This window comes from Panthera tigris, chromosome D4 (assembly GCF_018350195.1).
Source record: "Panthera tigris isolate Pti1 chromosome D4, P.tigris_Pti1_mat1.1, whole genome shotgun sequence".
Taxonomy (NCBI): Eukaryota; Metazoa; Chordata; class Mammalia; order Carnivora; family Felidae; genus Panthera; species Panthera tigris.
The window spans coordinates 18,880,691-19,124,483 of record NC_056672.1 but is presented as its reverse complement, the minus strand read 5'-3'; the positions used below and the strand labels follow the sequence as shown (position 1 = coordinate 19,124,483).

The 243,793-nt window shown below is 41.8% G+C and overlaps 2 protein-coding genes across 6 annotated transcripts in view; one reads left to right on the top strand and one right to left on the bottom strand.

Moving 5' to 3' along the window:
- The first annotated feature begins 1,900 nt into the window (after positions 1 to 1,900).
- Positions 1,901 to 203,147, top strand: GNA14 (G protein subunit alpha 14). The gene is made up of 7 exons (XM_042964070.1): positions 1,901 to 2,542; positions 114,007 to 114,191; positions 192,098 to 192,252; positions 195,005 to 195,133; positions 197,240 to 197,369; positions 200,972 to 201,125; positions 202,103 to 203,147. Exons 1-7 carry the CDS (start codon positions 2,419 to 2,421, stop codon positions 202,291 to 202,293), a joined length of 1,068 nt encoding a protein of 355 aa, XP_042820004.1. The 5' UTR covers positions 1,901 to 2,418; the 3' UTR covers positions 202,294 to 203,147.
- A 22,045-nt stretch (positions 203,148 to 225,192) lies between these two features.
- VPS13A (vacuolar protein sorting 13 homolog A) overlaps positions 225,193 to 243,793 on the bottom strand; it is a 256,059-nt gene continuing 237,458 nt past the window's right edge. For 2 of the 5 annotated variants that reach the window (XM_042965115.1, XM_042965113.1), the window contains 4 exons: positions 231,941 to 232,026; positions 229,173 to 229,296; positions 226,701 to 226,775; positions 225,195 to 226,606 (listed from right to left, as the gene is read on the bottom strand). In XM_042965115.1, the coding sequence (XP_042821049.1) occupies positions 226,556 to 226,606; positions 226,701 to 226,775; positions 229,173 to 229,296; positions 231,941 to 232,026 (336 nt within the window). In that variant the 3' untranslated portion in view covers positions 225,195 to 226,555. Of the gene's footprint in view, positions 226,607 to 226,700; positions 226,776 to 229,172; positions 229,297 to 231,940; positions 232,027 to 243,793 lie in introns of all 5 variants that reach the window. The other 3 variants (XM_042965112.1, XM_007077510.2, XM_042965116.1) reach the window with 2 other exon arrangements.

Sequence of the window (243,793 nt, the reverse complement as noted above, 5' to 3'; positions counted from 1 at the left end):
CCGTCATTTATTTGACCTATTTCCTGTTGTTGAGCATTTAGGTTGTTTGAGGTTATTGTTGTTATTAGAAATAGACACCTTCATACATAAATCATGACTTCTCTCTGATTATTTCTCAAGGGGAGAATAACTAGTTTGGTCAAAGGGGGTGGACACATTTAAGCTTTCTGATACTGCCAAGCTGACCAGTCCAGGAAAGTTTTTCAGATGTGCCATGAGCAATATATTTCATATCTTTTTTGGAATCTTGGCAACATTGGGTCCACAGATCAGTTATTCCAGCTAACTTGGGGTTCAACTTTGTCTAGTGAAGTCACTTTTATCTTTTAAAGTACTAATGATTGTACTCATTGAAAAATATTAACAATTATGATGATCTTGGCTTCTCAAGCAGTCTTATCCTCAAATTGTAAATCTGTCTGTAAGAGCTAAGGGAGGAAAGTGTGATGAACTGGCCAAGGATCAGCTGAAAAATGTCCAGGACTTTGCCTGTAGGGGGTCAACTGTTACGGTCAGTTTAGGCCTGCAAGGAAAGAAGGGTGCATTTAAGAACGTAAGCACATTTATTTTTAATGCCTGATTCATTTCCATTCCCTAAACTGTAAAATAAATAATGAGACCTTGAAGCCAGATAGCATCGCAATGCCAAGTTTCTTATATAATGACAAACACCACTCTTCCACTCAGTATGTTCCTCAATGTGAATTGACTGAATATATGCCACACATTTGAAAGGCACTTATGCCCGCTTTTAATAGAGGAGGCATTAACTAATTGCCTAAAGCCATAAAGTGTTTACAGGACGAGCAGGGAGGACAGGATCCCCTCCCTCCACCTTCCCGCTTCTGCTTTTTCCTCGTGCCCCTCTGCGCTCTGCCTCAAAATCTATCCAGAGGGAAGACAAAAATCAGATGTAATATGCGTTCTGTTGCACCAATTGAGTACAAAGAGATGGCTGTTCAATTTGTAAGTTTTAATTAATGCAGCTCCAACATGATTCCGACGTCCTGGGAGCTGGGCCAATGCAGCCACGGACACACCTTTGCAAGGCAGAGGCTGTCAGGCTTCAAGGCTGGGGCACGAACACGCCGGGGGCTGCTGCAAACGTGTGAGCCCTCTCTAACAAAGCAGGAGTCTTTCCCGTCATAAAATGCAAAGTAGCCAGCCGTTTTCCATTTTCCCCATCCCCAGCCCTCCTCATCAGGTGCCCTAGGAAGGGGCCGGAAGGATGTTTACTCTCCGCTCTGGCGGCCTCCTATTTAACCGAACCCAGAGGCAGCTGCCTCTCTGAGCGCAGTGCCCCCAGGGTCAGGCCCAGCCGCACCTTGCTGGCAGGCTGCCCAGCTGACCAAGCGTTTAGGCCAAACCTGAGCCGGGCTGAGGCGTCCGGGAAGCGGAAGGAGCCCGTCTAGGAAACGAAGGGTGTGTGGTCGTGTCGCTGGTGTGCAACCCTCAACTTAGGGGTGAAGAGTTCAACCTCGCCCCAGGCGCGAGGCTTCCCGCGGCGGACGCCCGGCTCGGTTCTCCTCTTCCTGCAGCTGGGAGGAGTTGAGGCTGAAGCGGGCGAAACGCGCTCACCTGTCGGAACCCGTATCTGGGTAAGAAGCAGGGCCCTGGGGCCGGAGCGCGCTGGTTCCCGCAACCTCGGCAGGCGGCCCTCCGGGTGCAAGGACTTCACGGCCACCGAGGCAGGTGTGGGAGCTGCTCCCTGGAACCCCAGACGCCCGGCCCGTGCGCCCCAGCTCCTGACTGGTTCCTCTCGCCCCCCCAGGCGCCTACGGCTTGGCGTGCCCCGAAGGCCTACTGGGGCGGGCGCCAGGGCTGCAGGTCCGAGACGCTCCGCCTCCTCCTGCCACTTAGAGCCACCAGCGCCAGCAGAAACCCTTGAGCTCGGTCTTAATCTGCGGTCACTTTCCGAACTTTCCAGGCAAGGGCGAGCTAGGCCCTTTGCCTCCAACCGACGCCGTGCCTGTCGCCTGCCTGGGACCCTACCGGGACGCGGAGATCCCATTCTCCCCCCCCGGGCACCGACGCCCCAACTTTTCCCGCGCGGTCTGCGCCCCCGGACCTGGTGTCCGCCTCCTGGGCTAAGGGGCGCGCGCATCTTCCGGGTGCGGGCCGTACGCCCATCCTCTCCGCGAGCCCTCCTCCTCCCCCGGGACGAGTGTGGGGCTGGTGCGCCCGGAGCTGCGGGGATCCCCTCAAGTTCCTGGCGCTCCGAATTCGCCCCCGCCTCGGCATCGACCCTCGAGGAGCGGACTGAGCCTCCGAAGGCCAGGCCTCGTACTGCCCTAAGTCAAAGAGGTCTCGTCCTTTTCTCTCCGAACCCGGGTGCCTGTCGCGGCTCGGCCGGGCGAGCGGCCGGCGGAGAACCGGGGCTCTCGGGACCGCGTCGCGCCGTCGGGTGCAGCGCGCGCCATGGCCGGCTGCTGCTGCCTGTCCGCGGAGGAGAAGGAGTCGCAGCGCATCAGCGCCGAAATCGAGCGGCAGCTTCGCCGGGACAAGAAGGACGCGCGCCGCGAGTTCAAGCTGCTGCTGTTGGGTGAGTGACTGCGACTCCCGGACCCCCGCTCGCCGAGCGTTTTCCTCCCTCCCTCCCTCCCTCCCTCCCGGCCGCTCCCCTCTCTCAGATCCCCTCCGGGCCTGGAGCCAGAGGGGTGCAGCGTGGCTCCTTCCTGCCCGCCCCCACCGCGGGGGGGGGCTCGGTGGCCGGCACCTGTCCTTCGCACCTCCAGTTGGGCGACTTTCAAAGGCACCCTTTCCCTACCCCAAAACGGGTGAGACCTAGCATTTGACCAGGGTTTGCTTTGTTGGCCCCCCTCCCTAACACTGCCTTCACCCCACTCTGCTGCCCCCGGCGCGCACAGCTGCTTCAGAGCCTTTTCTTGGATGTCGGGGTAGGTGGTGGGGAACTGCCTCCTGTACCGCTTTGGGTTGCGCTCTGGCCGCTGTGCTCCCGGTTTTAAGTACGGGTGAGTGAGTGCTCACCGAGTGCGGACTGTGCTAAGTTGTCACCGCGACACTGGGCCATAATGCGGGCGGGTAATAACATCCCCATCCTGGAGAATTAACTATGGAGGCCCGGAAAATTGGGAAACTTGCTTTGAGAAAAGACAAAGCAGATACCAGGTCAGTAACGGGGGTGATGTGCAGGCTCTAGCCACTCACCCTACTGTGATGACAATTGCCTCCCTTCGGTGACCCCCTTTGGCCAGGCCTGTTTGCACGCAGCAGGCCCAAACCTCCCTTGTTGGGTTTCGCTCAGCCTGCGCCCCTTCCTAGAGGTTGGAATGGGCTGCCCCAAGCTGCAGCGACTAGTTACTCCTCTGGTTCTTAACGTTCAAAAACAGAAAAGAAAATGCTAAGGTTTGCCCAATTTGTGGAGCCCACCTTTTCTGATTTTTGTTCCAGAGCCCTGTGCAATCCATTGGCTGCTTGAGGAGTATTGACATTTTCTTTCAGATGAGGATAGTAGCCGTGAGATCTTTCTAGAGAGTTGGAAGCATTTCGACTCTTTCATTCCTTTCAGACAGGAATCCTCTCACACCAGTTGATGTTTGAATACAAGGAGTCACCCTGTGGGAAAGCTTCAAGAAAAGAAAAGTTGGTCTAGTTACCATAAAATGCAGAAAGCTTTTAGTCCGTATCGCCTTCGGGCCTGGGCAAAGGAAGCCTTTTGTACTTACTCCCTGGAGTTCAGAGTTTATGTAGGGGTGTCTGGCCTTCACTAGGCTGTACCCCTCCCCAGTGGGCTTGGTGTCTGCCTACGGAGTGGGCTGCCCCACCAGGAGACTCGTTGCCACCCCCCACCCCACTCCCATACTCACATCGGAATTCTGTGCCCAAAGGCCCCAAGCCAGCTTCCACGGCCTCCGCAAGTGTGGGGGGAGCAGACCCCATCCCTAAGAAATGCCCAAGGGCAGCTGTGCTGGGGTGATGGAAGAGCTTGGAAATGTGGGTTGAGGGTCTACAGGTGTGCCCCCCCACCCCACCCCCACCCCCACCCCCCCCAGGCCTCCCTGGGGGGAGAGGGAGCCTGGGTGGGGGAGGGAAGAGCTTGTGTCCATAGGCAGGGCTGTTTCACGTCTGGCCCGGAACTCCCAGGGATCTGCAATTGTAAATAGTACCTGGCCTTTCAGGTTGTTAAAAAGCTCCATTTGTTAAGGGAGGAGGATTGCGTGACAGTGGGCTAGCTTGATGACCTCTTTAAAGTAAATACTTGGGCCTCCATTTGTACCCTTGCCTCAGGCCCCACAGACTGATAGGGGCTCACCTGGTTTTGGCCACAGGCTTCTTTTCAAGGGAAGTCTGACCCATCTTTCATGGTGTGAAGTATGTTGATTTGTGTCCGTGTATGAAGCACCGTGTCTGGAACATACCAGGAGTTTCCTATGACGATTTGAGCAGTACACTGAGCCATACTGCATTGGCATCAAGCCTTGTGTTTTTTTTTGGGGGGGGGGGTGTAGTAAGATGCTTGCGTTTGCACTCAAACTGGGGTAAAAATATTGTAGGGAAGTTGTTTGCCCTGGAGGTCAAGTTTAATACTAGTGACTAGAATATCTTCTTTGCCTCCCCCTGCCTTTGCCCCGATCTTCCTGCACCCTCCAGGCACTGCCTGACCTCCCAAGATCCCCGTTTTCATTGTGTCCAGCTGTGACTAGCATATTGGCTCCGTGCTAGTTACTTAGAAACCACTAGAAATAGTTTCCAAACCACATAGAGCTGTCAGGAACCCCAAGGAGGGACTTCAAAAACCTCTGGTTTCTTCAAGGGAGCAGGGCACACTTCCATTTCTTCCATTTCATCCCTTTCAGACAGGAATCCTCTCTCCCACCAGTTTATTAACTTTGAATACAAGGAGTCACCCTCCTGGAAAGCTTCAAGGAAAGAAAAGTTGGTCTAGTTAGATCAAAATGGAGAAAGCTTTTAGTCCGGATCGACTTCAGGCCTGGGCAGGAGCCTCAGGTATTGAGGAGGAAATGACTCCACAGATCCAGGAGGAGGAAAGGACTTCACGGATACTGAAATTAGGGGCGCCTGGGTGGCTCAGCTGGTTAAGCGTACAACTCGATTTCAGCGCAGGTCATGATCTCAGTTCGTGAGATGGAGCCCTGGGTTGGGCTCCATGATCACCGTTCAGAGTCTGTGTGGCATTCTCTCTGTCTCTCTCAGTGTGTGTCTCTGTGTCTGTGTCTCTGTCTCTCTTTGTCTCTCTGTCTCTGTGTCTGTCTCTCTGTCTCTCTGTCTCTCTGTCTCTCTCTCTCTCACACACACACACACACACACTCTCATGCGTGCACACACACAACAAATAAACTTTAAAAAAGCTTTTAAAAAAACACAGGAATCAGGACCTGGTGTATGTTGATTTGTCTTTAGCTGTGCAGTTTGAAGAATTGATCGGAGTCTCTCATTACATAACCCACGCCTCAGATGCCTCAGGTGAAACCCCCACTTTGCCGATGGGAGTGGAGGACCCTGTGTGGAGTATGGAATGACCTGAAAAGCCACCAACTCGGTGACAAGGAAGCATGCTTTTTCAACAAAATGATTTGAGGAGGTTTCCGAAGTGCATTCAATAGAGCCGTATCCTGTTTGCATTTATAATAAAAGACTAGATTCCTGTCAGCCGGGAAAGCTAAAAGCTGCTGTCTGGTTAGGGCTAGTAATTGCAAAATGTCAGTGTGATACTCTTAGCTGAAGGAGATGGGGGGAATAAAGAAGATGGTTGAGTTTAGTAGGAGAGATTCCTTATCAGCTCTTCAGATAAAAGTAGGACTGAAAGGAGTTCTAATAAGAATCCTGATGATACTAAGTACAGGAAGAAAGTGTCTGGACAGCGGCAATTAAGGGGGAGAAATGGGATCTTTTATTTTTTTTTTAAATATTAGACGAGGCTTAGTAAATTGTTAAGACTTAAGCCGTCAGTCTCTGGAAACACTCAATTTTGGATGTAGACCTTCGTGTGGGAGCTGTCTGGGAGGCATGTGTGCTGGGGAATTGGTATTCAACTTAGGCTGGCATAGGGACTGCAAATCTAAGCGCTGAGGCCAGACCACCTGGGTTCAAACCCTGGCTGTACCCTTTCTTAGCCGTAGACTAACTTCTCTTGGGTTTGTCTGGCAGTGGTCAAATTTCTGCTGCCTTCACTCCATTTTTGAGCACTTTTTTTGCCACCAGTGAGGTGTCACTTTCTATTTTAGTCGATTGGTTGCAGGTTGCATAGCAGTTGACCTAAAATGTCCTGGTAGTGCTTTCACGGTAATGTTTGGCTTTGAGTTTCCCTTACTTTCTGAACCATAAGCTGATTTCAGGGTCTATCTTCGTACTTACACCAAAACGGGTGAAAATCTGAGTCCCCTAACATTTTATTGCATTGGTTATAACAAAATATCATTTTGAGACTAATGATCACGTTCATAGGCTGGAAGTCTGTTAGAGGAAAGGGTGGAGGGAGGGTGGTTGCCTCAGTAGAAAGTGACTTTTCTGGCTCTGAAGAAGCAAAGGAGTGAAACGGTTAAGTATGCCCATGTTCCTTACTCTTCCCTCGGTTCAAACTAACATTTTCCCACATGCTGGAGATCATTTCTAAGTGCTAAGTTGGAGGTGTTTGTTTGCAAGTAACTGTTGGGAGGATTGTCATAAATGCTTAATAGAGAATAAAAGGTGGTACAGGCAGTGCATGAAGGGGGATCTTCTGGCCGGGGGGATCATGTGGATAGGGCCGTAAGAAACGGGGAGGTTAAGGTACTGATGACTGCCCATGTGTGGACTTGTGCAGGACACATAGAAACTTCTCCCCACTATGAAGAGAAACTTTGGAGAAAAGTAACAGTGTTCTTAGGATGTGGGATGATACGAAGGGGTCCTTGGAGGCAAGATTTCGTTCAGTTTTTGTGTTTTATTTTAGCCCTTTACGTGAACATTCTCTAAACTGCCAAATAGATGTTACTGTAAAAATGCTTCGTTTTTGTTTTTGTTTTTTTTTTTTTGTCCCGTAATGTGCTTCCGAATGGAGGAAAGTGACTTTATCTCTGGCTTTTGTCCATTGTGTGTAGAGATGGTCTCTTCAGAGGTCTTCAGGGGACTGCTGTATCATGGATATAAGCAGAGTATTCGTTTTGCCTCTAAACTAATGCAGAACCTTTTCAAACCATGGACTATGAAAGGTACTTTTTGTACCTTTTCAAATAAGCTATACTGAGGTATAATTTATATCCAGTATGGAACTCTGGATATGTGATGTTGCGTTCTCTGAAGGTCCTCGGTGGAGGCACACCATCTCCATCTGCCCCACGGTGATGTTACATTCAGTCACTTTTTCAAGATGTTGCACATTGTCTATTGTCTACCAGTTTTGGGGGGAGACGCTTTTTAAGGCCAGGCAAATATCCTGCTCCTCACCATATATCCCTGTACACCACGATGTATACACCACGATGTATACACCACGATGTATACACCACGATGGCTACAAAATGATTTTCTAAATCCAGCACTGTCTCCACATTGACCAGTTGGCACTGCACATGTTACTGTAAAAGCCTTCCTTTTGTCCCTATTCATTATTAATACATACTCCTGAATCCCTCACTGGTTTTTACTTCATTACTGTACTTAATTATTTTGACACTCAGATTGTACCCAATTTGTGCAATGAGACCACCTTCAAGCTGGTTCTTACGTTGCTGCAACATGGCCCATCATGGTTTCCACCCCCCACCCCCCAACTCTTAATCTCTGGCATAAAGAGGAGCCTGGACCTCCAGTTGACGACCTTCCCAGTTGGGTGTTCAGCCATTATTCTACAGGGGCTCAATTACTTTGGGTGGAGAACGGCACTTTGTCTTTTCAGATGTTGAGGGCACTAGAAACAAAGCTAGTTTCCAATTCACATCACTCACCATTATGTACATATCTGAAGAATCCCATTCCTAAAGGCATGGAGTTAGAGGATGAACATCTTGAGGCTGTAATGCTGTGAGCAGATAAAGAAGGGAAAAACTTGACAGAGTTGGGCGAAAAAAGCAATGTTAAAAAAAAAAAAAAAGCCTTACCCCACAAAGTGTTTTTTTTTTTTTCTTTTTTCCCTTAAAAGATGCCTTGTGGTCAATAAAACCTTTTTCTCTTCCAGTTGTACTTGAATTACAAAAGTTTTGTTGTAAGGACCCCCATGTGTGGGGTTGCAGGGAGGAGGGTAGCTAGATTGAGAAGGCAGAGAGGGGTTTTTAGTGAGTCTGTAGCAAAGGTGTTACTAAAGACAAAAATTGAAATCCAGGCAAAAAGGGGACTTGAGTGGAAGAATTCTCACCAGGACTTTTCATGAAATGGAAAGATTTGAAGAATAAAGACTGGGAAAGAACCCTTCTCGGGGACACAGCAATCAGCATGGGTTGGCTCCATTGCCTTCCAAGCTTGATAGCTCTCTGAGCCTTACTTGCCCCTGTGAGAACCTCAAGTCTTGGTGGGGCATTAGGGCGCATTCCTGGGTCAACCGTTTCTGGGTGGTTGCTATAAATCAACATGTGCTCTGTGATCTGAGTGCGATGGCCTGGGGTGGGGCTCCCTGGGGGTCAAGCAGCCCTTGCTGCAAAAACTGTGGAAGGAATCGAAGGGTACCAGCAGAAATCCAAGGGCTCTGAAGGTGGAAGGCACTGCAGGAGGCTTTGTGGGAGCCCTGATTTTGATTAGGATCAATTGGCTCTCTGCTGATGGGTAAATTAATGGGTTGTCCTGTCAGCCAGTGTTCTTGGTTGCAGACCGTTTAAGTAGAAGAATGATTTATTGGAGGGAAAGCAGGAAACTCACAGGACCGATGGGAATTGGAGAGCAGGCTCAGCCAAAGGGCACGATCCAAGGGAGTTTTGACACTGGTAGCAGCCTACACTGCCAAGCACACAGCCAGGGACGATTCCACCCGGGTGGCAGTTGAGGCTGCAGTGGACACTTCACAGCAGTGCTGCAAATCATCTGTGACCACTTCCTGTCTCGTGTGTCACCTTGCAAAATCTCAGGCCATCTGTTTGTGCTCAGCTGCCGGGGAACTGGGGGAGGGCAGGCAGCATGGCAGGATGGTAAGGACATGTTTTCTGGAGCCATGCTTCCTGGGTTTAAAATCTAGGCAAGTAGTTCCCGTTGGGCTGTCAGCACCCTGTCTGGGCTGAGGCCACTTGCCTACCACTACAAGGTCACTGGTAGAACTGACATGCAGTTCTTGGTAGGAGGGTCAACAGCAAGAAGGCTCTGCTGATGACTCTTCTAAGAGAACAGGGTCCTGATAAGTTGCCATAACTTAAAACTATGAAATGAGCAGTGTCTTAAGACTTTGGAAACTTGAATTGCTTTTTTTTTTTTTTTTTTTTTTTTTGGTGGGAGGGGGTGTCTCTGAGTATGGGATATGTAACCATGAAGAAGACATTACCGCTCAACCTCAGGGTCCTCAACAGTAAAATGAAAGGTGTGGGTCAGGTGACCCTTGATATCTTTCCAATTCTGTTAGCAAATATTTTATACCAATGGTTCTCAAAGTCTGTTCCCAGGAGCACAGACCTGTGCTCCTGTTTTCAGCACCTCCTGAAAACTCATGAGAAATGCGGACTCTGAGTCTCCATTGTGGTCCTCTGATCAACTTCAGTAGCGGCCCTGCAATCTGTATATTAATCCCTCCAGTTGATCCTGATACATGCTCAGATGTGAGAACAGGATTGGTCTGGCCTTCAGGACTGGGCAGCCTCTTACTGTACCTCTAGGGTCTAAGGCCGATAACCTTATTTTTCAGCAAATATCCAGGAGGTCCCCGGGACTGACCTGCCTAGGGAATGATTTGTTGCTTGCAATCGAATAAACCTCTCTCTCCTCAACTTTATGAAGGATGTTCAGAGTCTGAGCTAGGTAATTAGTAGGGATATTTAGCATTTGTCCCCATGTGCCTGGTTGGCAGGCAAAGAGAAAGCACACATTTACATTTACCTCAGTAAGAGTCCTTATAAAAACAAGTGTTTGCATTTGTATGCACTCTTGTACTTTTATATACTACTCCAAAAGCTATGTTCCTATAAACTGCAGTGGCCTTATGGCTAATAACCATTAAGTAGTTACTTTGTGTCATGGAAAGTGGTGTACAGGAAGCCTATTCTAGTAACAGCTGCCATATATCCGTCTTCTCTTTGAAAAATTACATGGAACATTGGCTGATATTTCCATCCAAGGGAAATAAAGGGTGATAAACTTTGCCTTAAAAAAAATGTTAAGTAATGATGAGTTCTACTTTGTAGTCTTAAAAAATAAATAGGAAGAGAAAACCTTTATCTTTGATTATTTTGCCTGAACAGTGTATTCTGTATTGTTGGCTCATTGTCATTGACCCACAGATGGATTAGCCATGCTACTGCTCTCTTGAATCTGCTGTGAATAACACCTTCATTTTGAGTAACTCATTCCCCAAATATTTCTGTTGCTTGGCTACTATGTAATAGGGAAATACAAGCTAATTGTATTACCAAGCAATATCCAATTAACAAAAGTGATAAATCATGGGCAACATCATTGTCTAATTTATATAGAATTATATCTCATAAGTGTATCAGTATGCAACTGAATGGAAAAACTTAAGCTCCTCTCTTACCACAGAGTTTAAGAAAGTGCAAACTTCGATTTTATGAATGGAGTAGAGAAGGTCCAGAGGAGTGAAGGGGCTTGGCATATGTCATGGGGCTCAGTAACTGGTAACTAATTGGCAGTAAGCCAAGACTAGGAGTCCAGTATTCATTGCCGCCAACTCCTTTTTCTTTTTTTTTTTTCATGAAGTCAGTCTGAGTCCTCTTGTTAGATTTCTTCGTTTCTAAGGCAACATTGATTGTAAGACATGCTATTGATTCGAAAACAGCTTTTCAGGAAAGCAAACACCTTAATAAATGCTCACATCAATGCAAAAGCGTCTCGACCTTAAAAATGTTCATTTCTGTGGCAATAAAACTTGGAATCAAGGTATTCATCACCACCCCCCCCCCCCCCGACCCCGCTGGCTCCCAGATAGTACAAATTTAAAATAAGCGAAACTACTCCAATTATTGACATAGAATAGAATTTCATGAAACCAGTTTAAGTGCTGAAATTAGAGAAGAAACCTCTGTGTATTGCCATCAGTCTACTGGGCTCTATTTCAAGTAAAACTTGAAAAAATTGTGTCCTGGATTAGTGGGGCTGTTCTATATAAAGAAGGTTAAGAAAAAAATGGGAGCAACCAACCAACTGTGGTGACAGTGTCTGAGTGATGGTGGATGGGCCACATCCAGGCAAATGCTTGAGTCTGGGAGGAGTTTTATATGAGACCTTGAACTCCTTGAGGGTTTTATTCACCACTTACTGACCTCAGCCCCCACCCCTGCCCTGCTGAGGATAGACCTTAGCTTAAATATTGGCTGAATGAATATGTGTGTCTCTTTGTCTCCATGAACTAGCAGATGGTTAGTATGAAGAATTCCATATAGAAGCTAGAGGTCTCTATTGTTTGGGCTACTTTAGGAACATTCATGAAAGGAAGACTGTCATGGGTTGGGTCTTCCAGAAGAGCAAGGTGTAGATAATTTCAGAATTGATTTTTTTTTTTAACATGTCCAATATGTTAGCTATCTATTTCTGTTGAAGGTTTATGCCTAGATTAGCGGTGTCAAAATATGAAAATTGAGCCCAGGTCGTAGAAGTGAAATGCTACCTGGAAAATAAATTCCTTGTATTTCCATAAAGAGTTTTCCTAGTAATCATACATAAGATTTTGATACGTAACTGGAATCATAGTTGAGAAGTTCATTAGTCTTTATTGCTTCGTTCTGAACTAATTTGAAAAAAATTCTAACTCCTCATCTTTTTCATGTAACTTTTCTAAATTTGTGGTAGGTCTGTCTCTATAAAAATTGAGGAGTTAGGCCTCATGATTTTAGAGGCTCATCTCCTACTTAATTTTATGGATAAGAAATTTGGAAGATCTAAAAAGAGAATCAGTCATTATTAAGACCTAAATGTTGTGCAGCGTGAGACCTAGTTTGGTGAGTTTGGAGCCATACCATAGCCTGATCAAATTTTGTAGGAAATTGACCTTTTTCTGTGCAGCTAATAGAAATCATCATCTTCTATTGCACAGAGTGGGGATGTTTAAAGTGACAAACAAGATGTACTCCATGTATATTTGTATTTGTTGATGTAAATCTTTGTAATTGGTGTTATTAAAATCAGTGGCTTGCAGATTTTAGGATTTTGAGTTGGTTATAAAAAATTGGAGAAGGTTAACAGAATAGTACTATTCACTAAAAGAAAAAAACTTGCCATGTTTGAGAGTGTTAAAAATACTATAGCATATTCATCTACAAAACCATTTAAAAAGTGACATCAGACAGAGTTAACAACTCATTTCTTAACATACCAAAAATGGAACTGCTTGAACAAAACTGAAAGGTCTTCCCTTCTCTCCCTGATTGATCCAATTCTACCTATCTTTGTCTCCATTATTGGGACCACTGGCCCCTCAGGTGCTCAAGACAGAATCCACAGAGTGTTGAATTTTCTGCTACACTTAACACTAGAAATGGAAATTAGAATAATAAAACAGTAACATTTATCCATCCAATTCTCTGTCTGGGCACTTGAATGATCTCATTTATTCCTCACCATTTGTGGTACACTTAGTATTATCCTTTCCATTCTACAGATGAGGGAACTGAGGCCCTAAAGAGAGGTTGCCAGCCAGGGCAGAATTTTGAATCCAGGCAATCTGACTCTAGAGCCCTGGTTTTTTTTGGGTTTTTTTTGTAATTAAAAAAATTTTTTTTAACATTTATTATTGAGACACAGAGCATGAGCAGGGGAGGGGTAGAGAGAGGAGGAGACACAGAATCCTAAGCAGGCTCCAGGCTCCGAGCTGTCAGCACAGAGCCCGACGCAGGGCTTGAACCCACAAATCACGAGATCATGACCTGAACCAAAGTCAGACACTCAACCGACTGAGCCCCCCAGGCACCCCTAGAGCCCTGGTTCTTAATCACAGTCTTGCTCCTGTTTCTCAGAGCCAATGTTTCACCAAAAATCTACTCCAGAAGGCCAAATCTCTACTGTACCTATTTCTTAGAATTCTCTTTGTCCTATCTCTCCTCTGAATTCACTAACCTCTCCCTAGAGTCCATTCTCCACATGCAGTCAGAGTGACCTTGTAAAAATGGAAATTGGATTGCTGTTTTCCTGCTCAAAATCTTTTTAGGGTCTTCTCATTGCCCTTGGGTGCAAATCTAAAATCTGTGCACGGTGTGTGAGACCGTCTATCCTGTCCCTTCCCACCTCTGTGCCGTTATTCCCTGTGATCACTCATTCTTGGCTGTAGGGCTTTCTTTTAGGAAATTCATTGGGCCAAACTCCTCCTCCTTAGGCCTCTGCTCATGCTGATCTATCCGCCTTCAACATGAATACCTAAAAGTCTTCCAGCTAACTTCTACTTATTTTCAGAATGCTTCTTAAATATCTCTTCCTCCTGGAAGCCTTCTCTGACTCTGATCCAAATTAAGTTCCCCCAGAAAATTCTTCCATAGCCCGTTCTGGGTTTTTTGAGATTTTTCTTGTTTCTTGAGGTAGACCTGTATTGTTAAAAACTTCCCTCTAGAACTTCTTTTGCTGCATCCCAGATTTAGACTGTTGTGTTTTCATTAGTCTCTATCTTTTTTTTTCTCTTCGATTTCTTGGTTTACCCATTCATTGTTCAGTAGAATGTTATTTAGACTCCATGTACTTGTGTTCTTTGGAGATTTTTTTCTTATAATTGACTTCTAGTTTCATACCTTTTGTGGTTGGAAAAGATGCACGATAAGATTTCAATCTTGTTGAATTTGTTGAAACTTGTTCTGTGGCCTAACATGATCTATCCTGGGGAGTGTTCCATTTGCATTTCAAAAGAATGTATATTCCGTTATTTTTAGATGGAGTGTTGTATATAGATCTGTTACGTCCATCTGGTCTAATGCGTCATTCAAAAGTACTGTTTACTTGTTGATCTTCTGTCTGGATGGTCTATCCATTGATGTTAGGGTATTAAAGTCCTCTACTATTGTATAACTGTTGATAACTTTTTGTCTGCTAATAGTTGCTTTATGTGTTTAGGTGTTGTGATACTGGAAGGCAGTTATGCTCACCACTATACCACCAATGCTAGGTACCTCCCATATTGGGTGCATAGATACTTAAAACCGTTACACTCTTTTGTTGGGTTTTTCCTTTTATCATTATGTAGTATCCTCTCTGCTTCTGGCTACAGTTTTTGTTTTAAAGCCTATTTTGTCAAAGTATTGTTAGCCAGCTTTCTTGTTTTCATCTGCATGATAAATGTTTTTCTACCTCTTCAGTTTGAATCTGCATGTGTCTTTAGGTCTGAAGTGAGTCTCCTGTGAGTAGCATATAAATGAGCCTTGCTTTCTTATCCATTCAGTCACCTTATATTTTTTGATTGGAGCATTTAGTCCATTTACATTAAAATTCATTATTGATAGACATGTACTTCTATTTTGTTACATACTTGTTTTGTGGTTGTTTTTGTAGTTCCTTTCTTGCTCTCTTCCTTTGTGGTTTGATGATTGTCTTTAGTGTTAGCTTTGAATTCATTACTCTTTATTTTTTCATGTATCTATTACAGGTTTCTCACTTGTGGTTACTGTTGGAGTCATACATAACATCTTCAGATACAGCAGTTGATAGCTGATGGTCACTTAAATTTGAACCCATTCTGAAAGCACTGAAGTGCTGAAATCTTTACTCCCTTGCCCTGTTTTCTGTTTGTCCTATTTTTACGTCCTTTTATTTTGTGAGTTCCTTGACCGATTTTTGTAGACAGAATTGATTTTTAATGCTTCTGAGTTAAACTCAATACTGGTTTTATAAGTGATTAATCTACCTTTATCATGTTTGCCTTTACTTGTGAAATATTTTTTTCATGATTTTCCTACTTCCTCTTATGGCCTTTTCTTTCCACTTAAAGGGTTTCCTTTAAAACTTCTTAAAAGTCCTGGGACACTTGGCTGGCTCAGTTAGCGGAGCGTCTGATTTTGGCTCAGGTCATAATCTCATGGTTTGTGAGTTTGAGCCCTGCATTGGGCTCTGTGTGGACAGCTCAGAGCCTGGAGCCTGCTTCGGATTCTGTCTTCTTCTTCTCTGCACCACCCCCTCCATCTGTCTGTCTAAAAAAAATATATTTAAAAAAATTTTTAATTTCTTAAAAGTCTGGTTTATTGGTGTTGAACTCTTTTACCTTTTGTTTGGCTGGGAAACTCTTGCTGTCCTTCTATTGTAAATGAGAGCCTTGCCAGATAAAGTTTTCTTGGATGCAGTTTTTTTCCTTTCAGCACTTTGAATATATCCTGCTACTCCCTTCTGGCCTACAGAATTTCTGCTGGTTAATATGCCGAGAGCTGAAGGGCGTTTCCCTTGTATGTAACTGCTTTTGCTGCTACTCAAATTCTATTGATCATTACTTCTTGCAATTTTAATTACTACATGTATTGGTGTGCATCTCCTTGGATTAATATTAAAGGCTTTCTGTGCTTCCTGGATCTGGATGCCTGTTTTGTTGCCTAAATTATGGATATTTTTAGCTATTAATTCTTTAAATACATTTTCTGCCCCTTTTTCTCTCTTCTCCTTTTGGGATCTCTATGATGCAAATATTATTCTTGATGATGTTGCTGAGTTGCCTTAATGGATTCCTATTTTTTATTTATTTTTGGCTGTTAGGCTAGTGTTCCATTACCCTGTCTTCCAAATTGCTGATCCATTCTTCTGCATCTTCTAATGTGCTTACGATTCCCTCTAGTGTATTTTAAAATTTCAATTACTAAGTTCTTCATCTCTGACTGGTTCCTTTTTTTTTTAATGTTTTTATTTATTTTTGAGAGAGAGCACGAGCTGGGGAGAGGCAGAGAGGGAAATCAAGAATTTGAAGCAGACTCCACGCTCTGAGCTGTCAGCACAGAGTTTGATGTGGGGCTTAAACCCATGAAATGTGAGACTGTAACCTGAGCCAAAGTTGGATGCTTAACTGACTGAGCCACCCAGGTGCCACCCCCCCCTTTTTTTTTTTTTAACTTTGAAGTTGAGTTGAAAACCTCACTGATACTGGCATAAAAACAGGCGCTCAGATCAATGGAACAGAATAGAGAACCCAGAAATGGACCCACAAAGTATGGCCCACTAATCTTTGACAAAACAGGAAAGAATATTCAATGGAATAAAGACAGTCTCTTCAGCAAGGGGTGCTGGGAAAACTGGACAGCGACATGCAGAAGAATGAACCTGGACCACTTTTTTTTTTTTTTAAATTTTTTTTTTTTCAACGTTTTTTATTTATTTTTGGGACAGAGAGAGACAGAGCATGAACGGGGGAGGGGCAGAGAGAGAGGGAGACACAGAATCGGAAACAGGCTCCAGGCTCCGAGCCGTCAGCCCAGAGCCCGACGCGGGGCTCGAACTCACGGACCGCGAGATCGTGACCTGGCTGAAGTCGGACGCTTAACCGACTGCGCCACCCAGGCGCCCCCACTTTCTTACACCATACACAAAAATAAACTCAAAATGGATGAAAGACCTCAATGTGAGATAGGAAGCCATCAAAATCCTCGAGGACAAAGCAGGCAAAAACCTCATTGATCTTTCCCGCAGCAACTTCTTACTCAACACGTCTCTGGAGGCAAGGGAAACAAAAGCAAAAATGAACTACTGGGACCTCATCAAAATAAAAAGCTTCTGCACAGCAAAGGAAACAATCAGCAAAACTAAAAGGCAACCGATGGAATGGGAGAAGATCTCTGCAAACGACATAACAGGTAAAGGTTAGTATCCAAAATCTATAAAGAACTTAACAAATTCAACACCCAAAAACCAAATATTACAGTGAAGAAATGGGCAAAATACCTGAACAGACACTTCTCAAAAGAAGACCTCCAGATGGCCAACTAATACATGAAAAGATGCTCAACATCACTCATCACCAGGGAAATACAAATAAAAACCACAATGAGATCCCACCTCACACCTGTCAGAATGGCTAACATTAACAACTCCAGCATCAACAGATACTGGTGAAGCTGTGGAGAAAGAGTATCTCTTTTGCACTGCTAGTGGGGATGCAAACTGGTGCAGCCACTCTGGAAAACAGTATGGAGGTTCCTCAAAAAGCTAAAAATAGAACTATCCTACGACCCAGCAATTGCACTACTAGGTATTTATCCAAGGGCTATAGGTATGCTATTTCAGAGGCGCACATGAACCCCAGTGTTTATAGCAGCACCACCAACAAGAGCCAAAGTATGGAAAGAGCCCAAATGTCCATTGATGGATAAATGGATAAAGATGTGGTGTGTATATATGTACAATGGAAGGTTACTGGGCAATCAAAAAGAATGAAATCTTGCCGTTTGCAACTATGTGGATGGAACTAGAGGGTATTATGCTAAGTGAAATTAGAGAAAGACAGAAATCATATGACTTCTATGAGGACTTTAAGAGACAAAACAGTTGAACATAAGGGAGGAGAAGCAAAAATAATATAAAAACAGGGAGGGGGACAAAACAGAACAGACTCCTTAAATATGGAGAACAAACAGGGTTACTGGAGGGGTTGTGGGAGGAGGGATGGGCTAAATCTACCCCTGAAATCACTATTGCACTATATGCTAACTAACTTGGATGTAAATTAAAAATAATAATAATGAATAAAAAAAAAAAAAAAGGAAACCTCACTGAGATCCTCCACTCTTAAGTCCAGTGAGTGTCTTTATAAGCATGACTCTGACTTTTTAAAATCAGGCATATTACTTACCTCTGTTTCATTCAGCTCTTTTGCTGGGCTTCTTTTATCCTATTCTTTATTGGGTACATATTCCTCTGTCTCCTGATTTTGTCTCTGTGTTTATTGCTATGTGTTACGAAGGTCAACAACATCTACAGATCTTGAAAGTAGCAGCCTTATGATGGAAGAGGTCCTGTGGTGCCCTGTGTACAGGGTGCCCTGGTCACCAGAACCACGTGCTCCAGGGCTGTCTGCTGTGTGGGTTGTGGGCACTCTGCTGTTGGGGCTGAGCAGTGTTTGCCTTTGGCCCAGTCCGCAGCAGTGACCTGCTTGGCCTGCTCTGCATGCACCAGGCAGGTTTGGTCCCTGTGCTTGGAGGAGCCTGTCTTTGGCCATGTTAGGCCTGCGGGCCAGTGGTGTTGGCAATTGGGCTACCTGCCCGCATTCTCCGTCTGTTGTGTGCACACTGGACGGTAGGGTACTCTGTGTGCGGCCCCCGGAGCTACTTGAGTTGGTGGTGGCATGGCAGTCATCCAAGATATTAGCCTGGGATGGAGTCCTACCATCCCAGTGCATGGGGCACTCTCCCTGCACTGCCAGCTAAAAGGCTTGGCTGCTGGAACTGCTGGCATGTTGGTGTGTGGTTATGTCCCTGTCCCTGTAGGGTGGTAGGCACTTGGGAGTGGTGGCAGTCCCTTCCAGGGCTGTTTGCGAGGTATATTGGGGCAGGAGCTGCTTTGGGGGAATGTGTGGCAGTTGGGGGGCGGGGTGGGGTTGGATGGTCAGGGCTGCAGAAGAATGCGGCACCCAGCACACAGTCTGAGCAAGATGCGCGGAGAGTGTTTATGCGGGTTCCTGCAAGTGTCTAGCTATTTAGGCTTGGGGAGGGGAAGGGAAAGGGTGCCCACCAGCACTTTTGGTTCTTAGAGAAGTCTCTTGAGGATCTCTGCACCTCTGGGGCACATTCTGAGGTTAGTGAACAAATCTCCTTCACATATACCCCAGGCACTTTTCAAACTGTGGCTTGTGAGCTGTGTCTCAGCGGAGTTACTTATTACGCTGGTTCTTTAAGGGCAGGGACCCAGTTTCTGATTGCCCTCTGGCTCTCCTGGAGCTAAACACGCTGATTTTAAAAGTACCTGAAGTTAAGCCCCACTGGTTTTTAAAAGCTCACAAAGTTAACCCCACAGGTTTTCAAAGCCAAATGTTAGGGGGATTTGCGTTCCCAGTGTGTGTCCGCTGTGCATGGGGTGCCTGGGGTGGGCCTGATCCTCTCCCTTGTCTGTACTTGAAATGACCCTCGCACTTGGAATCCGTCTAACTGGGGGTTTAGTTCCCAGCAGAGTCTCTGCCCCTCCTATCCTCTTCAGTGTGGCCTCGTCTCCACAATTAACTGTGGAAGGTCTGTTCTGCCAGTCTTCCGGCTGTTTTCAGAATTAGTTGTACGAATGGAGCTGTTGTCTTAAAGTGTCCTTGGGATGAGGTAAGGTCAGGATTCTCCTATTCTGCCATCTTTCAGACCTCCTCCGTGTTTCTTTTTTAAAATCATGCTCATCCTGGTTTGAAACTGTTTCTGATAGTGTATTTACAATGGGTCTTTCCTTATAGTCTCTAAATTTTGTGGGGTGGAGGGACTACCGGAATCACTGAATCTTGAGCATTTCGTATAGTGCCTGGGTGTTCCAGAAACATTTGCTAAACAAATAATTAGCCATGTGGTATCAACATTCTCACATAAAAAAAGGGCTATTTTAACCACAAAAAGTGGAAAAGGCTTATTCTTAGTAGAAGATAGTATTCTAATTTTTTTTTACATTTATTTTTGAGAGAGAGAGACAGAGCCCAAGTGGGTGAGGGGCAGAGAGCGAGAAAGAGACACAGAATCTGAAGCAGGTTCCAGGCTCTGAGCTGTCAGCACAGAGCCCGACATGGGGCTTTAACTCACGAACTGTGAGATCATGACCTGAGCTGAAGTCAGACGCTTCACCGACTGAGCCACCCAGGCGCCCCGAAGATAGCATCTTATATGGAATAAGCCTATGACTATTGGTCCATTTTAAACTTTTACTTTTAGACTAACGAACTCCATTACGTACTGACACTGGACTATGAGCTGACGTTCTGGAACAAATGATCTATGCATGCATCTTACTTGTTTCTTAAGCTTTTAGATTTATGCACAGAGGTGGATACTGTCGATATTAAAAAAAATTTTTTTTTTTTTTATTCTCTTAAAAAGAAAACCACAGGCCCAAAATGACGTCACTTAGGTTAAGGCCCCAAGTCTGTAAACCAAGACTTAATACCTAACCTAATTGCAGTTTCAGTACCTCTAGATCTGTAACCTTTAACCAGTCCATGCTGGTTAACGCGAGAATTTCCTGGTCAGCACTGGGAAATGCACTGATCGAGCCCTTCCATTCCCCTTTTAGGCAACTTCGCCTAAAACAACAGATTCTTTGCTAATAATTTCCTTTTCCCTCTCTTTCTACCTTTTAAAAACCTTTTATGTAGCCCTTTGGAACTTTGTTCTATTTATCAGATGTGATGCTGTTCAGTTCGTGAGTTGGTTAATAAAACCAATTAGATCTTTGAAATTTACTGAGTTGAATTTTTGTTACCAACTTGAAAAGTGGCATACTTGTAGCAGAGGCCGCTAGCAGTTTTCTGAATATGTGTTTTTCCTCCTTCTGTAATACGAGAAGTTTTATCTGGGCCATGGACACCCAGGTAAAGACTGTTGTTTCTCAGCTTGCCTGCTGTTAGGTGTGGTCATGTGGCTAAGTTATAGCCCATGAGATGTAAACTGTGGTCATACGGGCAATTTTTGAGTTGTGACCTTAAAGGAGTCTTTCTTCCCTTGTGTATAATGATGCTAATCGTTGGAAGGAGCTAGAGCAACATCTTTTACCATGAGATGGACGTTGGGTGTTAAGGAAGAAAAAGTAAGAAGGTAGAAAATGTCCCTAAAACCCTGAAACTTCCACATTAGCCCTGAGCTAGGAATGACAGGACTCTTGTAATAGCTGCTAAACTGGTATCCTGGCTAATACAATACTAGACATTCTGTTCTGCAGTTACCATTTGAATTCTCCATGATCGATCTGGAAGTTTTTCCCCCAGTCACTTGCAATTCTAAGGCACAGAAATCAGAATGTAGTGTGTGTGTGTGTGGGGGGGGGGGGGCGCGCGGGGCGCGGGGGGGATCTAAGGTGATGATATGGGCCAGCTGGTGGGCAGCACTGTATCTGGGGCTCTCATTCTCTGTCATGAACATTGTACTGATCTATGACAGACTTGCCAGGATTTTCTGCAACTGAGTTGTCAGATGTCAGGGGCTTTTCTGTGAGCAAATAAACGTTTGAAACTGCTGGTTGTAATTGATAGGGAGTTTATGAAAACTGAAAAATATAAAAAACCTGGCTTTCCTAAGCATGTAGTTGTTCATTTTAATTTTTAAAAGTCTAGTAATTTTTTGTATAAAAATAATCATGCATTTCACTTAATTCTTTGGGTTGGTAACCTACTAAGTTAACTCACAGGGAATTAAGCAGTCAAATTTCCTTTAAATGTTTTAAAACCTATTTATACATTTAAAAACGTGAGGATCATATATTTCAAGCTTCTGACAAAGGGGGCAAATAAGAGCTAAACATTTAAGATGTGCCAGTAGATCTTTAAAGTTAGAGGTTAAATTCTACCTCTAAAGTAGAGGTAATCCTACTCTTTTAAGATTCAATATATGATCTATAAATGTAATAAAATACTATTTCTAAATGAAATAATCATTTATACTTTTAACTCTTGTAAATTTATCACAACTCTAATAGATTATTTCATAACAGATTGAATGCCTTCAATAACACAAAACTCAGTCCTGACTCCTGGCTTCCATATTTACTCTTGAACTTGAGTAGAAGTACTATATGTTTGGTTGACTTATTCATACGGGGCTTGCAAAGCTCAACCCAACCAAGAAGAGATTTACAATCTCAGACTGAGAAGATGGTTTTTCAAGCCCAGGCTTCCCCCCCACCCCCACCCCAAACCAAAGCATCACTTCCTCCTATATTCCAACTTTACTATTGTAAAAAATATATATATGTATATCTTCCCTAATCTTAATTCACTGGATTCTGTATGTCCTCTCACCTACAATGACAACTAGTTTCTTCACCCCCTGATTTGTATTGAAGAGACTCCTTTCTTTTCTTTTCTTTTTCTTTCTCTTTCTTTGCTTTTTTTCTTTGCTTTTTTCTTTGCTTTTTTCTTTGCTTTCCTCCTTTCCTCCTTTGTCTTTTCCTCCTTTGTCTTTTCCTCCTTTGTCTTTTCCTCCTTTGTCTTTTCCTCCTTTGTCTTTTCCTCCTTTCCTTTCAAGAGAAACAAGGACACGGGGGGGGGGGGGGGCGGGGAGGGGAGAGAGAATTCCAAGCAGGCTCCTCGCTGTCAGTACAGAGCCTGATGTGAGGCTCTAACTCAAGATATCATGAGATCATGACCTGAGCCAAAACTGAGAGTTGGATGCTTAACCAACTGAGCCACCCAGTTGCTCCTTTGTTGAAGAGATGATGTACTTTCTAAGTTCTTCTGTCTCGAGACCATCATTTCTTTTACTGTCCCTGAACTTGAAAGAAGAAAAATTCAGATCACAGACCCAGGAGATGAGAGAGATGAGGTCATGTCTTAATGCTTGTCTGTATTCTACTTTTGGATATGCTGAGTTTGAACACATCAGTCTAACACTGCTGGCATGTTTTTTCCCCCTTTCTGTGGAAACTTTAGGCCATTTATTGACTTTAAAAAAACACAAGATGAAATGGAGTGAATTAAATATGAAGTTCTAATCCCAAATCATTAACTAGCAAAAACTCCACTAGCTGCAAACCTTCACATCAAGTACTTGGGTTTAAATGCTGCTGCTTCTAAAACGTCTAAAAGTTGATTGACTCACTCCTTTTAATAACTTCTCTCTCTTTGTATTTGTCACTGTGGAATTGGGGGGCTATCTATACGTAGCTCATGCATGAAAAAACTGCTCAAACCTTCTATGACCATTTTCAAATTACCATTCATTTAAGGTAATGAGCAAGTTTTTTCTTCCTTGCAAATTGGTGTTAGAATTGGAGGATGGACAGGCAGAGAAAACGAGGAGGGAAGCTATGGTTTATTATACCCAAGTTCTATGGGGTAGGACTGGACACTAAAGGTAATGTCTACCAATTGGGAATGGCCCCAATGAAACAAATTTATTGTATGTGTGTGGGCGTGTGACGAGGCACATGTACGCATACCACCCCAGATAATTTGAAATCAATTAGCACTTACAAGGCAGTTTGAATTTGCTATTAGAATTCAACCACTTCTGTCTATGATGGAATTGTGTCTTGGTACGAACCAGAAAATGGCCAGAAAGCTTTTTATCCAAGGAAAGTATATTTGTTCAAAGTTTTTATCTTGAGTGTCTCAATTTCTGTTTAAAGTCCTCTTCCTCTTCAAGGAGAGTCATGTTGGCCAAAACAAAGGGTTTTGCATTCATTATGATGGATGGTGAAAACTCAGTACCTTAATTTAGATTACATCTCTCAAGCTATAATTAGAAATAATTTCTAATTTGTGTTTTTTCCAGAATTCTAAACATTCCTTATTATACTTACTGCATTGCCTGTTTAATGAATTGCTTTTCCCCTTAATATTCTTTAAAAAAGCTGGATGTTGTCTAAAGCTTTGTGGGTAAATTGCCAAAAACCTTTGGTATGAATCCCAGTTTGGCTTCTAATTTATAGTGTGACCTTGGGTAAGTCACAAAATCATAGAGGCTCCTCATCCGTAAAACACGCAGCCTGGATTGAGCGGTCTATAAATTCTGCTAGCTCTGAGTTGCCATGGTGATTCTTCATTCATAGCATAAGCGTTAGTTACCTTGATGACTCAGGATAGACATGACTGTGTGTGTGTGTGTGTGTGTGTGTGTGTGTGTGTGTGTGTGTGTGTGTGTGTGTGTGTAGCGTGCCTCCACAAATGAAGAAATAGTATCTGGTTGCTGTTTGCCTTGGTGATAGATGACAGAAAGAGTTCTTCGTATTCCTTTGTTCTCTAATTGTGTTTGAATTTTCATCTAACATGAGACTTTACATGTGCAGGAATCTTAGTGTATTAGAACAGGTTTGCCAGGGACAGAAATGTATTGCACTGGTAATCTGGAACTTCTGATGGTAGAAATATCTATTGACATAAAGATGACTCCAAAACTAACACTATTTGTCACTAGCCAGAACCCTTCCAGCCTTCAATTTATTTTAAAATAGATAAGCACCTGAATAATAATAAGAAGAAGAATGTAATAATAGTAAATTTAAAAATCCCTTAGAATTGTATCTGGCATATAGTCAGTGTTCTATATCTACTAATGCATTTCATCTTTGCAAGTTAGTGAGGTATGGAATAAACTTTTTTCTATCTTAGGAAAATGAGATAAAGAAAGACTGAATGAGCTGCCCGAAGCCACTAAGTGTGGGGCTGGGATTTGACTGACCCAGGTAGTTAAAAGTAAGGAATTCCTAGAACCTACCACTCTTCCCCACTGCCCCTGGTAAAGAACTCAGTATAGGGGCACCTGGATGACTCAGGCACTTAAGTGTCCGACTTGATTTTTCACTCAGGTCATGATCTCATGGTCAAGAGATTGAACTGGCATCGTGCTCCATGCTAAGCATGGAGCTTGCTTAAGAGTCTCTCCCTCTGCTCCTCCTCTGCTTGTGAACTGCTTACGTGTGTGTGCTCTTTCTTGTAAAAACAAACAAAAAACCCTCACAAAAAAACAAAACAAAAACCCTCACTGTAGTGCATCCATAGCTGGATTGGGCATTAGAGAGAAGTCTGAATGGAGGAAGGGTTCTGGTGTGTGGTCGTCTGTCTTCCATTACATGCAGTGTGTCCTTGGGTAAGTCCTTCAACCTCACTGAACCAGTGCTATTCAATGGAAATGGAATATTTGCTGGAAGTGTGAGCCACATATGTAACCTCAAACTTTGAAATAGTCCTATTTAAAAAACATAAAAAGAAACTGGTGAAATTGATTTTAATAATTCTATTTAACCCAATATATCAATATAATTATTCAACATGATCAATAATATTTAGAAATGAGATCTTACATTTTTACACTTTAAATCTATGAAATCTGATGTAGGTTTTACACTTAAGCACATCTTGGTTCAGAATATGTCTATTTGAAGTGTTCACTGGCCCTATGTAGCTAGAGTCACAGCTCTGAACCCTTGAGAGCTACCATAAAAATGAGACCACAGTGATGGATGATCTCTAAAATGTCAGCTCTGAAGTTCCAGAAATCTATAATGAGAAGTACCTGTACCCCTTAATGGTTTACCATGACATTACTTACTTCTTCTCTGCTTAAGTAGCATGGAGAATGCACTCTAAGATGAAAATTCAACAATGAAATGATTTTTGAAGCATCACAGAGGCAATATAATGTCAAGAGACACATCGAGTAAGGACTTTCAGAAAGTGACTGTGCTCTAGTGGGTTAAAAAAATGATTCCACAAATACCCAAGAACTTACTATGGGTCAGGTCCTGTTGTAGATCTCTGGGATTCAGAAGAGAACAATTCATGGCCTCTGCCTTTATGATACTTAAACTGAAGTGAGACAATAAATGGATGTGTGGATGGTTTTAGGTTAAGTAAGTACCAGAAGGAAAAGTAGAGTAAGGGGTTATAGAGGAGAAACTGAAGACCCAGGGGGTTGGTAGGTCTGGTTTCAACGGGAAGACTTCTCTGAGGAGGTGACTCTTGAAGTTGGATGCGGTTGAGAGAAGGGACAAGCTTCATGAAGACCTGGGAAAGTGTACGCCAGGGAGGGATACAGGAGTCTAAGCTGGGAAACAGCCCGAGGTGGAAGAGACTCTGTGGTGTTGACGAAGAACTAAAGGCATTGTGCTGAGTTGAGCAAGGAGGTGACAGGAAGCATAGTTGGGGAAGTAGGAGTTTGGATTTCATTTTAAGTGCCATAGAAGGCCCAGAGAGAACCAAGGTTGGCAGAGAGAGGTTGATTGGCTTGTTTTTATGAAAAAACTCTGACTGGTGGACAGAGGATAGTCAGTGTTTGGTCAAAAGACATCCAGATGGCCAACAGACACATGAAAAGATGCTCAACATCACTCATCAGGGAAGTGAAAGTCAAAACCACAATGAGATAATCCCTCATACCCGTCAGAGTGGCTATAAATGAACAACTCGGGCAACAACAGATGTTGGCAAGGATGCAGGGAAAGGGGATCTCTTTTGCACTGCTGGTGGGAATGCAAACTGGTGCAGTCACTCTGGAAGATAGTATGGGGGTTCCTCAAAAAATTAAAAATAGGGCTACCCTGCAACCCAGTTATTGTACTGCTAGGTATTTATTCACAGGATACAAAAATGTTGATTCAAAGGGGCGCATGCTCCCAAATGTTTATACCAGCACTATGAACAATAGCCAAATTAAGGAAAGAGCCCAAATGTCCATTGATTGATGAATGGATAAAGAAGAGGTGGTGTGTATGTATATACAATTATATATATGTATATATGCAACATATACACACACAATGGAATATTACTTGGCAATGAAAAGGAATGAAATCTTGCCATTTGCAGCAACAACATGGATGGAACTAGAATGTATTCTGCTATTCTGACATCAGAGAAAAATACAATATGATTTCACTCGTGTGGAATCAAAGAAACCAAACAGATGGACATAGGGGAAGGGAAGGGAAAATAAGATAAAAAGAGGGAGGCAAACCATAAGAGACTCTTAAATACAGTGAACAAACTTGAGGGTTGCTGGGGGGTTGGGGGTGTTGGGTGGGGGGATGGGCTAAATGGGTGAGGGGCATTAAGGAGGGCAGTTGTTATGATGAGCACTGGGTGTTATACGAATCACTAAATTCTCCTGAAACCATTATTAGACTATATGTTAACTAACTTGGATTTAAATTTTAAAAGATTACTTGGTCTTCCTGCTCCCACTCTGACCAATCAGGATACCACAGGATAGTCTAGGTGACTTTTCATGGTGACTTGGAATAGTATGGGAGTTAGGAAGGTTGACTGAGTTGGTTAGGTTGCATATATGTGTTGAAGGTAGATTTGATTGGATGTATTGGTAGATGGCCCTGGGGTATGCAAGGACAGAATCCAAATGGCCCCTGGGTTTTTGGCTTGAATGACTGGGTCAATGGTGGTGCCATTTACCCAGATGGTGATAGGGAGGGGAAAAATGGGTTTGGCAGCAACAAGGAGTTAAGGGGATAGGGAAGCAACTGTTCTATTTTTAGACTTTTTTAGATAGGTTTATATGAATTTAGACAGCAGGATTGAAATTGGGGTAGAGAGGTTTATGGTCTTTATCTTAGGCATTCAGAGAGAAGACTTTTTGCTGTGGTTTCATCTGGGTACTGACTTTGTTTTCTCCAGGATAAAGATGAGGCCTGTATGATACTTCATTTTGGATAAAGATAGAAGTGTTAGGGCTAGGAATCATGACTTAAAGAAATGTTTTCCTTCTAGTGTTAGAAGGTTTTGGCTCTGGGCTTGAGAAAGAGCTGGAACCAGTGCTGGTAATGAGCTGGTGAGCATGAGCACACCTATAGTAGGGGTTAAACACTGACCTATTCTTATGCTAATTGGTAAATAGCCATCAGCCACAGCACCCTTTCCCCCTGAGGCTATCAACCTAGCCATCAGGGCCTCATCTCTGGAACACTCTAGACCTCTCTCTACTAAGTAATGCCTCACACTGCAGTAACTTGCTTGGCCCCATTCCACCGCTTCGGTGGAACAGCATCTGTTCTGATTGGTCAGTGCTCATACCGTGCCATATGCATTGCTAACCTTTTGAGTATTACCTATGGTTCTACCCTAAGTGGGCCATGACCAAACCATTGGAATGGGAAAGAATCACCTTCATGAACCCGTCACTTTGAAAAAATCTGAGGTGTTGAAATCCTTCATCTCTTGCATGAACTACGTTTCCATTTACTTTATTCTGTGAACACCGCACATATTTGATCTAGTAGTGAAGTTGACAAGGCCTTACATGCTTAGATTACTTGTATCCTGGCATAAATATTGTAGACTGAAGACTCCCTGTATTACTCTGTGACCAAGAACTATGAAATTTCAGACTGAGCCTTTATTCCTTCATACCATGTTTATACCATAAGCTGTGGCTCCAAGACTGAGGAAATAGTTGATTTACTATAACACAACAAAAGAGCTTGCTTGCTCCCTTTGACTCCATGTTCTCTCTTGTACTTTGGGCTTTCTCTGATAAAAGATGAAAAGAACCCCCAAAGAACTGATGATTCTGTACTACCTTGAAAGCTTGAATTCATAGTGAAGTCTTGGGCCTGGTAAAATTCTTGAGTCATTATTTAAACAACTACACTTAAATGTAACATAAATATAATATGCAAATATCTGTATAATTCCATGTATTTCATTTTCAACCACCAACACTGAGCTGGGATATTCTCAGTATAGACTGCATATGATGATAAAGAGGTTGGTGAAGGGATAAAAAGCCTTGTGACATGGGGTGAGGGGAGTGAACTCAGTTCCTGCTTGCCCATTCTGCTCTAACAGAGGGTCCCATCCTCTTGGAGAGGGGACACAAACATGGAGTAGTGATGTACTGCAGGATGAAACACTTGCCGATTGCCTGGTGAGGGCAGAGCAGAATGTGCTATTTCCCAAGGCTTTGGGCCGGAGGTGGGAAGAACTGATCAAGATCTTAACATATCCATGGTACTTGAGTAGAAAAAGAGAGGAGGCACTTCTGATATTCTAGACTGTAAATAAATGTCCCTTCTGACTGATTTCTCTTCAATGGCTTTAAAAACATTTTCTCTTACCTCTCAGTTGCGGATAATTGATGAGAGGCACTGGAAGAATTTATTCTCTGAAAAGTTGAAGGAATCATGTGGCCAGTCACATTTCTTACTGTAGAAAGGTTCTATGATAGTGTTCTTGGCATATCTGTTTCAACAATTTGAGAACTTTATTCCACTGGCAGTTGAGAACTTTCTCTATGCCAAGAACTGCATGTACAGAGAAAAGATAGACAAATGTAAGTGGATTTTTGGTTAAACTAGACTTTTAAACCCCTTGGTCTTTCCAAGTCTATAACCCTTTAGGAGGCAGGCTGGCTTCTGTTGCTTTACATACTTTTGGCATTTACATTTGAGAGTATTTGCAATCTATCACACCCATCTTCCTCTTTGAGGAATATATTCTTTTTGATTAGATCAGCTGATAGGCTCTGGCTCTGGAAAATCCAGGTAGTGGATGGTGCAGCGAGAATGCTAAGGAGAGGTGAGGAAGGCCAAGTTGATTGGTAATACAGAACTGAAGTGGGGGAGAGGAAAGATGGGGAAAAGCCAAGTCAGGAGGGCTTCTCTGGGTGGGGTGTTGAGACTAGGAAAGTGTCAAGGAACATTTTTCCGATTGTGGAAAATACTAAAAGTAACAGTGATAAAGAGCGATCGTTCTGAGAGTACATTCTGAAAGTTAAGAATTCACCTCCCTGTTGGCATTTTGTAAACATTGGGATGGAATTGGAGAATTAAATCCACATTAGTTGACTCATTAGTGGTTATTTGAATGTGACACACTGTCAAAATTGAGGCTCACGGGGCACCAGGGTTTAGAGAAATACACTGAAAACACCAAGATAGGAGATTTGGACCCAGACACCCCAAGAATGGAGGAGCCAGGGCGGTTTGGCTGGCTGTATAACAGCCACAGTGATGTGGATGGGACATGTGTCTAGTGTTGGTCATTGGAATGTGGGAGCAAGTGATGTGTACCATTTCCATTTATTAATTGGTACATCAGGATAAAATGGTTTTTAAGCCATTAAAGGGAAATCGATCTTCAGAAAATTACTTACAGTCTTCCCTTTCTACCTAGGGAAGTACCACCTCTTTGGCAATAAAAAATATGTAGCCCATAATAAGTCCCCTAGTCACAGTCCTCTTAATCTTTTTCTGTAGTCACATTTGAGTCCATTAGCTAAAGAGAGCAATGCTACAAGATTCACACTGTCCGGTGGTTTGAGTCATCACTTGGGAGGAAAGCTGCCCAACTATGAACAGGGACATTGGGCTTGATATATGGGAGTGAAAATAAGTTTTTGCTATGTTAAGTCACCAAGATCTTGGGTTTTATTCGTTGCTGCAACAGAACCTTGCCTTCTCTAATGGTCTATTTTTAAACAAGTTCAACAAGAACCCCTCTGCTCCCCTCACTGACTGCGCTGTTAGCTGCTGTTTCTTCCCTTATACTGTGGGAGGAACAGCTGTTAATCTTTAATGAAAATGATGCTGTCATCTCCAACATGTTTTCCAACTGGATTAAAATTGTTTTTTTTTTAATTTACTTAAAAATTTTTTTTTAATGTTTATTTTTGAGAGAGACAGAGCATGAGCAGGGGAGGGACAGAGAGAAAGGGAGACACGGAATCTGAAGCAGGCTCCAGGCTCTGAACTGTCAGCGCAGAGCCCGACACACAGCTTGAACTCGTCAACTGCGAGATCATGACCTGAGCTGAAATAGGATACTTAACCGACTAAGCCACCCAGGCACCCCGAATTTTACTCATTTTGATAGAATGTGCGAACAGGGGAGGGGCAGAGAGTGAGGGAGAGAGAATCCCAAGCAAGCCCCACATTCTGAGCACATAGCCCAACATGGGGCTCGATCTCACTAGCCATGAGGTGAAGACCTGACCTGAAATCCAGAATGGAATGCTTAATCAGTTGAGCCAGCCAGGAGCCCCTTTCCCAACTGGATTCACATTCTTAATGATCCTGCTCTGTTCTAGGGGAAGACTGGGGTAGGGGGGAAGCATATGGAGCAATTCAGTGGCAAATGGTTAGCACATACCGAACTATAATGGAATTTTCCTGAGGCCAGTTCATGTTCTACAAGCCCATGAATGAGTGTTTGTCTTACTTTGTTTTGCCCGTGTGTCTTTGTATTTGTTTGCACTTGGTTTTTGTTTTTGTGTTTTTATTACACATTTGGCCTGGTTTTAGATTCAAAGAGCACAAGATCTTGCAGGGAAGCTTTTGGCCTTGCTAGATACAGGTTGTTTGGAGCTGCCCACCCTTCTGGGTTGGTAGAAATGATCTGGAACATGATCTTGGGGGGAAAACCTTTTCCATAGTTGTGTCATCTTGGCTACCTGCTAGCTATGGTCTTGGGGGAGGATTTTGCTTTTGCTTCTGTAGATGGGTGTGATCTTATTTTTTTTCAGAGACAAAATAGTAGATTTTGTCAGAGCTCAGTCTTTGGTGTCTATATTCCATCTATTACTTTCTGTCTATATGACCCTTGATGAGTAACTTAATTTTTTTAGGACTCTATTATTTCCTTATTTGTAAAATCAAGTAAGATTAACATATAGGTATTTCGCATAGCTTCTACTTAAAAAATTTTTTTAAAAATCTTTATTTTTGAGAAAGAGACAGAGTGTGAGCAGGGGAGGAGGGGAGAAAGAGGGAGACACAGAATCTGAAGCAGGCTCCAGGCTCTGAGCTGTCAGCACAGAGCCCATTGCAGGGCTTGAACCAATGAATTGCGAGATCATAACCTGAGCCACAGTCGGACGTTCAGCTGACTGAACCACCCAGGTACCCCGCTTCTGATTTTAAATAAGCATTCAGTAGCTTTTTTGTTTATATTTTCATTGGCACTACTATGTTTCCTCTTTAGTTTTTCTTTTTTTTCAATTGTGTGTTGATATGGGTCCTTAGTACTTTGTTGGGGCACTTGAAATTTAGAAAATTCTAGATCATGAGAGCATTCTGAGTACATTTGTGAACATAATGGCAGCTCATTGTAGAAGTCCAAATGGCTAAATGCTGTTTGGGTCACCCAGAATATCATCATCTCATTTTTAGCTTGAACATCAGGCTGTGTTGGGTGCAAGAAGAAAGACAAGTTACCCAAATCCACCACCAGCAGAATAATGAATTCTCACTTGTGTTGCCTCTTCCTTTTTTCTTGGGAGTGACATGTAAGAAAAGGGCTGGAGAGAGTGCAGTACAAATGGAGGGTAAAGTCAAAGGATATTCATTGTCTGAAATCTCTCCTTTCCACCTCACTGGCCAGAGTTGGGAGGCAATTTCCCATGGACCTCTCATGATTCTGCATGTCATGTAAGCGAGCTACTGATGGCCTTTTTCCAGTACTTTATTTTCAAGGATGTTGGTATAATAAACAGTCTTGAAAGATAAAGTGTCTCTCTCCAGATAAAAAACAGGTTGTCTTATTGCCCACTATATAGAATTTAAGTTTCCTAAGCCCAGGATTTTCCTATAATGCAGCCACAGAGCTTTCAGGCATCCATCTGGTCCTGTTCATGTGGGCTTCTTGGGACTTTGGAGGCAGAAGAACTGATAAAAATTTGCCGATGCTCATGGTTCTTTCTATATTATGAGCAATAAAGTTCATTGTCTTGGACCCTGGAGTCTCACGTCTTCTGCCATTGTGCATGAAAACTGTAGCAGCTAACTTGTTAGAGTCAGATCTCAGATCTTTCTTATTTATTTTTATGTTTTATTTATTTAGAGCAGGAGCCAGAGAGGCAGAGAGAGAGAGAGGGAGGGAGGGAGGGAGGGAGGGAGGGAGGGAGAGAGAGAGAGAGAGAGAGAGAGAGAGAGAGAGAGAGAGAGAGAGACACTCCCAAGCAGGCCTTGCACTGTCAGCACAGAGCCTAATGTGTGGCTCAGACCCACGAACCATGAGATCATGACCTGAGCTAAAACCAAGAGTTGAAGGCTTAACCCACTGAGCCACTTTGGTGCTCAAGATCTTTCTTAGTTCTTGACAGCCATCATCTTACTTTGCTTTTAAGGCAACTCGAAAACTATTGAGAATAAGACTGGCTAAAACAAATGTAGCTGGATTAAAGCCATAAGCTATGTGGTACAGTCTTAGTGTTTCTTTACCACTTCTCATTCCTCCTCCTCTATCTTGATATAACATTGTTAAAAGCCCAGTTTGACAAGGGCAAAATCATCCTCAAGGGGAGAGGGACAACCTTGATTGAAACCAGAACCCTTTTTAATACAAGTGAGATGGGGGAAAATAAGGGCATTAATATGTTTTTTTAATGTTTTTAAACTTTTAAAATTTATTTTTGAGAGAGAAGGGTGGGGGGAGAGAGACAAAGCATGAGTTGGGGAGGGGCAGAGAGAGAGGGAGACACAGAATCTGAAACACGCTCCAGGCTCTGAGTTGTCAGCACAGAGCCCGATGTGGGGCTCGAACTCAAAAACCATGAGATAATGACCTGAGTCGAAGTTGGATGCTCAATTGCTTGAGCACCCAGGCACCCCAGGGCATTAATATGTTAAATCCTCTCTGCTCCATCACAAGTAAGAGTCCAGTCTTTTAAAAATTTTTTTAAATGTTTATTTATTTTTGAGAGAGAGGGAGACAGAGTACGAGTGGGGTAGAAGCAGAGAGAGAAGGAGACACAGAATCCAAAGCAGGCTTCAGGTTCTGACTTGTCAATGCAGAGCCCGATGCGGGGCTTGAACTCAGACCGTGAGATCATGACCTAAGCCGGGTGTCGGACGCTTAACCAACTGAGTCGCCTAGGTGCCCCCAAGAGTCCGATTTTCTATCTCACAAATTGTTAAAATAGATGATTCTTGTTTTTCTCTGTTCTAGTCTAGAACATAACAAAAATGTATAACAGAAGTAGTTTATTTAGTTACCTGTATTTAATCAAACTCTTACAGATGTTGGCATTATTGAATGAATGGCTTATTTAGCTTTGGTTGGTGAGTGTAGAGGAGCATGTTTTGGACTGAATGGTTGTGTCCCTCCTAGATTCATAGGATGAAGACTTAATCCTTAATATGACATATTTGAAGATAAGCCTTGAGGAGGCAAATACGGTCAGATGTGGTTATGAGAGTGGGGCTCTACTCCAGTCAGATGAGTGCTCTCATGAAGAGATACCAGAGAGCTTGTGCAGTTGTGCTCTTTGTCTGCCCCCGCCTATCTCTCTCTCCCCCCATTGTCTGAGGACACCTTGAGAAGGTAGCCATTTACAAGCCAGGAAGAAAGCTCTTCACAGGAATAGCAGTGATCAGCACCTTGATCTTGGACTTCCCAGCCTCCAGAAATAGAAATTTCTTTTGGTTAAGCTCCCTAATCTGTGATATTTTGTTATGGCAGCCCTAAGAAACGAATAGAGAGCAGCATGTATGCATTGAAGGGATACTGGGCAGTCAGAAATGTTGGTGAAGGTCTTGGGAGTTGGTCTCCTTAGGAAACTAACTTCTGGTTTCATAGCCATTCTTTATGAGGCACAGATGATGTTAAGCTGCCTAAGGCATACCTGAATGGGTTGGACCCAGCATGCCTTCCTCTAGAACTTTGACTAAGCCATCCCAACTCCCTTTCATGCGTACTTGAGTCATCTGCCTCAAGGAGTGTTTTCCGCAAGCCACCTTCCCTGTCCATTGATTAAAGGCGGGGTTTCCCCCCCTCCCCCCTGGAATTTCACTTACTCTGATTTCTTACTCGTGCCTTTTCAGCATGTCCCTTGTTATCTCTGGTGTGTATGAGCCAGTGACTAACTTGAAACTCTCTTACTCTATTTATGTGGTAATCTGCTCATTCTTTTATTATAATAGATTGATGAAGCTCCATAGAACCTCAAATCATTTTATGCAAATCCGTTGTTTTCCCAAGTTTCCTTGTAGAGATAAGGAAGGGGAGGTGTCTTAGCTTGAGCTGCTGTAACAAAATAGCACAGACTGGGTGACTTAAAACAGCTGACATTTATTGTTCAGTTCTGGAGGCAGGGACCCAAGATCATGGTGCCATCATGGTTGAGTTCTGGTGAGAGCCATCTTCCTGACTTAGGGATGGCCACTTTGTGGATGTATCCTGATGTGGTAGAGAAAGGAAGCTCTTCTGTCTCTCCATCTTCTTAGAAGGGCATTCATCCCATCATGGGTACTTTACCCCTATGACCTCATATAAACCAAATTAACTCCCAAAGCCCCCACCTCCTAATATTATCCTACTAAGGTTTAGGGATTTAACATAAGAATTTTGCAAGGACCCAGACACTCGTTGGAAAACAAAAGGCTTCGGATGAAGTTTTGGAGCCATACAGCACTTTGTTCTTGCGCATCTACCCAGAAAAGAATTCTTCCATGAGCTGCAACTAATTAAGCTCTTTACAGCCCATTTCATGGCAGCGTTCATGCAACAATTCTCTTTTGAGCCTTTGCTAAGACACACTGGGTATACCAATATGCAGAAGACACAGCATCTGAAAATGGATCTAAGTTTTGATATTCATTATACACTCGTTTTAATGGTAATGGCCACTAAACTTCTAAAAAGAAGGAAGCTGTACATATTAATGAAGAAATAATCCAATAGGTTGAGTTTCTGGTTTTGTATAATCACAGGACAATATCCATTAACTAGCTCCAAAAATAACAACCACCTTAATGGGTTTGTAGAGAGAGACGTTGCTTGACTTGAAAGAGATTTGTACATACTTGGACTAAAAAGATTTATTAAAAAGGAATCTTGTATTTTTTTAATCATAGTAATTGGAAAATTACCTTCTTTGAATTTTCTTTAGGATAGGAGTTTTTTTCCTTAGAAAAAAAATAATTGCTGGTAATTTTTTGAGAATAATTAGATGCTTTGTTCTGGGTCAAGATCCTAAAAGAATAGTTTTCCTTCTTTTGGGAGAATAATAGAGCACTTAAAATGTTTCTGCTAGATTTCATGGCTGCCCACCTTAGGATCTAGTTCATCTTGCTAGAAGAATCTAGTTCATTAGGGCTTTCTGCCTGCTACCTCTTTTGTTAAAGGGAAAAGGAGAGGTGTCTCAGTATATTACACTTATCAGAAATTGTTCTTTGCTGGGGCACCTGGGTGGCTCAGTTGGTTAAGTGTCCGATTCTTGGTTTCAGCTCAGGTCATGATCGCACAGTTTTATGAGTTTGAGCACTGCATCAGGCTCTGTGCACTGACTGGGTGGAGTTTGCTTGGGATTCTCCCTCTCTCCTTCCATTCCTTCCTCTCTCTCTCTCTCTCTCTCTCTCTCTCTCTCTCTCTGACCCTCCCTGGCTCCCACTCTGTCTCTCTCTCACTCGCTCAAAAAAATAAAATTGCTCTTTGTCATTGCATAGTCTTGGATAGTCTTTTACCAAGTTTTGTTTCTGGAATGGAAAATTAATACTGCTTATAATAGGATCTGAGAACACGGGAGGAACTTAGAAATCATACAGTTGAACTTGATTATCTCAAATTGAGGTAACCAGCACCCAAAGAGAAAACTTCATAATTCATAAAGACTCAGAACTAGAACCAAGGTTCCTTGGCTTCCAGTCCATTGTGGTTTTTGCCCCATCATACTGCCCTCTTTTCTCATTGGATGGGCCTTTTTCATCCCTATTTCATCCTCATCCATGGTAGAGGACAGAAACAAACAGCAAATCTCATGGCAATGCTGATGCAGTGATTGTTCTCAGAGCCTCCTCCATGACTCAAAGCTATATGCAACATGTCACCAGAAAACAGATACTAACCTCTGGGAAAATTCCACAAATGTTTATGGAGCATTTCTTTGTGCCATGTGCAATGTAGGTTCCACATCCATCCCTCACGATCATGCCAAGTAGACATTCTTGCTCAGATTCTTCTTCATGGGATGGGGAGAAAAAAGAAAATCCTGACAGTGACTCTAGTGTGGGAAGGTGTCTGCTAGTCCAGTGAAGAGACGATGGGGGTTTACTATGCCTCAGACTACAGAGGTCCAGTTCCTGAAACACGAGCGAGTTGTAAAGCTGTGTGCTAGGTTATTCTTTCTCTTTGACTTAGCCTGAGAGAAGTTTCTCTGGGGTTTCCAGCCTCTTCTTCCTTGACCTTTTCACCTTCTGCTCATTCTTTCCCTTACCAGAACGTTGGAACACACTTTCCCATGCACCTGCTGGCTTCCCTGCATGAAGGGAAGACTCTGTTGCTGGGCATTTGCAGCTTATAATTGAAACCAATCATTCTTGTTTACCAGGGCTATTTATTTTTTAAGCCTAATCTCCGGAAGTTGTGGAAGGAAAGCTTTTTTCATGGAAGGGCAGGGACCCATGCTTTTAAGAATCTGGAGTGGCTGTAAAGTCCTCTGTGTATCAACATCTTCATCCAAGCACTTAGAGTTGAAGTAAGGAGTCTCTTGTGGCCATCTTTCCATCCTAGGATTGGTAATCTTTTTAGTCAACATAGCTGAGATGCAGATAGACTCTTTATTGTAGAAAATTTGACAAATATATGGACAAAGTGGAGCACTGGTTCCCTTAGTCATGTTAGTCCAGTTGGTCTTGCATATTTAAATATTTTAATTTGGGGCACCTGGGTGGCTGTCTCCATTGAGTGTCAGACTCTTGATTTTGGTTCAGGTCATAATCTCATGATATGTGGGACTGAGCCCCAGCTCAGGCTCTGCTGACAACTCAGACTGCTTGGGGGGTCTCCTCCCTCTCTCTCTCTCTCTGCCTGCCTGCCTTTCCCCTACATGTGTGCATTCCCTCTCCCTCTCCCTCTCCAATCTCAAATCTCCTCTCTATCTCAAATAAACATTAAAAAAAAATAGTAAATATTTTAGTTAAAAATGAATGGTGAGGTATTTAGGTAGTTTTTATAGGGTAATAGACCAATTTTTATTAAGTTGGACTGTTGGGCAATGCTGAAATCAATGAGGGTAGAAAAAATAATTGTTACCATCCTACAGTTCACATAGTGATTTCCTCTCTTTAGTTTGATCCTTACAATGATCCAATAGGCAGTCAGGTATTATTTGTATGTTCCTTTTGCAGAAACTCAGACACCTTTTAAAAATGTTTGGTGTTTGGGGGCGCCTGGGTGGCTCAGTCGGTTGGGCGGCCGACTTTGGCTCAGGTCATGATCTTGCGGTCCGTGAGTTCTAGCCCCGCGTCGGGCTCTGTGCTGACAGCTCGGAGCCTGGAGCCTGCTTCAGATTCTGTGTCTCCCTCTCTCTGACCCTCCCCTGTTCATGCTCTGTCTCTCCCTGTCTCGAAAATAAATAAACGTTAAAAAAAAATTTAAAAAAAAATGTTTGGTGTTTGTTTAATATTGAGAGACAGAGTGTGAGTGGGGGAGGGGCAGAGAGAGGGAGACACAGAATCCGAAGCAGGCTCTGGGCTCTGAGCTGTCAGCACAGACCATGAGATCATGACCTGAGCTGAAATCACACATTGAACTGACTGAGCTACCCAGGTGCCCCAAAACTCAGACACCTTTAACCAATGGTGGAGCCATGACTTGATCCTGGAATTTGGAGCTCTGTATTATGTGTTTTTGCTTCATGTTCTTCTGTTTCCTTGATAAGAACTGAAATGTAGGCCAGCAGGACTACCAGGTGGTGAGTGATGAGAGAGAAGCCAGGTGAAGTTGATCATGCCATGTTTTCAGACCATATCCATGGCAATGTGGACTGGAGAGAGTAATTGGCCAGTCCTGTTGCCCGTGTGACCAGATTCACCTTAGTGATGATGTGTGTAAGGAATAGCATCCGCTCAAAATCCCGCTCTCCTTGGCTGACTTTGCACTTCTAACTAGGGTTTTACCAAAATGAGAGTGGCTCAGCTTGAACTTATGAAGTCGTCACTTTAATTGGTTTTGGGAACCTCTTTTTCCACCAGATAGGTGCTTTCTTCTAAATACAAATCACGGACTGTCCTCCTGTGAGAGCTTGTCGTTGCTCTAGTTTTGGGCATAGCAGAACTGAATATCTCAAACTTGTTCATCAGAGTATCCTTAATAGCAGGGGAGAATAAAGGATGCATCCTGGACATAAGCTCAAGCAACCGTGTGTCAGCAGGAAATATCTCAGAAGTCTCACGTTCATGAAAATTAATGGGGAGTTTATATGATGCTCTGAAATACTTATTTCTACATTAAAGATTACATTACAGGGGCGCCAGGGTGGCTCAGTTGGTTAAGTGTCCAACTTCAGCTTAGGTCATGATCTCATGGTTCTTGAGTTTGAGCCCTGTGTCCAGCTCTGTGCTGACAGCTCAGATCCTGGAGCCTGCTTTGGATTCTGTGTTTCCCTCTCTGCCCCTCCCCTGCTCATGCTCTGTCTCCCTCTCTCTCAAAAATTAATCAACATTAAAAAAAAATTTCCAGATGAATTATGGTGAGTGATGGTGACATTTTGTCTGTGACTTTGTGTACCCAGCTGCCCTTAGGTTGTTCTTCCCCGATTGAATAAGCATAGACCCAAGCTAACACTGGAGCTCCTCCTGTTTCCACCAGGACTATAGGATTCTGGGGTCATTCCTGATAAACAGGTAGGTGTGGTTTGGGGTCTGCATCAATGGCTCTTAGATAATTACAGTCACCAGACCCAAATGTTAGATCCCACACCAACTTGTCATTTTCCACACATGAACCATCACAGTGGAATAGCTAGGAGGAAGGACATTGCTTTAGTTAACGGGAGGAAGTGATGTCTGGTTTTAATATAAATGTAATTGTTCTTGGGAGAAGAATCTAGCCATGCCCATGTTACTTCAGTATGAGCCTGCTGACTGGGTCAAACTTTGACAACCATTGATTTGTCTGGAGTCTGGTGTGACCAGATGTTTGCCCTACTTTAAAGAAGGCAATAAATAGCTGGCAGTGAGGAAATCAAATCCATTTCACGTAGGGCGTTTATGAGTTGGGTGCCAGGTTAAATAATATTCAGGAGTGGCTACATAATTGGTGGGCCGGTGCAAAATGAAACTGTCACATCCTCTCCAAAAATTAGAGATTGCAAGATGGCAACAACAGAGCATTAAATCAAGCACAGAGCCCTCTCTGCATGAAGCCCTGTACAATTGACAGCCTGATCAAGTTTGTTAAGTTGGGAAAGTTCTGTGTCTAGCTAGAATGAGAAGGAAAAAACCACAACCACAAAGGTTATAAGAGAAAAAGGGAAGGAGAATGACCAGGGGAATAAAGTTTTCCTGTAGGTGGAGTGCACAACGGCTGTTGTCCACATGTGACATGTGGGAGAGGAAAGGAGAATGTTGCAGCTGGAAAGAATGGAAGCGGATGGAACACTGATGTTGTAAACCAGGTCTATCCCAGAAATTGACTGTAAGGGCTAGTGGGTTACATCCTAGTGGACAGCATAACACACAAAGCACAGTATTGGTTGATTGATTGATGGTAAGATTCTGTTGTACACCATTCATGAAAACTTAGTGGCATTTAGTTGCACTTGCTATGAGGTCAGAGAATTGTGAGATACTACTTTCAGTTTTGTCCACCTTGGAACAATATTTATAGTGTGGAGAGATTCAGGAAATTGGCATGGATGGGGGTTGCGGTGTCTTTCTAAAAGATGGAAACTTGAACATCAGTGAAGTATAAAGAGCATGAGCATGATGCAGGCTTTATGGAAGATGGTAATCAAATGCAGTGCTCATTTTATTGTTCAGGCAATATCATTAATGGGATGAGAGGCAAAACTCAAACATAAATAAGACCAGACAGGGAAGGTGTATGCGTGAGGACGATGAGGAACACTGGTGACTAAGGCATGCCAGAGAGCATAGAGCCTGTTTAAAGATGCTTGGAATCCTGTAATTGCAAAACACAGAGCAAAATCCTTCCTTAGGTTAGGTTTAATTGCCTGACCATCAGTTTACAACCGCTGATAGATGAGTTTTGGGGAAAAAGCAGGCACATCGGTGGCTCTGGAAACTATTGAAGTGAAGCCTTGTTACCAAGAGTGGAGAGGTTGAGACGATTAATATCCTCTCATGAGCTTAATGCTACCAACCAGGAGGCAGGTGCCAGGGGGTTCTACCAGGTGTATATACACCACCTTCAACTGCTCAACACCTATGTTGTCCTCGGTCCATAAGGTGGCTTTTGGATTCTGTTGCCAAGAGAGATCCCATAGGCTACTAACATGATTGAGTAGGTTTTAAGGACTAATCAGGAAGTTTTCTTTAATTGCTCTGCATAAATTCACTTAAGTTTTAGCCTATTTCCTCATTTTGTAGAGCTATCTACTCTGAAGAATGATGTATTTATGTAGAATAAATCCACTTTGTTACAGGAATGTGTCATTTCCTCTATTGGAAAATATTGGAAACCTTAATTCCTAAAACAGTATGTATGGCCAGAGAGTTGTAATCTAATGCTGTTTATTCTATCAGAATAAACGTTCTGTCTGTGAACACTGATATTAGTGACTGATTAATCTTGAGTAAAAAAGATTCTTCCTTTGACCTCTTTCTTTTGCCCCAAATCCCTAGATCTCCTCATCACTCATGTTCTTTTCCATGCTCTGGTTCTCCCAGAGAACCCTGCGTGTCCCAAGCACAACTGCATGAGAATGTTCTAGCAATTCAGGTTGCCATGTGAAAAGCAGAGTTTGCACATTTGGGGCCCAGGAAGGAGAAAATGGAGGCCACAAGTTTCCCAGTTGTGTTGAGAACCCTCACACATACCTGTGTACTCCAGGGGGTAGTGAAAGAGAAATAAATTGCTCTAAAACTGTCCAAAGAAAATAGAGTTTAAAACAAAAAAACAAAAAGAGCTTTACTGACAAAATATCTCCTTTTGGTAAGCATGCTTGAGCTCTGTTCTCAGGATAAGAATTTGACCATCACTAAGTTTTCCTGGTTTGAATCACAAGGGTGGAAAGGATATGCTTGAACTCTCCTCTCTTCCTTTACTCATTAGGTAGATAAAATGTTTGGACCTCAAGAAATCTGGACCTGCAAAAGAATTTTTTTTAAGTAGAGAGCTGTGGAAAGTCCCCCCAAACAGGGGCATTCAGGTCTAGTTACAGATGGATCTTAATTAAAAATAAGGAGATGGGGGCCTGGGTGGCTCAGTTAAGTGTCAGACTTCTGCTCAGGACATGATCTTGGGGCCCGTGGGTTTGAGCCCCACATCGGGTTCTGTCCTGACAACTCAGAGCTTGGATCCTGCTTTGGATTCTGTGTCTCCCTCTCTTTGCCCCTCCCCCTCTAGCACTCTGTCTGTCTCAAAAATAAACATTAAAAAGAAATGTTACCTTGGGGCACCTGGGTGGCTCAGTTGGTTAAGCATCTGACCTCAGCTCAGGTCGTGATCTCACAGTTCACAAGTTCGAGCCCCACATCAGGCTCTGTGCTGATAGCTCAGAGCCTGGAGCCTGCTTCAAGTTCTATTTCTCCCTCTCTCTGCCCCTCCCTCTCTCATGCTCTGCCTGTCTCTGTCTCTCACTCTCAAAAATAAACACTAAAAAAATTTAAAAATAAAGTGTTACCTCACTTATAAAGTTGAGATTGTTTATAGGGGTGCTTGGTTGGTTAAGTGCCCAACTCTTGATTTGGGTTCAAGTCATGATCTCATGGCTATGAACTCGGTTGTGAGATCGAGCCCCATGTTGGATTCCACACTGTGTATGGGACCTGTTTCAGATTCTCTCTCCCTCTCTCCCTCCCCTGCTCGCTCGTGATGGCGTGCTCTTTCACTGTCTCAAAAAATTGACATCATTTATGATGCAAATGTATACTCATATACTTTACAGATAGAATTTTCTGTTCTGCTAGTTTAGATTTTTCATTTGTGTCACTAGCCACCATGTTGTGGGGGAAGAGACACCTGTAATCTTAAACATGGATGTTACTTAGCATGGCGGCGGAGGGAAGGGATGCCTCATCAGGAGGAACGCCTCAGATGGAAAGAAGTGCAATGGCGGCTGTCCTTGGCCATTCATGGAAATGCACAACAGCAGGCTCCCCGAGGGTTAGCCGATGCTGTGCCCTCAGGACGGGGCATATCTAAATTACAAAACTGGTTGCGTTTGTCCCCACTCAGCTGTTTTCTGCATGGTGACCAAATTTTGTTTACCAACAGAGCTGCATTTAGCCTATATTCTACGTATATAATAGATGTAGTGTCTTTGTGGGAAGTAGGAAAACGTTGCCTCTCAGAGCTAATGTATTGGGCCAGATTCAGCCCTCATTTGCCACCCTTGGTGCTCAGTATTTGCTCCAGGGTTTAGCCTTTATCCTCTCCCCCTACTCAACGCTTCCCTGTTGTGTGGCTTTTGCTTCTAGGGCCTTCATTTTACCACATGACCTAATCAGACAGTGAATAACTTCAAACCAAGATCTTAATAGCAATGGCTTTTCCAAGCATGCTGTTACGTTGCCAGTGTTATTGCCATTGTTTAGAATGCTGCTTCCAGGCTTTACATCTGGTAAAAAACAAAAACAAAACAAAAAAATTCTATTCCTTTTTGCAAGGCTTAACTCTGATGTCAGTTTCTCTGAGAATTCCTGATGCTCTCAACTGACTTCCCTCCTTCTCTGATTGCTGGTACTTGTTGGTGTGTGAATCTATTTGCATATTTCTTATATTGCTTACTAAGTACTTGCACTTAGTAAGTGGGCTATAATACACTGGTCAGATTTTAGTAAACACAAAAGGAAAGTGGTTCTCTCTGTTCAAAAAATAATTTCTTTTATGTTTGTCTCTCTCTCAAAAATAGAGTATGAGCAGGGGAGGGGCAGAGAGAGAAGGAGACAAAGAATCTGAAGCAGGCTCCAGGCTCTGAGTTGCCCGCACAGAGCCCGATGTGGGGTTCGAACTCACAGACTGAGAGATCATGACCCGAGCTGAAGTCGGAGGCTTAACCGACTGAGCTACCCAGGCGCCCCAAAAAGTTTTTTTTTTTTAATAAAAAAAAGTTGGAGAAAGTTAAAAGGGAGATTTCTATCAAATCTTACTTTTCTGTATGCTTGGAAAGCTTCTGTTAATAGCACTGAAGATGAGCACCAGGCTAGACCAGTATTTGAAAACTGGCTGAAGAAGATGGATCAGAAGGAGAATCTTTTATTTTTTTTAATATTATTTTTGAGAGAGGGAGGGAGGGAGACAACGTGTGAGCAGGGGAGGAGTAGAGAGAGGGAGACCTAGAATCCAAAGCAGGCTCCAGGCTCCAAGCTGTCATCACCGACCCGGACGTAGGGCTCGAATCCACTAGCCATGAGGTCATGACCTGAGCCAAAGTCAGATGCTTAACCGACTCAGCCACCCAGGGGCCCCAAGAGAATCTTGAATTGAGGCAGAAGCTGGTCGTCAGGTTTGTCAACACGACTGAGTACGGTACTGCTGGTTTTGTTAGCAAACCTCTGCTTCATCTTGGAAGTTATCTTATGCCGGTCAGGTCCACTTGATGAGCCATTTCTGTGAACCTTGTTCTGCCACCTGCTAAGGAGTTCAGACTGTGAGACCCACAGGGTTTCCTGTGGGACAAATGCCACATCTTCAGAAGGGACCTGGATGCGAGCAAGAGGAACTTGAGTGTGTCAGGGAAGTTGTGATTCGTAAGGTAGGTCCTGAATAATGTGGTCTGTCTGGAGTGCAGCCAATAGCTATAAAGTCATCTTTGAACAAATTCACCCAGGCTTGAAATTCAAAGCTGGGAAGAAGATAATAAAATGGCCAAATACTTTTTTTTTCCCCTCCATTGTGATTATTTGAGGGTCTGTTGACTCCCTCATTCCCGTTTCTTTCCCCTTATATGTGCACCTGAATATTCCAAGGAGCATTTCATCTATGGTACATCACAACCGTATCTGAAGCATGGTTATGGGATGCTGGGGGAGGACACTGAGGGGGGAGCAAGAACCTGGGTTAAAAAGGAACTTTTATGGCTTCTCAGGTTTCTGTTGCTAATGCTAGATGAACACTGTAAACAAATAGCTATTGTGCAATAGTATGTTATGTACAACTAGTCCCTTGGACAGAAACAAAGAAATAACTGTCAAACACTGTTGTCCTTTGAAGGTTTTTACCATTCATTTAATGAATGTGACTTAATTTTTTCAGTCATTTAGAAAATTATATTTTTAAATTCCAACATTGATGTTGTATTTGGTACAGTCAATAACATTTGTTTAGGGACCCCATCTGTAGACATAGAGCTTAGGTGTCGCTGGCATTAGGAAAGAAGCATGTCCGAGCATAGGAAAACGTGGAGTGGCTTTGCAGTTTTCTGTTGAGAAGCATTTGTGGTGCTGGAAACCTTCAGGTGCATTTCGTGATGTGTCCATGGACTCGGAACAACTTGATCCCTCCAAGTCCGAGAGAGTCCCAGCCTGCCATTTCCAGTCTCCTTGTCCTGGAAGAGAAACCTATCCCTGTGCTTGGGCAGTCTTCCAAAGGACTCCTAGCTTGTCTTTGTTTCGAAAACAAATCAGGCTGGGTCCATGAAGAGGTGCTTGTCTTGAAAACCTCCCCAAAAGCCTTGAGTGCTGCTTTCCTGTCTTCCTCTTGTCAAAATGGTTGCAATTGGAATTTTGCCGTAGTGAAATGCATTTCCTGTCTGTGGTGCTGTCCAGCTTGACTTCCTCACGCTCGCATGCCTTTCAAGTGCTAGCGTGGGTGAGTTGAGAGCCGCAGGAAGTGAAAAGGAAATGAGAAGCACCGTGTTCTCTAATCACACCATCAGTATTTCACTTTGTACACAACGGTTCGGAAAGGAGTACGATGATGGACTGACAGGCTGCCTAAAAGCGGGGGCTCTGAGGCCAAATCCCACTGCTACTCCTTCTCACCGTGGGATCACAGGCGCAGAGAAGTTAAATAGCTGCCGGTTTCCTCCTCTTGAAGCTGGGTGGAGTGTGTGTGTGTATTACCCTTAGGACGGTATCCATGGAAAGGCCTCAATGAATGGTAGTTATCATTAATATAAATAAAAAGGAAGAAACAGTGAAGGCATTTGTCACTGAGAATCCTCCCCTGTGCTCATGAAACTGTGACAGCCCTCATTTGGGGTAGAGAAGGCACATTCCCATCTGTAATCCATCCATTTAGCTCAAATCCTTACCGAGCTAAGCCAAGGAATAAATCCAGACATGAATTGAGCAAATATTCATCAAGCATCCGCTGTGTACTTGGGGTTCATGCCAAGTGGTGTGGAGAATGCAAACATAAGAGATGCGGAAACAGTGGCCAACAGCCCCATGGGAGCGTGAGGCCTGGCGAATGGCTATATCACAGGGCGTGCCTTGTGCCCAGCAAGGGGTGTGGGGTGTTGTGGTTGTTGGGAATTTGTCAGAGAAGATCTCTTGTAAAAGATGGCATTCGAGCTGGACATTGAAGAGTGGTAGAGATTCTGAGGAGTGGCAACAGTGAAGGCCTCATGGCAACAGTGAAGGTCAGTTTAATTCTCCACAATTCCATACAACCTGCTGGTCCCTTTGTTTCCAGGGGCCTTCAGTATTCTTGATAGCACAGTGTCTTCTTGATTTAAGCAAAAACAGTTGTTGGCAGTGGGCAGGGACTTGATAAGTACAGCCTGCTCTCCCACACATGTGGGGAAGACCCCAAAACTTGAGCAAACTTGGCAGGGTCAAGGTCAAGTCCGGGGTCTTACTTTCTAAGCAACGGTTGCTAGTGACAAATTCAGTTATAACTCAGGAGAAGGTTTCTCATGATCACAGAGTCCTTCAATTTCTTTTCCCTTTCAAAGACACCGAAGTATTAACTTTTCAAAGCCTGCCTGGGATCCTTATCAAAATGGGGAGGTTAAGGAAGAAGAACATTTCACCACGACTGATGGGGTCCATGGCTTTGGTGTCCTGTAAGGTTGTTTAGGACTTAGAAGCCTATCCAAGGACACCTGAAACTGTGGGTGTAAGACCATTGTGATTTTAGTTGTTAACCTATTTAGGGCCAGCTAGAGGGCAGAGCAGGAGTGTGATCTATGGAGACCTACCTTTTCTGTCCACTGCTCTGAGCTGTGGTAGGGAAGCCTGGGGAGTGACGTTGTACTTTGGAAACTCTGACCCTGACTCAGCAGAGTGGACGTAATCTCTATCTTGGACTAGAATAACTGAATATCTGGAAAAACGGAAACCCAGATTTCAGAAATAGGCCTTTCCCAATCTCTAAACTCAGTTTCTGTTCCCTGAGCCTTTTTTTAAATTTTTTTAAAAAGTTTATTTATTTTGAGAGAGTGTGTGAAATGGGGAGAGGGTCAGAGAGGGAGAGAATCCCATGCAGCCTCAAAGCTGTCAGCATAGAGCTGGACACGGGGCTCGAACCCATGAACCGTGAGATGAGCCAAAACCAAGAGTCAAGTCAGTCTCTTAAGCAACTGAGCGACCCAGGTGCAAACCCCTACCAGTTCCCCCCCACCACCCCACCCCCCGCCAGACTTCTTGAGTCCTGCTGTTCCAGCACATTACTGCTGAGTTATTTCCTTATCCCTGGAGTTGTTTCTAACTTAGTCTGTGCAGTGATGCATTCTGGTCCCTCCCCACCGCCCTGATCAGAAGCCTCCAGCAGATGAGGCCTTGCTGTGAACAAGCTTTTTAGATGCTGATGCGTTCGGCAAATGGAAGTGGTTCTAGGAAGTCTTGTCTGAACAGTGAACGACAGTATAACACAAGGTGCTTTCAGCTTTTTCAGACCTTTGCATTGCCTCACTAAGAGGGAAGAGGGAAAAAAAAACCAAACAACCCGGCAAACAAAAACTTCCAAGAGAGTTTTGAAAACAGTGTGCATTTTTTGGCCTGGATGTGTCTTTTACCCCCCTTGTCTCTGCTTTGCCAAGATGTAGCTGGAAGTGAGGATCTGTAGAAAAGAGAGGGGTTGTGAATGTTGGCAGGATGTGTTGTGACAGCCTTGATCACCGTAGAGATGGACATACCACCGTCAGCTCGGAGATCGGACATTGGAGTGCTCCCTGCTCTGCCCTGCCCTGTGCAGGGCTGCGCTTCATTTCTGCCTTCAGAAGTCTGGAGCTGTTTGGGAGGACGTTTTGTTCTTGCAAAGTACAGCTTGGGCTTCCAGCTCTAACTAGAGGGAGTAACACTGCCTCCATAGCTCAGGGTTTTTGTGCGATTCTGAAGGAATGGTGTCTGTGACAACACAGAGAACAAAATGAAGTGCCAACCAGACACAGGGATGCAACGCAGCTGATAATAAACAGTTGAAGGAATTGCTTCCTGCAAATGAATCTGGGACAAAATTTAAAACTACATATCAGGCCTCTAAGTATGGCTTCTTCTTCCTGTCATCTCCTTCCCCACTGCCAGCTCTTACTATTTTTTTTTAAAGTTTATTTTTGAGAATGTGCATGCATGAGTGGGGAAGGTGCAGAAAAGGAGAGAGAATCCCAAGCGGGCACCATGCTGTAAGCACAGAGCCCGCTGAGGGGGTCGATTCCATGAACTATGAGATCATGACCTGAGCCGAAACCAAGAGTCAGATGCTTAACTGACTGAGCCCCCCAGACATCCCCTATTCATTTTTCCTAGGAGGAATTGATGGGAAACTTAGCCCAGCCCAGGGGAAAAAAGTCTGCATGCCTTGTGATGTGGGACTTTCCTATGATTAAATTTAGCTGGTTTTTGTTCATTTAAAATGATTAATCCAGGGGCGCCTGGGTGGCTCAGTCGGTTGAGCGTCCGACTTCAGCTCAGGTCACGATCTCACGGTTTGTGAGTTCGAGCCCCGAGTCAGGCTCTGGGCTGATGGCTCAGAGCCTGGAGCCTGCTTCCGATTCTGTGTCTCCCTCTCTCTCTGCCCCTCCCGCATTCATGCTCTGTCTCTCTCTGTCTCAAAAATAAATAAACGTTAAAAAAAAATAAAAAATAAAATAAAATGATTAATCCAATACCTGCTTGTATTTGGTGCTAAGCCAGGCACAGTCCAGCCAGGGGTTGATCTCATGGGGCTTGTACTTGAGGAAGGGCAATACAGCGAAAATGTAAAGTGTTGGTTCCAGTATACTGCAGTGACACGCACCTTAGCAAATACAGCTGTGAGATCTGAAAATGAAAAAGAAAAATCATTTTGAAGACAGAAGAATCAGGAAAGAAGTCCTGGAGGGCTGAGGACGGATAAGATGTACATGAGGGTTGGCAAACTCCAGAGCCTTCAGAGGACCGGGCAGGTAAACTAGTGAGTAAGTGAGGCAGGTGTAATAGTACAGGGAGTGCAGCGACTGGGACGAACTGGAAAAACTTGGTCTCTCCCAAAGAGGTGGCACCACTCAAGCCAGGCCAGTGGTTGCCACCTGGAAATAAAGGTCCAAAGTCACCAGATGGTTTATTTCATGAGGACGTAGAAGTGCAGTCTTAGAGGTGAGGTGTTCCCATTGACAACTAGCAAAAGCAAGCTAAGATCCTGCGAGAGTAAGCATGCATGTGTGCATGCGTCCACATGGTCCGTGCACCTACACGTTAGCTTGCAACCCTGGAGTTAAACGTTAGGGGATGGAGTCTAGCACCCTAGGCACAGAGAGCCAAGTTTTGGATGCAAACAAGAAACTTAGGTGCTTCACAAAAAGCAGGAACATTGAGTATATGCAGGACCTCGTGGGGAATGTATATGGAAAGCAGGTCTGAGGACCTTGAATGCCAAGTAGAAAGTTTGAACCTTATGTCAGAATAGACAGCCAATGAAGATTTTTGAGCAAGGGTGTGTATTTATCAGGTGGAGGAAGAAACTGATCTACTGTAAGGGATGCATTAAATCAGAGTGCTAGGCACTATCCTACTTGATGGCATACCGCTATGTCACATGTTTTATACACGTTATAGCTCTCATCCTAACACACTAAGGTAGAGGTACGTGTTAATTCTGTTTATTTAACACTTGAGAAATGGAGGCTTTGGGGGATCCTCTAAAATCTTAGAGCCAGGAAGGGAGGGGACAGGATTTGAATCCGGGAATATTTGATCCCTAAGCTTGGATAGTCAGCCTCTCTGATAGATTCAGATTTAAGCAAGAGAAATATATTTCTCTTTTAACTTAGTAACTATCTTCCTATAAACTTCACCAGATCTTTAAGGATCCAAGAGCAAGGATGGAACATTCAGTTCCTCCAGCAGGGCTGATAGGACGTAGCAATTTGATGTAGGAGGTAGAGCCCTGGCAGGGGGAAGGGTGTGATCAGTATGGTTTTTCATTTGAATAGCGGGAGATTGTCCTGATAAGGGGATGTCTGCCTCCCTGGAGGGTGAGGCTCCTCTCTTGAGAGCATGTTACCATTGTTGTGGGTCACCTGTTGCTCAACAGGCAAGGACTAAGTTTACCTATGGTTTCCAGGTTGTGACCCATGTCTCCCTATTCCTTTGGGAAGAATGTGGACTTTCTGACACGAAAGTCCAGTCTCGCATATTGTCTGTGCTCCTAATTTGTGTCAGTAGTGATGTCGGGTGTTTAAAAATAGGTTTAATATGGGTCTGATATCATTCTTAGGTGTATGCTTGACATGTGGTTTTCTAAATGGAAAAATCAATAAGAAGAGGTGTGAGATCCACTAACATTTCAGAATTTGTTGTTTGAACATGTGTTGATTGGGGGTGTGGGTATGTTTTGGTAACTAATAGTCTCTTCCTAATGACTTCCTGCATAATCTGTTTTTAAAAGTATGACCCAGGGATATCTTTTGCTTGTCCCCATAAGTGTATGGATGTTTGAAGAAGTTTCTTCCCTTGCCCTGTGCTGTGCTATGTCTGCCTCTCATTCTGAGGGAGAGACTGGCTCACATGTTTAGACAACTTCTAGGACAGCAGGGCAGAACATAGAAGTTTGGGCTGCCATGGAAAAAGCGGGCCATCTGGTCACCATCCCCTGACCCTTCCCGGCAGAGATGAAAAGAGGAAGGCAGCTCCATGGCATGTAAAAACAAAACAAAACAAAAACAATGAAACGTGAAATTGGGGCAGCTGGGTGGCTAGTTAGTTGAACGTCTGGCTTCAGGTCATGATCTCATAGCTCGTGTGTTCAAGCCCTGCATTGGGCTCCATGCTGACAGCTCAGAGCCTGGAGCCTGCTTCAGATTCTGGGTGCCTCTCTCTCTCTGCCCCTCCCCCACTCATGCTCTGTCTCTCTTTCTCTCAAAAATAAATATTTATTTGCGTGAAATTGCTGTTCTATAAAATGAAATTATACTTACTACCTATGTCTTGAGGTCATGTGGTTTTGTTATGAATTTTATCTGCCCTCCTTCAACAATGTGGTCCTAGCAGCTGCCCTCAGTGCAAAGTCTGAGCCCAGAGACTTTATTTTACAGGGAGAAATCACTTAGGAATTGACTATAAAGGGTTAGGAAAATGATGGCGAGTTTGGCTGAGTTGAAAACTGGCGCTATACTAATTTTCATATCCTTGGCGTTAGTGTCCTTATCCTTTCTGGGGAAAAGGGGCATGACTTTACTCTCAATGTTTCCTGGCTATAAAGGATGTAAGTTGCAGAGCATCATTTTAGGGAGTTACCTTCTCAGTACAGAAGGCAATAACCCTGATGGTCATACTTAATTAATTCCAACTATCAGTGTTAGTTTAGGTAACCTAGGGGTTACCCAGTGTTTACCAACTAAAGGTTATAACCAAGGGGAGAGGAAAAAGGCAATATCCAGCCATCCTCCAAGCTTTCTCCACCCTGGATGAACAAACACCCCCTCCCCTTTCGACAAACACTTATCTATAAGGCAGAGCTGACTCATGCTATGGCTTTTGAGAATGAGACACAGTAATACCTGAACCCCAAGAAGATACATGGAACAAAGAGTGTTGTTTGCTCTTCCAGGAACCCTGACTTCCTGATAAAAACCTAGCTCACTCCGTTTTGCATGAATAAAATTTCTAGGTCAAAGTCAAATGAATTGGCAATACTAACAGTTTGTTTAAGGCAGAGGTAGTTAAATAGATTTGCTCTTAAAAGTCTCAGGGAAATGAAGTGGCCTGGCCTATAACAAAGGTACACTCTCTGCACAATTGATGATTTGCTCACTGGGACAACAGGGACCTGGCTCTGTGAAAACCAATGCCAGGTTTTGGTAAACTGGTCCTAAAAGTTAGTGAAAGATTGCTGGGGCATCTGAAGGTTCTATGATTCCAAGTCTGATTTAAAAAAAAAAAAAAAAAAATCCCAGTCGGTAGGAAATGAAAAGGAAGATGTCTTTAAGTGCTATCTAAAACAAAATAACTCTCCTTTTTTGGCTCTGCTGGCACTTGACTTTTCTCACTGTAGTTAGCATGTGAATCCCCCACCCCTACCCCCACTATGTCTCCTGGAACTTTCAGGCAGTGGCTCAGAGGACTGAAGTGTCTTCCCTCCTTTGAAGAAATGGCCATGGTGATGACAGTTGAGAGCAACACAGTAAGTGCTCAGTACATAGGTGTGGAGCAGAGAAAGCTGTTAATTCTGTTTGGGGACAGAAGAATGATTTCCTGGCTGAGGCGACCTGTGATTCAGGTTCAGACTTCAGAGTAAGAGGGTATTACCCATAAGGGAAGGGGTGGGGGTGGGGGGAGTTGTATCTTCCATGCTATATGTGCTTAACTGTGCTCTAACTTGGATTTTATATTGAAAACCTTGTCTTGTTTCCTGACTCTTGTCTGTACAGTCTTATCCTTGCTTCTATGGCCTCTGATTAAGTGTTTGTTAAACTTGCCTAATTTTATTCTCCCCCTTGTATTCATTCAGTCCTTAGCTGCTTATTAGGTATCTGCTTATCTGGCTTCCTTGGTCCTTGGGAAAGCACTGTACCAAACATAAAATCCCTATAGATTTCCTCTGCCATTTTGATGTATGCTCAAGAAGTCCTTGGACACTGCTGGCTACTTTCATATTCCCTGTTCATTCAATAAGAAATGCTGAAAAATAACAAGCATTTTATTGGTTGGGGTTCTGTGGTTATAAGCAACAGAAACTCTCTAACTTAAGCAAAAAAAAAATTCATTGAAGGGACAAGGGGTATGTTAGATGGAATAATGGCCTCTCCAAAATGTCCATGTCCTAATCCTGAAACGGGTGAATATTTCCTTATATGGCCAAAAAGACTTGGCAGATGGATTACGAATCTTGAAATGGGGAGAGTATTGTGGATTATCCACGTCGGTCCAGTGTTATAACAGGGTCTTTATAAGAGGGAGGCAAGAAGGTCAGGGTCTGATGAGAAAGGATGACTGAAGCAGAGGTGAGAGGGCTGCCATCACTGGAGGAGATTACAAGTCAAAGAATACAAGTTGGTCTCTAGAAGATGGAAAAAAAATCAAGCTTTTTCTGGATTCTAGAGCCTCCAGAAGAAATGCAGACCTTGACAGGTCTTGATTTCTAGGACTTCTGACCTAAACTGTGAGATCATAAGTGAGTGTGCACATGCATGTGTGTTCACTGAGGTGCAATCTGCCTAACATAAAATTAACCATCTTAAAGTGAATATATCCGTGGCATTCAGTACAGTCACAAAGTTGTGCAACCATCACTATCTGGCTTGAAAACATTTTCATCACCCCAGAAGGAAGCTTTGGAGCTATCAGGTAGTTGCTTTCCATCCCTCAATCCCCTTTTCCCCAGTAACCACTAATCTGTGTTCTGTCTCAATAATTTTACCTGTTCCAGGTGTTCTGTGTATATTATATATTTATGTGACCTTTTGTGTCTGGCTTCCTTCAATGAGCATAATGTTTTTGAGGTTCATCCATGTTGTAGCATATATCAGTACTTTATTCCTTTTTATGGCTGAGTAATACTTCATTGTATGTCTGCATCAGTTTGTTTATCCATTCGTCTCCGGATGGCCATTTGGGCTGTGTGGACCATCTGGCTGTTGTGAACAGTGCTGCTATAAATATGCATGTGCACATTCCAATGAACACTTGTTTTTAAATTTTTAGGTATGCCCATAGGAGTGAAATTGCTAGATCTTGTGATAACTCTGTTTAACTGTTAGAGAGTGTGTGCTTGAGCCAGGGGATGGGCAAAGGGGGAGAGAGAGAATCTTCATGCTGAGCCCAACTCAAGGCTTGATCTCAGAGCTGTGATAGAGTGACCTGAGCCAAAATCAAGAGCTTAACCGGTGCTTAACTGACTGAGCCACCCAGGTACCCCTCTCTTTATCTTTTTGATCAACCGTCAAACTGTTGTCCTTAGCGCCTGAACCATTTTATATTCCTACCTGCAATACACGAGGGTTTCAATTTCTCCACATCCTTGTTAACATTTATTATTTTCCTTTTTAAAAAAAATTTTAACTATCCTAATGGGATTGTCAATGTGGTTTTCATCTGCATTTCCCTAATGACTAATAATGTTAAATGTCCATTTTCATGTGCATATCTTGTTTGTAGAAAGGTATACTTAAGTCCTTTGCCCATTTTTTAATTGGGGTTTTTATTGAGTTGTAGGAATTTTTTTTTTATATATATTTGGAGGCTAGAACCTCATTCTGTGTTGTTTGAAGATACTAGGTTTGTGGTAATTTGTTACAACAGCAATAAAAAAATGAAGGCAGAGGGATTCAAGAGTTGAAGGAAAAATTGAACAACTAAGTGTGGAAAAGAAGTTCTGAGATTCAGGTAGCAGGAATTAATGGCTGATCCATTTGAGGCATTCCTTTTAAGATGTATCTATTCTATATGCCTTCAAGTCTTGTGTCCCTGATTTAAAAGAGGAGAGTGGCTATTGAGCTTGAATAACATACAACTGTTTGGTCAGAAGGAAGCAGCTTCCCTTGATTGCTAGGACCACTAAGACTGCATGTAATTAAAATACAAGTGTTACTACCAGAAGAAGAGCAAATGGAAGCTGCAAAGGCAAAAAATAAAAGGGATCTACATAGGCATCCAAAGAAGGTCATTTTACAGAATAACAAAACAAACCTAATATGATAAAGACTTTAAGAGCTTTGATAGCCAAGGAGATAAATCTGGAATTATAAAATGGGGAAGATGCAGCACCAGGCAAGCACAAGGAAAAAGAAAATCACATAGGTTTAGTGAATAGACATCATAGACTCTATGAATTAGAGGCATACCATCTGAGAACAGGTTGGTGGTGATCCTGTTCTGTTCTGCCCTGAGCACAGCTTACTTCAGTGAGGAATTCCACTTGGGGCTCTGTACTGTGAGAGTCATACAGGCCAAGTGGAGCATTTCAGAGAGGAGAGGCCAGAAGATTGGAATCATTCCACTGGAGTGATAAGAGAAAATGGGACGTTCAACTGAAGAAGGCAAGATACTGGGCAAGAGGAGGTAGACCATGATAAATGTACTCAAAGCAGAGAGAATTAAGACCCAAATCTCAGTAGTTTAATAAAATATAAGTATTTCTTGCTTATCTCACAATCCAGGTGGGCCAGTGGTAGTGAGAGCTGAGTTCAGCTTCTTAGGCCATAGTGTTCCACCTTCCTCCAGACCTTTGCCTCCTCATGCAGTTAAGGAAGAGGGGTGGGAAAAAGGATCCTGCGTGCCTGAGTTGTGTATGGGTGTTCTTAGACCACACCTGGCTGTTCTGTACATCACTCCTTGCCTTCCTTGGGCTAAAACTCATTCACATGGCCATACCCACTGCAGAGAATGCTGGGAAATGTAGTCTTGCTGCTCAGAAAAAAAAAAAAAAAGCGACCTAGACATTAGCATGTGTCACTTTCTCAAGACTGTACACAGTGGGCCCACAACTCTGGGGAAGCTAGATTGATTAATTATTGACCCCAGGAGGAAAAAGGGAGGAAGCAAACAGTGCCTTTAGCTGTTTTGTTCTCATTAGCTTGGCTTCTTCATCTTCTTTCTCCCTGCCTTTTCTTCGTCTTTTCCTTCCCTGTCACAGGACTGAGTTTTGTGTTGACTCTGGCTTCATGACTCCTGAACCTTGCTCTTCCTTTTTTGCTCTTTGTCTTAATTATGATTTTGTGGCCACTGGTAAAAGTTGTATTCTATATACAGTGGGTAGAGCACACTGATGACTCATCGTCCAAACGTGGCTTGAAGTCTTGGCAAGTTTGTGTGTGTGTGTGTGTGTGTGTGTGTGTGTGTGTGTGTGTGTGTGTGTACGTGCATGTGCATGCATGTATGCAGCATGTTTAAACGTTGTATATCCAGGAAAATTTCAAATGTAAGTTTTCCTTGAAATAGATTATCAACTGAGTCTGCACGTCCCCATGGGCAAAGAATGGAAGGCCAGCATTCTGCTGCCATGGTCTTTACTCCTCTCTACTGCCTTTACAGTACTGGGACCTAGAGTCAATCTCTGCCTGTCACATTTGTGCTGTCATTTTGTTACACTCTTCCCTCCTTATGATTTTGTGATCCCTCCTTGACTGTCGCAGGCATAGGAGTTTGGGATCCCTTGCTTTTCCTCCTGTGACCTCAGCTGAAACCCTTGGTGGCAGTGGAGGATAGGGAGGTCACAACACCAGAAACTAGGTGTGTGGGGAGAAGGGTTGACCAAAGAACACCAAGATGTTTATTCCATGTGGAATGGAGGGCAGAGAATAGGATAGAGCAGTGGTCTCCAAGCCTTGATTGTGCACCTCATGTGTAAAATCACATGGGCACATATATCCCTCAAAGTAGGAATTATTACTAAAAAATCACATGTATATTCTCCTTTTACTTCTGAATGCAGTGTACTCTCAAGGTCGTAGTTAAAGATGACCATAAGTCCATATTCCAAATAATCTTCATTATAATTTTGGATTTCTGGGCCAACTTTTCGGTTGGCGGATATAGATGCTTAATGTTATCTTTAATTAGCAGTTTCTTGGCATTATTTAAACCTCTTCTACATTTTGTGAGAGTTTTATTGAAGCTAGATAATGTATTCCATAAGCTCTCTGACATGCAATTCAGCATATTGCAGTAAGCTGAATGGCAATGAATATGTAGGTCTGTCTTTGTCAACCCCTCTGAGATGCAGAATTTTATTTCTGCTCTTTTTCTCAGGATTCCTTTGACTCAACCTCATCGGAGGTCATCAGACAGGTGAAAGTACCTGTGTTTAAGACTTAAAAGTTTTAGGGGTGCCTGGGTGCTCAGTTGGTTATGTGTCCAACTTTAGCTCAGGTCATGAGCTCACTATTGGTGAGTTCAAGCCCGCATTGGGCTCTGTGCTGACAGCTCAGAGCCTGGAACCTCCTTTGGATTCTGTGTCTCCCCCTCTCTATTCCTCCCCCATTTGCACTCTTTCTCTCTCATTCTCTCATAAATAAACATTTAAAAAAGTTTAAAAAGACTTAAAATTTTTAGGTAGAAACCATTCATGTTAATTTTAATACTTTTTTTTTCCTGTGCATCAATGGAACATCTTGCCTGTTGGTCTTCTGGATGACCCCCTTGGGTCCACTGGTAGAGGGTTAGAGCTTTGCTACTCAAGCAGTGGTCTGTAGGGCAGCATGGGCATTGCTTGGGAAGATGTTAAAAATGCCAACTCTTAAGCCTCACCTCAGACCTACTGAGTCACAATCTGCATTTCAACAAGAGTTCTGGGAGATTTTGTATGCACAGGAAAGATTTCAAAACACTAGTTAAGGGGCCAGCCAAGGATTTGGGGTGGGGAGGGAGGGGACAGTGGAGGGCTGAAGGCATGAAGAAGAGATAATGGGATCTCATCATAACCTATAGACACTGGACACAGTAGTTAGGGTGTTAAACATCATGCCTAGACCCACACTCAGAAATGGGTCAGTTGGAACCCAATAGGACTAATCTGGAAAGATCTTCTAAAAAAAAATTCCCCAACCCCTCCACCAACAAGAAGATAAAACAAAAACATTAAAATTGCAAATAAATGCTTACAGGAATTTCATGAACTTAAACAGAGAAAGCATTTGTTTTGGAATCTGGAGTCCGAGGAGTCCAGATTCCCCCAATGGTATTTTTTTTGGCTGCCAGAGCCTCTGCACATTTCCCAACTGTTTGCAATTAATCAGCCTGAAATGCTAATGACCTCAGATGTAAATTTGATGCTTTCCTGCCTCCCTTGATTGTTTTCTTTCTTTCCCATCCTCTCAAACCTGAGTTAATTCTTGAAGACCTTGCCTCCATTTCCTGAGCAGATTCACAAAACAAAGGCTTGACTGTCTCTTAATTTGTTTGAGAATTAGGCCAATTAGAGAGGGGTGAAGCTTTTGCCTATCCCAAGACAGCTAGGCCTTAAACCAGCAAGTGTTGCTGGGAAATTGCTCCACATCCTTCTGTATGCAGTTCGATCAAAACAAATGTCAAATGGCACTGCAGAGATCGGTGTGGAACCTGATTTAGCATGCCTTGGGTGGAGGTGTGAGAACCCAGCCCTTCCAGCCAGACTGGGGTTTCTGTCAGTACAGTCAAGGTTTTGGACCCCTCCTGGAGACTGCTCAATGCCCTGAGAATTCAAAGATGAGCAAGACCAGGCATCTGACTTACGGAGCCCAACGTCATAGGGCAATTAGAGATACATAGATTCCATGGCAACCATAGATATGTTGCACAACAACCAGAATATGTAGAAGATGTCAAATATTAAGAGTAGAGTGAAGGATCACACTTTGTAGTAACTGAGAAGAGGGGGAAAAGAGGGTTGTTTTTGAAAATTTGGATAATCTTTGTCCAGTGGACTGTCTAGATCAGCTTCTGCAAGATAGATGTCCAAATCAGCATAGTGTTGGCCAACTTCAAGGCCAAGGTGATGGATAGGGTCTCAGGAGAGGCAGATGGGGACTGGATTTTATCCTGGTGGACAGTGTCTCTTAAACCAGGGTGTACTTAACTGGGGTATAAAGCAGAGGAGAGGGAAAGGTTGGTAAAATTTTGAGAGGGTAGTGATGAAGTTGGGCAAACTGACCAAAATTGAGGGAAAGCATGGCTCTGAGGGCCTGCTGAAATTGTAAGCTATAATTAACAGCACACATTTCAAGAATTCTGTCATTTCTTAGAGCCTTTTTGTGTGTGGAGTACAGTCAGTGCAGGTTTAGAAGCTTTGGGTGCCTTGGGCAGACAAACACAGGGAAGTGACGGTCAAATGCCAGGGAAACAGTGCTGAAATGATGAAACACACAATCTGTGCAGAAAAGAAAATGAAGCAACAAGGGAAAATAATTTAAGGAATAGGGAGAGCTTGGAGGAAGTCAAGGTGCTTAGTAGTTCTGGGAACTGAGCTGAGCTGAAGTTGTGGTCAGAGTGTATGACAATAGCATTTAGTATTTCACAAGTGGAAGTTTCTAGGTGATGTCAAGATTGGAGTCCCAGATTTTCCTCTGTGTGTTAAGTTTGGTCTGTCTCCCTGTATTTAAGGTGGTAGGGGAGGCGCACCAACAGATGAAGTTGGGTAATGGGGAGATTATAACAAGGGTCCACAGGAATTTGGGATCAAGTCTGTTTTTTCTGGCAGTTCAGGAACCCTGGGGCTCAAAGAGTCCATGTGTAGGCCAGACTGTAGGAAGAGGAGCTTCCTGTCACTTGAGATTCAAATGCAGGGACCTAACTTGTTATCAAGCATTTCTTTTTTTTAATGTTTGTTTTTGAGGGGGGTGGGGTGGGGGGTGGCAGAGGGAGAGGGAGGGGATGTGTGCACACACACATAGGGGAGAGGGGGAGAGAGAGGGGATAGAGGAGCAGAGATATGCTCTGTGCTGACAGCAGAGAGCCTGATGTGGGGCTCAGACTCATGAACAGTGAGATCATGACCTGAGCTGAAGTCAGTCCCTTAACCAAGTGAGCCACGCAGGTGCCCTAAGCATTTATTTCTTACAAGAGAATCTGATCTGGATGGTTTTTGTTAATACCCAAACCAAAGTCACTTGCACTACATCTCTGAAAGTGGACCTTCCTTTTGTCCGCCCATTATAGTTGTGTGGGACTCGGATATGGATCCAGGGCCATCCTTTGTGGCAGAAAACACTTGATAGCAGTTAGTTTGCTTGGGCACATGGACTTCTTTTATCTTCACAACAACCTCATGACTTTCATACTGTTGTTATATTTTTTGCACGTGAAGAAATAAGCGCCGAGAGGTTACATGACTAACTCGGGTGTATAGGATTCCAAACATGTTTCTTAAAAGTGGCAGCAGGCTTTATGGTTTCTTCCCTCAGCCTGTCACAGAATAGCAGATAACCAAGGTTTCATGTGGTCCCTGTAAATGTGGGTCCTTCTCCTCCCACACACCTTCACATCCCCGGACTCCACACAAGGCCAGCCACATGGTCTGCTCTCCCAGTTTGATAGGAATGCCATAGGAATGCCACTAATGTCCCACATCTCAGAGTTCCCTGGCAGAGACCTGCCTACCCCATCTCCTGCATTTGCCAGGGCTAGATGACCAGAGAACAGGGTAGAGGCAGTGACTTTGCAGGTGCCTCAAACATTATAGTCTGTATCATCCTGTAATCTGAGATGACAACCATAGCCCGCTATAGACCTGTGAGGCTATGTTTTGGATGAGAGCTTGGAAGGATTTATCACTTATGAAAATGATCAATCTTCAGTTTTACTGGAGTATTCTAGGTGGACTTACAGTCTCTGCCCCTCTCTCCCAACTGGTTCATTCCTTTTCCAGGTTATAAATCCTCTCTATGTTACTGTGTTTGAAGTGTGTTTCTTTCTAAGGACAAAATTTGTTCAGAAATGAGGTGCTTGAGGGTTTCAACTAAATTACAATATGGGAAACATTGTATGAGGACAAGGTTTTAAGTGAGGTCAGCATTGAAAGAATAGTCCTCATGGCTTAAACTGAGGGTCTGGATGCACTTCCATGAAGTTATATATTTTTTCACCTCCATTCAATTTTTTAAACTTCATGAGTTTTTTTAACGTTTATTTTTTGAGAGAGAACACAAGTTGGGGAGGGGCATAGAGAGGCAGACAGAGAATCCAAAGCAGCTCAGGCTCTGAGCTGTCAGCATAGAGCGCTACGTGGGGCTTGAACCCATGAGCCATGAGATCATGACCTGAGCCAAAGTCAGACAATTAATCGACTGAGCCACCCAGGTGCCCCTTAAATTTCATGAAGTTTAAGGCAACCCTGCTAATCTGTGTCTCCAAATGGTAGCAGTATGAGAACAAACTTGTTCTTTTCACTTTATAGATTGCTGTTTCCCCATTGTTCCTATTCCAACAGTTGAGTCACATTTGAAGCACAGAGTAGAATAAGTTCTAAACAAGTTTTTCAAGTGATATAAAACTGTCATTGATCCTAGACATAATAATACAGTTTTCTAGAATTATGTGAGCGATAGAAACCACAGAGCCACTGATGCAGGAGAGTCCCAAAGTTCCTCCGATAAAAGCAAGACAAGACTTAATCTTGTTGCTGTGATCATTTGTCATTTCACTCAATCACCCTTGGCCTCCTGTTTGTAGGCTCTGATGATGAGTGTCCTCACACTGCAGTGATAAGAACTCTTAATGGTGAGAGGAGAGTATTTACGATTTCTATCTTTACTTCCATAAAAGACATAACTCCTTGGAGAACAAGAGTTGTGAGATCATTTTATGGGAAAAACAAGTTTACTCAGAGCTGTGTAAGTAGCAGAGTCAGTCACTGGGGTGCTGGGATCCATCAGAGCCTGAGGCAATAATGAATTTACCATCAAAACAGCCCCTTGGAGCCCTGATACTGCTACCAGCAATTCTGAAATACTCTTTCAAAATCTTTTTCTGTCTTTCTGCTTCTAGATTCTATAGAGCCCTCTTTGGAAGTCTTCAATAAATAGGCTCCCAGAGAGTTTGATAGATAGGAAATATCAGAAGTTTAAGAAGGCTATACTAAAATGATTCTAATTGTGTTGATGGTAAACTAGCTCCCTCCTAAGAGCCCTTTTGGGAAAGAGAAAGAAGTCTTATTTGATGGGTGACAGACTTGATGGGAGGGTGTCCCAACGCTGGAAGATGGTTGGACTTGGGTATTTTTTTTCAAAGCACCTTGACTTAAATCCACTAAAAGGCTCATGGCTACCAGACCCACCCATTAAATGTCTGAACATATGAAGGGTAAGGTGTGGTCAAGGTCTGACAACTGTACTCTGTTTTACTGTTAGGATAACCAAATTGGCAAAGCTGTGAACTGTGATTAATGGGAAATGGGATTTATCTGATTGTTTTGAAGTGCAGAGTGTTTAAGAAAGTATGGATTAATTGTTCATTCTGACTGAAGGAGGCAGTAAATGCAGGTGTCCAAACTCATACAGTCTGGTAATAAGTAAAATGAGTTTCTGAGTAATTTTAAGATGAGGGACTATTCTCCCCATTAACTCTTTAAGCATCTTGTGGATCTACATATTAGCAAGTGCCTTGATGTCTAGCGTAAAGCTCTTATTTTCCAATTGCTAGCAGAGGACTAGGAACATAATTGTCCCAAAGATACTCATGCATTATTAGAGTTCTGTGCATACACATACATGCCTTATGGGAAATACTAGAATTTAGCAAGGAAGAGACATATGTTTGGGAGCTATTTGCTGATAATGTGGGGTTCAGATGTTTGGCATGTTTAGGTTACATCAGGCTCCTATTCTTGGTATCATTTACTCTGGAAAACATTTTCTATGTTTCTGAGAATGTTCATAAATTTGAGAACACTTAAAACATTCATTTAGCCTTTTTAGCCTTTTTATTACTTAATTGTTACTTGATAGAGTCATGGAATACATTGCATCTCCATAAAAGTTTGAGGGAGTGAGTGTAGGCTTTTAGACCATGGAGAATAGAAGAAATTACTGAATGGACAACTCACTTGTGATAATGAAGTAAAGAATGTGGAAGAGAATGTGGGAAACATTAACTGTTAGGTCATATCTAATTATTGGTCTTATAACATCACGTTATCTCATTTATCTTAAAAAACTACTCAAATTCATAAACTGGAAATATTCAGTGGTGATATGATTCGGTAATATAAGATGAAGATGTTACTCTGTGAAAATGGGCTATTTCTTTAAAAATGTCACTTCTCTCTTAAGCAGAAAAATGAAAACTATAAGCATCCATGCATTCAAATTGTAGATGGGAAGTAAAGCATGTCATTTTTAAAAATTCTGTTGGTTTACACTGTGGAAACAATATTCAGACACTGTTATCAACTAAAGAAATGTTTGGACTTTCCAAGAGCATCAGTCATACTTACTTTAATCTTTGCCCTATGTAATCTCTGGACAAACAGCAAAGAATCCTCTTGAAACCTAATTCTCTACTCCCCATCCACCCCTCACTATATCCCTCCATCTCTGTCCCTTTACAAGCCAAAATATAAACTGAAAATCCACAGAACAGTTCCTGGATTATCAGAAGTTTTATATATCTCCAGTTAAAAAGATACCACCGTGAAAGATTTTATCATCTTAGTAAAAGCTCATCACCCCTGATGATAAAAATTCACTGACATTTCAGCACCACGGACAGCACCACGCAGTGCTGCATCCCCTCCCCCAATTGTAGTCATGTTACCTCTGGTCTGACAAGGGGGTGAGAGATAGCTGTGCTGGCGTAAAATGGCAGTTCTTATACTTGACTTCACATTAAAATCACCTAAAGAATTTTTAATATCCCAAAGTCCAGCCCTCACCACCCTGAACCAATTAAATTACAATATGTGGAGTGGATCCCGAGCATTAATTCTTAAAGCTTTCCAGCCTTACAACCAATAAATTGGTAATTGCTAGGTGATGATTGAAGTTTGCTTCTAAAATAGAGGTTCTCAAACTTAATTGCATCTTAGAATTATCCAGGTAACTTAAAAAAAATCATTGCTGGTACTCATCCCTGGACATTGTAGCTGAGTTGGCCTGAGTTAAGACACAAACATCAGTAGTTTTAAATAGTTCTCCAGGTGATTCTAGATAATAAGGGTTGATTAAACACTACTCTAATGCAAGATCTAGAATTAAAATTTTATTTCATGTGGAATGTTTAGGCAACTTTGGTATCTCATACGAGTCCTACATTCTAGAAGGAAGCAATGTCTAGTTTGCATGACATTGGACTTAAAGTTGGGAAATTCTGGCTCTAGCCAGATTTGCAATCAAAGAAGCTACTTTCTGATCATTGCCTAGGCCAAACCCAACCCTAAATGTTGGATAAGAGCATGAGGTATGAATTCATAACTTTCCAACTTGTTTACAAACATCATCTTCTGTCTTTAACACTAGAGATTTCAAACTATGTTCTAGAGAAGTTAAAAATGACCTTAGCAGCTTCCTTTACCTTCCCTCACAATAGAGTATATCTCTGGTTTATTCACTCTAAATAAGTTGAGAGTGTTCGGCAGACATCAAATGGTGTTTACCAAATACTCTACATGCTCCCTTGTGTTTTCAGTCTTATCTGCAGTAACACTGGAGCCTTGTAATTCTGAGCATGGAGTTTCTTCTTGTATGAGGCACATAGAACTCCCATACATGTCCAATTCCCCTTTATTGCTGCGACCACATGTCACAGATAAGGTTGCTTCAACATGGAGGAGGGCTGCCTGCCTGCATGAGATTGAGAATAGACTGAAAAGCTACTGAGATTATATGTCAGAGCTTGACTGGTGTGATGGCTGTTGTTAATTATATATAATGAGATATTCAAAGATGAATGAATATTCCTGAGATTTTGAGCTAATGAGGATCCCTATGTTCCCATCTATTCAAATTAAGAGGAGAAACAGTATATACAATATATGGATTCCAGATTGTATAAGTTTTTCCCATTAATCATTATTAGCTGTACTAATGTGTATATTTAACCACATTTCCAGATTCATGGAAACTTGGGGGAAAAAATCCTTCAGTGCACTTGGAATTACCAAACAACTTCTTGAAATCATGAATAAGGCACTAAAAACCATGATTTCTCTTTACCTTAGTTTGCCTTTTTCTTTATACTTTGAATATTCTTAAGCTTGATCATTTCTGTTGCTGAGACTAGTTTTAAAGCCATGCCCTTCAATGAGAAAGAATGAAATATGGCCTTTTGTAGCAAGGTGGATGGAACTGGACAGTCTTATGCTAAGTGAAAGAAGTCATGCAGAGAAAGACAGATACCATATGTTTTCACTCTTAGGTGGATCCTGAAAAACTTAACAGAAGACCATGGGGGAGGGGAAGGGGAAAAAAAAAGTTAGAGAGGGAGGGAGCCAAACCATAAAAGACTCTTAAAAACTGAGAACAATCTGAGGGTTGATGGGGGGTAGGAAGGAGGGGAGGGTGGGTGATGGGTATTGAGGAGGGCACCTGTTGGGATGAGCACTGGGTGTTGTATGGAAAACAATTTGACAATAAATTTCATGTTAAAAAAATAATAAAGCCATGCCCTTATTTACAGTCAGTGGCAACTTGCTCCCCTGTGTTCCTTCCAGGTCTTCTCTCCTGCTGAACTGATTGTGTGCTACATTCCCTACTGGTTCCCTTCTTCCCTGAGGTTAAACTAGTAGCATGCCAACCTCCACATTTCCCCAACTTCTGGTCTAATAACTACAGAGAAGCAGACACAGGTTAAAACAAAGAAACAGAAGTGGCATTTAAATGGCACAAGAAGTCTAGTGATTAAATAATGATTAAATAATAGAAGATGGTACTCTGTGAAAGTGAGCTATTTAGCCCATTTTTGGCCACTGATAATTTTTGAACTATGATGGTTCTTAACCTGATGTCAGGCATCTTAGTCTCTTGGAGGTTTTGATGAAAGATCTTCCTCATTCTATTGCTCATCCTTTGACTTCCCCAATTTCTTGATCACTCCATCACAGGGCCTGCAGATGCCCTGAAAAGTGGAGCCAGCTTATTAATACTCACTTCTTTGAGCATAGGTCAATTATATCCCAATGGGAGCTGTAACCTAGGTCTTAACCATCAGTGCTCCCCTCTCTTGCAACTCCAGCATCCTTTGTACTTAGTCAACTTAGATTATCCTCTGGAAGTTTTCAAGATTTGAGAAAAGTAATTTTCAAGCAGGCTATTAAAGTAAACTATAATCTAATTTTAGCTGAAACAATATCACTAAGTATTTATTTAGCACTAACAGTGTCTTTGTGGTTTATACCTGCAATTCCTAATCACTTAGTTCTATAGAGTTGTGCTTGTCTATCTGCAATACTATTTCCATGAAGCCATCAGTGGAACATTTAACAAATTATTGCCATAGCTTGCTAAATTATGACCCCAAAGCATTCAGAAGCATACTGTGTTCGCTTTTGTAATTGGATTTGGCCTGACCTTGTTTTAAAATGTGTAGACTCCCCAAGAGACACACAGATAGCAGGTTTTTGCAAGATTTTCAAGTCATGGGATACCTTTTAGGCTAATTATTGCTTTAAGATACTTAATTTCTTTGATAGACTCAATTACCTTGGCTAATTCAAATTATTTGGATATTTATTTGTAGCTAGTTAATTTCCATTTCTAATTAGATTGTGATTTGATATAAACATTTAAAAAATCTGTGAGTCATGGGTCACAGATCAATTTATTACGTATTGAAACAAAACTGCCTCTTCTAAGATACCTCTTGAGGTATTCTTAGAAATAGAGTCTAGTTACATACTTGGTAGACCTAAGAGTATATATTTGTTTTCATCTTATGAAAGAAAGAGGTGGAAAAGAAAAATAAAAAGGTAGGAGTGATCCAATATGGGAAGATGTAAGGTTTAGTCTGGATTTCTTTCCCATTCTAAATAGTTTCATAGACACATCTTATAATCTTTTCTCCCTCCCAAGTTGGATCTTCCCCCTGATATTTTTTTTTGGTGAAACATTTTAGTTACTTTGTCCTTTTTCCAATTCTTTATCACTTGCTGGCCCCAAATCACCCACTGCTAATGAAGACCAACTGTAGTTTTTCAAACGACTTTTTTTTCCTGCTTAACTTATTTTCACAGGTTTCCAGTTGACACTGCTCAGGGAGATAGTTTTCATGGGCTTTCCAGCTCACACTGCTCAGCGCTTCCCCTTAGTACTGTGGTCTCCCCACTATTCTCTTTTGATTGCTCCTCAGCATTGACCAACATTTTCATAGTATAAATAAGGAAGCAGGTTGAGATGGGAACACATTCTCCTATAATGCAGCACCCTAGCATTAAAGTCAAAGACTTGTGACTTCGGTCCATGCCCTGAAGGGAAAAATCAATACCTATTTTCTTGGCTTGTCTATAAACACAAGTCTCAGCTTGTGGAATTTGAATTCCCAGGATAAAAGTTTTGTTTCAGGCTAAACAAAATGTGCATTCTGCATTCCGTTCTTAGATATTCTCCATATTCCCAGCTACCAGAACCTGGCATATTAGTGGAATATCAGAAAGACTGATGGAATTGAAAAGCAAAAGGGTTAAAAGACAACAATTGCTATCTTACTTGTATTAGGTCTCTGTCTTTCCCCCTTAAAAATTGACATATGCTTACCGCTTATGCAAATGACTATTGAGTATAAATATAAGTGGCAAAATGAGTATTTTTTCTTTTGACTGTTAACGGCTCATGATATGTACATGGAACAGATTGGCCTTTGCCGTGTGCTATATTTTCTGGGTCTGATCTCTATGCTTCAGTGTCTGCCTAGTCTCTCAGTCTGTCCATCTAGGTTTGCTTTCACTTGTCCCCATTCTGAATTCTTAGTGGGACTTCTTCTTTCTGTGGGCACTTTTGCACCCAGCCCTGTGTACCTCTGGAAAACCTGGGTGTTAGGTGCACTTTGTGAGAGTATGATGGCAGCCCAGTCTTACCTGCCACTTAGCCCCATTCATGGGGATCCCTTTCTCTCAATCCAAAAGCAATAGCACCAAACCTTCTTACATGTCCTCAGCCACCTGTGTCCCCACTCCAAAATAGCCCCATTGCCTAAATGAGTATCATTCTGTACCTCTGGTGGACCTCGGTAGCCCTTACCTTTAGAAGAGCCCATCTGAGATTGTCATCATCCCTGATTCTGCTTTGATCCTTCTTCCTTCCTTGATCTTTAGAATCACACTTCTGACTTTTTCTAAATGGGTGTTGTTGCTAAAAAGAGATCATTTAACCTGCATCTCCATCGAGGTGACCAACAATCCATTTGTTCCCCTTGCTTTCTTCTGCTCTAGCCACTGTGCTGATACTGCTGTTTTTGAGGATTTGGGTAACCCTAAGCCCCATGGCAGAAGCACTGTATCATCTTTGTTTTTTTTTCTGCTTGTGTTCAGCGTTTGGCACCATTGGCCCTCCCTCCTTGACACGGTCTTGACTTACTACGCAGCCTCATCTCCCAATTTTGTGGTGCTCTTCCTTTACAAGACCCGACATTAGCTCCTTTATCTTTTCACTGACCTCTCTTTTCCAAGCTCATCTCCTTGCCTTCATTGGGAGGACTTTTTCTAGTGTCACTTTTCTGCATATGATTCCATTTCCTATCCTTGTATGTGCAGGGCAGTGACCTGGGTATTGTATTTGATCCAGCATTTTAATGAATTTTTTTGGGGGGTGTGTTCTTAAGCTTCAATTTCAATAATATATTTTATTTCAGTCAGTATACAAAAAGTATTTTAATATGTACTCAATAAACATTGAGGGATTTTACTTTTTTGTACTAAGTCTTTGAAGTCCAGTGTATATTTACAGCACTTTCTGGTTTCAAGTGGCCACATTAAAAGTGCTCAATAGCCACATGTGGCTGGTGGCTACCATATGGGATAGAATAGTCTTAGGGTATTGATTTAAGATGCTCTACCCATATGTGCCCAACAAGGCCTACCTTCAGTCCCACTTAACCCAAGATACTGGCAATTCCCCTCTGTCAAAATGAATCTCTGCCTTGTCCAGAGTACTCTTTTTGACTGTGAACTCATAGAACTCATGAACTCCTAGAACTCCTATTACCCCTTGTTCGTCTTAGAAAAATGCCATGAATGGGGCACCTGGGTGGCTCAGTCGGTTAACCGTCTGACTTGGGCTCCTATGATGATCTCATGGTTCGTGGTTCAAGCCCCGTGTCAGGCTCTGCGCTGACAGCTCAAAGTCTGGAAACTGCTTCCATTTGTGTCTCCATCTCTCTCTCTGCCTCTCCCCTGCTTGTGCGCTCTCTCTCCTTCAAAAATAAATAAAAATGAAAAAATGAAAAAATGAAAAAAAAATACCATGAAAATAGAGAAGAAAATTGGGCTTTGGCAGAAAACCGACCCAAATGCAAATGCTAATCCTGCCACCTTGCAATGGTGGTGGCAATATGGTGATAACCTATTTTTTTTTAAATCTCCATTTCCTCATCTATAAAGAAAGGTAATAAATCTCTAAGACTCCTTGAGCATTAAATAAAGTGTGCCTAGTAGTTAGGGCTCAGTAAATAACTTATCACTATAGTTCTGTTATTCTAGGATGCGCTAATTTAAGGTAGTCCATTAATTCAATAATAAGCCTCTACTAAAGAATATAAAGAGGAGATCCACTATATTAAATGTGCACATGGATTGTCAATCACACACTTATTTTAGAAACATCAAAATTTGAGATATTGCTAGTGGGAATTTAAAATGATGCAGACACTTTAGAAAACACTTCAACAGTTCCACGAAAGGTTAGACATGGAGCCACCATATAATCTAGCAAATCTCCTATGTATTCATCCAAGAGAACTGAAACCTATGTCCACACAAAACTTGTACAAGAATGTTCTTCTTAATAGCCAGAAAGTTGAAATGACCCAAATTTCTATCAACTGATGAATAGATGAACAAAATGTGGTTTATCCATACAATAGAATATTTGGCAATAAAAAGGAATGAAGTCTGAAGCATGCTATCCACGGATGAACCTCAAAACACAAGACGCTAAGTGAAAAACTCCACTTGTAAAAGACCACATATTACATGATCTCACACTGAGATGTGCAAAATAGACAAATCTCTACAGACTAAGTTGTTTAGTGATTGCCTGGGCTGGGGTTTTGGATATGGGGGATCACTGTTAATAGGTTCAAGGTTTTGGGGGGGGATGATGAATATGTTCTAAAATGAGATTATGGTGATTGTACAACTCATACTGTACTAAATATATTAAAAACCACTCAATTATACGTATTAAATAGGTAAACTTTACAGTGTGTAGATTAGATCTCAACAGGGCTGTTAAAAATTTGAGATTCCTGGGTGGCTCAGTCAGTTAGGCATCTGGCTCTTGATTTCTGCTCAGGTCATGATTCTAGGATTGTGGGATTGAGCCCTGTGTCAGGTTTGGTGCTGGGCATAGAACCTGTTTAAGATTCTTCGCTTACCTTTCCCTCTGCCCCTATCCTGCTTGAGCAGTCTGTCTGTCTGTCTCTCTCTCTCTCTCTCTCTCTCTCTCTCTCTCTCTCTTTCTCTCAAATAAAAATGGGGGAGGAAATTGGTTTCAAATTAAGGGCAAATATATTTATCTACTTCATAGAGAGATGAACAACTTCCCCCGAACAAGCAAACAACAAAGCAAAAGCTTATCACAATAAAATTCTTAAAGCAACTGCATGGCTCAGTTAGTTAAGCATCTGACTTCAGCTCAGGTCGTGATCTCATGGTTCGTGGGTTCAAGCCCTGCATCAGGCTCTGTGCTGATAGTGCATGGAGCCTGCTTGGGATTCTCTCTCTCCCTCTCTCTCTGCCCCTTCCCCTGCTCACACACACATTCTCTCAGTCACAATAAATAAATAAATAAACTTAAAAAAAAAAAAAAAGAAAAATGCCAGTTCTCATGATGGCCACAAAACTTAAAAAAAAAAAAAAGAATTCTCAGTCCTAAAGTATATGGACACTTTGCTCTGTGCAAGACAAGTAAAGAAAAATAGAGATTTCTCCCCAGAAGGTGACTCTTCCTGTGGGTTAGGGACCCAGACATGGAGACTTTTCAAATCCACTGGGCCCAGCAGAGAAACTGAAGCCCAAAGGGAGCTTTGACCCTTAATTTCTCAGGGAATTGACTCCTCTTCTACACACTGAAGTGGTCTCCTGTTGAGTTGTCCCTGCCTCACCATTCTTGAAGCTCCTGGGGAGCACAGACTTTGTCATCTTGTTCACAGCAATTTCTCAGGACCTGACCTGTAGCAGGTGCTTAGGAAACCTGTTGGGTGGGGGCAATTCTGGCACCTCCAGCACTGGAGAGGAGTGACTGAAACACCAGCATGTTCCACCTTCTTGGATCTGGCAATGTGTATTTGACTTTGTGAGTTGTGCTATCTTAAAGGCCCAAGTGCTTATAACCTCTATGCCATCGTGCTACCAGGACTACAGTCCTCTTGGTCTCTCTTGTTAGTTGTGAGGCCAAGAGCAAGGAGAGGGCATGCCTGATAACTGTTTCAGAAGATGTAAATAGCAAGAGTAAGTTCAAGCCACCTTCTGCAGGGAAGAAACAGGTTTTTCCACCCCATTTATAAAAAAGAGGCAGAGAGCTACATGAGGCTGTATATTCCGCTTAAAATTCATTTGGGGGGTTAGAGCCCTAATGTAGGCTAAGAGTGAGCTTCTGGGTTTTGGGTCTGTGATCAAAGCTAAGCTAAATAGAAGACCCTATCTGCCTGGGCATTGGCAAACTTGTCTAATTTGGAGTTGCAATTGAAACTGTCAAGTAGCAGAGACCCCTGTTTATTTCAGAAGCTTCCAAATGGAATCTCGTAAGTGTTTTCTGAAGGGTAATTTTGCCTAAATTGCATCTTTGCTACATCCACCAGACTTGCCAAAGGGAGTTTGCTAGGGGCAGCCATGTTTGTGTTAGAGCCTATAGGGAGGGATGAATAGGCACAGAACATGGGAGGGTCCCCCCTGCTCCCCGACAGATGGGTCCTCCCTCCCCGACAGATTCTTAGAGACTTGACCATTCCTACCCAGCCTCCCAGCTTTGTGGACCCCAGGAAAGCACAGCCAGCATCTCTTCCTCAGGATGACTATTGAGGCAAGCTCTGCCACCCCCCACCAGCCTATCTAGTGTGCACAGCCTTGCCGGGTCCTCATTCATGCTTCTGAATCAAAATTTTGGTCTAACTCGTATGCTTTTTTACCTCAGTAAGTATTTTACTCCATCTCCCGTTCTTTAATCAAGTATTTCAGTTACACTGTATGTGCCAGGTCATGCATTAAGAGCTGTGGGTAAAATGATGAACAAGAGGGGCCATTCCCTTTCCTGGGGGTTCGCAGTACAGCCTTTCTTTCTTTCTCATCTCCCTCTTTCTTCTCCTCCCCCTCCCAGTCCCCCTCTTCTTTCTTTTGTTATCTAGAATCTATTAAGCCCCAAATAGGAAAATCAGTAAATACCAGTTGAGACCCAAGACATGATGAAGGTCATCACAGCTCTTGGTGGCCATGGTTTGAAAACTTGGACTCTGGAAACTACCCACAAAACATAATTTTTAAAACGTTGGGGGGGGGGGCAGAAATGGTGACTCATCAGAACTAATTGTGATTGTTCCGAGGGCTCATCATCTTTTGCATGCTCTCCTGAGAGTGAGTGCATGATTCAACTTCACTCCAGGAAGAAAGTTAAAATGAGCTCTTTATTAGGAGTTCATAGCAGAGGAACCTCAGAAGAGTTACAGTGCTAAAAAAACTTTATGGCTGTAGAATACCTTACATTTGACTTGTCATGGAAAAAACTGGGAACATGAACCATGTTGGCTATGATTTGCATTTTTGTAAATATGGAAATTGAAAATTGGCGAAGGTAAATAATTTTGCTTCCTAAAAAAGACTAGGTAAAATGCAAATAGGGGAGTAATGCATTTCCTATAAATTTGACCTTTGAATTTGCATAACGGATTTAAATCTGTAATGTATTTCTACTTGCTGATGTGTCAAGATCATCTCTAGCTAATAAACACATAGTGTTTGAGAACAAACACCTGGCCCTGGCACATGACTTGTATGATCAGTTACTACACATGAAGGTCATTCCAAGGGCAGCATTTGCTGGGAAAACAGTGCTTTAGGGTCTGTGTGTAAGAGAAATACAAGTAATTTTTTGAAAATTGGCACAGTATTTAAGACACTCCGCTTACTCTCCCAAGATGCTAATTTTGGCCACAGTTGAAAAGCAGGGAGAGATATTAGTTAGGTTAGTTAAATATTAACATTGCAAAGACCCCAAATGAATTATGTTCTGAAACCAAAGAAGACAATTTTTCAAATATTGAAACTCTGGGATTTAGAGTTGCATGATCATTCCTGTTGATACTAGAAACTCAGAAGCCTTTTGAACTTTTCCAGGCTGGATTTATTTGTTCTTTAATGACTGATTAGAATATCCTTCTGCTCTGCTGGGAGAAGAAGCTGGCATATTCATCCTGGAGGACAGTTTTTGGTGTTTGTAAACATCTCAAAAGGACAGACTATTCCATGACTTACGATTTGCCTGTGAGGGGCACCTGGGTGGCTCAGTGGGTTAGTGTTGGACTTCGGCAGGGGTCATGATCTCACAGTTCATGGGTTTGAGCCCCGCATAGGTCTCTGTGCTGACAGCTCAGAGCCTGGAGCCTGCTTCAGATTCTGTGTCTCCCTTTCCCTCTGCCCTTACCCTGCTTGTACTCACTTGTTCTCGCTCACTCTTGCTCTCTCTCTCTCTCTCTCAAAAATAAACATTAAAAAAAATGATTTGTCTTTGAGAAGCACTGTCATAGGTGGACAAGGATTCATACATAACTGAGTTTCTCATCCTCAGCACTGTGGATACTTGGGGCCAGATAATTCTTGCTGTGTGCGCTATTCTGTGTATTGTGAAATGTTTAGCAGAATCCCTTGCCTATACTCACTAGATGCTAGTAGCATCCATAGTTGTGACAACCCCAAATGTGTCCAGGCATTGCCAATTGCCCCTGGGGCAAAATCACCATCCCCCCCCCCCACCATTTAGAACCACTGATAGATAAGAATGTCCACCAGAGTACTTTTTTGTAATGTTACCTGAATGCAAATATCCTAAGTGCCCATCATTTGGAACAGAGCCATTTGATAGAACGATAGTGTGAGCCACAAAAGTATTTTCCTGTTTTTTTCATACTTTCTTTTTTATAAAAGCTTATTTATTTTGAGAGAGAGAGAGAGAGAGCAAGAGAAAAAGAGCAAACAAACATGAGTGGGAGAGAGGGAGAGAGAGAATCCCAAGCAGATTCCGTGCTGTTAGCCCAAAGCCCTATGTGGGGCTTAAACTTATGAACCATGAGATCATGACCTGAACTGAAATCGAGTGGGATACTTAACCGACTGAGCCACCCAGGTTCCCCATGAAATATTTTAACTTCAAAAATGAGGAATATATTGACATATAACTTGTGCAATATGTGTTTTAAGAAGTGAGCTCACTAGGTCTAATCATCCCCACAGTTTCTTGTTGCCAGTGGTTCTGGTTTCTTCCTGGGTTGTGCCTTAAAATCACTAGGGGAGCTCTCTAAAAATATCCTGCTGCCACCCATTTTGAACCAATTAAATAAAAATCCCTGAAGGTCAGACTTCTAAAACTTATAAAATGATTTTAAAGTGTGGCCAGGACTGAGAACCATCATCTGTGAACATAGATTTTTTTCAAGAGAAAAAAAAATTTCATAAGGATCAGATAGAAAGTACTTTTGAGGCACATTGTCTGGTCATGGTTTTCTTTTGTTGAATAAGGGCAGATCCATATTTTAAAGATAAATTAGGGGTGCCTGGGTGGCTCAGTTGATTGTGTCTAACTCTTGATTTTGGCTCAGATCATGATCTGATGGTTTGTGGGTTTGAGCCCCTTATGGGCTCTGTGCTGATGACACTCAGAGCCTGCTTGGGATTCTCTTTCTTGGCCCCACTCCCACTTATGCGTGCTCCCTCTAAATAAATAAATAAATAAATAAACAAATAAATGAAATATTTTTAAGAAAGATAAAGTAGATCAAATGAACAAATGCATGGGTTTGATATCATTTTGTGTAAATAACAGTGCCTTGACAAGACTCTTAATTCACAACCATCCAATTTCATATAAGTTTGGCCAAAGAGTGTGTGTTAAAGTAATGCTGGTATTTTGTTAAAACAATTCTAGATAAACTTTAACAAATGAACATACTGGACAGCAAGACCCCAAAGTTGCACTCCATAGGAAATTGTCAATTAGGTATTTCCCAAAAGAAAGGATTATAAACTTAAATTGTTCACTGACATTCATGAGCTTATTGTCCCCATTTGAAAACATGACATTCACCATCGTAGTGTTTAGAAAGCACCAGTGAAAGCCTCTCAGGGCACAACACAAGAAGGTGCCCTGCAGTTTGGTGTGGCTGCAGCCCATATGGACTGGCTCAGGGCAGACCTGTGGTCTGACTGCTGACACTACCCAACTACAAGACCACAGCAGCCCCAGACTGGCCCATTAAAAGCACAGAACCCAGGCTGGTGGGCCTGCAACAGGCAAAGTGGGCTATTGCAGCCTACTAGACTAAAGGCAAATGGTACTCAGCCACAAAAGTAGGGGGCACACAACCCACATGGACACCCCTGAAGTGCCTGCTTCTTCTGGTGAACAGGGGGCATTATACTACAGGACACAACAGGACTTCTTTTTCATAAGGCCACTACTATTTAGGAAACATGGCAGACTTTCCTAATAGAAATAAACAAAGAGTTAGACAAAATGAGGAGACAGAGGAATATGCCCTAAATGAAAGAATAAGACAAAATCTTGAAAAAGAGCTAAATGAAGTGGAGATGAGCAATATGCCTGATATAGAGTTCAAAGTAATGGTCATAAAGACACTTACTGAACTTGAGAAAAGAGAGGAGGACCTCCAACAAAGAAATAGCAAATATAAAAAAGAACCAACCAGAGATGAAGAACTCAATAATTAAAAATAAAAATACACTATGGGCCCCTCGGTGACTGAGTCAGTTAAGCGTCTGACTTCGGCTCAGGTCATGATCTCAGGGTTTGTGAGTTCAAGCCCTGCATTGGGCTCTGTGCTGACAGCTCAGAGCCTGGAGCCTGCTTTGGATTCTGTGTCTCCCTCTCTCTGTCCCTCCCCCACTTGTACACTCTCTATCTCTCTCAAAAATAAATGTTAAAAAATTTTTTCTAATTAAAAATACACTAGAGGGAATTAATAGTAGACTAGATGAGGTGGAAGAATGGATTGACGATCTGGAAAACAGGGTAATAGAAAGCAACCAAGTTGAAAAACAAGAAGAATAAAAAATAAGAACAGGTTAAGGGAACTCAGAAACATCAAGTGTAATACATGCATATTATAAGGATCCCAGAGAAGGGGGGCGGGGGGGTGGGTGAGGCAGAAAACTTCACTAATCTGGGGAAGGAAATGGACATCAAGATCTAGGAAGTGCAGAGAGCCCCCAGTAAAATTAACCCAAGGAGGTGCACACCAAGATACATAATAAAATGGCAAAAAGTATTGATAAAGAATTTTAAAAGCAAGAGAAAACAGATACAAAGGAAATTCTGTAAGGCTATCAGCTGATAGTTCAGCAGAAACTTTGCAGGCCAGAAGAGAGTGGCATGATACTTGACAAGTATTGAAAGGAAAAAACCTGTAACCAAGGATACTCTACCTATGAAGGTTGCCTTTCAAAATAGAAGAGCTAGTTTCCCAAACAAAAGGTAAAGGAGTTTTTCACTGATAAGTCTTAAAAGAAAGGTCAGAGGGAATTCTTTGATAAGAAAAGGACCTAATCAGGAGTAAGAAAATTAGGAAAGGAAAAAATTAGACCAGTAAATGCAAACATAGAATAAAGATAATAGATTAATCACTTATAAAATCAGTATGGAGGTTATAGCACAAAAACAGTAAAATTATATTTAGAGAAATCAGTTAAAGGATTCACAAAATAAAAGGATGTGAAGTATGACAACATATACTTAAAATATGGACGGGGAAGAGTAAAAATTCAGTGCTTTTAGAATGTTCAGCTTAAGTGACTATCAATTTAACATAGACTGCTATATGCAGATGTTATAAATGAACCTAATGGTAACAAAACTGAAAGGTATCCAAACATAATACTCAGGATAGCTATCAAACAACAAAGGTAGAGAACAAGAGAGGAGAAAAAAACCAGAACTACAAAAACAATTGTAAAACAAGTAACAAAATGGCAATAAGTACATACCTATCGATAATTACGTTGGATATAAATGGAGTAAATGCTCCAATCAAAAACTACAAGGTGACGGGGCGCCTGGGTGGCTCAGTCGGTTAAGCGGCCGACTTCGGCTTCGGGTCATGATCTCGCGGTCCGTGAGTTCGAGCCCCGCGTCGGGCTCTGTGCTGACAGCTCAGAGCCTGGAGCCCGTTTCAGATTCTGTGTCTCCCTCTCTCTGACCCTCCTCCATTCATGCTCTGTCTCTCTCTGTCTCAAAAGTAAATAAACATTAAAATAATAATAAAAAAAAAAAACTACAAGGTGACTTGGGCACATGTATTGCTCAGTAGGTTAAGAGTCCAACACTTGATCTCAGCTCAGGTTTTGTTGGTTTTTTTTTCAAATATTTTTTAATGTTTATTTTTTGAGAGACAGCATGTATGTGAGCAGGGGAGGGGCAGAGAGAGATGGAGACACAGAATCTGAAGCATGTTCCAGTCTCTGAGCTGTCAGCACAGAGCCCAACATGGGGCTCAAACTCACGAGCTGTGAGATCATGATCTGAACCAAAGTCAGACGCATAACCAATTGAGCCACCCAGGAGCCCCAATCTCAGCTTAGGTCTTGATTTCACAGTCAGGAGTTCAAGTCCCAGGTTGGGCTCCTCACTGGGTGTGAAGCATATGTCAAAAAATCTGTCTATATATATCTATTGATCAATGATAGTGATTGTTGAATGAATAAAAAAGCAAGACTCATTTATATGGTGCCTATAGGAGACTTCAGACCTAAAGACACATGCAGATTCAAAGTGAAGGGATGGAAAAAATATTTGCCATGCAAATGGAAACAAAAGCTGGGGTAACAATACTTACATCAGTCAAAATAGACTTTAAAACAAAGACTGGAGCCAGAAACAAAGAAGGACACTATATAAGATAAAGGGAAAACGAGAGGATACAACAATTGTAAATATGCACCCAACATGATAGCACCTAAACACATAAAGCAATGCTTAACAGACATAAAGGAAGAAATTGACAGTAATACAATAATAATAGGGAACTTAGACATCCCACTTACATCAATAGACAGAAAATCAACAAGGAAATAAATGGTGACTTTGAATTACATGTTAGATCAAATGGGCATAACAGACATATACGGAACACTCCACTCAAAAACAACAGAATATACATTGTTTTCAAGAGCATTTGGAGCATTCTTCAGGGTAGATGACATGTGAAGCCAGAAAAAAGTCTCAGTAAATTCAAAGAAATGGAAATCTCATCATGCATCTTTTCTGACCACAGTGGTATGAAATGAGAAGTCACAAGAAAAAAATCTGGAAAGACACACATATATGAAGGCTACATAACATGCTACTAAACAATGAATGGGTCAATCAAGAAGTCAAAGAATAAGTTAAAAAAAATACATGGAGACAAGTGAAAATGAAACACAATAATCCAAAATATTTGGGATGCAGCAAAAGCTGTTCTAAAAGAGAAGACTATAGCAATACAGGCCTACCTCAAGAAACCATAAAAATCTCAACCTAAGCTTACATCTAATGCAGCTAGAAAGAGAGGAACAAATGAAGCCCAAAGCCAGTAGGAAGGAAATAATAATAATGATTGGAACAGAAATAAATGAAATAGACACTTAAAAAAACCCACCAGTAGAGCTGAAAGCAGGAGCTGGTTTCTTTGAAAAGATAAACAAAATTGATAAATCTTTAGCCAAACTCATCAAGAAAAAAGGACTCAAATATTTGTTCACTAACATTCATGGGCTCATTGTCTCCATTTGAAAATACAAGATTTACCATTCTTAGTATTTAGAAAGCACCACTTCAATTAGACTGATAGGAAAAAAAATCTCATTAAAAAAAAGGTTTTCTTATTGCAGTGTTCTTGAATGCATAACTATTACAGTGTCAGTGCTCTCTGGGGGTGAAGCCAACATAATTTCACTTGACAGGATAAGCTTCTTTGAGAATCAGGCAAATTTCACATTCAATCCAGGGTCAATATTGATTTGGAATGCAGTTCTCTTACATTTCCCCATCAGTGGCCGCCTCTGCACTTAGAAATGAAGCAAATCAGTGTTTGGCAAGACATATGGCCATTATGTGTTTTTTTCCTAGGCTTTGAAAATACCCAGAAATTGCCTGATGTACTGAATGCTCCATTCATTTGTCCTGGAGTTTAAAGGTACACGCGCTTGTTACCATGCAAACAGACTCACATCCTAAGGAAACAGATTCATTGCCTCCCTTCGAATGGTAATATATAGTGTGAGATCTGAAGAGAAAAAAGGATCTACATTAAGTTCCATTGTTGAGATCATAGCATTCTATAGCTCCTTGAATCTCCTCTTCATTTGGTTTTAGGGGGGGTTTATGTTTACTGGGCAATAGCACATGGTGAGAAGTTTGATAGTTTAATCCCTTCTTGCTTAATTTGTGTGAACAACCCCAATACTGGATTGGTTTCATACAGGTTCTGAAGTTGTTAGATACTTGAGAACAGAACCCATGTTTGCTCCCAGAGGCCCAGAAATCTGATACTGGGATTGAACTCTGGGCTGGGGGTGGAATAAACTAGTTAAGATCTATAGGAGGCCCCCTGATGAGAAGATGATTAATTCAGGGAAAAGTCCATTTTAACTGAGACCATTTACAATGGGGCCCAAAATTCCACAGTAAATAGAGGACAGGTGGCTTAATTAGAATTTTATTTTGAAAAATAAAACAAATTATGAACATAAAGTTACTTGCTCTTGAAAAAATTTTAGGTTTTAATATCAAGAGTGGTTGAAAATACAGTTCAAATCAAGCATGAAGCGAATACTGCTTTTATTATAGATTTTCCAGGTGAATAGTTAATAGGTACCTTCCTGTACATGGGACCTTTGCCACCCACAAGTAGACTATTTTCAGTCATTCACACCACTCCCTCTTCCATTTGGTTTCAGCTCCCTCCCCTGACTTTTCGTGTTATTTTGTACTTCTTAGAACAAATCCCCTATTTTAGCTTGGTGGCTCTCTTCTATGCCCTCCCCCTACCTCATATGTGATCATCCTTTTATTTTCTGTCTCTCTGTGTCCTTGAACCTCATTCCTTATTCGCTCTAGGTACTCCATGCTTGTTAGGATTATGGAGACTCCATCCTTTCTCCATCCTTCCCGTAGCACTTACCTGTTCCACTGTGACTCTTGATAGCACCCTACTTCCCAGCCTCACATAAATGATGTATGGTTATGTCTTGCCTACTTACACAGTGTCCCTGAGAGAAAAAAATGTGTCACCAGGACTCTGGCATAAAATCATTCATGTTACTGGAATTCAAGATCCTGCTGCTGAATTTCATTCAAGTGATTGCTGGGTTTCCTGAATATATAGTGTTAACCTATGATTTTTAAAACTTTTTAGAAAGGTTTATTCATTTTTGAGAGACGAAGCATGAGCAGGGGAGGGACAGAGAGAGACAGACAGAAACTGAAGCAGGCTGCAGGCCCTGAGCTATCAGCACAGAGCCTGATTCCAGGCTCAAACCCACGAACCATGAGATCATGACCTGAGCTGAAGTCGGACACTTAACTGACTGAGCCATCCAGGCACCCCTATGATTTTGTTTTAACAACTCCTCTGTTTTCTAATGAAATCCCATAGGCAGCTATTCCAGAAACTCCTATAGACTCACAAGATGATTCCAGGGAACCAGTTTTAAATATATGTGGGTAACTCATGTGGGTAATAACTTGACTATGGATTGGAAACTTTGTAGTTCATCAGGCTTTGGAACTCTCCAAAGAAATCCAGTACACATATTGCTTGTGCTTTATCTCAAAAGAAAGGTGAAGCAAAACAAAAGACGGGAGCTTTCCTAAGAAAGAAGGGCCCTCTGTGAGGCCCCATATGATTGGTGGAAAATAAGCAATAGGAAAATAAGATCTAGATTTGATAGTTTGTTAGTGTAGTGATAAATTAGCCTGCCTAAGGAAAATGTAATCAGATTCTAGCTTCCTGGGTTTTATGCTAAGCATGGTCCTCAGAGTTAGAAGATACTTATTGTTAAACATACTTTTTTATTGTGGTGAAATATGCATGACAAAATTTACTGTCTTAATCCTTTTCAAGCATAAAATTCAGTCACTAAGTACATTCAGAATACTGCACATCCATCACACCTATGCATTTCCTGAACTTTTTGTCTTAATCTTTTTCAAACATAAAATTCAATCACTAAGTACATTCAGACTACTGCACATCCATCACACCTATGCATTTCCTGAACTTTTCATCATTCCAAAGAGGAACTGCGTACCCCTTAAACAACTCTGTTCCCTTGTCTCCACACTCCCCGCTCCCCCAAGCCCTGGGAACCTTTATTTTACTTCTGTATCTTTACCTATTCTAGCTAGGTACCTTGTGCAAGAGGAAGCATGATATTTGCCCTGGCTTATTTCGCTGAACATGATGTTTCTAAGGGTCAGACATTTTGTGGCTTAAATGTGAATTTCTTTCCTTTTTAACACTGAATGATATTCCATTGTGTGTATATGCCACATTTTGTTTATCCATTCATCTGTTGATGGACAATTTTTAGACTATGAAATATTGATACCACTTGCTTGGCATTTTATGGTTTTTTTTTTTTCCTGATTCACTACTACTGTTCTCCCTTCTTTAAATTTTTTTTAATGTTTTTATTTTTGAGACAGAACACGAGCAGGGGAGCGGCAGAGAGAGAGGGAGACACAGAATCTGAAGCAGGTTCCAGGCTCCCAGCTGTCAGCACAGAGCCCAACGCGGGGCTTGAACTCATGAACCGTGAGATCATGACCTGAGGTGAAGTCAGATGCTTAACCGACTGAGCCACCCAGGTGCCCTGAGTTAGTTTCTTTTATTGTCATTTTTTTTTTGGGGGGGGGTAAGCTCCAATGGGGGAAAATGGCCAAGGAAATGGTTTTGTTGAATCAGTCACTTTGACTTTAGCAAGCTCAGAGCTTGATAAAAGAATTTCTTCCCTCAACATAAGCATGCAGAGGGTCCTATACACACAGGGTTGCCATCACTCCATGACATACACTGTGTTACTCAAATGCCTTTTTGTAAGCCATAGTCATCTTTGGAGCACATTCCTCTTCCATTTCCACCCATCAAAGTGCTACCTATCTCTTGGCATTCAGATCAACTGCCCTTCTTCATTCTGTCCTCTGGCCAGAGAGTGCCCAGTTTTTTGTTCTAGCCTCCACCAGACCTTGGTTTCACTCTCATGGTCTGTTTCTGGTGGTCTGTCATCTCTTGAGTTCACAATAAATTTCTTGAAGCAGAGACCATCATTTGGACCTTTTGTCTGTGTGCTTCCTCAGGTTTGGTGGTGGGCATAGTGAGCTTCTTCCAAGCCAGAGTCTTCCCAGGAGTTGTGCTGCTTGGTAGCAGATGGAGCTTAGGGTGAAGCCCATAGAAACAGCCTCTGGAAAGATGTGTTCCATTCTGAGTACTTGGGTTTTAAATGGTTAATTGATAGAGATAAACAATTGAATTTCTTATACATAATAAGACTTGAGGCTCAGAGGAATTTGTGGAATCATAGCTAAGAATCCAGAGAAAAGATCTGTCTTCTGATGCATGCAGAGGTGGTAAGAGCTACAGACTTCAAATCAGGTTCAAAGGGAGGAGAAAGAACAGAGTCAAGTAACACTGGATGGAGCGGATATTCAGCCCCATCTGCTCAGATGCTTAGGGGAGTTTTTCTGTTTTCACTATGGTACTTCCTAGGGAGATTCAACACTGGGTTAGATGGTTTGAAGTTGTTTCTCAAGAATACAATGGTAAACAAAAGCAATGACTCTCTTTGTTGGAAAAATCATTATTTTCTACATTCTGCTTTTTATAGGCTACTTCTGACTTTCTATAGAAGGCAGGCCTCAGCCTCCCCTCCCCTCCCCTATTCTTATGGCAGGAGTGGTATGCAAAGACATCTGGGTGCAAGCTCTCCCTATTGACTCTGAGTGGACAGCCTCACCTGGTTTCTACTGCTCCCTAGACATACTTTATAGGTATGATTTTGTTATCATTAGGTTTAGATATACTATTTGGGAACCCCATAAATCCTTTCCTCTGGAAGTCCTGATAGGTTATATCACATGAGGCATCTGAGCACAGAGGTGGCTCTGGGCACAATCTATTCTTTGTAGTTCTGAATGATTGCTTTGTCTTTAAGGCTTGGCTGTGGACTTAAAATTTTGCTGCTTACATTTTATCCAGATTTTCTGTTTGTAGTGGCAGAGTGTCCATCTGCATCAATACAGTCTACCATTTTGCTGGAAGTATCACTCTAGAATTTTCTAAGCAGTCAAATAGCAATCTTAGCTCTGACTATCCAATATTTATACTGTGTATTTCTTTTTCTTGTCTTATTTCTTTGACTAGGACCTCCAATACAATATAGAATAGGAGCAGCAATGGCAGATATGTTTCACTCCTGACTATAGTGGGGATGCTTTAAATGTATTTCCATTAGGAATAATATCTGATACAGGTTAATAAAGTCACTTTTCATTCCCAGTTTACTAAAATCAGGCACAGGTATTGAATTTTATCAAATGATGTTTAAATTGATAGGTTAATCCAGTAATGGAACAATATATTTCCTAAACCTGAAGCAGTCTTACCTGCCTGAAAAAGAGTCACTTATTCTCCGTTATTGCCATATGTTGTATAATAATGTTGTGTCTAGGGTTGGTATGTTTTAAAGATTACTTTTCTGCCACTCAAGGCTTTTACGGAAGGAAAAAAAAATGAGGATTTGTGTGTTACGTTATTTCAAGAAATAAGGAATCTGGAGGTATTGCTATGTCTAATAGTTCTATAACAACCCATCCCTGCCAAGACTTTGCAATGGGCCAGTTTTCCAAATTGCATTTTGAAAAAACAGTGGCAAAGGTCGTGAGAGAGGGGGCAGATTTCAGCACTAATACATGATTTAGAAAGGATTATTATTAGAAGAAAAAGAATCACAGTTAACTCTTATTGGAAAGTAACAATTGCTAGAAAATTATAGCAAGTTTGAAATAAAAAATCCCTACTCTTAAATACGGAAAAGCTTATGGAACATTACATTATGGTGCATGCACCTTTATATATAGTGTTTCAGACTCCAAGATTCTGCCTGACCAGTGTCCTACTTAAATGGGAAGGGTACTACCTGGGTTGAAAGTTGTGTTAATAAAGACAAGGAAAATGGTCCCTGTTATTGGGCCCTCACCATCTCCTCTCTGGACTCTGTTGTCTAAACCCAGCTCCACAGTTGTTGTTTTTTTTAAGTTTTTTAAATTTTGATTAAGGGGTCTATCCACCAAGAAGACCTAACAATTGTAAACATTTATGCACCAAATGTGGCAGCGCCCAAATATATAAATCAGTTAATCACAAACATAAACTCATTGATAGTAATACCATAATAGTAGGAGACTTCAACACCCCACTCACAGCAGTGGACAGATCATCTAATCAAAAAATCAACAAGGAAACAATGGCTTTGAATGACACACTGGACCAGATGGACTTAACAGATATATTCAGAACATTTCATCCTAAAGCAGCGGAATATACATTCTTCTCCAGTGCACATGGAACGTTCTCCAGAATAGACCACATACTGGGACACAAATCAGCCCTCAGCAAGTACAAAAAGATTGAGATCATACCGCACATATTTTCAGACCACAACGCTGTGAAACTCAAAATCAACCACAAGAAAAAATTTGGAAAGGTGACAAAAAATTGGAGACTAAAGAACATCCTATTAAAGAATGAATGGGCCAAACAAGAAGTTAAAGAGATAATTCAAAAGAACATGGAAGCCAATGAAAATGATAACACCACAACCCAAAACCTCTGGGACGCAGCAAAGGCAGTCATATGAGGAAAGTATATAGCAATCCAGGCCTTCCTAAAGAAGGAACAAGGATCTCAGATACACAACCTAATCTTACGCCTTAAAGAGCTGGAAAAAGAACAGCAAATAAAACCCCAAACCAGCAGAAGACTGGAAATAATAAAGATTAGAGCAGAAATTAATGCTATTGAAATGAAAAAAAACAGTAGAACAGATCAATGAAACTAGAAGCCGGTTCTTTGAAAGAATTAACAAAATTGATAAACCACTAGCCAGTTTGATCAAAAAGAAAAAGGAAAGAACCCAAATAAATAAAATCAAGAATGAAAGAGATCACAACCAACACAGCAGAAATAAAAACAATAAGACAATATTATGAGCACTTATATACCAATAAAATGGGCAATCTGGAAGAAATGGACAACTTCCTAGAAACATATACACTACCAAAACTGAAACAGGAAGAAATAGAAAATTTGAACAGACCCATATCCAGTAAAGAAATCGAATTAGTAACCAAAAATCTCCCAGAAAACAAGAGTCCAGGGCCAGATGGTGTTCCAGGGGAATTCTACCAAACATTTAAGGTAGAGTTAACACCTATTCTCTTGAAGTTGTTCCAAAAAATAGACATGGAAAGAAAACTTCCAAACTCTTTCTGTGAGGCCAACATTACCTTGATTCCAAAACCAACAGAGACCCCACTAAAAAGGAGAATTATAGACAAATTTCCCTGATGAACGTGGATGCAAAAATCCTCAACAAGATATTAGCCAACCAGATCTGATAATACATTAAAAAAATTATTCACCACAACCAAGTGGGATTTATACCTGGGATGCAGGGCTGGTTCAATATCCACAAAACAATTAATGTGATTCATCACGTCAATAAAAGAAAGGACAAGAACCATATGTTCCTCTCACTAGATGCAAAGAAAGCATTTGACAAAATACAGCGTCCTTTCTTGATAAAAACCCTCAAGAAAGTAGGGATAGAAGGATCGTACCTCAAGAACATAAAAGCCATATATGAATGACCCAATGCTAACATCATCCTCAATGGGGAAAAACAGAGCTTTCCCCCTAAGGTCAGGAACAATACAGGGATGTTCACTCTCACCGCTGTTATTCAACATAGTATTGGAAATCTTAGCCTCTGCAGTCAGACAACACAAAGAAATAAAAGGCATCCAAACTGGCCAGGAGGAGGTCAAATTTTCACTCTTTGCAGATGACATACTTTATATGGAAAACTGAGAAGATTCCACCAAAAAACTGCTAGAACTGATTTATGAATTCAGCAAAGTTGCAGGATATAAAATCAATGCACAGAAATCGGTTGCATTCCTATTCACCAACAATGAAGCGACAGAAAGAGAAATCAAGGAATCAATCTCATTTACAATTGCACCAAAAAGCGTAAAGTACCTAGGAATAAATCTAACCAAAGAGGTGAAAAATCTGGAAAAAGATTCCATGCACCTGGGTAGGAAGAACAAATATTGTTAAAATGTCGATACTGCCCAAAGCAATCTACATATTCAATGCAATCCCTATCAAAATAACACCATTCTTCACAGAGCTAGAACAAACAATACTAAAATCTGTATGGAACCAGAAGAGACCCTGAATAGCCAAAGCAATCTTGAAAAAGAAAACCAAAGCAGGAGGCATCACAATCGCAGACTTCAAGCTATACTACAAAGCTGTAATCATCAAGACAATATGGCACTGGCACAAGAACAGACACTCAGATCAATGGAACAGAATAGAGAACCCAGAAATGGACCCACAGACGTATGGCCAACTAATCTTTGACAAACAGGAAAGAATATGCAATGGAATAAAGACAGTCTCTTCAGCAAGTGGTGCTGGGAAAACTGGACAGCGACAGGCAGAAGAATGAACCTGGACCACTTTCTTACACCATACACAAAAATAAGCTCAAAATGGATGAAAGACCTAAATGTAAGACAGGAAGCCACCAAAATCCTCGAGAAGAAAGCAGGCAAAAACCTCTTTGATCTTGGCTGCAGCAACTTCTTACTCAACACATCTCCGGAGGCAAGGGAAACAAAAGCAAAAATGAACTACTGGGGCCTCATCAAAATAAAAGCTTCTGCACAGCAAAGGAAACAATCAGCAAAACTAAAAGGCAGATGATGGAGAAGATAATTTGCAAATGACATATCAGATAAAAGGTTGGTATCCAAAACCTATAAAGAACTTAGCAAGCTCAACACCAAAAAAACAAATAATCCAGTGAAGAAATGGGCAAAAGACATGAATAGACACTTTTCCAAAGAAGACATCCAGATGGCCAACTGACACATGATAAAATGCTCAACATCACTCATCATCAGGGAAATACAAATCAAAACCACAATGAGATCCCATCTCACACCTGTCAGAATGGCTAACATTAACAACTCAGAAACAACAGATGTTGGCGAGGATGTGGAGAAAGAGGATCTCTTTTGCATTGTTGGTGGCAATGCAAGCTGGTGCAGCCACTCTGGAAAACAGTATGGAGGTTCCTCAAAAAAGTAAAAATAGAACTATCCTACGACCCAGCAATTGCACTACTAGGTATTAATCCAAGGGATAGAGCTGTGTTGTTTCAAAGGGACATATGCACCCCCATGTTTATAGCAGCACTATCAACAATAGCCAAAGTATGGAAAGATCCCAAATGTCCATTGATGGATGAATGGATAAAGAAGATGTGGTGTGTGTGTGTGTATCACACACACAATGGAGTATTACTTGGCAATCAAAAAGAATGAAGTCTTGCCATTTGCACCTGGGTGGATGGAACTGGATGATGTTATGCTAAGCAAAATTAGAGAAAGGCAAATATCATATGACTTCACTCATATGAGGACTTTAAGAGACAGAGATGAACATAAGGGACAAGAACAAAAGTAATATAAAAAACAGGGAGGGGAACAAAACATAAGAGAATCAGAAATAAGGAGAACAAACAGGGTTACTGGAGGGGGCGTGGGAGGGGGGATGGGCTAAATGGGTAAGGGGCATTAAGGAATCTACTCCTGAAATCATTGTTGCACTATATGCTAACTAATTTGAATGTAAATTAAAAAAAATAAAATTAAAAAAGAAAAAAAGTTTATTTTGAGAGAGAATATGCACATGGGGAAGCATCAGAGAGAGAGGGAGAGAGAATTCCAAGCAGCTTCCACTCTGTCAGCACAGATCCCTATGCAGAATTCAATCTCAGGAACTGTTTGATCATGACCTAAGCTGAAACCAAGAGTCAGTTTCAAGACTGAGCCACCCAGGCACCCCTTGGCTCCAAGATCTTGAATGAAACCACTCCCCTGAGCTTTCAAATCCCATTTTCCTCTGTCCCCAGCCCCTTTGCCACCCTGTGTCTTACTAGATGTGGTGGTCAAGCACCATGAGTGCCTGTACACTGAACCCTCATGTCTCCTCCATAGCTAGAAAAAAATCCCTCCTTCTAAGGACTACCAATTACTCTTTGTTAGCCTTCCCTTTTGCATTGAGGCACCTTATGGCCTACGGGGTGGCTGTAGGGAGTCTATTACTCAAAATTTAAAATGCTTTAAAAAGATTATTTTTAAAAACATTTTTATTTCCTCATTTGTATTAAACATTTTAAAGATTAATTGAAGCCATATAATGAACTCCTCTTCTTCCATCTACACTGTTATTATACACATGTTGCCATATTTGTTTACCTATCTATATGGCGTTTTGCTGAACCATTTAAAAGTTAGCTGCAGACTTTATGGCATGGCACTTCTAATACTTATTAAGAACATTCTTCTACATAAAATACCATTATCCCATCTAAGAATATTAACATATGAAATGTCCAATCTATATTAAAATATCCTTCTTAAGAATTTTTTTAATTAAGTTTCCTAAGAGAAGTCTCAGAAGACTGGAAAACTGAGATAGTTTTCCATGGGTGGAGAAGGTGAAGGAAAAAATGAAGTGGTACCATGCAGAAAATAGAAAATGTAGAGGTGGAGTCCTAGGTTGTGGATGTAAATTTTTACCATACCTTGAGCTTTCCAAGTTCGTTGGTAACATGTGGGAGTTGGGGAAAATAATCCCTAAGGTCCCTTCTGTTTCTCCTCACAAATAGGGTTATAAATTGCAAACGTAAAAACATTTTACAAATGATACCCTCTCTTGGAAAATATATATTTTTTCTTTCCTCTTCATTCTTGATTAAGGATTGTCTAGTTTAGTGATGGAAGCTAAAGGTAACCTACCCTTCTCTGGCGCCATTGTCTCCCATGAAATAATCATCTTTGAACCACTGTACTCCTTGTTCCACTGGGGGAGGAACAGTTTTTAAACTTCGCTTCCTTCTTTATAGTGTTTATCCAGGCCTACTCTTGTTTTTCCATCATATTTTCATCAGTCATTTAAAAGACAGTTTCACTCCTTGCCAAGAAGATTCCCAAATGTGGGCCATTCATATTCCCTGCTAACCAATATTTTGTTCTTAATGATATATGGTTTGAGTAATTATGGAGAGAGAGAGCACTGAGCAAAATGCCTGTACTTGCCCTAGAACATAAAAACACTAGAAATAGCAAGGTGGTCTTCTCTGACTTCTCTGTGATTTTGTTGATACATACCACGTTATGGTTATTTTCCCAAGGGGCCCAGAATCGTTCTTGGGCTTAATAAATCTGGGAGATGTGGCTGGCTTTGCTAACTCACCGTAGTCCCACTAAATCAGTTGCCTCTTTATCTTTCTATTTTTCTCTCCTTCCCTTTTACCCTCTCCTGTCTCCTTTCTTTCTCATTCACTTATTCATTCATTTGTTTATTTGGTACACATATCTATTGTATGCCTCCTCGCCAGCAGGCACAGAGCAGGGCTGCAGTAGAGGGGCCTCCCTACCTCCATTGGTTTATTTCTACATTGACAATAGCCCATGTCAAAAGAAAGGGTTTCAGGAGGGTTATTGTCTTTTTTTTTTTTTTTTAGTATAATTTATTGTCAAGTTGGCTAACATAGAGCGTATACAGTGTGCTCTTGGCTTCAGGGGTAGATTCCTGTGATTCATCACTTACATGCAACACCCAGTGCTCATCCCAACAAGTGCCCTCCTCAATGCCCATCACCCATTCCCCCCTCCACCCACACCATCAACCCTCAGTTTGTTCTCTGTATTTAAGAGTCTCTTAATGAGTCTCTTTAAGAGTCTCAGCTTACCATAATGAAAAAGAAAAGGAACCCATGGCATGCATATGGCATGTTAATTACTCCCAAAGCAATTTCCAAGCAAGCCTCTGATTTGTGAAAGCTGGGATTGGTTAGAAAACACAAGTGAGAGAGCTCAGGGCACACAGTTGTGACGGGCCTGGGTTGTAAAGAGGAGGAAGGCTTGGCTCTCTGGGATTGCAAATGTACAAATGGAGATGCATTTGTGATGCCATGATGGTAGCCTGAAATGATTCTGTTGTATAATGAATCCATTTTATTCCTTTCTAAAACATTTTATCCATTAAACTAAAAATAAAATACTGTAAACTTTCCCAGATATACTCAGAATTGGACGGCTTTCATCAGTATTACCTGTAAACCTTCTCATGGCCCCTCCCTTTTCTTCATGATCCCCACATGCACCTCATTAGTATCCACCTTCAGGTGCCTACCATGACTTCTCTGAATCCATTCTCCATATTTTTTATAGCTTTGCAACCATGAAACAACTCAGTTTGTGTGTGCTTATAGAACCTCTAAATATATAGTAGGTGACCCTTGTTTAGTAACCTGCTTTTATTTATTTAACTTTGATTCAGCCCTGATTTATAAGATCTATCTATGTAGCTATACTCCAGGTCCAGTGCTCTCCTTTTCATTGCTGGAAAACATTGCCTGCAACAAATACCCATTTTTTCGTACACCGGGGCCATGTTCAATCCTTTGCAATTACAGACAGTGCAGTAGTGCATGCTGCCTTGTACACGTGAAGATGTGCCACATTTTTTCTTCAACACATTGGTTTTGAAATAATTTTCAAACCTGTGGAAAAGTTGAAAGAACATATAATACTCAACTGCTTTCATTTTACCTAAATTTTCCAGTTACTTAATTTCACCATATAAGCTTTCTCTCCTTCCCCCCACCTCTTCCCCCTCTTCTGCTCAATCTCTGTGTCCATGTGCATGCTCAAGTTCAGAGGTGTGCATGTGTGTGTGTGCGTGTATGTTCAGGCTGCTGTAACAGAATACCATAGACTGAGTGACTTGTAAACATCAGACATTTATTTCTCTTAGTTCTGGAGGCTGGGAAGTACAAGATCTAATTGCCAGCAGATTCTGTGTCTGGTGAAAGCCCACTTCATGGTTCATAGACAGCTGCCTTTTTGCTGTGTACTTACATAGCAGAAGGGGGAATAGATCTCTCTGGAGTCTCTTTTACAAGGGCACTAATCCTATTCATGAACTAAGAAATTCCCAAAGGACCCATCTCCTAACACCATCACCTTGGGGATTAGGTCTCAACTTAGTAATTCCGAGGGAGGGCACAATCATTCAGTCTATGGCATTTTTATATATAGATAGAGCATACATACACACCTACATACATATATGGGTAAGTTAAGAAGTTTTGGGTTTTCTTTTAACTGAATCTTTTAAAGTTGTAGACCTTCCTCCTAAATATTCCATCATTGATCTTCTAAAATAGCCAGGTCATTCCCTTATGTAACCACAGTAAAATGATCACATCTAAGAAAATGAAATAATAATTCCAGAGTATCATATAAGGGCAATCCAGATTAGGGCATATTTTTAATTTTATAAATGTTGCCAAAGTCTCTCCAGAGCATATGTACTAATTTATTGTCCCCAACAGCAATGCATGAAAATTTCAACTTCCATATACATTTACCAGTGTTCAATTATTATCTGAGTTTCACTTTTGCTAGTCAGATGGACAAAAAGCATCACTTTTACATTTGCATTTTAAAAAAGAAAAATCACCCACAAAAAACATGTAATCCGAGTATAAGATTTTATCTTTAATTGTCAAAGTAGAAATGAGATCCCAATTTGGCCTCCAGCATAGTGCAGTAAACTTACGTGTCTATGAACAATTGAGAGCACAAAGCTCATATTTTTCTGCAGGTTTAGGAAAAAATATTCAACTCAAGTCTTCATTTTAGAAATGTAGATATTTGGGGCGCCTGGGTGGCTCAGTCGGTTGAGTGTCTGACTTCAGCTTAGGTCATGATCTCACCGTCTGTGGGTTCGAGCCCCGCATCGGGCTCTGTGCTGACAGCTCAGAGCCTGGAGCCTGCTTCCGATTCTGTCTCCCTCTCTCTCTGCCTCTCCCCCGATCATGTTCTGTCTCTCTCTCTCTCTGTCAAAAATAAATAAACATTAAAAAAATTAAAAAAAAAAAGAAATCTTTAAGCCAAGTCTTATCAGAGAATGTTTTGACCCAATTATGTTGGGGATCTGAAATTTTTACTAAAAGTTAATATCATTTTAAGGTTCATATAAAATGGACAATTTTAGTATTGAAATAGCCGACAGGTTATGAAGCCCTCACACTGAGAATACAGAGGAAAAAAAGACTGTATCCCTGTTCTTCCTGACAGTAAACTGATCCTAATGCTTTTTAAAACTTTTCTGCAGAAACTCGTAGGTTTACACTTTGACATTTAATGTGTGTGATAGGCTCATAACCAAATGGGAATGGGATTTTGTTTACTTTTTTGTGCATATGCATAAATAATAACACTGTATGCTTACTACCCAGTGATTGTCACTGGTAACTATGTGTATTTATGTGTGTACACGTAAGCATAAAAATAATGCAGATAACTTTTGCCTTAAGGTAATGCACTTAGTATTTGTTATGGAATAAGCACTTGTCTAAGTGTGCCTACCATTCCCATTCCCACTTTCCTGAGGGAGCAATGAGGTTCAAGTTTAGGCAGCTGGTGAGTGGCAGACCTAGAATTTGAGCAGAGGGAGCCCTCTTAGTCTTTAATATACTCCCTCCTTGCAATGTAGGTTTTATGCATTACTTTCTCACTTACTGGACTAGGAATCGTTCCATGTCAGTAACTACTCATTTGCATTGATTTTCTTGGCTGTATGATATGTCCATTGGGTAGTGTCCCTGTAATTGATTTCATCTCCTACCACTGTGCAATTTTTTAAATTTATTTTTTTGGTGTTATGTATAACATAATCACTGTCCTGTTATGTATGTCTTTGCTACACATCCAAGCATTTCTTTAGGTTACATATTCTAGAATTGGAATTTCTGGATAACATAATACCACATTTTGAATGATGATGTAGGCTGTCCTTCATACTCTCATGGTTTTAATTTGTGCTCTTTCATTTTAGTGAAGGCAAATATTTCTCATATGCCTCCTTGTATTTTCTTTTTGTGAATTGCCTTTTTGTACTTTCCATGTTTTCTCTGTTGATACTGTCTTTTAAAAATTGATCTGCTCTTTAAATGAAGACTGTAAATTCTTTATGTTGGAGTAGATTTTCCCTAGCAAGGTGTCTGGTTTTTTTTCATTTTTTTAAATGGTGTATTTTACATTTTGTTTACACCAAAATAATCTGAATTTCTCCGATGTAACATTGGGCCAATATTCACCTTTACTTCCTTGAAGTCTATTGATTATTGAGGGGTTTTTTTGTGCATATAAATCTTCAACTCATCTGGGATTTATTTTGATGTGTTATACAGATCTGACTTTTTCCCAGATGGTTAAGATCTAGGTGCAACACTATCTATTGAGATGCCATTTATGAGAATGGCAGGTGTGGTGGCTGGCACAGAGTTTGTCAGTAAACAAACCTTTCCTCACTTTCTCCCTGTCTGTCTCTTGCATAGTCTCAGGCATAGGTGAAGTGTAAGGAGGCTTGTCTTATTCAAGAGTTGGGTGATAGGAGGAGAAACAAAACAAGATTGATAATTGAGGTTTTACCATTTCATTAATAATAAATATTTATGAACCTTCTCTGAATGATGTATGAGGGTTGTTAGCTTCCAAAAACCTAGTTTGGGATTTTGAGAAGCCTTTGGGGACACACATTTCTTTAGAGCAGATCATGTCACCACTAGATAAATGGCAGTGGTCCTTTCTGGATTCACTGTGTGTTAACCAACTTGAATTTAAATAAAATCTAAGAAAGGAAGAAAAAGAGAGAGAGGCAAAGATAAAAAGAAACCCCTGGATTGAGTTACCTTTGCTTTTACCTGTCAGCCAAAATTACAGTGTTCCATTATCTGCCAAGATTTCCATTGCTCGATACTAGTTGGAAAGCAGGTGAGATCAGATTGTTAGAGGCATTTAATTGTGGCGCTGAACAGGTCTAATTAGATTTGGTTATAATAATGCAAAATGTCTGAGATATTTTTAAAAAACCTAAGGTAGAATGGTAATGATTTATTTAATTTTTTTTCATGTTTGTTTATTTTTGAGAGAGAGAGAGAGAGAGAGAGAGAGAGAGAGAGTGTGTGTGTGTGTGTGTGTGTGTGTGTGTGTGTGTGTACGTGTGCATGAACAGGGGAGGGTCAGAGAGAGAATCCCAAGCAGGCTCCACACTTGTCAGCACAGAGCTTGATGTGGGGCTCAACCCCAGGAACCATGAGATCATGACCTGAGCCAAAATCAAGAGCTGTATGCCCAACCACCTGAATCACCCAGGTGCCCCAAGATGATAATGATTTTTAATTTGCTCCTGTTTCTCTGAGGTATCAAAGCTAACCAGGGCTTCACTGGTAGATGATTCTGGAATAGATTGTCTCTGCTTGCTGGATGAACTGGGTCTTTTATAGCATTTGATTCCTTTATTCTATCAGAATATATATTTGGTGAGGTGAGCTTGAAATTCTTAAAGGGATAGAAAGTAATTATTATAAAAGATATACTATAAGAAAAATCATCAAATTTACCAGCTGGTATAACATGTAACATCCCTCAGATACAGGACCAAGAGGAGCTTATCATTCTCTAACTCCAGTTAGGAAAGCTCATTAATAAATTCTTTGTTTGGTGCCCCAAACCAAGGCTTTAAACCTAAAAATGTTCCAAGCATCTTTTCTACCATTATTCTCATATTTAAATCTTTTTCTTAGATTTGCTCATCTTAGTCTCTCAAGGCCTCTGCATTTTCCTCACTGTTGACCAAACTCCCCATCAAACAAACCAAAAAAAAAAAAAACCCACCAAAAAACCCCACAAAAACAAACAAAAGCAGCAGATAAATAATCCCCCAGAATCTGGATATTGCATATTCTTTGTATTTTATCTTAGAAATTTTTGGAAATGATTGGCTGCCTGAGTTGAAATTCTTTATATTAAGGCTGTATTGCAAATACTGTCATTCTAAAACCACTACATGTATTTTTTTTTTACCAAGTAAGCCAAAAAGAATAAAAATGATTGTCATTTAAGAAAAATGAAGAGCACACTATTCACACACTGCCTCCTTTAAAAAATTGGTTCTAAGGGGGTCTGAGTGGCTCAGTGCGTTAAGCATCTGATTTTGGCTCAGGTAATGATCTCCAGGTTTGTGAGTTTGTCCCACATGGGGATCACTGCTATCAGCATAGAGCCCACTTCAGATCCTCTGTCCCCCTTTGTCTCTGCCTGTCCCCCACTTGTTCTCTCTCTCTCTCTTAAAAATAAATAAATATTGTAGTTAAGTCTGGCTCAGTCAGTTAAGTGTCTGACTTTGGCTCAGGTCATGATCTCATGGGTTGTGAGTTCGAACCCCATTTTGGGCTCTGTGCTGACATCTCAGAGCTTGGAGCCTTCTTCGGATTCTGTGTCTACCTCCCTCTATCTCTGCCCCTCCCCTGCTTATGCACTCTCTTTCTCAAAAATAAATAATAAACATTAAAAAACCTCCCTCCCCAAAAATAAACAAAATAAATAAATAAATGCTAAAAAATTAACAGCTGCAATTAAAAAAAAAAATTGGTTCCCAAAGATCTAGTAGGAAAACAATCCTTTTTAATGCATTTTTTCCACGACTTTTCCTCCCTGGGCTGGACTTGACCTGACTTTAGGAGCAGGGCAGGTTTCCATGTAAAGAGAGCTTAGCTTCAATCCATAGGCAGCTTCCACACCTGTTGGTCTGGTGACTTGAAGTTATGCGAAAGGATGGGTGAGTGAGTGTATGTGTATGTCTTTGATGAGATCCCTGTTGTTGTGTGCTCTTAATGAGTCTTGTATCTGTCACAGATGTACTTCATGGGGGAAAGGGGCAGGGTAGGGTAGATAGAAGATGAGTTTATGTCAATTGGTGGTTGACCAGATGTCACAATCTACATAAAGAAAGTTAAAAACCCTGCTTATCTGCAGAACAGAGTTTAAATGATAAAAAATTGATGGATGAATGAAAATTGTATCCTCTGGGAACCCAAGAAGATCCAGAATCTGAGAAAGAATGAGGAGGGAGAGGAGGAAAAGAACAACTAGAGAATGTACATCAAACTGTGTCAGAAAACGTAAGCCAAGGATTTTTGGTTTGGGTTGTTGATTTGTGGGCATGTAAGTTCTGTACAAAGTTGAATGGAAATTCTTAGCTAATCTGTCAAGGAGATTGAATTTTTTCCCCTTAAGTCTATAATGGAAAAGCATTCATTCATGTATGTTCAGGTGGGGGCAGGGACAGCCAAAGACTACCAGGCTGCTTTAAAATAATCAGTTTCATCAGGAAAATCAGAGCTGAATTGCATTTCCATAGAGGATTTAAAGCACAAATTAGGCTTACAGTATCATGACCAGTAAGGGAAAATCTCAAATCTGAGCTTGAGACCTACGGTAACTAATTTTTCAGTGTATGAGAGTGAATATGGAAATGACCATTTTAATATGCACACTGTAGCCTATAACTAATCGTGTTTTTCCTGTGGACAACCTGACTTGGGTGAAATCCTGCCAAGACCATCTCATTTCCATCTCCCATTAGATTCTGTTTGGATTTCAAAGTATAGATAATGGTTGGATCCTAGGAAAATATATGAAGTACGATTTAATGGCTACTTCAAAGATATTTTAAATGCACTTTTCATTAGTATTGTCAAATTGATTTCACACTGGAGTGCCTAACTTGAATGTATTTTATGATAATGCATGCGTTTGGAACCTAGATGTACCCTGTGGTGATGGTTATTTCAGAGTGGATATTGATTTGAATGTGACCATGTGACATCATTCCCAATTTTCCTGGGTAATGCGGCTGGTCCAGAAACATCGGCTAAGTCAGGAGACTCTTAGCATATTTAGCCAATAATAGGTACCATTCTTCCATGCTTTTGAAGTTTTTCTTCAGTTCTTAGAAGCCCTCTGTGAAAACAAGTACTCCTTTTAATCTATCGTCCTTTCAGCAAATAACTGAAAGTCAGTTATTTCTCTAATGAGTAGATCTATGCCAAAATACACTGAGGCTGGAGAGTATGTCCTAGGTAAAAGTGAGAGATAAGAGAACTTTGCCATTAATATTTACCTCTTCAACCCTGAGTCCATATTGAGCCACTTAACATTTGCTGGACCCAGGTGAGAATACACATGGAAGCTGGATGCCAAGCTGTTGTCTCCTTGCCACCCCTACCCCCACCCCCACACAGAGTGCAGAAGGTTGACATGCACTCGGGCTAACCCATCCAAGCTTTGTCAACACCCCCTCAAAACATCTGTCCCTTAGCTGTACTTCAGGTTTAGGGATGCGCATTCCAGTGGCATGTTCATGCTCAAGAGGATGGATTGGGGAAGGGTCCACATGGGCAATGGAAGTGGGCCCAGGGCCAGTGGAATTCTAGGATCTTAAGCACCTGGAGCATGGCTGTGAAGCTGGGGAGAGGACATAGACTACAAGTGGCCTGTCCCCTTGGTCCCATGGCCTTGCCATTGCATTGGGTAAGGAGGTGAAGGAGGTTCAGGGCAAGGTCATCTAAAGTTGGGAGGGTCTCTGTCTAACTCTAAGTGTGGCACTGTGTCAAGTACTGGAAGATGTGTCAAGTCCTGGCAGGATGTTGTCTTGCTGGCCCTTTGGTTTTTAGCCAGCGTGCATGTGTATGTCTGTTCTGTGCAGATGGTTAGGCTAGGTGCTGTGGGAGGATACAAAATACAAAGCTATTTTTAATCTAGTTGTGGGGGAGACAAAAGCTGAACTGAGAATAATTACAAAACAACCGAATAACCAGGGAAAATGGTTAGCCCCATAATTGTCAAGTGAGGGGATTTGGGGTGAAATGGAGTAAAGCGATGGTCGTAGCTGGGGTGACGAGGGCTAGTTTCAGGGCCATAGGGAATGAGAGGTCACAGAGTTCAGGGCTGGCAAACTCCTGTTTTCAGAGCTCCAGCAGGTACCTTAAATGTGTAGTGGGACCTGGGATAAGACAGTGGGGACTAGGGATAGAATGTGGGAGAGTTTCTGTTGAACTAGCAAATGTATGCCTTCTTAAAAGATGTTCAAATTAAAAGACAAATTGTTTGACCGAATCTCATGGGGATGGGACCCCTGAAACTAAACTTCTGGGGTTGTTGGTGATAAAATGATGTTGCCACATCGATGTGGAATCTTAATTGGTCACTCACATTTACTCCTAATAAAGTAACTTCACTGAAAGAGGTTGTTTTACATAGGACACAAGTGTCAGGACAAAAACTGTGAAGAGAAAATTCTTGAATGTCCCAGAAACAGTTCAAATGGTGGTTAAGAGAAGTGCAAACAATGAAGAGCCCTTTTGTCTTTCATGTTGCAAGCATAAAAGTTTGTTATGTCTAGAAAATATGAAGGGGACTACCTAAGTGTTGCAGTCAGTTGAGCGTCTGATTCTTGATTTCAGCTCAGGTCATGATCCCAGGGTTGTGAGATGGAACCCTACCTCAGCTCCATTCTGGGTGTCGAGCCTGATTAAAATTCTCCCTGTCCTTCTACATCAGCCCCTGCTTTCATGTGCTCTCAAAGGAAAAAAACAAAAAAAGAAAAAGAATAAAAAAAGAAAATGCAGAGGAATCCCCTAGTATTCTTTCTTTCCATTTCTGTAAAATCCTACCAATAATTATTATATCAAGTTTCTTGGGGTGTTGAGCCTGTGATCACTGGGTTGACTAGAGTGCCCCCAATTCATGATGAATTTGGAATCTTCACAGATTCACATGTGAGCTTATTTGGAAATACTGTCTTGGTAGCTACAGTCAAGTCAGGATGTGGTTATACTAGATTAGGGTGGGCCCTGAATCCATTATGACTGGTGTCCTTCTAAGATGAGTGACATTTGAACACAGATACACAGAGGACTGATGGCCAAGTGAAGACAAAGGCATAGACTAGAGTTAAGCTGCCATAGACCAAGAAGCACCAAGGGTTGTCAGCAACCCCCAGAAGCCAGGAAAGAAACAAGGAAGAGATTTTTCTCTCAGAGCCTCTGTGAGAGAATAAATTCCTTAAAAAAAATCTTTATACACACACACACACACACACACACACACACACACACACACACAATGGAATACTACGTGGCAATGAGAAAGAATGAAATATGGCCTGATGTAGCAACGTGGATGGAACTGGAGAGTGTGATGCTAAGTGAAATAAGCCATACAGAGAAAGACAGATACCATATGGTTTCACTCTTATGTGGATCCTGAGAAACTTAACAGAAATCCATGGGGGAGGGGAAGGAAAAAAAAAAAAAGGTTAGAGTGGGAGAGAGCCAAAGCATAAAGAGACTGTTAAAAACTGAGAACAAACTGAGGGTTGATGGGGGGTGGGAGGGAGGGGAGGGTGGGGGATGGGTATTGAGGAGGGCACCTTTTGGGATGAGCACTGGGTGTTGTATGGAAACCAATTTGACAATAAATTTCATATATTGGGAAAAAAAAAACAACACTGAAGACTGCTCTAGCACCATACGTAATGGTTCACAGGAATAGTGGTCATTATAATAAAATCCTTCCTGCCTTAAAAAAAAATCTTTTTAATATTTATTTATTTTTGAGAGAGAGAGGGAGACACAGAATCCAAAGAAGGCTCCAGGCTCTAAGCTGTCAGCACAGAGCCCGATGGAGTCCTGAACCCACAGACCGCCAGATCATGACCTGAGCCAAAGCTAGATGCTTAATCGACTGAGCCACCCAGGTGCCCCAATAAATTCCTTTTTTAAGAAAAGTTTATTTATTTTTGAGAGAGAGAGCATGAGCCAGGGGAGGGGCAGGGAGAGAGAGAATCCCAAGCAGGCTCCACACTGTCAGCACAGAGCCATATGTGGCTCTCAATTCCAAAAACCATGAGATCATGATCTGAGCTGAAATCAAGAGGCACATGCTTGACCAACTGAGCTACCCAGGTGCCTGGAGAATAAATTTCTTTTGTTCTAAGTCACCCAGTATGTGGTACTTGGTGACAGCAGCCTAGGAAATGAATACAGGCACTACTTCCCTAATTTCCCCATTATTAGAAGAAATGCCACCGATGACCTGGTCTGAAAGGTTATAGCTTTGTCTTGCAAATACATTCAATCTTCCAAACCATTATATTCCCTCTTTCCATTTCCACAGTTACCACTCTTACCACATATCATAATAATATTTGAGCATTGTTTTCTAGAATTAAAGTGACTTAATTCTTAGAACAAACGATGACAGGAGTGGTCTTATTCTGGCCCCTTAACTGATGTGGAAACTGAGGTTCAGAGAGTTTAAGTAATTGGTCTGAAGTCACACAATTAACCAGCACATTAAAAATCTATGGCCCTTGAGCACCAAGAAAAAATACTGAAACCAAAATGTAGCACAGTTATTTTGCCATACTGCCTTCTCCATTATCCCAAAGACCTCAAGAGCTTATCGTTATCATTGGGGTAAAATGAGAATAGTCTTCAAATTATTCTCTTTTGCTTCCCCTCGCCTTAGAGGGCTAACCCTTGTTATTATCACAGCAGAGGAATCTAAGTGTTGATAGAATGAGAAAAGAGAGTAACAATTTCTTTATAACCATTTCTTTCCTATGTTTAATTACAGCCTTGGAAGAGGCATCAAATTGGCTTTTGGTGGAAAGCAGTTTTTTTTGTCTATAAGTAGGTCACTGGAGATGTAATTAATAGAGATAATCGCTATCTCCTATATAGATTTTTTTTTAGTTAAATGACCTCTTTTGCATACGTTTTCCCATGGGGTAAGAAAGCAGCTAGTTGGGTGACATTGTTAAGCTGGTTTTATATAGCAAGGTCAAAAAATAAATCTTTCCAACATAAGAAATGGGTTTGTTTTACTGAAAGCTGGGGTTTTGTTGTTGTTCAAGTAGAGGCTTATGAAAAGCAAAACCTAGCTGCTGATGGATTTTCTTACCTTGGGCTTGAGTAGTGAATTAGAGTTATAACATCAGAGCATGCTCTCAAGTGTCTCCCAACCCCAATATGGCAGAGTATATTAATGGTGATCGTATACCTCATCGTCCAAACCAGGACATTTGAGAATGAAAAAGGATGCTATTAATAATTACCTCAGGACAACAGGCGTAAACTAAGGCCAGTCCTGGGCAACTGGACAATATGGTCATCTTGGTCGCTTTAATCCGTCCTAGAAACAGAAATCTAGACAGTTTTTGAAAACCTCTTCCCACAAATAGAGCTTGATAAGTGGGGCTGAGAATTGTTATTAGTTATAAATCATTAGGCTGTCCCTTGGAAATTAAGTATGTATAGATATATATTTTAAGTTTATTTATTTTTGAGAGACAGCATAGTGAGCAGGGAGGGGCAGAGAGAGGAGAGTATCGCAAGCAGGATCCATGCCGTCATCACAGAGCCCCATGTGGGGGTCGATCTCACAAAGCATGAGATCATGACCTGAGCCAAAATGAAGAGTTGGACACTTAACCAAATGAGCCATCCAGATGCCCCAAGTGTGTGTGTGTGTATGTGTGTGTATTTAAGTACTTTTTTTTGGATATCGGTAAGGGACATGTTGCAAAATTATTACTTAAATGTTTTAGTCTTAGTCATTCTGGAGCTAAGAGTTTTGGGGAGACTGAGGCTGAAAGGGATCTTGGCCTGGAGGAAAGGAAACCAAGGAGTTGGCCTTCCCTACTTGGGTGGAGACTTATGCCCTAGAATTAGTGCCCAGCCTAGGAACTCACCATGTGGTCAACTAATAATGATGGAAATGACTCTAAAAACGTCTTGAATTGAACTGGTGATTTACAGTTGTGCACCAGAAAGAAAAAAAAAAACACTTTTTTTCAGAGAATGAAGCTATAGTGAAGATTGTTTGATGAGATCTCTGGAGTTGAGTAGGCACAAACTTGTTTGTTTAGGGGATTGAAAGAGAATTACAGCAGGAGAGGGTATTCCATTTATGTTGGGAAAGTGCCCTCTGAATGGAACGGTAGGAAAGATTCCAAGGCTGTGTGGTGATCAAATGAGGAACGCTAAGGCACATGATACTATGTAACTCTTCAAATATTCATTTATTGAGCCCCTACTTCTTGGCAGGTGTTGTCCAAGGCCCTGGGGTCCACAGGTAGAAGAGAGTTCCCGATCTAAGGGAAATTACAGAGTGATGAAGACATGTAAACAATGTGAACATCATGGGGTGCCTGGATGGCTTAGTCAGTTAAATGTCCCTCTTTGGTTCAGGTCATGATCTCATGGTTCATGGGTTTGAGCCCTGCATCAGGCTCAGCATTACCAGCTCAGAGCCTGGAGCTTGCTTCTGATTCTGTGTCTGTCTGTCTGTCTCTCTCTCTCCCCTCTCCCTTCTGGATTGTGCTGTCTTTCTGTCTCCTAAAAATAAATAAATAAACTTTAACAAAACAATATAAACATTATGATCAATGCAGCAATAAATCAATGCAGCTGAAATCAAGAGTCGGATGTTTAACCAACTGAGCCACCCAGGCGCCCCTATAGTTTTCATTCTTAACATGATTCTACATGTAACTGCACTTTTGTTTAAGTAACACTTAATTTATTTCCATGTAAATTTATCTTTGGGGTGGGGTGAGGGTGGAAAGAAGAGGCAGGGAGTTGTTTTAGCAAAATGCTTTAGCGTTTTAAAAGTTACCCTGCCTCCTTGCCTGCTTTTACTGAGGCTTAAGGATTTTAAATCCGTGGCCTCTTCTGAGAGCTTCTTTATTTTCATTTAAATAATTTTTGCCTTTGCTGTCCTCTTGCTCCTCTTCTTTTTCAACAGGAGCAAAATCAAACTTTCAGATGATGATAGCTGGCACAAGAACAAGTTTTCCCTTAAGACTCACTATGGTGTTAACCATTCGAGTGTCAATCATTCCTCATGGAAAGACAAGTATCACATGATTTCAGTTACATGCAGAATTTAAGAAACAAAACAGATGAATGTGGGGTTGGGGGAAGCGAAGTAAACCAAAAAACAGACCTCCTGACTATAGAGAACAAACTGGTGGTTAGCAGAGCAGTGGTGGAGGGGGCGGGGATGGGTGAAATAGATGATGGGGATTAAGGAGGGCACTTGTTGTAATGAGCATTGAGAAATGTACAGAATTTTTGTTTTTTTTAAGAAATTGTTGAACCTCTCGGGGCACCTGGGTGGCTCAGTTGGTTAAGCATCTGACTTCAGATCAGGTCATGATCTCACGTTTCATGAGTTCAAACCCCACGCCGGACTCTGTGCTGACAGCTCAAGGCCTGGAGCCTGCTTCGGATTCTGTGTCCCCCTCTCTCTCTGCCCCTCCCCTGCTCATGCTCTGACTCTCTCTTAAAAATAAGCATAAAAATAAATAAAATTCTACACCTGAAACTAATATTACACTGTATGTTAACTAACTTGAATTTAAAGAAAGACTTGAAAAAGGAAAAAAAAAATACTCCTCAGGGATGCCTGGGTGGCTCAGTTCGGTAAGCTCTGACTTCAGCTCAGATCATGATCTCACTGTTTGTGAGTTTGAACCCTGCATCTGGCTCTGTGCTGACAGCTCAGAGCCTGGAGCCTGCTTCAGATTCTGTCTCCCTGTCTGTCTGCCCCTCGGCAACTTGAACTCTGTCTCTCAAAAATAAACATTAAAAAATTTTTTTAAATGACTCCTCATATTCTTCCAAAGGTTGAGAGGTCAAAGCGTTATCTGTGCCCTGGTGTTACTATTTCTTGGTGAACATTTCTGTAAGAAGGGGGGAGGGGAATGTTAACTTTTCAGCAGGAATGGTGAAGAGTGGAAGATTATAAAATCATTTATTAAAATGCTTACCATTTGTGTTTTTGGAAAGTAAAACAATGATGAGTCAGAATCATAGAGCAGAAAGTGATCTCATAACCCTCCTTCCAACTGAAATGAGTTGTACTTCTAATGAAATTGCTAATATTTTAGCTGTCAGCTATAGAGTTTGAGTAGTTGTCTCCCTTCCCTTGGTATGGCTTAACCATTTCTAGGGAAAAGTAATTGATGTCCAGGACATTTTCCAAAATAGAGCATTTGATTTTTAAGATTGTGTATATTGTGTTACTTTTCCAGAATCTGATACAGATGGACTGTTGGTACAGAATGAGCAAAATTCTCAAAACTGTGTAACTCTTTATGGAAGGGTCAGTTATAATGTTTGGTAAGTAGCAAACACCTCTGGATCACGTGACTACATCCAAGAGGTCAATGACACATCCATCATTGACAACTGTTTCCTGACATAAAGCAGTTAATAATAAATCAAAAAAATTTTACTGAATTTTTAAAGAATACCACATTTAAAACAAATTATAGAAATTTGGTTGTATAGGTAAATAACTCAATTTAGAGTAAAAATTAGCCTCATTGTTCCACTGTATTTGAAGTTTTAAATACACATATGGCAACTCTGAGAAGGACACTGTTTTTGATATTTCAAATCAGAAAAATTAATCGATTCTTCACAATTAAAATTGTCAGCAGGACTTTTTGGCTTGGCTTTGATATAAGAACTCAGAAATCAGGTTTAAACCTGAATACAGTCTTGATCAAAATGTCACCCAAAGATGATAGAAAATGGCAGGAATTGCCATTGGAATTGTTGGGGATTCTTGTTCTTCTTGGTTAGTCAGTGAAGATGATTTTGCAGGTTAATGAAACAGAAAGACTATAAAGTCTAATACAGCATCTTGTCATTCTCCATTGTTTTATTATTAGGTTTTTTAAAAATCTCAAACTATTTACTGAGCCTTTTCACTTAATTTCTTGTGGCTTCTCCTTTTTGGTTTCAAGAGCCCCATAGTCACCTCTTCTGTTGAGAGAGCAGCCACGAACCCTGTCTTCAATTGTTTCCAGTTCTCTGTTCCTAGGACACTGCTCCTCCTTTCATGGTGAAAGATCACACCCCCTCTGTTTGTAAGCACAGAAGCTGGAGACTGGTGACATAATTGTGCTGGCGACATGGGGGCTGGACACAAGCAGACAGGACTGACTTAAATAAGTGAATCTTTATGGCACTCAAAAAATGTTTTCCCTCTAGAAATTGAAAAACAGAGCTTCTGTGGGGATTTTATTCATGCAGAAATTAAATTGGAACTTGGTGTAAAAACCAACCAACTGCGAGATCATGACCTGAGCTGAAGGTGGACGCTTAACTGACTGAGCCACCCAGGCGCCCCTTATTTATTTTTTCAAGTCTATTTTTTTTTTTTTTTTAGAGAGAGAGAGAGAGAGAGAGAGAGAGAGAGAGAGAGAGAGCGCGCGCGCGCAAAGAGGGGGAAGGGCATAGAGAGAGGGAGAGAGATGATCCCAAGCAGATTCCACACTGTCAGTACAGAGCCCAACATGGGGCTCTGGGGCTCTGGGGCTCCAACTCACAAACTGTGTGATCATAACCTGAGCCAAAATCAAGAGCCATAGGAGTTGGATGCTGAACCAACTGAGCCACCCAGGCACCCCGCCCCCGTCATCCCAAAGGACCTTTTAATACCATCGCTTTGGGCATTAGGTTTTCAACATGTGAATTTTGGGGGAGCAAAAACATTCATTCCAGTGCTGCAGTAAGGAATCATTTGGAATTTCCCCCAATGTTAGCCAGCTTGTCTCCTCCATCAGTATCTTGAGAATAACCAGCCCTAGGATTGTAGCACTCACAGGTGCAGAAATTCCTACTGTGTGGGGTGGCTGCTGTCCAAGGTCACCGGTGAGTTACAGGAGCCAGTGCACCCAAGTCCGGGCACTCTCCCGGGGCAGCCCTCCTTGCCGCTGAGAACTGCTCCTGCTTAAAAATTTTACGAAAAGAATTTTTTTTAACTTATCCCTTTACCAGGAAACCCCGATATGGAAGTTGAACCTCCGTGCCTGGCTGGCACGGGGTCCTGCGTGGCCCGGTGGAAAGGGCAATCGGCAGGGGGCCTGCCTCTGTGTGGGGTTGCTTCGTCTACTCACCAGACTCACCCACCGAGTCCTGAGTCTTCTCTTGGTTAGACAAACCTGTTTCCTGTTGCTTTCCGAGATCATGACCATCCTGGTTGTCCTGGTCAATAGATATCCATTTGCAAATATTAGTTAGGTTTTTCCTATGTGCTGGGTTTTAGGCTCCAGAGGTGCCAGGGAACACGAGCACTAAGGCCCCACAGAGCCAGCCTGCCGGTCTTCATGGTAGGTCCACACCCTTGTCTGCCTGTAGGTCTCCATCCTTTACATCGACATCCAGAATCGTGTCTTCATTTATGTTTTGACTTAAACTTTTGCTCTGTGTTTGTCCTCTTGTAAAGCTGAGCTAAAAAACAAAAAAACAATGGCTTCTCGCAGATGGTTTCAGAAAACATCCCAGGACGCTGGAGACGGCTCTGCCTATCTGAAAAGCTTAATCAGCTCCTTGCTTTGGCTCTTGGGGAGGCTGTCTTCACAAAAGATTGTAGGTGAACTTTAGAACAATTGATGTACTGTTCAGATGTCCTTGGTCTACCACTTGCAAAGGATTTATTTTGCTTTGGCCTCTGTTCCCTCTTGGCTCCTAAAAGGCAACGTTTTTCTCCGTGAGCCTTTCTGTGTATTTAACAGTAAGCTGAAAGTTGAATCTCACATTGCTTTCTCAAATCTGAGAAAAAGTTTAGAGTTTTAGTGCTGAGACATTTTGTTGGCCCTTTTTCAGTAACATGAATTTTAACCCTCAGTGTTTTTTTTTTAAATTTTTTTGTATCTGGATGTGGTTCATGGGGAGAATTCCAGAAGCCTCTAGAGAAAAAGAGGGGGAAGCTCCTTTAAGTAAATGGGTAAATTTCACATAAAGAGGGCAGTAATTTGTGTCTGTTATTTATCAAAATGTGATACCTGATCACTGGTGGTAGACATGATTTTTTTTTAGTGGGAATATTGCTGAAGTCTTACTTTATTTTAATACATTTAATTAGATTAATCATGGCAAATGATACTGGTTTTTCACCTATAATATCCATGTTTCCTTTCATAACAAGCTTATTTGAGTAAAAAATTTTGCTAAATATTAAAATCATACAGGTGGTATATGAGTATGGCAAACAAAAAAAAATCACAAGATGGGCATACAAATGACAAGGTCTTGGGAAACCGTGGTTAAGTACATGCCAGGGACAAGAGTCGTGTAAAACAGCCTGTAGCCCTGCAAGGTCAAAGATGTATACCCCTCACCCACAGAAAGCAAGAAGCCTGTGGTCTATGTTAAGTATGCTAGAGTAGCAAGCTGTGTGTGTGTGCAATTTTTAACCACTTATTGAGTGGCTATTCTGGGAAAGGAAATGACTCCTATTTAAGGGGCTGGGGAGAGGCAGAGATCCCAGGCAGAGCTTTACAGTGAGAGACTCAGGGGAGTGTGTGAGCCTTACTTGAGAGGCATTTTGGTCTCCTGCCCAGAGCCAGGGAGCAAGGGGGCAGAGAACTGGTACTGGGCCTCCAGGGGATCTGTTACCGGCCAGAGTGCTTTCCTGACAAGTTATCTGCCGATTTGATTACAGAGGACAGTTGCAAGAGGATGACGATAAGCAAGAACCTCAACCTTAATGCAAGTTTAAAAGTACTTATAACCATTGTTGGGTTTTTCCCCCCAAATATGAAAACGTTGAGCTAAAAACTAAATGGGACAAAGAGCCGTTTCCTTTATTAATACTTGGAACAGAATCTGGAAATGGAATGGTAATTTTATTCCTTTGCCCATCTGGTGTTTTAACAGAGTTGGGTCCAGGAGTGAAAGTCCTGCCAGTCTGTGGTCCACTCCCTGTCCCGCCACCTCTCCCCCTCCCCTACTGGCCCCTGTTGCTCAGATTGAATCCCTCAGTAACCTGACACCAAAATGCACCTTCTAACCTAAGGCTTTGGCCTCCCTGTGAGTGAGAGGCCCCCAGGGTGAGAGCTCAAGTTGTCTTCACTATCTGTGGATTTTGTGGGCAAGCCTGGGAGAAAGTCCTCACAAAGAGACAAGAAACAAAGCAGAGTAGACTGTGCTCCTGACCGAATCACACATTGTAAAGTGTGATGGGTTGGGGGTGGAGTATGTAAAGCTAAGTCACCTAATCCTCCAGTCACCAGTAATTTTCATTTAAAAAATCATTTCCTTTAGATTTTTTTCCTTTACTTGCATAGAATAGATAGTTGTAGTCCGTGTATGGGTGTCGAGTTTCTGCTGAGAACAGATGAGGAAGCTCAATTCAGATCCTTAGCTTGAGTTTGTTGGTTCCTCTGGTCACGGTCACAGATGTCATTGCAGAGAGAAGCGCCGCCCCCCCCCCCCCCTTGCCCCTCTCTTGGCCCCATCTGCTGCTGGAGATCTCTCATTTAGAGCAGAGCTCTGAAGGATTAAAGATAAAGTCCTAAGTGTCGCAATGTCGGTACCAGATGAAGACTGCTTAAAAAGATAGGAGGGTGTGACTCGACCATTTATTTGGGGAAACGCTCAGTGTAAAACTAGCACATGGTGTTAACATGGGAAGTGCACATACCAGCACAGACCTGAATTTAGACCCGAGACCCAGCACTTGGAAGCTGAGCGACTTTGGACAAATTTCGACCTTGGACAAAAATTTAAAAAACTATGTAATCTTTATAATTTTCAGTTTCCCTTTTAGAGATAGAAGGTTCTAACTGGGTTGTGCGGTGCCTTACATAAGATCCAGTGCACCTCCCACCCTGAGTCACTCTTCTCTGGACTCAGCCCCCAGGGGACTGTGTCTTTCAATCTCTCTTTCTGCCTTTAACCGAGCCTGTTTTGTTCCATGTTTGGTTTTTTTGTTCTTCAAATAACCACAATATAGAACTGAAGAATATTTTAAGGTATTGGTATTCATCAAATGAGTTTATGTCTTCTTTTTGTGAATATTTTTTGATGTCTGTTTTTGAGAGACAGCATGAGCTGGGGAGGGGCAAAGAGAGAGGGGGTACATCAGATCTGAAGCACACTTTGCTGATAGCAGAGAGCCCGATGTGGGGCTCGATCTAATGAACTGTGAGATTGTGACCTGAGCCAAAGTTGGACACTTAACCGACTGAGCCACCTGGGTGCCACTATTTATATCTTCTTTTTCAATTAACCTTTAAAATCATTTTTAACATTTTCTTCTTGAAATGCTCCATGTCCCAAAGCAAAAAGCAATGACTTGTAAAAAAAAAAATGTTCCTATCTTTGGGACTAGTGGTGAGGTTGGCTTTAACCTCTTGTAAGTGAATGGCCTGTAAAACTAAAAAAGATCTTTACCTTGGTAGAAGTTTGGGCTGAGTCTCGAGTGATTTTTCTGGTCTCAGGGCCAAAATCACAGTTTATGCCTTGAGATAGTTACGTAATCTCTCCTTTCACATCAGCTTTGTGGTGTATAATATGCAGAAGGATTAGTATTTGCTTGGGGTAAGGTAGCACTGGACCAGAGGTCAACCCTGTGGGGGTAGAACAGAAGAATGCATGGCAGTGTCCTAGTGAGAAGGAGATTCAAGGACCCCAGAATTCTGTAAGAGCAGAGATCTTGTGTCATCTGGAACCTTGGATGAAGTTCAGACAGTAGAGAGTCTTCAACAGGTTCTCATGTTATCGTATGGGATCTGGGCAGCCAGGAGTAATCATGAAATGGTGGCTTCAGGGGCTGCTGGTATCACTGCAATCCTCTGGAAAATTCATATCTTATTTTTATGTGATTGATCATGATAGAAGACCTATGGAATAAAACTGTGGCTTCTCACGTTTGTTCTCTTCATACCTTTATTTAGCCATCCGTTGACAGCCAACTATGTAGCAATCAGTGTGCCTGGCACCCAAATGAGTGACCCGGGACTAAGTAGTGAGAGGTCTGCAATTAGGGGATGTGCTCCACTGGGGTGTTGGGGTGTTCCAGGTGCTTAGATTGCTCTAAGGGGACAGGCCTGAGTGTTGAGGGGATGGAGGGGAAAACAATTCCTTCAGGGGAGGTGGTATCCTTGGTGAACCTGAAGGCTGAGGCATTTGTCGCCTGGCTTCTGGGCCCAGCTCCATACTGGCACCCACCTTGCCTTGTTTCCTGACTTGCAGCCAGTTTCCTCATCTCTGACCCACCTTTCTGCCTCTGGAAGTGGAAGTGAGGTAGCAGTGAGGCTACCTGTGAGAACATGCACCTGTCTGAAGGTTCTTCTTCGTGCTCCAGCTGTATGTCTAGAAGATAGTGGTCCTGCTGGGGCTCAGAGTTCAGTGTGGCTGTGAGCTTCCGATTTGTCTTCATTAGACCAGTCTAATGAAGTCCTTTTGGTCATGACCCTGACTTTCTTCCCTGACCATACAGTCTGTCATTAGTCTGACTGAATAAAGCCCTGTGATTACACACACCTTGTAGGGTGGTTGTGTGAGGGATAGGGGGTCGTTTGTCTAGAGTAGCTGCTACACAGTGACTTCTCGAATAGTCACCATTATTGGGAAGGAGGAGTAATCCAGAAAGGGTCACAGCATCAGGACAAGGCTCCTGCGTGGCCACTTGTTGTGCTGCTGCCTGCAGTGGTTGAAGGCACTGCTACTCACATAGTACCCTGGGCAGTTGAGAGGGGATAATCCCCTCTCTTTCCCCATGTTGTAGATACTACAGGTAGTTGAGATGAGGTATACTCTTAAGTACTATCACGTACTCAAATACTGCTGTATTATTCAGGCCTTTAAAAGGAAGGAAATCCTGGGGCCCCTGGGTGGCTCAGTCGGTTAAGGGACCGACTTCGGCTCAGGTCATTCTGTCATGGTTTGTGAGCTCGAGCTCCATGTCGGGCTCTGCACTGACAGCTCAGAGCCTGGAGCCTGCTTCGGATTCTGTCTCCCTCTCTCTATGCTCCGCCCCTGCTTGCACTCTGTCTCTCTCCCTCTCTCTCAAAAATAAACACATTTTAAAAAAATTAATAAAAGGAAGGAAATCCTGGGATGCCTGGGTGGCTCAATTGGTTAAGCATCTGACTCTTGACTTTGGCTCAGGTCATGATGTCACGGTTTGTGAATTTGAGCCCCACGTCAGAGTGCTGCATTAGCAGCATGGAGTGTGCTTGGGATTCTCTCTCTCTCTCTCTCTCTCTCTCTCTCTCTCTGCCCCTCCTTCACTCTCTCTCTTTCTCTCAAAATAAATAAACTTGATATATTAAAAAAATGAAGATGGTGAACTGTATGTGTATTTTACCACAATTTTAAAAAGTAGTTTAAAAGCTTATTAAGTATGTGCCAAGTGTCAGACATTATTGTGATTTCTCTCTCTATATTGAATGGGGACTCCCAAATGTAGGGTGACGATCAGGTGGGAGCCGGTGGTGTGGGCGGTGAAAGGATTCAGCCAAGGCAGAACAAAGGAGATAGCAGTTTATTGAATACATTGCAGGGGAGCGGTGGGCAGGACCACAGAGGAGAGGCCATCTGCAATGAGGCAGTGGGAGGGCGCTGTTTCTAAAGGGAGAAGATGAGGAGGTATGGGGATGTATGAATTTTCCCTTTTATGGTAACTAAGCCTGGTTGTAAGTAGCCCATTGGTCAATTAGGGCTTGTGAATATTTTGAGGTGGGGCACCTGGTGGGTCTGTCTCCATTCAGCCTAGTGGTCACTGTGGGCCCTCTTCCCTTGTTCAACATTCCGTTGCTCAAGCCTGTCGCCCAAAAGTGGCCTCTACAGTAACACCTGGCACAAGGGGAGATGATGTGAGTTAAAAGGAAGGTGGCCCCTGTCTCCCCTTATGAAACGTGCGGACTGGTAGGGGAAAACATGTCAAATGGAGAACGGCATTAATGAGCCCAAGTGTGGCTGGAGCACATGCTATGATTGGTACCTGGAGAACTTACAGTCGGGGAACTTGACCTCATTAGGGAGGCCAGGCCAAGAGCCAAGGCGAGCAGGACGAATGTGCAGAGCATGAGCAAAGGCAGCAAGAAGACCAATGTGTCAGAGAGCAGAGGGTGAGAGAATGTGTGTTGTACGAAGAGGGTGGTGAAGACCCAAGGGGCCAGACCGCACAGCCTTATGGGCCAGAGTGAGGAAGTTTGTCTTTCTTCCTGAGCAGAGTGGGATGCCACTGAGAGTGTTGAGTGAGGGTGGGGAGGTAGAAGAGTAGGTTTGGGTTTTGAAAAGGTCAGTCTGAAGGAACATGTTTTCTTAGAAGGAAAAATCTTAACAGATGTTCACAGTTGTATCTCAACTATCCATGTGGAAAACTTGAGCGACTCTGTTTCTCAGGGCCCTTGTGCTAGGCCCTGCCCTGATGTTTGCAGAGACATCACAGAGACCCACATCCCATAAGTCCAAATAGTTGCAGGTTATAATTAAGCTAACAAACTATTATCACTATGTTCTATCCTCTGACCGTGGCAAACATGTCTTTAAAATGTCAAAAAAGATGTGTACAACTATGGTTTTTATGTGACTAAGTGTTAGCAAAGTTCCAGAGGATTAAATTTGTCTGTAATTGCATTGTCTGGTAGTCTGTTGGGCCAATGAGATGTGGATGAGTAGTAAAGATTTTATAATTAATCATTTACGACGCCACAATTTTTTTGCTGCCATTATGGAAAAATCAGTATATTTAAATTAAGGTTTTCATATAATTTGCGCTCTTTTGACAGAAATACTGAGTCAGACAACTTCTTTTTTTTGCAACAGCTTTGTTAAAATATAATTTGAGTGCGGCACAACTCACCCATTTGAAGTTACAACTTGCCTTGAATCATTTTAGTTCTGAGATAGCTTCTCATAAATCTTCAATTTGAAGAAACTTTGCCCTGCTGGGGGCATATTGACATGAATTGTTACAAAATTCTTAAAACAATACTAAGATTTGAAAATGAATCACGAGTATAATATAACATGACTTGTTCCAAACATGGTAATGGGATCTCCTACAATAAATTATCTTTTTTTAAGCTATAATTGACATGTAACATTATATTAGTTTCAGGTACAATAAATTATCACAGAAAATGTTAGAAAATATTTTCATTGCATCATATCCATCTTTATCACTTACACTGGAACTGTCATTGTCTTGTCAAGCATTATCTCAATCTAATGTTAATGTGGAGTCCTGGTTGAGGTGCCTGGGTGGCTGAGTTGGTTAACTGTCCTACTTCAGCTCTGGTCTCAAAATTTGTGAGCTCAAGCCTCACATCAGGCTCTCCATTCACAGCGTAGAGCCTACTTGGGATTCTCTCTCTCTCCCTCCTCTCTCTGCCCCTCACACTTACACTTCCTGTCTCTGAAATAAATACACTTAAATTTTTTTTAAAATGTGGAGTCCTGGCATCTTATGTCCCACATGTCATGCCTGGACATCTCAGAGCAGCAGGAATGGTTTGATCCTGTAAACTGTTCCTCTGCTGCCCACATGCAGGTGTTGTGAGTTTGGAGGAGCCCCTGGACTACAAGTTGGAATAGGAGGAGGAGCCAGAATACCGGGGATGGTGCTGGATTGTGCAAGGATCACTTGTGCTCACGTATCTGAAAGGCAGGAACTGACGAGTGAATAAGACTTTGATCCTGTTGCTGAGGTCCTCCCGGCGCACTGATGCAGCCTCCATTACCACTGCTGCTGTATTAGCGGTAGTGGAACCCTTAGACGTTTGGGGCTTTCAGACACAGTTGCCAGTTATCAGAAGGAACTTAGGAAAAGGGATGTAGGGGAGCAGTTTCCTGGGGCCTAAACAGTGCTGGTTATAAGAGCTGATGGTTAGAATTACTCCAAGGAACAGAGACACTCATGTACCCTTAAGTGTGTGTGTGTGTGTGTGTGTGTGTGCGCACGCATGCACGCTCGCACGTGTGAGAGGGAGGGAGAGAAGGAGTGGGAGCACAGGGTACAGAATAGGGACTCCTCTGCCTAGGGTCAGGATACTGACGCCATATTACTGGCAGGATACTGGCAGGCCCCTTCCAAGTTGACCCAATCAACCCTGTTCATCACGATACAGACCAACACAGCCGGGAGGTCCCCTCTTTCCTAGCGTGTTCCTTTTGAAGACTGCTGACTGCATTCTCCCCTTGTGTTGTCTTACCAGGAACTGGTGAAAGTGGCAAGAGCACCTTTATCAAGCAAATGAGAATCATCCATGGGTCTGGCTACAGCGATGAAGACAGGAAGGGGTTCACGAAGTTAGTTTACCAAAACATATTCACCGCCATGCAATCCATGATCAGAGCCATGGACACTCTGAGAATACAGTACGTGTGTGAGCAGAATAAGGTAAGCGCCACAGGGGTGTTGGCCCTATTTGTGGAGGCATGCGTTCCTTCTCTCGAGAGCATGTACATCTTTTGACAAAAAGATTTACAGAGTGCTTTGGTTTCAGAGGCCAAAGAAGATCTGGGGCCCAAACTCCAGAGGAGTGTGATGAACTTAGTTAACTCTGTAGTCTTGTCTTCTGCAGGAGTTCTCTCATGGGGGTACTGTGGTGCTCCCCAGTGTGCTGGGATTCAGAAATGTGGGCATTAACATTGCTTTTTTCAGGTGCTGAGAAAAGGTAACCCATTAATTTTTTCACTGGCACAGTGGAGATCGTGGGCTTACAATGGCCAACTTTCCCAGAATTCCCAGTCATGGGAAGTAGGGTCATAAATGACCTGCAGACCGCACAGAGCAATTGGTGGGTTTTCTTTCTTTATTTTAGGAGCTAGGTAATGGTTGAGGAGAGTGATACTTACATCCCAACTAGCAATGGGCTCTCATAAAGTACTAGTTTCAAGCTGGCTTTACTTTTGCTATCACCACTGGTTATTTAAGATATAATTATGTTTAAAGTCATAGGAAAATAAGATAACCAGGAATGTGGAAGGACAAGGCAAATAAAATTGTATATGGTATATTGGAATACAAATCTATTGCCAAATACTATATCTGAGTTCATTAAGAAAATAGAGAGGAAATAGTTTATTTAAAATAATTGATACTGAGGGAGACGCCAAGGTGGCTCAGGCAGTTAAGTGTCCAACTCTTGATCTCAGTTCAGGTCTTGATCTAAGGTCATGATTTCAAGGCCCAGGTTGGGCTCCGTACTGGGTATGAAGCCTCCTTAAATGAAATGAATAAAATAATTAATACCAAGATACAACATGACATGATAAAGGAATATTCTAAGATGAGTCTTTTGTGGGTCTACTAAAAAGAATTTAGCTGCTACAATGCCAGCATTGCATAGGCTTTAGGATGGACCCCAACAACAACTTTATCACAAACTTGTAGCACCTACATTCATGTATATTTTATACGTGATATACGAAGAGTTTCAGAGCAATCAATCTAAATTTTTATCCTTCAGTGACCAAGTTACATAGGAACATAGCATGCACCCAAGTTTTGACTTGACTTTACGTGATGTCTGCAACCTCACTCCTTTACCACCATTTCCTTGCACTTTTGAAGAAATGAAGGAATGGGTCTTGCTTCAACCTTCAAGAACGTTGTGCTGAAAAATGTGTGTATGTGGGGGTGGGGTGAATTAGCCTTTAGTGTATCTGGTGCCAAGCAGTGTAAGAGGTTACACACTGAGCCATTGGAAGCTTCTAGAGGTGACTGTGATGATTCCATGATACACTGGTTTTGAATCTGATTGAAAGTGTAGAATTATTTTTTAATCACTTATCCAGTTGACCCTTGAACAACGCAGGTTTAAACAGTGCAAGTCCGTATACATGGAGATATTTTCAATAAATACAGTACAGTACTATAAATGTATTTTCTCCTATGATTTTCCTCACATTTCCTCTAGCTTCTTTCCTGTAAGAATACAGACTATAAGACATCTAGCCTACAAAATATGTGTTTATCAACTGCTTATGTTATCAGTAAGGCTTCTGGTCAATATCAGTCTGTTAGTAGTTAAGTTTTGGGGAAGTCAAAAGTTATATGCACGTTTTTGACTGTTTAGGGGTAGATGTCCCAACTCTGATGCCGTTCAAGGATCCACTGTACCAGGGATTTGGAAAATGAGGCCACCTGTGGAAATTTAGGGTTATTTCAAAAAAGAAGTATGTCAGGAACATCCTTGTGAAGATTTTAGTTAATCCATTTGCCTTTGTTGGAAAATGCATTTTGTTTCTCGTTCATAGTGGGGTGATGGGGGGAAGCCTGGAATTTAAGGGATGGACTTGTAAACGGGTCTACTGGGAAGGAAAAGCTCAAGTGTAAGTTCATTCTATTTACCTTGGCGACATGTGTTTTTAAAACCCAATCAGGTTGAAAATCAGCGTCTCTGGGTTTTGGTTTTGTGTCGTTTTCCCTCAAGGTCTTCCAGAAGTACTAAGGGTTTATGTTTTAAGCAAAAACATTTTTATGGGGTTTGGCATTCGACCACTTCCTCTTTCTCTCTTGGTCTTACTCCTTCTTCATAAGGCCGTGTCCACTTGACCACTAATCTGCATTAGGTTCCCAGGGCTGCTGTAACAAAGTACCTCAAACAGGGTGGCTTAAAACAGAAATACATTCTCTCCTGGTTCTGGAGGCTACAAGTCTGAAGTCGTCATTGATTGGTTCCACTTGGAGGCTCTGAGGAAACATTTGTTTCAGGCTTCTCTCCTAGCTTTGGGCGGTGCTGGATATCCTCGGAACCCTTTGGGCTTGTAAACATGCCATTGCAGTCCCTGCCTGTCCTCACACAGGGTTCTCCCCTGTGGGAATCTGTTCTCACGGCGTTCTCCTTTTTGTGTCCAAATTTCCCTTTTCTTCTAAGGACACCAGTCATTGGATTAGGGCCCACCCTCATCCCAAGTAGGATCAGAACTTGATTACACCTACAAAGATTTCCGGATAAAGTTGCTTTCTGAGAAGTTTGGGATTTGCATGAATTTCAAGGGGATATTATTCAACCCAGTGCAGTCTGCCCTCTGCACCCCACCCCCCATTCATGTTAGTCCCATATGCAAAATATATTCGTCCTGTTCCAATACCCTCCAAAGTGAACCCATTCCAGCATGAACTTAAAATCTTGAATCTAATCGCAACCTCAACTGAAAAGGTTTCAAATCTCATCATTTAAATCCTCTAAATGAGGTGAGGCTCTGGATGTGGTCTATGCTGGGGCCAAATTCCTCTCCTATCTCCTTTTCATTTGCTGCATCTGGCTCCCTTCTCAATGCCTTCTTTCTATTTCAAGTACCTACATTTATGCTTCATAAACTTCCTCTTATCCCTCATACAAATGCCTGGGATGAATCACAGGCTTTACAAAGAGGCATAAGATTGAGTAGAAACAACACTGGTGGTTCGTTCCCAAAAATCTGGGCTCTATTCATGGCTCCCCTGTGGGTCTGGGGCAGAAGTCAGCAGTCTTTCTGTAAAGGGCCAGAAAGTAAATATTTTTGGCTTTCAGGGCTATATAGTCTCTTTCCTGCTCTGCTGTTGTGCAAAATCACCCATAGGAGAGGTGTCAACAAATGAGTAGACCCACTTGGAAGCTCCATTTGCAAAATGTAAATGCTATTCTTAACCCATGGGCCATACGAAAACAGGCCACAAGTGGATTTCATTCACACTCTGTGGTTCTCCACACCCAGTCTTAGGGGAAGCCATATAACCTCCCTGGTTTTGCACTTCCCCAAATGTTAAATGTGGACAACACATGCTGTTTCTACATCATAAGCCAACACGAGCAAAAAGAAGTGCTTTGCAAATGAAATGGCACTACAGAAATACAATACGGAAATATTATTGGGGCAGCATCAAAACCCAAAAGTGGACTCATTATTTCTTCTGTTTGTTTAGGTCATTTTCATCCCTTCATTGTTTTTCAGATACTTTTTTTCTGTGGGCTAATCCTGATTCCAGATGAGAAACTGTAACAAAGTACCATCCTCAGAGCACAAAATGATAAAACGATGAGTGTTCATAGTATTAAATAATAAAGAAGCATGGGGTCACCTGGGTGGCTCAGTCAATTAAGCATCTGACTTCAGCTCAGGTCATGATTTCACAGTTTCGTGGTTTCCAGGCCCGTATCCGGCTCTGGAACGCTTGTGGTTCAGAGCCAGCTTGGGATTCTCTGTTTGCCTCTCTCTCTACCCCTCCCCCACTCTCGCTGTCTCTAAATAAAACTTAAAGCACGGTACACGTTTTCTCTACCAAGCATTGCGTCACTTGAAACAAAGAATTAATTAGGAGGGAGATGAATAAAACCTTAAGTAACTTTTAGTTTTACAAACATGCACTCCTTTCCTCACTTCTTATTATGGACTATTTAATTACATTTTCTTGGGTTTTTTTTCAGAGGTGGAAGCACTTTCTTAAATGTAGAAGAGAAGTAACTGATTTTAGAGGGTCTTATGTTAAATGTTAGTGATTTTATTGCTCAGCTAGGTTGTTAAAAATCTTTGCCTATTTATTTGACAGGCTCCTTAGGAAAGGAAATTTATCAGAAATTTAGTTGAGCTTTTGTTTTTTAGCCAACATGGTTTTTCAATTAAGATATGTAGCCTGGGGGTGCCTGAGTGGTTCAGTCGGTTAAGCGGCCAACTTCGGCTCACATCATGATCTCACGGTTCATAGGTTCAAGCCCCACTCAGGCTCTGTGCTGACTGATACGAGCCTGGAGCCTGCTTCGGATTCTGTGTCTCCCTCTCTCTCTGCCCCTCCCCTGCTCATGCTCTGTCTCTCTCTGTCTCTCAATAATGAATACATGTTAAAAAAAAAAAAAAAAAGATATATAGCCTGGAAGATTATTTTCTTATACCTCGCCTTTTATTTTTTTAAAGAAATGATGCACAGGTGTTTGCTCACTGTGTTGGTAAGCCTTAACTTTCATGAATGTCTCTCAGGAGTGTCATATGAGCACAGAGTAGAATTTATGGCTTCTTGAATAAACACTGCTCAGTGGCAGCGCTCCCAAATTGGAGTCTGCTTCTGATTCATGTTTACTAGCGATGATTTCACTGAAGTCCGAAGAGCTTCATATTTTTTTTTGCTGTTTGTAATGTGTCCAACTTGGGACATTGTCATTCTAGGCCTGTCCTGCAGTGAAGAAATGCATTGCTTTTTATCCTTCTAAAGGTTCTGCAGAATCTGCATGAATGACGCAGATTGAGCGTTTCCCAAGGGGAAAGGAGAACTCTGCCTGGCTTCTCAAAAACCTTTTTGCTCTATAGTCACTGATCCCTGGAGAAAAGAGTAAGGTCTTCAGGATCTTCGGCAGCTGACTCCCGCTTCTACCCTGCCTTCCTGTTTATGGGAGTTCATCACAACACTGGGGTCACCTCATATTTGCATGTCACAGATAATTGCAAGGGCTCATCACAAAACAAAAACAACATCTTAAAAAGGAGAGTTAATAATTAAGCAACAAGAGGTCTGTTTTGCCTGCCATCCACTCTGAGAACCTAATTAAGGTCTGAAATTCCCTTCAAAAAGCATCTTACTGTTCCATGGTTACTTTTGCTGAATTCCAAGGTTCAGCTGAGAAGATAAGCTTGGGCCATCCTGTCAACCACAGCTGAATGGCAGAACTGGGAGCAGGGGAGGAGTGTTGAATTTCCTGACAAGACCTCTGCTAGTTTTGTTTGAAGGTCTGCGGGTCCTGCATCTGGGTAGCAGGATGACTTTGTCACTGCCTTCTTGCAGTGCCTTGAGTTTGGGCACTCACATCCCCCTCTCCTGACTTCTAGGTTTCTCAGGATGTTGGAAACAGTCTTTCTCAGTCTTGGCTGCACATTGGAATCCCCTTGAGTGGGGAGGTTACTGCTAGGGTACCACCCCCAGAGAGTCAGAACTCAGTGTTTTTGGAATGTGGCAACTTTAAACTTTTTTTTAATGTTTATTTATTCTTGAGAGAGAGAGAGAGTGAGAGTGAGGGAGGGGCAGAGAGAAAGGGAGACACAGAATTTGAAGGAGGCTCCAACTCTGAGCTGTCAGCGCAAAGCCCGACGCAGGGCTTGAACTCATGAGCTGTGAGATCATGACCTGTGCTGAGGTCGAACGCCCAACCAACTGAGCCACCCAGGCGCCCCTAGATGGACTTTTAGAAGCTTCCCCAGTGCTTCTGATTAGGCAGCCACAATTGAGAACCGCTCCTATAAGTACCTTAACATTATTTGAGGTGTTCAATCTGGGTTCTGGTTTCCTGTCAACCTTTCCAGAATGGGGAGGGAGAATTCTGGTAATCTATTCCATGGGATGACCCAATTAATCTCTACCCAAAGGTAAATCGAATGGCCAGCCCTGAGGATGTTTGTTTTGTTCAGCTGAGCTGGGCTGCCTTGATGAGTTTTGTGATGGTGGCATCTCCGGGTGACCTATTTTATTTCAGGGCAGGCTCAGTGTTTGTTTCCTTTGAATTTTGCAGGAGCCTAGCACTACCTCATACTGGGATCTTCCAGGCATGGGGTGAAGGGAGAAGAAGGAGCTGTATCTTAATCTCCGGAGGTTCTGTCACCAGTGCTTTCTTATCCTCCGTTTCCTGTTATTACAAAGAAATGATCATTTCTTTTTTGATCAGTAAAGAATCAGGGATGATGGTTAGGTTGGTACTATGCCCAAGGTATAGATGCCATTTGTAGTAAAAAATACCTTGCAATGTTGTAAGTGGAGATATTACACTAGGAAATTAAGTGGTTAAATCTTTTTACTCATCATTAATAAGATACTTGTATTTATTGACATGGTAATTCACCAGGTATACAACTGAAATATCAAATATCCTGCTTCAGGGGTGCCTGGGTGGCTCAGTTGGTTGAGCATCCAACTCTTGCTTTCAGCTCAGGTCATGATCTGACAGTTCATTGGATCGAGCCCCACATCAGGCTCTGCTCTGACAGCATGGAGCCTGCTTGGGATTCTTTCTCTTAGCTCTCTCTCTGTCCCTCCCCCACTCACATGCATGCTCCTGCATGCGTGCTCTCTCTGAATAAATAAAAAAAAATCCAACTTCCCATTAAAGCAGTGAAGTGTAGTATTTATGGGTCAGGGTCACAGGACATTACATTTTGTATATAACTCTTCCAGCTTAACTTTATTCTCAGAAGGCAAAGGGATGAAGTTCCAGAAGGATCTATTAAAGACTCATGTGAGGAAGTCAGGCACAGTCAAATGAAAATGGTAAATTTATGTCACTTTTTTTATAGAAGAGTTTCTCAGAGCTTGAAGTATTTTAAGACCCTCTTAATTTCTAATTTTTAAAACATCTGTTTAAATATATTTTTCAGTCCCACTTCCTCATCCAGTTTGAAAAGTCAGCTTCTGCATGAGCTTCTGGGAACAGGGAGGCCAATGTTCAGATTTTGGCTGCAGCCCAGGGTTGCTGGTTCTCTGGCAAATGTGAAATTCGGCCTCTTTCTTTCTTTGTCCATTGGATATTAAAAATCGTGTGGTACATTTTTCTTCTTACTAAGAACTTGGAGTTCTAGCTAGTGTCACAACAACAACAAGAAACTCTCCACCAAAATCCTGGGCTGGAGTTTTTCCATTTATGCCAATAGTTCTCTGATTAATCAATGTTGACTTTAGTGTGAAAATTGTTATCATCAGAACTTGAAATGTTAAGAGTTTGGAAAAGAAGAAAGAATAAGACGGAGTAAGAACTGGGTTTCTCCTTCATCACCATCACAGGGGACCACCCTCCCCTCACCCCCTCCACCACAACACCCCCCCCCCCCCCGCCCACCCCACAACTACCCATTCAGCCTGGATTGGAAGATGAGGAATGTTTGGAGCCAATGAGTAGTGATGAGATTGATTTGACCATTGAAATAATCATTCCTTCCCCTACCTCAAGGCAAGATGTGAATCTACCACATCCCCAGCAATGCTTCTTAAAATCTCGTGGAAAGGGTAAATGTCAACAAAGTTACAATCCCCAAAACGAATGTGATCATCAGTCGATTCGAACGTCATCCATCCAACATATGTGAAACATTTTCCTGGAGTCTTTTGAGTTGCATCCAACTTTGTTGTCATTCTAAAATATAAAGGGGAACGTGTGAAACACCCTCATAATCAAATCTTTAATAAAATCTAGAATGATCTTCGGTGATACTACATCCACATTTTCTGATGGTAGAGGTGACTGGTGTGATGGTGGTGCCCTCAGACCTGTCTTCTCTGAACGCCCAGTTACCCCACTGATGAATGAATGCCATAAACATGTGCCAAGGCATGTATTCCCGCCGCCCAAGGTTTTTTATTGGAGTCCTGCCAAGGGAGGCATGTTCATCTGGTATTTTTGAATTTAGACGTAGATTTTCTTATTAACTGGTTAATAAACTCTGCATATTATCCGAGGCAAAACATTCTAGAAAGCTGCTTCTCTTTATTAAAAGTTTTTGTTGGGGGGAGGGGGTCTCAAACGGTATACAGTAACGAATCCAACAGAAACAAATTGTTAAAAGGTTTTGTGTGTGTGTGCGCGCGCACGTGTGCCTGCAGGTGCATAGCTGTGTTTAGCAATAAACATACCTTTAAAGTAAAAACCATGTTCCTTGGAAGCCAGAAGAGTTGCCTTTCTTTTTTTCATTGACACTTCTTTTTGGAAGCTCATAAGTTTTGAGGCAGCTTTGAGACATTCATATCCTGTACTTGCTCTTGATTTTTGACACCTAAAACTGTTGGGTTTAGTTAAAAATGATCTAGAGTAATGTGAGATAGCTTCATGCCATTACTGTTACTTTGTGTTTTGCCTAAATCAAATCCTAAAATATTTGGGCACTTTCTATCTGTGATTAGAAGTAAATATGTGGTGCGTTTAACTTGGCCATGTACAGGGTCTGGTTAGGAAATTGTTTGCTTTTTTGTGTGAGTGTATAATTTATTAAGGTTAGAGGACTTAAAAAAAAAAACTAGAGAAACCAACTTCGAGTTTTTTAAATCACTCAAATAATTGAGGTGGCTTTAGTTGCAAAAAGGCTGAAGATGATAAGAATGATGCTGATTATATTTTAAGTGCCTCTGAGTTTCCTCCCTTCCTTTTATACTGGCTGAATGATGGTATGTGTGGGAGACCATTGTGGTTGAGCAGTGGCTCCCCCTTTGCCCCAGGGACCAGAACTTCTGCCCTGTCCCTTTGTATCTGTGCTTTGTGTTGACATGGAATGCCTTTCCTGTTGAGTCTTCCCTGTTGAGCTGTGGGGAGGCTTGAGGGTTTATTATCACCATGATCGTTATGATTTGGATTAGTTGGGGTGTAGAGTCCTAACAATGTTAATAATTACCCCAAACAAAAAAGTCTTTCTTTCCAAGGTCAGGTTAGCTCTTGGTGTACTGGAATGAGACAATAGCTGACATAAAGTTGAATTCCTGCCCTGCCTGTCATTTACATCCTTAATAGCTTTGGGCACATCACCAAAGCTCAGTGTTTTTCTTTTTTTCCTCAGCTGAGGGCAATGCTGGCTCCTACTGATGATACAAAATATATGGGTAACCTACCTTCAAAAGCAAAAAATCCTATTCTGCTATGTCTTCAACATGTTACTTTTTTCACCAAAATTAAAAAAAAAAACTTTTATTCTTATTTCTTTTATTCTTACTCTTATTACTAACTTCCTGGTTAATGAGACTCTACATCAAAGTGTAATTATTTTTGAGGTATAATTAACATTCAGTGTTATATTAGTTTCAGGTATAAGTATGTTTCTGTGCATTACTCAGTGCTCATCAAGGTAAATGGGAGTTGGTTAAGCATCAGACTCTTGATTTGGGTTCAGATCACGATCTCACAATTTCATGAGTTCAAGCCCTGTGTCTGGCTCTGTGCTGACAGTGCTCTAGAGATGCAGATTAGTGCAGCCACTGTGAAAAACAGTATGGAGATTCCTCAAAAAATTAAAAATAGAATTACCATATGATCCAGTAATTCCACTACTGGGTATTTACCCGAAGAAAATGTAACACTGATTTGAAAGGATACATGCACCCCTATATTTATTGCAGCATTATTTACAAGAGCCAAGATAGGGAATCCTGCTTGGGATTCTCTCCGTTTCCCTCTTTCTCTCCCCTTCCCCTGCACACACTGTCTCTGTCTCTCTCAAAATAAATAAATTTTAAAAAAGGGAAATGTATGTGTTTTTAAGCCCCTTTATTTCACCCATCCCTGCCCCACCCACGCCACCTCCCCTCTGGCAACCACCAGTTTATTCTCTGTGTTTGAGTCTGGTTTTTTTTGTTCCTTTATTTTGTTTCTTAAATGCCACATAAGAGAAAAATCATAAGGTATTTGTCTTTTGCTGAATGACTTATTTCATTTACCATTATACCCTGTAGGTTGTCCATGTTGTTGCAAATGGCAACATTGATTCTTTTTAATGGCTGAGTAATATTCGTGTGTGTGTGTGTGTGTGTGTGTGTGTGTGTGTGTGTGTGTTTAATTTTAGCTATTCTGAAATCTTGGTTTTGATTTGCATTTCCCTTGATGGTTAGTGATGTTGGGCATCTTTTCCCCTGTCTGTTAACCATCTGTATGTCTTGTTTAGAAATATGTCTCTTCTGGTCCTCTGGCCATTTTTAAATAGAAGTATTTGGGGTTTCCTTGGCATTGAGCTGTATTAGTTCTTTATATATTTTGGACATTAGCCCCTTATCAGATACGTCATTTAAGAATATCTTCTCCTATTCAGTAAGCTGCCTTTTTGTTTTGTTGATGTTTTCTTTGCTGTGTAAAAGCCTTTTATTTTGATATAGTTCCAGTGGTTTAATATTTGTTTCCCTTGCCAGAGAAGACATATCTAAAAAACTGTTACAATGGCTGATGTCAAAGAGATTACTGCCTACATTTTTTTTCTAGGACTTCTATGGTTTCCGGTCTCACATATAGGTCTTTAATCCATTTTGAGCTTATTTTTGTGTAGGGTGTTAGAAAGTGGTCCAGTTTTTTTTTTTTTTTCACAATAGCTATTCAGTTTTCTCAGTCATTTGAAGAGACCAGACTGTCTTTTCCCCATTGTACATTCTTCCCTCCTTTGTCATAGATTAATTGACCATATAAGCATGGGTATATTTCTGGGGTCTCTGTTCTGTTCACTTGATCTATGTGTCTTTCATGGTGTCTGTATCATACTGTTTTGATTACTGTAGCTTTGTAGTATATCTTGAAATCTAGGATTGTGATACCTCCAGCTTTGTTTTTTTTCAAGATTGCTTTGGCTATTTGGGGTCCTTTGTGGTTCCATACAAATTATGGGATTACTTGTTCTAGTTCTGTGGAAAATGTTGGTATTTTGATAGGGATAACGTTAAATCTGTACATTGCTTTGGGTAGTTTGGACATTTTAATAGTATTTATTCTTCCAATCCATGAGCATGAGATGTCTTTCCATTTGTGTCATCTTCAATTTCTTTCATCGATGTTTTATAGTTTTCAGAGTACAGGTCTTTTACCTCCTTGGTTAAGTTTAGTCCTAGGTATGTTATTGTTTTTGTGCAATTCTAAATAGGATTGTTTTCTTAATTTGTCTTTCTGCTACTTCTAATATTATTGGTGTATAGAAATGCAACAGATTTCTCTATATTAATTTTGTGTCCTGCAACTTTACTGAATTCATTTATCAGTTTTAGTAGTTTTTTGGTGGAGCCTATAGGATTTTGTGTATATAGTATCATGTCTTCTGCAAATACTTCTTCCTTGCCAATTTGGATTCATTTTATTTCTTTTCCTTGTCTGGTTGCTATGGCTAGAACTTCCAATACTATGTTGAATAAAAGTGGTGAGAGTGGACGTTCTTGTCTTGTTCCTAACTATAGGGGAAAAGCTCTCAGTTTTTTACCATTGAGTATGATCTTAGCTGTAGGTTTTTTATCTTTGGCCTTTTATTATGTTGAAATATGTTCCCTCTAACCCTACTTTATCGAACGTTTTATCATGAATGGATGTTGTACTTTGTCAAATGCTTTTTTGCATCTATTAAGATGATCATATGGTTTTTAACCTTTTCCCTGTTAATATGCCCTCTCGTGTCGATAGATTTGTGAATATTGTACTATTCTTGCATCCCTGGAATAAATCCCACTTGATCATGGTGATGATTTTTTTAAATGTATTATTGGATTTTGTTTGCTAGTGTTTCATTGAGGATTTTTATACCTGTGTTCATCAGAGACATTGATCTGTAGTTTTCCCTTTTTTGTAGTATCTTTATTTAGTATTGGTATTGAGGTAATGCAAATAATAGGATGAACTTGAAAGCTTTCCTTTGTCTTCTGTTTTTTGGAATAGTTTGAGAATAATATTAACTTTTCTTTAAATGTTTGGTGGAATTTACCTATGAAGCCATCTGGTCCTGGACTTCTGTTAGGAGTTTTTTGATATCTGATTCAATTTTATTCCTAGGAATAACTCTGTTCAAATTTTTCTATTCCTGATTCAGTTTTGGAAGGTTAGTTGTTTTTAGAAATTTATTCATTTCGTCTAACTGGTCCAATTTGTTAGTATATTACATTTTATAATACTATCTTATAATATTTTGTATTTCTGTGATGTTGGTTCTCATTTCTCCTTCATTTGTTTTTATTTGCATCCTCACTGAATACAGTGTCAACATAGGCTGTTTTATTTCATATAATGTAGGAGTTTTTTTCAGATACAATAAAAAGTACCAGAAAGATACATATACCAGCCTTGAAATAAGGAAATCCATGTTCCAGAATGTGTGGTTTGCAGATAGGTTCTCACTGCCTTCCTGAGGATAATACCAAGTTTTACATTTTTAGTCCTTATTTTTGAAGGAAGAAAATGAATGAATGGCCCTCCTTCCTGCATACGCTGGCATCCACATGTCCCGCAGCTCTCACGTATTACCATGAGAACATCTGTTGGCAAGAACATGCCTCACATAAATTGTGGGTCAGATAGGCAGAAGGATGAGGCAGAATTCATGAAATACCTTTTAAGATGCTTGATTCCTTAAAAAAAAAAAAAAAGTTTTCTTGTAATGACAAGCTTAAAGGATTGGAGAAAGAATCTTCCCTAACAAGTGATGCTATTTCTGGTGATTTCTTCACTCCCTCACTCAATGAGAAAAGTCCAGGCTGGACCAGGCAGCTGGCTGGTTCTGGTTGTCCAAATGTCTGAGTCTCCCCAGACAATGGGCTTTGTTTTAAGGGAAGAGAGCTTATCCTTTTGAATTATGCTCTCCAACTTTTCATCTATAAGGGACAGGTCATCATTACAGCAGCTGGAGTGGTTTGCTTTTATTTTTTCTATTTGGCTAGAAATGACCCTAGTCACTATTGCCCTCCCTTAATTTCGTTATGGAAAACTGCTTGCGATAGTTTTGCTTCCTTCCTTCCGGGTATTTCTGCCACCCAATGTTAATGTGAATAGCTGATAATGCCTACTCGTCCCTTCCACCCAGGGAACTCAGAGCAAGGACCCAACTCCCAGCAGGAGTAGGCACCTGATGCATATTTTTTGTATGAAGTAAATGAATGGCACCAGCTAAAAATACTCTTCCCGTGAAAGTTGGGCCCAAGAGAAGAGAAAACGGACAACTCGTTTAGAATCCTAGGTTTTCAAAGATTTAATGGTCTCTGTTTCCCTTGAAGTACAGTCCTCTGAGTGAAGGTTTCCCAGTGGCCTTTAAGTCCCCAGTGATTCCGCCATGTTCCCAGGGCATGTGCCGCATGCCTTGATGAGTGCATGTCTCTGTCCCCATGGTGTGAGGCTGTTACAGGGCTGTCTCTCCCAGCTCACTCTGAGCTCCTCAGAGGCAATGCTGCGTTCACGTCTGTTTCCTCCAGCTCTCAAAAATGGTGCCAAAATAAAACAAAAAACTGCTTTTTAAAATTCCACGTGGATGACATCAAAAATTTCAACTACATCATAGTTGTAGTGTTTTAAAAAATCCACCCATTAAAACAGACCAGACTTTTTTTTTTTAAATTTTTTTAATGTTTGGGGCTCCTGGGTGGCTCAGCCGATTGGGTGTCCGACTTCAGCTCGTCATGATCTCACTGCTCATGGGTTCGAGCCCCACATCGGGCTCTGTGCTGACAGCTCAGAGCCTGGAGCCTGCTTCGGATTCTGTGTCACCCCCTCTATCTGCCCCTCCCATGCTCGTGCTCTGTCTCTCAATAATGAATGAATGTTTAAAAAAAATTATAATGTTTATTGATTTTTGAGAGAGAGAGAGAGAGCACAAGCAGGGGAGGGGCAGAGAGAGAGAGGGAGACACAGGCTCCAGGCTCTGAGCTGTCAGCACAGAACCCGACGGTGGGACTCGAACTCACAAACTGTGAGATCATGACCCGAGTGCTGAAGTTAGACGCTTAACCAACTGAGCCACCTGGGCCTCCCAGACCAGACTGTTACTTATTTTTTTAAACTAGCGTTGTGGCTGTTGATGGCAGCAACATGTCTGCTGTTCTGATGCTTGCTCATTCAGGCCCAATCACAGTGACCTCCTCTCTTTTGGCCTGGTATTGACGACAGTCCTTCAAGTCCTAGACTTGACACACACTCTTCTCGCCACTCTACCTTTCTCTCCTTGCCTGGCCGTCTTTCTTGTCTTCGTCCAGAATGGAAGCTTCATGAAGGCCCGTGATGGTGTCTGTCTGTATGTGCCTCAGTAGCTCCGGTGTCTGACTAGGATGCTGGCCGATTGCCAAAACCCTATCTACTAATTACTATAGCAAAGGAATCTGATTTTTTAATAAGCCCGTGCAGGTGATGTTAGGGTAACATTTTGGCCTTTCCTGAACTTGACTCTGATACTTTGCCGCCTTATCTGTCTTCCCTAATCGACTGTGGTTTCCTGCGTATTCCATGCCAATTTTTGCCAATTTTTTCCACCTGTTGGCACATCTTGACAGCAATTCCCTCTACGCTCATAAATAGATAACTTCATTTAGGCATCTTCAATAAGCCGTCCAGTACTGTATCCAACTTTGGCAACCTCCCTCTTGCATCCTCCCTTGGGTTAGGCACTCTTTCCAGTGTACCTATAATACCTTACATTTACCGTACTACATTATACTTCTTTAATTATGCATCTCTTCTGCTTCAGACTAAGGATTCTTTGAGATTGGGAATCATGTTCTGTTCATCTCTGCATCCCTTTTGGGCTCATTAATCGTGGAGTGATGTTAAAACCTTGTGTGAAGATAATACAAACTCAGTACTTGGTTAGAGGTTTGTCCAAGGACTGATACCCACCGTTTCCCAGAGGATGACTGGACTCTTCTTTCCTCTGACTCATTTTTGCCTCCTTGGCTTTAGGATTGTGATACTGGGCAAAAATGAAACTGAGAGTCTATGTGGTTATGTTTTTCTTTTCCAAAGAAATATTTGGCATTTGGAAATGTTGCTTCTGAATTGCATGATAATCAAGAAGCCTTGCATAGTCCTAGGACTCAATAATCCAGTGTAGGAAGCTTGGGATTGGCCAGTGCAGCTCTTGAAATGTGTTTGGTGAACTGCAGATGTACTCTGCCTGTGAAAGTTAGGCCAGTGGCAATGACTCTTTTCAAGCTGACTCACCAGGCGGCTGTTTTGGAATCCAACGGGTCCAAAACATGGTGCCATAGAGAAGGATGGCTTGCTTATGAGCTAGAAGAGAGACTCCGTAAATCACATCCTTTTCACCAACCAAGTTCTAAAGTAACTGAGAAATAAGACAAAGAAGTAAGGCTTACGGTGATTACAATGTCGTGTATTAGTGCCAAAGCTGTGAATAGAGAATGTGGCCCATAAAGGGATCATGTGAGCTTTCTACTCCTGACCCCAGAATGTGGTAGATTCACCCATGAAGTCATCATTAGTTCTGGAAGACCCCAGGCTTCACCCCCAAGGCAGGTCTCTAACAGCACAGAAGAGAGGAAAGGGCAGGGGTTAGGAGTAGGACTCAACTCACATGCCTCCACAGGGAGAGTGTTGAATGTGTCACCTGTGCCATCACACTTATCACAGGCCATTTCCTCTCCCACTCGGTGGCTCCTTCTGGGTGGGGCCTGTATATGCTTTTGCGTGCCAAAACATATATGAATCTCTGCCAGGCTTTACTGAGAATGTGTCATTCCATCCTAAACAGTTGTTCAGTGTGGGTACTATCAGTTGCTGCATTTTGGAGATATGGAAACTGAGGTTTGTTGGGGTTAAATAATTGCCCCAACATTGCCCAGGTATTACATATCGGAGCTGGAAACTGAACCCAGGTGACTTTACTTCCCAAGTAAAGTGGGTAACCACAATGCTTCATGCCTCTCTACAGGTAATAGAAGGCCATGTCCAGTGGGAGGTCTTGGGTAATCATTTAAAGCTTTGATTATGAAAGCAATAAAGGATATGAGCGGAGGGTTCTCTGTCTCAAAATCTCTATTCCTGGCCACTTTCATTAATTTTCATTCTTCCTGGCTGGGATCCAACTAGCTCACACAACTGTCAGTATTATCTCTATCAATATTTACACGAAGGGGTCATGCAATTAAAAAACGGAAATATCAGGATTAGAGCATCCACTGAATGAAGTTTGAGGATTGAAGAGCTTACTTAAGTGGATTTGAAACAGCTGCATGGAGAATATTTAAACATTTTCTTGTTAACTTAGAGGAGAGTCATAAACAAGCCAGAGATGCCTTCAAATTTATTTTGAAAATGGAGAGAATCAGAGCATGACATTGACCTTTGAACCAGTGCTGGAGAGTCAGGAAGGATCAAATAAAACCTGGAGAACATGTTCTGATAGTAGTGTAAATGGGACTCATTTTAGCTTTAGGGTTCTGCCTGGATTATATCTCATGTATGGTATTAACTTGCCCCACCCTCAGTCTGTTCAGACTCTCAGACCTGCTCCTGAGTTGAGTTTACTTTAGGTGAAAAAAACATACGAGGGAAAAGAAGAGGGACATGGACACGATTTCTCCCCTTCCCCAGAAAAGCAAACATGTTTTGCACCTCCAAGTTCTGTGTCTTACTGAGAATGGTCTCTGATGCCCAGCACCTTTCAATGAACTGATGGGTGGGACCCATATGAACAGTGTGTCTTCATTTTGTGTGCCACTTTAAGTACACTTTGATGTTCTTGGAGTTTAAAAGTAAAGTCTGTTTGGGGGAGCAAAGCAAGAATTGGGGTTGTGCCTCTGTGGCTGGTTAGCAGGATAACTTGGGTACGTTCCCGGCTCTTGCTGAACCCGCTTCCTTGTTTGTAAAATGAGGGAACTAGACTAGATTATCATTAAGTTCCACACTCTGGAGGAATAGAGGATGTGTCTTAGAGTCGGAGAATAGCAAAATGTAGACATTCTGTCATTTCATAAGATTACGGTCAATTTGGGAAGAAGGTTCTTTTACCCTTCTTTCCCTCTTGCCTTAAAAAATGAACTACATGGGTTTGGGCCCTGCGTCAGGCTCTGTGCTGACAGCTCAGAGCCTGGAGCCTGCTTAGGATTCTGTGTGTGTCTCTCTCCCTAACCCTCCTCTGCTTGTGCTCTGTGTCTCTCTGTCTCAAAAATAATTAATAGACATTAAAAAAAATTTTTTTAATGAACTAAATTTTTTGAGATGAGAAAATGTCATGTGCCCTGTGATTTAGGGGCCTGAGATTCAGCACTACTGGGCAGCTCTACTATGGAGACAGTTAGGCCCCTCCCCTACTTTGGTTGGTTCTGAGGGCATCTCCCTTTCTCCAAGAGCTGGATTGCTTCATCATTTATCACATAATGTTAGAATCTTAGAATCTCCAGACATCATGCCTCCTTACTCTTTTCCCCTTTCTCTCTGTGGACGCTTTCCAACCTAACTCCCTACACATCTGTTAAGGGAGCTGCCTCCTAATTATATCCTAGGAGCTTGATATAGAATAGACCAAAGGGAGCATTCCATCTCTGTCTCCCTGGATGTCCCAGGGGCTTCTTAGGTCATAGATGGAGATTTGCTCCTTGGTGACATGCCCAGAGGCCACAGACTGGGAACCAAACCTTAAATGTGCAATAGGACCCATCTGAGGGAAGTGTGATTTGGCATAAGGGCCATGGAATGTTTCCACGATGTTTAGGCTGATATGTATAAATGTGATTAAAGATTTTTGGTCAACATTAAGGTGCTCACGGGATGCCTGGGTGGCTCAGTTGGTTGAGCATCCGACTCTTGATTTTGGCTCAGGTCATGATTCTAGGGACGTGGGATCACAGCACAGAACCTGCTTAAGATTCTCTCTCCCTCTGCCCTTCTCCCTCACTTGCGTTCTGTCTCTAAAATAAAAAAAAATAAATAAGACGCTCATTCCATGTAAAGTTCTGTGAAGAGAAGCCCTAAAATGTCACCTCAATAAGAATATATTCAAAGGGAGATTCATCCTGAGTTCTGCTTAAGAAGTATGATCATAGAGTCATAGAATTTCACAGCTTGATGGGACCCTCAAGTACCTTCTAGGTCAACCCAGATTTTTTCAAGGTCAGAGAACCAAGGACTAAAGAGGTTAAATAATGTGCCTAAGGCAAGTTACAAGGACTAAAGAGAGTCTCAGTAGGGTTCTGTTTCTTGTCAATCTAGCCTGGCACTAAACAGGAGTCTTAAAGTGAGTTTCCAAGGCAGCTGGTAATTTTCCATAAAGTATTTCTTCTTCCTCTTTTTAAAAATATTCTAGGCCTCAAAAAGTTAAACATAGAATAGTCCTCTGATCCAGCAATTCTACTTCTGGGTATGCATCCAGAAGATTTGGAGGTAGGGACCCAAACAGATACTTATATGCTCATGTTCATAACATTACTTACAATAGTCAAAAGGCAAGAATAACCCTCATGTTTATCAACAGATGAATGGTCAAATAAAACGTGGTATGTACATATGATAAAATGTTACCCAGCCTTAAAAAGGAATGACCCTTGCTGGGGCACCTGGGTGGCTCAGTCGGTAAAGCGTCCGACTTCGGCTCAGGTCATGATCTCACAGTTCGTGGGTTCGAGCCCCGCATCGGGCTCTGTGCTGACAGCTCAGAGCCTGGAGCCTGCTTCGGATTGTGTGTCTCCCTCTCTCTCTGTTCCTCCCCCGCTCATGCTCTGTCTCTCTCTCTCTCCTTCAAAAATAAATAAAAACATTAAAAAGAAATTTAAAAAGGAATGACCCATGCTACTGCGTGGTTGAACCTGGAAGACCTTATGCCAAGTGAAATAAGTCAGACACAAAAGGGCAAATACTGTATGATTCCACTTACATGAGGTGCCTAGAATGGTCAGATTCATAGAGACAGAAAGTAGAATGGTGGTTGTTGGAGCCTTGGGGGAGAGGGGGTTGGGACTTATTGTTTAATAGGTATGGAGTTTTAGTTTGCAAATTGAAGATGGGTGGAGACGGGAGATGGTGACAGTTGTCCAATAATATACTTAATACCACTAAACTGTACATTGAAAAATGGTTAAGATGGTAAATTGCATGTATATTTTACCACTTTAAAAAACCCTCTTATTAGATTCTTGTTTATTTTTACTTCAATGAATTGTCATAATTACTCCTGTTGATGACAGAAATAGGCCACTGGTAGCCCCTTCGTGCCGCTCCTTGTCCCTTATTGTTCTTTGAGTGTTTTGGGTTTGTTTGTTTGATTTGCTCCTTAGCACAAGAGATTTCCGGTCAACTCTGACTTTCTGTATCCCAGTCTTGCACACAGCTCTTTCTCCAAGGAGACCAGGTTCCATTTACAGGGAATTGTAGTCATAACGCAAGATCTGGATGCTAGGTGACTCATTGCTACTTGGTTATCATGTGCTTCTCCCCGTTTCGGTGGACAGAGCTAGGAAAACAAACATATAGTCACATATACACATGTCCACACACACAATAATATGCACATATGCGCTTATACACACACTTAAAAATATATGCAGACTTGTTAATCATTAATCTCCAATTTACATGCAACACCACGTTTTCCCCCACTGCACGGCAATCCATATTCATTGCTCTTCTCCAGTAGTGACAGCTCTTGTTCCCAAAAATACCAACACATTTACTCATTTGCTCCATCCTTCAGTAAACAACATAATTTTTGATGTGCTGCACCAATACCACAAATCATTTTAAAAACTAAATAAAATTCACATCTCCTGATTCTCAGTATTGCTGTGTGCATTTTCTGGACCTGTTTTCTTTTTTTCTTAATGCGTGAGGTGGGTGGGAGTGCGATAATGGTGGTATTGGTAGTGATGACAACAGAGAATAAAAGAAAGAGGAAGAAAGGTGGGGGGGGTAGGTGGGGAAGAGAGAAGGAGAGAGAGAGGGGTAGGTTGGGAGGAGAGAGGGTGGGGGCAAAAGAGGGAGAATGAGGCAGAGCTTTTTCAACATTTAACACTCTCATGTGACTAAAGGCCCTAAATAAGGGTGAGGTGTGTAAGAGGTAAGAATTGGGAAGAGAAGAGTCAAAAGAAGCATTTAAAAAGAAAAGAATCTGGTTTTCTGACTTTTGGAACGCACGCTTTGTTGACTTCAACAAAAACTAATATGTAATAATACAGTGAAAATAGAGCAAAAGACAGATGTTTTTTATGAATTACTGATAAGGTTTTATCCTGTTTGGGGAGGTTCAGTTGCTGTACTTGGCTTTGATGGTGACATTTTCTCGGACGTGGCATTTGATCCCAGCACACAAGCTCTACATGGTTGTTCTTAAAATGAGGAATTGATTTATTTTAAAAAGGTTCCCCTGCCTTTGGAAGAGAACCAAGTATCTCTTTCAAGTTGGGGAAATGACTTCCTTTGGAGACCTAACCTCTTTCTCACCCCAGGCAGCCACTTGGCCTTTTGTATTAGGAATTGGCTAAGCATACTGAAAGAGGGGTTCTTTTTCTCCACCAACTCCCAAACAAGCTGTTTTCCCTGCTATGAAGAATCCTGATTCCTATGAGAGAGGGTGATAGAAAAACAAAGACACTCTAGAGCAAGTGTCCCAAGACCTAGTATAAAAAAAAATTTTTTTTAATGTTTGTTTATTTTTGAGAGAGAGACAGAGACAGAGTGTGAGCTGGGGAAGGGGCAAAGAGAGGGAGATACAGAATCCGAAGCAGGCTCCAGGCTCCGAGCTGTCAGCACAGAGCCCGATGCGGGGCTGGAACTCACAAGCCAGGAGATCATGATCTGAGCGGGAGTCGGACGCTTAACCGACTGAGCCCACCCCGCTGCCCCCCAAGACCTAGTGTTTAGTTACCACATGAGACTGACTGGCTGGGTGACTTGAGGCCCCTCAAGATCAGAGCTTCAGCGCTTCAACTGTGACGTGGGGATAAAACCTGCTGTGGCTTTCCTTTCATTTAGATTTTGTGCCCTATACACTTTCCAGAAAAAGATTTCAGGTGAACTTTAAAGAAATGACACAAGTCTAACGACTCTGGTAATGTCAGGATTAAGATGAAGATGATTAGTAAATTAGGAGGCAGGTGGAAGAAATATTCATGACACTGGAAACCCAAACTACAAGCAGCTGCTGCAGATGTGAGCACAAACTTTGCTGTTCCATATGTGGACCACTAGCCCTGTGTGGCCAGTGAGTCCTTCAGCTGTGGTTAGGTTGAAGCAGGATGTGTGCTAAGTAAAAAATACACACTGGGTGGGGCGCCTGGGTGGCTCAGTCGGTTAAGCGTCCGACTTCGACTCAGGTCATGATCTCACGGTCCGTGAGTTCGAGCCCCGCGTCGGGCTCTGTGCTGACAGCTCAGAGCCTGGAGCCTACTTCGGATTCTGTGTCTCCCTCTCTCTCTCTGGCCCTCCCCTGTTCATGCTCTGTCTCTCTCTGTCTCAAAAATAAATAAACATTAAAAAAAATTTAAAAAAAATACACACTGGGTTTCAAAAACCTGGTACAAGTACAGGCGATTATCACAACAATTTTTTACACTGTTTATATGTTGAAATGATGTTTTGGATATATTAAGCTTAAACATATTTTATTAAAATTAATTTTTCTTATTTTTATATATTTTTGTGCAATGTTTTTTAACGTTTATTCATTTTTGAGAGGCAGAGAGAGACAGAGTATTAGCAGGGAAGGGGCAGAGAGGGAGACACAGAATCTGAAACAGGCTCCGGGCTCTGAGCTGTCAGCACAGAGCCCGACGCGGGGCTTGAACTCACGAACTGCGAGATCATGACCTGAGCCCAAGTCGGACGCTCAACCGACTGAGCCACCCAGGCACCCCTTGTACAATTTTTAATGTTTATTTTTTTGAGAGAGACAGACAAAGTGCAAGCAGGGGAGGGGCAGAGAGAGAGGGAGACCCAGGATCCAAAGCAGGCTCCAGGCTCTGAGCTCTCAACACAGAGCCCAATGCTCAGCTCAAACCCATAAACCGTGAGATCGTGATCTGAGCTGAAGTTGGATGCTTAACTGACCAAGCCAACCAGGCATCCCTCTTTTTATATTTTTAATGGCTACTAGAAAATTTTAAATTTCAGGAGAGATGGTAATATCACATGTTTTGTAAACATCTCATTATATTTCTCTTAGTGCTGGTCTAACCTGTTTTCATCCAAGGCCAAGGGAAAAAAAAAGGAGTTTATTTTGTCAGCCTGCCAGACATTCATCGTTGAGCTGTGGGCTTAAAGGTTTTGTATAAAAATTTGCCAAAATGATGGTGTCTTGCTATAACTATAGTCCTTTTTCCCTACTGGAAAATCTGTGTCACATAGGGAAATTTCTTACTAGCAAACAGTCTGTGGCATAAAATCTGCTAATTTGTTCCTCAGCAGTCATTCATTCATTCATTCATTCAGACACCCATTTATTCAATCCACGAGTTTTATTTAGGTGCTCTGTTTTGTCCTCAGAGTACAAGTAATTACGACTCAGTCCTGCCTTGAAGAATTTAAAAGAGTCGGAATTAGAGATGAGCATCAGGCATGTAAACTGTAGTTGAGAACACAGCACTGTGGGCCCTGGTCCGGAGCTCTGTGCAAAATATAACTGGGAAGAGAGAAAGATGACCATGGCTTGACTTGGCTTTGGGGTAATTCAAATTTGATTATTCATACTGTTATTCTGGGAGGCTTTGCCAAGTTTATTTAAGGAGATTGAAAGATAGCAAATATAAACATTAAAATAGTTTCTTATTCGGTCTATACTTTCAAAAGATCTTTACTGTAAATATTTTTTATTCATCAGATTTAATAAATCAGATTTAATAAATAACCCATCACATGGGTTATTTATTGATGACCAATTCGTCAGAAACCCACCTGGTTGGCAAGAGTTTCCCTTGAGATTCCCTTGTTTGGATCCATACATCTAACTCTGTGTCCTCTCAGGCAAGGGTGAGTACAAATGATCAAAGGCTTTTAAGCTGAAAAGAATTTTAAGTAGGCCAGTCAGCCAGAACTCCATAGCCCAGCAGGGTCATGGACTTCTCCAACAGAGGATACAGTCAGTTGAGTTGAATATGGACTTGTTTCTCCATTGAAAAAAAAAAAAAGCGGGGAGATCATACTTTCACAAGCTGTTTCTTTTGGTTAGGAATATGCTGAAAACTTGGTCATGGTAATGAGTCTTCTGAGGAGCTTTTCCTTCTTTAAACATTTCTGGCTCTTGGCCTTTGGAAGAGAGCTCTGTGTGGTCTTAACAAGGTTGCCCTGTGGGCTGAAGGCTTATGGGAAGCAGGTTCCTCGTGAGAGCAAGCCTTGTGAAATGAAGATCTGGTTTGTATAGTCTCGAGCAAAAGCAATCAAATATTTAAGGCTTTAAAAAAATGATAGTGTTTATAAGGGTGCTTGAAAAGAATTTCTGATGGAAGGTGGTGAAAAAGATTTGTTTCCATTACTCAGAGCTTAAGTTGGCTGTGATGGGAGTTGTTTAAATTTTCACTTCTCAGATGGAAACCTAACAAAAGTGGGTGTTGAAGCCTGTTGGAATGGGTGATTTGGGGCCAGAAGAAGTCGAGAGGTAGATAGTCTTACTGGAGGCCATTTTGTGTACTTGTTTTTACACACATCTCCTCCATTGTCTTCTGCATTGGAATCCTGGTCTTTTGGCCAGTGTGGGGCAGAAATACCTTTGTGTGCTTATGCAGTCAAGTTAAGTATTTGTTACATTTCCACAGAACATTTTTGGGAATCAAGGCAGGCACATAGCTTGTGTCCAAAGGAATAGGGAAATGGGGAGAGACATTACAATTACATATTCCATAAAAAAGCAAACAAGCACAGATTTCCTGAACTTTTTTAATTTAGCAAGTTTCTCTATATTTCTGTGGGAAGTGCAGTTGAAGCTTTTGAAATCACCGACACTTGTATAGAAGTGGTTGGTTAAGTAGGAAAGGGTTTGTCAGGTGCTCCTTTCTGAGTCCCTTACCTTTTGCATTTTCATCTCTTCCTAAAATTCCTTGAGGATCAACCCACAAGGGCTGGTTTTCCTCACACCTCAAGGGGCACAGTTGGTCAAGCTGGGAGGACTGGCATTTAGCACAGGTGCTGCCATGTTTGTGCATTAAAATGAAAGGAGGACTTCTGCTTTCAGAAAGTTGGAATAGTGGTCCTTTTTCCTAGTCCTCCTGTTGAGTACAACTAAAAGCCTTGGACGTCATATAGGAAACAAACATAAAACTTTGGAAAGGTAGAGAGGAAAAGGAAGACCAGCAGGGACCTGAGGACCCAAGGCAAAACCAAGTGGGAAGTTCTTGGGTTTCCGTGTTGCCTCATATGTTCCAGACTTGAGGTTGAAGACGCCAGTAAGTTGGCAACAGAACAAGATCAAACAAAAAACAAAAACAAAAAACCCTGCTTTCTCTGGCCAAAGGACCAGGAACAGGCAAACTTAGCAAGACAGAAAACTTCTAAGCAATGGCCACTCTATTCCAGCCAGATACATTTTTAAAAACCTGGAGCTTGGGGCTCCTGGGTGGCTCAGTCAGTTAAGTGTCCAACTTCAGCTCAGGTCATGATCTCGAGGTCTGTGAGTTTGAGCCCTGTGTCGAGCTCTGTGCTGACAGCTCAGAGCCTGGAGCCTGCTTTAGATTCTGTGTCTCCTTCTCTCTCTGCCCCTCCCCTGCTTTCACGCTCCCTCTCAAAAATAAACATTAAAAATAAATTAAAAACAAAACGAAAAACAAAAACCCGTGGCTCATCCTACCCATGCCAGCTAAGGCCCAGTGGGGAACTACATGTCCACTCTCACCAGGCTGTAACAGGATGCCCAAACTCCCTTGCTGGGGCAGTTCAGAGAAAGTCATGACTTAAATCCCCACAGGGAGGTAACCAGGAGAGCTCCTTCTTACACCGGGTTGATGTCAGAGGAAGCCGAGTGGAAAGTTGGGGCTTTGCTATCCAGCAGTGTTTTAAGGGTATCCAGGATTTGTTTTAATCAGGTGTGGTAAAACATGCAGACATGGAAATAACTATCATGAATCGCGAAGTTTATACTGATGGCTCCCTAGAAGTAGGAGGCATGGCACACCCATTATGCAAGGCCATATGGAGAAGCACCAGAGTGGCTCAGGAGGCAGAAGGAGCAGGAGAAAACACGGGCAAGAGCCTTTCTTGTGGTTTCCATGTGAAGGAGCAGGTGAGTCCAGGTAAGCAGGCTTAGGATTGGCTAGTTTGAATATTTCAGCAGACTTTGTCCTGAGTTGTCTGATATCTGGAATAGGGCAGAAGAATAGTGGCCCAGAGTATAAGAGCCCAGTAAAGGAGGTGGTTGTGGATCTGGGCTCTGGATTGCTTCGTTTGTGTATGGAAGGTGCTCCTGTTGGGGAGTTTTATGGTCTCTAGGAATTGGCTAGCCCAGGGTGGGGAGGCCATGCCTCCAGGATCAACAAGGCACCAAGAGGTCAAAGCATCAGAAAGGCATGGTTGATACAAAGAGTAAAAAGATCACCCCTGTGTGGGTGGTATAGATGGAGATCACATGGGGCGGAGAAATGAGGCTGTCCTACCTCTCCCAGTGGCAAAGTGTCAGCAGAGGTCAGGAGGAAGCTGGGACTCCAGTCCTCACCCAGCAGTATCAAGGAGCCCTGGCCACCTGTTGCCAGAGCAGGGTAAGCCAGTTGAAACAAAAGTCAGAGATAGATCATATAATAGCCAAAAATTTCCAGGTTCATTAAAAATCACTCATTATGCCAAGTATCTGGATGATCTCAAACTGATGGAAAAAGATAATCTATGCCAAGAGCAAATGACTGAGATGTTCGTATTACAGGGAAAGATTTTAAAACAACCATGATCAGAGTATTACAATGAGCAATTTCAAACACGCTGGAAACAGTCACAACTGCGACAACAAAAATAAAAGATTTAAAGAAGAACTAAAGGGAAATTTCAGGATGACCAAATACAATAACCAAAATGGTATACTCAGTGATAAGCTCTACCACAGAAATGAGGAAACAGGGAGGCACCTGGGTGGCTCAGTGGGTTAAGTGTCTGACTTTGGCTGATGTCATGATCTCACAGTTCATGAGTTCAAGCCCCGTGTTGGGCTCTGTGCTGACAGCTCAGAGCCTGGAGCCTGCTTAGGATTCTGTGTCTTCCTCTCTCTCTCTGTCCCTCCCCTGCTCATGCTGTGTCTCTCTCTGTCTCAAAAATAGATAAATGTTGGGGCGCCTTGGTGGCTTACACAAATGTTGATAGCCACTTTATTTTTAGGAGTCCCATACTGGAAAGAACCCATGTTTTTTTCTCACAGGTGAATGGTTAACTCTGGTGCATCCATACCACACAATACTACTCAGCCATAAATAGGAATGAACCATTGATAGGCTGAATGAATAAAGCCAATCCTAAGAGGTTATATACTATATGATTCCATTTATATAATATTCTTGAAATGACAAACTCATAGAAATGGAGAACAGATGAATGGCTGCTGGGAGTTATGGATGGAATAAGGGAGGAATGTGTTTGTGGCTCTAAAAGGCAACATGAAGGACCTTTGTGATGGTAGAAATGTTCTACCTTGACTGTATTAGTGCTGCTATCCTGGTTGTTGGAGGAATCTGGGTAAAGGGTACACAGGGTCCCTCTGTGTTATTATTTTTCATAACTGCCTGTGAGTCTATAATTCTGTCAAAAATTTAGATTTAAAAATGGTTATTGGGGCACCTGGGTGGCTCAGTCGGGTAAGCGTCCGACTTCGGCTCGGGTCATGATCTCATGGTTTGTGAGTTTGAGCCCCGCGTCAGGCTCTGTGCTGACAGCTCAGAGCCTGGAGGCTGCTTCAGATTCTGTGTCTCCCTCTCTCTCTGCCCCTCCCGTGCTCATGCTCTCTCTCTGTCTCTCAAAAATAAACTTAAAAAAAATTTTTTGAATGGTTATATATCCTATGCCCCATAAGTTCACTCTGAAAAATTCATCCTAAAGAGATAACCAGAGAGTTGCACAAAGATTCTAGATCCTAGATATTTAACAGAGGAAAGATTAAATTATGTCACATCTCCATATTTAAATACCATGCAATCATTAAGGACCATACACCAGGGTATTAATTTTATTTTTATACTTGTTATGTGCATGTATGTTATGTGGTCCTTTTTGTATGTATGTCTCACTTTTCAATAGACTAAAAACATTTAAAATTTAAGTTTATTTAATAACATGGTCAGATGTATACAGTCTAGATAGAAAAAAACACTATACTCAGTTCTTAGGACTATGGTCATGAGTTTGTTTTGTTTTTTAAGTAACATATAAATTATGAAAACCTGAAGGAGGCTTCTGAAAATACTAACAGTGGACATCTCTGGTGCTAAAGTGCTCATATTTCTGAATCATGCTTATGGTCTTTTCCAGAATTCTAAAAATGAACTTGTATAATTACAAAAAAAAAAAAAAACAAACTGGAATGAGCTTTCAAAATCAGGAAAAATACAAATGTTACTCAATAGACGAGAAGCCTGAAGGGGATGCTTCAAGGTGGCAAGGGTAAAGGCCCCAGGTTAGCCACCTGGCTAAATTACTCCCCCTTCCCTTAATACCATCTCATGTTTCCAGTATGTTTGTGGAATCCCTCACATAGTAGCATTTTTCCTATTATCCTCTCCAATCTAGAACATACTTGACATTTGCTCCCTCACATCAGGCCAAAGTGCCAGAAAATTCCACTCATGTAATTCCTCACAGCTGTTAGCATTTCTCTGCCAGCTTGTGGATTAAAAAAAAAATTTTTTTTTAACGTTTATTCATTTTTGGGAGATAGAGCGCGAGCAGGGGAGGGGCAGAGATAGAGGGAGACACAGAATCCGAAGCAGGCTCCAGGCTTTGAGCTGTCAGCACAGAGCCAGATGCGGGACTCAAACTCATGAACTGCAAGATCGTGACCTGAGTCGAAGTTGGATGCTCAACAGACTGAGCCACCTAGGCATCTCCAGCTTGTGGATTTTTGTATGTATTATCTAGTCTACTGGATACTTGTGTGCTGGAGGCTTGATAGAATGCGGAGGAACGTGGAGGTGAAGGAGGACAAAAAAAGATACACACTCACTGCCTGTGGTCTTTCCTCCTGTCATCCTAGGAACTGCCCCACACAAAGCCAGGAGGATCAGAGAAGCCCACAGTTGCCTCTGAGATCAGTCACTGTGCTGTGAGAAAAGCTAAGCTCACAGCATCCCTCAGTGTAGGGCAATCTGGGGGCTATGAGACCACGATTAGGACTTATTATGGCATTCTCTCAGAGCCATGAACTATTATTCAAATGTTTTTTAATGTTTATTTTTGAGAGCAAGAGAGTGAGCAGGGAGGGGCAGAGAGAGGGAGACAGAGGATCCAAAGTGGGCCCTATGCTGATAGCAAGAGAGCCAGATGCAGGGCTTGAATTCACAAACTGCGAGATCATGACCTGAGCCCAAGTCAGATGCTTAACCAACTGAGCCACCCAGGAGCCCCTATTACTCAAAACCTTTATCTTAAAGAGGTGTAAGTGTGTTCCGTGCTCATTAGCACCAGAAATCCTGCTGGTCACTTCCACACGCATTAAATCATGTGATCTCTATGTGACCCTAGGAGGCGGGTCCTAGAAGCTATTTGTTCACTAACTATACTGTATATTGACTTCCCACAATGGGCCTGGCCCCATTCAAGGTATGTGTTAGGTTAGTGATGAAAATAGACCCAAATCCCTGTCCTGGCCCAACTTGTGTTCATGTGGGCTAATTTGCAGATGAGGAACTGAGAAGCCAAGAGGCTAAGTGTTTTGCCATAACAAGTTGGTGGCAATTCCTATATTTGACCCCAGACGGCCCAGCTTCAGAGGCCGAGGGGTTGGTCACCATCACACGCACATTGTCAGGTACAGTAATCCAAGCATCAGTGTTTACATGGGGTGATGCTGGTTACCAGTGTCATGCTCATTTGTGTTGCCAAATGAGAATTACACCTGGTAGTTCACGCTATAGATCATAAATACGTGTATAGATAGGTCAGACCATAAATACATCTACGAGCAGTTGAAATTATCCACTTTGTATTGAGTACCTACTGCATGTTAGTCACACGGATCCTCTTCTCAAGAAGCTCATGGTTTGGAGAAGGCAAGCGAGCCAATAATCATTACAGTTATGAAATGCTCCAATAGAGGCAAGTTGAAGGTGCCAAGGAGGCATGCCAAAGGTAGACAGCCTTGGTGGGCTGGGCAGCTCAGGTGTGTGGTGCCTTTGTTTTATAGATAGATAAATGAGCTCTGAGAGGCTGAATGTCCTGCCCATGGTCACATTGCTAGGAGTTGGAGGAGCCAAGGTTTGAAATCAGCATTTCTGACTGTTAGTCTAGTGTAGTCTTTGTCTCTCCCGATGTGTGATTTCTGGAGTGTCCACTTCAGGCCCAGACTAGCTTCTGGACAATTGAGGAGCCAAAGGGTTGACCCAGTTAAGTCTTTCCTCCACCTCTTAGGTTCTAAGCCAACCGGAAAGGTCTGGAGTTAGAGGCAAGGTCAGTAGGCTATATCATTCATGCCAACCTCAGTAGAGTGCCAGGTGGAGAGCATTTTTAAGGATTGTGGGAAAGAATGAATATTCTATTAGCAGTGTTTGCCAAAGAGATACAAATTCAAAATAAGAAAAGTGGGTGGGTTACTTTTGGAGAGGAAGAGAAGAATATGAAATGGAGGGCTCCCTAGGAGGCTTCTATGTGATATTAAGACCTAGGGGCGCCTGGGTGGCTCAGTCGGTTGAGCTTCCGACTTCAGCTCAGGTCATGATCTCACGGTTCGTGAGTTCGAGCCCCGCGTCAGGCTCTGGGCTGATGGCTCAGAGCCTGGAGCCTGCTTCTGATTCTGTGTCTCCTTCTCTCTCTGCCCCTCCCCCATTCATGCTCTGTCTCTCTCTGTCTCAAAAATAAATAAACATTAAAAAAAAAAAAGACCTAAAGCAAATACCATAACATATTACAATTTGACAAAACAGGATAGCAGGTACAAAAAACATTTGCTATTTTATTCTTTATACCTTTCTGATTGCTTGAAACATCCTATTAAAAACATAAAGCATACATACCACGAATGGGGCATAAAATATGGATCAATCCCAACCCACAGTGAGCACTTTACTGATTATCAATAACCTTGACCTTTCCTATACAGGTTCATTGTTAACTCTAAGGTCTAGTTCAAATGTCACTTCCTCCCTGAAAACATCTGATTCCCCTTTACGGCTAAAAGAATGTGCCCATGAATTCCTGCTATACAAATTACTACCTCTTCCTTGGCAGACTCAGGCCACAACTCTCCTACTACACTGTCTTGTTTAACTCTGTGCTTTAGGTGGCCCACAAACCTGGAAATTGCTCAGCGAATCATCCATCAGTTTGCTAAATGGAAGAATGAATCCTGAGGCCAGAAGTGGAAGCCAGTTGTTCAGTAGTTTGAGCTCTGAGAGTTTCAAATTTTACTTCCTTGAGTGGGTCACTGTGGCTGACTGTTAATATAAAATGTGTAATCATGGAGGGAACGTGTCCTAAGAACATTGTCCCAGGACCAGCAGCGAGGTTGGAGGAAGTGATGTAGTCAAAGGCACTGAAGCTCTTTTAGATGGGAGAGCCCCTTTGCTGCCATTCCTATTGCCAGACCAAAGAGGGTTCTAGGAACATGTCAGGGGTTAGAGTGTCCTTAAAATTTTATAAATCTGAGGGGCACCTGGGTGGCTGAGTTGGTTGAATGTCCACCTTCAGCTCAGGTGGTGATCTTGCATTCGTGGGTTTGAGCCCCACATCAGGCTCTGTGCTGACAGCTCAGAGCCTGGAGCCTGCTTGGGATTCTGTGTCTCCCTCTCCCTCTCTCTGCCCTTCCCCCACCAGTGCTCTGTCTCCCTCTCTCCCTCTCTCTCAATAATAAATAAACATTTAAAACAATTTTTTAAATAAATTTTAAAAAATTTACAAATTTTTATAAGTCTGAGCTCTGAATAAGCAGGACATTCTAGGCAAAGCTCTTCTTGAAGGAACTTAGTGACAAGTGGTTGGAGAACCACTATTCTATCCTGTGACAACTTGACTCTTGATCCTGAAGATTTCGATGGATCAAGGGGGGGAAAGTAACCCAACCAGCATTCATTCTTTGATCGTACAGGCATGATTACATAAAAGTTTCCTAAAAGTCAACTGTTTCAAAAATGGTACTTTTCCACTATTGTGATTTGAAATGTCATTATTTGCCAATGGAAGGAAAAACAGTAAATTCCTTCCCTGTTTACTCATCTTCAGAGGATACAATAAAAGGTTCCAAGAAGAATGAGATCTCCTACCTCCTCCAGAGCACCTCCCAGTGTAGGAGGTGTCCTGGGCATCACTCCTGCTTGCATTGGGATCTAGTTCTTACACGACAAGCCCAGGGTCAACTTGGTATCATGCACATCCTCCCTTCCTTTCATGAAACATTATCTTTTCTGGGATGAAAGCCGACTGATTATGATTTTTAATTGTTTAATAGAGCAAGTAGCTTTTCTTTTATGTTTGGCTAAATTATTTCAGAGCAACTTTATTTTTTTAATTTTTAAAGTTTATTTTTGAGAGAGAGACACAGAATGTGAGCAGGGGAGGGGGCAGAGAGAGACAGAGAGAGGGAGACACAGAATCTGAAGCAGGCTCCAGGCTCTGAGCTGTCAGCACAGAGCCTGATGCAGGGCTCGGACTCACGAACCACAAGATCATGACCTGAGCCAAAGTCAGCCACTTAACCAACTGAACCACCCAGGCGCCCCTCAGAGCAACTTGTTTTTAAAGAAATACAACATTAAAAAACAGTTGAAACCTCTTGTGTATACTTTACCCCTTCCCATTTGTTTTCTTTTTTCTACCTATAATCTAGTGGATTTCTCAGAGGGCCTAAAGGCATGGAGCATCCTGGTTTCTTATTACAAAAATATTCTAAATAGCAAATTGTAGAGAATATAATAAATGGCTTTGTGTCTGCTTTGTTAAAATCCGTTGCCATATTTGCTACATGGTCAGGGAGAGTAATATTAGCTGCTGTAACAAACAACCCCTCAACACGAAAGAAGTTTATTTCTCATTCGTATGATATCTAGGGATCCGGTCACTGTGGCCCAGAGGGCTAATTGGCCAAGAAATTACCTTCCCACATCTTTACATTACTATGGGTGAGAAGAATTCGTTCTTGTCTAATGAGCAACTATTTCCACATTTCAGGAGGGTTTAGGGGGGTTTTTTCTTTTTGTTTTGTTTTGTTTTTTTCTCTCTAAAGCAGCCTACTCACTGTGTAGCAGCCTGAGATCTTACATCATTCTTCCTTTGGTCTAACCTAAGTCTCTACTGATTCTGAGCCACATTTCCTTGTATTCTCTCTTCTAAGTGATGCAACAGTCTCCAGTATTTATAAAAACAACTCTAAAAATTTGAAAGCCCTTTCTTCTGTCTTTGGTTTTCACTTTGAAAGTGAATATTGAAAGTTCAATATTTTCTTGTAGATAGAAGTTACCAGATCTTTTAAATCAGAATTTCCCAAAGCATGGTCCTCAAGTGGAATGAAAATAAATGTTAAATCTAAAATGGTCACATGTTTTTGAGAAATACTGTGCTAGAAAAAGTAAAACTGGTTTCTTTTTTGAGGACATGTTGGCAGCCCTGATACGCTAACAGCCATTGCAAGTGTCTGGAAATAAACTCTGCCGTGTTTCCCGAACACTTTTTGATGGTGGAATTTTCCTTTAGAGAAGCAGGATTGGTAGAAGGTTTGGGAGAATATATTTTAAGATAAAATGCTTTAAGCCTTTTTCTTTTTTCTCTGATTCTTTCAAATTATCGATTCTCTTTTACAAAGTGGTCTTAGTGTCAAATATGATGTTAGCTAGGTTTTTTGGGTTTGTATTAATGAGCTGCAGAGCCCTGCTTGGTTTGTTGAGCACAGTGATGTTCATGATGATGATTCTGTAAGATGGTAAGACCCGGATGCACCTTCTGAAACTCTAAAGAAAGATTAGGTCACAGTCAGGAGGGCTTTAGTGTTAGGTGCTTATAATTGTTTTAAACTCAGTAATTCACAAATGGCTAATACTGCAATTGCTTACTTGCCACAATTTTTAATTAACCACAGTATCTGAGCAGTTCAGGCTCCCTCAACTGCTTAAGTATTTGTATTTCTTTTTTCTAATTGGAGTAACACAAGTCTATACTATCTTTAAAATTGTATACTGCAAGACTTAAAATGAAAACAGCAGTTCCCTGCCCTTATCTGATTCAAACTACCCACAAATGATCACTTTCAAAGTTTGAACTATTTTGTTAATTATCTCTGTATTGTGAACATTTAATCTTACACTTTTATTTACTTTCTGTTATGGAAACAATTTGTCTATTCTCAACACACACACACACACCTTTCTTTGATGGTTATATAACAGTTTGTGGTAAAATCATTTATCACTTATTCACAATGGAGCCACTTTTTTTTCCCTTTTTTACCATGGTTACGTTTTCTTTTTGTACACATTTAAATTTTTTGAAGATCATTTTATGTGCAGATCCTTAGTACATTTGTGAACTTTTAGACAAACTTACAAAATCCCTTTTAATGTGATAAAACAAACTATATTTTCCATTCCATTTTCCTCCATTGGATACAGTTTACTTGAAGCCCTTTATCCTCCTGCTCAAAATGGATTGATTAATTCTCATGGTAAGTTGCACAACTCTGATCATGAGACTTCCCTTTCCATCTTGCAACCCCTGAGTTTCAGGTGGTATTTCTTTTTTTTGGTTCGCTACTTGTTTTCCTGGAGCACATCCTTCAATAGCATCCTAAGAAAAGGAGCCTGAAATTTGGTCTCCCCTCCCCCCCCCCCCATTTTTAAATATGTTAAATGTTTTTATTCTACCTTTATGCTTGATTGGTATTTGGGTATTGAATTCTAGGTTGACAGTCAACTTCAGATTTTGAAGGCATTATTCTGTGGTCTTTTAGCCAGAATTTGTTTTTTGAAAATTCAGTGCTATTCTGATTCTTGATTGTTTGCACATAATCTTCTTTCTCAATTTCTTATCTTTTCATCCTTTCTGTTATTGAGGTGGGTATTTCCTATACATTGTGCTAGGAGCTCTGGAATGCTTTCAGAAAATTTATGTGTTTTATAAATAAACATACTTATGTTATTTCATATTATGTTATGGGAACTTTTATATAAGACTCCTTTGAAATAGTCTCTCCATTTTTTCTGTTGTTGCTTTCTGAAGTCTTGTCAGCCAGATATTAGAATGTGTGGATGATTCTCTAATTTTCTTCTAATATCTACATCTTTATCTTTTCTGTATTTGGAAATTATTTCCCACCTATCTACTGAATTTTTAAAAATTTTATGCTTGTTAGCCAACTGTTCCTTTTTTATAGCACCCTGTTCTTGCTTCAACGATTTTCATTTATTCCTAAAGATATTGTTATAAGGTTTTATAAAATTGTTCTGTGTGCTGTCTCTGTTTTCTTCCAAGTTACTTCCACTTCCTTCTCTTTTTATCTTTCTGTTTTATGTTGAAGATTGTCTTTAACTGTTAACCTCTGACTGTTCTTTTTTAAGGGTGAGATACTGTAAAGGATCATAGAAGGTTCTGTGTTATGGATGGGTGATGAGATGGTACACTGCTTTGTTATGGAGTTTCAAATGCCTATAATTATGGGTTTTTTTTCAGGGAAGGTCTGTTTTCCCAGAGGGGGAATGTTTGGATCTCAAGTATGGCTGCCATATTTCAAGCAAGAGAATGAGGCTAGAGGGCTCACCACTCAGTACATAGCCTTTTACCTAATTATCTGTTTTCAAAATGCACCTGCTCCCCAAACTATACTTGGTGCCCCTCTGTCCCCTGATTAAGGGAGAAAACTCTAGATTTCTGGCAAGGTAGAATGGTTGTGGAAGATGGGGAACCCAACTGTTACTCATACAGACTTTGCATCTGCTAACCCACTGCCTTTAAGGGCACCTCCTTTTTAACCTTTTTCTTAAAGTTTATTCATGTATTTTGAGAGAAACAGAATACAAGTTGGGGCGGGGCAGAGTGAGAGGGAGAATCTCAAGCAGACTCTGCACTGTCAGTGCAGAGCTCCACACAGGGTCACACTCATGAAACTGTAAGATAATGACCTGAGCCGAAATCAAGAGTCAGAAGCTCAACCAACTGAGCCAACCAGGCACCCTGGGCACCTCCTTTTTAAATGTTGGGCCTCTGAGGAGCTTCTGAGGTGTTTTGAAGTATAAATAAGCTAGCTGCTCTTGGTTATCTTTCTCCACAGAAGACAGGAAGTTTTGGCTTTTTTTCTACTATTAAGTGCTTAGCACTTACTCATTTGCTGTCTGCTTCCCATTTCCATGATTTTTCTTGTTGCCTCTCCACAACGTCAATGCATTCTGTTCCTTTGAGTTGACGGGTTTTTTTTTTTAATTCTGTCATTTTAGTAAGATTTTAGGAGAGGGCATATGTACAGGGCATGTGTGTATTCTGGACTGAATCCATAATTTAACATATTCATAACTGAATTCTCTCATTCTTTATGTTGAAGCCCTAACCCTTAGTGTGACTGTATTTGGAGGTAGGACCTTTGAAGAGGTATTTAAGGGGCGCCTGGGTGGCTCAGTCAGTTACATGTCTGACTTTGGCTCAGGTTATGATCTCACCATTCATGAGTTCAAGCCCCTCATCAGGCTCTGTGCTGACAGCTCAGAGCCTAGAGCCTGCTTTAGATTCTGTCTCCCTCTCTCTCTGCCCCTCCCCTGCTCATGCTCAGTCTGTCTGTCTCTCTGTCTCTCAAAAATAAATATTTTTAAAAAGAGGTATTTAAAGCTAAATGAGGTCATAAGGGTGAAGACCTAATCCAGTATGACTGGTGTTCTTATAAGAAGGGGAAGGGATACATGACTGATGTCCTTATAAGAAGGAGAAGGGATACCAGGAGTGTGTGCCCAGAGGATAGGCCATGTGAAGACACAGTAACCAGGCAGCCATCTGCAAGCCAAGAAGAAAGGCTTCAGGAGAAAGCAAACTTGGCAACATCTTGATCTTGGACTTGCAACCTCTAGAACTGTGAGAAAATAAATTTCTGTTGTTGATGCCACTGTGCCTGTGATATTTTGTTACAGCAGTGCAAGCAAACTACTACACCCATTTAAGAGGATGTCTAGCTCACCTACTTTCTACATTGTCTCTCTGACACAAATATTCTTCATTTATGTGGCTGTTTCCTCTCCAAATGGGAAATTCTCTATACTTCTTTGTGTGAAATTTATTAGTCTCTGTGTGAATTATTATTCTGGTTTCATTCATTCAAAAAACCATGAACCAGCTCTTAAGCTGTGCTCTTTGGTTACCCGGAGAGAATAAGACATCGTTTCCTGTTCTCAAAGGGCCTCCTCCTCATTTATAGAGGTGGCAATGCCAGTTTTCAGAATCCTGATACCTCTGCTATTTTCAAGTACAAAGACAGGTGTTTTTGTTGGTGAAATTTTGTCATTTCAGTATTTTTAAAAATCTCAAATCTGAATAATTCCCCTGAGATGTTGGATGCTATAAATTCTTCCATTTCTAAAATATTTTGACCACTCCCTCCCCTGCTTAAATCCTTCTGAGCTAAACTACCATATGAATTCCCATTTCCCAAATTACTTATAAGGTGGAGCATCTCTTTTCCCCAGTTTTTAGCCATGTGTGTTTCTGCTAAGCCGATTTAGTTCTCAAAGATCCAAGCTAGAGTGCCTCACTTGGGATTTTAAGGGGCTAACAGGACATGCCTAGCTGGATCCTGAATCAGAACCCCTGAATCTCCTGCCCAGTGTGCCCAGCTGCTTCCAGGGTGCATGCGAATCCCTTCTCCAGGTGTTTCTAGTGGATAAGGGAAGCACACACAATCTGAGACCCACAGGCATCATACAGGGGACCTGAGAGCATGCTATGTCCCTTTAATTTTGTGCCCACATCTGCTGCTTGCCTCAGCTTTTGAAGATGCTAGAGAACAAATGAGGTGTGTTGAGAGTTAGGGGAGCTAACAGGGAAGGAAGTGTGCTGGCTCCCACTTCCCCTGGAGTCAGACCACTCATAACTCCAAGGCCAGATTTTTTCCTTTTACTGAAGGATCAGAGCCATTCTCCTGGCTTTTCTCCACCATTCTCCTAAGCCCCACAGCCCCAGGATACATTTTAGGTAATGTGAATAAATACTTAGGTACAAGTATTATCATTTAGCCTCAATATTGCAAGAACTATAATCCACTTAAGCCTTTCCAAATTCTGGTCCTAGTGACCAAAATTTCTTTATTGAGACCAACAAGTTTCTAGTTATCTTTTATAAAAACCAAACCTGACTAGAGCTATCAGGTGAGCAAATTCCTCCTCCAACGATGTTGGAGAAGAGGGTTTATATCAATACTTTGTCTTCCAGTTCAGACCCTGTTCTTATTTTGTTTTTCCATTATTATGATGTGATTTGCCATCACTCAGGAACGGGAAGCAACTGGTAAGTTGTCTCGCTGTTGCCTCTGGGCTTGTATCAACAAACAGCTGCCAGGTGAAGGTCACTCCAACCTCTTTGGAGTATAGCAGCAGTCCTCAAACTTCAGAATCACCTGGGGCACATGTAATAACAGATTGCTAGATCCTACCCTTAGACGTTCTGATTTTGGAGATTGGGGTGGGGTAGGAGAATTTGATTTGTTTTGTTTCTAAACAAGTGCTCAGGTGATAGAGATGCTGCTGGTGTGAAGCACACCTTGAGAATTTTGGAATAGAATAGTCATTCTGACCCATGCCCTGAATTTAGAGCTGAACAGCCGAGAAGGAGGAAGGTACATAAGAATGATGTCATTCTCTCGAATGAGTCTGAATTATTGCTTCAACTGCTTTTCCCATGGTCCAGAATTCCAGACCTATCTTCTGTCTCCTCTTGCTCCTCTTTCTAAACTACTACTTACAAATTTTATACCTTTATTAAACTATAATTCATATACCATGCAATTCACCCTTCCAAAGTAAGTGTATCATTAAATGGGTTTTTTTTTAGAAAATTGTTGTCCCCCATGAAAGAAACCCTGTTCCCCTCACTACTTCCCAGCCAGTTCTAGAAAACCACTAATCCACTTTCTGTATCTATAGCTTTGCCTATTTGGACATTTCATATAAGATGGAATCATACAGTATGTGGCCTTTTGTGACTGGCTTCTTTCACTTAGCGTAGTGGTTTTAAGATTTATCCATATTATAGCATGTGTCTGTACTTATTTTTTTTTTTCAACGTTTTTTATTTATTTTTGGGACAGAGAGAGACAGAGCATGAACGGGGGAGGGGCAGAGAGAGAGGGAGACACAGAATCGGAAACAGGCTCCAGGCTCCGAGCCATCAGCCCAGAGCCCGACGCGGGGCTCGAACTCACGGACCGCGAGATCGTGACCTGGCTGAAGTCGGACGCTTAACCGACTGCGCCACCCAGGCGCCCCTGTACTTATTTTTTTTATTGCCAAATAATATTCTGTTCTATGGATATGCCACATTTTGTCTATTTGTCAATTGATGTGTATTTGGGTTGTTTCCACTTCTTGGCTATTATGAATAGTGCTGCAATGAACATTCATGAACAGATTATTTTGTGTATGTGTATCTTATATGCTCTTTTGTATATACCTAGGAGTGCAATTGCTGGGTCAGACAGTAATTTTGTGTTTAACTAGGTGAGAGAATGCCAAGATGTTTTTCAAAGTGCTGAATGATTTTCTAATCCCACCAGTAATGTATGAGAGTTTCTATTTGTCTACATCCTTATCAACATGTGTTATTTTCTTTTTGAATGTACCAATCCTAATGGGTATAAACAGTATTTCCTTGGTTTTCATTTGTATTTTCCTGATGGCTCATGATGTTGAACATCTTTTCATGTGCTTATCAATTATTTGTGTATCTTCTCTGCTGAAATGTCTATTAAAATCCTTTGTTGGTTTCGAGTTGCTCATCTTTTTATTACTGAACTGTTAAGAGTTCTTTATTCTGAGTAGAAGTCCCTCATCAAACATATGATTTAAAAATATTTCATCCCATTATGTGGGTTTTTTTTCACTTTCTCAATAGTGTCCTTTCAAGCACAAAAAATTAATTTTTATGTAATCCAATTTACCTATTATATTTTTTTCTATTGCTCTGCTCTCCATGTCATATCTCAGAATCCATTACCTAATCGGAGGTCACAGAGATGTATTCCTATGCTTTCTTCTAAATGTTTTATAGTTTTAGCTCTTACATCCACGGTGATGATCTATCTTGAGTTAATTTTTGTATATTGGGTGAGATAAGGATCCAGCTTCATTCTGTTCATGTGAGTATCCAGTTGTCCCAACACAATTTATTGAATAGACTGTTCTTTTACCATTGAATTGTCTTGGCAGCTTTGTAAAAAAAAACAAAAACAAAATCAGTTGACTTTAAATATAACGATTTATCTCTGGACTCTCTATCTTTGTAACACCACACCATCTTGATGACTGTAGCTCTGCAGTAAGTTTTGAAATTAGGAATTGCTCTTTTTAAAGATTATTTTGGTGATTCTGGGTCTCTTTCACTTGTATATGAATTTTAGCACTAGCTTGTCAGTTTCAGTGGGAGAAAAAACACTCAAAAACAAACAAACCAAAAGCCAGTGGGGACTTTGGTAGGGATCATATTGACTATGTAGATCAGTTGGGAGAATATTGTCATCTTAAAAAAATTAAGTCTTCAGATCCATAAATATGAGATATCTTCCCATTCATTTAGGTCTTTAATTTCTTCCAACAACCTTTTGTAGTTTTTGACATACAGATTTTGCACTTTTATTAAATTATTAAGTATTTTCTTTTTGACGCTGTTGCAAATGGAATTGCTAATTTTATTTTTGAAATGTTGATAATGTATAAAAATACAGTTGATTTTTTAAATATTGATCTTGTATCCTGCATCCTTGCTTAACTTACGTATTCTCATAATTTTTAAATATATTCCTTAGCGTTTACTACGTACAAGATCATGTCTTCTACTTCTTCCTTTCAGACTGGATGCTTTCTATTTTTTAAATTTATTTATTTATTTTGAGAGAGAAAGAGAGCATGCAAGTGAGGGTGTGGCAGAGAGAGAATGCCCCGGCACTGAGAGTGCAGAGCCCAGTGCAGGGCTTGAACTCATGGGTCATGAGATCATGACCTGAGCCAAAATCAATCAAGAGTTTGACGCTTAACTAACTGAGCCATTCAGGTGCCCCTCTATTGTGTGTGTGTGTGTGTGTGTGTGTGTGTGTGTGTGTGTGTTATTGCCTAGTTTTCTTGGCCAGTATCTCCAGTAGAGTTTTTTGTTAGAAGGTAAGGACTCAGAAATGAAGTCCTCCATCACTATGGTTAAGGCCATGCCATGGAAGATTCAATGAACAGAGAAGAACTTTGTGAAACTGGGAATAGCATGGTTCCACTCAACACACCTTCCCATGACATTTTGAAACCTTTCACAACAGAAAAATACTGATGCGTTGTTATCCCTTTTTAAGTTATCAATGGAAGTTCTAGTGCACAGATTTGCAAGGGTATTTTAATCTGTAAATAACTTAGGGGCGGTGCTGGACAGCAGTGCTGATGTTAAGCCATATGGAGTTGAGTCCACTTGGACAACCACTGCTCGATTCAGCACTCTGTCAAAAGCCAGAATAAGACAAATCCAATTCCAGTACCATTGGCCAGTAATAATAATTTTATTAATGGGATGATTTACATGGAGAAGCAGACCTGCAAATAACTCTGATAGACTACATCTTACTGATGCATTTGGCACATACCTTTTATGTATTTATTTATACTTGCTCATAATAATTTTCTGGTGGTGTACTTTCTCCTCTATTATACTTGAGAACAGAGACCTATTTATTACCTTTCCAAATACCTGGTGTGGTTCAGTGCACAGACTTCGTGGATAGTGCTTCCTAGCTCATGTATGACTATAGCCAGTGACTTGAGTGATTGATTTGCCACCATTAGGACCAACCTGGCTTTTCTCCTATGCTTTCATCTTCCCTTCTGAACATCTCCCCTAAAATGCATCCCTAGAGTCTCAAACAGTCTGTAGCAAACTGACCCCCCACTGCCCCCGCTCAGCCTGCTCTTCCTCTAAGATTTTCAACTTCTCATGATGGTGCCATTATTACTTCTTGTCTGGCTCCCACATTTATTTAATGTTGACATCTTCTGATCCCTTGCCTCCTTTATCTCATCTTTAATGGGTCATGTTGAGTCCACCTGCTTGGTTTCTGTCAAATGTCCTCATACTTTCCTCTCCCTGCATTCTCAGGGCTCTCCCCCAATATAAAGTGGCCCAGATTGTTAGAGCAGCTTCTATCCATCTGTTTATTCAATCAATAATAATTTCTTGACTAGCCTTCAAGCATTGTTATGATCATATCTCTTTCCTGCTTATACAACCACAATGGCTCCCCGTTACTTGAAACATTCTGTTCAAAATCCATTGCATGCAAAGGTTTCTATGAATTGGCCCCAGCATTTCTTTTCCATCCAATGTCTTGCTGAGGCCAAACCACAACTCTTCCATTTTTGTCCTTTGCTTTCTTGTTCCCAGATCTTTGCTTCCTTTGTCTCTTTGGCTTTGAGTACCTTCCCCATCTCAGCATTTATCCTATTGTGCCCTTAGAACTCATCTCAAATGCTTCCTTCTCTCTGAAACCTTTCTTGGTAGTAGTCTCATGTACTTTCTAAGACCCCGTAGTACTTTAGCTATGGCTTTCTTTGGCATTTGCTATTTACTCTCTTAACAATTTTAGTTATGTGTAGATGTGTGAATAACTTTATTAAAATATAATTTGTTGTCAAATTGGCTTCCATACAACACCCAGGGCTCATCCCAACAAGTGCCCTCTTCACGTGTGTATAACTTAGTGTCCTATAAGCTCTTTGCAAGGAAATGATCATCGACTGAATCCATGACAGAGTATTCGTAGCCAGTACAGTTGACATTGCTATTTGATGGGATCAGACTGTGATCATCTCTCACATGTGCATTATTGTCACCTGTATTTATCTCCCAACTTCACATGCTTCTCTTTTCAGTCTGTTCTCATTGAAGATACTATCCAGAGTTATGAGATCAGGCACTTCCCTTCCTAGTATGATTTGAGTCTACTCCATGTCGTCAGGACTCATTCCAGTGTCCTTTCCCCTACCAGATTAAATCTGCCCATTCCCCACACACTCAGCCTTATTGTACACCCCAAACCTACCATGTTCATTCTGTACCCTTGAGCATTCTCTACTTCTCAAACTGTCTGGATGCCTTAGTGACTCCTTTCTCTTTTCCATAATGGAGATGATTTTTCTTTAAGCCTCTTTCTTTTTCCTGCCATCACTGTGAGTCTAAATAAACCCACTCCTCTGCATAGCTAGCTTAGCCCCCTGAACATACCAAGGCATGGTTTTTTTTACTTAATTATGTATGGACATGTCTGTCTCCCTCCAAAGGCATTGAACTCCCTGAAGAGCAAAGACTATCTTTCAATCTTTATAACATCAGCATTTAGCTATCTGGCAGGTATTCAATAAATGTTTGAATGAATGAAAACAAGATCCAGGAATGCTTTTTAATTCTAAAGAGGAAACTGATGAGTGGACCACAACCAGTCAAGCCAAGACTGTCTCTTGACAGCCTCCTGAAAAAGAAAAATTGTCCAAACCAGATCTACAGCAAAACTTTCTGCATGATGTAATTCTCAAACTCCTTCTGGGAAATAATTTTCATTCCTGATGAAATGCTTGGGCAATTTTCTGATACTCCTAAATGATTAGGAACTTCTGGGAAGTTAGAGCTGTCCACCCCACTGACTGACTAACCTAATTATTTAACAGACTGTTCAATAATTTAACAGACGGTTTTGGTTGTTGTCGTTGTCATCGTCGTCGTCATTGTCATCAGTCTTTCCTTGCCAAGTTTGCAATAAAATTTTGACAAATACTTGTAAACAATTTTTTGGGAAGTTCCTCTTTTTAACACAGTTCATTTTAAGACTGTTTGTTGACTCTCCCTCTTTCACATCTTCTGTATGAATGCAGCATCTTGTCCATTCCTTCTTTTCACCCCACCTTCCCCTCCCAGCCTTCCCTGTACCTAGAAAAGGGCACATGCTGTACATGCTGAGTCTGGAAGGATGGATGGTGGTACCATGCAAAGAATGGAGAGAACAGATGGCGTTTGTGGGGTTGGGAGTCTCGTAGAGTTGCATACAACAAGAGAGGGAAGGAGAGGTGGTAGAGTGTCCTCAAAGGAACCGAGACCAATAGATTAGCAGGGCACAGAAATTGTGGACTTGCTAAGGAGTTGGATCTTATACATATTACTAAGGGATGAGTTTGACCTTTACCAGGATCTTTGGAAATGCAGAAAAAAATTACTACATGTGATAGGATCTTTAAAAGGAATAGCAGTCTTACCAATAAGAATAGGCTAGGATATACTTCAGAAGCAAGCAATCCCCAAGCCTCAGTGGCTTAGAACATTGATGATTTATTTCTTGTTTACACCACATGTACAACCAGAGGAGTGAAGGCTCTGCTCCACATGATTGTTGTTCAAGACCCAGGGTAACAGAGGCTTCCCCAGTTCATGATGATGTCATCTCATCACAAGACTCCACGGTTTGTTGCAGCAGAGAAGAGAAGAGAGAGAAGGATATGACAGTGATGAAACAATTCCAAGCAAAGGATTCCTCTTGGAAGTAACAAACTTAGTACACTTCTTTAGCCAAAGAATATCACAGGGTTATACCCAGCTTCAAGGAGGTTAAGAAAAAGTCATCTTTCCCAGTTCCTAGAAAAAGAGAAGCACCTGAAATACTGCTGAATTCTAGACATGTCTACCCCCTCCTAGCAAACATGGTACAAGGGAAGAATAGCCTCTTCAGATCTTGGAGTGTGTTTTAAATGGTGCTGGAAAGAACGTGATTTACCTCTGTACATGTGAATATGAGAGAGGATTTCAGACCTTCAGAGTAGTGCTGTGAGGAACTTACTAGACCCTCTCTCCAGTGAAACCATGTAATTGGTGAAAATTACAATCATCTAAAGTCTCTAGAAGTTGTCCTAACAGCATACAGCAAATGGAGAAACATTTATTCAAGAAAATCTGTATCTCCTTAAGAACATCAAGAGTTAGTAGCATTTAAAGCATGCCCGATGCTCACATCCCCTTTCCCTAGCTCCATGTAATGGAGGCTCTATTCCAGGGTGGGGGAGGGTGGGTGGGGTGGCTGAGAGGATGGGGTCCACAGCTCCTAGTCTCCTCTTCCCAGCTCCTAGTCGAGGGCTATAGTTAAACTCTGGGAGGGGGAGGCTGCCAACTTATCTTATCCTCTCCAGCCCTGGTGTGGAAACACACTCTCAGTCAGATTATGGGTTGAGAAGTCTGGACTTCCTTACCCTGCTTAGCTCTTACTCATGGAACAGATCCTCAGTCCCAGTCTTGACAGGCTAAAAATAGACCTATATTGCCCCACCCAAGCCTCCTTATAGGGTAGAGGTTCCATGTCAAAAGGGCCAAGAAGAGAAGACCAAGGACTATTAACTCCCCTTTTCAATATGCAGTGCCCACCTGAAGAGCAGAGTGTCACTCCAAGAGAAGCAGGCCATTGACCCCACCCCCAGCTCTGGCACAGGGGTTCTATCCTGAGGGAGGGACAGGATGTGAAAATGGCATTCCTGTCAGAGAGGAGTGCCTTGACCTGGATTACAGCATGGAGTTTACACCTAAGGTCACTGTGGAAAACATTTGGGATCTCGGTGGTGAGCAACTAAGGGCATGCTAGTATCTTGATGATACCAGTAGCAATAAACAAATGGCAGATTGAAAAGAGCCAATAATGGTCTTCCTGAGATCGCTCTCCCCCCAAGGGGTCCAGAAGGCCGTATGCATGCAAAGTGCCGAAAGGAGAAAAACTGTCAACCCCAGATCCTATATCCAACAAAGCAATCTTTGGAAAATGAAGGCAGCTCTCATATATTTCTGGTGGAAATAAAAAAAAAAATGAGGTGCCTGCTTTGGAAAATACTTTGATAATTCCTCAAAAAGTTAAACATAGTTTACCCAGCAATTTGACTCCCAGGTATGTATCCGAGGGAGATGAGACTATATGCCCACACAAAAACTTGTATGTGAATGCTCATAGCAGCATTATTCATGATAGCCAAAAAGGATTTAAAAAAAATCCAGATGTCCATCAACTGATGGATGGATAAAAGTAGCATATTTATACAATGAAATGTTTTTAGGCAAGAAAACGAAATGAAGTACCAATACATAGTACAGCAAGGATGAACCTTGAAAACGTTATGCTAAATAAAAGAAGTGAGTCACAAAGGACCGCATATTGTATAGTTCCATTTATATACAATTTCCAGAACAGGCAACTCTGCAGAGGTGAGTGTACTGTTGGTTGCTTAGAGCTGGGTGAGTGTACCGGGAATGGGGCGTGACGGTGTATTGCTTTCCTATCCTAGGGTTGCCCTATCAAAATACCATAGACCGGGGGGCTTCAAACAAAAGCTGATTCTCACACTTCTGGAGGCTAGATGTCCCAAATCAGGATGTTGGCAGGCCATGCTCCCTCCAAAGCCTCCAGGAGAGGATCCTTCCTTCCCTCTTCCAGCTTCTGGTGGCCCCGGGTGATCGTTCAATCACTCCAGTTTCTGTCTTCATATTCCCTATATCTGGCTTCCCTTGGCATTCTCTTCTGTGCATGTCTGTCCAAATGCCATCTTTCCTTCAGGGATACCAGTCATATGTTTTAGGACCCCCTTCATGGCCTCGTCTTAACTTGATCACGTCTATAGACTTCTTATTTTTCAAATAAGCCCGGGTACGACGGGCTAATATTCACCTTCAACATACCTTTTCCCAGAGGGAGGAGGCACAATTTATCCCTTAACAGGCTGCTAATGAATACAGGGTCTCTTTTTGGGGTGACAAAAATGTTAGGAAATTGATTATGGTGAAGGATTTGGTGATCCCTGACTACTCTAAAAACCATTGAGTACTACATTTTCCGTGGGTGAGCTCTGTGGTATATGCATTATATCTGAATAAAGTTGGTTTTAAAAAATGAAAGAGAAATCAAGGCCTTCTCAGATGTAAAAAGAAAAAAACAGAAGGCTAGCTGACCTTCCTTAGAAGAAATACCAAAGAAAGTTCTTCAGGCAGAAAGCTAGGCACAACTGACAGTAATTCAAATCTATATAAAAAAATCAAGATTCCAGTAAAGGTGGTTATGTAGGTTATGATAAAAGAAAATATAAGTATATGATATATTTTCTCTTAATTGTGTTGATTTAAAGAGAAGTTTTATCCAAGAGGGGATTCCATGAGTGACTTTACACGCATGAAGCTAGAATGGTCCCAGCATTGCTTCTGGATTTCAGCCATTCACTCTGACTGGTTCTGTCTGGCTTCCCAGAAGTTCCCTGATCCTATGATTTCTAGGCCTTTCTTGGGGCTCATGGAGTATTGGCCTGTTGAATTTGGCATTATTCTACCACCACCCACTCATGCAATGAAAACCAACTCATCATTTTTTAAGACATTTTTAATCGCTTTTGATATTGCTTGAGAAACTACATATGTTCTCTGCTGAAGGAAAAAAAAAAACTTATCTAAAAGCTGATCACCCTTTCTAAATGACAGAAATGTTTGGCTGGAGTTAAAAACTAAAGGTTAAGTATAAAGGTCCATTTTCTCAGATTTAATCCCCCTGGTCATGGTCCTGCCCTGTGCTGCACAGGGAGATTTTCTAAAGCAAAGGTCAGCATCTGTCTTAGAACTGACCAGTCCATGTATAATGCAACCTTTTTAAATGACATCAACTGATTTCAAACTATTTGCATGAGCCGCCTTGGGTCTTGGGTATCTTGAGTGGGAAGCTATTTGCCTAAATTGTGGCAGCTGTTCTAGATGCATCCTTGCTGTGTCTGGTTATGATGGAGATCCAGAGTGTCTGTTCTCATCCAGAGAGCAAATGAGTCTTCATACTGATGTGAGAGAGTTTTAGGATGCAGTACACAACTGTGTATTCTGGACTGGCGTGTTTTGTATGAGCCAAAGGTCAAGAGCTTGGTCTTTTGAACTCTACTTTCTTGCTCAGTGTTTCCAACCCCAAGCTGTTCAGTACCCTGGACTTGTCACCAGAGGGCCATGGGGTGGGAACAAGGCTGAAGTCACTCTTGAGTAACATCAGGAAGGAGCTCAACTGGGCCCCTCCCCCACGGGAGGAACCATCTACTGGAGAGAGAGGCCCAAGGACAGCTCATCTCGCTGGAGGAAGCTGGTGTTTGGGGATCTGTGGATATAGGGGGAAATTTGAAGCTGCCTGTTCTCCCTGAACTATAAAAAGCCAATAGAGGCTGCAGAAAGAGTAAGCTGTCTTTCCTAACCAAATTTAGGAGAATGGGGGAAAGACCAGGGACCTCTAGAGAGATTTCATCCAGCTATTTCAGGAGGGAGCTGCTAGCAAGAGCTGTCAGCCTTTCATTGCCAGACTTCTCCTCTGTTATGGGTGTGCCAGTGACCAGTCTTGAGCGCAGATGAGCTTGCAGGGAAAAAGAACTGCCCGTGTGAGAGGCACAGACTCCTGGTCAACCTGGCTGAGCACAGGCTGAGGGAAAGAGCCAGAGGTTGGTGTTAGCAGCTTTGGCTTCTTCTGGAGCCCTGAGGGAGAACCTGTTCCACGACTCTGTCTGAGCTTCTGGTGTGCTGGCAGTACTTGTCATTCCTTGGCTTCCAGATGCGTCCTTCCAGTCTCTGTCGCCATCTTCACATCATCGTCTTCTCTATGTCCCTGTGTCCTTTTCTGTTTCTTTTAAGGACTTCTCAGGGGATTTAGGGCCCACACTAATCCAGTATAATCTTATCTGGGCCCTCCCCTTAACTACACCCTGGACATAAATTTGTGTGGGGGCTGGGGGGGACACTATTCAGTTCACTAGAGCTTGATAGAACTTTCTGGCGGGAGGTTTGTGTGGTGGGAGACTACAGCAGGGAAAGTGCAGCAGAGGAGGAGATAAGCTTGTTGAGAAGTGCATGGAGTGCTCGTGGCATAGCGATGCGGGTTGGGGGAGGAGCCAAGTGACTAGTTGGTGGCCTCCCAGGACCTCAAACTGCTCACTGGGCAGCTCCCCTCAGCCCCAGGGAGCTGCGAGCTAGCGGGGGGGGGGGGGGGGGCAGAGCAGGCAGGGCATGGAAACCCTGGCAGAGGGCGGCCGTGAAATGCCAGGAGGATAAAAGGACACTTTGTGGGCACTGTGGGTTGTGAGAAAGCTTTGTACCTGCAAGTCAGGGGAGTCTGAGGTTGAATAAGGACATGTTATTGTGTTTGGCTACTGAGAAGCTAATTTGACATTTGGGGGGAAAAGAAAGGAAATTGTTGAGGAATCAGGCTTTGCTAATATTTCATAAATAGCAGGAGGAATCATGGGTCCAGTCTCCCCTGCAAGTTGGTCAACATAGGGGAGCTCGGGAAGGAGTTTGCTGTGGGACATTGGGGCTGAGGGGCCTGGAGGTGTGGGGTTTTCTTGACAGGAGGTGGGGAGGGGGGTCCCCGTGTGGGGGACAGAGATACAGGGGGACACATCATGGGAGCATGAAAGACTGGGTTTGTGCACAGGTGAAGTCAAGAGCCGTGGAGGCAAATAGGAGGTGAGCTCAGACATCATTTTGATGGAGTTTTGCAGTCAGTAGGTGCCAGGGCATGGCAGGCTGGGCTGCACGGTCAGCAAGCCTCTGGTGAGACAACTCCAGTCCTGACTTTTTCTTTTCTAAAATTGTGGTAAAACATATATAACATGCATTCTATCATTATAACCACTTTTAAGTGCATAGCTCAGTGGCACTAATTACGTTCACATTGTTGGGCCACGTGGGTGGTTCAGTCGGTTGAGTGTCTGACTTCGGCTCAGGTCATGATCTCGAGGTTCATGAGTTTGAGCCCCACATTAGGCTTTGCAGTGACAGCGTGGAGCCTGCTTTGGATTCTCTGCCTCCCCCTCTCTCTGCCCTTCCCCTGCTCGCGTGCGCTCTCTCAAAAATAAATAAACATTAAAAAAAAAGAAAAAAATACATTCACGTTGTCCGTGTTCCTAAGCTCTTATGTGTGAGGGATGAAAGGCAGTGATGCATGTGTGTGGCATGTGTATATTTAAAGTTGGTGACAGGAAAAGCCCCATGAGGGAGGTGGGTCTGGAGGCTTGGGTGAGGGGGAGAAAACAGATGATCCTTCCACAGTTTGTGATAAAAAGAGATTTGGTTCTGCAGAGAAGTGGACTTTTGGGGACACTGGGAATAGACCATAGACATCATTCAGAGACAAATGGGCACTGATTTCTGCTTTCACCCCTTGAGGAGGGAGCCTTGCTAACGCCGAATTTGTTTTGAAAGCCAGGAAAATGCCCCCAGTGTTCACAAGCAGGCCCCGATATAGAAGCACCCAGATTTCTTTAGTGTTATTACTCTAGCAAAATATAACAGTAAGTGAAAAAGATATTTTTTTCTTTTCAATGCATGGGGCACCCTTATACTAAAAGAGTATTTGTTGTGTATCTAAGAATCAAACTTGGGGCATCTGGGTGGCTCACTTGGTTAAGCGTCTGACTTTGGCTCAGTTCATGATCTCATAGTTCGTGAGTTCAAGCCCCGCATTAGGCTCTGTGCTGACATTGCGGAGCCTGCTAGGGAGTCTTTCTGTCTCCCTCTCTGCCCCTATCCCACTCGTGCTCTCTTGCTCTCTCAAAATAAATAAACAAACTTTAAAAAAAAAAAAAAAAAAGAAAGAAGGCTAGAACCACTATCCGGGTGGTGGATGTGGGAAAGCAGGCACCTCATGTATTGTTGGACAGGTGCACATCTGTGACCAGTGAAATTTAAATTAAAACTTAAAACCTAAAATGAAAATATACCTATTAAAAAAAATCAAAGTTAACTGGGTGTCTTCTCTTTCTGTTGGTAAGTGTATTCTATGGAACTTCGATATCTGGACTAATTAAGTCCAGGACTTATGCTAACTGTACCCACTTGTGGGGCATCTCTTTCAACCAGCCCATGACCCATGGGAAATGTTGCAGGCTCACGTACACTCATCAGCCCATCCCTAGCCCCCTCTCTGTTCTGTCACAAGTGCTACCAAGACAAAGCACCCAGGTCTCCCCCAGGCCCTTCAGGCCCCATGGCCTTGCCGGGAGACCCCTTTTCTCCCTTCAAAGTCATCCTCTTGGACCTGGTTTCATCCATAGAGAAGTGGATTAATGGCGGGCAGAGGACATATGGACCACTTTGGCGCCCCCTAGCGGTACTCGCTTCTCCTCCACTGTCGCACCTAGAGAGAGTCTAAGACACACACTGAAGACTGCCGGGTAGGGGTGCTGGAAGGGCCTCCCTCAGAGCTGAGGATAAGGGAGCCCTTGGGAAATCTGGGGTGCCCTACTGTCCTGATGCCACTCCCAGCAGAAATGCCTGCGGATTCTTAGCGCAAAAGGAAAACAACAACCAAAACTGCATCCAGGATTAAATCCACTGTTTCAAAAGCACATCATTAAAGCAAGCTGTGACCCAAATATTTGTTGTGGTGTGCTTAAGAGTGTTTCAAGTTATTGAAAAGAATGGAAAAAGTGAAACACCAAAAACAAAACAAAACAAAAAACAAAACAAAACCCAGAGCCAGGAATGTTGTTGGATGATGCTCTGGAAGTTGTGGCAATTTTTAATTTCCAGAAATACAAGCTTCAGTGTGGAGGGAGTACTGTAGAACGAGATGTGAAGCATCACGGGGGCATGATTTTGAAAGTTAAAAGCGTCAACAAGGCAGAGTAAGGGTGTCTGTAGCCCAGATGGTTGTGCGTTTGAAGGGAAGGGCCGGTCAATGGGGAATATGAGCGCCTGAAACATGTTAAGTTCAGTGCAAAGACTAGGGTGACCTCCCTCAACACCTCGTGTGCAAGGGAGACCGGTTGCCCTCTTGGGATGGAGCTTTTCCACACCCTGGCAGGGTCCTGTTTGTCAGCCTCTCTGAGCTGGCTGTGGAGGCATCAGGAAAGCAATAGGGACAGCTTGTGGATGTGGGCAGTTACCACTCGTTTGCCTACAGCTAGTGGAAGCAACATAACCTCTCTCGTCCATTTTTATACGCTTCAAAAGACATACCAGTAAAATTTGAATTTGTAGAGCACTGTCCTCGGAGTGGTTGATATCCTACTAGCCTTCAAAGTAGCAGCAAAGATGTGCCTTTCACTAAACTCTCTGAATCTTTCTCTCCATCTCCCTCTCAGAGAGAGAATATTTCAATCTTTGCCAGGATGTTATTAATTCTGAGATAGACTCCAAGATAAAATGCAGACCATGGATTCTGGTTGAAACATTATAGGTGTGGGATATAAAGCAAGGGAGAGCGGAGTCTTTCTACTTTCAGTGGCTGCAATCAGAGAAGCTGTCACTAGGTGGCACCATGAGTCATGGTGGCAAATGGCCAGGCTCTCCCCATAGATATTTATGGGCCTTGGGAAGTACATAAACTAGTAAGTGATACTTACTTTCCTATAAACCTCAGTTATATTGATATTGATATAAACCACCAACACAATCATGAACTGACTTTAAGAAGGATTCATTGTATAAATGATATTCTTTAGAATAGGGCTTAAAGATCAGCGATGTGCCTTCAGAATACGCATTTCTAACTCTGGTTTCTATATTCTGTTCTAAGGACGCATTTATTCCTCAGTAGTGTGGTGTGTGCCTGACATTCTTCTATATGGAAACAGCCGCGTTGTGCTTGGGGCTTGGGGGTCCGATGCTCTCGCTCCTGCTTGCAATTCACCGTGGAAAAAGTTGACTTATTTCTAAGGCATTCTTTTATCTCTGCCTGTTTCCTCCTTTGTTTTGAGAAGGCTGTTGAATGCTGTATTCCAAAGAATTTAGTTTCAGGTTGTAGAAGAGCAGTTGGCAGCAAGGTGTGCAGAAAACAATTCTTACCCTCACATCAGTGATGTGTTTCTAGCCTGACGGATTCAGAGGCAGCCACTGTCACCACTCCTTCCCCCCTTTAAAATGTAAATGTTTTAAAGTTGGTGGGGCAAAGTGGTTAACTGGTGTCGGGAATACCTGGGCTTGAATGGCTGTTCCACAAATAATACCTCTTCTTGCTAAGCCTCAATTTCTTCGTCTGTTTCATCAGGATATTCAGAGTATCTAATTTCTTAGTGTTGTAGTGATCCAAAGGGATAATGCTTATTATACAAAATGTTTATCCAGCTATTATTATAATACCAGTGTCTACCAGCTATTATTATCATTTTGCTTATATTAATTTGTATTTATGTCCTATTTCATGGAAACTACTTATAAGAATATGTACTTTAAAAAAACAAACTCAGTGCCAGAAAAATTTTGAATTAAGATAAAAGAGTAGGCTGGAAGGGGGTGGGATAGGACCTAGGTACCCATATACTTCTGCATTATTTAGAGCTAGCTGCATATTTGTTTCTGAGCTTTCCACTAGCTAAAGCAAAAAGAGAATCCGTTTTAAATGATTTCTATGGATCACAACCCCAACAACAGCCCTATAGGTGGTATTATAAGCACTCCTTTATTACAGTCCAAAAGAAAAGGCAGTTATGCTGCCCAGGACTATGTGGTAGGCAGGACTCCAAGATGGGCCCCCCAGAATTCATGCCCCAACCCTGTACCTGAACCTGACCTGCATAATTCTCTCCCCTTGGATGTGGACAGGAGCATGAAGAATGTCATTCCCATAATTAGATAACGTGATAAGGCAAAGGCGAAGGAATTTTCTAGATACAGCTGAAGTCTCTAATTCATTGACTTTAAGTACCTGGAGCGGCCTGACCTAATCAGCCCATTAGAAGGAAATCTAGACGTAGGGAGGTTCCCTTGATAGTCTCAAAGAAGTAGCTGCCATGTTAGGAGAGAGCCATGGGGCTACAACATGAGGGCAGCCTCTAGGAGCCAAGGGTGACTTTCAGGTGACAGCCAGTGGGAAAGTGAGGACCTCAGTTCTGCAGTCACAAGAAACTGGATTCCTCCAAAGATTTAAGTGGGCTTGGAAGTAGATCCTGGGTCACCTGGAAGGCTCAGTTGGTTAAGCACCCAACTCTTGATTTCCGCGCGGGTCATGATCTCATGGTTATGAGATCAAGCCCCACATGGAACTCTGTGCTGCTTGTGGAGCCTGCTTGAGATTCTCTCTCTCCCTCTCTCCCTGCCTCTCCCCTGCTTGCACCTGTGAGTTGACACGATTTAAAAAGAAGATCCCAAGCTCCTGATGATAACCCAGCCTAACAAAAACTTCGATTTCAGTCTTGTAGGACCTTGAGCAGAGAACTAAGTTCCACCTTCTTGACCTATAGAAACAGTGAGATATTAAAAGTAGGTTGTTATAAGCCATAACATTTTGTGTGATTAGTTATACATAAAAAAGAAAACTCATCCAGATAATATGGCTGAAGTCCACAGCTTTTGGGTAGATTCAGAAATAAAGCCTAGAGCAAACAGGGCATTTCCCAAACTAGATTTAATATAACATGAATAGAGGAAGACATTAATAGATGTGCAATGAGAAAAAGAAACTTTTTATTGTAGACCCTGACTGTTAACATCAGAGAAAAGAAAACTCATCCCTACTGGTGGGATGAGTTAGGTTCTTTGGTTGTAAACAACAGAAATAGTGGGCTAACACATGCAGAAGAGAGTTTATGGAAAGGCTGTTGTGGAGGTCATGAAATCAAGAAAAAGACTGAAGTAACAGCCTCAAGATGGACAGGAACCTGGAAATTCCAGGGTCAAACTACCAAGAACCATGATGGCTCTATTACTGTCAAAATACAAGAATTCCATCCGTGCCTTTCCTGTCCCTGCCATTATCACTCTGCCCGGGGTTCATGGTCTCAGCAAAGTGTTAGTGTCCTGGCCGGTAGCCATGGGAGAGCAGGACACCTGAATTGAACCTGCCAAGATCCATAAAAGAGATCCTCCAAGGATGATTGGAACGAGTAGGAGGGGTAATGGATGACAGACCATCCAAAAAGCAAAGGGGGGTGCTCACAGACATAGGATGGGCTTGTAAGCTTGAGATAGAACCAGAGTTCTGCTCGCTTTCATCAGAGTCTTTGAGGAAAGAAGGAATCACTCTTACAAGAAAAGGTGGAGAACCTGGGTCCCTGCACTCTAAATCTCCAGGAGAGAGAGCTGAGCCAACAGAGATGGGGTGGGGGTAGAACTGCTGAGATGGGAGAAGGCTGTGCATTGGGACCCTTCCTTGTGAAACCCAGGTTTTGAACACATTGGATGTTCTATGTAAGCGAGGGGGCTAAGCTTTGGAAGAGCTTCTGATTTCAATAAGCCGTGGACCTGGCTGGAGTCTGAGCCAGTTAGACCCTGTGAGAAAATGTCTACGCTCTGTTGGGTGTCCCTACACAATGGTGTTCTATTTGTCGTAGCTGCTATAAGCTTGTGACTCCTGGTTCTCTCTATTCAGTAAGTTATCACTCATGCTGCATTTATTGATGGAGTCCTATTGTAGTTTTAGGCTCTCCCCCCACCCCTCATATGTGTTTTCTCATTCTAAGTGATTGAATGTTTGGGACACCTGGGTGGCTCAGTAGGTTGAACATCTGACTCATGATTTTGGCTCGGGTCCTGATCCCAGGGTCATGGGATCGAGCCCCACACTGGGCTCTGTGCTGAACAAGGAGACTGCTTGGGCTTCTCTCTGTCCCTCTGCCCCCCTCCCCAACTTGCACACACATTCTTGCTTGCTCTCTCTCTCTAAAATAAAATAAAATAAAATAAATGAACGTTTAGAACTTCGTGCACGTAGTTATGTATTTTCATGAGCTCTTGCATCTGTTAATGAACACTTAATATGTTTTATCAGTTGTGACTAAATGTGGAGATTTTCCTGTGACATGGATGCATTTGAACAATTGGTGTGCCAGTCACTGTTCTAGGCACTTGGGGTGTATCAGTGAAGCAAACAGACTAAACTCCCTGTCCCCAAGGGTACATGCAACACACACCCACGTGCACGTACACACACAACTTCTGAGAGGTCATGCACTTTAAGAAAAGCTTGAAAGCTTGAGTGACTGTTTCAGATCTTGTCCTAAACTTATTTGGACGAGGAGCTTCTTTTTTTTTTCCGGTATACTTACAACATTTTGTAGAGGAACGTTCTCTATGATACATCACTCTGGGAAATGCTGACAGAAGCATGGCTAGACTCTGTGTGCTTAGAAAAACCATGCATAAATACCATTTGTTTCAACATTTGACAGGAGTCAGACAGCAGAAAGATTACTGATAAATCCTCTACCAGCAAATGGAGGACGGATATTCTTTGTTGCTTCTTCAAAGGAAATGTATGTGTTTTACATGTCCGATGAGTGGGTGACTTGTTGATCACTGAGGTCTTATCTGAGGGTGTTCATTGATCACTAGATGTCCAGTCCCACGTCTGACAGGACCAGGATATTTCTTTTTTTAACACTTTATTTATTATTTTTTAAAGTTTATTTATTTTGAGAGACACAGTGTGAGTGGGAGAGGGGCAGAGAGAGAATTCTAAGCAGGCTCCATGCTGTAAGTGCAGAGCCCATCATGGGGCCTGAACCCACGAAACTGTGAGATCATGACCTGAGCCGAAGCCAAGAGTTGAATTCTTTTTTTTTTTTTCAGAAAATTTTTTTTAATATTCATTTTTGAAGGAGAGAGAGACAGAGTGTGGGGGGGTGGGGGGCGGGCGGCAGAGAGGGAGGGAGACACAGAATCCGAAGCAGGCTCCAGTCTCTGAGCTGTCAGCACAGAGCCCGACGCGGGGCTCGAACTCACAAACCGTGAGATCATGACCTGAGCCGAAGTCGGTCGCTCAACCGACTGAGCCACCCAGGCGCCCCAAGAGTTGGATTCTTAACCGACTGAGTCACTCAGGTGCCCCAGGAGCAGGATATATCTAAGAGATGTTGGATCAAACAGTGTTACAGTCGTATGTGTATGGTCTTTGCTACTGGATGGTGACTCTCTTAAGTCAGCCTCTGTGGATTTCTTTTCCTTTTTTTTTGTTTTTAAGTTTATTTTTGAGAGAGAGAACAAGCAGGGGAGGGGCAGAGAGACAGGGAGACACAGAATTCGAAGCAGGCCCCAGGCTCCAAGTTGTCAGCATAGAGCCTCACACGGGGCTCGAACCCACGAACTGTGAGATCATGACCTGAGCTAAAGTCGGATGCTTAACAGACTGAGCCACCCAAGTGCCCCCAATTTTTTTAAGTTTATTTATTTTGAGAAAGAGAGTTGGGGAGGGGCAGAGAGAGTGAGAGAGAGAATCCCAAGCAGGCTCTGCATTGTCAGCGCAGAACCTGATGCGGGGCTCGAATTCACTGACCGTAAGATCATGACCTGAGCCGATGTCAGACCCTTAACTGACTGAGCCACCCAGGTGCCCCTCTGTGGACTTCTGTCTGCATCCGCTGGCACCCAGTGTGGCATTTAGCACATAGTAAGCATTCAATCCACTCTGTTGGACTCAAGAAACTTTAAGAGACCATGTCCAGTTTTTTACACACACACATACAACCCCCACCCCCTGCACCTGCCCAGCAGCTTGCTGGGTTGGGATTTTTTGAGAAGGAGTATAAAACTTGGCTGAATGTCTGTGTAGCTTGGGGACTCTTGAGGGGAGAGGCATGTTGCACTGATCCCAACAGATCTTACCCAGTTCCTGCAAAGAGTCTCCGTTATTGCCTGGAAGAGTGGCTGACGACTTGGAAGCATTTGGCCCTTTCCATTTGAAATGGGGAAACCTGAGGCCCAGAGCTCTCAGCGTTGCTGATAAACGTGGTAAGGGAAAGGTTTGACGTGATAGCATCTTCTGGGGTAGCTGCCTGTCTGTGATGCTGCCTTCTTGGTTGCTTTGAGGATAGGTAAGACGTGAGAGAGAGAGAGATGTGCCGACACATTGGTCGTGCTGGGGATTTTTAAGACCAACCCAGAATAGCCTTGACCCTGGGACCCTGGAGCAGACATGGCCTCTCGTCCTTTGTGGTTCTGTGCTGTGTGTTCCATGTACTTTGATGGAGCCAATCCCTTACGTGCTCAACTAGGTGTAACTTGTGCGTCCTCCCTTGGAAATTATAGTGATTGCTTTTTCTAGGAAGAGCGAGTTTTCCTTTATACTTTGCAAGAAGGGTGTCCACAAGACGGAATGGTTACAAAGTCATAGAATCAAAACATTTTTCACTGTAGAATGCTAATGTTGAAAAGACACTCCCCTGCCACCTGCCCACCTTATTTTACTGATGAGAAAACTGGGGCCCTGGGGTGGGATGAGTAGAGGAGCACAAAGCTTCTCTCACAAGTGTTTTCTCCATAAGGAACGTCCAAGCCTCCTTCTTTTTTTCTTTTTGTTCTTTTTTCAGTTTGTTTATTTTGAGAGAGAGGGGATGGGCAGACAGAGGGAGAAGAGAGAGATTGGGGGATGGGCAGACAGAGGGGGAGAGAGAATCCCAGACAGACTCCACCCTGTCAGCACGGAGCCCAACTCAGGGCTCCAGCCCACACACTGTGAGATCATGACCTGAGTCAAAGCCAAGAGTTGGACGCTTAACCGACAGTTCCAAGCGCCCCTGGAACATCCAAGCACTTCAACACTGTCCTGCGGGCCATTTTAAACAGCAAAATTGCTGTCAAACAGCACAAAAGTGCCAAAACATAGCACTAAGTAGACTGCAAAAAGGGCTCTTGTTTGTAGTATGAGAGCTGAGACGAGGGGCTGGTGCCTGTCTCCGCCGGGAAAACGGGCACCAGGCAATTCAAATGTTTCTCAGCTCTGTGCATGCCCATAAATGGCTGTGAAGGCACTGTGAGTTTTGATTGGGGGCTTACAAATACATTTTAACAAGTAGGTGAATTTGCAAAACTGGAATCCGTGAATAATGAGGACCTGACTGTATGTTTTCCTTATTTCGAGGGGGCACGGGAGCACCAGCCATCTAGGAAGGGGAGGTGGAGGAGGGCCAGGTTAGAGTCGTCACCGTCTGTTGGGTACAGGGTACTGTGCTGAGCACTTCATATGTTGCTCGGCTGACTGAAAGCCCATGAACAGAAATGTTTAGACACGAAAAGAACCTCTCATCTTGCCTTGGTATATCCCATTTTATAGATCAGGACTCAAGACCAGTGAGCCAAAGGGCAGTTTGTTTAGTGGAACAGCTGGGAGCCCAACTTTCAAAGTCCCAGAATCCTGCTGTCCTTGGAACAAGTGCCCTTAGGATGCAAATGTCCTTCTGCCCAGCCCGAGCTTCCAATCAGTCCGGATGGGAGTACGTAATCCGGCTGATTTTCCATGTTTTCTGCTGTTTCTAATGTTCATGTCTGGGCAGCGGGGAAGGGAGGTGTCTGATCACTAGGAGTCACACATAAGGAATTTCTAGAATTATGCCCAGGACTAACATGGCTTTTAAAGAGAGAGTTGTCCAGATAAGGCTCTGGCTCGGTATCATTTGAAGAACTTTCTTAATGTTTGTCCTTCGGCTCAGCCTTAGAGGTACCTGCCTGGCTGGTATTGCTGAACTTCTGAACCTGCCATTTCCTTCCCCTTGCTTTTGTTTGAGTAGAAAACCTGCTTTACAGGAGGGGGAGGGGAGGATTTTTTTGGAGTTGCCTTAAAGAAGCTCCTTCCCTACCCCATCTTCTGGCTTCTCTTGAGTATCAGCAGTGTCCAGGGAGGACATGGGACTGTCTACTTAGTCTAGGGCCAGTCGGCTTGTCTTGGATTTCACTTCAGGGTTTCTGGAAACATCTGTTTGTTGGTCCCCGGCTGGTAGACACAGCATAGACTTTACAAAAACAAACTGCATAATACTACACCCCAGGAAACTAGCACATAATAAATGGCCTGCTTAAGGAAGCCATGAAGAAAAACAAAAAAATGCAACCATTCTCTAAATTTTCTGAAAATAAGTCAGAATCAGAAACAATTCCAGCTTTTTCCACTGGGTGGTGTTGTGTTGAGTTTTACTGGATGCTTCCAAGTCTCTAGGCAGGTCCCCAATCCAAACAGAAATTCTGAAAGCATGGGGAGTTTTTGCTAGGTGGAATTGTCCTGCTTTTTACACTGAATGAGTGTGTTTTTTCAGAAGATTCTTTTTCCGTGCCCTACACACCTGTTACCATTGTTCCTGCAAAGACTGGAAATTCCTTTTCACAGTTGCAGACTCGTACCTAGCGTAGTACCTGGCAAAGAGTGGGTGCTTCATAATTACATGGGCTCTGATTCAACGAATGTAGGAGTTAAGGTCACAGCAGTGTCCTACTTGGATGCACTTAATTAGAAATTACCCATCTACGCCTGGGCTCAGCAAACATTTTCTGGAAAGGGTCAGAGAGTAAGTATTTAGGCTTTATGGACCCTACAGGCTCTGTTGCAACAACTCCACGCCGCTGTCCTAGTTGTGAACTCAGCCGGTGTGACAGGGCCTGGTTGTGTTCCAGCTGAACTTCATTTACAAAAACAGGCAGAGCTGGGTGTGGCCTCCCACCGGTAGTTCACACTGGTTTATCCAAAAGTGCGTGTAGGCACGACACAGACTTTAGAGGTCACTGTGGTGAAGAGATTCTGAGAATCTGTGAGTGGCAGAGATGATGGTAGACATTCACCAAATTCTGTTCTGCTTTCCACCCGAGTCCAGGAAGACCCCGTTTCCCAGCCTCCTTTGCAGTCAGGGGGCACCTGGAGACTAGTTCTGGCCATTAAACAGTGTGTCCAGAAGTCAAGTCCGCTGTGTTCAGACCTGGCCCATAGATCATCCTACCCACTATCCCCATACTTTGTTCCCTCACCTGCTGACGGGGTGCAAATAATCCAGGGCAGGACTTAAGGGTCGTGGGGGTTGGCAGAGCCACTTGCTGGAAGGAGCTGGGTCCCAGGATGACTGCATGGAGAAGAGTCCCCCCCACCCACACCCTCTGCGCACATTGGTATGGGAAGGAGCGTAAAATAAACCTGCATGTGCTGTTAAGGCCCTGAACTTTGGGAGTCATTAGTCTATCCTTTCTGTTAATACCATGTTTGGGCTCAGATATGGATAAAGAAACTGACACGTAAGAGCTTAGAGCTCTTCTCTCCAGAGCTAATGCCTTCCCGTCAGGCAGACCTGGTCTTTGATTAGAGAGAAGGGGAATGAGGCTGCTTTGGTGTTCACGCTCTTTAGGAAAGTGGGTGTATAGGAAGTATGTATTACTGCAGTTTGGGTCTGAGAATCTGGGAGCACTGAAGAGAGAGTCACCGGGAGGTAGAATGATGATGGAGAAATGAGGAGAGTTTTAAAAGAAAGTGGCCTAAAAAAAATCATACATGAACCACACTAATCCTTGTACCCAGGATGCAGCCCCGTGCCCCCCAGTACAGTGGTTCATCTCTGGGCGTGTAAAAATGCATTTCTTTGAGGTAGCCTGGAACACCCCCCCCCCCCATCCTAACACCATTTTTCTTTCTCTGTCGATGAAGGAAGTAAAATTTGATAGCCTCTGTAATAAATCATCACTAAAACCTTGGCGGCTTAGCAAAATCAGTGTTTATTTCAGTGTTTATTTCTCTGTCACGACCATCTCAATCTTACGTGAGTTAGTGGTCATGGGCTCTGTTCTACGTGGTCCTTCAAAGATCCAGGTTCCGTCTCCTTTCTGCTGAGAATCAGGGAAAGACAAAGTGGAGGAGGCTTGTATGGGAGGTTTTTAAGGCCAGGCCGGGTAATAGCATGCTTCATTTCGGCCTGAATTCCATCACTCAGAACTCAGTTACATGGTCCCCCCTGACCGCAAGGGGGTGGGGAAATCACAACCTGTGAGCCCCCCAGGAAAATACAACAGGATTTGGGGGATCTGTAGCAGTCTCTGTTTAACGGGAAAACACTTTGAGCTCCCAAAAGCTAACTTTACAAACACAGCCAACCTGTTCGTGAATGGAGACCTTCTGCCTTGCTGTCTAGAAGGGCCGCAGACATAAACCAGTACCAAAGGGAATGGATTCCTTATAGCTGACCGTGATGCTACAGGAAGCCAACGGGGCAGGGTGGGGGGAGGTGGAAAGCACTTATTACCTGTGAGGGGGGTGACAGAGGGTTGGTGGAGGTCAGGGGTATCTAGGACCAGGCTCTCTGCCACTCTAGACCTGCCTGTCTCTAATCTCTCTCCTTCTTCGGCCACTCTGCCTTTCCTTGGCCTTCCCAACATCCAGGCCCTGGCCACAGTCATTTTGGCTTTGTCTGAGGAAGACCTGGATAGATACTGGCACATATCCTGCCAGCCACCCCCCTACCCCCTGCCCCAGGTTCTGCAGATACGCACAGACACGTAGGGACAGATCTTCCTCTTATAAATTTGAACTCTCATAACACAATTTTGATCTGCTAACAAAACTAAAAGAACTTCCCTCAACTTGGGGAGGAAGGGGACAAACAAGATGGTGATAGGGACCAAAAAAAAAAAAATCCCATCTTGCTGCATAACATAGGCCTCTGGACATAGACGATTAAACTGGCTCCCAAACAAGTGATCTTCTGAGAGGCAGCTTCTGTTGGCTGAAGCTTCTTTATTCTGAGGTGGGGGGTGGGTGGGGGGGTGGGGAGGGGAGTGGTCGGTGCAGAGGGGAAGCCACCAGATGCTGCTGGTAAATTCTACCTGAATATGTTCAGCTACCCTGGGACCTGAGGGGGTTCTGATGCTTTCCAGAGCATCTCGGGGGGAAGCAATGACGTGTGAAAATTGATATAGCAAAGAGCTGATCTGGTCACAGTGCTGTCGTTGACAAGCAAGCAGGAATCCACATTCATGCAGGAAGGAGGGGATGCGGCCGCCTTCTCTTTACAAACATCAGGCCGCCTCTGGTGGGAAAATCTTAGCTCATCCCTTCCTTCACCCTTAGTTGAAATTTCTCCTTTTCTTTTACTGTTAGCATTTGTGTGGGGATCTGATTGGTTTCCACCAAATGGGTGTAGCTCTAATGCTGAAATCTTCAAGGGCAGGGCAACGGTCCTGTTTACATTCTGTAATGCCAGTCCTGGATCGAACATAGAGCAGGTGTGGGATGGTGTGCCTTGAAGGATGACTGAGTCTGGCTGCCAGTGTCCAGCTGACTTTGGGACATTTAGGTCACCCCAACTGAGGCCTAAGATGCTACCACCATCTGGACCTAAGGTTATAGGGGATTTTGCCCCTACATAAAATTGAATGGACTGGAATGGAAGATTCTGCGCATCATTTTGGGTTTGGTCAGGAAATCAGTCACTCAGAGTGATATGGAATAATGGATTTACTGTAAGGCTTGCACCATATGTAACTGGTGGAGCTTTGAAGAATGTACTAGAAGGTTGTTCCCTCTGCGTATCTGGTGGTTGCTTAGCAGGACCGGCAGTGGGGGAGAAGAAAAACTGGATGTGAAGCAGGCAGAGCAAATACAGACCAAACCCATGAAGGCAAAATGGACCCCATGGGCACTAACTGGGACCTGCGTGTGTCTCTCACCATCTCTGTGTTAACAGTGCAGGTGACTTGTAGCAGAAGCTGGCGTCCTTGGCCTTGGACCTGCACACATGTGTCTGCCCCAGGCTATGGGGAAGGTGCTCCCGGATTTGGAGAAGCTGAAGGAGAAGATCCAAGCTGGTGCTGAGGGTGTAGCTCCTGCCGGCACCAGTGAGGTTGACCAGAAGATCAGCCACAGTGCGAGCTGAATCAGAGCTCTGACCTTCAGAGCAGAATGGCCGTGTTCCACCTCTGATTCCCAGAGCTCTTTCAGATTTCTTTGTGGCCCACCCTCACCCAGGAGCATACAATAAGGGGGTTCTGGGAAGCATCATTACAGCCGAGCCAAGTTGACACAGAACAAGGCCACAGCTTCCATCTCTCACTTGCATCATTAATACTCACTGTACCTACAGATGTTTGTGCCAAAGTAATTTATCACAGGAACATTTTGGACGAGCCTTTTTAGAGAAACCCACTCAAGTTTTGACTGACGGGAAAAGATAAAGTAACCTGGCCTTTCCTGCCAACACTTTGTGGCTGGTGAATTCTGTTATTTATTTTTGTTGGGGAAAAAAAGGTGAGGAGAAAGAGGAAGACAGATATTGGAATAGAAATAAAGACTTCTTTTGAATTTTGAATTGAGTTAGGAAAGATTAATTTCTAGTCTGAGTGTGATGGACGATTGCCTTTCTATAAGGAGAACTCTAGGTGGCTTTGGACCAGGGGTGAATTAGTCAAATGCCTACCTGATAAGTGGGGTGTCCCGGGTGGCACCCTGGTGGCAATGGTGGCAGGTGTCCCTACTGGAGCCAAGAGTTGTTGAAGAAGCTGGAATTTGATCAAAGGAAGTTGGAAAACCAATTTTGTGTGTGAAATCTTAGGAAGTAAATGGTCATTTTGTAAGTATTCCAGAGGTGTTTGAAAGAAGCACATATTGTACAGTTATTTTGAATATAGGGCTCTACATGTGTCCCTGAGGTCAAATTTGCTGATCAAGATGTTTGAATTGACTATATCTTTACAGTCAATAGTTCGATGATTTTTCTTATTTTATCAGTTACTGAGAGAGTTATGTTAAAATTTCCTGTAAGAGGAGAACAAGTGTTGGCAAGGATGTGGAGAAAAAGGAGCCCTCATGCTCTGTTGGTGGGAATGCAAACTGGTGCAGCCACCGTGGAAACCAATGGGGAAGTTCCTCAAAAATCAAAGTAGAATTACTATATGATCCAGTAATTCTGCTACTGGGTGTTTCTCCAAAGAATATGAAAACACTAATTCGAAAAGATCCATGCGCCCTTACATCTATTGCAGCATTATTTACAATAGCCAAATTACGGAATCAACCCAAGTGTCTGATAGACGAATGGATAAAGATGTGGTACATATGCCATGGAATATTATTCAGCCATTAAAAGAGGGAAATCTTAACATTTGCAACAACATGGATGGAGCTAGAGAGTATAATTCTATGTGAAATAAGTCAGAGGAAAACGAATACCACATGATTTCACTCGTGGAATTTAAGAAACAAAACAAGCAAAGGAAAAAACAGAGACAAACCAAGAAAACAGACTCTTAATTATGGAGAACAAACTGATAGTTACTAGAGGAGAGGTTGGCAGGGTGAGGGGTGAAATAGGTGACAAGTAGTACACTTGTCATGATGAGCACCGAGTAACATATAGAATTGTTGAATCGCTATATTGTACACCTGAAAAAAAATATAACAATGTATGTTGACTGTACTGGAATTAAAATTTAAAAACTTGATAAAAAAATTCCCTGTAAGATGATCTATTTTGCCATTTAGGTCTAAGAAATTTTGCTTTCTATATTTTGAGCCTATGTTATTAACTGCATAGAACTTTAAAACTGTTATGTCTTTCTGAATCTTTGTCCTTTAAAATATTCCTATCTCAAGTTATGCCTTTAAGCTTAAAGTCTTTTGTGGTTTGTTTGTTTTTTTTTTTTTTTTTTTTAGCTTTGTGGAGGTATTATTGACAAACCTAATAGTGTACTTTGATTGTAATAGGGAGGCTTCAGCTTCCTTCAAGTTAGTGTTTGTGTAGTATATCTTTTTCCATTTTTCTACTTGTCCCCCTTTCTGGGAGTTAGCTTCTTATGTTTGGTTATTTCTGTGGTGTGCTGGATGCATGTGAAGAAATAATTTGAGGGTAAGGAAGATACTGTCTTCTAAACTCCAAAATGGAATTTCTTTTTCTTCTCCCAGGTGCCTGAGGATATTCAATTGTGAGATTGTGGTGATTCCATGCTGAGTTGCAGCCCCTCAGGGCTACCGTTTGGGATCCAAACCCAGAACGAGAGGGCTTTCAAGGGCCTTTGGCCCCTGCTAACCTTTGAATTTCAATCCCTGTCACCCTAGTCCTATGATCTTGAAAAAGGAGCTGCTCCAGCTTCCAGAATAAGCAGAAACCCCAAGGAGAAAGGCTTCCCAAGTGCTGGTTCAACTTTTTAGATGCCATTCTTCCTGATATTCCGACCAGTAATTATTTACTATTTCATTAGTTTTATGATACTTTCAAGTGTATTTTTTGAAAATACTTTGTTCATCATTTCTACCTGTCCTTAGTGGAAGAATTGATTGAAATTTCCTGGTTGTTCTATACCAAAAGCAGAAGTTTCTTATTTATTTCCTATAGCAAAAATTCTGTCTCTAGTATAGTTGACTGGCATTTTTCTTTATTTTTTTAAATGTTTATTTACTTACTTGAGAGAGAGCGTGAGCAGAGGAGGGGCAGAGGGAGAATCCCAAGCAGGCTCCACCTGGGGCTCGACATGGGTTTTGATCCCACGACCCTGGGATCATGACCTGAGCTGAAATCAAGAGACTCTTGACTGAGCTGCCCAGGTACGCCTAGCATTTTCTTTATAATGTAACATTTGAGATGCGTTAAAAGCTGATCGTAATGGAGCACTGAAATTTTACTTCATAATTTATGTTTAATAGGATACAGAAGCGCAATTCTGGATTTTGATGTAGCTGCCAAAACAAGTAGGGGTTATTGTACAAAAGTCAGCAATACTATGTTACAGGGAACTTAACTTTTTAATCCTATATTTTATTTCAATCTTGTTTTCAAAAAGTTTGCAAAGCTCATAGGTACTACATATGACAGTAGACACTTGAAATATTATTAAATTAGATTTTTATCATATAGAATATATTAATATAAATTTTGAATGAAAATGCTTGAATATCTGACAAAAGAACTGTGGCTTCCAGAATACCCTCCCCTCATTAGTAATAAAGTCAATCTTGGAGAGAAAGCTCTGGGCCCCGCAGTCCTGGGAGGTTAATGGTGTAAGAAGCTCTCCCATTGAGGATCTGGCAGAGAACAGGGTTGCCTGCTGGGCTCTGAATTCCAGCCGGAGGGGCTTGCTGGGCTCCACGGGGACTGTCATCTGGGCAGCCGTGGATCCATGCGTGAAAGTAGCAAGGCGCCACTTCATGAAGAGCTCCTTTCATGGTTACCCTGGGAATTTCCGGGTGAAACGCACATGTAGGACATCTGTTTTCTGTGTTCCTCCTTCAGAGCAGTAAAAATGGTGATTTTGTTTGAGAAAGAACTAGAGGAAATGCCAGATATGAGCTCAGTGTTTTAGAAACTGGTCGTGTTTCTTGATCTGCTGAATAGCTCCTATAATGTTTACTCTTTTGAGATTTTTTTGTTGTTAATGAAACAAATGTGTTAGGCAATTTCAATTCAGTATGCTGCTCTAACCTAGGACTCTCCTGAGAACTACAGACCCATTTTTTTCACCCACTTCCTGGACATCTCCACTTAGATGTCAGCCGCCTCAGACTCAGCATCTCCTCTATGCGAGTCTGTTAACATTTCTCGAAACCTGATTCCCTTCTGACTTTTCTTCCCCTCTTGCATGAGGTAAAGTCAGTATTTTTATTATTGAAGTATACTTGTCACACATTAGTTAGTTTCGAGTGTAAACTTAGCGAGTTGACAAGTCTGTACCTTATACTATACTCACTACAAGTGTGGCCACTGTTTGTCCCCGTACAACTCTATGGCAGTATCCTTGACTGCATTCCCTGTGCTGTGTCTTTCATTCCCATGACTTACTCCTTCCATAACTGAAAGCCTGTATCTCCCATTCCCCTTCCCCTGTTTTGCTCAACCCCCCCCCACCCCTCCCCTCTGGCAACCATCAGTTTTTTCTCTGTATGTGAGTGTTTCTGCTTTTTGTTTGTTTGTTTAGATTCCACATATAAGTGAAATCATACAGTATTTATCTTTCTCTGTCTGACCCGTTTCACTCAGCATGATACCCTCTAGGTCCATCCATACTATTGCAAATGGCAAGATCTCATCCTTTATGTGACTGAATAATGCTCCATTGTATACATATTTCACATCTTCTTTATCCATCCATCCATCGATGGACCCTTGGGTTGCTTCAATATCTTGGCTATTATAAATAACACTACAGTTAACATAGGAGCGCATTTATCTTTTTGAATTAGTGTTTTTGTTTTCTTTGGGTAATTACCCACTAGTGGAATTACTAGATCATATGGTATTTCTATTTTCAATTTTTTTTGACGAACCTCCATACTGTTTTTATAGTGGCTGCACCGATTTACATTCCTGCTAACAGGGCACAAGGGCCCTCTTTTCCCCACATCCTCAACAACACTTGTTCTTGGTCTTTTGACTCTAGCCGTCTGACAGGTATAAAGTGGTACCTCATTGTGGCTTGATTTGCTTTTTCCTGATGAGTAGTGATGTTGAGCACCTTTTCATGTGTCTGTTGGCAATTTGTATATTTTCTTTGAAAAAAAACATCTATTCAGGTCTTCTGCCTGTTTTTTAGTCAGATACTTGGTTTTTTTTGGTGTTGAGTTGTGTAAGTTCTTTATATATTTTGGATATTAACCTCCTATTGGATATATCATTTGCAAATATCTTCTCCCATTTAGCAGGTTGCCCTTTTGTTTTATTGATGGTTTCCTTCCTTGCACAGAAGCTTTTTATTTTGGTATAGTCCCAATAGTTTAATTTGACTTTTGTTTCCCTTGCCTGAAGAGACATGTCTACAAAAATGTTGCTAAGGCCAATGTCAAAGAGATTACTGCCTATGATTTCTTCTATGATTTTCATGGTTTCAGGTCTCACATTAGGTCTTTAATCCATTTTGAGTTTATTTTTGTGCATGGTGTAAGAAAGGGGTCCAGTTTTATTCTTTTGCATGTAGCTGTCCAATTTTCCCAGTACCATGTATTGAAGAGACTGTCTTCTCCCATGGCATATTCTTGCCTTTTTTGTCATAGATTGTCATAGATTGTCATTAATTGACCCTATACACATGGGTTTATTTTGGGGCTCTCTATTCTCTTGCATTGATCTATGTGTTTATTTTTGTGTCAGTACCTTATATACTGTTTGGATTGCCACAGCTTTTTAGGACATCTCAAAATTTGGGATTGTGATACCTCCAGCTTTGTTCTTCTTTCTCAAGATTGCTTTGGTTGTTTGGGGTCTTTTATGATTCAGTAAAGATCTTAAGATTATTCTAATTTTGTGGAAAAAAAATGCTGTTGGTATTTTAACAGGAATTGCATTAAATGTATAGATTGCTTTGGGTAGTATAGACATTTTAAAAATACTCTTTTAATCCATGATCATGGAATATCCTCTTCTTTGTATCATCTATTTCTTTCATCACTGTTTTATAGTTTTCAGAATACAGGTCTTTCACAACCATGGTTAAGTTTATTTCCTGGTATTTTATTCTTTTTGGCACAATTGTCAATGGAATTGTTTTCTCAGTTTCTCCTTATGCTACTTTGTTATTAGTATGTAGAAACACAACGAATTTCTGTGTATTAACTTTGTATCTTGAAACTTTACTGAATTTATTTATTCTAATAGTTCTTTGGTGTAGCTTCTAGGGTTGCTTATATATAGTATCATGTCCTCTGCAAATAGTGATAGTTTTGCTTTCTTACCAATTTGGATACCTTTTCTTTTTCTTGTCTGATTGCTATGGCTAGGACTTCCAGTAGTATGTTCAATAAAAGTGGTAAGTGGACATCCTTGTCTTGTTCCTAATCTTAGAGAAACAGGTCTGTTTTTCACCATTGAGTATCAGGTTAGCTGTGGGTTTTTCATATGTGGTCTTTATTATATTGAGGTTTGTTCCCTGTGAACTTTGTTGAAAATATTTATCATGAACAGATGTTGACTTCTGTCAGATGCCTTTTCTACCTCTATTGGGGTGATATTATGATTTTTATCCTTCGTTTTGTTAGTGGGATGTATTAGTTGATTGATTTTTGAATATTGAAACATCTTGCATCTCCAAAATAAATCCCACTTGATTTTTGGTGAGTGATCCTTTTAATGTATTGTTGAATGTGACTTGCTAATATTTTGCTGAGGATTATTGGAACTACATTCATCAAGAATATTGTCCTGTAGGTTTCCTTTTTTGTTGTATCTTTGGTTTTGTTATCAGGGTAATCCTGGACTCATAGAATATATTTGGAAACTTTCCTTCCTCTTCTATGTTTTGGAATAGTTAGAGAATAGGTATTAACTTTTCTTTAAGTGTTTGGTAGAATTACCCATGAGTCCCTTTGATCCTGAACTTTTGTTTGTTGGGAGTTTTTTGAGTTACTAGTAATGATCTGTTGAGATTTTCTATTTCTTCCTGATTCAGTTTTGGAAGACTGCCTGTTTTGAGGAATTTATCTATTTCTCCTGTAGTGTCCAATTTCTTGGCATATAATTTGTCCTAGAATTCTCTTATAATCCTTGGTGTTTCTACAGTGTTGGTTGTTACTGCTCCTCTTTCATTTATAATTTTATTTATTTGTGTTCTCTCTCTTTTTTTCTTGCATCTGGCTAAAGGGTTATCAATTTGTTTATCTTTCAAAAAAACTAGCTCTTGGTTTCATTGATCTTTTCTGTTTGTTTGTTTTTAGTCTCTATTTCATTCATTTTTGCTTTAATCTTTATTATTTTCTTCTACCAAACTTGGGTTTTGTTTAATTTTCGATTTCCTTTAGGTGTAAGGTTAGATGGCTTATTTGAGCTTTTGCTTGTTTCCTGAAGTAGGTCTGTATTCCTGCATATTGCCCTTTTAGAATTAGTTTCACTGTTTAGCAGAGATTTTGGACTGTTATGTTTTCATTGTCTCAATGTAATTTTTAATTTCCTCTTTGATTTCTTTATCGACACATTGGCTATTTAGTGGCACGTTGTTTAGCTTTCATGTGTTTTGTCGCTTTTCTCCCCCAGTTTTTTTCTTGTGATTTCTAATCTCATACTGTCGTGGTTGGAAAACATGCACGATACGAGTTCACTCTTCTTAAATTTAATGAGGCTTGTTTTGTGGCCTAACATGCGACCTCTTCTGGAGAATGTTTAATGTTCGCTTGAAAAGAATGTGTTGTTTGGGGATGGAATGTTTTGTGTATATCTGTTATGTCCATCTGGTCTAATGTGTCATTGAAAGAAACTGTTTCCTTATTGATTTTTCTACCTGGATGATCTATCCCTGGATGTAAGTAAAGGTGTTAAAGGCTCTTGTTATTATTGTATTACTGTCATATTTTTCCTTTGTTTTATGTATTTAGGCACTCTAGTATTGGGTGCCTAGATACATACAATTGTTTTATCCTCTTGTTGGATTGACCTTTTTATCATTATGTAGTACCCTTCTTTGTCTTTTATTACAGTGTTTGTTTTAAACTCTATTTTGTCTCATATAGATATTGGTACCTCAGTTTTCTTTCTTTCTTTCTTTCTTTCTTTTTTTTTTTTACCTCTTCTCTTTGCACAGAATACCTTTTTCTATCCTTTAATTGTCAGTCTGTATGTGTCTTTGGGTCTGGAGTGAATCTCTTGTAGGAAAAATATAGGTAGGTCTCATTTGGTTTGTTTTTTATTTTTAATCCATTTCACCCCGCTGTGTCTTTTGGTTGAAGCATTTACACCATTTACATTTAAAGTAACTATTGATAGGTATGTACCTGTTGACATTTTCTTAACTTTTCCAGTTGATTTTGTAGTTCTCTGTGCTTTTCTTCTGTTCTTGCTCTCTTACCTTGTGACTGATGACTTTCTGCAGTGTTAAGCTTGAATTTCTTGCTCTTTATTTTTCATCAACTAGAAGTTTTGGGTTTGTGGTTACCATGAGGTTCATGTAGAACATCCTAAGTATATAGCAGTCTCTATTGAGTTGATGGTCATTTGAATTCGAACACATTGTCAAAGGCCTTTTTTACTTCCTCCTCCATGTGTTATGTATATGTTGTCATATTTTACGTCTTTTTATTCATAGTTTTCTTCTAATTATGTCCTTGAAGTCCCTTTAACATTTCTTGTAAGGCTGGTGTGGTGGTGATGAATTTCTTTATCTCTTGGGATTTTTTTTTCTTTTTCTCTCATTTAATTCTAAATGATAATCTTGCAGGTAGAGTATCTTGACTGTAGGCTTTTCCTTTCACTTCTTTGAATATACGATGCCACTTCCTTCTGGCCTGCAAAATTTCTGCTGAAAAAAATCAGCTAATAGTTTTATGGGGTTTCCCTCGTACATAACTTTTTGCTTCTCTCTTGAAGCTTTTAAAATCCTCTCTTTATCTTTAACCTTTGGCATTTAAATTCTGATGCGTTGTGGACCTCCTTGGATTCATCTGGTTGGAAACTGTCTGTGCCTCCTGAATCCGGATGTCTATTTCCTTCTGCAGTCTAAGGAAGTTATCTGTTCTTTCTTCAAATATGGTTGGGTGTTTTTTGGTTTGGTTTTGTTTTGTCTTGTTTTGTTTTTGCCCCTTGCTCTCTCGTTTCTCCTTCTCGGACCCCTGTAATGCAAAGGTTTCTTGGCCTGATGTTTTCTCAGTGGTCCTTTAACCTGTCTTCATTTTGAAATTCTTTTCTTTTGTGCTCTGCAGCTTAGGTGCTTCCCCTTCCCCTGTCTCCTGATTGCTGAGCCGTTCTTCTGCATCTGCTCATCTGTGGTTGATTTCCTCTAGTGTGTTTTTTATTTCAGTTACCGTGTTCTTCAGTGCTGATTGGATCTTCTTTATATGTTCTATCCCTTTGTCGAAGCTCTCACTGAGATCCTCCACTCTTCTCTCCAGTCCAACGAGCATCGTTATGATCGTTAGTTTAAGTTCGTCGTCAGGCATGTTGCATATCTCTGCTTCATTTAGTTCCTTTTCTGTGCGTTTGTCTTGTTCTTTCATTTGGCGCATTTTCCTCTGCCTCCCCATTTTGATTGATTTGCTGTGTGTGTTTCCATGCATTAGGTACGACAGCTACTTCTAAACCTGGAGGAATGTGTGTGGTCATCCCTTACATAGACTGTGTGTGCCTTGTGACTTGGGCTGGCTGGCGAGAGCGGTGTCTGGTATGGGGTTGGGGTCCTGGGGCATGCTGTGCTGGGGCTGCACTGGTGGGCTGACCAGAGCTGAAGTGGGCACGGGCCAGGGCAATCTCGGGGCTCTTGACACAGAGGGCGCCCCGGCAGGACAGCTGAAATGGGTGCAACCTGGGGCTGTCTGTGCAGATGGGTCCTGGTGAGCAGCCGGAGCCAGGGTGGGGTGTATGCTGGGGTCCCCAGGTGCTCCATGCAGGACAGCTGTAGCTGAAGCGGGCACGGGCTAGGGCGGTCCTGGTGCTCTCTGGGCAGAGGGTGCCATGAAGGGACGGCTGTAGCCGAACGGGTGGAAACCAGGTTGTCCTGGGTGCTCAGAGCGGCGGGTGTCGGGAGGGATGACCGAAGTTGAGGACAGCACTTGCCTGCGGTGTTCTGGGGCTCTGTGCAGGTGGCCGGAACGAAGGCAGGGTGTGGGTTACTCACAGGGTGCCCTGCTGGGGCGGCCGGAATGGAGGCAGGCATGGGCCGGGGTGTCCCAGGGTGCTTAGCACAGGGGCTGCATGGGTGCGGCCGTTGGAGCCAAAGCGGATGTGAGCCAGGAGGTCCCAGAGTGCTCTAGGCCGGGGGTGCCCTAGCAGGCCACCTGGAGCTGAAGCGGGGCAGGTCTGGAGCGTCCCAGTGTGCCTGTGCCTGTGTCCCCTTGGTGCGGTGGCTGGGGCTGCTCTGGGGTGCACCGCGGTGCAGCTGCCTTGATGGGACAGCTGGGGCCGGTGTGGGCTCGCTGAGGAGGCCGAGTGGCCCCGGCACCTGGATTCTGCTCCCGCGTGGGTGGCAAAGTGGAGGGCAGACGTAAACCGTGGTGTTCCCCGGTCCTTCCAACCTGGAGAGAGTCCCAGCAGCTCCCCTGCCGCTTTGTGGAGGCTGGATCTTTTGTATACTAGCTGCTCTTTTAAACTGCAGCCCTTTGCCGTGCCCCCGGGGCAGATAAATCTGCTCAGGGCCCTTCAGGACTACCCCTCCCCACTGCATTTGGCCGCGTCGTGGGTGCTGGGGAGGGGGGCGTCCCCGCATTACTGTGTCTCTTTCTGTCTTGCTGTTCTCTGTGCGGTCTCTCTAGCTTCTGTGGTACAGAAGCTGTTCAGTCAGCCCTCAGTTTTGCTCTATAGATAGATGTGGATTTGGTGTGTCCCCCCAGGGGGGTGCCGCAGGGGAGCCGAGGGACTTCTACCCTTGCCATTTTAGACCTTCAGCTCAAGGAGCCAGTTTTTTGAGAGACAGAGAGACAGAGAGAGAGCACAAGTAGGGGAGAGGGGCAGAGGAAGACAGAAAGAGAATCCCAAGCAGGCTCCACACTCAGCCCTGCGCCCAACACGGGGCCCAACCCCACAACCCCGGGATCACGTTGTCAGCGGTAATCAAGAGTCACACGCTCCACGGACCGAGCCACCCAGGCGCCCCAAGGGGCCAGTCGTAGACAACATAAAAGTGTTCCCACGTTGCCTCAGGGGCCCTCTGCTCTTCGTGCGCCCTACTTAGAACGTGCTCATCAAAGTGCTCCTGCTGTGCTTGGAAGTGTTTCACCAGGCCATGGGAAAATATGTATAAAACCCCACTTTTTATAACACACAGACATCGTTAACAGTACAGCAGTCGTTCATCCTTCGTTTTTTATTTTATTATTTTGAGAGAGATGGCGGGCATGCGCAAACGGGAGAGTGGCAGACAGAGATGGAGACAGAGAATCCCTAGCAGGCTCCACTGTCCGCACCGTGGGGCTTGAACCCATGACCCGTGAGATCATGACCTGAGCTGCAGTCGAGATTCAGATGTTTAACCGACGGAGCCACCCAGGCACCTCAGAGTCATTCATGTTTCAATAAAATGTATTTAAAAATGGGTCACCCACTTTCTCACTCCTCTCCACCCTTCACAATATTTTTTCCTGGAACGATCCACAGGGGTCCACAGGACCCACAGTGGGCGGTGGCTGGGCCACTCTCCCTCCCAGCCAAACTCATGTCCTCGTCAGGCCATTCTCGATCAGGCGACAAAATGATATCCGACCGTAGAACCTTTCCAGATAAATAGAGACCACGGAGGCAAGTAGCTGCGTGATGTGATCCTAGATGGGGCAGATAAAGGGCATTAAGAGGACAACTGACAGGGGCGCCTGGGTGGCTCAGTCGGTTGAGCGTCCGACTTCGGCTCAGGTCACGATCTCGCGGTCCGTGAGTTCAAGCCCCGCGTCGGGCTCTGGGCTGATGGCTCAGAGCCTGGAGCCTGCTTCCGATTCTGTGTCTCCCTCTCTCTCTGCGCCTCCCCCGTTCATGCTCTGTCTCCCTCTGTCTCAAAAATAAATAAATGTTAAAAAAAAGAAATTAAAAAAAAAAAAAAGAGGACAACTGACAGACTTTGGGGAAGGTCTGAAGATGAGATCACAATATTGTGTCAATGCTACGCTTCTTGCTTTTGGTCATTACGCTGTGATTTTTATAGTCCAGGGTCCTCGTTTTTAGGAAATCACACCAAAGTCTTTAGCAATGAAGAGGCATTGGGTCTGCAACGTCCTCTCAAGTCTTCAGGTGGCAAGTCTATGTGCGTGTGTGTCCGGAAAGGGGATGGATGATAAGGCATGGCCATAAATCGTCGACATTGGGACAATCTTGAAAGGTACAGAGGAACTCTTCTATCATTTTCCCCATCTTACATTATTCCAAAGTAAGTTTAAAAAGCATGATCTCAACAGGTGGGAGCCTTAGCCAGGAGGAGAGCTCTAAACTTGGAATACGTCTGGGCTCCTTGAATTCACTGGGTTCCAAATCCAGTTCCCAATTGCTGGGTTTGTAAGGAGACTGAGGTCCCTTCTTCTTTCAAGCCCGGGTCCCTCCATAGTCCCCTCACTTGGCTGAACAGACACTAGATCTTGCTCTCCTGGCTGAGCTCCCCGGGTTACCTGAAAGCTCAGATTTGTCTTTCCACAGCCTCTGTACCCCCTTCCCTGCCCCCCCCGCCCCGACTGGGTGCCCATGTAGAAGCCTACATTCCTCTGGGATATCTCACTGGGCTGCATTTTCTCTCTCTCTCTCTCCTGCCAGAGTCAAATACTGGACTTATCCATTGTGACACGGGCCGGTCAGAATAGAGTAGGTTGTGCTCCGGGAACAAACTGCCCCCACAGTTCAGCTTACTTATCACAGTGAAAGATGATTTCTCACTCATGCTATGCGTGCAGTGTGCGGGGGGGAATCTCCACTCACTGAACTTGCTCAGGAAGCCCGGCTGATGGAGGCTCCATCTTGTCTCCCGACCATCACCACAGTAGATGAAAGGGAGTGTGGCAAATTACTCAGTGGCTCTTTAAAGTTTCTTTCTAAAAGACGCAAGTGTTGGGTCCACTTCTGCTTCACCCACCGTGAAGTACAATTCTCCGTGACGTTTGTGAGGCGGGGAGGTGGGAATATTTGTAACATCCCGATGATTCTCACAGTGCTCTCTCTCAGGAGTTAAGCTGAGAGTCGTAGTTATATTTAGGGGGCGCCTGGCTGGCTCAGTCAGTGGAGCATCCAACTGGACCTCGGGGTCGCGAGTTTGAGTGCCACGCTGGGTGCGGGGATGACCGCTTTACAAGTTAAAATAGTCCTATTTAGGAGAGCCGCCTAAGAGGCAGGCATCCCTGAAGCAACGATTCCGCCCGCCTGCCACCAGGGGCAGAGTGAGAGCGACGGACTGGCCAGAAATCACCAGAGCATTTCCTACTCTGAGACACTTTCTCGTCTCCGAGCTCCTCTGTGCTCTCGCTGTGACTGACACGGGCTTCTGTCATACTGTCCTCAAGTTCTTTTGCTGTTATTTTCTCGTGATGTTCTGTTAGGTAGATTTTTGTTTACGTGCCCCAAATGTTGGCTAGATGCCTGCATCACTAGAACACCTGTTATTTGCCAGGCACTGCACTAGGTTCTGGGATATAAGGACAGGGAAGACATTGGCTCTGCCCTCGTGGCGTTTCCAGGCCGGTTACGAAGACGGGGAAGAAAACAGACACTTTACGTAGAGCCATGCCCTAGGTGGGAAGAGACCACCTGACGGTACGTGGGAGGAGGACGGTGGCGGGAGGCAGGGAGGAAGGAGAAGACAACCCTTTGGCTCCCTACAGACTCTGTCCATGTTCTCCATTCTTCGTTCTCTCTGGCTTCGAGTAAGGCAGGGGATGTCCAATGTGCTTGTGGGCGGATTGGAAGTCATGGTTTAAAGGCTATCGGTGTGCCCTCTTTTTGCAAACAGATATTTATCAGGCGTCCACCACAATGATAAGGCTAATTTTGCTCACATTTGGCTGGTACTTGCTAGCTTATAAATCAGACTCCTTGAAACATCACTGGCTGCTTTCACAAATGAGGATGCCGAGATCGGTAACCACTGGAGTCTTTAAAAGTCCCAGCTGCACTAGTCGAACTCGAGCTCCTTATTCCCAGCCCGGGCACTTCCCACTGATCCATTCTGCTTACACCTGTTTGAGATCCTACACCCGGGGTCTTCTACCTGCCAAGGAACCCACGGTCCAGGGAAAGAGTTTATATCCACCCTCGGTGGGTGGGGTGCAGAGCCATGCTGATGTCATCCCAGCCCTCGGTTTTGCCCTGAGTGAATCTGTAAGATCTCCCTTTTCTCCAGCTTCCTGTCGGGCTGTTAATGAGGATGAATTATGCAAGACAGGAGCAACTTTTCAGGGAGTACCGTAGAGACTCCAGGAGATCACAGCTGCTAAGCGGATGCTTTGCTGACAGCTGCCGGTGGGTGGCCGGCCCTGCGTGATGTCATTGCCCTGAGATGTGGCAGGACGGCAGAGCGGAGGGAAGGTGGGGTTCCCGTCTCCTTCGGCAGGATTCCCTTGTCCGCTGCAATATGCGACCAAGGGATGGGATGTTGGACCTCTGCGGCCAACACGCGGTCGTGTTGAGGATGTATTTTCATTGGCTAAGGTTTGGTGAGAGGTGTGGCCCCGTGCTTGCCCTACATGGATTAGATGAGATAATGTGTGCGTACCTCTCGGCACATGCAAAGTGGGCAATACATGTTAACTGCTGTAATAGTAGTAATTACAGCCATGGCGATCTTAACAAGTACCATAAATGGAGCAGTGGTGTAGGAGCAAGAGTTATTTAATGACAGTAACGATAAATATCACGATATTACAGCATTCATTGGCACGGGGAGTTGCACCGAGAGCGGTTCTGCCATGGGAAAGGGTCGTATCAGTGATGCGTGATGATAAACAGCAGAATGGATGGGAACTCTCTGCACTTCCTCTGCTTTGCTCTGAACCTAAAACTGCTGTAAGAAATTAAGTCTAAGTTACTGAAGGAAAAAAAAAACAAAAGAAGGGAAAGAGGACAAAGACAGCAGACTGACATCGAATTGGCTATTCTCTGAAGACACGGCAGTCCCTTACTGCACGGAGGTGGACCTCCTTCACCACCCCACCCTTGTACGCCAGGACAGTAAAAATGGTTCTTTTCAAATTGCCCTGAGATGCAGACGCCCGAGTAAAATGAGGATCCCTCGCGCTCGGGTTTCTCTGTTCACAGTTGGGTATTGAACGCTGGTGAAACTGGCCCCTGGGTCCCGCTGGGACCGAAAGCCGCGGGTCTTGGTCTTTCCGTGGCTCTGCCCGGTTTCAGCAGCCACGTCGTCTGCACCGTAGCTGAGTGCCTGCCTGCGAGCGGCTCCCCTGGAGGGCCCCCAGCATCTAGTGAGCTCTTCCCCGATCCACAGACCGGGGGAAATCTTGCCCCCATGTCACCAGCGGGGTGGCTTCCTTTGCCTTTGCCCGCCGAAAGCATCTCTCTCCTTCGCTTAGGAAAATGCCCAGCTCATCCGAGAAGTGGAAGTGGACAAGGTCTGTGCGCTCTCCAGGGACCAGGTGGAGGCCATCAAGCAGCTGTGGCAGGACCCGGGAATCCAGGAGTGTTACGACAGGAGGAGGGAGTATCAGCTCTCGGACTCTGCCAGATAGTGAGTACAGAGCCCGGCCTAGCCCCACGCGCATCGGGCACACGTGGCCACGCTTCGAGGAAGCTTCTCGCTGGGGAGGAACTAGCTGCCTATAAAACGTGGGCCCTCGTTGCAACACTACCTCCTTCCCGCTTGTCAGCGTCCCCTCTGACTTCTTGGTGCATCTCTTACCACCCCCGAAAAACTCTGTCCTTGTCCACGTTCACCTTTCGTTGCTGTGTTCCAAGCCTCTTTTTCTTTTTTTTCTTAAAAAAATTGTTGTTAATGTTGACTTATTCTTGAGAGAGAGCGAGAGAGCGCACATGCAAGCAAGTGGGGGAGGGGCAGAGCGCGAGCGAGGGAGACACAGAATCCGAAGCAGGTTCCAGGCTTTGAGCTGTCAGCGCAGAGCCGGCCGCGGGGCTCGAACTCACAAACCGGTGAGCTTGTGACCTGAGCCACAGTCGGTCGCTTCACTGACTGAGCCACCCAGCTGTCTCTTTTTTCAACAAGAAGCTCAATCCAATACGGGCTCCCTTTGAGGGGACTCATCTCATTTGGGGTGCTGGAATTTTCTGAGTTAAATACGGACGACCACTGCTTCTGGATTCTACTTTCCTCTTCTCCGTATCCCTCTACCTTCTGGTTTCCTGATCATTAGACAGCAGTTCCAACTGTCCTCAAATCTAAAATCAGAGTGAAACCAATTTGACCATAAATTTCATAGTAAGAAAAAATAATAATAAAAATCAGAGTGCAGACCAGCAGTGAAATAGGCCCATGCCCGTGGCTGATCTGGTGCTTCCCTCTAGTGGGCAAGACGGGTTCTGCAGGCCCAGTGCACGCAGGAAGCTCAGTCCCGGGGCCCTTTGCTTATTGACTCCCTGGGAAGGCCTGCACACTATATTTTTGATTCATAAAGCTCTAGTTCTAAATCATTAATCTCTAAGGAAAAACGAAACAGATGGTCCTGCACACAAACTTTCCCATGGAGATCACAGCATTTCATCGTCTTAAGAATTTCTTGAGGCCATGCCTCTCTGTCATCTAGGTCACTGGACAAAATAGATCTATCATATTCCTTCTTGAAGAGGTGATGATTCCGGCTTCTGCATCTCAGCTCTTTCCCCTTTGCCCCATGTCATCTTCCGTCGTCTGAGGGCCCCAGAATTCTTTGCCCTTCCCCGCAGGTGCATCCCCTTCCCTTCCGGTGTTGCCCTTGCCCTCTGAGCTGGTGCGGGGAGGTGGTTCACCCGCATCGTCTGGACAAGGCAGTGGTCAGGAAAGGAAACCTGAAATCTCGAAGCCCTTTGATGCGTGTCCCCGGCCGAGTGCCATTAACCCAGGTTTGCACAACCACCCTAAGCACAGGAACATTTAGCTGCAACAGAGCAGTCAGGTAGGAAAAGGAAATAAAAGAAGCCCAGAGAAGGTGTTGGGTCAGCTCAGAAAAGATCCAGAAGGAAGGAAGGTGGTGTCCCAAGGAAGAGGACAGACTGCCATTGGCAGCTGTAGAGTGAGAGACAACCTCAAGTCAGTGAAGCCATCTCCGGTCCTTCCCTGAGACCGCCTAGTGTCATCGGCTTCTGTGAAGGTCCTGGGGAGTGGCCGGGGCTCTTGATGTAGATCCATTCGGAGGAGACCCGGTGGAGCCCTGAACACTGGAGCTCACGCACTGGCAGGAGTGTAGGGAACAGCTAGATGGACAGGGCTGCAAACAGAGTGGCCCTCAGAAACCCGGTGTTGCCCCGCCTTTGGACTTGGCAATATTCAAGGCGCTTGTGCAGCGTCCTTGGTCCGGGTCCGTAGTTGTCATCCGCTTATTGGGCCAGGCGTTCCCTCGACAGGACTTCAGTGTGTGCCTGCTGTGGGCCAGGCACCGGGGTAAGAGCTGCAGGTACAGCCAGTGCTCTCTGTCCTCAAGCGACGTACGGTCTGACGGAGTGTGGTTTGCTTCCTTGGAGTGACGGCTGCACGGTGAATAGGGTTGGCCTGTTCCCCCCCGCGCTCCCCTTCATGCCGCTTGCTGGGCACCGCTATCCTAGCCCGGGTCTGTCTGCGCAGGGAGAAGACAGGGCCAAACCTTACTTTGCGGGAGCCTCCGAATCACCACCTCCATCGTTAGCCAGGGCCTGGTTACGGTCATTTTTCTCGAAAATGCCTTTTAGAAAGGACTTAGAGCTTAAAAAAAAGTGTCTTCTCATTTGACCACAGAAAGAGTGATTTGTTTTCGGCTTAGGAATTTAATGTACGGCCAGAAATCATCTGAGACCGGTTTTGGCTTCTTGTGGATGTTCAGTTTCCCAATAAACAGTAAACTTTTTCTTGTGAAGGAACTTTGAGATGGCCTGTTTATACCTTTATATTCTCATAGAAACTCTAATTCATCGAGCAACGCCCTTGAGAACAGCGTCTACATTCTACACTGTTTGTGGAGGGGGGTGAGTGTGGGATGGGGGAGGGTCAGCGAGCCCATCCCAACAGCCTTTCCTTCCGACCTGCCGGCTCCCTCACTGGCCAACGAGAGAGAGAGAGCTTGGAGCCCAGAGGAAGAGATGGCATGATTTACAGGTTTCCCAGGGGCTCATGGGAGCTTCTGGTCCACATTCCCTCCCAAACGGTCACAGTTGGGGTGGGGGTGCCTGGTCAGCACCAGGTCTCAAGAAATCTTGGCTGGAATCCTTGAGCCTGTGGGGGGGGGGGGTGCAGTGAGTTAGGCTGACTTCCCCGATGTCTGACACAAGTCTTGGCGCCTTGCTGTCTGCTCTCACAGTTACCTGACCGACATTGACCGGATCGCAATGCCGTCCTTCGTGCCAACCCAGCAGGACGTGCTTCGTGTTCGCGTGCCCACAACCGGCATCATCGAGTATCCGTTTGACTTGGAGAACATCATCTTTCGGTAAGACTGTCTCCCCGATGTGGTCCATTAAGAAGCTGTCCGGTCTTGGAAGTCCCCAAATTAAGTCCGTTATTCCTAAGAGCGGTTATAGCTCCTAGAGCCGTATGACCCTGTCCGTCACGAGGTGTTTAGAATTGTGATAGGTCTCCGGTCCTAGAATGGAGAGGAGCTCCCCTTCCTGTTCCCCGTAGAACATAAAAGTCTCCTTACCTAAGTCTGGAGTGATTCCTGTGTGTAAAACACACGCACACATAGATGTATACTTCTGTAACCACAAATTGAAAACACTGATGTCGTTTCCCTAAATTTGACTATTTCTCTTCCCTTATATTTCCTTCTCTAACATCTATTTAAAAAAAAAACAAAGAGCCAACACAAAAGTGTGTATTAAAAATTACTACTGGGCACCTGGGTGGCTCAGTCGGTTAAGCATCCGACTTCGGCTCAGGTCACGATCTCGTGGTTTGTGAGTTCAAGCCCCGCGTTGGACTCTGTGCTGACGGCTCAGAGCCTGGAGCTCAGATTCTGTGTCTCCCTCTCTCTCTGACCCTCCCCTACTCATGCTCTCTCTCTCTCTCAAAAATAAATAAATGTTAAAAAAATTAAAAATTACACAATAAACTATTTACAGCTGTGTAAAAATGTATGAATTCCCACATATAAATATAAGAAGTACTTTTAGGATGACTTAAGTGGACCTTCATTGCATCTAATTATGGCAACAAATTAGTAATATGGCACATATGCCCAGCATTGCAAATTTCAAAGCAATTCTATATCCCTTGGTTCCCATGTTCCTCCTTAGGGCTAATTACATTATGCTTTTCCAGTGGAGATGGACAGGTCCCACCCTGCCACACCCAGGCCGTCTGTAAACCCTGTTCCATCTCAAGTCTTTAGAGCATTGTTGCTCTGGTCGAGCCCCTTGAAAATCTCCATCTGGGGGTGCCCGGGTGACTCAGTCGGTTGAGCGTCCGACTTTGGCTCTGGTCATGATCTCACGGTTTGTGAGTTCGAGCCCCACGTCGGGCTGTGTGCTCGTAGCTCAGAGCCCGGAGCCTGCTTCGGATTCTGTGTCTCCCTCTCTCTCTCCCCCGACCTACTTTTGCTCTTGTTGTTACCCGCCCCCCTCAAAAAAAAAATAATAATAAACTTAAAAATCTGTATCTGAATGCCATGAATTTATGAACACAACTATTTCAGAATCAGTGCTGTTTGCTACTTGGAAAACTGGTATCTGGTCCACAGATACCACCATCTTTGGCCCACATGGTGTTTTTAAACAACTTTTGAAACTTGGTCCATTTTGCTTAAAACACTTGATAACTGGTTTCTCTGAAAGGTTGAGGGTCCGGTCATGGGGTGCGTTTCTATCCAGCTGCATGGCAGTCGACCCTGCAGACAGGGCCCCTAGCATTCTCGAGTTGCCTGTTGTCGTGCTTTGGAGAGACCCACTTGACTCGTTTCCGGAAACTGCCCGACTCCTGGAGCGTTTCAGCTCCGGGGCCATCTTGGGGCTATGACTCTGAAGTCTTTCCCCAAGACACAGAGGAAGGCCTTGGGTTTCCACATAGGACGGAGGAAACTTGTAGGTCTTTATAGGGCAGAAGGGGTGGCATCCACCTAAGGCAGAGAGGATTTCTGGAGAAATCTGAGGAGTGGTGAAAAACAGGGGGGGGGGGGGTGAGGGCCCTAATCTGGCTGAGTGGACCTGGAAGACCACCCACCTTTCTGCCCCTTGTGTGTCTGGTGTCCTGACACTCGGCCGTGGTTCGAGCAACAGCTAAGTGGATGCTTGTGCTTCCTGCCTGGACTGTTGCAGCAGCTTCCAAACCAGCGTCCCCGAGCAGGCTCCCCCCGAGTGACCTCTACGTCTGTCTTCAGTAACTCTGCTTGCATCGTGCGCCTCCTTTGCTCTAGGAAGCATCTAGGGTTCCTCGCTGCCTCACGGAGCGGTGCTCACACATTCTAACCGTAAGGCCCCTTTTCACTCGAAAACAATTACTGAGGACCCTAACGCGTTTCCACAATATAAGGACTCCTGCCCTTTTTCCCCAGAGAGCCACGCATGCCAACCTTTGAATGATCTCTGTTTCTGTTGAACAGGATGGTGGACGTTGGTGGCCAGCGATCTGAGAGACGGAAATGGATTCATTGCTTTGAAAGCGTCACCTCCATTATTTTTTTGGTTGCTCTGAGTGAATACGACCAGGTCCTGGCCGAGTGTGACAACGAGGTACGCTGGGTGGGGAAGGGGATGGCTGTGGAAAACGGGGAACTCTTTCTGCAGTTTGCAAGAAGCCAGCGCTCTGGACTCCGTTCTTGAGGCTAAGCCGGCTCGGCTGGTCCAAGCGTGGTCTCTGGCTTAGCAGCACCGCCATCATCTGGGCGCTTGTTGGAAATGCATGCCTCATCAGTCAACCCAAACTGAATGAAATACACGGGGAAGCGGGAGAATCACTGGCCTAGAAACCCGGTCCTCAAAGTTGGATACGCACTGCGATTCCCCGGGGATCATTGCGAAAAACCTGGCACCTGGGTCCAACTCAGGATTCTGGTTTAGTTGAGGTGGGTGTGGGCTGAGCCTGGGACCTAAGCTCCTGTGCTGCCGGGGGTAGAGTCCCTGCAGACTTTGGTTCTCAGCCGTGGCTGCATATTGGGACCCCTTGGGGAGTTTTAAAAAAGACCATCTTTTGGACCCCACAGGAGAGATTCGTATTTCCTGGGTCTGAGTTTGGAGGTATCTTTTCCAAGCCCTTTATGGGTACTAACATAGCCAAAGTTGAGCAATGTTACTTCTTTCTTTTTTAAGACAATGCTTATTTTTGAGAGAGGAGAGCATGCACACGCAAGCAGGGGAGGGGCAGAGAGAGAGGGAGGCCAGAATCCGAAGCAGGCTCCAAGCTCTGAGCTGTCGGTGCAGAGCCTGACACGGGGCTCGAACCCACAAACCGTGAGATCATGACCTGAGCCGAAGTTGGATGCCTAACCGACTGAGCCATGCGGGTGCCCCAGAGCAATGCCATTTCCAATAAATATAATGAGAACAGGCTTCCCAACCTCCTTAGGTCCCTAACTGAGCTGGCATGGGGAGTGGTGCCAGATGCTTGGAGCTGTTCGGACCTACCCCGGTCAGGCATCCCGTGTCCCCTGCAAAGTTGCCATAGTCCTAGCTGGGTCAAACTCCATTAACTGTGTCTGCCCAGGAAGTGGGGAGAGCCATTCCTGTCACTTCGTTGCGAGGTGGGGGTGTGCTCTGTGGGACACCATTGTCCTCCCCTGGTCTTTTCCCCACCCTTGCACGACACATCCTGACCTCGTAGAAAAATGTCTCTTGCTTCTGGGTCGTGATCGTAAAGCAGTGAAGAACTCTGCCCAGGATTAGGCAATCACCGAACAAATGGGATCTTGTATTTCTTGAGAGCAGACCTTTCTCTGTGGAGCACAGTTACATTAGCTAATTAGTGGAGGATTAACCCACTTACTAGCGTCATTGTGCAGAGAAACACGGCAATCCTGGCTGCCCCCCAGCTCTTCCAAGGGAGACATTTTGTTAAAAAAGCAAAAAAGGCATCACGTTATCAATGTGAAAAATTAGCTCCCAATTTGTCTCGGGATTACTTAATGATGTTTCTCAGAAAACTCAAAAGCGTATTCAGGCGCACAAGGGACCAACGCCTCAGCCCTATATGTGTAGAAATTAAGACATTTTCTTTTTTGCCGAAAGTCACAAGGTATCTGGAGAAAGATTAAGTGGCTGCCACTCAAACCTTCCTATTCCAGTTGTAATTATCTGTTGTGTCCCCTCCCGAGGCTGCGTAGGAATTGTTTCTTCGTATACACTAGACCCTGGAACAACACAGGTTTGAACTGCATGGGTCCACTTATACGTGGGTTTTTTTCCCCGATAAATACAGTACACTAAGTGTATTTTCCTTACGATTTTCTCATTACTTTTCTCTAGCTTTGTTGTAAGAATATGGTATACGACACCCATAACATATAAAATACGTGTTAATCGATTGTTGGTGACACTTCTGGTCAACAGTAGGCTAGCAGTAGTTAAGTTCTGGGAGAAGTAAGAAGTTATATGCACATTTTCTTTTTTTTTTTTTTTTAAGCTTATTTATTTTGAGGGAGAGAGAGAGAGGGAGGGACCAAGCTGAGAAGGGCAGAGAGAGGGAGAGACAGAATCGAAGGCAGGCCCTGCGTTGTCCGTGTAGAGCCCAGTGTGACGCTCAATGTCACAAACCATGATATCATGACCTGAGATCAAGAGTTGGACGCCTAACCGACTGAGCCACCCGGGTGCCTGTGTGTGCACATTCTCGACTCTTCCGGTAGGTCAGCGCCCCTGCCTCCTGCGCTATTCAAGAGCCGGCTGTGTTGTCTTTCCTTGGAGATCATTACTGAAAAGATAATAAATTTTTGTTAAGCTTTAAAAACAACTGAGGGACGGGGCACCTGGGTTGCTCAGTTGGTCGGGCTTCTGACTAAGTCGGCTCAGGTCATTATCTTGCAGAGCGTGAGTTGGAGCCCCGCGTCGGGCTCAGGGCTGGTAGCTCAGAGTCTGGAGCCTGCTTTGGATTCTGTGGCTCCCTCTCTCTCAAAAATCAATAAAAACATTTTTAAAAATTAAAAAAAAAAATACTAACAACTGAGGGGTTACCTATCTGGTAATAAATGCCAGATCTTAATGCCCAAAAGGCTACCGAGCAAGAGAATGAGTCCCAGTGTACAGGACTTGTAGGCAAACAGATTTACAGCATGTTCCTCCGCAGTGGGCGGGCAAGGCTTTCATGGTTTTGTCTGAGCACTTCCCTCTGTCTAAAGGGAAGCTGCTGTTTCTTTACTCTTAGAGCAGGCGTGCCTGGCTGGCTCCGTCTGTTGAGTGTCTGACTTTGGCTCAGGATATGATCTTAGAGTTTGTGAGTTCGAGCCCCGCGTTGGGCTCTCTGCTGTCAGCCTGTCAGCAGAGAGTCTGCTTCGGGATCTTCTGTTCCCCTCTCTTCACCCCTCCCTGGCTTGCGCTCTCCCAAAAATAAAGATTAAAAAAAAAACAAAAAACCTTCAGAACAGAGTACTATCTAGAACAAGTATTGTCACCAGATGAGATTTGTATGTGCCCTGTCTCCTCTCCCTGAAGTAGGAACATTTGGTGTATTCTTGCCAATGTCAAATGTTAAGAGATGTTGACGGCGTTTCTACGTAATTTTGATCAGGTCCTACTACCACATGGGCTTGGGACATAATTTAAACTTGTGAACACCACTATGCTCATCCATCAAATGGGGACCGTGTGCCCCGAGTAGAGCTCCTCTGTATTGCCACCACGTGAAGTGTGTCAGCAGCGTGCGCTCCCCGCTCTGCCGGTGTCCACAGCGTTCCTCTGGGCGGGGGCTGGGCTCCAGGAGCTTCCCCCTCATGGTCTGGGAGCCCAACCCCAATGACACAGGGCTTCCGGGGTCTAAGTTACTCGCTTCCCCCACTCGGTAGTCCCAGTAATGACCCAGAAAACTTTTGTCAAATAGGATAGGAACTTTCTTCCAAGTTTCACAAAAGCCTTTCTGACGTGTGTTTATTTGCGGTGCCACAGAACGCATACCGAAGAGAGTGACTAAGAGAGCCGGCGGGGGTGGGGGTGTGGGGGGGGGTGGAAATAGAGGCAGGAGACCTGGTATCCTGAGGGGCCCCAGGTGCTCACCAGCTTCAGCAAGGACAGTGATATGGAGCCGGTAGCTGGGTGAGGGGACAGATGGGCCGGACCAGACATTTTGGCACGTTGCTCCCAAAGTACCGTTTTTCTTATTAACCCTGAGCCCGTTGTTTCTCGCTTAGAACCGCATGGAGGAGAGCAAAGCCTTATTTAAAACCATTATTACCTACCCCTGGTTTCTGAACTCATCCGTGATTTTGTTCTTAAATAAGAAGGATCTTTTGGAAGAGAAAATCATGTACTCTCATCTAATTAGCTACTTCCCAGAATACACAGGTGAGTGTCCATCTTGTTGACTTCCCCGGGCATCATCCAGAGTCATTGGTCAGGCCCCTGGGCCCCCCCTGCCCCCCATCTGCCTCTAACACCCTTTCTCACCGAAGCTCCAGGTGCATCACTGTGTTTTGCCTCAGCACCTCCACGCACGCCCACACCTTTTGTGAACTTCACCCTGTTCTCCAAGACCCAGCTCAGGCGCCGCCTCCGGGAAGTCCTTCTCACCCTCGCGGCACCCTCGTCTGCATAGGTGTGCCTCCCGCGTGCTCCCCTGGCAGCGGGGGCTCACTCTGTTGTCCCCTGGCCTCCGTCACTCTGTGTAGTGTTGTCCGTGGGGGCAGCTCCCGAGGCAGAGACTGTGCCCGCCCTGCCTTTCCGGTCTCTGTCCGAGTGCCCGGTACTTCTTCTGTGTATGTTAGTGTGGCAGCCCCCTTCCTAGGCACAGGGTAGACAACAGTTTTATGAATGTGACCTACCCCTGGCTGCAAAGTTTATGTCTTGTTGCCAAGGATTTCTGGTACAGGAGGTCTCGAATATCGGGAAGTGTGATACTGATGTTTAGGGTTTTAGCGTCCTACGACCGAAAGGTCACAGCTGCAGTGGCCCTATCGGGTAGAGCCCTCACGCGTTAAAATGAGACTTGGGTGTCTAATCATGTTCCTGTGTCCTTCCTTCCCCTAGTCCTAGCCCACTTCTGTCTGCCTCTGTGGTCCAAATCCAAAAATTAAGTTGGCTATTTTTCAACAGATTGCTTTAAAGTACAATTTTTAGATGGCAGTGAACACTTTAAAAGACCCTTTTAGGAGATTTAATAAAATAGAATGAAAGTTAATGTCCCCAGGTCAACTATCCTCTAGAACTAAGACAACTGAAAGAAGGATCCCACGCAAGAGCAAGACTATATCGAGGATGATTTGGGGGAGGACCTGTTGGTCACGATCTTTCTTCTTTATCCCTGTAACTACACTCTTGACTAGGACCAAAGCAGGATGTCAAAGCTGCCAGAGACTTTATCCTGAAGCTTTACCAAGATCAGAATCCTGACAAAGAGAAAGTCATCTATTCTCACTTCACGTGTGCTACGGACACGGAGAATATCCGCTTTGTGTTCGCTGCCGTGAAAGACACGATTCTCCAGCTCAACCTGAGGGAGTTCAACCTGGTTTGAAAGCTGCTGCGCACTTCTCACCCATTCCGGAAGACAGGATTCGCAAGCTCCTCACATATTTGCAAGTGCTTGTGACGTCACCCACCCCTGGCAGCACGGAGCCCGTCATGCAGGCCACGGGGCCAGGTGTCGGACCTTACCAGATATTTGAGTGTGGCACCCTTTTTCCAAGTCTTGATTCCCAAATTGTTTTTATATTTCTTTTCTTGAGTTTTGGCTCTAAGATTTTGTGTAAGTTTTGAATTTGATATTTTATAGAATTTTTAACAGCCACTGTGATTTATGTTTTTTTAAGTGTGTTTAATAGGCATTAACACATCATGTAACAGAGGCGTCTGTTAGTTTATAGATCATACCTTGAGACCTCTAGGATGAGTTTGGGTGATATTTTCAAAAAAGAAAATTAAGGGGTTTGAAGGTTTTTATTAAATCTTGTAATTTAGAGATTTTAGATTGTTTTTCTCTCTCCATGCTGAACTATGCATTTAACATGCCATCAAAGATTTTTTTGGTTTTGTTTTTTTTGTGTTAAATATTTTTAGGCCAAACTGATGACTATATTAATAGATCTAACTTAGTTTTGCCATAATTTGATCACCATGCAGCCAAAGTTGACATAAGTGGGCTCGAGATAGCATACATGCTGTACTGGTAAAAAATGTGTGTGTTTTATGTGTGTATATATATACACGACCAAGTCTTGTAAACTTACGAAATGACTAAAAGCCTAAACTGTTTAACCAGCGTAATGCAACCCCTGCCAAAGTTCTGATGGCCACCACAGTTTTGCTGTTTGAACCGTGTATGCTGTGCCTTTCTGAGGAGGCTAAGAATATACCATTCTGCCATTAGCATTGGATTACGTTGTGTTTCTTTGAGCTCGTCGTTGACCAATGGGTCAGCTCCTAAAAAGAAAAATGCTGTGACTTTAATAGTTTGTATGTAACTCAAACTTTCTACATGTCCTTCCAGGAGAGGAAAAGTAAATTTCCTTTTACTTTCTAGGTTCCTGGCTGAGATCCCCCCCCCTGTAAAACAAACAAGCAAAACAGATTAACAGGAAAAAGCCCAGGAGTTTAATAGTATGTATGCCTCCTGTACACATTAGAGGTCTCCAGAAGAACTGAACCACTTCCCAAACAGGCCAAGCTCTCACCTTGAGTACCTTCTTCAGCTAAAGACCTAAGAAAGATGTTGGAGGAGGAAGAACCTCTCATAGGTGGCCATCAGGCAAAGCACAGTGAACAAGAGTAAGGTTGTGATGACGTAGTCACTTTGTCTTTCTGGATACCCTCACAAACGGAGATTTCCCTTATACAAGAGTAGCTTTTACTAGATTTCCAGAGCTTCTGCCGTATCTCCTATTTCTTAAAAATAATCAGCTCAAAGTAATCCTTCTGCCAAAGAGGCACACTTTTGGGATGCCATAGTCTGCTCCCTTTTGGGGCTGCCTTTGAATCTGAGCTTCAGATTCGTTTCACAGTCCATAAGCTGAGTTGGTTAATTTTTTTTTTATGAGAGAAGGAGCCAATGCAATGGCCAGTCTTTATTGGAAAGAAGAAACTTTACAGCACCTTTGGAGTAAGTTAATGCTTGTAATGGGTTCCACAGCCAGGGCATCGCCAGGCCTCGCCTTTGGCGAGCCAGAACCAGATGATGGCACTGTTGTCCTCTTCTCAGATGCAGCCCACTATTCACTTGGTGACAGATGCGACTAAATTAGGGTTTTCCTTGGTGCCTGAAACTGCATTTGGGGCTAGCATATCGTATGGGTTTAGTCCCCTCCGTGCAGCAGTCACGACCTCCCTCTCCAGCCCATTCACCTGCTGATCAGCAGTAGAAACACCACCTCCAGGGCACCTGGGTGGCTCAGTCGGTTAAGTATCTGACTCTTGGTTTCGGCTCAGGTCACAATCTCATGGTTAGTGCGTTTGAGCCCCAACAGTGCGGAGCCAGCTTTGGGTTCTCTCCCTCCCTCTCTGCCTTTCCCCTGCTTATGTGCTTTCTCTCTTTTACAATAAATAAATACTAAAAAAAAAAAAAAGAAACACCACCGCCAGATGCCATGGAGTGCACCTTGTTGGCTCCATTGGGACCGCGGGCCCTGAGGGCCTCCTTGGCCCGTGTTCCAACTCCAGGAAGTAACTTTGAAGCCATTGTGCCCACTATGAATAGCACTTCCGTCCGTCTTGAGAATTGTTCAGGTTGGTGAAAAAGTTGTGTCTCATTTTAGGCCTCTGTGGTGCAAGCAGGTATTTAAATAAGCACTTCTATGGGAAAAAAAGGTTAATGGTTGGAGCAAATTCTACACTAGACATCTCTCCTGAGGGCAGCCCGTCATATGATTTCTACAGGTTGGGTTTAAAGTATCGTTTGCAGTCTGAATGTCTCTGATGCCGTCAGGGGTTGAGGTAAACTTTGGTCTGCAAAGCGGCCAGCATGAAGACTGTAAACATGAGCTTTTGTGGCCATTTCTGTGGCGTTAATAGCAATAGCTATTACCATGAAAATAAGAGTGGTCACTATTAGTTTCCAAGTTTTGGAGGAATCAGGGAGAAAAAGGAATTATTTCATCTTATTCATTAAGGTATACTTTATCAAGTTACTGTAGCTTAGGAGAAAACAAAAAGTCTCCTTAAATCTGGCAATAATATTTCAAATAGTCGTAAAAATTAAAAACATCCTCTTCAGTCTCATGTAATTCTTGTTGATCTTCACCTTGTATTAGCAATTTTATAATTCCACTTTTTCCTTAGAGTTTTATAAGTTCTTGCTCAGTTCAGTGGTATGATTTGGAAGTTACCGGAAATTTGTACTCGTCAGAATCCTTTCCAGGACTCTCCCTGAAGATGAAGCACTTTTGCAAAAGCAGAACAGTAGCCTCTATTAATGGCGAAACACTTTAAAAATGGCCACGAATAAAGATCTGATGAGTGTTCACTATAATGCAATTGACAAGAAAATTTGGTTATTTCTGTGACATACTGTTTTAAGATAATAACTAGATTACAAGTAGTAACATTATACGAGGACATAGCAGACTTCTAGGAATTTCATACAATTTCTGGAACGTTTATGTTAGTAACATGTATCCGTACAAATACAACCTGAACAAAGTTTAGCATCACTTATTTGTGAGTGCTTCCTGTGTAATTTAACAAAAGCCTAATATTAGTTTGATAGCTCCTTTAACAGAGAGACAAATCTTGAGATGTTCCAGGGGCCCTCTGGAATATCCCTAGTTCGTTCCAGGTCAGAAAGACTTCGTTTAGAATTTGATTTTCAGCTCTTCAAAAATACCATTAGTTTTGAACACTTGACTAGGATGACCTATCTTTATGACACTATACTTGATTTCACCTATTTAACCAAAGTGACCAAAGATTTTAAAGGCAAATACAGAAGGTGACATCGTTGTGAGCAAAACTGGCTCTTAATATTGAGAAGACTCGGTTTTCTTAAGTAATCAAAGACCTGATGATAAAGATAACACAGGAAATTATTTCAGTAAAACACAATCTTTTGATTTCTGGTCAAACTACTTAAAAGGGAAAGAAAAACCTTTTGCGGTATTTCATCAGGAGCAGACCTAGAGAATTTGGTCCTTTAGTCACCAGCTAGACCCCAAGCCCTGACCTTGACCACCCACCTGCTTGTACTCACCAACCTTTGTCCCACATGGTTCCTTGAGCTGTTCTTTTCAGTTTGTCTCTTAACTCTGGCAAACGGAAAATGAAACCACCCCAGAGAGAGAGTCCTAGATTGCTTCTGCCCTGAGGAGACCTCCAGCTGGTCCAGACCACCCGGACCAGATGGAGCTAAACCCCTCTCACCTGTGCAGATGGACCAAGGCGTGACCTCGAGAGTGACAACTATCTTCACCTCATTATGAGACCAAAATCTCTGCCTAAGGAGGATCCCAAGCCTCATTTACATAATCTACAATGTAGTGTGGGCATCTTGTGCGTGTGCCAGCTCATATCCGCCTCTACAATGACAAGGCTTCCCTATATCTAGATATCCATCCTAACCCTAAATAAAAGGAACCCATCCACCCTTGCCTGGGGAGTCACCGCTGCAAATCAATTTTACTTTGTCCAACAACTCCACCCGGTGCAGATTTTATCTGTGACTCACCATGGAGCCAACTCCTGTTGGTTCAGTTACACTTTTAGCAGATGAAAGGAAATTGTTGGTTTTACATGAATATATTCAGGTAAATGATATTAAAACTTATCTTTAAACATTTATGAATTCATTCCCTTTTAGCCAGCCTAATTACACAAGGTTTTCTCTTTGCGACTTTCTATATGCAGTTAATTTGTCCCTTATTGCCCCCTTTCCTCTTCTGAAACAACTCATTCTACTTTTCGAACAAAACTTCTCTTTCCTGTAACAAAAATGCATCTTCGTACCTCATACCTTTTCTTAACCCAAAGCACATCTGACTCTCTGTGAGAAGGGAGATGATTTATTTTCAGAAATACCAAATAAAAGCTGTGCTGATTAACAATAGGTTTACAATGTATTGGAAACATATAGGAACCTTCCTCCTGACAATGGAGACCCAAACCTTAACTTCCCGGTTCTTCTTCCCCTCCCTGTTTCGTGGGCTAATACCCCAGGGCTTTGCAATAGGCATGCACCAAAGAACAGAGGGAGGAGGGGCTGAAAGTCTCTGCGTCACCTCGAGGAACGTACATTTATTCCAATCAGACTACTTCTTGCCTTTCATGGGCATAGGCCATGTCCAGGTAAGGCTGCAACCTCTGTGGTACTCAGCCACTGAGGAACCGGGAGAAGGACTTACGCGCTAGGAGATAAATTACCTGCTGAAACTGCCCCGAGTGTGCCTATCCATCAGACACACCCACTCTTGCAAGAACGTTGGTTAAAGCCTGGCTTCACTGTGCTCCAAGTCTCTGTGGCCCTCTTTTGATTGGGTCGGTGGGTTTATGGCTCACATTTCCCTTGGATACAGAGATGCTTTCCTATTTCTGGTAGGTTTAATTACATATGTTAACTAGTATTCCCAACCCTCTGAAACCCTAATTTCTAGTGAGAAGCAGCAGTTATCAACTGCTTACATACCAACATTCTGTGTATTGGCAAATTTATGGATACATTTCATAATTTATGGAAGCATATGCTGCTTCATAGTACAATTTTTAAATGTGGTACAAGATGTTTACTAACAGACCCAAATATGTTTAGTTTCTCTACAACAAGCCAAAAGTAGATAAAGCTACATTCAGTAAGTAATGTTTCAGCATGTTATCATATTTAGAAATTTAGATATTCTAATAAACTTCTATCATTTCACTTATGAAAATTTTAGGGTGTAAAATTACCAAAAATATTTTGAAAGCTATTTTAAAGTAGACATATTGTCTTCATCATTGTTGAAAATTTCACGTATACATTTTAATCCCACTTATATCTACTTAATTCACTTCTTCTTAATCATATCGGGGTTATACAAATTTCATGAGGCATTACAGCCATCCTGTTATTTTTCTTGCTGGCAAGTTTTGTAAGAGATCACATGAACTCATTTGTCTAATAAACCAGGTAGAATGAAAGTTGTGTACCTGCATTATATCCACGGACAACTCTGAAGACAGACCTGATGAGGTAGCATAAGGCAAGCTGAGGGCAAACACAAGCTAGCAAACTGCCCACCCCCCCCCCCCAGCCTTCCGGGTGGGATATGCGTGATTTTCCTCAGGCATTTGTGGTTACCCTAAAGCTAAGAGGAGAAAGCAAATGGTTAACTGATAGAGATCACATTCATACAGGTCAGAAGTCTCCATCAGTTTACAAATGTCTTAGTAAATGATAAGAAAAAGGCAGTCTTATCAATAGCCTAATCTCCAGAAACCTATAGACTCCTTTTTTGGAGCCCCAACATGGCCGTCCCCTCCATAGTGATGTGGGGAATGAAGACAAGAAGTAAATGGCAGGTAAAATTAAATTTCTTTATAACCTGCAGCCCATTGACAAATACTCGAGGCAAAAACAGAGTAGAACATTTTCCCAGGAACTCCCTACTGTCTTCATGTTAGTGCCTTACTACAAGGAAAACCACCTTAGCTTCACAGGTATCTTACTGGTCCTCTTTAGCACATGGAAGTCCCTCTGGAGGCCTCCCTTTGCCTTTACCTCCCCCAACTCCATTGTACATAACCAGTCACTCTTCACAACTCCACGCAGCTCTGCCCACCGGTCCTGTCTCCATGCTTTCATAAAATCACCTTTTTGCACTGAAGGCGTCTCAAGAATTTGTGGCCATCAGCTCCGGAGCCCCCCACACCATTCCAAAACCTCATCAATACCCATTTCAATTAAACCAAATTAAAATAGCTTTTATTTACCAAATATATCCCCAGATTGCATGAACTTGCAAAACATTTGGGTGAGTTTCTGTATTTCTGAGTCTAGAAATGCTTAATTCATATAAGCAGTTTTTTCTGAGCCAATTAAATAGAGCTGATTCACAAATTAATTTTGGCAATACTATCTGGAGGTGGAAAATTATCACATCTACAACATACATAAATAGACACACACATAGTTATAAACAGAGACCTTAGACCTAGCATTGTAACATTGTAACCATGAATCAGATATAGTAACATGAAACTCAGTACTTTATAAAAGAAAGATTGGACCCAAATTGTGTTTCTAGCAGATGGAATGCTTTAAGTTTATTTATGGCTAACTCAGATGGCTAAAGCTTTTTTATCAAGATTTGTATGGAGGATACTTAAGTTTTTTTTTTTCTTTTTTTAAAATTTTGCCCAATTTCCAAATAGCTCCTTTTCCCTTCTCATGATTCTCATCATCTCCCTAAAGTCTTCATTTCAAAGAGATGGCTCTTGGCTCCTAGAGAAGATGGGGATAGAAAATGTACATCTCACAAGCACAGGGAAAGTGTCCAAGTTTTCTCCAAAGAGTTTTAGATATATTTGTCTATTATCAGAACTCTAGAGTAATTATTAATTTTTTTCCTTAGGTGCAGGACAATTCTATTTCTAATATTCCAATCTGATACAATATCTGTAAGCATTCTGAAATGAAGAGGGGAGGCTTTGGGATTGGTAAAGATAGATGGACTCTATATTGTTTCTAGAATTGCATTTCTAACGTTGTAAAGATTTGTAAGACAAAAGATAGTATTTCTAATTCCACAAGGAATTAGGTGAGCCTCAATGATGCTCTGTAGCTGACCCACCAATTACATTATCTTCAATTTGCCTCTTGACATCAATATGGGGGAAATTTTCCATTCCAATTAAGATGGCAATCAAAACATTCCTATGGGGGTGCCTGGGTGGCTCAGTCTGTGCCCGACTCTCGATTAGGGCTCATGTCATGATCCCAGGGTCATAGTATCAAGCCCTTTGTTGGGCTCTGTGGTGACAGCACAGAGCCTGCTTAAAATTCTCTCTGCTCTCTGCTCTACTCCCCTAATCATATGCTCTCTCTAAAATTGAACACACACACACATTTTTTAATTTCTATGTCCAGGAACTTCAGGGTTAAATGCAGTATGCCTTTGTTTTTTGTTTTTATTTTTTTTAAGGCATTTTATGTATGTATGTATGTATGTATGTATGTATGTATGTATAATAAATAACTGAGCTGTCAGCACAGAGCCTGACGCAGGCAGGCTTGAACTCATTGTGAGATCATGATCTGAGCAGAGATTAAGATTCAGATGCGTAAGAGACTGAGGCACCCAGGCACCTTTTTGTTTTGTTTTGGTTTTGGTTTTTAGAGACAATCATAAACAGACTCCACACACAGTGTGGAGCCCTATTCGGGCTAGAGGCGGGGCTTGATCTCACGACCGTGAGATCATGAACTGAGCTGAAATCAAGAGTCCAGGCTCAACTGACTGAGCTACCCAGGTGCCCCTATGCAGCATGCCTTTGTAAAATGTATATAAAGTGATCAGCAAGAATTTTCGAATGCTCTCATTTTTGAGTGTGCAATCCAGCCTTGGACCAATTCACTTTAGGGAGAAAAGACTATACTACTGTTTCTATCAGGCCCTGAACAGCAGCCTTAACGAATCCACTTCCTTGATCATTTGCAGGAGGGCCCGGGAGAAATTCTGGTCATCCATTTCCTCTGTGAGGGGAGTTTGCCCCAGAGGGCTGTCCGGCTTGTCTCATCACTGCAGTGTACAGGGGTGGGAAGAAGACCCCTGAACAGCCAATCAAGATCCCTGTGAGTGGGGCTGTGAATGGCCACTGATCTACTACTTCTCTAAATCTGGGAGAATCTTCTGAAGGCGGAGATAAAAAGGGCTTTGTAATTTCTTTTTGTTAAGAAAGTTCTTAAGGCCAAAGGCTCTATTCCTTCAAGTCCTCTTTTCAATTTGATCATCTGTAGATGTGTAAGGCAACTGTGTAGATTGAGAGATCAAATTTTTTTCGTATATAGAAGTTCATCCCATTCAAAAGATCATCTGGCTATTGATGAGTAGAATCTTATATTAATCTCCATAGGGACTCAAACGAATAAGCCTTTTTATGGTTTAAGCGTGGATGCGAGAGGTGTCCCCTTTGAGCAGACAAGAGGCATCCAACCCTTTGTTGGAAATGATGCAGCCCTTACAAGATCTAGAAAGTTTGCTCTTAGAGTTAGCTTCAGACGGCAAAGACTTTCCTTGTCACAGGCGGTAAGAATGATGCAGTGAAAGGGTATCTCTTGTTTCCCAGGAGAAAGTGAGACATCTCCAGTCCCAGACCTGCTAATCTATGACACCAGACAGATACTACTGGAAAGGGACTCTTCTGGCACTGAGACAATGAAGGCTGAGGGGACAGGCCCCGTGTATACTGGGAACCCCTAAGACAAACTCCCCTGAGAATGGGCACAGTAGGATATAGAGAATGCTGTCTCTCACTTCCTGTCTTGGATCCCCAGCCTGTTTGGCTGGCTGCCACATATAAAACCATACCTGCGTGTTCCCTCCAGTGGAGACCAGAGAAAGTACTCTCATTGGTAAAAAAGCCAAGCTCTCAAGACATAGAACAAAGATGAAAGGAAAACCTCTGGCCTATGGTTCTCCTCCTCATGACAAATGACACAGAAGAAACAACAGAAAACAAAGACTATCTCTGGGGGGAAAGGGATCAACAGAAAATAAGGGTACTCATAACGAGAATCTTTATAAGAGTCGCTATACACAAGGAACGGATCATACAAATATTTTTTCCTGCTAATCTAAATTATTAAAGGATGGAAGAAGGTGAAATTTTCCCTTCCTGTCTCAGGCACAGAGAAAGAGCTAGGAGAGTAGATATTGGTTAGTATTCTTACCCTCTGCCAGCTTCTGCCAGTTTTTCAGGATACTTATCTGCAGGCTCCAGAGGGAGTGTGGTATCTCAGCAAGTCCCATCATGAGTAGCCAAACTGTAGGGGAGGAAAAATAATTTTCCCTTTCCCATTCTAGGTTCTTGGGTGGGATCCCACCCCTGTAGTAAAAGACAGATTAACAGGAGAAAACCACACAGTTTAATAACATGTATAGCTCTTGTAAACATGGGAGAAACCCAGGAAAACTAACTCCCTGAGATGGCCTAGGCTATCACCTTCAATACTATTTTTTCCCACATGAGAAATATGTTGGAGGTGGGAAGGCCAGTTATGGGAGGTTACCAGGAAAAGCATAGTAAGGCTGATATGCAGATTTAAATTGAGCTTCTTTTGCACTGATATGAGTTTGTGATTGGAAGTCATTCCTCTTTTCCTAATACATAGAGGGAGGCACCGTTACAAAAGAAGATTTTGCTTATTCCATTACAAAAGGTACCTTCTGCTTTTCCTGTCTGTTGTTGCTTAAAAATCCTTATGCCAAAGAGGCATATTTTGGGAGTGGCATATTCTACTCCCCTTCATGCTCCTTTTTGAGGTATTCTGTATTCATGTTGTGTTGGATTCCTTTAGTAGCTGGCCCAATAAAGCAGCAGCAGAATCACCCGGCAAGTGCAGAGTGCTTCAAACGGCAGGCCCAGTATGGTTTTGTTTCTGCTTTTTATTTGAAGGTGCAAACACACATACAAATACACACAAAATCACATCACTTAGGGATTGAAGGCGTGACACCTCCAGTCTGCAAAACCTACCCAGATAGTTCCATACGTTAAGGAACAATGTGTCAGCGTTCCTGCAACTGTACTAAGCCTTTTTTTCAGCCAGTTAAAAAATAGGTTCTCATTCAGCTGGAACACTTCCAAGCGTGAAGCTGTTAAAGAACCGGAAGAGCAGGGGCACGCGGGTGACTCAGTTGGTTAAGTGTCCAACTCTTGATTTCAGCTCAGGTCATGATCTCATGGGTCATGAGATCAAACCCCCCATTGAGTTCTGTACTGACAGTGCGGAGCCTGCTGGGGATTCTCTCGCCCTCTCTGCCCGTCCCCTGCTCAGGTTCTCTCTTTCTCTTTCTCTTTCTCTTTCTCTCAAATAAACGTTAAAAAAAATAAAATAAATAAAAAACTAAAAATCAGAAGAGCACTGATGCTGGAAAAGACAGGAATTACTCATAGAGCTAGTGATTCTACTATAGCAATATTAAGTTTTAAAAACGAACCTTCCCTCAAGAAATGACTGCTTTTGCATTCCTTTTTGTGGACACTGACAAAACATTAAAGATTAGCTGCAACAGTTGAAGGCCCGAGAAGAAAACAGCCAAGATAACTTTGTCCAAGAGACCAAAGAGATGGGGAGGTAGGTCTTAGGGATATCTAGGAACAAAGAAAAAGCAGAGCAACAGGGAGGAGGGGAAACACACCATGCACTAAAGGTCAAGAACCGCTTCTGATAATTGGTTAACTTACGAAGAGTGCTCATGACAATCAGTAATCAAGGGAGTTAAACAGTGCAGAATTTTGTTTAAATTCTTGCTAGCATTGAGTTATTATTAAACTTAACTTACCTTTGACTGACAAAGCATCCCAAAACACGATGGGTTTCAATCACTTCTAGTAGCAGGAGGGCTAATAAATCATAACAAAAGGTAGTAACAACAGAGTATTTTATAAAGTCACGTAAAGGCTGAACTCTCCATAACTGAGGTAAATTAATCATCTCTGCCAACATTAATTCCGCAAGTAAAGAAATTCTCTCTTCGTCCTTCTAATGAGGCAGTTGAAATTTGATGAAGTGGAGAGGCACATTCTTGGTGCTTTGCTTAAGAATTTACTAAGTATTCAAATCTCTAGGAGCAGGCAGTGAGGTCCGAGGGATCTGTGGGCCACATGGGGAGAAGTGGTTCCCCTGCTTAGAGGGCATTTGGTAGAGGCCAAAAGACCTCCCCACAGGCAAAAGTCCCAGTGGACCCTGGAGAACGGCCGCATTTGCTGGTATTAGAACAAAGACACCAGAGTGCAGTGAAACCTGACACTGGCTGTGTGTTGTGATTTGCCATAATCTCTGAAACTTTGTTGCTGCACGATTGCACAATTTTTTTCTGGGGCAGCTGCCACCTGGCCATTGCTCAGTGAGACCCTCTCCCAAAGGGTTGGAGCAGGTCCAGGCCACAGGGTTCTCAGAAGTGAGGGGTTTGGAAACACAGCCCCATCTGAGACAAAATTTGGGAGGGAGGTGCCACCTGGCAGGCTGATGGCTTGGACACAGTCTAGAAGTGGGAACTAGATGGAAGCCTGAGACAAAGAAGGGGTGCTTAATTGTGGGTGGGTGAGAGTGCAGAGTTCCTGTGCCAGAAACTAGGAAGCTGGGTGAGGCCATTTTCACTTCTCCTGCACATGCACATACACGTGTATGGTGCCACACCAACTCGCCCCAGTAAGCTTTGCAGCTCCACCTAGTGGAGAATGGAGCCCTTATGCCAAGCCCCGCCCAACTGTGCCCTCCAAGCACATGCCCTAGAGGACCACCACATGTCTCTCCACCTGTTTATTGTATGGACTATAGAGTGCCTCATAGTTTGAATTCTAGGGAAAACTGGATGTAACTTCATTTGGGTTTCATTCTGTTTGCTTGCTGGTTCATCTATTCATTTTGTTTGTTCTGTTTTGCTTTCCTCTAAATTAGCTTTCTCTTTTTCTCCTGTATCCTTTTCTTGGATACAGGAGAAAAAAATTTTATTTTCCTTTTTTGAAAATTCTTTTTAATTTTTTGTAAACTTATTTTTTATTCTATTTCACTTCATTTCACTTTCTTCTATTTTATGGTGTATGTGTGTGTATACACACACACACACACACACACACATATATTTGAATATATTTTTTAATTCTTAAACTTTTCTTTTGTTCTTTTAATCCATTCTGTCAAGCTTTAAATAACCAGACTCAAACACACCTAGGATCTAGCTTCATTTGATTATTTGTGCTGTTTTTAATTAATTTTTCGTTTTTATTATTTTCCTTCCTCAAATTCACCCCAAAAGAAAGAACAGGAAAAATGAAAGCCAGGGGCTTAATCAACAAAGATATAAGCAAGATGTCTGAACTAGAATTTAGAATCATGATATTAAGAATACTAGCTGGGGTTGAAAAAAGCATAGAATCCCTTTCTGTGGACACAAAGGAAGTAAAATCCAGTCAAAATGAAACTAAAAATGCTATAACTGAGATGCAATCTTGAATGGATGCCTCACGGCAAGGATGTAAGAAGCAGAGCAGCAAACCAATGACATAGAAGACAAAATTAGGGAGGATAATGAAGCAGGGGAAAAGGGGGAAACTAAGGAAAAAGAGTGCAACAATTAGAAAACTCAGTGACTTATTAAAAAGGAACAACATCCAGATCATGGAGTCTGAGAAGATGAGGAGAGAGAAAAAGGGGTAGAAGGTTTACATGAACAAATTACAGTGGAAAACTCTCCTAATCTGGGGAAAGACACAGACACCAAAAATCCAAGAAGCACAAAGAACTCCCATTAGATTCAACAAAAACTGACCATCAACAAGGCATATAATAGTCAAATTCAAAAAATACTCAGGCAAGGAGAGAATCATGAAAGCAGCGAGGGAAAAAAGTCCTTAACCTATAAGGGAAGACAGATCAGGCTTGCAGCAGACCTATCCACAGAAACTTGGCAGGCCAGAAAGGAGTGGCAGGATGCATTCAATGTGAATAGGAAAAAAAAAAAAAATGCAGCCAAGAATTCTTTATCTAGGAAGACTGTCATTCAAAATAGAAGAGAGAAAAACTTTCCTAGACAAACAAAAACTAAAGGAGTTTGTGACCACTAAAAAGAGCCACGCAAGAAATTTTAAGGGGGACTCTTTAAGGGAAGAAAAGATGAAACAAAAGAAAAAAGACCAAAAGCAACAAGGACTAGAAAGGACTAGAGAACACCACCAGAAACTCCAACTCTACTGGCAACACAATGGCAATAAATTCCTATCTTTCAGTACTCACTCTATACATCAATGCACTAAATGCTCCAGTCAAAAGACATAGGGTATCAGAACGGATGAGAAAACAAGATCCATCTATATGCTGTTTACAAGAGACCCATTTTAGACCTAAAGACACCTTCAGATTGAGAGTAAGGGGATGGAGAACCATCTATTATGCTAACGATGGCTCAAAGAAACCTGGAGTAGCCATACTTATATCAGACAAACTAGGTATTTAAATAAAGACTGTAACAAGAGATGAAGAAGGGCATAATTAAGGGGTATATCCACCAAGAAGATCTAACAATTACAAACATTTATGCCCCCAATGTGAAACACACAAATATGTAAATCAATCACAAACATAAAGGAACTCATTGATAATAATACTGTAACAGTAGAGGACTTCAACACCCCACTTGCAACAATGGACAGATCATCTAAACAAAAACTCAACAAGGAAACAATGGCTTTGAATGACACACTGGACTGGATGGGCTTAACATATATTCAGAACATTTTATCCTAAAGCAGAATACACATTCTTCCTGAGTGCACATGAAACACTGTCCAGAATAGATCACATACTGGGACACAAATCAGCTCTCGATGATTATAAAAACACTGAGATCATACCATGCATTATTTTCACACCACAATGCTATGAAACTCTAAATCAACCACAAGAAAAAATTTGGAAAGACCACAAATACTTGGAGATTAAAGAACATCCTACTAAAGAATGAAAGGGTTAACCAAGAAATTAAAGAAGAAATTAAAAAGTACACAGAAGACAATGAAAATGAAGATACCACAGCCTAAAACCTCTGGGATGCAGCAAAGGTGGTCCTAAGAGGAAAGTATATAGCAATCCAGGCCTTCTTAAAGAAGGAATAAAGGTTTCAAATACACAACCTAACCTTTCACCTTAAAGAGCTGGAAAAAGAAGAGCAAATAAAGCCCAAAACCAGCAGAAGATGGGGAATAATAAAGATTAGAGCAGAAATCAGTATCTAAATAAAAGAAAAAACCAACAACCATAGAACAGATAAACCAGGAGCTGGTTCTTTGAAAGAATTAACAAAATTGGTAGACCACTAGCCAGATTGATCAAAAAGAAAAAGGACCCAAATAAAAGCGCGAACGAAGGAGGAGAGATCACAACCAACACTGAAGAAATAAAAACAATAATTAGAGAATATAACGAGCGGTCATATGCCAATAAATTTGGCAATCTGAGAAAAATGGACAAATTCCTAGAAAAATATAAACTAACAAAACTGAAACAGGAAGAAACACAAAATTTGAACAGATCCAAAAGCAGTAAAGAAACTGAACTGGTAATAAAAAAATCTTCCAAAAAAATGAGAGTCCAGGCCTGGATGGCTTCCCAGGGCAATTCTACCAAACATTTAAAGAAAGAGTTAACACCTATTCTTTTGAAGCTGTTCCAAAAAAAAAAAAAAACAGAAATGGAAGGAAAACTTCAAACTCATTGTACGAGGCCAGCAGTACCTTGATTCCAAAATCAGACAAATACACCACTAAAAAGGAGAACTACAGACCAATATCCCTGATGGATATGGAGGCAAAAATTTTCAACAAGATACTAGCCAGCCAGATCCAACAAAACATTAAAAGAATAATTTATCACGATCAAGTGGGATTTATACCTGGGATGCAGGGCTGATTCAATATCTGCAAATCAATCAATGCGATACATCACATTAATAAAAGAAAGAATAAGAACCACATGATCCTCTCAATAGATGCAGAAAAAGCATTTGACAGAATACCCTCAAGAAAGTAGGAACAGAAGAAAGATCATAAAAAGCCATATATGAAAGACCCACCACTAATATCACCCTCAATGGGGAAAAAAACTGAGAGCTTTACCCTTAAGGTCAGAAATGTGACAAAGATGTCTACTGTCACCACTATGTTATACAACATAGTGTTGGAAGTCCTAGCCTCATCAATCAGATGACACAAGAAATAAAAGGCATTCAGATCTGTAAGGAGGAAGTCAAACTTTTGCTCTTTGCAGACAACATGATACTCTATGTGGAAAACCCAAAAGATTCCACCAAAAAACTGCTGGAATTTATCCATGAATTCAGCAAAGTCACAGGATAAAAAGTAAATGCACAGAAATTGGTTGTAATTCTATCCACCAATGATGCAGCAGAAAGAGAAATCAAGGAATTGATCCCATTTACAACTGTACCAAAAGCCATAAAATATGTAGGAATAAACCTTAAAAAAAAGAAGTGAAAAATCTATACGCTGAAAATTATAGAAAGTTTATTAAAGAAATTGAAGAAGACACAAAAAATGGAAAAATATTCCATGCTCATGGATGGGAAGAACAAATATTGTTAAAATGTTAACACTACCCCAAACAATCTACATGTTCAATGCAATCCCTATCAAAATAACACCAGCATTCTTCACAGAACTGGAACAAACAAGCCTACAATTTGTATGGAACCAGAAAAGACCCCCAGTAACCAAAGCAATCCTGAAAAAGAAAACCAAAGCTGGAGGCATCACAATCTGGACTTAAGCTGTATTACAAAGCTGTAATCATCAAGACAGTATGGAACTGGCACAAAAACACTCAGATCAATGCAACAGAATAGAGAACCCAGAAATGGACCCACAAACATATGGCCAACTAATCTTGGACAAAGCAGGAAAGAATATCCAATGGAATAAAGACAGTCTCTTTAACAAATGGTGCTGGGAGAACTGGACAGCAACATGCAGAAGAATGAAACTAGACCACTTTCTTACACCATTCACAAAAATACACTCAAAATGGATAAAGGACCTGAATATGAGACAAGAAACCATCAAAACCCTAGAGGAGAAAGCAGGAAAAAACCCCTCTTACCTCAGCCGCAGCAATTTCTTACTTGACACATCTCCAAAGGCAAGAGAATTAAAAAAAAAATGAACTATTGGGACCTCATCAAGATAAAAAGGTTGCACAAAGAAGGAAACAAAAGGCAACCAATGGAATAGGAGAAGATATTTGCAAATGACATTATCAGATAAAGGGTTAGTACCCGAAATCTATAAAGAACTTATCAAACTCAACACCCAAAAAACAAAAAATCCAGTGAGGAAATCGGCAGAAGACATGAATAGACACTTCTCCAAAGAAGACGTCTTGATGGCTAACAGACACATGAAAAAATGCTCAACATCACTCATCATCAGGGAAATAAAATCAAAACCACAATGAGATCCCACCTCACACCAGTCAGAATGGCTAAAATTAACAACTCAGGCAACAACAGATGTTGGTGAGGATATGGAGAAAGAAGAACCCCTTTGCACTGGTAGCGGGAATGCAAATTGGTGCAGCCGCAGCCATTCTGGAAAACAGTGTGGAGGTTCCTCAAAAAATTAAAAATAGAACTACCCTATGAGCCAGCAATTGCACTACTAGGTATTTATCCAAAGGGGTACAGGAGTGCTGTTTCGAAGGGGCACATGCACCCCAATGTTTATAGCTGTGCTACTGACAACAGCCAAAGTATGGAAAGAGCCCAAATGTTCATGGACATGAATGGCTGAAGAAGATGTGGTATACATATACAATGGAACATTACTTGGTAATCAAAAATAATGAAATCTTGCCCTTTGCAACAACATGGATGGAACTTGAGTGTATTATGTATGCTGAGGAAAATAAGTCAAGAGAATGACAAATATCATATAACTCCACTCATATGTGGAATTTAAGATACAAAAGAGATGAACATAAGGGAAGAGAGGCAAAAATTGGGAGGGAACAAAACATAAGAGACTCTTAAATACAGAGAACAAACTTGAGGGCTGCAGGAGGGTTTTTGGGTGGGGGCATGGGCTAAATGGGCAAAGGGCATTACGGAGGACACTGGTTGAGCACTGGAGTGGTAAATGTAGGGGATGAATTAATGGATTCTGTTCCTGAAATCATTATTGCACTATATGCTAACCTGGATGTAAACTAAAAAAAAAAAAAAAAAAGAACTTGCTAAGTATTAACCATAACCCTTTAGTTCACAACAACCATGATGCTGGGGTGGAATGCTGTCTTTAACTGAAAAAACAGGGCTTTGGGCAATCCATTATCCACATTTATTTAGGCCCCCAAAAGGGTGGAGTTTAGATAGGCAAGAACACTTATAGGTTCTCTTTCTGGTTCTACTCAACAACTAAAAACAGAGACAGACTGAAGATCAGAAATCTTTGATTCAATTTATTTGAAAAAGTATACATACACTGAGCAGTCATCTGACCAAGAAATCTAATTCTACCAAGAGCAAAAAATAGTGATTATTTAGAATAGCGTCATTGGTGAGCATGGCTAATCAATTTTCAGGAAAAAAAAAAAAAGACCAAGGTCAATTTCAAGAGGAAGAACTTCACTATACACATTTGTGTTTATAAATTTTCAGAATAAATAAAAAAACAAGACAGAGACTGTAATAGGCAACTGGGTCAGGCACCCACATAAGAGGTATAAGGAACACAAAAATGAAGGAAATATTGCAGTCATGCAGAAATAGATAAAAAATTAACATCATCAATAACCATGTTTTTATCAAAGAATGATAAGCCTATTCCAAAGAAGCACAGACTATTGGGTCAATACAAAAATTAGTAAGAAAGTATTTTTAAAGTGCACATTCCCTGAAAATTTCATTCTCATATGTAATACGCATAATCGCAGAGATGATCATTTTTTAAAAGTCTGTAACAATCTATTTGACCTTGAAAAAAGCCCCAGATACAATTTCTAAGTTTGTGATTGTGTATAAAATTATTGACACTGGGAACTTATCAATGTAATCTACATTTCTGAGTGGTTTTTAGCCCCTCAGTTGAGAACTTTTGGGACCCAATTGAACACTGACAAGTAAGGATGGAACACAGGTTCTGCTTTAAGTACACTTCTGATTATTAGATTTTTTATAACTTTCACAGGATTTCTTGTTACAGGACTTTACTAGGAGGTAAAGGTATCAGAGAAATACTCGATGGTGTTCAGTGACAGGGCTTTCAGATGGACAGATATCTATCATAGTGGATATTAAATTATAATACATATTAATTTGTATTGTATGAATAAAACCTTTAAGTATACACTCGTATCAACCTACAAAATGTGAAGTTATATGTCTCGTGTAGCTCTTTGGGTACCACAAGTATCAACTTTTTTTGAAAATGCTAGAATGCTTTAAAAAAAGAATGCATAATTCTAAAGTAAAGCTTTTTTTTTCCTAAAGCCATGGAACAAGTTATTTTACAAAAGAGGAAATTTTTAAAAAGGTAAAAAAAGGAAGTTAAAAAAAAAAAAAAACGCTTCAATTAAAGAAACACGAAGGAGGCTTGCACAAGGTTAGGATCCAGCACCTTCACAGTCCATGTGCTGACCTGCTTGTGGGATAATCCTGAATCAAGTACTACGTGACACCAATTATGGCAGAAAGAAAAGAAGCATGAGCAAAAGTCTGCATTAATAGCTGTATTGGCCAATGACCAAAACTATCGGGTAAAAGAACCATCAAGGTTTTAACCTGATGTAGGCTAACTTGATTTAGCCTTAAGGCTAACCTGAATGGTCAGCATTAGCAGTAAGGTGTAATTTCAAAAGCGTATTTCAAAGGATTGGGTAGGAGGGTGAATGGCCTGCTTTTAGGGTATGTATAGGAGCTACAGGTGATACTGGGTAATAGCACCAAAGAAAATCAGATTGAATAAATTTTGTCCTGAGCCGCGCATAAGGAATGCAGGTTATCTACATTTTCTCCTTGAATTCTATAGAAATGAGGAAATCTAATTATTTTAGTCAGGTACACTGCATTAGCATTTGTACAGTACCCCCCAGAACATGAGACAGTGTGACCTATATATGAGCTTCCTTTTAAAAAAAATTTTTTTTAACATTTATTTATTTTTGAGACAGAGAGAGACAGAGCATGAACAGGGGAGGGTCAGAGAGAGAGGGAGACACAGAATCCGAAGCAGTCTCCAGGCTCTGAGCTGTCAGCACAGAGCCCAACGCGGGGCTCGAATTCACAGACCGTGAGATCATGACCTGAGCCAAAGTCGGACGCTTAACCGACTGAGCCACCCAGGCACCCCTTTTTAAATTTTTTTTAACGTTTATTCATCTTTGAGAGACAGAGAGAGACACAGCATGAGCGGGAAAGGGGCAAAGAGGGAGACACAGAATCCAAAGCAGGCTCCAGGCTCCGAGCTGTCAGCACAGAGCCCAACGTGGGGCTCGAACTCACGAACTGCGAGATCATGACCTGAGCTGAAGTCGGACGCGCAGCCACCCAGGCGCCCCAAGCTTCCTGCTTTTAAGGGCCTCTACCACGTGTACAATGAATCACACCAAAGGCAGATAGAGCAAGTTCATAAAATTAGAGAATTTTTGTCCCCAGTCCTAGGGGGAAAGAGGTTGACGTATCTCTAAATGACAGCCTGTGGCATTTTTTGGGGTGCTGCTTGCAAATCTAACTTTTCTCTGCTTTTTCTGATACCTGAGGGAATCTGATACACACCGGGAAAGAAAAACATCTTTTCCAAAAACCAAAACAAGAGCCAGCCTATTGTCTCACTCAAAACAAAATACAGTGATCACAATCTGAAGATTTCCTGAGTTGTGGACCTGCTGTTCCTTCTCTAAGGTCAGGCTCCACCCAATCCAGATTGTTCCAACTATTAGTAGATAGTCCATGCCTCCCACAGCAGTGGCTCTCAAGGTTTGTTTGCTTTTTAACTGCAATTCACAATAGGAAATAACATTTTATATCGTGACCCAGTACACACAGTATGCAAAGTAGGCAACATTTCAGGAAACAAAATTTAACTTTGTTATGTGCAATGTTCTCTTATTTTCATTTCTATTCCACTTTAAAATATGCTGGTCTTGGGGAGTCAAATTGATTTTATGGCCCTTTAATCGATTAAGACCCACAGCTTGAGGGGCGGCGCCTGGGTGGCTCAGTTAAACGTCGGACTTTGGCTCAGGTCTGATCTCACCACTTTTGAGTTTGAGCCCCACACTGGGGTCTGTACTGACAACTCAGAGACCAGAGCTTGCTTCAGATTCTGTGTCTCCCTCTCTCTCTGACCCTCCCCTGTTCGCACTCTGTGTCTCTTTCAAATATAAACATTTAAAAAAAAATTAAAGAAACAAAGACCTAGAGCCTGAAAAAACACTGTTCTTTAAGATTTTAATTGATCTTGAGAAAAGGTAAAAAGCAATGGCCTTGGAACCCAAATTTCTCTGAGTTGTGTTGGCAGGAACATGAAAACATCCAGTTCCAAATGGCTACTTCTTTCTATCTTCCATGTATTCGGCTCACATTTTCTACTCCTATAGGCAAACTAGCCTAGTATCTTGTCCCAATCTTTTTAATACAGGGGTCTTGGCTTGGCCTGAAGGATCACTTAACACTGGCAATTGATGACTGAATAACCAAGGTGCAGAAAATTGAGCACTGAGTAGGGTCTTCATTTTTTACTAGGTAGGAATAAAATACTAGCATATTTCTAAGGCAGAAGCTAGATGCATATATATTCACTGGGAAAATATTACTGTTAACTATCATCAGAAAAAATGAGAAAGATAATTATGATAGAAATAACAGAAGAAGAAATTCTTATTTATTTGGAGGCCATAGGACAGTTTTGTCATGGGTTAGGATTATGGAGGAGGATTTTCCAGGCCCGGACGGCCTGCAGCAGATGATGATTATTTAGGGACCAGAAAATAACCTGGGCTGTATGAAACTGAACCTGGAGAAAATCCTAAGGTCTTGCTAACACCAGGGAAGAAGCAGCCGATACATACACAGTAACAGGGAAGCCACTGGAGAAGTGCACATGCTCTTGGGTTCAGACAGTATTTTGTAAACGTGAAGAAATCACAAGCTGCTTCTTGTACCAGAAATCAAAGTTGCTATTTCTAATCATAGTTTTTTCAGCGGAGAGTTAGCAGGGAATAGACACTCTGCCTTGGGCTTTACACAACTATCACAGAGCAGAAAATATACTGTGCTAGAATTAAGGGGCTGGGGCTACAGCTAACAACACAGAGACATAATCCTCAGGATCTCATTGGGTAGTAGCCACCAAACAACTAAGAAGCTTCAAGTTTTCAAACAGAGTCATTCAGTGTTAAATATAACTCAGGGAAGATGATTTTCAAATACAGTAAGATTCTGGACTAATATTCAAGAAAAAATAATATAGAATCAAACACATAATTGTAAAATGTTATGCTAAAAAGACTGACTCGTTATGTAGTGATCTGCTGTTCTTTATTTAGATGAAGACAATCTTCTAAGACAAGTGATAAACCACTGCTCTTGTAATTGGGGGTCTTTCTACTCCAGAAACAAAGGTAGCGATAGGAGGTGCTGATGGGCAGACGACTACTGAAGAATAAGAAAAGATATTTGTAGGTCCTCATTGGTAAGGGAACAGAAACAACAGGCAGGCTGGGATTGCATGTGTACTAGGTACAAGACCCATTCCCTGCTGCCCTCCAGAGGATCCTAGAAAAATATGTTTACTCTTTCACCGTGGGACACCCAAGAAGTTTTGCGCCTGCATGTTTTGAGAATGAAATCATGAAACTAGTGTAACAGGGAAAGATAGGATAAAATAGGCAGAGAGAGAAAGGTTAGGACCCGAGCTCCCTGGATGGGGAAAAACACATTATTCTGGAAAAACGCTGGGAGTGTCTGACTACAGCAAACCCCCTCAGGTGTAAGGTCCCTCTTAAAAATGTAACAGACACACCTACTCCCCCTCAGATTCCCCCTCAGGAATTTGACATTCAAAATACCTAGCTAAACCATAAAACTTATGTTATACATGGGACAGTATGACCATTCTGACTCCTCACACAATGGAGTCGAGCCAATCAGGAATGGACAACCCAGCACCTAGAGTTGTCTAGTCAGTAAGTGCAGAATCTGAGAAGGGACAAGGGGAAAGGGAAGGGGATGCTGACCAGAACCTTATGAAACAAGGACCCTTGACTATAGTCTGCAGGCATTTACTTTCGAATGTCCGCTCTCTGTAGAGAGAGCTTTCATACTATTCTTCCTTTCTGATCTCATATTCCAATAAACTTTGCCTGCTGCTCATTTTGTGTCCACCTGCTGGATTCTTCGAAGCGGCAAAACAACGAATCCCTGGTACTGTGATAAAAAATTCTGCAACAGTGGTAGGTAATGAGGTACTCTGTTAGTGGTCCTGAATGGAACTCCAGTAAAGCAACATTTCGGATGAGGACAATCTGATCAAAGTTTTCTGGCCACTACTCTTAGGCTTAATTCTAACGTAAAAGTTGAGGAGCTTGGCAACAGAGACAATGTGTATGTTACTTTGAACAAAAGCCATCAAGGGAGCGAGCACACGCTACCATGGGATATGAAATCTGTCATCTTTTGATTCAATTTATATTCAGCAAAGAAAAAAACATACTGGGAGACTACTGATAATAAACAATGTGTTTTTATAATCAGAGGAAAATCAAAGTATTTAGTAGCAGGATATGGTCAGGAAGAAATACAATTACAGTCTGGCATGCTGTTTATTTTAGCTTTTACAACAAAGCAAGGGTTTGAGGACCCTGAGGAGAATTTCACAATTATTACTATCCAGAGTCTCCAATCCCAGAAACTGTTTATAATAATTTCATGGCACATACGACATGCATCAAATACTCTGTATTATTCAGTAACGAAATAAGACACTGCATTGTTCTCTTCATGGTTTGCAGTCATGTATTCAACCCCTTTCACTTGAAAAAGTACATTCATATTATATTAATTTACAAGATCTTGGACAAAAACCAAGAAACCCGCCCCCCCCGCCCATGACCTTATTTTTATTAATGTGCAGTCCACGATTTTTTTTCTGATGAGCTTTTAAAAAAGTGATTCTCATTTGAATAACTGTACAGAAAGCACAGCAGAAATTCCCAATCTTTTGCCAACAGAACAGGTAATTAACACTTTAGGGTACATATATTTACTTACAAGAAGGGCTGTCTGTTCTGAAGCATAACTCACATCTAAGATGGTGGGAATTTTATTTCATATTTCCAATGAATGGAGAGTTGTTATTTTAAGGCTTCAGGGATTTTCCTGTAAAGTCAGCAATGTTAAAAACGTGACTTGGGTAAACCGAGTAGATCCCATGAAGTTGGCTTGAGAAAGTATTTCTAAGGCTTCAAGCTTGAAGGGGTATTACTCAATCTGTATTATAGTATATTAAAAAATGTTTTTCATAGTCATGCTATGGAAGTATAATTCAAACCTATCCTTTATAAAAAAATAAGGAAAATAATACCAAAATATTTATCTGTAAAAAGAACTTCATGTTTCTAAAGAAACCACCACTAAAGTTTTTGATACCAAGGCAATGTTTGATTTGATCATTTACCCATCACTGATTCAGGGAGTCTGAAGATAGAAGTTATAAACTTCATGACAGAAGTTTAAAATGTGAACTAGAAACATTAAATTTACCTCCATGTGGGGTGAAATATGGGCAATTTCTCTACACTGCAGAGAATCACTTGAAGCAAGTATTTAAGGTTCATCAAATAAATGTTGCTTTTGTAAAGTAATTAGAATGTTAACCATATGCATGATTCAAGTTAGAAGACCAAATGGATCTCCAATGAGTTGAAATATTTTAATCACCTGATTGTTTTACCTGATTGTAACTGATTTTTTTTTTTTTTTTATTTACTTGAAATTACTTCTGTACTGTACTTCCCAGACTGGTTTTGAAAGGTACAAGGTAGAAACTCTAATGATTTATTGTTGTCTCTCTTCAGGCAGTATTCTCCATCAGAATCTCGGGGAAGGTTCTCTTGCTTCCTCTAGTTTCGTGAGGATCCACTGTTGTGGGGAAACAAACCAACATTTGCTTATTTCAAGAACTTGCAATGAAACTCAAAATGTAATCAATGTAAATCTAGAAGTTGGCTTTTACCCTAGCATCTTCTGGGGTCTTGAAGTTAATTATTTTTCCAAACTCTTTGGCATGAAATACAGACTTCACTCGTTCCTATAAACAGAATAACTTCATTAAAATGAAAATCCAGTTGCAGAAATATGATTTTAAAATGCCACAGTTTTATAAATCTGTGCTTAAAGTGTCCACCTTACACAAATTATGTACCTAAAAAAACAAACATAAAAAAGCCAAGAATGAAGAATCCAAGAAGAATCAAACACAAATGGGGCGGGAGGGGGGGAAGGGCTAAATTCTAACATATCCATTATCACTAAGCTTAAGTTACAAAGCTTTGAGATTTAAATTGCTAAAGCTCTGTAACTTAAGCTTAATGATAATGGGTATGTTAGAATTTAGCTCTTTCCCCCCCCCCCCAAATAGTTTCTCAGATAGTTCTTGATATATGGCCATGAAATCATGATGAGCTCAGCTAAAAAAAATTATCTATATGTGTGTACATACATACACACATACGTGTTGCATGGGGTGTGTGTTATGTATGTAACTTCTGACATTTTAAATTGGTCATGCAGTAAGAATGTAGCTTAAACTTAATGTCCTCTGCTTTTTCTTTTTTTTTCTGATGGCCTCTACTTTTAACATTCTTTAGGCATTCTGTTCAATGTTTGTGGGGAGAGCTAATAGTGGATGGTAAGCATGAGAGAGACAAACAGAAATAACAGGATTATTCAGGAGGGCAGTTTACTTCCATTAACTATAGGCAGAGCTACAGAAGAAGAAATGTGGGGGTCTCACAGGTTGAACAATTTCTCTAAGTAATTCAAACATCCATGTAAATACAGACTGCAGAAGAAATCAGATTCTTTTACTTAAAAAAAAAAAAAAAAGGATATACACTGATAAAAGATTTCAAGGAAAAGTAGAAGGGAAAGAAACCAAGAAGGTAAGAAGAAGGTTAGTTATTTTTGGAGAGAGAAAAAGGTATGAAAAAAGCCAAGAAAGCAGTACAGGCTAGAGCAGAAGGTAATAGCCACTATCCATTACTTTGTATAATAAGGCCACAGGGCCTTTCATTTTCTGAGTGAATCAGAGAAATTCTCAATGTGTAAGTTGGTCTAAGATCCTCAAGAACAAGTGGCCGGTCTACTCATGAGCTGTTTGTGTCTTTGGAACGAGTGGGAAGACTAGAGAAATGGTTTTCAATGGTTAAACACAAGGTCTAAGGGCAGTTCTGTTCTACAGACTAGCCAAGAAAACATCTGTTGTTTTTGCCTGCCTGTGTCTACTGCCCTTTCTTCCAGCAACAACTTTTTGAGTCTTTGGGTAACTACTTCTCACCTTCTCTCACTCCAAATACTTCAGATAGAGTTGACCCTTCCTTCTTGGTAGCATCATGGTGATCCCATGACCCTCACCTGGCCAACTGGCTCATACCCGCTCTCTGACCAAAGAGATTAGTTCAGGAATAGGCATGTGACCAAAGGTGGCCCAGTGAGACCCAGTGAGATGCTTTCATTCTGCTGAGCTAGTAGGATATAAACCTGGAACTTCTGCTGGCCGGCTTGACAATGAAGCCAACACTGAAGAAAGTAGGACCTAGAAGCAGGGGTGGTGAAGGAGAGAATGGAGGAGAGGAAGGGAGAGAGAATAACCGCTAATGACATCACTGGAGCATATCTAAACTAGCAGATAAAGACCTAAGACTTTCAGTTACAGGAGCCAATTAAATTCCTCAAAGTCAAAATACAACAAAAATAACAAAGAACAAAACTTACTTTGGTTGTGTCATTTACAATATTTCCTACGCGCACAGCCAATGCCAAAGTGCCCCCTACACATAGGTATCTGGTCAAATACCATGAAGCCAAATACCTTGTATTTCTTTGTATCACATATAATATGTCGTGCAATCTTTACAACTTACAATGTATAATGAGTCTCTGCTGATTTGCCAAAAGACAAGCAATTCATTTTATCTACATCCAAGTACCAGGCACTGTGCTAGTAATGAATGCAGAGTGAGAAATGGTATCTGCCTTCAAGATTATAACTGAATTGGGAAGATAATATCTATAAAAAGAAAAAGAACCACCAACAATGGTCTATTAGAGAGAGAGAGAACTTTTTAAGTATCTTTTTGTAAGATTTTCAGGGAAAAACATTTTGTAAGGAACTGCTGGAGATTCTGACGTATACAAATGGATTTCTCATTTGAGTGTCTTGGACAGCAGTGAGAAAGCGGGGTTCTGTTACTGAATAGAAAATGAAATCTCAGGAACACTGTTGTCCATGTAATAGCACATAAAGTATCACATTTTTTCTTGGCCTAGCTTTCTTTTCTTTAAATCTGCATAAGACAGAAGGTGTCAAGGAAAACCATCGTAAGACAAAGCAATGTCTATAAAAGAGATGGGAAAATTACAAAGGAGGACCGTTTCAATTTATTATCTTCAGTTCCAAGTTTTCAAAAAAATCTATTCAACGTACCTTTGCTTCGATGCGTAATCTTCTCCCATGAACAATGAAGGGCTCTTTGGTAAACTCATCAAAACTATACTGCCACTCACATGTAAGCTGTCCAAATGTTCCTTTTGTTACAAACAAGACACCACTGGGGGGAAAAAAAGAACCCACTGTAGACATAAAGGCACTTATATCCAGTAATATAATAATAGCAAGATATACATTCATTGCAAGTGCACATAATGCAAACAGAGACTGTATTATGAGTCATAAATAACCTTAAGGAATTTAAAAGAACTGAAATCATACAAAGTATGTCCTCAGATCATAATGAAATTAAACTAGAAACCAGTAACAGAAACAATTATTTCTAAACGCTTAGAAATTAGCATACTTCTAAATAATCCGTGAGTCAAACAATCTCAAAAGAAATTAGAAAATGTCTTGAACTGAATGAGAACTAAAATATAACACAACATAAAATTTGTGGGAGGTAGCTAAAGCAATGTTTTGTGGGAAATTGGTAGCACATAATACCTAAGTTAGAAAAAATGAAGTACTTCTAAATTCAAATATGTAAGACGCTTTATACAAAATAAACTTACAGAGCCTATTATTAACCAATATTTTGGAGAGCTTTTGTGTAACTAATGCTTTAGAATAAATGTTTTTATTACCAAAGCTCCATGCAATAGGCTTACCAACCTACCTCAGAAAGAGGTTTTTAAAATTAATTCTTGTTTTCCCATTTTTGAGGGGGGTAAAAATCAAGAAATGAAAATGCATTGTCTATAATTCTATTTAATCCTTCATTCAAAGGCTTTCCTTCCCCAATTCCTTCTGGTTGAAACATCAACTCTAGGTGCAAGCAGATTATTTTTTTAAGTAATACATACTTTAAGTCAAGGGACTGCAATAAAGAAAAGAGCTGGCTCCTGGTTGGGACAACTAATCAGGACTTACATCTATCACTTCAATCTTCGGTCTCTGCTCCCCTTTCTCACCAATCCTGGATGACAGGTACTGGTGGAAAAAACCGACTGGTCCTCTCCTAGGTCCTCAACCACGTGAAAAGTCAAAGACAGGCTCATCTCGTAGTATGTTCCTGGTACTCCCTTTCCTGACTCAAAGACCTGTTTTTCTTTTTTTAAGTTTATTTATTTATTTAGAGAGAGAGACTGAGTGAGAGCAGGGGAGGGACCGAGGAGGAGATGGTGGATCCCAGGGAGGCTCCACTCTCAGCGCCACACCCAACACCAGGCTTGATCCTTCAACTGTGAGATCATGACTTAAGCTGATATCAAGAGTTGGACACATAACCCACTGAGCCGCCCAGGCGCCCCTCAAAGACACTTTAATTCTCAAATATGAAACGTGGAAATAAAGGAAATCCTAGGTACGAGTATCACCTTTCACTCAACTGCAACTAACTCACTTCCCTTACTTTATCAGGGTTTACATGACTTCCTTTAAAGAGATCCATTATGTTGAAAAGTTAATTTTTTAAATCTTGCAAACTAATCTATAAACTGACTCTTGTTTAACTCTGATGAGTCACAGTTCGCTTCGTCAGTGGGGGAGAGGGTTAATAAAAAGATGATTGAAAATCGCTAGAACAAGAATGCTTGAAGCATTGCCCCCCAATTATAAAAGTTTATTGACTTAGATGTAAAATTTAGTACATACCTATAAATGCTAAAGTAGTCCTTTACAAGTTAAGAAAGATCTCCATATGTTGATATGGAATAATCTTCAAGACATAGATCTTAAGCAAAAAATTAAAGTACAGAATGGTATGTGTAACAGATTCCCATTTATGTTAAGATACATATGCGTGTATGCTTGTATAGGCAGAGAATACTTCAAGGAGGAAACAGGTAAAAATGGTGGCCTGTAGGACCGGGAAAAGAGGGACTGGTACCTAGGATGCAACGAAGATTAACTTTTACATGTATACCTTCTAATACCACGTGGATTTTCTACTTTGTGTGACTTTTACATAAGAAAATTAATATAGTGTTGTAAATTCTAGACTCGGAAGTGGTTAGTACGAAAAACGTTAGAAATGACTGCTAAGTTCAACTGTGAATTTGAACCAGTAAGTGCTAATACAACTTCACCTTCTCAATAGTGAACGAAACCAGAGGTTTATTGACAATTTCTTTCAGTTAGCCACAACCTCTCCCCCTCAGCCACATTTCACTCTGTGCCATCCATCCAAAACCCCTGTCTTAATACTGCAGCAGCTGACTCTTTCCCGCAGTTTAACAGTAACTCCTGCAAAAACTAGCCCCTCTGAAGCTATGCCGCTGAGTAATTTTGCATGTACCTCGATCTACACGTCTACTTGAGGATCTGGTTGGAGCTGGGAGTATCCACGTAAGAAATCACCTGTCTCCAGTGATGTTATTTACTTATGTGACTGAATCTCTATGTATGCTAATGGCTAGATATCACTAGAAGACTTCTGGAGTCATCTGAAACTGTACACTTTTTTCAGAGCGGGAAGAAATGGTACTGTGAGGACAGTGTTGTGGGAATTTCTATATTATTCAAATTGGTTGAAAAAATACTAAACAATTTACGTTTGTGCATGGCTATGACTTATCCGCACTCATGCACAAAGCTGAACATAAATTTATGTAAGGTTTTCTGATGAGGCTTGTAGAGCAAGAGGACCAGAGTTAGCAGGAATCGGGGTGACTATGTGCCAAAAATGGTGAACGTCAACTGCTTCCCTTCACGAGTGGCTCTCAGTTAACCTCTTACCAAATTACATTCAACAAAGTTACCTTTTAGTTATCATTAACATATCTGTTTTGTTGATCATGACATGGGTAAAATACTTGTATTTTGCAAATCTTCCATTTTCCATGACCTAAAAAAAAGGTGAGAGAGAGTGAGAATTTCATTAGTATTTCTATTCTAATGCAAGTAATGAATGCATTGTGATCCTCTAAAAGCCATTTCTCAATGGGGGCAAATTATTAACATATTTATACAGTAAATACATCATAGAATTGAATATTCAGAAAACTACTGCTGCTTCCTTTTTTAAAAGCACCTATTTGTACTCATTTATTCAAGATGACTCAATTGCAGCTATATCAATGTTTAATGCTGGATTTTTGGAAGATAATGTTATGACCTTACAGAGTTTAAATTGAACCTGTTAAGGTTACTATTAAACTATCACATTCATTTTCTCTTAAAAAACATACTAGTATTTGATCACCTATGTACAAAAACACATGTAAATGCTAACACATTGTAAACATATGTATCACATAAATTAGTATTGGCCCCATCTTGCATCTTCCCTGGAATTTTCCTATCTGCCTTACAAACATGCTTTTCTTTCCCAGTCTCGTAACTCATTCACAAATGAGGAGCAGAGTGTCTCTGGAGAAACACGAACTGTGGGGCTTAATTAGCATATACAACAACCTTTATTTTCAAGACTGTGGAAACACTGTCTATCCAGGACATTGTCAACAATTCTTTGTCCCAGAAAATATAAAAATAATTATATAAATGAAATACACATCATTTTTAATTCTGTTCTAAATATCATTTACTCTGAGGACAGAGTTACTTTGGCTACTTAAAATATATTGTGGGCTAGCCTACTTTTTTTTTTTTTTTTTTTTTTTACTTACTTCATTTTTTATTACTTTTTAAGGGCAAACAGTGTAACTGTGACTAAGATCCCTCAAAAAGCGGTATGTTAAGAATTCAGCCAAAATGTCAGATCTCTTGAAGAAATCCAAAAGAGATAAAAAGATTTCAGAAAATTGTGTTCCATTAGGCTATGTCTAAAACTTAAAATTAAAAGCTAACAAGTGACTTCAAGATAATCTTAGGTCATATTCTAAGAAAATATAAAATATTAAAAAGTATCAAATTGCATAGGAAGAACAGAAATTTTTTGCAGATGACAGTATTGTCTGGAAAACCCAAGTATATAAACCCAGTAACTTTGTTTTATAAACACAGTATCAAATAGAAAAATGGAAGGAAAAAAATTCTGTTTATCAGGATAATAAAAAATAAATATTTATGCATAAACTTAACAAGTAACATGCAAAATTTATGTGATAAAAGCTATAGCACTATTGAGGGGAATAAGAGAAAACGTGAAAATGGAAATCCATGTCGTATTCTGGATAGAAAAATTCATTACAATAGTGCTGTTATTCCCTTCCCCAACCCAATTTTTACCACCCCGCCAAAACAATATGACCCCTGGATAGGGTGTGTTAGTTTCTTCTGGGGAGAGAAAAGGAAGTGATTTGACAAAATTATACTAAAATTTCTCTAGGAGAAGAAGTGTTGATACCCAATAAATTGTAAAAGCTGAGCGAGAACTAAGCTAGCAGACATGAGCACAACTGGTGAAACGGTTAAGTGCTCACTGGCAGTTATACACAGATGGGTCAACAGAAAGAATACAGATTCCAGAAACCGACCAAAATGTACACTGGGACGTTATAAAATACTACATATCCAAAAACAGGGATACATAAAATCCAGATAGCATTTTAAATTACTGGGAGAAGCATGTTTTATTAAATGGTGTTTCAGGTAACATGCTAGCTAAAGCTGGGTCCCCATTTCTCTCCATACCAAATCAATTCCAGGGGGCTCATGGATTTAGGCATACAAAATGAAACTATATAAGTACAAGAAAAAGTAACATTTTAATAACCTTAAAGTGAGACAACCTTAAATATAAAACACAAAGTCTATAAAACAATATAAAAAAATGTTAAGTACTTGGAAATTAAGCATTACTGGGTGGCAAAACAGTAAACAAACAGAACAAAGTAAAATAACATAAAGATTACAGAATAAACTGGGAAAATATCTGTCAATCCAGAGATATGGAGCTAATTTCATAACAGAGAATTCTAGGAATATGAACAATTCAACAGAAGAAAACCGAGTAAACCAATAGGAAAATGTGTTAAGTGCAACAAACCTGACCAATAAACATATGAGAATATGTTCAACAACTCAAAATCAAGAAAATGCCAATCAATTAAAAATACCCTTTAAGTGAGGAATTTGACTGCTAGGATTTATCTTATGCAAAACTATGCCAAGATATACATTATAGAATCTTCACAGTAATACTAAGTTAAAATCATAAAGGGGACTGTTTAAATAAATTATAGTATAGCCATACAATGTGACATTATGTGGTCATGAAAGAAAAATGCAGATGTGCATAATGATATAGAAAGATGTGCGGGGCGCCTGGGTGGTTCAGTCGGTTGAGCGTCCGACTTTGGCTCAGGTCACGATCTTGCGGTCCGTGAGTTCGAGCCCCACGTCAGGCTCTGGGCTGATGGCCCAGAGCCTGGAGCCTGCTTCCGATTCTGTGTCTCCCTCTCTCTCTGCCCCTCCCCCGTTCATGCTCTGTCTCTCTCTGTCTCAAAAATAAATAAATGTTAAAAAAAAAAAAAAAAAAAAGATGTACAACATATACTAAATGAAGAGCAATTACATTGCTGGGAATGAATGGGGGTACTAAAAACATACATGTACACTTATTTATATATTCACAAGACATATCTGGAAGGGTTGGTGATAACACACTACACTGTAATAGCACTTATCTCTGGGCTTGAAAAGGTTAATAGTGGGGGCAGAAGTGAAACTATTATTTTTAATTTTATACACTTTTCGGTTATTTTTTGTATTTGAAAAGAAATTAGCTTAAAGGTATTATTTTCTTTTGTTCTGTATAACCAAGTTTAAATATCAAGAGTACAGGGGCACCTGGGTGGCTGAGTTAGTTAAGTGTCTGACTCTGGATTTTGGCTTAGCTCATGATCTCAAGGTTCCTGAGTTTAAGCCCCACATTGGGCTTCGTGCTTGCAGTGCGGAGCCTGCTTATGATTTTCTCATTCTCTCTCTCTCTGGCCCTCCCTTGCTCACTCTCCCTCAAAATAAACTTAAAAAAAAAAAAAAAAAAGGTTAAAAATCAAGAGTACAAATGCTGATCTCAAGAATATCACCACTACTCTAAGTCAAGAGTCTATATGCCTCATTAATAGACCACAACCTTCAAACAGCTTAAAAGCTATGGTTTACCTCTAGGTACCTAGCTTCTATTTTAATGTTTTAAATTTGGGCATTGTAGATGAGCCTGCTTCGCAATACTTTCCACTTTTCACACCCAACTTAAATAAAATGTAACCTGTGCAAATAAGCAATTAAACCAATGTCAAACGTCACAGTAGCATCTGGTGGAAGTAAAAGCTAGAAATCCCCCAAAAGTCACTCATGCTATGTTTTCTGGAGTTCACCAAAAACCTTAGATCCAACACTTGAAAGACAAATGGACACGATTGTCATACAGCTGCCTATTTTGAACACACACTGAACTGTGCTGTTATCAGAATGGATATATTTGAGTAAATATCAAAGATAAGTCCTTATATAGCAAAACTCCATTACAAACAGGTGAATAGAGAAGAATAGGGAACCCAGTCCCATAGAAGCATGGGAGTGAAAGAATATGATGGCTTATCAACCATCATCTTCCATCATGCTGTAAGTCTACAAACATCATGCCTTTGGTTACAATTGCCAAATTATTTCACTTTATAAGTTTTCTATATATTTAGACTTTTACTTTTCATAGCATCATTATAAACCATTTCAGAAAAAAAAAAACAATTTTCAACCTAAAGCAAAGTTACTGTTCATCCAAACACGACCTTATATACACATGAAATAATGGAGAATCAGGTAAGTGTCTTACCCACCTACTCTTCAAAGCAACCTCGTGTGATTAGCTAAGATTACAGTTAAGGGACTTGCTTGGGGCCATACTGTCAGTTGCAAGAGTGGGCTCAGAAAAGTGGTTTCTTCCCTTCTCGTTCCAGTGCTTTTCACTATACCATGATGTTTCCTCTTATGGTGCCAGTCACACGTTTCCCATGATACCTCAAAAGTGTCTTCAATATCCCTGATGCTGGATGTTGCTGAAGCAGGCTGCTAAAGCAGTGCAGGCAGGCTAATTTTTTTTTTTTTAGGTTAGTAGGGTTCAAATAGTTCAGTGTTAATATCCTGTCTTCCCCTTTCCCAAACAGATATTAGGTATCAATGTTTCTGCTGAAATAATTTGTGATACCCTTTAAAATAAATGAAGAACTACAAAACTAGGGCTAGGAATCACTATATACAGCCTTTGCATAAAGACAAAAATTTGGCTGAAATCCAATAATTAGGCTGAAGTATCAAGTACATTAGCCAGTATGTTAGACATGTTAGCCTCATTTAACACGCGGTGTAAAATAAAAAAAAAACAAATTTTGCCTTATTCATTAAAATACACATCGTTTGAGAACACAAAGGAACTGTTACATATAACTGTCAGAATTTATAGATAATTAAAATGTATGGTTACTGGTAAAAGGGTTCTTTTTGCATTAGAAGAGTATGTAGACCTTAGTTTATTAGATACAAATAAATCCAAAGTGACTGCAAACCTAGAAATACACTGATGGTAGGAACCTATAAGATAGGGGTGTCAGGGTCACCCTCTACTAACATCCACATTTCATATCAGGTAATTCCAATACTTTAGAAAAAGAAGAGACGTTGAAAATTATATTGCTAACACGTTCAAGTCGTCCAAATGCTATGAATCAGCAAAGTTCTATAACAAAAATATTTCTGAAAAGAACAAAGCAAAATATGAAAACACAGATATGGGGAATAAATCACAAACATGGAAGGCTTTAAATCCCAAACAATCTAAAGTGCTAATATTCATGGGAGATTTACTTCAGGAAATTGGATAAAGGATAAGAACACACAGTTCAGCAAAACAAAACAAAACAAAACAAATCAAAAAACCCCCAAATCTGATCAGTACCTGGCTCTTTTGGAAGACCACACAGTCTCATGGAAGTATAAATGGTTTTTGTTGTTTTTTTTAAAAGACAGAAACATGAAGGATGAGAGGAAAATGAAATTCATCCAGATGAGAAATAAAGAGTCAGAATGCTATCAGACAAGACAATCTACTGGACAACAAATAAACACCTTTATACACTGGCTAATTTGAATAGTCAGCAGATGATGGGGAAAGAGGAAAGGCCTATAAACAGATTATACTAAAAAATTAAGCTTGTTTTTAAAAACAACAAAATGTAGGTAGGTAATCGTAAATTAAAATAATAAAGGCTATCATTTCTCAATTATTTAAGAAGTAAATAGACAACTTGTTCAAAACAATCGCTATCTTTAGAGAAAAATGTGATCAAGAAGCATAACTTTCCTAGAGTTATTGGATTAAAGGTTAGAGATAAAAACTGTTTTACTAATTCACTTCAAACATGAGAGATTTCAGGGCCCTCGCCAGGAGACACAAGGCATTCGACCATGCTTCATGATAAAATGTAGTGGAAATTCATTACCTCAAAGCTCAATAATTTCATATACCTAACACAATAAATGTAACCAACAGTGAAGGAGTGTTATTTGGCCTATTCTGTGAGGCAAGTTGATGTGAAAAAAAAAAACACAACAACTTCAAATCTCAGTGACAGTCATCAAATCTGGTAAGGAATCAGGTCTTTCTGAATCTCCCATACCTTTGTCTCCTCCCAAGCTAATGAGCTATTCTGATTGTTAATCAAAAGGGTAAATTCTGCTAACAGTTTAGACCGGGAAGGAAAGTTGAGTATAACCCCGCCAACTTAAAAATCAAATCAAGTAAACCACTACTACCTTAAGAGATATGAACTATCATCAACTGGTTCAACTCAAAGACTGGAGAAAGGACAGAATTATGCTCATGACATAATTGTGTGCATTGATAATAAAAGACCATTAAATTGGCCCTTCCAGAAGAAGGGCCAAAAATAATTTTAAGTGGATAGTTACAAGTCTCTCTAAACACATTTCCAGCAGAACCTCTACTGAGCATCATTTATTGACCCATCATGCTACACATACTTAAGAACTTATTTTAAACATTTTAACATTTCTTTCAAAATAGTATGTAATTCAGAGCAGTCCAAATCACTGAGGATTGTTTCTGTTGTTCACCAATTAATATGTGGAAATGGTTGTGATATTTTAATTACAGTATTCCATTAATGTTGAAAGGAAGAAAAAGGGTAAGATTCATTAATGCTTTTATCCTGATAAAAAGGAGGCAAATGTAAAACATAAAATTTATATAATGATGACCAAGAACTAGCATCAACCGGTATTCACCTGGAATAATGAAAATACAATGAGTTCTTACTATACACTGTACTAACAGTCACACACGTTACCTTACTTGTTTAGATCCTATCACCACCACCAAGGTTACTGTTATCTTGGTACTATGTTACCAACACCAAGGTACTGTTGTATCTTGGTGTTATGACACTAACACTACTTAACACCAATTGTTAAGTAGCAGAATTATCTCCATTTTACAGTTTGGAAATTGCGGCCAGGCAAGCAGACTAGAAGATTATAAGGCTAGTGAAAGGAAAAGCTGGAGCTGAATTCAGGTTTACTTGGCTCTAGAATCCAGGCCCTGAGCCATAAGATACTGCTATAGCTCAGATAATTTTTATTGTCAAAATGGGTTAGCCCAAAGAACTACATAGAGTCCAGCAGATACAGTGAGCTGCCATTTTAACAGCTCACTGTCATCTGGATCCAGATATCCTACAAGCTGTACCGTATCTCTTACAACGCTCCAGTGTCCTATAATACCTAGGAATCATTATCTTCTGGGATGGTTGGGTGTATCTTGTCTCTTTTGAGTCCTACAGTCTCTTAGAGCCTTGCATTTAGTAAGCAGCTCAACAGCCAACAGGAATGAGACTGTGAAGATCTGACAGGGCAGGGATGGCCTCTAACATAGCTTGTGTTTTGTCCCCAGTAACTAGAATAAAGTTCACTACGGTTGTAATCTCAGAAAAGATGAACAGCAATGTTGACTACTCTCTTCAGACCTGTAATCTTAAGATCTAGAAGAGTGTCCAATACAAAACTAGTAAGAATGTAACAAAATACTTGTAGGAGTACATGACACTGTTTCTTCTTGGTATTCATATAACCTATACTACCAGATCATCTAGCAAAAATTCAATTACACGTATACAATTATACATTTACTTTTTTGGCAATTTTAAAATTTGAAATAGCCTGCCAATTCTATACAAGTTAACTTTACAAGAAACATGCAGCCTCCTATACTTATATATTCCACCATTGGAGCTTCATGAGATCTTTAACTAAAACAACTACCTCAGACGGAAGTGCCACAAAATGCCTACTGTACATTTTTCTCCACACTGCTTCCTATAGGGTTCTTCACAGTGGTAATTTTTCACAGAAAATTTGACATTAAAATTCATTAGAGTCATCATCAAAAGTAACTGGGACATCAATTTCATTTGAATTTGTAACTAAAGACTGATAGAAAAAGTACACGGTGCTTCCTTCCATAGATGACATGAAAGTTTGTTTTTGGATGAATCAAAGTGGCCTCCAATTTAATTCTGCATGAAAATGAATTGCTTCATTTGGCAAGAGAACACCTTTCTTCCATAGGACATTTGGCCAATAAAAAATAGATTTTTCATAACTTATACCAATGTTTTCTAAGAACACTACTGTTAGAGCACACACTAAAAAAAAGTTTCAAATGAGCTTTCCTAAGCTCAACTCATGCTGAGACTCTGGGTGCTGTCCACAGTAACCAGGGGAAGCCATATGAGGTAGAGCTCTAACACAGAAGTACAGAGGTCATGTACTGAGTTCCAGGTTACAATTTAGCACCTATAGCTAAAATAAAGGCTAAATAGCTTCTAAGCTAATAACTACTGCAAAGTTGAAGCTCTATTTGCACATCTTTGGGAAGAAGAGAGACTCCAGGTAAACCTACCTGAACTTAACATTTAAGGATTTTGAAGTTAAATGTACTAAATTTTCTATTTTAATAGTATTTATCCTTCCCTAAAAGATTGAGAAATTGAATTGGTCTCATTCAGGTTACTGAATTAAAAAAGAATCAAAAAAATAATTTTATAATTGATACAAAGAAAAAACTCAAGTGGAATCATCACCTCCAGAAAAAGATATAATTCCAAAGTCTTATTCAAAAGGTATTGTTATGTAATACTGGAAGGTTCTAAGTGGAGTGAATTACTCTTCTGGTGCAAAATAAAGTCAGTGGGACTTACTACTAAATGTTGGAAAGAACAGGCCTTCTAAAATATGATGTATCAAAGACTCTCTAAGAGACCTCCGCCAAATTGATAAATGATGTATTAGAATGTATCTAGGTTAATCTCCTTTCCCATAGGATCTGCTTTAGTTGAGATGCTAAGAGCTCTAACTTGCCTAGATAACAGGATTTGGCTCTCTTCAGTTGTCTCATCCCATTCAGAAACTGGCTTCTGGACGGGAAGAGTTACAAAACGAAGAGTAAAATCCAATAAGCATCTGTCTCCTAGTTCTTGTCCACTTACTCAAAATTTCAGATGAAGCCAGGAAGAGTGTTCAGCACTACTCTGGTGATCTGACTGCCTATGGTAAGCCCTTTCTTCCAGATCAGTTGTAATTCTCCTCCAGAGGTAAAGGGAAAGACCACGTCGGCTGAAGGCAGTTATCTTCCAATTGCTATTAGGGCAGTGTTTGAGGCTAATTATAAACATCTGTAATTTCTGAAAGAAAAGAAATATACAACAAACAAAAACAGCCTCCCTTCTACAACAACTCACATAATCGCAACTATGATATTAAGGTAAGAGATGTAAGAGATTCAAAGACAACACAGATAAAGGTGTAAAATATCTGAAAAGCTTGAGTATGCTACCCTCGTGGAATAACCCAGCTGACAACATTCCTACATGTGAAGGACATAAGGATCACACACACTCATTTTAAGAGGATATTTATTTAAGGGATGGAAACTTTGTAAAAAGGTACAAACATGTTCAGTTAAAAAGAAAATAAAACTTGTAACTACAAAAAATTATAAAAATTGAGAAAAGGTTCTGCTGGCTTTTATGTATTCTAGAAATAAAGACCAGTTTCCCACATTGGGGATTATTCCATGGATAGATCACTTTTTTAATTTTTAGAAGTTAATAATTCTGCTTATAAAAATTTATAACATAACAGAAATTTACATATTTGGATCACTATCATGTTAATAAAAAATTTAAAAAGGAAATATATCATAAATGGTGGGGAGATAGGATAATTTTTATTTCTGTAGTTTCTGACTTTTCTTCACTGAGCATGTACTACAGTCGCGAAGTAAAAAAAAAATCTATTTTTTGAAAATTTTCTTATCAATGTTAGCTAACGATTCACAAGAGGAATTTAGCTTTATCCATGGAAGTATGGGTCTACCAATTTTTTAATTCATAGAAATCCCAAGTTCTACATTCAGAAAAATCTTTGTAGACGTATAGTTAAGCATTTTCTACTCTAAATGATAATCTAAATGATAATTTAGAAAAACACAGCATACCCAATCAAGAATTACGTGTTTAGCTAAGTCTCTATCCTTTGTTTTTCAAAAACACTGATATTGACTATACTATTTTGAACAAATATTTAAGCATCTCTAAGATTCAGAAAATGGCATAATGCAATTTAGCACGTATCTTTGTTACCATTTCATTGCTTAGAATATACATATGTAATAAAAAGCCTATATTAAAAACCAACTTTACAAAGTTATTAGACATTTAATTTAAAGCTCATTTTAGAGGTACACTATTGCTAAATAATTACTAAATAAATTCATCACACTGAGATAATGGACACGAAAATGGTCTACCGCATTAAAACTAACCAACCACAAACTGCTACATGTGAAAATTTTAAATTATTCTAACTAGCTCCCTAATAGAGACCAATTTGAAATCATGTGTTTTATTCTTCTTGGATTCAGTACTTTCGATAATGTTTTACATAGTACTGTTTATACTCACTGCACTTCATGAATTCAAACATTCATCCACTGAAATTAAAGATTAAATTAACAATCTAAACATTTTTAATCTCCATTTATCTCAAAGGTGCAGGGATAAATTAAAATTGACATTCTTTTTACATACCCATCACAATTACTTGCTATAAATGAATAATTTATGTATCTTATTTAGACCCCATAAGACCTTTAATGTTTTTTGACCATTATAAATTAATAATAAATTATACTTTTGCAAGGAAATCTACAAAACCAAACCAAAGGCTTGAAGGGGTGGTAGAAAAGTACTCAGTAACACTTTTGTTTGTCTCTGGTCCTCCTCCCATTACTATAGGAGAGTATGATGCAAAATTTCACCACAGGGGTTAAATCAGACCAACTATTACAGCAGCTATTGTTCTTCAGGATACATGACCTTGGGATGTAAATACAGTATCATGTATTTCATATTGAATATTGATGTCCTAGTCACAAATTACAATGGCTCTATTTGCAAATTTTAATAGCATCACTTTAAAATCAACACTTAACACTGATATGTTTTGAACAATTTCAAAATGTAAAATTTATAAAATCCAGATTATTTTAAATATGGAAACAAAGTGAAATTTATTTTTTTTATAAGGAATATTGGCAGCAATATTATTCTGGATTTACATTTGTTATATCCAATTCATCTTACTTCACTTATAAGCTGCTCTTATAAATTTATCCACGGTAAAGATGTCCACAATTTCAGGATTTTTATGAGTTTTTCTTCCTGCCAGTTTTCAATGTTACTCAAGTGTCAAGTAAATACAAAGGCAAAGAGAGAATGAGTGATGACTCCCTTAGAGATGATAGAAGAACCCCTCCTTTCCTTTTTCTATACATAAGCAGTGATCAAATAGAAATTTAGAATATAAATAAAGGATATGGAAAGGTGTGGTACGACTTAATCTTTCAGATGTAGCTTTCTACACTTTCTCATTATAAAATACTTCCATTTTAAAATTCTAATTAATTATAAAGCCTCTAATAAGCATCTCATAAAAGTGCCAAAGTTGAACTTATTTTCTATATATTTGGTGAGGAGTAAGAAGATATTTTTGTTCATGTCCTATATTTCCAACATGAACACACTGGTGTAAAATAACAGAGGAATCTTCAATCTTGAATTTTTCTGTAATAAAAAGCAACTTTTTTTTTACTGGAAAAATAGTATTGGTGGTCAAAGCAGCTTGAAAAGATTTTTCCCTGGGCATGAAAACAGAAAGAACAAGGGCAGTTATTCTGTTAAGAACATATTTCACTTCTAAGTATTAAAAATTTAAGAATGCTAAATCCTTAAGACTACATGAACTACATGACAGCTTATTAGTTACTAGAATATGGTTTTAAATCATTGCGCTGTTTAAGGGATCTTAAATAAATGTAACCCCGTCTACAATTTCCTTTTCATTAAAATGGCAAGGCGATGCTGAAATATCCAGAACTTTTCCCGATAAATTCTTACGAACCTTTATGAAACCTATACCATAGGATTAAGTGTCACAGACCAACCACAGGAAAGTCAGTAAATGCCTTGTAATCAAGAAGTTCAGTAGTTTTCCCATTTAGAAAGGCCCTGTGCCTCGCTGAAGTGTAAAAAGTCAATGAAGACATTTCCAGGCCTTTCCTAAGACATACGCAA

What these genes read in the sequence shown, in the direction of transcription:
- GNA14 (XM_042964070.1), top strand. Translation starts at nt 2,419, where the DNA reads ATGGCCGGCTGCTGCTGCCTGTCCGCGGAGGAGAAGGAGTCGCAGCGC. An exon ending in TTGGAGAACATCATCTTTCG is followed by an intron (nt 195,134 to 197,239) that starts GTAAGACTGTCT and finishes TCTGTTGAACAG; the next exon opens with GATGGTGGACGTTGGTGGCC. An exon ending in CTACTTCCCAGAATACACAG is followed by an intron (nt 201,126 to 202,102) that starts GTGAGTGTCCAT and finishes ACTCTTGACTAG; the next exon opens with GACCAAAGCAGGATGTCAAA.